A 265338-nucleotide genomic window follows, 5' to 3' on the forward strand; every position below is an offset into this window, starting at 1 on the left:
CTATACATATACTCATTTATCCATTTGTGTCCATCTCTTCTCCCCAGAATGAATGTAAACTCCATTGGAGTTTTAATTTCTGTCTATAACTTAACAGATGTTTAATAAATAGTTGCCAAATGTTAATTAATGAATATATAAAGATGAAATGAAATATAGTGAACTAAGAATTGATAGTATTTATCTTCTGGTTTGATTATGACTTGGGGCAAACCCCTTCCCCTGTCTGGGTTTCAATTTCTTCACATGTAAACTTAGAGGTTTGGAGTAGATAACAATCAAAATTTCCTCCAGCTTTGAGAGTCCATGATTCTATTGACACCACATTGTAAACAAAGAAACCAAATGCACAGAGATTAACACAAAGAGGAGGAAAAATAACATTGAATTAATCTCTTGACTTACAACCACCCAGTCTACGTAACAAAGATTTCTTTATGACCTTAGCCCATATATAGTTTAATAGAAATAGAAAAACTAACAGCACTGACTTTTTTTAGTGCAACAATATGGGCACAGCTGAGGCCAATAAAAAATTTTAGTGTTTTTCAATTTTCCATTAAAAGCAAGTTTGACCCTCATTTAGTTTATATTCTAGTTATCCATAGTCCCTTCCTCTGATTATGGCTCCTCATATGTTAACAGATTTCTTTCTATGTGCTTGTCATTTCATTGCCACCTAGTGGAAAATCCAGCTGATATTGTTAATATGGTTTACAATGCAGCAGGCTAGATTTTATCTCCAAAAAAATTGTCTTCACAGTCAGTATTCAAAAATATTCCATCAAATTACACCAAAGTGTTTTAAAGAGAATTTCCTATGGTTATGTATATATGACATAACTATTTCTTTTGTATTTATTTCATACTTACAAGTGAAAGAGTATTAGTAAAAGGTGTATTTGTCAAAAAAACAACTTAATAAGCAAACCTAATAGTTTAGATATTATGCATAGTAGAGTATGCATTTCTTAAATCACTGAAAAATAACTTTCCTACAATGTTTCTTAAATACCAAAAAGAATATTAACCACAACCTCGTAGCTGATTTTCCCATGTTATCTTTTATGAAACTTTCATTGTTTCTGTATGTGGAGATGAGTATGATTTAATTCTATGGAGTAGAAAAAACGACAGATAACTTCTCTATCACTAGTTTTGACAGTTCTTTCTATTTGCTCTCACATTTTCTCTGAATTTAACAAAAATAACATAGAGTAGCACTCTCGAAATATACTTTTAAAGGCACTATATCTTCTGATTATTTTCCACAGTGGTTTATTTTGAATAAGCATAGGTAAAAAGAAAAAGGTTTTGAATCATGTATTTGTAAAACCACATAAACCTGTATCCTTCTTTAAGCCCAAACCCCTAGTGTACATCCCTGAAAAAGGAGAAAGGCTAACTTTGTTTTCTAATAGAGCTGTACCAAATAACTCTCCTAGGCAATCATACTGACAACAAACAATAAAGAACCTGTCATAAAATAACATGTTTTTATGGTATGCTGCCAGAAAACTGAGTTTGCAGTGGGATAAATTGCACCATCCTAAAATATGGGCACAAAGGAGAATAGGAAATATGGGATTTATTGCTTTAAAATCAAACTAACAATGTATTACAGCAGTACATTGGGAAAAAATATAAAATGCTCTGAGCCCACTAAATAACCATGAATGATGAGAAGGTGTTTGAGTTGTAGATCACGTGAGCAGCTATATTGCAAGCTTTATGAAAAACCTCTTGAAATTGGTTTCCTTTTCCAATTTAGAAAAGAGAAAGGGACACAAGACAGGATAGATATGGGAAAATCACAAACAAGTACAATATAAATGAGTCTTTTAGCATTAGTGCTCCATCAAATGTTTTCAATTGCATTTTTTATTATGCAGTTCCTAGGGCTACCTTCTGACATTTGTTAATACCTTTAGAAGGGATGTTTGCTTTTGATTTATTTGCTGAAGAAAAGCCAGTGTTGATCCTGAGAAAAGTATTCAATTAATCTAGAATGTCAAAGATTAGAATGAATCCAATTTCATGAAGAAAAATTGAAAAATATACTCTTCCTTATTGTTTCTATGTTATTGGCACATTTCATTCCAGTTTAAAATTTCTCACACATTAATATTGACTATTTGCTGTCTCCAGATGGAGAGAAGGGTGCCCTATCAGTATACTTCTACCTCCCAGAATATATGGTTACTATTACTCATCACTCTCTAAGTCTTCTAAGGGACATATGGTCACTGTTGAGCTTCAGTAATTGCCAGCAACTTCAAATTTCAGCCAAATTGGTAAGAAATCAAAACATAAAACAAGAATAAAAACAAGGGCTTAGGGTCAACTCATGGGCACTTGAACTTGGACTTTGAGGACTTGTATGAGTATTTGACTATTCTTAGTCTAGACGAGTAAGGAGCAGTGTGGGAAGACTAATAAACTTGAAAGGAAAGAATTGATATATGTGGGAAGTCCCTAACGAGAGCCTTTCTTCCTAGAACACTGGACCCTATCTTCTCCTGGATAATGCTCATTCAGCCCCAGGGTTTCTCTAAACATCATCTTCTACAGTAAACATGATTGACCTCCACTCTCAGGCCTCCCTGGCCTGATCTGAGTGGGGAGCCTCTTCCACGTGCTTCCATTCACTATCATGATCCTTATCATGTTGTATTGTCATTGTTTACTTATCTCAACCCCTCACCCTCAAGAAACTGAACTGAGGAAGACAAGATCTGTGATTTATTTAACTTTGTATACCCAGTATATAGGCACACGATGGAAGTTTACTAAATTAATAAACAAGTAGGATTAATGTCTGAGAACATGTTTTATACTGTCAGTCCTCCTTCTTTAAAAAAGAAAGCATTTAGTTTGTCCTGCAAAGTAAATTCTGAAAAATCTACTCAAATCACAAATGCCTTCCAAAATGAAAGTGAGGAAATGCTTCAAAAGGAATGATATGTGGTTATACATATTTTTACTTTTCTCAAAGGAAAGTTAGTTGGCACAGCAGAAAATAGGTAGATTAGAAATTTTATGCCTAACATGGCTTCTTACAAGCCGAGAAACCCTCTTGAAATCACATCTTCAACTGAGAAATGGAGATAATCCTTTCTATGCTTGCTATTTTATAAAATTGTTGCAAGGATAAAATAAGTTAATGGGAATGAAAGCACTTTTTAAACTTTAAATTGGCATATTAAGGGTATTAAGATGCTTAAAAAGCATAAATGGGTTTTCCTTACATAGAATTTTCTATTTCTTTGTCTAATACAGGGTAAAAATTGAGGAATACATTTTGGTGACAAGTTTGAGTTTGACATTGTCACTGTCAGTACTTGGATGTAAGTAGGGTTTTTTTTGGCCTATAACTTTGAGCTGTTTTATTTATTATTACTACAACCAACACTATATCATCAAATATGAAACTTTAATGAAGCTTTAGGTTCAAGTCTCTTTTGTCTTTCCTTGTGGGAGAGTGAAAATTCAGTATAAAGGAAAAAAATTGTTCATGCCTGTTTCAATTACTTTTAACATTGGCTATAATGTACTGATTTTGAAAAGCTCCTTGGTGGACCAGAGGCAAAATATAATATCAGCTGCCAGGTTCTTTGTTGCCTGCCCACACATGGCAGAATAAAATAGAGGATAACTGGTCCTAACTGGTTTCCACTCTGATATGAGATTAGATTTAGCAGAAAACCTGCCATCAGCTATAACATTATTAGCTAGATTATAATATATTGGAGTAATATTGAGACTTTACCACTCTGGCAATCAAAGAGTTTAATAATTTCCATTACACCCAGAATTATAATGATTTGAAATGTTTTACAAGGGATGGGTTAAATGGGTGATGGGTATTAAGGAGGGTACTGATTGTGATAAGCACCAGGTGTTGTATGTAAGGGATGAATCACTAGTTCTACACCTGAAACTAAAATTACACTGTATATTAACTAACTGGAATTTAAATAAAAACCTGAAACTACAAAAAAATGAAATGTTTTTCAAGACCAATGAAACAGTAAATCAATTTTGCAAGTACTTGATTGATGCTCATTATACTAAAGAGGTGCCTTAAGGTCTCTCTGCCCTTACCCATGGCCCAGAAATGACACAGATACTGCAGAAATTTGGTGTTGTCTGCAAACCAGTCCCATGCCATTGCAACAATCTTGCTGCACAAAATTTCAAGATGGCACAATAGTGGTCCCATTGGCTTTTTAACCCAGCCACTTGAGGTGTGATAACTCATTAGTTGAAGAAATACTTTCTCAAGTGTCTACAAGCCAGAGCAGTAATGTGGCAGTTACAAATTGCTTCCTGTCCATCACAGAATATAGAAATTTCACACTACCCTTCACACTAATCACAATTCTTCCCTTGAAAATAAGTTATTTGAACAATTCCATTACTGAGTGCCTGATAACCTTTTTCCTTTGGAGAAGTACACAGAAACAATTCAAAATCATTGTATCACCCCTGCTACATGCCATGATACGAGTTTTGTGACTAGAATTTAACAGTTCTGTATGAGAGAGAGAGAAAGAGTATATGTTGGTATCAACAGTTTATTGAGCTCTAAATTCTTTAATTTCCCCCAAAGAACACTTATCCTATAAGATATATTTTTTAAATTCCTGTAATAATATTATAAAATATCCTTTTAAAGGATTGTTCAATGAAAGTTTAACAATTCAAAATGATAGAACTATATGGTATTAGTTGGCACAATTATTCTGTTATTATATAATTCCTAACCTTTATATCCATGGAACTCTACAGCAAAACCCTGAACAGACTTCTAAAATCCTTTACTTTTGTAATATGTCATGCAAGACCTACTTCTACATACATATTGTACCATCCATATACTTGTCATTCTTGTTAATCAGATACCATATGGCTTCCTAACCTTCTCTCTCATACCCTGCAATTAGTATCTCCTACCCTTCTTCCCCTCATCACACACACACACACACACACACACATTTTCACATATACATTTCATCCAAACCAGCTGGTCTCCAGACCTTTGATTGGGCCCACTTATTCTCCACTTCCTTTTCATTTAATGCTCTTTCCCTCAGCTAGTTCAGATCCTTCTATTTCAAAGTTCATTGCCTTCAAGAAGCACAGAATTCTTGACTTTGTAAATCCACCATTCATCTTAACCTTACTTTGAATATTCTCATTAGTTATTTATACACTATGTGTACCACACCAGTATTGGCTTCTTTTACATTGCCTCTGAAGGATTCTGGGAGCCCCAGGTTGGCATATAGCATCTTCCAAGTAGATTTGAAATTCCTCAAGACCAGGAGCCACTTACTTGACTTTCTCTGATTTCCCATTCCATTTGATACATGCTATGCTCAAAACAGGCACTGAATGCTTTTTGAGTAAGTGCTTGAATGAATTTTGAAAATGAATAACTGTTCATTGCTTAAGATTTGTTCAGATGATTATCAAAGATACCTGAAGTATTCGTCTTTAAGCAATCCGGTTTGTTTTAATCAACCATAGTGTATGGTTTTATACTTACCGGAACAGAAACTTGAGGATTATCTGCAAGTTTTCCCAGCACGGCAAAGCCATCAACACCAATTTGGCCTCTTGGCTTTATAGGTAAGGATTGAATCCTGTTGCAATCAACAAAAAGAGTAGCACTACTCCTTTCCACACCGATCATGATCTTATGCCACTGGGAATCAAACAAGGAAGGCAAATTTGAAAAGGTTGCAGTTTGGAGACTTCCATCCATTCCCTTGTATGAAAATGCAACAGATTTTGTTTGGCCATTAAGCTTCACGCCAACTTGCTCCTTCCCTGAGGAATCCTGAATCTGCCAAATGGTCCAGGTCTTTTCAAGTGTGTTTCCAGTCATCCGAAAAGTAGTTAAAAAGGAGTATTCTTCAGGCAGACCATTGGGATATAAATGCCTGAGTAAAATTTTAAAACAGTAAATAAAAGTCTTGTTTTCTGTACCCATGCATATTACCATATTCCCTTATTATGCTTTCTTAGATTCTAGATCTACAGAAAGGCTACAGTGTAAAAAACTATGCCCTGTTTGTTCTTTCATGACTGTCCATAAAAACCTTCAGAAAAGTTCAATCATTCATGTACATTAATGCTCCGTCCTAAAATACACATTTAAAAAAACCCTTCCTCATAGCTGAGGGTTCCCAATGCCACATAACTCCAACAATATTACTGTTTATACTACCTAAAGAACTCCTGTTCAGCAATTCCTTCTCAGCCAAAAAACATATTCTTGCAAGATTTTTGGCAGCATTTCTTCCACAAATTAAAGAAGAGATCATTTGGAATCCAAGTCAGCTCTACTAGTTAATAAAGCCATTTAATTAAAGCAGCTTTTAAATTTTTTATTTTAATATAGTACGTTGTTAGGAGTATTTGTTATTTCCATAATTGCTTGGGTAGTTCCCTCCACAATTATATCCTAGACCCACATATGCATTTTGAGAATCAGTAACTGTATAGACTTGAGAAGCTCCTTCACACTGAGCATGTTAGATGCCATTAATTTTGTTTGGTAAATAATAATATTTACATTTCTGAAAACAGTTATGGACCAGGACTCAAAGTCCCGAATAACCTTCCTTCAGGTCAGACTCCTATTAAATAGCCCCCTCTTGTGAAAGTAAAAAAGAGAAAGGCAAGAAGAAATATCTAAGTGGATGCTGATTTGATTTGTTACAAAATGAATAACATATAAATTTATCATATTGGCATATGTGTTACTGCCAGTTGCATTAAAATATATTGTTGGGGGTCAAGAATTTCTAAACCAAAAAATTATTCAGTTCCAAGAATGTTTAGCAATAAGTGAAATTACTCAACTTACTAAGCTTTTCTATCTTTACGCTGACTTTAACTGTAAAATTTTACCATCCCTCACAATAGCATAAATAAACATATAACTTACTTTACTGCAAATATTTTGTACACCTTCAATAAAATGGGTCAACTATGTCAACAAATTTCATTGCTTTGCTGATTTTATAAAAATAACAAAAATATGAAGCTTTTCACCTGAACACCCTTTTAGCATCCAAGTAGTTTTTTTTTTTTAAGATTTTATTTATTTATTTATTTGAGAGAGAGAGAGAGAAACAGCATGAGAGGGGATAGGGTCAGAGGGAGAAGCAGGCTCCCCGCCGAGCCGGGAGCCTGATGCAGGACTCGATCCCAGGACTCTGGGATCATGACCTGAGCCGAAGGCAGTCGCTTAACCAACTGAGCCACCCAGGCACCCCCAAGTAGTTTTTTTAACCTTAAGTTCTCAAATGACTTTTTTTTATTTATAATACTGGGTGAATTCCTTTGTTAGTACACATTCTTAAGTGGTCACTGGTGATATGTATTATACTTATTGCAAAGTTTTCAATTCATTAAGTATTTGTCAAGTATACAGGAGGTTTTGGGGTGCCTGGGTGGCTCAGTTAGTTAAGCATCTGCCTTTGGCTCAGGTCGTGATCTCAGGGCCCTGGGATCAAGCCCCACATTGGGCCCCTTGCTCAGTGGTGTCTCCTTCTCCCTCTTCCTCTGTCCCTCCCTGCCCCCACTCAGGCTTGATCTCTCCTTCTCTAATAAATAAAAAAAATATTTTTCTAAAAAAGTATACAGGAGGTTTTAACATATACATTTAAAAAGATTCAGTTTGGAGCTAAAGAAGAAAAAAAAATGTGTGTAAGAACTATTTCCCCAGAATAAAGATGTCTACATCTATTTGGATATTTACTTTTAATATAGATTTTGTTTGACATATTTCCATTGACTTTAAATTTTTCAGAATATGCATATTCCAGAATAACCTCTAGAGAAGAAGCTCAGGTTCACTGATGACAGTATAATATATTGCCTACTGTATAATTATAAAACCTTATAGAAGTTCATACATTTCATTTAAATGACCTCAATTAACTTGGAGCTGGGAGATAAGTTTTAAAAGTTTTATCCAATGGTGAAATTTGACAAGTATCCATTTAAATTATGAATATGTTATTTTAGTATTCTTCTCACTTAATGATCTGGATTTAACCAGATGCTTAAAGAATTTTTCTTTTTTGTCCAAATATAGTTATTGTTGGGGTGTGAGCCTTTCATAGAAGAAAGATAAATCTTAATGTTTTGTTCTCTGCCTTAAAGCATTCTTTTTCTAGGTTTTTGTAAACCAATGTTTTGTTACCAATGTATTTGTTCACAGATGCACTGAGCAAGGCCGTAGAATTTCATCAGTCCCTAGATAAAACAAATCTATTTTGCTTTGATTCCACAAGTCACAGTAACTTGTCTAAGTGACTCTTTTGCAAAGACATCATGAGGTTGACTGAGGAATCTCTCCCAATTTATGCTTCATCTCATCTTTCCTGCTGAATGAGCAAAGAGATTATGTTGAAGGTAGGATAGAACATAATGTCCCCATTTACCTCTGACTTGGTTTTGTAATGCCAAAAACTTTTTTAAAAAAATGAATTGGTGACTGACGTTGCGAGAAGAACAGTTCATTTATAGACATATTGTTAAATCAAAGGTATCCATCTGCTCTCTTTCTTCATATACATGAAGATAATATATATGTTTATGTTTGTGTATATATACAAGTATAATCAAAATTATCATGTTATTAATCTTTTAAACTAGGTAATACAATTTGTCAATATAAGAGAAGAAAGTTCCTTTCAGTGTTCAAATTAATAAAATATATCTGTATTTATACATACTTAAGACCTTTTAGAAGTCCTCACAAGTCTAATAGCAGTTGGTAGCATTGTCTTTTTTGAACACCTGAGAGTCTGTTCTTGCAAAGATGCTATGCACATCGATAAGTAAACTTGACAGCATACATAATGTAAAAGAAGCTGGACCTATAAATGATTTATTTCATTATGTTACAATCTGCACAGAGTACCTTAAAAGAAGAACTGTAAGGGTTTGAATAAAAGATAAGAAGACGTTAGATCTTGAAATGGTTGTTTATGACCTTAACCCAAAAAAGAGCTAAGAATTGTATTTGTTAAGGTAAACAAACAAAAAATGTTTAGAAATTTGAGTTGAGAATATGATACTATTATGTCTAAATAAAGAATAAAAAGCAAAAAATTATGTCTCATAATCTTTCAAAAAAATTGAAAATAGGAAGGTAAATTGTGATTCTATCACATCAGCTTTATACGCCGTATTCTCGTTTCCCTCCCACGAAAATCCTGTTAAGGTTTTTTTTTTCATTCCCTCAGAACCTATATTCTCCAGTATAGAAATTTCCTTTAAACCAAGACTACTCCCCGCATGGTCTGAGAGCAATTCCAGTCCCTGCTTTTCTTGCCACCTGGTTTTTGAATGAGTAGGACTAAGAGGGCAGCTTGAAAAGAAGAATCCACTAAGGAGAAAAGGCTCCCATCTGCACATTCTCTCCTTCTAGTGCTCTTCACTACTTGAATGAATACTTAACTAATACTGCCATCTGCCAGGCTCTGTCCAAACCCTCTCTGACTTATTAACATTTGCTCCTACGACACAGTTATTATCATTCCTAATTTATGCTGAAGGGACTGAAACAAAGATAGTGTAAGTACTTGCCCAAAAGTACACTTTATTACCTATTTGAGACTCCATTTATTTCAGTGCTCTGCCTCTCCCCTCCTCTTTTTATTTCTTTCTCCTACTTTTTTCTACTTCCTACCTAATTCTTTTTTCATCTTTTAATAAGCTTTGCCAGTAAAGCAGAGATTTTAGTCTTTGGGGGGCAGGGAGTCAAGGAGATAAGAGAATATGGGACACTGGTTATATACTGTGAAAAATATTTAGTGACAGCTGTAGGCACTTAGAGAAGAGCAACAGCAAAGATGAGCAGGAGGTACAGGTTTATGTGGCCTCAAGTTGGTCAATATCTGAACTTAATGACAGTCCAGATCGTACCTCAAATTATAGAAGAGAGAATTAGGTCAGCACTGGGGGGTCTTGCATCATGTTTATTTTATTAAAGAAAGAAAAAAATGGATGTTTTTAAAGCTTATGTAAGAACACAACTAGGGCTAGACACTGGGCATGGAGACTACTTTTTTTAAAAAAAGAACACAACTAGCACTTCTGTGCATGAAAAGAAAATATAAGCAAAAAAAAAAAAAAGTCAGTAGCTGTTACCATGCCTATAATCTTTCCAAATGTGAATAATTTTCCAGGGTCAGTATTGAATAGTGGTTGAAGCACCATTCTGCCTGAATTTCAGTCCTTCTAGCACCTCCTAACCCTGGGACCTGATGTAAGTAACTTAAATTTCCTGGCCTCAGTTTACTCTTTCATAAAATATGGATAATAATGTCTCTACCACAGGGTTGTGATGAGGATGAGATTTAATGTTAATTAGTAAATTTATAAAAAGGGCATATGCAGTACACTATTGTCATTTTATAAAATATAGTTCATATTTAGAAAAAATATAGTTCATATGTTCAAAATATGAATTTCTATCTGCAATCTGGCACTATATCAGAATATTCTAATTTGACCAAAATTTTCATTATTATAAACATTTAGAGCTTTTATAATACTCTTTTACTGTTCTAAGTAATCACTATTTACTTTTACACCTTAATTTTTATCAAAGCCTTAATTTTCTTGTTCATCTATCAAAGGAATCCTAATTCAATTTTTTGCAGTGCACTAAAATATACAATAATTATGATAATTACATATAAGGTATTTAAGTGATATAAAACTGAAAATCCTGAAGCTCATTCATAACAATGGCTTGACTCAACACATACACTAAAGCACCACAGTTATAAATAATTTAAAGGATAAAAAACATAGTTCTAGAGAAGGATGTAAATGAAGTGGAGGATTTTTAAATTATTATCACTACCATTGCTTCGGTTATCATTATTCTAGTTTTGCTTTTGTTTGATTCCTGCCAGGAGCCAAGAAGTAGATGTGTGGTTCGATTTCAGCACCAGGACGCTTGAACAGCACCATTGTGAGTCTTCCTAACCACTCCGCGGTTCCTAGTTAAATTTATGCTTAAACTCTGGCACTTTTCACAGAGGGTCCTTTCAGCCAAAACCAGACAAATTATACAAAAACAGAGAGCAAAGTAATAAGAACATGTCCTGAATCAATGTATAATGGTTTCAGTGACTTTTTTTCTCCCTGGAATGAAAAGTAAATTACATACTGAAAACATGAATCTACATATTTAGACACTGAACACTGAAGTAGGTAGGTAAATATATTTCTTCATCTTCAAATAAAATCATGATCTAAGAAGCATTGAGCATGAGAAGATTTTCTAACATTGCATAGCTTTTCTTAAAATGCATTTGAGGCAGATAATTAGATAAAATATTTTTATATACCTTGTTGGAATCCTGAAGTCTACATTATTTCCCAATTTGTAAGCCACTTGTAATGCAGTTGATCCTACTACCCTCTGAATAGCTCTTCTAGATGCTGCTTTATCTACCTGGAACTGAGAAATCAAGTCAAAGCCTACAGAAAGGGAACACAAAATAGAAAGTCTAAAATGAGATTGGTTATATTCTTTTCCACAACCTTCCCAAATAAAAGAATATATCAGGTAGGTTTATAGAAAGCATGGATTTTCTATATGATACAGGACTACTTGCCTGGTAAATCATCTTGACCAATCCTGACCTTTGGACAGAGTTCATTTCCACCATTAGAATTTGAATTAACAGGGAATCCTGCAAAAGAGATAGCATGTCATCCTACCCCAACCCCTACAAGGACCATCAAGATATATCAATAACAATAAGAGCTGAACAACTATTTAAAGGAGAATAATGTGCCAAATAGCTTGCTTATAGTGTATTTGGCTTTAACTCTATGACTCTATGAGTATAATTAATTCATCTTCAGCTTATCCTGGAAGAGAAACAAAGTGGGAAGTTTTAATAATTTGTACTGGGAAAATGTTACTTGGGAGAAGTTAGGAATTTGTTCCTTTTGGAACCAGAGCTGTACAATGTTCTGAATGGCAGGGTGTCAGACGCCTGTTTGGAAAACTTCTGGTGGCTTGGACTAGAAAATATTCCTTAAACACCACAAATTTTAGAATTCCTAAGAGAATCCAGAGCCAGCCTTGAGCCAGTTAATGGGACTTCTGGAGAGTGGAGTTCTCAGGAATCTTTGTTAAATAGAGGAGTTTGGGGGGGGACTTGGGATTCACTAATCCAAAATAAAATTTATAGGGTGCTTTTAATTTTACAAATTCTTTCCAAGAGATCAGAAAAAATGATCCCAGCTAGACTATTGCTAGCATCCTAGGATGGGTAAAAGTAATGAGAAAAAGAAAAGAATCATGAAAATGATTAAACCCTTAATTCAATGAGAAATCCTAGAATTAAATTGGGTGCTCCTTACACAGGTAGAAAGTTGCAGAAAGTTTTTAAGAAGGCTTCTTGTAACTGTCCAACGCCAGCACCCTGCTGAGACTCACCTGACAACAGAGACTTCCCAGACTTCAGAAAAAGCATTTTCCAGCTACAAGTTTTGGTTCAGCCATCCCAGTATATCAGAATACTCTTTATACCTCCACTGACCCCACGTCATTCATCCATCCATTCATCCATCCATCGGTGCACCCACCTAATATTACCAATCATCATTGAACCAAGTAGGCACTGTGCAAGGCACTGGAGTACACAGCTTGGCTTTCCTGTCAATTGTGATCACACCCAAGACTTCTCTTCTATACCTAACACTGCCCACATAAAACCAGCCATGGAGTAAACCCATGGCTAAGGCAGGATTGAAGAGTGAGGCTGTGGAGGACTATGGATGTTTCACTCAGTCCTCACTCAGCCACAGCCCTGCCTGATCCTTTCTGGGAACAAGTGATATTTCAAAATCCAGTAATTGTGGTCTTACTTGGGCGACGCTTGACAGCAGCAGATGCCCAAGATCCCAGGAAACTGCATACAAAGAAGAAAACTGGAATTTTCCTAAAGAGGAGAAAAGAAAATAACTCAAATAGGAATCCCTCCAGATGGGGACTACTTAAATATTTTGAAATATGGTAAACACAATTAATGTAGGTGATCAAATCTCAGTATAGTTTATTTTTTTCCGTTTGACTTTGAAATCTTGAGAGATTTAATGAATTCTCACATTTCCAGCTCCTACACTAAAACAATCATGAGACTGCTGTTTGCTCTATCTCACTTTCTCCATATCTACCTATTTCACCATTTCTACATCTATTTCCTTGTCTATGTTTTCTTTCTTCTTAGTATTTCTCCTTCTTCACTTTAATAGCTCTCTCTTTCTTCTTTCTCTGTCTCTCTCCTGTCTCTTATGCTTGTTCTCTTGTCTCACTCTCATCTGTCTCCCTGTCTTTCTCTGTATGGGTCTCTCTCTCTTTCTCCTCACTCCTCTCCCATCTCCCCTCACCTCCTCTCATCCTACCATCACTGCAGAAACACAGACCCTTGGTTGTAAGGGCCCCCAATCCAGTCTCCCCATCACTCTTTCCAATGTCAAGGCCTTACCAGAAGTTCTTCATTTTCCCAACCGGTTTTCTTTTGTACCAACAGTCCTAGTGATGAAGGGGTTGTAGGGGAGGGAGGTCAGTGCTCCCCCCAAGATCCCTTCACTGTCACCCCAGAACTAATGGGTTCTGGGCCCAGCCTTTGTTCCTCCTGCCCTTGTAAGGGCTTAAAGCAAAGGGAATGAACCAGAGGCATCTGGTGACACTTTAAACCACAGCAGAGGGAAGGGGTGGGGAGAGGCGGCCCTGTGAGCCCAGGCCTAGCCAGGGGTGTGTCCTCAAAGCTAACAAGGTTACACTGAAGGAGGGATTAGCAAGGGAAAGTTTGCTGAAAAGAAAAAAGTCAGGAGGTGGAGAAATTCACCAGAAAAATTCAAGCAAGCTGCTATAGGAATACAGTGGAAGCTTTTAGAACTGCTATAGGAATACAGTGAATGAATGCTTTTAGAGGACTGAGGTAAAGAGGGGCTCACTGGAAAGCAGAGATGTGGGAACTCATGGGTATCTTGGTGCACAGCCAACCTAGATTTGTATCTCCATTTGTTCTGAAGCATACTAGTTGTATGTTTTGGGGCAAGTTAGTTAATCTGTCTGTAACTCAGTTACCTTAGATGAAAAGTGGTTTGGTTTTTTGTTTGTTTTTTTTTAATTTGACAGAGAGAGACACAGCGAGAGAGGGAACACAAGCAGGGGGAGTGGGAGAGGGAGAAGCAGGCTTCCCGCGGAGCAGGGAGCCCGATGCAGGGCTCGATGCGGGGCTCGATGCGGGGCTCGATCCCAGGACCTGGGATCATGACCTGAGCCGAAGGCAGACGCTTAACGACTGAGCCACCCAGGCGCCCCGAAAAGTGGGTTTTAAATAGTCACCTAAAACAATTGTTTTGAGAATTAAACAAGATAGCTGAGAGTCTAATTCCTGGCTCAGGGGAATAGTCATTATTCCCCATCATCATCATCATTATAGCTAATATAACTTCACTCTTTGCCCCCCTCTGTTGAAAATGCTTGAAGCCTGATAACATTTGATTCTCAGAACACTATAAAGTAAAACTAAAATTATTCTTATTCTACAGGTGAGAAAACTGAGGCACAGAAAATAAAGTAACTTGTAACTTGCTCAAAGTTGCACAGCTAACTAATTACTCAATACATGCCAGTTCTCTGTACTTCATGGCTAGAAATCTTGGTAAAATGTAACATCAAGCCCCCTAGTTTTTATTTTTTCTTAAACTCTATAATTACCGGAGCTAAGTAGAATGTCTTGGGATATAAGCAACATATTATCCTCTATGAACAAGTTGAGAGCATGTTACAAGGAGCACAGACCTGAAGAGAAAGGTTTTTATCAGAACCATGTCACACAAACCAATCCTCTCTCCAGAACCTGAGTACTTCAAGAGAGAGCCTCCACCCTATTCACCTGGGATGGTCTGTTTCTTGTCCCATCTTGGGGGACATCAGTGTCCACTCCAGAAACAAAGACTTTCAGGCCCAGATGATCCAATGATCTTAATAAGTTTTGGTGTCTAGTGTGAAATAGTATTGTTTTCTTGAAATTTCTTTAATTCTTAAATCAATTTAATTTTTCAATTGTAAAATAAATGGTATTATTTCTTATTTTTTGTTTGTTTCTTAAAAAAAAAAAATTCCTTCCTCTTCTGCTTTCCTCAGCTCAATGGAGAATTTGTTGCCCCTGATGAGCTGAGAACCAGGTAAACCTGAACATCCACACCCTTTGTTCCCGTTTCCTTTTCTACTCATGACCTACCTGTTTCCCCCTGGCATTAGGACATCCATTTCCTCATGTTGTTTGGGGCTCTCCACGGGGCCCTGTCATTCTCCTTCCATCTATCAAAATTAGGATTCCCAAATGTAGCCATTTTGGCTGAGTCACAGAATTATAAATGGTCCTAGCCTAGCTTTTTCTTGAAAGTTGACTAGGGCTTATGTAAATGGAGTTTATTAACCCAAAAAACCCTGAACTTCCAATGGTAGGACTTCAGAAGAGAAACTGTGCAGCTGGGGACCTCCCTGAAATCACACAAGGTAAGACAGCCCTAGATCCACAGGGGAAGGGGCATTTTCCTAAGGGACCCTCTCCACTTAAGTTCTTTATTCATAGTACAGATCCTCCAATACTATTTACTGTGGGAAACAAGAGGGGCCGGTTTTCCTATATAATTAAGTGTTTGAGAAATCCTTTTGTTAAGTGTTTTAAATATCTCATTTCTGCTTTTGTCCCCTCCTCCTCCCACTCTGAAGATTCCTCTACAGCTAGGATAAGAAGGCAAATGAAGGGGGACTTTTAATAAAAGATTTTTGAAATGAGAAAAAAATAGGTTTTCTCATAAGCGGTTTGGCTTTATTCCAGCTTGGCAGTTTTATGTAAAATGATGAAGAGCAAGTAACAGCTCTATTAAGAAAGAATATAAGTCCAGAGAAAACAAGATCTCTCTCTCTCTCTCTCTCTCTCTCTCTCTCTCACACACACACACACACACACACCCTCATTTAAAGATACTTTTTTCTCCCTTTTCCACTCCTGTTTTATATTAATCATATTTCCTAACTTGACATGAGAGTCTCACAGGGAGCAGTGCAAACCCCACACTCTCTGGCCTGGGTCAGAGTGCACCCTAAAACCAGACACAAGCTTTTTCATCACACACACACACACACACACACACACATCTTTCCGTTTCTAGAAATCCAGAATTTTATTTACTTACAGTTTACATCAGGGAATATCATCACAAATAATCAGCTTTCTTGATCATCAACTCTCTTTCATTTGTGTACCCAATCATTCAGCAAACACTTATTGAATGACTATATGTACCAAATATATAACCACTCTTACCAAGTGCTAGGAGTTGAGGAGACAAAAAACTTTGCCCTGAGGAAGCTCACAGCCCAGTTGGGAAGTCCAATATGAAAATGACTGCAAAAGAGTGAGGGAATGAGGTTGCAGTGTCACTGAGAACAAGTATGAACTCAGTCCAGGAGCAGCAGGAAATTTTTCATAAAGGGAGTGCAATCTTAAAGGATGAATAGAAGCCTACCAAGAAAACAAGTGGGAACAGTACATTCTGGGCAGAAGAAATAGCAGGTACCATGACAAAAAGGTAGAAGAGAGTATTTCAGGAACCCCAAGTTTAATTCAGGAACTCTTTCACTTGGTAAATATATATTGGTGACTCTTCTACCATGAGCCTTGAACTGGTCTCAGCACAGAGGTACAGCAGAGAAAGACCAGGTCCCTGCCCCTTGGACTTTACAGCTGGTGGGGAGAGAGATACTAAATACATTTACAAGAATAGACATGGTAATTTGAATTGGAACTGTTATAAAAAAAATATATAGGGGTGCCTGGGTGGCTCAGTTGGTTAAGCAACTGCCTTCGGCTCAGGTCATGATCCCAGGGTCCTGGGATGGAGCCCTGCATCAAGCTCCCTGCTCCTGGGGAGCCCGTTTCTCCCTCTCCCTCTGCCTGCCACTCTCCCTGCTTGTGCTCTCTGTCAAATAAATAAATAAAATCTTTAAAAATATATACAAAAGTGGGCAATGTGTATTAGAGAAGGGCAGGGGTAGGTTTAGAGGTTGATGAAGATTGAGGGGTAAGGGAAGGCTCTGAGATGATAAATTTTGACTCAGACTAGATGAGAATCCAGAGACAAGACTGATGGGGTAGACTGAAAAAGGAGAGGAGGGCAGATGGAACTACTTGGTATTTAAGTTTAGCAACCGGGTATATGTTGATGTCTTTTTCTGAAATGACAAGTAGAAGGACCATGGGGGAGGCGCTGAGGAAGGGGAAATCGAAAACCTTTGAAAGAGTTTGGACTTTATTTTGGCTATTAAGGGAGCTGGATGAAGAGTTTGAGGCCAAAAATGACTTTAGATATGTCTTCAGAAAAATGGTTCTGGCATTGCTGAAGGATGGATTGAATGGATTTGATAAATATACTCAACTGAAACAAGTTTGGATTTGATAAATATACTCAACTGAAACAAGTTTCAGAAGACAGTACTTTTTTTTTTTTTAATTTTATCATGTTATGTTAGTCACCATACAATACACCATTAGTTTTTGATGTGGTGATCCACCATCCATTGTTTGCCTATAACACCCAGTGCTCCATGCAGTATGTGCCCTCCTTAATACCCATCACTGGGCTAACCCATCCCCCCACTCCCCTCCCCTCTAAAACCTTGTTTGTTTCTCAGAGTCCATAGTCTCTCACGGTTCATCTCTCCCTCCGATTTCCCCCCCTTCATTTTTCCCTTCCTTCTCCTAATGTCCTCCATGCTATTCCTTATGTTCCACAAATAAGTGAAACCGTATAATTGACTTTCTCTGCTTGACTTATTTCACTTAGCATACAGTACTTTATCCATGTAAAGGTAGAGCACTCTATTTTCTGTTTTATTCTATTTCATTTTTTACTGATGATGACCAACTCAATAAATTGATTTCAGGACCAGCTAATCGGTTGCAGCCCATGGTTTTAAAAACATTATGTTAGGGGCACCTGGGTGGCTCAGTCGTTTCAGCGTCTGCCTTCGGCTCAGGTCACCATCCCAGGGTCCTGGGATTGAGCCCTGCATAGGGCTCCCTGCTCGGCGGGAAGCCTGCTTCTCCCTCTGCTTGCCGCTCCTCCTGCTTGTGCTCTCTCTGTCACATAAAATCTTCTTAAAAAAATAAAATGAAAAAATAGAAACATTGTGTTAGAATACAGTAGGCACTAGATATGTCAAGATATATCTTTCCCCTTATTTCCTGGCATAGGGCACAATAGTTGGGACATTCCATAAAATTCATAGAATAGTAGAGAAGGCTCCTTAGTTTTAACACAACGATTTTTTTTAAAGTATTCTTTTGAAGTGAAGTTACCAAAAACACAACTTTTCTTAAAGATGCCATGTGTCCCACATTTACTTTATAGATTAAAACTAAGAAGACGCCCTTTTAAAATTAGCTTTCTAATAGTGTCTAGTTGTTAGCTTTCTTCTGTATATCTTGTCTTTAAAAATAAAAGACTTGAATGCCTAGTGACACAGAGCAGTTGTGTGAGGATGCTGCAAATTAGCCTCAGCTAGAGCTTGAAATTTATCAAAGAAATCTAGCTGAGAGGCTGATTAATAATCAGAGATTTGCTAAAACTAGGACTCCCACAGTTTTGCATTAAGCTTTACTGTAAAGAAATCTCACCACAATCAAAGCTCTATTTTTAATCTGCTTATTTTGGTTCTATACTTGTAATTGTAGCCTAATCATATATAGCAAGCAAATAGAGCCTCATGATGATAGCCATTTCTCTCTGAAATCACTCACAAATAAATGTGTTCTTGCCATGGACCATTAATACAAGAATGTGTTATTTAACATAAACACCACCCCCACCTCCAAGCTTTCTGGTGTATTACTTTTGCTTTCTCTAAAATTGAGCATTTGCCTTACCCCAAGGAAGGGAGAGATCAAGTCCGCTCCACCACACATGTGCTTCCAACATGTGTTGCTACATTTGCTGCCTTGCGGCTCTTCAGTTTGTAGCAGGGGATTCATGTCCTAAGCCTCTTTTGCATCTTCCAAACCTCACATACTGATCATTCAACATATTTTTCTACATGCCGTAAACCTCCTTTTCTCACAGTGGTTCCCAAACCTCAGAATCGCCTGAAGATAAAAACATATCTCTGGACTTCACCCCCAGGGTTTCTGATTCAGGAGATTTAAGGTGGGTCTGAGAATTTATATATATATTTTTTTTAGATTTTATTTATTTATTTGACAGAGACACAGCGAGAGAGGGAACACAAGCAGGGGGAGTGGGAGAGGGAGAAGCAGACTTCCCGCCGAGCAGGGAGCCCGATGTGGGGCTCGATCCCAGGACCCTGGGATCATGACCTGAGCTGAAGGCAGACGCTTAATGACTGCGCCACCCAGGCGCCCCGAGAATTTATATTTCTAACAAGCTCCCAGGTTGAGGCTGGTACTACTGGTCCAGTGAGAAGTGCTGCTCATAAAGATAAAGTTTTCAACTCTATTGAACTACCCCTCCTTTTTATAACTGATGTGGACTTGCAGACTGAAATTTTTTTAATAATTGCTTGCAGAATAACTTTTTAAAATAAATATCAGATGCACCCATAAGACAGATCTACTGGGAACTTTCACACTTACGAAAACAAATTGTACTAATGTCTTTACGTTATATGTATCGAGGAAATTTACTTGGCAGAACGATGTACAGAAACCAAGCCTTCCCTTCTGCACAATTCTCATTTATCAAGCAAAATATATAAAATGTATTCCTGAATCCATGTTACCCTTTATCAATAAAATATAGAAAGATCCTTCATTCTGAAATCACTCTTTCTCTTTTACCAAAGAACCCTTAAGTGAACACCTTTTATGTTGCATCCTATGAAATTTTATCTGCGTTCACTAGCTTTCACACGCTGGGAAAATGTGTGTCTACACTAGGTGGCAGTGTAATCCTGGAATTTGAAACCTGAGCTAAGGGGTCAGACCAGAATTTGATTTCCAGTCTTTAAGTAGATAACTTTGATTTTATGCAGATATTCCATTCTTGGTTGGTCCCCATATGTATATATTGAAGTATTATAATTGATTCCATTTTAGGGCTATTCGCAGAATAAACAATGCAATCTGATTGTTCAGAAAGTCTATTGAAGGAGAAAGACTAAATCAACACTTAAATTTTTTTAAATTTTAATTTCAGTATAGTTAGCATACAGTGTTATATTAGTTTCAGGTGTACAATACAGTGATTCAACAGCTCTGTATATTACCCAATGCTCATTAGATAACTATACTGTTAATTTCCTTCATCTAGTTCACCCATCCCCCTACCCATCTCTCTGTAAGCACCTGTTTGTTCTCTATAGGTAAGAATCTGTTTTTTGGCTTGTCTCTTTTTTTTTCCCTTTCCTCATTTGTGTTGTTTCTTAAATTCCACATATGAGGGAAATCATATGGCTTTTGAGTTATTTTTTTAATATATTGTCAGATTCAGTGTTAATATTTTGTTGAGGATTTCTGCATCTGTGTTCATCAGGGATATTGGCCTGTAGTTCTCTTTTTTTGTGGTGTCTATCTGGTTTTGGTATTAGGGTAATGCTGGCCTCAAAGAATGAATTTGGAAGTTTTCCTTCCTCTTCTAATTTTTGGAAAAGTTTGAGAAGATTCAGTGTTTCTTTAAATGTTCAGTAGAATTCACCTGGCAAGCTGTCTAGCCCTGGACTTCTGTCTGTCAGGAGTTTTTTGATTTCTGATTCAATTTTATTGCTAGTAATCAGCCTGTTTAAATTTTCTGTTTCTTCCTGCTTCAGTTTTGGGAGGTTATATGTTTCTGAGGATTTATCCATTTCTTCTAGGTTGTCCAGTTTGTTGGCATATAACTTTTCATAATAGTTTCTTACAATGATTTGTATTTCTTTGGTGTCAGTTGCTATTTCTCTTCTTTCATTTGTGATTTTGTTTGAGTCCTCTTTTTTTTTTCAAATGAGTCTGGATAGAGGTTTATCAATTTTGTTGATCTTTTGAAAGAACCAGCTCCTGGATTCATTGCTCTGTTCTGTTCTTTCGGTTTCCATATCATTTATTTCTGTTCTAATCTTTATTATTTCCTTCCTTTTGCTGGTTTGGGATCTTATTTGTTCTTTTTCTAGCTCCTTTAGGTGTGTAAGGTTAGGTTGTTTGAGATTTTTCTCGCTTCTTGAGGGAGGCCTGTATGGCTATACACTTCCCTCTTAGAACCACTTTTGCTACAGACCAGAAATTTTGGACCATTGTGTTTTCAGTTTCATTTCTCTCCATGTAATTATTGATTTCTTCTTTGATTTCCTGGTTGCCCCATTCATCGTTAGTAGCATGTTATTTAACCTCCGTGTATTTGTGCTCCTTCCAGATTTTTTCTTGTGGTTGATCTCTAGTTTCATAGCATTGTGGTCAAAAAAGATGCATGGTATGACTTCAATCTTTTTGAACTTGTTGAAACTTATTTTATAGCCTAATATGTGATCGATTCAGGAGAATGCTCTATGTGCACTTGAAAAGAATGTGTATCCTGCTGTTTTAGGATGGAAAACATGTTCTGAATATACTCGTTAAATCCATTTGGTCCAGCATGTCATTCAAAGCCACTGTTTGCTTGTTGATTTTCTGTTTGGATGATCTGCCATTGGTATAAGTGAGGTATTAAAGTACCCTACTATTATTGTGTTACTATTGATTAGTTCTTTTATGTTTGTTATTAACTGCTTTATGTTGGGTGCTGCCATGTTGGGTGCATAAATATTTACAATTGTTATATCTTCTTGTTGGATTGTCCCCTTTATTATTATATAGTGTCCTTTTTGTCTCTTGTTACAATCTTTGTTTTAAAGTCTATTTTGTCTGATATAAATATTGCTACCATGGCTTACTTTTGACATCCATTTGCATGATAAATGTTTCTCCATCCCCTCCTTTTAATCTGCATGTGTCTTTAGGTTGGAAATGAGAATCTTATAAGCAGCATATAGATGGGGTTTTTTTCTTTATCCATTCTGTCATTTTGTGCCTTTTGATTGAACATTTAGTTCATTTACATTCAAAGTAATTATTAATAGATATGTATTTATTTTCATATTGTTACTTGTTTTATGGTTGTTTTGTAGTTCTCCTCTGATCTTTTCTTTCCTGCTCTCTTGCATGGTTTGCTGGTCTTCTTTGGTGATATACTTGGATTCCTTTCTCTTTGTTTTTTGCATATCTATTACTTATTTTTGATTTATGGTTACTATTAGGTTTGTATATAACATCTTCTGCATATAACAGTCTATATTAAGTTGATGGTCGCTTAAGTTTGAACCCATTATTTACTCAACCCCCCCCCACCATGTTTTAAGTATAAGATGTCATACTTTACATCCTTTTATTTCGTGAATCCCTTAACTGATTTTTACAGTATACTTATTTTTTACTGCTTTTGTGTTTCCTACTTTCCTTTCCCCTATGGTCTTTCCTTTCCACTCAAAGTGTCCTTTCTAACATTTCTTGTAGGGCTGGTTTAGTGGTCATGAACTCCTTTAGCTTTTGTATGTCTGAGAAACTCTTTATCACTCCTTCTAATCTGAAATGATTGCCTTGCTGGGTAAAGTATTCTTGGCTGCAGATTTTTGTCCATTCAGCACTTTGAATATATCATGCCACTCTCTTCTGGCCTACAAAGTTTCTGCTGAAAAAACTACTGATAGCTTTATGGGGTTTCCTTTGTATATAATTGTCTTTTGCTGCTCTTAAATTTCTCTTTTTCACTACCTTTTGCCATTTTAATTACTATGTGTCTTGGTGTGGACCTCCTTGGGTTGATTTTTTGTGGGGGATCTCTGTGCCTCCTGGGTCTGGATTTCTTTTTCCTTCCCCAGATTCAGGAAGTATTAAGCTATTATTTCTTCAAATAAATTTTGTGCTGCCCTTTCTCTTCTTCTTCTAGGATCCCTATAATGTGAATGTAATTATGTTTGATGGAGTTGTTGAGTTCCCTAAGAATATTCTCATTTTGCATATTTTTTCCTCTTAGCTGTGCAACTTGATTACAATACTCTGTCTTCCAGGTTGCTAATTCATTCCTTTGCTTCCTCTAGCCTGCTATTTATTCCATCTAGTGTATTTTAAATTTCACTTATTGTGTTCTTCATCCCCAGTTGGGTCTTCTTTATCTCTTTGTTAAGGGTCTCACTGATGTCCTCCACTCTTTAGCAAGGCCAGGGAGTATCTTTATGATAATTACTTTAAATTCCCTGCCAGGTGTATTACTTATATCCATTTTGCTTGGGTCTCTTGCTGTGGTTTTGTCCTGTTCTTTCATATGAGACAAATTCCTGTGTCTCTTAATTTTGTCTAACTCTCTGTGTCTGTTTATGCGTGTTAGGTAAGTTAGCTATGTCTCCTGCTCTTGAAAGTAATGGCCTTATGAAGAAGAGGTTCTGTAGTGCCCTGCAGAACAGTATTCCCTGTTCATCAGAACTTGGTGCTTCCAGGAGTGTCTGCTATGTGTGTTGTGTTGTGTGCGCCCTGCTATTTTGTCCTGGCTGCTTTTTTCTTCAGTCCAGTCATTTGCAGAGGCTCTCTTTGCCTATTGTGGGCATTGTTTGATCCCCAGCCGGGTGGGGCATGTGGTTTTAAAAAGACACATACCAGTCTGCTTATGAAATGAGACCTGCTGCCACCACTTCCAGGACTGGGGTGGTCTGGGCAGATCCACAAAGTGTGCATGTACAGGGCATGCAATTTTAACAAGCTGTGCCTCAGGCTTCTGCATGGCCTGCCACCGCCACTACCGCCACTCCCACTGGCACCGAGGCCCCACAAAACACACAGGATGGGAGACACAGTGTTGACAAGGTTTGCTCCAGTTTTCTGGGAAGGGGACATGCAGTGCTGGGACTGAGGCAGATATGACTGTGAAGGGCCAATCTACCAAAGTGCAGGAGGTGGGGCTTGGTGTAACAAGTTAGGTAATGAATGTTGGCACCTCACTGGTTCCTGCAGGTGGTCATGTGTTTATGTTGGGGGGCAAGGGAGAGAGATGGTGCCTGCCAGCTACCTTGTTCCTGGATAAGCTCCTCAAAGAAGCCTGCCCCTTTAAGACATGCTCGGAGATTAGTCAATAATTCTCCTGTATATCCCAGGAGTTTTTCAAACTGCTGCTCCTACAGGTTGTTTGTTGTCATAACTCTTATAACTAAACAGAGCCATCTCCAAGGTTAGGAGTGTGATTACATAGGTTCAAATCAGCACCACCACTTTCTAGGTAGGAGGCCCTGAGAAGTAATTACTCTCCCTGTGACTTGGTTTGCTCATCTGTAAATATGAATAATTAAAGTACCCACCTTTTGGTATATTTTATAGGGACTAAACTGGAGCTTAAAATAGTAACTGTAACTCAATAAATTTTAGCTGCAATTTTTTTTTGTTATTATAACTTGCTCTCCTCTACTTAATTTTCCCATTCAACTCTACTCTGCTACAGTAAATGGTGGCTTATTTAGATCTCCTTAGGAAAAAAGGATGTGACTATTCTAGAGGTTAAAATCTCCTAGACAATATTTAACTACTGGAAAACCCACCTATAGATATCAAAGTAAATCAGTCAAAAGACTTCTCCTCCCTTCCATACACACATCTTTTGTTCTCTGCTACACTTTTATGATTCTTCTTCTTACAAAGCTTCCCTTAATAAGCCCTTTAAGCTCACCTCAGTATCAATAATGCCTTCTCTCTCATTATATATAACTGAGAATTATATATATATATGACTTCTAAAATGAAAAAAACAATTATATGTAACATTATATAATATATATTTGGGGTTTTTTTTGCTTTAGAAGTAATATGTAAATATTATAGAGAAGCAGAAAACATGTATATAGAAAAAAGAAGAATAAAACACTCAATGAGACAACCCACTATAAACATTTTAGGATGTTTCTTTTCTTTTCTTTTTTTAATTTAAATTCAATTAGCCAATATACAGTACATCATTAGTTTTTGATATAATGTTCAATGATTCATTAGCATGTTTCTTTTCTATGCACAAGTTGTGGTCATACACAGATTTACAACTTTCATAAATGCACATCACTTGAAGTGCTTACACATTTTCTTTCACAAAATTTAATGCAATCACATAGCATATAGAAAATAAATAGTAAAGCCCAGGTGTAAGAACTTTGCCTTGAAGCTAATATTATAGCTTTTAATTCTAACTGGTGTAACTTCGAAAGAAAACAATTATAGAGAAAGAAACATTTGAGTAACTGGGAGAGATTCTTCCAGCAGCTCATGGTTTTTGAAAGACACTATTTTTCTCACCCAAAGCCGCTTGAAACTGTAAACTCCCAACCAACTGACTAACCACAGAGCAGCACGGGCATGCACAGACATTCCAGAGGCACCAAAGGGCAACCACAGAGAAGTCCTGCCTCCTGCCATTCCTGCATTTCAAATATCCCTGAAACTATGATTAATGCCAGGAATAGCTATAGCAACTGACATGGGGACAGGTGATAAAGAGGCTTTGTTCTTGAGGACTGAACTTAGAGTCTTTCCAAGCTGAAAGGGCTCTAGCATTAACACAGCCAGTTTCTAGGCAGTGGTCAGTCCAGGGTGGACCAGCAGGGATGAAGAAAGGGACAGGGAGTACCAGATGCTGACAGAGGCTCAGGATTAGGACTGCTGGTGTTATCCCAGTATGTCTTGGCCAAGGGTTTCCCCAGGGCTTCCAGGACTTTTTCTAGAAGTCCAGAACTTTTTCTGGACTATGCCAGGAACTGTGCTTCATACTTAAAAAAGAAGTTATCCCATTTAATCTACACAACTCATTATAATTGCCCTTTTACAGGTGAGGTAAGTGAGGCTCAAAAATGTTAGGTGACCTGCTAAGGGAAACTCCAGATGACAGGTCAAAACTAACCTTTGGTTTATCTGCCACCAAAGCCAATGTTCTTCCTATAATTTGTTGTTTCGAAGTACACACACATGCACACACACACACAGCACAATGTGCTTACGTACATTTTCCATTTCACTGTGCATCTAATACTTCGCAATTATTTTCTTTTTTTCATAAACTTCCAAGTTGAAGTACTTTTCAGAAGTTGATAAAAATTTGCCCATTGTGCTGGTCACCAACTTGGTGCCCTAATTGTGTGAGCTGCATGCAAATGTTTACCTCGCTGGTGCTTTGCTAAAAGTTACCAAAAGTAGTAGTAAAGGTCTCGTCTATATTTTTCTGTGGTTTTATCCATACCAAAGTTTGGCCCAGATTTTAAACTCTCCAAGGTTAGGGACCTTAACTATTTATAATCTCACCCATACTTCCTTTATTACCACTAGTCATCATTTTATATATTCCTCAGCAGTCAAAACTTCAACCAACACCATATTAAAAGCACAATGCTGCATACTAAGGAAACTTTCAGAGCCAAATAAATCCCATCTACCTTTAAGGAAGAAGGACGCGTGCGCGCGCGCACACACACACACACACACACTCCTAACACACCCCAAAACTGTGAAGCACACTTTGGCCTAAAAGGACCCCCAAAAGAAAATAAATAGAATCATAAAGTATTTTGGAGACAGAAACTGATTCTGTTCAGAAGGATTCAAAAGCATTTCACAGAGGAAGTGACATTTTACCTTGACCTTGAGGAGTGAATCATATTTTACAGGCAGGTAAAGGCAGAACAGGTTACAAGGCAGTTGGAATAATGAGAGCAAAACCTCAGAGGCATGATAATGCATGGAGTGTATTTAATTATGTTAAAGGCACAACTTAACTTTTTGAAAATATTATTTGTGTGCCATTGTTAACCCAGAGGTTGAAAAAATTAGTATCATTAAACTGCCTTTGTAAATAAAGAAATGAGTCTAACGATGTTTCTATCTTCTATTAAGCTGCCTATCACAATAATAAAGTTTTCATTTCCAGAGATATTCCTTCTTCCACTGAAAAACAAATCAGCAATCCATTTATATGGGAAACATAGAAATAAGAGTTTCAATTGCAGAGTGGCACGGTTCTAGGAGAACCCTTTTGTTGTCTGCAAAGGATCCTCAGGTTGGGGGTACTGTCAAGACGTAAGGAACACCAGGTAACCTGATGCCAGCCAAAGAGTAAAAGAGGCGAGATGTATGTACTAAAACACAAATTATTTTCTACCACATAAATCACAATTCTTTTTTTTTTCATTAATACTAGTAATAGGCTACTAAACTTGCTTAAAGTCGGGTGCTAGGAAGGGTCAATGGCATAAGCAGTTAGCAATATTTTCCTTTCCTTAGAGGAAACCCGATGGGTAAGTAAAATGTATATTACTTTTAAAAAACAAAGGTCTAAGAGAATCCTGGATACATACTAAGTGATGAATTTGGGCTGCAAGAATGAAGGCACACAGCCAAGAATGGGAGATGTGTTGTGTGCAGGGAAAAGATTTGAAATCAAAGTTGCCCTGAACGGTGAAATGAGCTCTCAAGTGGAGCTCAAAAGGGAGAAAAGGAAAAATGTAGAGTGTAGCTGGAGCAACTCGAATGGAAATCAGCATGCCCATGGTGTATTTCCTAAAACCTATTCAGTCAAGTAGAACAAAATAGTAAAGAAGCAATAAAAGAATAAATGACCTAGAATTATTGGCCTCACCAAGCATAACTTGCTACACAGGGCTGGTTTCGGAAGCAGATGCAGAGAAATTGCAACACCACAAGGCTTTCATCACTGTAGATATTCTTTTAAGCTTTGTTATCTGACAGGACACTGTTGAAAGCCAGAAGAACATGTAAAATGTTATTACTAGAATCACCGGAGTAACCAGTAGAAATCTGTCTCTTGGTGCAATATTGGGAAATGTCATTTGGCTACAGATTTGTATCATACTAAAGTCCATAAATATACACTATAAACACAGAAGGAAAGAAATGAATAGCTTCAATGTTATATCCAAAGGTTAAATGATAGACCATTGGGTGTGTTACTGTAAGCAGTTATTTAAGAAGAAAAAAAGCCTACCAAGTTAGTTGACCTACGTTGGACTGTAAATAACCATAAAAAGACTTTTTTAAGAAATTGAAAATTATGAAAAGCCTCAGGGTTTTACTGTGTTGCCTACAAAGCCCACCACAGTCATTTCTATTGCTGGGTCCAGAGTTACAAATTCAACTGTAATTTTAGTTGCAATTCATGCATTTCCTTTAAAAATAAATGCTTTCTGCAACCTAAATTTTTTCAAATATGAAATAGTTAAACTAGTTTTAATAAAAAATTTTCATGTACTGTAGCTTCCAAAACATCATTCACTTCCTCTCTGCCTGTCACACCGCATGTTCTTCCAAGGCACACTTCCAAGCCCTTCTCAAGCAAGCCCCACCTCTTCCACAGAGCTCCCCTATATCTCCAGCCAGATGTTCTCCATTCTGATCACTCAGGAAAAGCTATTTGCATGAAATGATGTTACATTCAGTTTCACAGGCAGGAGAGTATAGCAGAGAAAGCAGAGACATCTAAAATCAGACGACTTTAACTTGAGCCCTTGCTTGTCACCAATGTGTGTCCTTTCATTCATCTTCTGCCAAATGGGGACTTCCCTTGGAGGCTCACCAGGAGACTCAATGAGCCGATCTATGTGGAAGAGCTTTGTAAAGTATAAAGTATTCTGCAAAGGTAATTATTGTTTCAGAAATATTTAGGGAGTACCTCTTCTAAGCAGGACACAATTTTGAACACTGTGAAGTAAATACAACTGAAGAAGCCAGATTCCCACCTCACAAGGACCTTAAAATATAGTAAAGAAGTGATGAGATATACCTTAATAGTTAAAACACAGGATAGTGTATAGTAAATGCCTTAAGCAGTACCCCCCAGGACTTTAACACAATTTGACAAACATCCATGAAACAGGCTCTTGAGATACAAAGGTAAACACAGAGGTCACTGTCACCTGTCTAGCCAGAAAGACAGACACACAAAAACATCAATACAAGGCAGATGATGATAAACACTGTAGAGAAAGTGCTTACTGGGAATGAATTAAGTCTGGGTGGGTAGACAGACTGAAAGGCTTAGGGCTAGATGCTCAAGGATAAAGTTTGATAGATGTCAGAGCTTAAAATCCATTTTCAAAGACTGGGTTTTCATTTCCAGAAAAGGTGAAAAGGATCAGATCTGGCATCAGATTGACCAGCGCTATAAGGCAGAGGGACACTGGGAAGAAGTGGAGGTGACCATGGAGATTCAGCTGAGCTGGAAAAACACTCTGGTAAGAGACCGAGGACAGGTTAACATTTCTGCAAGTCCTCAGGAGAAACCTAATCATAATGAGTAGAGAAGAGAATAAGGTCAGCAGAGGTCAGTGGGCCAAGGGATGGGAAAAGCTAAGACAGTAGTGAGAGAACAGGATCTAACAAAAAGTTTTCTTATTTTTTTGTTTTAAAATTATTTAAAAATAACAATTGTATGGTGTTTACTACATGGTGGGTATTCTTGCAAGCATTTACCTATATTGCTTCATTTAATCACACAGCAACCATCAGTGGTAAGTGCAATTATCTCCACTGTAGTGATAAGGATGCTGAGATGGGGGAGAGCTGAGCCCATTTCTGGGTTGAGAAAAAGGAGCCAGTGCAGAGAGAGAAGTTGAAGACAAGAGGGAAGAAAAGATGCTATCAAAACTCAAGAACAGGAAGAGCTCAGAAATTAGGGTGATCATTATTTTCCTTTCTACACTTTTCTTTAACTCCTAACTTCTCTACAATAGGTACTATCACTTTTATAATCAGAAAACTAAATAATATAAAAATATGCAATCACTTCAGTGATTTTGTCTAAATTATTCTTTATTCCTTCTATGTAAAAAATAAGTTTTCCGATAAGAGAGTTTAGCTAGCTCCCTGAGAGTAGGAATGGTGCCTTATTTTCCTTTTCTCCCCATCATCTAGCACCGTGGGGGTGTGTGTGTGTGCACGCACGTCCGTGTGTTTCTTTTAAAGGAAAAATTAAACCCAACCAAACCCAGATGCTTGTTAATATTGCACCCAAATTTACCTTTCCCTATACTAACTACCCTATATTACTATCCTTAAGTAATTTTAGGATTGACCTGTAAATTCTTTTTCCTTCCCTTCGGTCCCCTTCCATTATTTCACTTCCTACCACCGCTACTTACAGACCTTAGAAAATAGGGAAACTTCTGGGGCCTGCCAGGTGGCAGATTTATTCTGTTGTTGGCTCTCAGTTGTCCTGTGTTGGGGATTCACAGCCGTTCCCCTGCAATAAGACCTGGATATCCAAGTAATAATTTGAGCATACTATCATTAAATTGCAGTCTTTTCACTTAATATAGCTTTCCTTCAAATTATTGATTTTTAAAGTTGTTTTCACTATTGTTGTTTATTTAGGGGAGGAGAAAGCAAAAATGGCTGTTTTCTCTAAATTTTGATATGCATTTCTCCCCCCCTTTCCTCTTAGCAAGCCCATCTCTGAAGTTCATGTTTCTCTTTATTCTTTCGAGAACCATTCCCCTTAGTTTCCTCACTACAATAAAAATTCAAGGAAGGAAGCCTAAATTCCCAGTTTCCATTTGTGAGAAGCACTTCCTCCCAAGTTTCAATACAGGTCCAGCAGGGCTTTCTCTGGGGCGGGAGGGGGGAAGAAGACAGTTGTTTGGGAGGAAGAAAGATAAGCATCTTGCTTGTTTCTGTACATAGGCCCTTGTGTGGACCTACATTTAGCATGCTCACAAAAGAGGTAGATGTTATAAGTGTGCACCTACTTTACACTTCTCCCTAGACGTGCAGGTGAGAGGAGTCTCAGGAGGGGAGTGAAAAGAGAACCCCTTAAGACAGAATGTAGGTTATACTCTCAGTATGATTACATTAAAGCTGTCACACAATGCCTGATATTCTGGAACTTTTTGTCCTCTGAATTTTTTGATCCATAAGAGACGTTATAGTTGTTAGAGCATTTAGAATTGCTTGGGGATCTTTTAAAAAATTCAAATGTTTAGGGACACTTGGGTGGTTTAGTTGGTTAAGTGTCTGCCTTCAGCTCAGGTCATGATCCCAGGGTCCTGGGATTGAGCCCTGTGTCGGGCTCCCTGCTCAGCCAGGAGTCTTCTTCTCCCTCTCCCTCTGCTCCTCTCTCCCTTCCCCACTTATGCTCTCTGCTCGCTCTCTCTCTCAAATAAAATATTAAAAAATAAACAAATAATAAATAATAAATTTTAAAAAATAAAAATTCAAATGTTTGCATCTACCCACAGAGATTTAGATTTAATTGATCTGGGATGGATGCCCACCTAGCCATCGGTATTTCTTAAATCCCACCCTACACCCCCACCCACCCTCCCTACCCCCACCCCCAGAGATTCTAAAGTGTAGCCAGGTTGAGAATCACTGGTAGAGAGCCAGTCCAAAAACCTAAAAATTTAAAAATTTGAACATATATATGTATATTCTCATTGGATCTTAGAATACAGTCTAGATCTAGTTTCTTTTTATTTATTTTTATTTTTTTAAAGATATTTTATTTATTTATTTGACAGAGTGTGACAGCGAGAGAGGCACCACAAGCAGGGGGAGTGGGAGAGGGAGAAGCAGACTCTCCACTGAGCAGGGAGCCCAATGCGGAGCTCAATCCCAGGACTCTGGGATCATGACCTGAGCCAAAGGCAGATGCTTAATGACTGAGCCACCCAGGCGCCCACAGTTTCTTTTTAATTAAAATTAAGATTGTGTCTAAGGTTAAAATAGAGTCAAAGTTATTCACCAAATTATCTCTTCTTTTCCTACAAATATGCACACAAATATTAGACTAAAATAGCACTCAAGAGCAACTCAAGGGACTAACCAAGAAACCTGACGTAGTTATCTTTATACCAGCTGCATGTGACATCGCTAAACTTGTTAATGAGACAATAAAGTTGTTTGGGAGGAAAAATTATCTTTAGGTGTTAATAAGACTCTGAGCCAAGAAAGCCAAAAAAGCATATTCTGTCAAAAGTCTCTAGGATAAGATATAGTACTTAAAAAAATCATGAAGAGATTGTATAATTCTAGCCTTGAACACCAAGATACATGGGAGCGTTAGGATATAGAAAGTCATTCTTTGTTTCAATTCCTAGTATCCAATTATGTAACAGATAAATGTTCAGGTGGTCCAAGTGTAGTATGTTCATACTTAAAACCACTTTTCTTTTCTGCAAAAAGCTTTATTGTTTCTATTTGGTCCACAGCTTGGGAGAGGGCTCCAGGGTGGTTAAAAAGCTGCGGAGTGGCTGTGAGGGGAGGTTCAGGCAGAAGCCCTGGCACCAGGGGGATGCCAGAGGGGTCCCTCAAAGGCTTCTGGGCTGCAGAGGTTCCTAGTCATGCTTGAGGGTGAGCCTTTTAGAGCCAGGCAGCCTGTGGAGGTGAGTCAGGTGGTCACTATCTTCTTGATAAGTTTCACCTCCTCATCCAGGAAGTGGTTCTCCAGGAATCCACAGAGATGGTTGTCTGTGGGGGCAGAACCCAGGGCATGCAGATCCAAAAGGGCCTGGTTCATGTTCTTCTCCAGAGCCATGGCAGTTCCATAGCATCCAGGATTTTATCGGACCCATTCTGGGATGGCTTCTGCCCATACTGGAAGAGGGAGTGGTCACTGGGCTGGTTTTGCATCTTCAAGAGACACTCAGCACCCTCATGCTTCTCCGCCCACTCCAGGAAGAAGTGGCCCACACCCTCCAGAGCCACAGGGTTGGTGGAAAGATAGAAGCCCAGAGAGAGGTAGGTGTAGGAGGTAGGTGGGTATGCTGACCAAGTGGTTAACGGTAGCCTCCACCTCCGTGGAATAATTCTGACAAATATAGTCAATAATACTGTAATAATGTTGTATGGTGACTACACTTATCATGATGAGCACTGAATAATGTGTGGAATTGTTGAATCGATATATTGTACACCTGAAACTAATATAATATTGTATGTTAATTATATGTCAATAAAAATTATATGTCAAAATATATGTCAAAAAAAAATAACAAAGCATTTTATTCTTCAATAACTAGTGAAAACTAAAGAATTGTACCCCAACGTTAGAGGGCATTAATTAACATAAATCATGCTTCAAAGTTTTTAGTTATGAGCTAACTACACCAGTGGATGCCACTCAATTGCTTGGCCTTGTTTGCAGCTACATTTCTTTCTTGGTTGGTTTTGTTCTAAGGTTAGGCTACCAGATGGAGAGCTTTTCCTCGGGTGCATGGACTTTTTTCCTGCAATAGACAGAGGGCAGTGAAACACAATTTTCATGACACTCAGTTTGAGTGGCTCTTTGTCTTATATAAAAAGCCTCTAGGCTTAGGTTCATGTCATATAAACACACACACACAGTCTTTGCAAAGAATTCACAATGCATCTTCACTTATACCTAAATAATTATCTAGGGTGACCAACAGTTCCCAGTTGTCCAGGACTTTCCCAGTATTAACACTAAAAGTCTGGTGTCCTGGGAACCACCCACCTACCCCAGTACCAAGCAAATCGGGATGGGTGGTTACTCTAAAAACAACCCAAATCAGAATCCAGTCTGGGGTAGTCTTTGAGATATTGGACCCATTCTTCAAACCAGGTGTTCTTTACTGATACTGCTAACCAGTGCATGCCAAAGAGGGCCAGATTGACACCACAGGCCACCACGTAAGAGCTACCACCATGCTTTGCCCATGTTATCTGGAATCCTCCCAACAATTGTGGAAGATACTTATCATTGTCCTAATATTATAATATCAAGATATTGAGGCTCTGGTAAATTACAGGGCTCCAGAGGTTCCTGGTCATGCCCACACTGACAGTAAGTGGTAGAGCTGAGATTCAGGCCTAGTTCTGTCTGACTTAAAAACTTATGCTCAGTCTGTTTCATTCTCTGCCTCTTGCATTCTGAAATCCATCACCCATAATAAATTTTAAGAAGGCCTGCAGAGAGGAGATTTTATAAGAGCTAAAGCAAAACCAAGTAATAAAATATAGAGGGAGAATGGAAATAACAAACAAAGTATCAGAATCTATATGAATACAATAAAATATAGGGCATAAATAAACCAGAAGCTAATTGATGGATTACAAATTGCCTGAAGCCAAATTCCTAAGATTGTTTATAACATCCTCCCAAGTATTCAAATAAAATACTTATTGCCTTAGGCAAAAAGAATTTTCTGTTCATATGTATGAAATATTTTTTCCTAATTATCCTCAAAGTGAGGAATAATACATAGTGTAAATATGATTTGTTGCTTAAATGTTTGTATTTTGATTTATCCTATATGCTTACAAAGAAAAATAAGATTATAAAGCTGTTATTTAAGAAATGTCTAAAACAGGCAAGAAATTGTTGATTTATAATTCAATTCTTAACTATGCAGATTTGTTCTCAGCATATATTTAAATCTGAGTTAAATCAGCACATATTCTTGGACGAACATAATTGCAAGGATATTCTTCAAGAAATTCATGTCTGCTACTTTTTACTTGACACTCTTGTATACTCGTAATTTCTCCCTACATGTCAGTCCTGATATCTGCCCCCTTACACTGGATCTTAGGAAAAGTGCATACCAAAGGAGATTTCCTTCTAGTAACTACACATAGAAAAAAAGGAGTTGATATCCTTCAGTGTTAATGAGAGTGAGCCTTGACAATGTGTGACAGCTAATGACAGGGTCCCCATGTGAATTTCTCAGCAGAATAGCAGAGAAGCAGCTTTTTGATGCTGACCTTTAACTGATTTTTTTTTAATGTGTGCTCTTACTTCACATCGTCTTAGAGTTGTTAGGTAACTTAAAAAATGTTTAATATTCTTAGATGTGATGCAACAACCAGATGTACAAGTGGCAGAATCAACAACCAGCCCTAAAACTGTCAGGGTCTCAATTATATCCAAAGTCTCTAATATTGTGGTTTACCAAACACTATGGAAATCTTCTGGAAAAGTTAACTAAAATGTCTTTAGGATATCATTTCCTACCATCTTTAGGGTATCTTTTTCTCAGAAAAGATCTGGTCATGGTGCATTTCAGAGCTTTCTATAAAGGTCTTTTTCTGAGGAAAACCTGTAAAGTCTTTCTGTTGCATGGAAATGAGAGACCACCAAAATGTTATATTCTATCAAAAATGGACTCAAGTATTTCTGGCAGCTTTTACCTATTGCCCATTATAAAGCAAAACGGATGTAATTTAGTCTCTCTGGATTAGATATTTTCTAAGAGATATACAATATTCCCTGGTAGCAAAAATGACTTCCTTTTAACTTTATGTGTAAATTAGACAGATTCTGCTATGGACTGAATGTTTGTGTCCTTCCCAAAATTCATATGTTGAAATCCTAATCCCCAGTGTGATGGTATTAGGAGGTTGGGCCTTTTGGGGGTGATTAAATTATAAGGCCACATGGAGCCCATAGCTAGGATTAGTGTCCTTATAAAAGAGGACCCTGGGAGCTGTCTTGTCTCTTCCACCACGTGAGGACACAGCAAACAAGTGAACCAGGAATCTAGTCCTCACCAGACACTGAGTCTGCCCACTGCTTGATCTTGGACTTCCCAGAGAAATAGATTTCTGTTGTTTATAAGGCACCCAGTCTATGGTAATTTGTTATAGCAGCCCAAACTGACTAAGACAGACTTTTGTGGCATCTTAAACTCATATTTGAGGGCATGAAGAATCAGGGCTGGGAACTCTTCCACCAGCTGATGAGAAACATAAGAGAATCAAGAATAAGAGCAAAGTTCCTTTTATTTTAAATTAGGTACTATATGGATTTATTATAATATAATAGTGTTGCCAGATTTTTAGAAATTGTTGTAACTGCTTCATCTGTACTCTCAGAAGAAAAAAGTGGAAAAGAATAACTGAAATAAAAGCAAACCAAATTTTATGAATGTAATACCTGTGAGCTGAAAATCTTAGTGATTATATTGTATTTTTTTATTTGGCTAATAAATATGTAGATGTCTTCTTTCTTTGGTTATATTCTGCTTCATTACCAATGGGGAAAAATAACATGCAAACTTCACTATATTCCCAGAACTCATGAAGAACAGATGGACACTCTGAATAGTGATACAAATTGATCCACAAAAACAGAAAAACCTCTAAAATAATTAAATACTTCTTTTGCACAAAAACTCAACTCAAAGGATTAAAAGCTAGGCACTCTTTCTAAATACAAATTCAGTACAAGCCAACACACATGTGTAATTATAAATTATAGGTCATGTTTCCTATTTACCTATGCTCTTTCCTACACCAGTCATTATTAGCAAGCCAAAATTGGACACAAATGGACAAGTTAATTGCCAATGCCATTAGAATTCCCATATTTCTGTAGTGTGAATGAAATTGCAAATTAAAACTACTAATTTGTGTATTTTTAAAAAGGTCACATTGTTACACAGGAACTTGAATGTGAAGAGAACAGAAAATAAATCTCAAGGTAGCTGTTGGGTAGGGAAGTTGGCTTTTTACAGTTTCAATTTTGTTAAAACTTTTACACATATCTTGTTGGTTTTTTTTTTTTTTCCAGAAATTTAGACACTGTGTGAAGCTACAATGGAGTGAGGTAGGGGAGGCGATAATCTGGAAGAATCCTGAATCAAGTGTTTCAGAATTCTTAACCAATGGCAAAACAAATCAAAACCAAGGTTGAAAGATTCTCAAAAGCATCTTGTATCTGCCAGCAGCAAACTGTGAGTCACATTATTTTTTTGCTCCTCTGCAAGAGTACAAAACAGGAAATAATTTTAGAATCTAATAATGTTTCTTTCCTGTTACCTAGAGAGTTTTGACTTTATAATTAAAATTCTAATCTTTCTCAGTTGTCACACAAATACATTATCCATATCCTGAATATTTGTTGTGTCATGACAGTCTCCTGGGAGGGGCTCATCAAACACAAAGTCACACCAAGGCAAGCCATATAATATGTATTGAATAGCCGTTCACAGCAGCCAAATCCAATGAAGAATGGAAAAACCCAAACCCAATTCAAAGCAGGTGTTGGTACCCATGTCAGTTAATAGAGGTCACTGATGGTCAAAATTAATACATCTTAACAAAATGACAAAATAAAATTTTTAAAAATGACAAAATAATTATATAGTGCTTCTGCATAAATATACAAACATGATTAAAAAAAAATCTTAACCTAGGCACTATTACTGAATTCAAAATCCAGTGCAAGCCAACACATATGTATAATTACAGATTATATCTCTCCACCCTTTATGCCAAAGGTAATGGGAAACAGGCAGCAAGAGATACCAGAAACTAGTCAAAAGGTTCAACAGGTCTACTCACCGCAGTTCTTTCCCTACAGTAAAGAGAGCATGGGGAAGCTGAAACCTATGTTTGTTGGCACTTTAGGTGACAATATTATCTTGTATACTACTTCAAGTTTCAGCTAAGAGAGATGAAAATCATTTCCAAACCATACTAACTGTTGAGAACTGTGAAGGTCTCAAATTTTACCCTAATTGTAAGCTACCAAGATAGGCTACCATAGATTCATAGATGCTGACAAAAGACACAAGATTCCTGGGTCAGAAACAAAGGATAGTTTACTGTTCATAGCTATACTGACAGTATCAACATTTGTGCTGGTTCCCTGAGCCCCAGTTACTACAGGGTGATGTGAAGAAGGCTGGGTGATTATACACATGTAGCGGGGCATGATGCCAGAAAGCTTTGGAAACCCAAATCTTTTATAATGGGCAGTAAGCCTAGTCAGATTATACCCTGGAGGGAGACATATTTATTATACTGAAGAATAAACAAACTTGACCCTGTTCCAGATAGAGATATTATCTCAATTATCCAAGGCTGGATATTATACCAATTATACCAATGTCCTTGAAAAGGTAATCCGGTATAAAGTCAGTCAGTGCCTTCCACTTATAAGATGTACAGAAACTTAAGAGACCCATGGAGAATTATCTCCCAACGCTGACCAGGCAGGAAAATTCCATACTGAGACATAGCCCATGGTTCTTTCTTTAAAATCTCCAATTGCAGCTTAGGACAGCACAGCACCATCTTCCTCAGAAATTCTATACGCATCACCCCAGTCCCAAATTGTCCCATTTTTTCCCTTTTCTCCCCAGTGGTTTTTCCACATTGAGTCTACTCTTCCTCAGTCTGTTTTTGCTCTCCTGCCTGAGCTACTCACTCCCTGCCCCAGATCTTAGGTTCACCTCTGACACATGTGTTTAGCTCATGCCTTCTGGCAAGATGCTCCCACAGATAACCCACCAGTAGACTTCCTTACCTAGCTTGTACTGGGACTCTGGTACTGGCCTGATAAGGAACCGCCCCCCACCCCACCCCCAACCACCACCACCAGAGAGCACATTTTAGCTATGTAATTGACTGTTTCTAAGGCTGGTGACTGTAGTAACTAGATAATCATTACAGGCAACTGGGATTAGGTTTGGCCTGCTCTAGCCTTTATTTTTCCTTTAGTGAATTTTCTAGGGAAGGAGTGGAGTCATCCTGTGCATATGCAATTTTGGTAAATGCTGTTTACAATAGTCTTTCAGTCTGTAAACCCAATATGTTGCCATAGAAACAGATTTCCATCTGAAATGCATCCAATCAATTCTGAAATTATCATTCAGAACACCTTCATAAATTGGAATGAATCCAACAGGTACCCAGAATGTCAGTATGTAGGCAGTAAGTTGCATTTCTCCTTTTATTTAATTATTTTAAAGACAAGAAATGCAGAGAAGAACCCATCTTAGATATACATAAAAATACAGAGATAGTCATTCTAAGTAAGAACATTTCTTCTTGATTATTTTATTCTTGAAATAGCATTTAACTAGAACAACATATGCCATTCAGAAAAGGCAAGATATGTTTCAAATGACTAAACAGAATGTGATGGTTCATTTAAACAGCATTATTCTTCCTGGTAAAAAAAAAAAAAACTGTAAATTTATTTTTTGGAAGAATTTCAATTTTTAGAGTGGATTTTTTAATACTGTCTTGCACCTCTTGTCTGCTTGAAATTATTTTTGCCAAATTAATAATCCCAAAAGGAAAATTATTAGGAGTTATGTAATCCATGAAAGGGGAGTCACAGATCTAAAATAAGGATCCAAAATTTCCAAGTTTTAGGGACATGATCAGAAACTTTTCTCCCATGGAATTTATGACAAGAAGAATAAAAATAAAATTAATTAGTAACCATCAGTAAAATTAATCCACCCCAAATGATGATTAGTTTAGCACTGGTAATAAAATTTAAGTGTTTCCCACTTCCTGGAGTCCACATTATTATTTTATTAAAACCTCACCAGGAAAACATTAGTACAAAATCTATCAGCAGCACTGTTCAATAGAACTTTCTGCAATGGTGGAAGTATAATGTAATCTGTGCTGTCCAGTATGGGTAGTCACTAGCTAGTGAGCACTTGAATGCAGCTAATGTGACTAAAAAGCCAAACTTTAAAAAAAAAAAAGGTTAACTAATTTAGATTTGAATTATGACATGTGGCTAGTGGCTACCAACATCACACCTTTGTAACTTAATACTCATAGTTATACTCAGAGTTGGAGTCAAACTGACAAGGTTCAAACTCTGGCTTCCCTACTGTTTCTCTGTTACTCTTCTGCATTGTTGCATTGATAATGAAGATTCAATATATTATACTACTTGCTATATAAATTTTAGCAATTATTATTATACCTCATTTCCATAACTTACTAGCCTTATAACCCTAAAACATCTAAAACTTAAGAGTTTAGAGAAATTTTTAACACATATAAACAGCCTTATAGTCAAGTTACCTAACCTCACAGAACCTGAATAATTTCATCTGCAAAATAGGGTTAATACTACTACTGCATGGGATTGTTTTGAGGATTAAAAGAAATGATGCAGTGGGGCACCTAGGTGGCTCAGTCCATTAAGCGTTCAACTCTTGATTTTGATTTAGGTCATGATCTCAGGATTGTGAGATCGACAAGGCCCAGGTCAGCCTCCATGCTGGCCATGGAGTCTATTAAGATTCTCTCTCTCTCTCTCTCTCTCTCTCTCTCTCCCCCCCGACCCCCACCCCTGCTCACACATGTACTCTCTCTCTCTCTCTCAAAAAAATGATGCATTAAAGGGTTTAGCACATGCCTACCACGTGGAGCACTCAATACATATTAGATGCTTTGTTAAATTATCATTGAAATAATGTTTTAACATGAGAAATTTTTGTAACTCATGAGAAATATTAGAGAAAACAGAGAGAGGTTATAATGATTTATACTGGATGAGCCAATTCAAATTTGTTCACCAGCAAAATTTAAGACTATAAACCCAGTGATTCCACAAAGATTCAAAAAACATGTGAGATTCATTAACACATTCTGCCAACTTTTCCTTTCTCTTAGTTGTAGCCTCATCAGTAAAAAAAAAAAAAAAAAAAAATATTTTTTTTTCTTTTTCATATGTATTCACCTTGTCTTTCTTAGTATGTATTGCTCTTTCCTTATTTTCAGTACCTGGTAGCACAGGAAAGTTAGGTAGAATAAATATATCACTGCAGGAAATCCTGTTTCAAATTATTCCAAGATGTGCAGAGCCCATCAATGACATACCCAACTCTAAAAACAACATATTTATAGCCACAACTTTACACATCTCAAAAGATTTCTAAATGTGGTATTCAAATAAACCAGTAACTCCCACATATATATTAACTCCCTCTCTATTTATATCTTAAATACAGTACCAAATGATAAAACATCTAAAACTTAAGAGTTTAGAGAAATTTTTAACACATTATAAAAATGTTTCTTCAAATATTACACAAAGACAGGAAGTCTGGAAAAATCTGAATTGGAATGCTGCTAGTTGTGGCTTAAAACAGTTTTATTTTATAAATGGACCTGGTGTGCTCGTCTCATCATTTTTCTGGCATCTCAACAGCAGACAAGGAAAGTTCTTGTTTGTCCAGCAATGTCTCTTTGGTGGAGCTTAAGTAGGTCAGGGCAAGAAGCAAAAAGGTTTCCTTTCAGAGAGAAATTAAACTCAGAACCCCCTTTATATTTAAAACTACTTTCACTGTTGCCCAAGAACAAACATGTAGCAGACCCCTTGCTCCCAGATGTGTACTTACAGATTCTGAAGAGAAAACACACCTTCAGTGTTAAGATTGCAGATTTCCTAGAATATTTGGACTATGTTGACCACAATTTTGGAAACTGCCCATGTGATATCAAAGACACGGCAACGGGTACTTGTATGTACTTGTACTCCACCATGGCTGTCCAACTGACAGCCTCCCCTTAATGAGTAGTCCACCTCTGTCAGAGAAGGTCATTGGCTTCATGTAATTTCGAAGTACAGATTGGAGTAAGAGTAGGAAAGAAAGAAATGGCCAGAATTAGATTTAGAGAGAGCAGGAAGATGACCCAAATGTAATTTTTCAAAGTCCTCCCAGACTGGATTTATAGCATCTGGACCTGTCTATCAGGAAGGCAAAGATCACATTTGGAATAATGCTTCTGTTGATCTGAACTTTCAACTAACACCAACATCCATGATAAAGGTTTTGATAATACTACTTAAACACATGGGGTGCTGGGTGGCGCAGTTGGTTGAGCATCCAACTCTTGGTTTCAGCTCAGATCATAAGCTCCTGGTCCTGGGATCAAGCCCCACATCAGGCTCCACACTTAGCACCTTTAGATTCTTTCTCTCATAAATAAATAAATAAATATTTTTTAAAAAATAAGTAATATTTAAATACCTTATTGTGTTAACATGCATAATGCAGATGGTAACTGGGGTCTCCCTATTCCTTGAGTTCTAGATAAAATTGCCCTGGTCTGTGCAATTCCAAAGCCCTTCCTAGGACTTTGCTGATTTGGGGGTGATTACATTCTTCTTTTTTTTTTTTTAAAGATTTTATTTATTTATTTGACAGAGAGAGACACAGCGAGAGAGGGAACACAAGTGAGGGAGAGGGAGAAGCAGGCCTCCCGCCGAGCAGGGAGCCCAATGTGGGGCTCAATCCCAGCACCCCAGGATCATGACCCGAGCCAAAGGCAGATGCTTAACGACTGAGCCACCCAGGCGCCCCGGGTGATTACATTCTTGAAGTCTCCTCTATTCTTGGATTTTTACATGCATGAATATGTCTCTGCTTTACTAGGCATCAATTTAGACAGAAAATACAAGCCTCTCATCAGTTTCTACCATTCATGTGATTAGTAGAACTGACTGGAGATTTGGGTATTGGGATTGGGGACTGGGGGCACATATGAAAATAGGTCATTTCTCACATTATTTCACAAATAACTTTAAAAATCCATCATCTTGTTCTCTCTTGTTCTCTCAAGTTGTTTCTGGATCCTACCATCAGGCAACATGAGCTATGAAGCTAAGGTAATTAAGGAACAGCTGGAGAGGTGTCTGCTACGGGCAGGTGATACCAGGTTTGACTGTTTGACCAACAAAATTGTAAGCAGTGGTCATGATTCTTAAACCTCTGTGAAGCCTGAGCCTTAATTTCCTTCACTGTGGAGTAAAACTGGATGTGCAGCCCAGATTATTTGTGACATAGAATAGGAAATGTAAGTACACCACCCTATGGGAATGATAAGAAGGAATAAAATAAATGGCCATAAATCTAGGTAAGCCAAAAGACAAACTCTTCATTCCACCCTGCCCCCTGTAATCATGGCATAATTTAAGAAAAGTCACTTCTACATAGGACTAAGTAGTGTTCTGGGGTGGAGTTCAAATGAAATCCTCCAAGAAGCACTAGCCTATCCAAGCATCAAGTACTACATCTTTAAGGAAGATATAAATGAGAAAAATGGCCAATACACAGAGTTGGGGTGGGTACTTCACTACCAGACCACGGTCTTTATTTCACCACCAAAAACAAACAAGAAAAGAAATAGAAACCTTTTAGTTATTACTGTGGCCTAAGTCCAAATTCTTGATAACTGGAATAAAATTTTAGTTTAAGATTTAGCTTCCCAGTGAAACATGTTGTGTGAACTACTTGATACTGGCTTGTTTCAAATCTAAATTGCTTTTATTTCCCCATATAGAAAGGATTTGGAAAGAATCCCATTTAGAAAGCGAGCCATTAGGGCAGGGAAAGGAGTGTTAACACACTGAAGTCACTACACATACTTAAGAGAGCCTTGTAACCTTGATTCAAGTGCTAAGCTAAATATGGTTTCTCATCATATTTCTGTACTTGTGAGCCAACACCGCAGAAAAGCAAACTGAAATGAATGAGTTTCTTTGATTAATTTTTTAGTACAAGACAGTTTAAACATCACATTGGTGATGTAATTTAAATTACAGCAGATGGAAATGGCAGAGTCCTTAAATAGATCCCTGCACACTCTCCCAGGATTCAGAAATCTCTTATTTAGGTACCATAGCCTATCTTAATGTGATTTACTTGTTGATATTCCTAACGAGCTGCCAGGTTAGAGGGAGAGTGACTCATGTGATCCAGATTAATAATTCCAAAGAAAAAATAAATATACTATTCCCATACTGTTAAATATTATGATAGCTCTATGGTCTAACCAGGTAAAGGTCTATGAGACACCCTAACAGGAGTTCTCCAAGTAAATAGTTTCAGGGATTTGATGTTATTATTTGATGTTTGATCCTTACTCTGACACTCATAATAATATCTGCAATACAAGGCAAGCATGCTAGGACTTTTACCACTGCAGAACTAAATTAAAACACTTACTTAAACTATAGTTCAGTGCTGGTCTATGAAGCCACCATATCCCTCTACTCTCATTCTGTCAAACTTGTTCATGATGATTAAAGATCAAGGCAATTCTTTTCCTCCTTGAGCTTCCTTGCCTAAGTTTACCTCCCTTGTTCAAGCCAGGGAAGCCCTTCTGGGTCTGTCAGGTTGCTGAGCAGTTGCTCAGTACTCCCAGTCACCAGCCTATGTAGTTACTCCAAAACCTAAAGGCCATAAGCCATGGAATGCTTTCCAATTTCCTTTAGTTCCCAGAACCTATTTTCTCTTCAGTTTATACCCCCTCTCTTGTTCTTACCCATGCATTGATAGATTTATGGGATTATATTCTATGATAGGCAGATAATGGTTCCCCAAGGATTTTCACACGCTAATCCCCAGAACCTATGAATGTGTTATGTTACATGAGAAAAGAGACTGAAAATGTGACTCAGGTTATGAATCTTAAAATGGGGAGATTATCCTGGATTTTATAGGTACACCCAGTCCAATCAGTGGAGCAACTAAAAGTAGAGAAATTTCTCCAGCTGGAGTCAGAGAGAGGCAGCTAAAGACAAAAGAGGCAGAGGAGAGATGAAGCAGAAGGGAAGATCAGAGAGATTCAACACCTGAGAAGGTTTTGACCCATTGCTGGCTTTGAAGAGATCTGCTTGGCAGGAAGACATGTTATAGAGAAAAGGCCAGGTGTGTCTGTAAACCTTTTTCTAATACCTTAAGAAGTTCAAAAGGTCAGAATATTCAGTTGCAGAAAGTGCTATTTGAAGAGACTAAAGGTGTGATAGATCCCTTCAGCTATATCATCCCTAGAGATGAGATTATCTAAGAAAGACCTATGTAGGGGTGCCCAGGTGGCTTAGTTGGTTAAGTGCTGCCTTTGACTCAGGTCATGATCCTGGGGTCCTGGGATCAAGCCTCAAGTCCAGCTCCCTGCTCAGTGGGGAGTCTGCTTCTCTGTCTCCCACTGCCCCTCCCCCTGCTTGTGCCCTCTCTCTCTTTCTCAAATAAATAAATAATAAAAATTTAATTTAAATATATGTTAAAAAAAGAAGAAGAAGAAGATAGCAGGAGGGGAAAAATGAAGGGGGGAAATCGGAGGGGGAGACGAACCATGAGAGACGATGGACTCTGAAAAACAAACTGAGGGTTCTAGAGGGAAGGGGGGTGGGGGGATGGGTTAGCCTGGTGATGGGTATTAAAGAGGGCACATTCTGCATGGAGCACTGGGTGTTATGCACAAACAATGAATCATGGAACACTACATCTAAAACTAATGATGTAATGTATGGGGATAACATAAGAAAAAAAAAAAAAGACCTGTGTAGTGAATCTCCATGACATACATGGGAAACTCATGAAGTTCTTGAGAGTATTATGACAGCAGAAACACTGCCACCTAAGACTGAATGAAGCAGAGAGAGTACAAAATGAAAAGATGCTGTCAGGACCCTACAATTTCACCTGCAGAAAACAGGGTGTTAAAACTACTCGGTTGCAAACATGTACTACCTTTTGTGAAAAGGGAAACATGACTCAGAGGAGGCAACCAAGAGCTGAGAACCACAGAGGATTATTTTCTCTGGACTTCAATATCTAATGGAGTTTGTATGGCTGGATTTCAAAATTACTTGGGAGCAGTCACTCCTTTTATCTTTCCATTTTCTTTTTTGTACCAGCGTGTCTATAACTGTAATCCAATGTCTGTCACATCATCATATGTTTGGAATAAATAACTTGTTTCTTTAGTTTCACAAGGCCAAAGATGGAAAGGAATTGTACTCCAGGAAGAATTATACTGAGGGTTTCACTCATACCTGATTTAGATGGATTGGGTGATTAGATCTGGAATTTTAAAGTTGATGAAATTTTGAACTTAATACTGTAATGGGATGAGATCTTTGGGCATCTTGGAATGAGCTAAATGTATTTTGTTATGTGAAATGGACATGAATCTTTGAGGGCCAAAAGGTGGACTGTGGTAAGCATAATAATGAACTCCCAAAGATTATCATGCCCTAATTTCCAGAACAGTGTTTCTTTATAGCAAAAGGGAGGGCATAATCACTGAATCAATGTGATAATGGTTATGGACATTAAAATAATGATATTGTCCTAGATTATTCAAGTGGGCCTACATAATTACTTGAGTACTTAAAAGTAAAAGAGGAAAGCAGAAGAGTTAATCAGAGAGCTATAGCAGGAAAGAAGCAAGAAAGATGAAACAAGAAGAGAGGTCAGAGAGACAAGTATGAGAGGACTGAACACACTGTTGTTGGCTTTAAAGATGGAGAAAGGAGGCCACAGGCCAAGGAATGCAGCCAGTCTCTAGAAGCAGAGAACAACCCTAGTTAACAAGCAGCAAGGAAATAAAGACCTCAGTGCTATAATCACATGGAGCTGAATTTTGCCAACAACCTGAATGAGCCTGGAAGTGGATTCTGCCTCAGAGCCTCCAGGTAAAATCCTCCGTTGGCCAACACCTTGATTTCAGCCTTGTGCCACCCATAGCAGAGAAACCAGCTGACCCTACCAGACTTCTAACCAGCTTAACTGAGAAATAATATATTTATGCTGTTTTAAGCTGCTGAGTTAGTGATGGTTTATTGGTAACCATAGGCAGCTAATACATATTCCCTTACGTGGTTAGATTATTATAAGAATTTGATCATCTCTGCTTTTCTAGTAGTATACTAATAATGCCTCCATGCCCCTATGTTACTTATAATCAAAAGATTATCTTAAATAATCTTGTCTTTCACAGAAGTAATTTCAAAAATTTGTTTTGTGCCTTGTACTGAAAGTTAGAATGCTCTCTTTTATTTTGGTGTTGCTTTTTAGAAGAATCAGTTTATAGATTTAAGATCTAAAATGTACCTGTCCAAAATTAGCCAAATCACAAGACTGTAGTACTCTTATGAATTTTTCCTTTGAGTTGTAAATGGTGAGTTTGAGTTCCAGGAAATTAAAGTGGTGTGCTGAAAGAGAGAGATCAGCTAAATGGGGAAGTAGGAATTCTAGTCCTAGTCTGATACCAAATAGCTAGGCAGCCTCTCACAAATCAGTTTACCACTCTGCATCCATTTTCTTCCTTGTTAGAATAAAAGGGGTGAGAAATCAGGGAGGCTTCCATGATTAGGTACCACTTCAGTGAAATCTGAAGGACTGGTAGGCATGAACAAGGCAAGTAGGTTAGGGTTGGGTGCAGGGAGGAGAACAGTCCAAAAGGTTTAGCATATCTTGTTCTTTATACCACATGCTATAACAACACTCTCCTGATGAATTCAAGGACCGAAAAACCAGAGCCCGAATGGCCTATAAATTGGTTTAGAAGAATTCACACCACTTGCTGGCTGTGTTATCTCTGAGGAGGGTTCAGTGGAAAGAGTGAGGGCTTAGAGAAGCTTTTATAAAGTAGTATTTGCGGGCATGGAATTTGTGCACAAACCTCCCGATTTGAGTCCTGGCTCCGCCATTTATTAGCTGTGTGGGTTTTTTAGATCCTTCAGTTTCCTTATGTGTAAAATGTAAATATGTGTGCAAGCATTGCTTGGGAGAGGTCTTGGCACATAATATGCATTATTTAAATTAGCAAGCACTACACTGACGTTCATCAGTATCACTGCTGTGGACTGAATTGTGTCCTCCCAAAATTCATATGTTGAAGCCCTGAATCCTAGTGTGGTAGTATTTGAAGATGGGGCATTTGGGGTAATTAGGTTTAGGGGAGTTCATGATGGTGGTGCCCTCACGATGGGATTAGTGCTTTCATAAGAAGAGACACCAGGAAACTTGCTCTCTCTGTCTACCTTGTCAGCACACAGTGAGAAGGCTGCCATTTGCAAGCCAAAGAAAATGGTCCTCAGGAACTGGCCATGCCGGCGCTGTGATCTCAGACTTCCAGCTGCTAGAACTGTGAGAAAATAAATTTATCTTGTGGAAGTCCCCCAGTCTGTGGTATTTTGTTATGGCAGCCTGAGCAGACTGACACAATTATTAAGGAAGAATTTTGGTTTCTGTTCTATAACTGCTATTTTATTCAGCTTTTATATGATAATACATTAATGTATTATTTTATAATTTAAAATGAATAAAACCAAATCCAGGAAAAAAGGTCTATAATTCCTTTGAATGATACCTTCAGATATCTCTTAAACTTCAGAATTGGACAAGCTGTAGGTTGAATGAGCCATCAGTGAAAGACATCAATGGACAGTTTAATCAATATTCACTCTCAGTTTGTAAGATGTCTCATTGATCCACTTGTCAACTTTAAAGTGATACAATTAACAAGTACTGCAGTGAAAAGATCCTTTAAGACAATATCAAAAACTCAAGAGAGTACTAAAATGTGGCTCTTCTGATGACATTTAGAAATATATATAAAATTCAGCAATTACTTCAAAGGATGACTTTCTGAAAAAGAAGTGTTCAAAAACTTAACAAAATTCAGAGCTTGGAAGCCATCTGTGGAACTGCTAATATAGTACTGAATAAAATACTTAAAAGAGAAATTATAAGTTACCAAAATAAATCTCTTTTAAAAAGGACAACCGTATGCCTGTTACCAGAATACAACTTAAAATATAATTACTACTGTCTTAGAGTTTATAATTAAATGGGCCAGACAGATATTAATTAAACAATCAAATAAATTAGTGTATAATTGCAAACAATAATTTGGATTTTTTAAGCTTTAATTTTAATTCCAGTTAACATACAGCGTAATACTAGTTTCCAGCGTACAATTTAGTGATTCAACACTTAGATACAACACCCAGTGCTCATCATGAGTGCACTCCTTAATCCCCATCAACTATTTCACCCATCCCCCCATCCACATCCCCTCTGGACACCCTCAGTATTGTTCTCTATAGTTAAGGGTCTCTTTCTTGGTTTGCCTTTCTCTCTCTTTCTCTCTTTTTTTCCCCCTGTGCTCATTTGTTTCATTTCTTAAATTCCACCTGAGTGAAATCATATGATATTTGTCTTTCTCTGATTGACTTATTTCGCTTTGCATACTACACACTAGCTCCATCCATGTCACTGCAAATGGCAAGATTTCATTCTTTTTTATGGCTGAGTAATACCCCATCGTGTATATATACTACCTCTTCTTTATCCGTTCACCAGTCTATGGACACTTAGGCTGTTTCCATAGTTTGGCTATTGTAGATAATGCTGCCATAAACAATGGGGTGCATGTATCCCTTTGAATTAGTATTTTTGTATTCTTTGGATAAATACCTAGTAGTACCATTGCTAGATTGTAGGGTAGTTCTATTTTTAACTTTTTGAGGAACCGCCATACTGTTTTCTAGAGTGGCTGGACTAGTTTGCATTCCCACCAACAGTGCAAGTGGGTTCCCTTTTCTCCACATCCTTGAGAACACCTATTGTTTCTTGTGTTTTTGGTTTTGGCCATTCTGACAGGTGTGAAGTGATACCTCATTGTAGTTTTGATGTGTATTTCCCTGATGATAAGTATGTTGAGCATCTTTTCATGTATCTGTTGGCCATTTGTATGTCTTCTTTGGAAAATGCCTATTCATGTCTTTTGCCCATTTTTTAATCAGGTTATTCATTTTTTGGATGTTGTGTTTTATAAATTCTTTATATATTTTGGAGACTAACCCTTTATCAGATATGTCATTTGCAAATATCTTCTCCTATTCCATTGGTTGCCTATTCCATAGGTTGATTGTTTCCTTCACTGTTCTGAAGTTATTTATCTTGATCAAGTCCCAATACTTTATTTTTGCTTTCGTTTCCCTGAGGCATATCTAGAAAGAAGTTGCTACAGCCAATGTCAAAGAGGTTCCTGCCTGTGTTCTCCTCTAGGATTTTTATGGGTTCAGGTCCCACATTTAGGTCTTTAATCCATTTTGAATTTATTTTTGTGTATGGTGTAAGAAAGTGGTCCAGTTTCATTATTCTGCATGTTGTTCTCCAGTTTCCCCAACACCATTTGTTAAAAAGACCATCTTTCTCCCACTGGATATTCTTTCCTGCTTTGTCAAAGATTAATTGACCATATAATTGTGGGTCCATTTCTGGGTTTTCTCTTCTGTTCCATTGATCTATGTGTCTCTTTTTGTGCCATTACTACACTGTTTTGATCACTACAGCTTTATAATATAACTTGAAGTCTGGAGTCATGATGCTTCCAACTTTGCTTTTCTTTTTCAAGGTTGCTTTGGCTATTTGGGGGTTTTTTGTGGTTCCATACAAATTTTAGGATTTTTTTTTTAGCTCTGTGAAAAATGCTGTTGGTATTTTGATAGGGATTGCATTAAATCCATAGATTGCTTTGGGTAGTATAGACATTTTAACAATATTGTTTCTTCCAATCCATGAGCATGGACTGTCCTTCCATTTCTTTGTGTCATCTTCAAATTTTTTTTTTACAGTTTTCAGAGTACAGGTCTTTCATTTCTTGGGTTAGGTTTATTCCTAGGTATCTTATTATTTTTGGTGCAATTGTAAATGAGATTGATTCCTTAATGTCTCTTTCTGTTGCTTCATTATTGGTGTATAGAAATGCAACAGATTTCTGTACATTGATTTTGTATCCTGTGACTTTGCTGAATTTGTTTATCAGTTCTAGCTGTTTTTTGGTAGAGTCTTCTGGGTTTTCTATATAGAGTATCATGTCATCTGCAAATGGTGACAGTTTGACTTCTTCCTTGCTGATTTGGATGTCTTTTATTTCTTTGTGTTCTCTGATTGCTAAGGCTAGAACTTCCAGTACTGTGTTAAGTAACAGTGGTGAGAGTGGACATCTCTGTCTTGTTCCTGACCATAGAGGAAAAGCTCTCAGTTTTTCTGCATTAAGGATGATATTAGCTGTGGGTTTTTCATATATGATCCTTATTATGTTATGGAATGTTTCCTCTAAACCTACTTTGTTGAGGGTTTTTATCATGAATAGAGGTTGTACTTTGTCAAATGCTTTTTCGGCATCTATGGAAATGATCATATGGTTCTTAGCTTTTCTTTTAATAATGTGAGGTATCACTTTGATTGATTTGCAAGTATTGAACCACCCTGGCGACCCAGGAATAAAATCCCCTTGAACATAGTGAATGATTCTTTTAATGTATTGTTGGATTTGGTTTGCTAGTATTTTATTGAGAATTTGTGCATCCATGTTCATCAGGGATATTGGCCTTTAGTTCTCTTTTTTTAGTGGAGTCTTTATCTAGTTTTGGTATCAGGGTAATGTTGGCTTCATAGAATGAATTTGGACGTTTTCTTCCTTTCTATTTTTTGGAATGGTTTGAGAAGAATAGGTATTAACTCTTCGCTAAATGTTTTGTAGAATTTGCCTATGAAGACATCTGGCCCAGGACTTCTGTTTGTTGGGAGTTCTTTGATTATTGAATCGATTTCTTTGCTGGTTATCAGTCTGTTCAAGTTTTCTATCTCTTCGTGTTTCAGTTTTGATAGTTTATATGTTTCTAGGAATGTATCCATTTCTTCCAGGTTGTCTAATTTGTTGGCATATAGTATTTCATAATATTCTCTTATAATTGTTTGTATTTCTGTGGTGTTGGTTGTTATTTCTCCTCTCTCATTTGTTGTTTTATTTTTTGGGATCCTTTCTCTTTTCTTTTTGAGAAGTCTGGCTAGAGGTTTATCAATTTTATTAATTTTTTCAAAGAACCAGCTTCTGGTTTCACTAATCTGTTCTATTGTTTTTTAGTTTCTATATCATTTATTTCTGCTCTAATCTTTATTATTTCCTTCCTTCTGCTGTCTTTAGGCTTCATTTGTTGTTCTTTTTGTAGCATCTTTAGGTATAAGTTTAGGATGTCTATTTGAGATTTTTCTTGCTTCTTAAGGTAGACCTGTATTGCTATATACTTTCCCTTAGAACCCCTTTTGCTGCATCCCAAAGTTTCTGGACCATTGTATTTTCATTTTCATTTATTTACATGTATTTTTTAGTTTCTTCTTTGATTTCCTGGTTGAGCCATTCATTGTTTAGTAGCATGTTGTTTAACCTCCATGTACTTGTGGCCTTTCCAATTGTTTTCTTGGAGTTGACTTCTAGTTTCATAGTGGCCAGAAAAGGTGCATGGTATGATTTCAGTCTTTTTGTATTTGTTGAGGTCTGTTTTGTGACTAATATGTGATCTATTCTGGAGAATGTTGCATGTGCACTTAAAAATAATGTGTATTCTGCTGTTTTAGGATGGAATGCTCCAAGTATATCTGTTAAGTCCACCTGGCCCAGTGTGTCATTCAAAGCCGTTGTTTCCTTGATTATTTTCTGTTTAGATGATCTGTCCATTGAGGTGGACTACTATTATTGTGTTATTATCAGTTAGTTCCTTTATGTTTGTTATTAATTCTCTTGTATATTTGGGTACTCTAACTTGGATTTTATATTGTCTAGCCCCACTAAGCAATTTGTCCATAGTACTTTTTACTTATTGCTATTAATCTTGCTTGCTGAGATCCTAAATCAACCTTTCCATCCACTCTATGTAAAGAGTTATACACAATGGAGAAATTGTTATATAAAGCACAAAGCACTGACTTGAAAATCAGTTCAGTCCGGCTCTGCCACTAATCAAGTGAATTTGCAGAGTTCTTTGAACTCTATCATTTTAAGTGGTACCATGGATGTCCCAGTAGGGCCCTCCAATTTTAAAATCACATGATAGGGGTTCCTGGGTGGCTCAGTTGGTTAAGCGTCTGCCTTAGGCTCAGGTCATGATCCCAGGGTCCTGGGATCGAGCCCCATATCAAGCCCCGAATCGGGCTCCCTGCTCATCAGGGAGCCTGTTTCTCCCTCTCCTGCTCCCCCTGCTTGTGCATTCTCTCTCTCTCTCTGTCAAATAAATAAATAAAATCTTTAAAAAATAAAAAATATAATCATATGATAAATATATTTTCAATCCCAACATTATTTTGGAACCCAACAATTTGTTATTTCATAACAAATAAAGGCTGTGTCTCCTGTCAGGGAAAATGGACTTAAAATTATTGATGTATAAACAATTCAATCAAATGAGTAATAAGTAAGAAAAATTGTAAGAATACAATAGGCTTGGCTTTAAGAAATATATAACAAAGAATGTTCAGTATAATCAATAATATACAGGTTCAGTTGTGACTGGCAGGATGGTTTATACTGTGCAATGCTAAAATCTTTTTCCCTAGGGATCTTTAAAAACAAAGCAGATTCCAAATTGCAGTGGGATGGCTTAAGAAATAGGAAAGTTGAGATGACATATCAACCACGTTCCAACCCTCTAAACATTTCTGAGACATTTTCTTCATACCTAAAGTATTTTTTTCCATAAAGGAAGAAATAGTTCTTTTTAATTATCCATGGACATACATTATTAATTAAATTCTTTCTTTGAATCATAATTCGCACTGAAGTCCCCAAGAGTTAAAAATGTGTACGAGAATTTGAAAACTCCACTCAAAAGGTCACTGCAAGGACATTAAAGGGCATTTACTTTGTTTAGATGTGATATACTTTATGATTAGGGCTGATTCACACTTACTGCAATACTCTAGGGGAATTAAACACATTAATCTAATTATGAGAGTTTCACAGCACCTTAGAAGAAAAGCATTCACCAAATTTCAATTATTTTTAGAAGATCTATCTTTGGATTTAATTTAAAATGTGATTAAGTTCCCTTTTCTGTTATCTAAACTGAGGTAAAGGCATTGTTTAAGTTTATTCAAAGACAAAAGATTAGCATTATTAGTGTTTGGTTTCTTCATGTAGCTTACATTTAACAACAAATTGTCGCATAGTTTTCTTTATATCTAATGATATTATTTTCTCACCTAAATACAGGTTTAATATTGGACAGTCTTGAGCCCAATAAGGTGCAAACATTACACATTTTATTTTTTCCCAATCACTGCTTTCAAATATACTTGGTCAAATCTCCTTTTCCTGACCCTTAACAGCATCTCAGGCAGACCCTATACCTTTCAGGTCACTCTGACTATTTAAAAAATCTAGTCCAGTCTAGGCTAGTTTAAATTTTCAAATTTTATATTCAATTTAGCGTTTATAGCCTTGCCTTTCAAAGCACTGGCAAATACAGCCTAAAGGACATGCAGTGTGTCAAGGTCATAATCTGCTCTTACACTCCTTTAGAGAGGTGAGAACAGAAACATGATACTGAAGAGATGGGGATGGGGCCGAGACCATTAGTGCTCATTGAATATCTATGTGCTCCTAGACATTTCCCACCCCTCATGCATCTAGTTGGGGTAATACGACCAGTCTCAAAGTGGAACATAAAGGGAAATGAGGTGTCTCTTCTGGTCTGGGCAGTTAAAATCAAGGGTATCTTCTATATGTATACTCTCTCCCTTGGCTCTGGGCTGAAAACAAAGGACTCAAGTCTAACATGGCACTGTTGAACTAGATGATGCCTGGGTCTCTGAGTTGCCGTGAAGAGAAAAGTAGCCTACCCAGCCTGTATCAGATTGTGATGTAAAGGAATATACATCTCTGTTTTACTAAGCCACTGAGAGTCCAGGATTTATTTTGTTACCACATCATAATCTATCATGCATCCTATTTAATGCAAAGATAGACTGGAAGGTGAGGCAAAAGGAGTAGGCTGCACTGGCTCTGACCAAAGAAACGAAGGAGAAAGAGAGAATAAGTGCATGAAATGACAGCAAACCCACTAGAGCTTGTTTGTACACTGGTGAGAAGGAGCCAAAAAAGTAAGAAATTGGCAATGTAAAGAAGAGAGGATATCATAGATGGGCCAGTTTTCATGAGAGACTATGATTAAAAACACAAGTGAAGAAATAAGTCTGGAAAGGAGTGTTTGCTCAAAGAAAAGAATAAAGGAGAAAACAAAGAAATTAGTTGCAGAAAAGTTGCAGAAAATCTAATAAGAGCAAAATGGACCACTTTTGCCTATCGTCTGATAGAGGTATAATCAAGGGAATTTCCAAATGATGTGAGCTTGTATTCACCTTCTCCTACCTACTTAAATTTATTCAGCTTTATCCCTACAGACCACACTTAATACCTATTCTTAAGGTATACTAAGCCTGCTATCTTCTAAATCTTATGTGCTTTTAATGCATTTCTGGGCAGAATTACTCATGCTTCTTGCACACTAGCAATATCATAAATTAGAATTGGGAATTACTGAGGTATGGGTTTACCAACCTGAACTGGATGTAAGTCCAACAGAATTAAGCACGGGTTTTATAGGAAGGCATTTTATTCGAACTGAGTACCAAAGGGAAAAAAAGGGTATATTTCACTTGAAAAAAAACTGGAAAAACATAATTTACAGAAAAGCATGATATGCTTTGTATTAAAGAGACTGGAAGGGAGGAATAGAAGGAGGGAGGGAAAGATACCAGTTCTAAATTTTTGGTAAGTTGTAAAATACCACTCCCTCCTATTTCTGCTCTCTCCCACTAAATTCCTAAACCAATAATGACCAGGTCAGTGGATAACTGGGCATGCAAATTTACTGTTCCCAAGAAATGAGTCAATAGATTTAGAAATATTGATTTATTTCACATGTGCCAATATCACTCTCTCAAATCAAGTGATGATTATCATGTTATGTCTTCAAGAAATCAGTCTTTAACTTCTTCAAGTCTATTTTAAGAGCACAGAATAATTATTAGTTGGTTCCCTCATAAAACTAGTAATCAAACCCTCTATCTTTCCAATATCTCTTATATCTGCCCACAGTGTATCATACTCTCTTTTAGCCCTTCACCACCTTATATCCAGGTCCTCTAGGTCTTCAGATTTCCCAGCCTTCTAGTCTTTCCTAGATGTCTTTTTAAAGCACTATTTTTATCATGTCATTCTCAGAATTAAAACTTGCAATAGCTCCCCACTGTGTATGGTAGAGAGGTTATTTACCCGGCATTCAGGGATGGGCTTCAAGGGGATTTTTGAGAGCACTGAAATTCTGTGCAAACTGTTTTTTTATGCTATATATTATTTTGCTGGTAAAAATATCCAGTTTTCTCATATCCTATGGGAAACCCTAAAAAGGGTTGAGAATCACCAATCTATAGAGGAAAATCCAAACCCAATGACCAGCATACAAGAAGTGAGATCAAGTCTGCATTTCACTAGTGGCCCCTAAGTCAGATCTTCTGTTGGGTTAGTTCTCCTCATCCTATTCGTTCATTTATTCGTTCACTCAGTGAACATTCCTTGAGCACTTTTATGATCCAGACATGATTATGGACACAGAGGACACATAAGTGAAAGAACAGTTTCATCCTTAAAGTATTTCTAAGCTCTCATCAGAACATACGCAGGTGGAGAATTAGGTCTTGAGCAGGCCAAGTATTTCAGGAATTGAAACAAGGTATGAGAGTGGGTTAAGAGAAATGGCCCTTAGGCATCAAGAACAAGAGGAGAATGAAAGTAATGTTCAAACAGATCTTCTAACACACTAAGTCCAAAGGGGAGTGGTGGGCAAAGAAGTGAAAATCAAGCAGTAGCAGATTCCAAATCTCAGCCAAACTATATGGAATAAATGAATTCAAGAAGACCAACAGAAGATGGAACCAGTAAAAAGAGACTCTGGAGTGCCCGTACTTACAGCCAGATTCCGTGTAGTCTCCAGATGTGCCAGTGGGAAAGAAGGACACTAAAGGGTGCTGAGAGAGTCCTAGAAGTTTTACAGTGGTGGTCACACATAAGCTGACCCTTCAAAGAGGAGCAGGATTTTGTCAGGTGGACAGAGGGGAAGACAGGATAATCCATAAAAGGGACAATTAAATGCAAAGGCCCAGAGATTTGACACAGCATGTTTTGAGGAATGAAAAGTGGTTTAATACAAATAGAGGTGTGGGATAAATTATTTAGAGATGATGCCTAATAACCCTTGTATATAGATACTTGACATTCCAAAAGAAAATTAGATTTGTAATCCAGAATATTAGAACAATCAGAGTTTTGCTAGACCAAACCCCTTTATTTTACAGACCAAGAAACTCAGGTTTGGGGAGGATATTTGTCTCACCCCAGTTAACTGACAACAGAGTCAACACTGCGTTTTTCATCTGCTGATGTAAGTTTTGTATGATGTATGCTGCACAGCCATCTCTATAACCTGATCCAAACCATTTGGCCTCATACCAGTGTTAGACATTCAGAAGAAAAACCATTCATGAATATAAAGTCAGAGGGTAGGCGGGGAAATGGTGATCTTTCACTTTAGAGTTTGTAATACTGAACACCTTTGGAGATTCTAATTATAAAAAAAGTAGTAAGACACAAAAAGGGTGAGGTAATCCTATCATCTCTGTCCATACCAGAATTAGGGCCTAGCATTGTGTCTGGCTCCTAGTCAGTGGTGTGCTGGTAAACGTTTAACAACCAGCATTCAGAGCAGGAAGGGTGGAGACTCATTTATAGGATTGTCCAATTTCGGTGATGTAACTGTTTCCTTCATGGCCAATTTTAAGCTACCAATGTGATGTAACTGAGATGCTAACAATTAACTCTTAGGAGTCAGTACAAGCTGTGTCAAATGTACCACTACTAAAAGATGACAATAAACACCTAATAGATCCATCAACAAGCAACCACCACCCCCACAGGACCTCCAGCCTCCCTCTGGTTCCAGTCAAAGTTGAGCCAGGCCTGCCCATTTGTGGCAGACAAAATAAAACAGCTAATCTATCTAGCTAACAAGTGGTACACTTAATAAAAAAATATAAAGAGATGAAACCCTGCCTTTCTAGTACAATAGTACTAACCTGCTCCTCCCTACCTCAGCTCACTACCTTGAACTTGACCTTGCTCACAGCAGTGGTGCTGCCCATCACACTTCCAGGAACAAGTGTGATAAAAGCATTGGCCAGAACCAATGGAGAGATTCTTTTTAAAGTACTTAAATTGTCTAGACTTGATTCTGAAATTATGTTGAGATTAGGCAGATGAAGTCATGCATAAATCAATGTCAAGTGTGACACCCAGAGATAATACCAAGTGATGAGAGGAGGCTATCTGGAAACTTGGTGACATTCACAAAGCAACTGAGAGAGAAGCAGAGGCTCATTCATTGCTATTAGCATCACTACTGATATTGTACCTTTAATATGGCTAAATGTGAATAATAAGCTCTGGATAAAGTATTACAGTTTGGTGTCTCTCCTAGGAGCTGAGCCATTCATTGCCCAGCCATGCTAAAGTGGGTATTTGAATGGTCCTTTAAGGAAAGGCATTCTAGGGCAAGAGAATCATGCTGGGGTTTCCTCTGCAGGTTTTCACCACTTAATCAGCCTACCTGGCACTTCTGTAACACTCATTGAGAGGCTTTCTGGTTCTCGTAGCTTGTCCCTTGTCCTCTCATCTCCTAAATTGATGTTGAGCGAACCAGGCCACACTGGCAGCTCTCTGCTGCTCTCTTCTGTCACCAAATGGTAATGACTCTAGTGGCCCCATCCTTTGGACGAGAATCCAAGGTCACTAGGAATCTTCTCCCTCAAAACTGGTTATTCTCTGTTCTTACACAAGCAGGCGGAGTGGGAGAGGGAGAAGCAGGCTTCCCACTGAGCAGGGAGCCCGATGCGGGGCTCGATTCCAGGACCCTGGGATCATGACCTGAGCCGAAGGCAGACACTTAACGACTGAGCCACCCAGGCGCCCCTATTCTCTGTTCTTTACCTTCCAGCTTCAGTATGTTTCTGTGAACTGTTGATACCACTTCCTGCTTTTTACTCTGGCTTCAGAGACAACTACCTCTCCTGGACTCTTTCATAATTTCTCTGTTGACACTTGTGAGTCCTTTCCTAAATTTCCACTTTTTCTTATTTCTTATTTTTCTTTAAAGATTTTATTTATTTGACACAGAGAGAGAGAGAGAGCTCAAGCAGTGGGGAGCGGCAGGCAGAGGGAGAGGGAAAAGCAGACTCCCCGTTGAGCAGGGAGCCCGATGCGGGGCTCAATTCCAGGACCCCAAGATCATGACCTGAACGGAAGGCAAACACTTAACCAACTGAGCCACCCAGGTGCCCCTCCACTTCTTTCTTACTAATAATGGATATCTTCGAAGAGATAATTCAAGATACCTGCTTCTTTTACCCTATATTGATTCCTAAAAGAAAATCATCCCCTTAAACATTTTCAAACAGACTCATCTAAGTCATAGCTTTCTATTACGAGACCTAACATTTCTACATTTCCATTATAAGACCTAACACTCCTATATTGTTCACTCTTTTTCTTTTCACAATCCTTATTTATACAGATTTCTGGGAGAGAGTTAATAGTTTAGCTAGCTGATCTGGCCCTGGCATTCAAATGACTAGGGTATAAGATCCAGGCCTCTCAGAGGCAAATGGTGTAGATCTTTCTGGAAAAATTAAAATATTACTTACCATGTGGATTTCCAGCAAAGTTCTGAAGAATTCATCAAAACTAGAAAAATAATGGATAATCGCAACCAAAAATCAGGCAAATATTCACACAAACCAAGATGATAGGGAAAGCAGGATTATTGTCTTGGTGTGGGCATTGGCAAAGGGTTTGCTGTGGCAACTCCCACCCTAGTTCATGTAGCTATGAGTTGAGGTTTGCCAACAAGAAAAGATGGTTCTTACCTCCTGGAATGCTGCTGAGCCCGGAAATACTGAGGACAGACTTGATGACTTCTTTAAGTTCCATCTCAGTTCTAAAAAGCTAGTGGTCTACAATTACAGGATTGTGAAAAATATTAGTAATAGTAGAACATGGCAGCACTTAATCAATGGCATTTGGGCAGAAAGAAGATGCACTAACCATGTTATCTTCACTGGCCTCTGCACCCCTTCCCCTGTGCAACCCTCATGTACAACTTTATAAACACAGACACATGCTAATTATTCTGTTTTCTAGAGCAATGGAAAGATTCAGTCTGCCAGTATCAGTTCCAAAACGATGATCTATTCAGGATTAAGTTCTAAGCTTATCCTCTCTAAATTCATCCCTAGTAATAAGATTTTGGTTCATTTGAACATAAATGTTGCAGCTGAGTATCTGAAAGCAGGATTTATTAAAATCCCTACCCAAGTTATTACTGAATATGTTGCCCACAAGTCTGACATAACTTTTCTAAAAGTAAATTAACATTTACTCAGAAGTGAGCTAAAATGAGTCCACAATGTAAATGAATTGCCTCATTTCTATATTAAATAATTGTACTTTATATTACCTTTTAAACTAACCTCAGGCATTTTCCATTTTTAATAAAGAAGTGTCTTTCAAATCAGCTGATCCAAATCAAATTTTATACTGTCAAATTTTACAGAAGTAGATCAGGGTGAAGTAAGCATAACTTATTATGAGTAATATAATATACTTACTGTAAAACTGCTTTAAAATTGCTTTATCATAATGTTGTCAGTAGATAAAGACATTACCAACACTGGATTTTACGTATTCTAAAGAATGAGACATCCCTATTCTTGATTTTTAACCTGACAAACATAATTTCACCCATCATATAAATAACCCATGAGATAGATATTCATCACTCTGCACATGTGGGAAAGTATATTCAATCAATTAAATCTTAATTTAAAAGAATGAACATAACCAACATTTAACATGTGGTATGTATCAGAACTTAAGCCTGAATGTAGGTAATATTACTGACAGAAATTAACAGATTCTTAATTTATCTTCTGTTTATACTGCAAACAGATATGTTTGTAAAGGGCGCCTGGGTGGCTCAGTCGTTAAGTGTCTGCCTTCGGCTCAGGTCATGGTCCCAGGGTCCTGGGATCGAGCCCTGCATCAGGCTCCCTGCTCAGCGGGGAGCCTGCTTCTCCCTCTCCCACTCCCCCTGCTTGCATTCCCTCTCTCGCTGTGTCTCTCTCTGTCAAATAAATTAATAAAATCTTTTTTAAAAAAAGATATGTTTGTAAAATCTAGTCTGCCTCAATTATAAGTGGCTAGAAATGAGTAATAAATTTGTATGTCTTGAATTTCCAGGTTTTATATTTCAGGCAATCAACACCAAGATTATAAAAGAATGATATAGTCATAAAAATTCTATGTAAACACATAGTTCAGTGCTTTGAATTCAAAAGTAAACATAAAGATTAGTCATTAATTTGCTGATGGTTCTTAACATTTCTTGGCTATGTACCAACATTTGTACATTTAAAGCTGTGTAGAAAACCAGTATTTCTCCAATATGGCCACTAGATGGCAGAGCCTTGGAGACTCGGTCTTGGCCTAAAAGTAGTGTTTTGGGTTTTTTTTTAAGATTTTTATTATTTATTTGACAGAGAGACAGCAAGAGAGGGAACACAAGCAGGGGGAGTGGGAGAGGGAGAAGTAGGCCTCCTGCCGGGCAGGGAGCCCGATGTGGGACTCGATCCCAGGACCCTGGGATCATGACCTGAGCTGAAGGCAGCCGCTTAAGGACTGAGCCATCCAGGCACCCCCTAAAAGTAGTTTAAACAAAACAAAACATGAAACAAAATCTTTATGTGAATGGTGAGCATAGAGAAAGATAGTTTATATTACTTCGGGTCAAAGAAGAAAAAAAGAATTAATCATGAGTCTTTCCCTATGCCAGATTTAGGTTTCCCATATAAAGATTTTAGGATACTAGAATTTTGCAATTTGGCATACATGGCAGTGGGGAAGAAAATTGGTGGTGAAAGATAAAAAAAATGTTTTCCCTGAAATTTGTCTATTTTTCACTAAAATAAATATTACAATAGAAGAGCAATAAGGGGAATCTATAGAGGTTAAAACCCATGGTTCTCCTCTCCACTCACTTTGGAATGAACGCAGATAAATATATGTAAGCAACTATTAGGACTGTACTCTTACAGATTAATAAATTAGTCAAATTGAAATTGAAGCCATCTGGTGGCATATTGAGCTATTTAGATGCCTTTAAATGTAACTTCTTATTTATAAATCCCAACAGTAATTTTTACTCCAAACAACATTTTTAACAGCTTTATTGAAATAAAATTCACACACCATACAATTCGACCACTTAAAGTGTACAATTCAGTATTTTTCAGTAACATCAGTTATACAACCATCTTCCCAATCTAATTTTATAACATTCTGTCCCCTTTAAAAGAAACCCTGTAGCAATTGGCTGTCAATACTCACCCCCTTTACCACCCACCTCAGTAACTATTAATTTACTTTGTGTGTCTATGGATTTGCTTATTCTGAGTTTTTCATGTACATGGAATCACACAATATGTGATCCATTGTGACTGGCTTCATGCCCTTAGCATAATGTTTTCAAGGTTTATTCATGTTGTCTCATATATCAGAACTTCATTCCCTTTTATGGCTGAAAATATTCCATCATATGGATATACCACATTTTCTTTATCCATTCATCAGTTGATTGATATTGAGGTTGTTTCCGTCTTTTGGCTATTATGAATAATGTTACTATGAACACCGCCATACAAGTATCTATTTGAATCTCAGTTTTCAAATTTTGGGTTACATACCTAGGAGTGGAATTACTGGGTCATATAACTCTATGTTTAGCTTTTTGAGCAACCGCCAAACTGTTTTCCAGAGTGGCTGCACCATTTTACATCCCCACTAGTGATGCACAAGTGTTCCAAGTGCTATTTCCTGGAGGTTGTTTGTTTTTTATAGCCATTCTAGAGTGTATGAAGTGGTATTTCACTGTGGTTTTCATTCATTTTATTTTTTGTTTTCAAAAACCAATTTATCTCCAACTTCCTTTCGACTTCGAACATGTGACTAACAAATTACAAAATTCTCAAATTTTATAAGACATGACACTGTTAAATTCACTAAATTCTTATTTATGTCTATTCATTTTGGGTCTTGATAAAAATTACTGTGAAGAAACCTGTTGAGAAGACTACCCATATTAAAAGATCATGTAACTAACTGGTCAGATTTTCTCACAAGTGCTGTTTTTCAAACTTGACCGCAATCTCCTAGTGGTAATGGCAGATGACACAAAAATGCTTCATGAATTTAATAAAAGTGATATACAGGGGCACCTGGGTGGCTCAGTCAGTTAAGCGTCTGCCTTCAGCTCAGGTCATGATCCCAGGATCCTGGGAGGGATGGAGCCCCCTGTCCAGCTCCCTGCTCAGTGGGGGTCTGCTTCTCCCTCTCCCTTTGCATCCCACCCCACCCCACCCCACCCCTGCTTGTGTGCGCGCTCTCTCTGTCTCATAAATAAATAAATAAATAAATAAATAAATAAATAAATAAATAAATAAATAAATGAATAAATAAATAAAATCATTTTTTTTAAAAGTGATATACAGTGTGGTGAGGATACCTACTAACAGCCATTATTGAGGATTGTACCAGTCACTTATCTGCTAAGCCACTGGTCTAAGGCAGCAAACTGAGTAAACTACTGAACTTGGATTCAAACTGAGGTGTCTGACTTCCAAAGGCAGTTTTGCTGGCCTCTTTATTGTGTCCTGTGGAGATGGTAGGATTGTATTAAATTTCCCAATGGAGATTTAATATATATGTCTGTAGACCTACAGACAGGATTTAGATTTGTAATGGTAACACCAAGGAGGCCCAGGGACAATAAGACCTCCAATCTCAAAATGTTTACCTACCCAATATCTTAATACAAATATACATATGACTGTAAGAAATAGAATGTGAAGCATGACAGTATTCATTCGTCTTTTCCTCTATTCATTCATTCAGCAAGTATTTAGAAAGTGATGATCCTACCTTACACGAGGCCCAAGGCACTGAAGATAAATCTATGAACAACAAAAACTCCTGCACTTGGGGACCTTCCTTGTAGTGGACAGACACATAGAATAAATGCAGGTACCTAAAAATAAAATAAGCTCATTTTTGACGGTGAACTAAAGCTAGAAAAGAATTCAAAAGAGTGACAAAATAAGGAGTTGTGGCAGCGAGGGACTACGTTGGCTCAGAGAGTCAGACAATATCTCTCTGCAAAGGTGACATTTGCACTTAGGCCAAAAAAGATGAGAAGAAGCCAACACTGGCACGATCTGAGAAAAGAGAGTGCCAGGTGGAGGGAACGAACAAAGCTAGTGAAAACATGTGGAGATGAGAACTAGCAGCTGTTGCGGGAGAAGGCGGAGGGCTCCGGAGGCTGGGCCATGGCAGCCGGCAGGGAGCGTGGTGGTGATGCATTTGGGGAACAGGTGAGGCCAGGTCGTGCAGGCTTGTTGGCCATGATAAGGAGTTTGGGCATTAGTCTAATTGCAGGGAGTAGACTTTAGAGGATTTTAAGCAAAAAAAAAAAAAAAAAAAAAATAGGTAACATGATCAGTGGATATGGTAGAAGTGATTAGATTCAGGATATATTTTAGAAGTAGAACCAGAATATCTTGCTGAAGTATCAGATAGTACAGGTAACAGAAAGAAAGGAGTTACGTTTATGAAATGGCTTTAAGTTGTAAAATACAATTCATACTTGTTTTTTGTTGGGTTTTTTTTTTTTTTTTTGTAAAACAGAAAAGAAAATGTAAATCTCTTAACAGGATTGAAATTAAAATAAGAGGAAAAACTCTGTTTTCTCACTTTTCTCCTCTGGAGGAAATTTAAAATTTTCCATCACTACCTCAGACTGTGCATTCCAACAATTTTAATCACACCGTGCCTCTGCCAGGAATGACGCATAGTTTATTATATTTATTGTGCTATGTACAGAACATAGTTCTAAGGGGAAAAAAGGATAAACTACGTTGCCATAATCACCAAAGGGCTCTTGATTTAAATAGTTGCATGTTGGGGCGCCTGGGTGGCTCAGTTGGTTAAGCAACTGCCTTCGGCTCAGGTCATGATCCTGGAGTCCCAGGATCGAGTCCCGCATCGGGCTCCCTCCTTGGCAGGGAGTCTGCTTCTCCCTCTGACCCTCCTCCCTCTCATGCTCTCTGTCTCTCATTCTCCCTGTCTCAAATAAATAAATAAAATCTTTAAATAAATAAATAAATAAATAAATAAATAAATAAATAAATAGTTGCATGCGCTCCTGGCGGCAGACATATCTAGGGGTAGCTGCCCCACAATCACAGCCTCGGTCTCTGCAGACTACCTTGACCTACAATCCCCCCACCCCACCCCTCCACCAAGGAACCAGCCAGACATCCATGTTTGTACCATGTAATTTCATTCCCTAACCCCAAGACACATGTGATTGCACCAAGATTACCCACGGCTGGCTAATTTATTGGCAGAGGATTGATAGAACAAAGACAAAAAAGCCCACTTGAGGTACAGGTTCTGGAACTGAAAGGCCATAGAGAAAGAACTTGAAGCCAAACCACAGCAGAACAAAGCCAAGTACATGCTGTAGTTGTAGGAGAGCAAAAATTGTGAATTTGTGGGCTGGGGTAGGAGAGAGGGAAGGTGAGGCCAGTATGAAGGCACTAGGAAGCAGCAGACCAAAGCGAGTGCACATGCAGACTCAGAATTCAAGAATCCTGGCTGAGACACTCCCTTACTCCATTTGAAATATGATGCTATTTATAAATACTTGGCTTTCACATAACTTTTTTTTTTTTAAAGATTTTATTTATTTATTCATGAGAGACAGAGAGAGAGAGAGAAGCAGGCTCCCAAGCAGCAGGGAGCCCGATGCGGGACTCGATCCCAGGACCCTGGGATCATGACCTGAGCCGAAGGCAGACGCTTAACCATCTGAGCCACCCAGGCGCCCTCACATAACTTTTTTTAAAGATTTATTTATTTATTTGAGAGAGACAGAGAGCAAGAGAGCAGGGTGGGGTTGGAGGAGGAGGAAGGTCAGAGGGAGAGGAAGAGAAAAATCTCAAGCAGACTCCATGCTGAGTGCAGAGCCCAACACAGGGCTTAATCTTACAACCTGAGGTCATGACCTGAGCCAAAACCAAGAGTTGGACACTTAGCCAACGGTGCCACCCAGGTGCCTCTCACTTAACTTTTTTTAAAGAACAAATCTACTGCAAAGCCTGGCTGTAGGATGGCCACTGGTGGATATTGTTCACCAACTGATCTATCTTTTCCATTTCAAAGAAACAATGGTTCTGTCTCAGAGTTCAAGATAGCATCAGACTACTAAGGTCATGAAACCCTCTGTGATTCTAGGAAAGGGAAGAAAGTTAAAAATTACAGCTCCTTTTTCCAAAAATCCTTAACTGATGTCATTCCATGCCACTTAAAACTTTCATAATGGCCACAAACTAAGAGTGAAAACTATAAGAAAAGGCATTTTTTTCTGGCCAATTTTATTTGATCCAGCCCTAGTTTGCTCGCTGAGATTAGAATATGTTTGGTGATAAGGTGCAGGATATGAGAGTTACAGGTGTATTATCACATTGTGCTATATCATGGGGCCAAAATAAAAAGAAAATGTGAAGGGCTATCATTAGAAATATGTGGGAACCTGATAAGAAAAAGGAAGTCTGGAATGGGACAAAGTCCACAGATAAATTTAATAAAGTGTAGCAAAACTCAAATAAGAATTATTCTGGGCACCAAAAGATCTGAAATAGAAACAAGGACAATGTGATATATTTTTAATTGTATATTTCCACCCATACTATATTCCTGTGTATATCCTATAAACTACTTTGCCATAATCACCAACTGGTAATAGCCGTGATTGTCTCTGGAGAAGCCATCAGGGATCAGGAGTGGTCAGAGGGACCTTCGACTTTATCCAGGAGTGGTCAGAGGGAACTTTGGCTTTATCCAAAATGTCTGATTTGGGGGCATTTTTTGTTTGTTTGTTTGTTTTTTAAAGAGAGTATGTTCATGAATTGCTTCTATAATTAAACATGTTTTCTAATTATATAAGAAAAATATGAAGAAAGACTTTAAATGAAAAAAGTTCTTACAATCATAAGAACTATGCTAATGTGAAAACAGTTACAAAAGTCAAGGATGCAATGTTGCCCCATTTGCCAACGTGCGAATCTATGGAAATCATGGCTAAAGGCTTACAAATTCATACTACCAAATTCTGACACAAAACTTTTTTCCAAGTCCTTCTAGCCAATTGTTTCATTGAAATGGGAAGGGATAAGATCTACTGTTAAATGAGTAAGCTGCATTAATTAGGAAATGCTAGATTCCACTAGAGTTTCAGTGCTCAACAAAAGATGAACTGTTCTCTTTCTCACCCAACCTTGATAAAATCTGAAAAGATGTCCCTGTGAAAAAGCTGGTAAGAGATCAACTAAAGTGGCAGTTCTGATAAAGGACGCTTACTTCAAAGCCTTAATGCTTTATGCTTCTCCTGCAGTAAGTTAGCAGTAGACAATCAGGAAACAATGAATGACAGGTAAGCTGTTTTAAGAATTGCTGTTAAGAGCACAACCTAAAGTTGAAATACCAATCTTGTCACTTTTTAATCACCCTGTTTAAGCCATCTTGTTATTCAACACATAACTGAGATTTCTAACATCAAACTAAAAATTTCCCCAACTCTTTATCAGAATACTAGTCACACTTTCAAAACATGATTTTAAAAAAAGAAGATAAGAAAAAAGAATAGTGAGAAATTTACTTGCTTGGGTGCCAGATATCGCAAAGCTTTCCAAAAGCATGACCTAATCTAAAATGTTCCAGAAGCAAAAGATAAAGTCATATTTATTTCCATTAACTTTGCAGACATCTTACCTACCTCATTGAAGGAGTTTGGAAGGAAAATCTGGGAGAAGAGATCATGATTTTCAGGCAAAAATAAGACACCATCTGAAAAACAACATGAAATACTAGAAAATTTTTCAGAATGCCTAGGACAAGGAATATGAAAGGAAATTTCCCCTTGGAATGCTTTCCTTCTGTTTCTGAAGGGGGAAACACAAATAAAGACAATTTTTAAAAGCACTCTTTTTTTTTTTTTCAGTGTGCTTTTGTGTACATCACCAAATCACAATTAATAGGATGATGGACTTCCGATGAACTTCCCATTAATAACTGCAGCTTTGTACACATCTACCATTCTCTTAGACAGTGCCCAAGGGCCCCAAACCATGCATTTGCATGATGGCTGGAGACAGCCTAGGAGTGGTGCTACAGGCCTGAAAGCGAGTAATCCCACTGGATCTGGGAGAATTAAACTCGTGATCCTGGCGTCTTCTAGGCCATAATCAAAGGAGTTTATAACCAATAACTACTCGGGTAAAAGCAGTTTTTAAGAATAATAATTGTATGAACAGTATTTCAGAAAACAAAAGTATGTTATTGAAGACTTAGATAGTAAATACTACAGAATAAATTTCTGTTTTCAAATCATGTCCAAAATAATTTCTTGTTGTTGTTTTTAAACCTCAGGTAGCTTTTGGTGAAATAATTTCGAATGTATTTTTTAAACCTAAAGCTTTGTTTTTGTGTATTTTAAAAGTCTATCTTTTCAAAAAATAATCTGTATCAAAAATCAGTTTATAAGACTCCGTGAGTTAAGAATTCATTGCTGTGGGAACCATAATAAGTTGAAGGCAGTGGCCAGAAAAACCAGGAGTGAGGAACAGTGATGGTTAACTTTATGTGCTAACTTGTGTTATGCTGTGGCACCCAAATATTTGGTCAAGTGCCAGACTGGATGTTGCTGTAAAGGTATTTTTTAGATGAAATTAACATTTACAGCAGTGGACTTAGAGAAAAGCAGATTATCCTCTATTATGTGGGTGGGCCTCATCCAATCACTTGAAGGCCTTAAGAGAAAACAGACTGAGGTTCCTCAGAGGAAGAGGTAAATCTGTCTGCAGTCTGCCTTTGAACTCTAGTTGCAACATTAACTCTTACATGGGTTTCCAGCCTGCTGGTCTACCCTGCAGATTTGGACTTGCCAGCCCCTATAATCATGTGAGCCAATTCCTTCAGATCCCTCTGTCTCTCTCTCCATTTCTGTCTCTTTGTTTCTGTCTCTCTCACTACACACACACACACATCCTATTGGTTCTGTTCTTCTGGAGAACTCTAATAAAGGAACCAAAACCAAACACTTCCTCTCTTGCCTTAGCAGGTTTTTCCTCCTAGAAAAAAAAAAAAAAAAAGGAGGGGGACAAAAAGACAAAAACCTGTCCTATGATTACTTTTAAATATCTGCATCTCCGGGCACCCAGGTGGCTCAGTCATTAAGCGGCTGCCTTCGGCTCAGGTCATGATCCCAGGGTCCTGGGATCGAGCCCCGCACCGGGCTCCCTGCTCCGCGGGAAGCCTGCTTCTCCGTCTCCCACTCCCCCTGCTTGTGTTCCCTCTCTCGCTGTCTCTCTCTGTGTCAAATAAATAAATAAAATCTTTAAAAAAAAATCTGCATCTCCATGAAAAAAGTGAAGGTAAAGATTTTGGATTCATTTATTCCACAAATGCTTTTGGGGCACCCACTCAACAGCAGGCCCTGCACTGCCCCATCCTCCTAGGGAATGCAGCAGAGAATGAAAGGGACAAAACCTCAGCCTTTGTGGAGTCTACTATCCAGTAGCAAGATGCAGATGATAGACAAATAAATACACAATGGATTAAATGGTGTAAGTGCTAGGATTAAAAGTAAAGCAGAAAAGGGAAATAAGAGGGTTGCTATTTTAAATGTAGTGAGCAGGGATGGCCAAAAGAGTATCAGCAGAAGAGAGTACCAAGCTCAGGAAAGAGCAAGTACAAAGGTGCAAGGAGGGCACGTGCCTGGTGTATTCATAGAACAGCAGGAAGGCTGGTGTGGCTGGAACAGAGTCATCTAGGGAGAGAATAGTGGAAGACAAAATCTTTCTCTGAGTGAGGTAAGAAGCTATTAGAAGGTTTTAGACAAAGGAGTGACATGATCTGACATGATTTTGAACAATACTTTAGCTGCTATATGGAGAATAGATTATAGGAGAGCAAGAGTGGACTAAGGGAGACTTTTAAGATGCTATTCTACAAGCAAGAAATGATGGTGACTATAGTCATTAAGTGGTAGATATGCAGTCCCATCCATACATGAACAGCAGAATTCCAAATTAGAGATGGCCCTTTTGGAAATACCAAGGTTTGAAGGCTACAGTTGATTATGGCATGGAGGGATGATTAAGGCTTATGTGTAAACCCAAGTAAGCAATCTTGGAAGTTCCTTGGCAGGGGACAGGGAAGAGGATCCATCAGAAACATTACAATTACAAGGACTACATTTATAATCACAGTTAAAAATGCTTGAGATGTTCAAGATTCACAGCTATAAAGAAAGGGTGTGGGACCAAAAGGGACAAAGTGTGCTCTGCAGTCTAAAAAAAAGGGAGCAATGGCTTTCCTACTCTGTCTCTAGAATTATCCCAGATAGGCAAAATGTTGGCCATGTTTTCACGTTCAGTCTGGCTTCCTGGCACATATGTCCTTATAACGCAGACAGATGCACCAGACACTCTTGGCAACAGCCATTATGATCATCACCCACCTTAGTCTTCTTACACTAATTCAATGCTCAATAACCACCTGATTATAACGTAGCTTCCCATGGAGATTTTCCTATGAGAAGTGTTCCTACACTAGTGATTATGAACTTTAAATTGAGGAAAGCTTGATAATTATGCTTTTCAGTGTAAGTTAATAAACAGGTTCAGTGTTGTATTTAAGTGAACGTCATGAGTCTAACTGATATGAATCAATATTCTTAGATCTGAATGCTCAGAAAATTTCAGGTTTCTGTCTTGCTAAACTGAGGAGCAGACTCTAAATCCATGGCAATGCTGTCCTGAGAAGTCCAGGATTAACAGGCCAGTCTCTCAGGTGATTTGAGTTGTCTTTTGACAAGAGAATAAGAGTTTATTAGGTGAAGAATTCAGGAGGAAAACTAAAGGAATGCAACGTGCAAAACCAGAGACAGGAAATGGAGGTTTGTGTTCATATCATCATTTAACATAAGTGAAGCAGAGATTGAGTATTTGAGCAATGTTGGGAGAGAAGTTTGGAAAAGGTTTTTGGGGTCAGAATATCCCTTGAATGACATAGTGAGAAGTTTGGATTCTTTCCTAAGGCCAGGGAGAATGGGAGCTATTTGTAAGCAGAAGAGAAATACAGAAGAGGGGTGCTTGGGTGGCTCAGTGGGTTAAACGTCTGCCTTTGGCTCAGGTCATGATCCCGGGTCGACTCAGGTCATAATCCCAGGGTCCTGGGATCAAGCCCCGCATTGGGCTCCCTGATCAGTGGGGTGCCTGCTTCTCCCTCTCCCTCTGCCCCTCCCCCTGCTTGTGCTCTCTCTCTCTCTGGCCCTCTATCTCAAATAAATAAATAAAATCTTTTAAAAAAAAGGGGGTGGGGGATGGGTTAGCCTGGTGATGGGTATTAAAGAGGGCACACATTGAATGGAGCACTAGGTGTTATACGCAAACAATGAATCATGGAACACTACATCAAAAACTAATGATGTAATGTATGGTGATTAACATAATAAAATTTTTTTAAAAATTTAAGAAAATCTTTTAAAAAAGGAAAATGGAGGCATAGAGATATGTTTTAGGAAAATATGTCTGGTGATGGTGTGGAGGATTAGACTGAGTAGAGAGAGACTGGACGAACTGCGATGAGTTAGGAAGAGTCTCAGTGGAAAACTACATGGATCCGAATAAAGGCAGGGGCAATGGGTACAGAGAGGATGGAGAATGAACAAGACAACATAAAATAAGCCATATGTGAATATTAATGGAGAAGCATGGATAAATTTAGCTTAGCCAAATAATTGGAAAGCAAGCTCATTCACTGAGATAGGCAATGGAAATGGAGATGCAGGTATTGAGTTTAGTTTTAAACATGTTGATTTTGAAATGTCTATAAGTCATTCAAGTGGAGATGTCCAGAAAGCAACGGAATACAAGTCTGTAGTTCGGAAGAGCCATATAGACATAAGCTGTAACTTTGGGATTTGCTACTATTGCGAACTTACAGATGTCAGTGAGTTAGAATTCGACAGTGGTGTGGGTGGTTCAGGGAGTGAGGTGTAAGAAGATTAAAAGTGAAATTCCAGACACTCACAATAGCTAAGGTGTTGACAGAGTAAAAGGAGTCATGAAAAGATTCTGAAAAGTAATCAAAAGTATGAGGAGAGAGTAAAATGAACACTGTTATAAAATCCAACAGAAAGAAATATTTTAGGATGAAGAGAGAAGTCAGCATTCCCACACACTCCAGAGTGGGCAGAAGAAAATGAAGACAGAAAAGAGGCCACTCCATGTAGCAGTCAAGTCATCGGTGATCCTTGCCAGAACAATTCCAATGGGGTGATGAGGGCAGAAATAAAATTGCAAAGACAGTAGGTGAGCACAACTCTTTCAAGAAGTTTGGAAGACAGAAATCGAATGGCAACTTGTGAAAGAGAATCAAAGAAAGCTGAAGACTGAAGACTCTGAGTTTATTTCTTCTTCTTAATTCCCTCAATCCAATCAACAAATATATCCTGTTGATATTTCATGCAATTTTTTGTCAAGACTGACCCTTCTTCTCTTTTGGTTGTTTTCAAGCCTTCTTGGTTTGTCTCTGATTTGCTTCCAATCCTCCAAACTACTCTCCCTGCTTCTGCTTGTTCTTCTCTTCAGCTGTACATCATAAACCAGCTGCCAGATGAATCTTCTAGAATGGCAGTTACTGAATGTGATTCTCCACTTAAAAAACTTCAATGGTTCCTCATTCTCTCTTATTCGCACTTCGGCCTGACATTTGACATTTGATGAGGACTGGTCCTCCCTATACATCCTATATCCACCTCCTACCCTGCTTCAGCCAAGATGAACTTCTCAACTATTCTCATGTTCCAAGCACTGAGCATATTCTTCCTTCTAGCTGGTATATCATCTGGCTTTTCTCAGATAATCAGTCCCACCTGTCCTTCAGGGATCAAGTTAATTTCCAAGTCTTTATGAAAAAGAAGGAGGAAAAAGAGGTAAGAATAATTACTCAGCAATTTTATCTATTTTACCTTACTAGTGGGCTAGAAAGAAGGGAAGGGTCAAAAGAAAAGGGGACACAGCTTAAGAAAATAAATAACAATGTCTATATTAATGTAGAGATCAATAATCATACAATTTTGAAAATAGTATCATTCTTAACCATGCATTTATATATTTTTGGTATTTAAGTTACCTATTTTCTCCAAATTGTAATGTCTTGCTTTTACAGTACCATAATAATTGCTGTATTTAAGGATTTCTAGTCTCCTACAGAATACATACATGAATAATTGCTATTTGACAGGTTTTGGACCCAGCTTTGCAACTCAACCACTAAAGAAAAATATCCTGGGAAATTTTCAAAAATACGCACATTTCTGGAGATTCTGTTCTCACAGCACTCTGGGGCTATGGGCACCCCCAACTACAAATCTCTGCTTTGTGAGTCTTCTCACTGATGAGTGAGCTGCTTGCCTCAGGTAGGGGTTTGAGAACCACTGCAGAGTATGGTGAGTGGGTAAAGTCAGAACTGTTATGAAATATCAGGTTGGTTATTCCTAGTGAAAAAGGAAACACAAAAAATGGAGGCAATTAGTTGGGTGACTTCAGTTCCTCAGAATATAAAGAATATCCCCCAGGAAAGTATTAAATGGTATAAGGAGATTTTTCCTCCTGAATAGTCACATAAGAATTTGAAAAATATGTAAGGAATGCAGTATCAAAGTAAAAATAAATCAGCCAACAGACTGTCTCCAATCTGTTGGAAGACATATTTAGCATATTTTATAATTAAATAAGCCGACTTTTAAAGTTGTTTTGAGAGTCTAAACAACCACTTTGTTTTCCTAATACAACTGCATGGCACTCTATATTCCTTGTCAATCATATTGACGCTTCTGTGTCCTGTAGACAGATGATGCTGCTTTTTCCTGCAACACTTTATTAACACCTCTTAATGATATGGATACAATTCCATAGAGGCAGTCATCTTTTTATTCAGTTTATGAACACCAAATAGTCCCAAGCTGTTTTGATGACTAGTACTTTGACCTGTGTAATTGTTGTTTTACTCCTAGCAATGGTAGTTGGCATCTTAAACTTTAATGACTTTGTGTTTATTTTTATTAACAAAAGAAAACAGAACTCTTTGAAATAAGTAGGCACTCAGCTCTGATGAAAGATACTAAGGTACCAAAAGTTCAAATTCTATCCCAGGATTTTTAAAATCAGAGACACATCCCATCACTTGCTTCATTAGCTTTCACTCATGGTGAGCATCAGAATCACTTGGGGCACTTATTAAACATACGGATTTCCACACTGGGACATTTTCATGAGGTCCAAAAATCTGCATTTAAAATAAGAACTCAGGATGATCCTTGAACTCCAGTTTGAAAATTACTGACCAATCCCCTCACTTACACATAACGAAACTGAGACCAAGAGGTTAAATAACTTACCCAGGATCACATAGCTAGATAATGACAATCAAGTGTGGAACTGAGATAGTCTAACTCCCAGCTCTGTGTTCTTCCCACCCTGACTCCCCTGCCCCTGAATTCTTTCAACAGGAGAGTCACCTCTCTGGTCCTGCCATGAAGAGAAGTTCATATGCAGTATTCCTTAGGTGCCATAGAGCCCAAGGAAGTTACCAATGTGTGAGTTGTAGAAGAAAGGCTGCTCGCATAAGGGGAGTACAAACTATGCAAACACCAATGGAACATTACAGCAAAATGTCAAGAGCTTGGTGAGACAAAGACTACCATGATATGGCAAGTTTACTTATTTACTCACTTATTGTGACTAAAATCACAAAAATAATAAAACCCAGATTTGATAACTGATAACTAACTATAGCTAAATCTGATACCTAAATCTCAGAAAGACTATACCCTGAATTTACCTTATCTTTCTGAATTTCAGCTTATTCTCTGTGAAAATACATACTATGCTAAACCTACTTACTATGCAGGATTATCCTGAGTACAGCAACATTATATGAACACTGTTTCATGCAGTTCTAGCCCATGGTAGATATTCAGTAAATGTTATAATTTTAAAAATTTTTATGTGGTGGCCTCCTACCACAGGCAGATGACAATTACATACATACCAAAGTAGAATTGTTGATTCTTCCCATCACTCGAGCACTGTAGAAATTAAAAACATAGCAGGGGCGCCTGGGTGGCTCAGTCGGTTAAGCAGCTGCCTTCGGCTCAGGTCATGATCCCAGAGTCCTGGGATTGAGCCCCACATCGGGCTCCCTGCTCAGTGGGGAGCCTGCTTCTCCCTCTCCTCCTCGCTCAGTGTTCTCACTTGCTATCTCTGTCTCTCGCTCTCAAATAAATAAATAAAATCTTAAAAAAAAATTTAAAAAAAACATAGCAGAGTGAAGATATAAGATTTAGGAGATTTAAGGGAACACTTACGTATAAATAACAGGGATGGAGCTAATGGAATACAATATTGAACAAAAGGAAGACACAGTAACATAAACACTATGACTGTAAACATTAAAAATAGGCATGACTAAGCTACATTTTGGGGAATGCATAGTTAGGAGGCAAAACTACAAAGCAAAGCAAGGAATTAATGAAAACAGCAGGATAGTGGTTCCCTCTAAAAGGTACAGAGGGAGTTGCATGAGGAAAGACACATGAGGGACTTCTGGGGTGATGGCCACATTGTATTTTTGACCTATGTGGTGGTTACATTAGTATTCCCTTTAACATAATTGTTTATTTTTGTGTTTCATGCATTTATATGTATGTATGTTATATTTTACAGTAAAAACTCCGAAAGGTTTTTAAAAGACAACTTTAGTAGATAAAGCTGCAAGGAGGCACTAGACATTCTTATTATAGACTTAGGAGTTGTCTCTCCACATGAACTACTAAGATAATAGAGTACAGCTGTGCAGCAGGTTTATGTAAATATTTATCTGTGTACTGGCCCAGACGACTCACCCTGGAGGTGTTGTGAAGTTTAATTGGAAGACATTTGATCAGAGGTTGCCAGGATCCACTCAACACAAATATATAGCCAATCTAATTCCATATGACTTACTAGTTGAATGCTGATTATATTCATAATCATCATAGTCTTAAAAAGTCATGTTTGCTTGTTCCAACGATGCTTTCAGTCATAGTTTCTATGGTTCACAACTCCATATGGAGAAATAATACGTCCTAAAGGGGAAGATGACTAATTTTCTGAACTTTACAAGGGCAAAGTTGTTGCTTTGCCACTTTGCCTAAACACATCAACAGCAAAATAAATGCAGGATATTTTCAGAGATTAAACTAAAACTTTAACTGAGACATTAGAAGATGAAAATATAGCCAATGCCAGTGTTTTATTTGAATTGACTAATACTATTTTGACACCTAGATGAGACTGTTTGGGATGAGGTGCCCATGTATGTTGTATCATTTGTTTTAAGCTACAGAGTAGCTAGAAACTTAAAATGAAAACAATTTGGTCACAGTGTTAGTGACAACTGCTTCCACACAACTGAATTTAAATGTTTCTAATTTCCTGTGGTTCGTTATCTGAAGCCAGAAAATGGACCTAACTTAATAATACGCTACTTCAAAATTAATTAATCATATTTACTTTAAAGAAATATGTCATACAAACAAAACAGTACAATTTATCTGCACAATTTAAAGAATAATAATAAAGCAAACACCCGTGTACCCACCACAAAATTTAAGAAATAGAATATAACAAAATCTTTGTTTCCCTTTCTCCCTCACAGGAGATAAAAACTATCCCTAATTTTATGAATATCACTCCACACTTTTCTCTGCAGTTTTGCCACATATATGCAGTATATATAATTATGCATATTGTTCAGTTTTCCAAGGTTTTTAAAGAGGTATTTATTTTAGAGGGGGGGGGAGCTTGAGAGGGAGTGGGGTGGAAGAGGAGCAGAGAGAGGGGGAGAGAGAGAGAGAGAATCTCAAGCAGACTTCCTACTGAGCGCGGAGCCTGACGCAGGGCTCAACCTCAAGACCCTGAGATCGTGACCTGAGCCAAAAACCAAGAGTTGTATGCTCAACTGACTGAGCTACCCAGTGTCCCTAGTTTTACATTTTTTTAAGCATTATATAAAGGAAATCATGTGGTAACATTCTTCAATAAATATTCTTTATTCAGAATTATATTTTTAGATTTACCATGTTGATAAATGTGTCTGTACTTCATTTATTTTCAATGTTGTGTATTTAATTGCATGAATATGTACCATAAAATACTGCTTCTTATATTCATGTAGAAGGCATTTGGGTTGTTTCCAGTTTGAGTTTTTCTTTTGTTTTTCCTATTACAAAAAACAATGCTATAGACATTCTTAGACATGTTTCTTGGTGCCCATGTGCAAAAGTTTCATATGAGTCAATATCTAGGAGTGGAATTCCTAGATCATAAATATGCATATCTTTAACTTCAGCAGATAATGCCAAATTATTTTTCCAAATTGGTTGTACAAGTTTACATTCTTGAGTGTTTGAGTTTACTTTTCAATCCCATTTACTCAGTTACAAATAAAGCAGCAGTATGTACTTTCCTTTGTAGATTCTCTTGGTTACAAGTATTAGAAGCAAACTCTAAAAGGAGAAATTGATTGGCTTACATAACCACACTGTAAAAAAGGTAAAGGTAGAGTTGACCTCGGGTGTGATTGAAAGCAGAAATTTGAATTTCATCAGGATTTCTTTGGCTCTCATTTCTGTTTCTCAATGAATGTGCTGGTCTCATTCTCTCAGAAGGTCTCTCCACCAAGGAAGGGACATTGTTTCTGTAGATCCAGATTCACTTCCTTCCAATTTCTTCTCAGCTCCAGGTTGAAAAATCCTGACAAGATCTCTGATAGGGTCAGCCTGGGTTGTAAGACCACACCTTAAATTAATTATCACTGTGGCCAATGGGTGATGCACTCACATTAGGTCACATAACCATTTATGTGGCCAGAGGATTAGAGGCTTTGTTGCCAGATAAGAGGGAAGAGAAAATGATCAAATAACAAATATGCACTAGCGTGGGCAAAACCAATAAAGAATTATGATAACTGGGATTGTGGCTAAATGCAATAAATCTCTTATCTAAACCTCACATGGATAAAAATTATCCTTTTTACCCCCTAGAAACCAGAGGACACAGAGGTTACCACATTGGAAGACCTTGACTCTTCCACCATCAGGAGGTGGACCTAGGCTCCACCCGTGGAGGAGTCACAGGGAGGAGATGTGAGAATGGAAGGTACCTGAGAGCTTCAGCCTATCCTCCTTGACACTGAACTTTACCCAGTTTAGGATATAGGGCTAGAGCAAGTTTTAAATGTCATAGGCTTAACCATTTTTTCTACTTATCAGAAGCTGAAAGCTTCAAATAGATCAGAATTGTTATAGACAGAAACAGATAACATATGTTTGGCATAACTGAGCTGTGGAAAAACACTACATGGCTTTTAAATTCCTGCTTCATTCTTCTGGCTTAGGCAGTGCTAACACAACCTCCTCTCAGCCCCTCCTGGTTCCAGGCTCCCTTGTCTGCACTTGGGCTCCTGTCTGCCTCAGCTTTGACGTCACAGAGCCTTGCCACCAGGATGCCTTGTGGAGTCAGCACCCAGGCTCCTGGGAATGAGAAGGACAGTGTGTCTGATGCTGTCAGGGCCCCGCCATTATTCCCCCACACTTAGCATTTCCATGGACACCGGACTGACTTTCCTCTCCCAGTGCCTCCCTGAAGACTTTCTGTGGCCACCACTGACCACTAGGTCTGAACACGCTGCAGGCTAGAAATGCCAAGGAGTTTTAATGCCCTTTGGAAGCAGTCCTCAACCAATGACCATCTGTGAGATAGTAGATAGATACTTTAGCTCCTTCACCTTTGGTGTGGGATAACCTGAGGTGTGCATTCTAAATTATTCCTCAGAGTCCCTCAGCAGGATTAGACTCCAGTTGTCCTCAGTGGTAACTTGTTTGGTAGCACAATTGTGAGATGATAGAAAAATATATATATATTGGTCTCTGCCCCCAGTTCCTGACACAGAGCTCCCCAAACCCATGTAATTTCCCAAGTGATAAGAGCACTAGGAGGCTTTTTTGTTCTAACATTTGGTCTTTGACTCCAGGTCCTTACACAGAGCTCCTAAAACCCCTGTAACTTGTGATAGGAGTGCCTTTTGTTCTAACGAGGTAAGGCTGGGCTCCTGGATAGCTCCCAAATGAGGGCTGATGACTGGAAAGAACAAGCCATGATTAGAAGCTTGGAATTTTCAGTCCCACCCCCTATTCTCCTCAGGAGGGAGAGGGGCTAGAAATGGACTTAAGATTGATCATGCCTATGTGAGGAGGCCTCCACAAAATGCCAGTAGTAAGAGGTTCAGGGAGCTTCCAGGTGAGTGAACATATCCACACTGGGAGTGTATAGCATCCCACCTCCACAAAACAGAAGCTCCAGTGCTCAGGATCCCCCCAGACCTCACCCTACATATCTCTTCCCCTGGCTGGTCATCTCTATCCTTTATCACATCCTTTAATAAACTGGCAAATGTGTTTCCCTGAGTTCTGTGAGCCACTCAAGCAAATTCATTGAACCTGAGGAGGGGGTCGTGGGAATCCCCAATTTGTATCCAAATGCGACAGAGGTTGTGGGTAACCTGGGGACTTATTACTTGTGATTGGCATCTGAGGTAAAGTCAGAGCAGTCTTGTGGGACTGGGCCCTTAACCTGCGGGCTCTAACACTGTCTCCACTTAGGTCCTGTCGGAACTGAGCTAAATTGCAGGATACTCAGCTGGTGTCATAGAGAATTGTTTGGTGCCTGGAAAAACCTCTACGCATTTGGTGACCAGAAGTGTCAGAAGTGAAGTGTTTTGTACGAGTAGTAAAGGGGATACACAGGAGAGGGGTTTTCCCTATAAAGGAGGAAAACTACTGGGTTCTTCCTAGCACAACACTTTTACTGGCTTTCTTCTCCTTCATTTAATTTCTCCAATAACCTATTGGTGTTTCCTGGGAACACATCCCAAATAAATCTTCCTATACCCATATCCTTTCCTTGGGTTGGCCTCTGGAGAGCCACAAATTAAGTCAACAGGGAAACTAAACTTAAGAGCCTCTAAATATGCGATCCTGTTGTGCCTAAGTTGATGGCCCAGATTTCTGCAGAGGAGTCTGGGAGGTAATCTTCTCTCAGAATCCTAAGTAGGAAACAGAAGAAAGAGCCCTCTACCCTCCCCCCTTGTTGATACCCTCATGTAATTAAGGCATACAAAATTGGGACACATGTTTCACTAATCTCTTCCCTCCCTCTTTCCTCTCCGTTCCATGATGGAAAACAGGCAATCCTTTTTTTACTTTCCCTGTACCGTATATTCCTTCTACTGTCAGGAAGCAAGCCTCCTGCTTATAGATCATAAACGTTTTCACTATCATTGGCTGAGGAGTATCCTTTCTATACTGCATGAGAAATCTATGTGCCAGATCATCCAGATCCAGTCCCTGGCAAGTTAAAGGGGAAGATTAATGAATTTATAAAATTTTCCCTCAAAGCTTGTTATATACATTTATTTTTTTAATTTCAGAAACTATCACTGATCTTCATCTTTTATTCTTTCTGAGACATCCATTTCCCTGGTAGAAACATAGATACTGAAGAAAAAAAAATACAAAGAAAAGGAAACCGAAGTCAAACAAGGAACACAGAATTTCAGGACCTTGCCTAGAAAAACAGGTCAATGTCAAACAAATAGTTCTCCCAAGATTCAAAGAAACTAAATTATTTAGTTCCTATTGTTCTAAGTTCTTAGATTTTTCCACATCACAATTCTTCAGTTTCCAGTGTGCTATTTCCTGTTATGAGATTATTCAAAGTAGTTTATTTTTTATTGTTGGTTTTCAAAGAGAGGCAGTCTGACCAGTGGTGCCTTTCTAAAACTTGCCCTTCCTTAAAAAAAAAAAAAAAAAAAAAAAGAGCCCAAAAGACTAACAAGAGATCAAAAAAGAGATGAAGAAAGAACAGAACAGAAATGAAAAGCGAGTTTATGGAGCTCAGGTCAGGAATGAACAGAAGAATAAAATGAACCTATTACAGGGGTAAACTCGTTAGAATCAACAAAAAAGTAGATACGGATAAAAATATGGTCAGGGACAAAGAGGACAGGCTTGAGGAAATATCAAAATGAAATAGAAAAGAACAAAGACATAAAGTTATAAGAAAGAAATGGCAAATATGGACAATGTACAAATAATCACTCTTCTGAAAGAAAAGAATATGTGGAATGTGAAAAAAACAAATATATACGGTCATACCTATGTTTTATTGAGCTTTGCCTCATTGTGCCTTGCAGATAGTGCCTTTTTTACAAAGTAAAGTTTTCTGGCAACCCTGCCAATGTTGAACAAGTCTATCGGCACCATTTTTCCAACAGTGTTTGTTCTCCTGTCTCCGTGTCACATTTTGGTGATTCTCTCAATATTTCAAATACTATTTCATTATTATATTTGTTATAATGATCAGTGATTGCAACTTGCTGAAAGCTCAGATGATGGTTGGCATTTTTGAGCAATAAAAAAGGCAGCTTGGCCTTTGTCAAAAGGAGGATGCTCTTTCTACTGCAAGAGAAAGAAAGCCGTGAGGATGTTGTATGTGGAAGCAGGTAAGTTTGTAGATGGCAGTTAGTAAAGCTGAAGGGCGCCCCATGTTGCTTTGGTTTTGTCTCCGAAGTAAGAGCAAGGCCCTCTACACCAAATATGGAAAGTTGGTACACTTGAGGGTTAGCAATAGATGATGATAGGATGGTGGCCAGAGAGGTCGCTGCCCCCTGCCCAACACAAAAGACATTGAATGAAAAGAATAAACTAGAGTATTGCATATTGCAAATTTTAAAAAATTTCACAGGATTTTTTTTTCCCCAGCAGCTCTTCCTGTGTCCTGAACATAGAAACAAGATGGTTAGATGGATCCAGGGTGGAGAATTTGAGGTAAAATGTGGCGTGCAAAATTTATATCATGGCTACTTTTGTCATAAAATGAACTAGAAAATAATTAAATTTATTCCATTTTAAGATTTACCTGGCAGAGTAGTGTTGGCTTATGGTACGGAATACCCATACCCTGCCTCATGCCCCTATTGTCTACTGAAAGGATTTTAATCCCATGATAAAATCTCTCATAGCATACAATGAACAGTATTTCCTAAAATTTTTAAAAACTAATAAGAAGGAAGTTTGAATATGCTGATTAACGTGCAAGCCAGTTATTGGAAAAGGAAAGCATAGTTGAAAGATTATTGTTTTAATATCCTTTCAGCTATCTAAAAGATTACATAACTGATTATATAATAAGCTATATAAAGTACAAGACTTAGAGAAACATGTCTCATACCTGATTTTTCATACTTAGTGTAAAAGTCTGGAAAATTTTTTTATCCTCCATCCGATTATGTTTTCAAGCTCATACATCTAGCAAAACAGAGATGTTAGAACCAATTATTTCAAGTAGTTCATATAGATAAATGCATTTTAGTTCAATTTTAGCATTCAGTAGTTTGTAGCAAATTGTTTTGAGTGTAAATAGGCAATCCCCTCATTGATTTTTTTCAAGATAGAATGTATTAAATACCCCAGACATCATTCACGAATCAACATATGGCACAGGATTGACAGTAAAGCTGGCCATCAGGTAGAATCAGTACTTGCCCTCTTTTCAAGTGTCGGTTGTCAACATAAAAAGTACATCAAAGAAATGGTCAGTGAATGAGGGACAAGACAATTGATTGAATGATAATGAATCAAACTGAAGCAAACAAAAAGAGAATGAAGAACAGTGATAAGGAAAGAAGTAATATAAGAACAGTCAGGTGCATGTTATAAACAAAATTCACAAGGCAAATTCCTCAGAATAAACAAACTCTAAACAATGAGTCTATGAGGAGCTGCCACTGGGCTTTAGTTTCTCATACGCTTCCAATCTCCTGGGAAGGGTAGCACAGATGATAATTAGTATCCTTCTCCCCCTCCTTTTTGATTTTCTCTCAAAACGAAACAGGTCAATGAAAAAAAGTTAAAGCCCGCATGAAAAAGACAACAGAGGTGTTCTGTGTCTAAAGGAAGAAAAGGGAAATACAGGTCACATAGACTGTAAAGATAATAATTTGAATTATTATCTTTAGGGAAAGAACCTTATTCCTTAACACTTTTCATTATGGTATTGCTTGTGTGGTGTATATATATTAATACTTCCAGTGTCCTCTTCCCATAATCATCTAGGTCAGATGTGGGTAGGAATGATTCTCAGAATTGTATTCTTAGTAGATATCATATCACAAAAAAACCAATGGCTCTCTGATAATGAGTGCATACATGACATTTCTATTCATGATAGCAGGATAAACTTTCTAATTTGACTAATGTAAACTATGACATGGATGCCTTTTATATTCTACAATAACCCATTCATTTTTACTAGTTACATTTTTCTAAATACCAACACTTGTTTTTCTGCAGCCTAGGTAATCAATTCTTTTTCAGTTCTTTGCTACTATTATTTGAGTTCAAGAAAGTTGCAATGCAAAAAAAAGAATATGGTTGCAATTATATTTGAGGATGAAAGTGCTAAATATCTATTGATACTTATGAAAACCTGGCAAATGGTTGACTTGTAGTTTCTTGGATGACCTTATTTGATGCCTAGTAAACTACACGGGATTCCTAAAACTCCCTCTCTACTTATTCTCAACTTCAATTATACATGCTATTTTAATAAATTATTTAGTTTCTATTGTTCTAAGTTCTTAGAGTTTTCCACATCACAATTCTCTGGCTTCCCCTGTGTTATTTCCTGTTTTGAGATTATTTAAAGTAGTTTGTTTTTATTGTTGTTTTTCAAAGAGAGGCAGCCTGACCAGGGGTGCTTAGGGATATTTCACAATGCTAGTTCTTTCCTGTATACACACACCCACACCCACCCACCCATATGCACATACATACTCATACATATACAGGCCCTAGGTATGAAGAGGTTGCCAAATCTTTGAAGTCTTCAAATCACCCTTTCTGGCTCTTTTTTCTTCCTTTTGGGAGCACCTCCTGCCCTTCAATTATCCTGCATCATGCACTCTCCCCTCTTTCTTACGAAGAGCTGGATACCAGTCACAACTCCTCATACTGTTGAGTTACTGTGGCCTACTTCTGGGTATACTGGGTAGAAAAGCAAAGAGAAGAGATAGGTAGGCTTGCCCTTCAGCTTGGTAACCTCAATCCTCCTGGCATACCAGTCCTCCTTCTTACAAGTTACATCCTGTCTGTAGACAGACTGGCCCAACAACAAAGCTATATGCATTGAAGTCAAACTTGCCCAAAAGGGTGTGTGTTGGAGCAGAGGGGTGTGGGGGAAGGGAGGGAGCTGAAATAAGAAAGTGGATTCTTGAAAGAGATAAAATCCAAACTATCAAAATTCTATACATACCCAGGCAAAGCCTTGTGATTATTTTTACTGATAGCAGTATTAGCATATTCTAGAAAAGATAAACTTTGGTAAAACATCATGAAGTGAGTGATGTATAATTAAATGTTACTGAGAAAAAATTATTTTGAGGTTATTTCATACATTTAAGTTTAATGAAGTCCTAAACATATAGAACTGCTACCTGCACATTTTAAGTAAACATGAACTAGGTGACTGGGTGGTACTCAAATATTTTAGATTGTTCATTCCTTATATACATTTGGTTTTATGTGTGAGTGTCACCCTGATTCAGAATGCAATGACTTTTTTTTTTTTTTAATTTTATTTATTTGATAGAGAGAGACACAGCGAGAGAGGGAACACAAGCAGGGGGAGTGGGAGAGGGAGAAGCAGGCTTCCCGCCGAGCAGGGAGCCTGATGCGGGACTGGATCCCAGGACTCCGGGATCATGACCTGAGCTGAAGGCAGACGCTTAATGACTGAGCCACCCAGGTGCCCCACAGAATGCAATGACTTTTAATGGTACTTGAGGAATCATTTTTTCTAACCTTGCAGAATAATTTATTGTGGAAGGGCTAAAGTTTGCTAATATTTCAAAGCATCATTTATTTTCTCAGGGTAAGAACTAGGAAGATTGGTTCCAAATTTAAAATGTCAAATCTGGTAGTTTAACATTCAAAAATGAGTAACTATATGGAGTTACCAGTGATATTTTAAAATTCATGTTCTGGCTATATGTACCAGGATTTTTTAGGCAAAATCATAGTAAGTATACCAAAGTGAGCTAACAATCTTCATTCCAAAATGTTCCCCCTATGGTTTCTGAACCATATGGCAGAAATATGATAGAGATGACTAAATTTGCTGTCATCTTTAATTATTGTTAATAGTAAAACGAACAGAGAGAGCTAGACTTTAAACACCAATACCTTAGAAATATGAACTAACATGAAACTATATAAAAGTACCCTCTCAAAGTACTCTGTCTCTTAAGAAAATAAAAATAAAAAGCAAAGGTCAGAGATGAAGGGAAGAAACAAATACTGAGTGACACTAAAGGCCAGCCAGATTACTGGGCTAGATGCTTTACCTGCCTTAGATCATGTAACAATATAGTTACATAGGAAGTGTTCTTCAGCAGAGGTGTTTCCTTCTTCTTTTTCTAAACTAGTGTAAATCTTGACTCACATGTTCATAATGCAAAGATTATTTGCTCTGCCCTATGTTTCTCTTGCACAAGATTTTCTCTCTTTTATAAGTTCTATTTCTTGACACATCATCTGCCTCAGGGTTGTTGTGGTACAGTCTCCAAAGGACTGGGTTAGTACTAATGAGTCATGTTCCTCTTCCCAGTCAACTGAGCAGGATACCAAAGCCTCTTTATCTTTCTGGGTGGATACGGAGTCATTAAGCATAAATATGTCCTTTGCCAATAAACTCGTGGGTTGGGTTTAGTTATTAACTTGGTAAGCCTCCACCCAGCTAACTATTCTAGGAAATCATTTGATGAGTCAGGTGTTTTATTTTCATATTTCAGCAAACCAGTAATCTCCCTAAGTACTGCTGCTGAAGGCTGAATGCCCCGGAAAGTTTATCATCACGGCTTCCTTAGTGCACAACCACTGAAGCTAACAGACCAAAACATGCATTGTCAACAGAATCATTTTTTGGTTTCTTTTAAACAACATTGCCTGTTTGTTATACAAGGTCAATAAAGCTTTGTTCACTTTAACTTTGATGAGGCTATGAGCTGTTGCAAAGCATGGAGTAGCGTCCTAATCTAGGGAGTGTGGAAGTGGGAAATCGAAAGTGTGGGTCAATGATGATTAACTGTGACCCCAGACTGAGAAGTTCCTCCTTAACCTGGAAGAAAAACAGCACTGAGAGCATATGCCCTTCTTTCCCCTGAAAGAAAAGACTAGGCCCTAGACCCACGGGTATGTTTTCTGTAGAGCAACCTGTGGTGTGACAAAGCCAAGTGATACAGTTTCTATGCCATTCCTCCCTAGAGCCAGGCATTCACTTGATTCAAAGGAGAGCCTGGAGAGGTGAAGGGTGGGTGACGCTTTGAGGAAACACAGCAAGTTGGGCACCTCCTTTGTCATAGGAGCAAATATAATCAATTCTTGTCTACTTGGGAGCTGAGGACACTCTTAATTCATAAAACACCATAAGAAGTATTTCATTTCCTAAACTCAAGGACATAAAGGAATTTAATCTTCTTTAGGAAAAAACTCTCCTGAAATCAAATGACTTAATTTTGTATTGAATACTTACCATGCAGTTGGTGCTGAGCCATCCAAACACCTTACATGCTTTTGCTCACAACAGAGCTCACCATAAGTCCATAAAATAATCATTATTTCACCATTTCAAAGAGAAAGAAACTTAGGACAGAGGTTCACAGCTGAGCCAAAAGTTAAGCCAAAGTTTAGTTTGTTTGTTTTTAGAGTCAGAATTATTATAAGTATATTATATTGTCTATATAGTAACTAATTAAATAAAACTAATGTAACTAGCATGCAACCTGCATAATCTTATAATCAGTTTGTATTATATACATAACTTGTTTTTATATAAAAATTTTACCATTTATATTTTTTTAAAAATCACAAGATGATGAAATTTTCTTTTTTTAATCTTGCTTTTTTTTATGTTATGTTAATCACCATACATTATATCATTAGTTTTTGATGTAGTGTTCCAGGATTCATTGTTTGCATATAACACCCAGTGCTCCATGCAGAACGTGCCCTCTTTAATACCCATCACCAGGCTAACCCATCCCCCCACCCCCCTCCCCTCTAGAACCCTCAGTTTGTTTCTTGGAGTCCATAGTCTCTCATGGTTCATCTCCCCCTCCGATTCCCCCCCCCTTCATACTTCCCCTCCTACTATCTTCTTCTTTTTTTTTTTTTAAACATATAATGTATTATTTGTTTCAGAGGTACAGGGCTGTGATTCAACAGTCTTACACAATTCACAGCACTCACCATAGCACATACCCTCCCCAATGTCTACCACCCAGCCACCCCATCCCTCCCATCCCCCACCACTCCAGCAACACTCAGTTTGTTTCCTGAGATTAGAAAATCCTCATATCAGTGAAGTCCTATGATACATGTCTTTCTCTGATTTACTTATTTCGCTCAGCATAATACTCTCCAGTTCCATCCATGTTGTTGTAAATGGCAAGATTTCATTCCTTTTGATGGCTGCATAATATTCCTTTATATATATATACCACTTCTTCTGTATCCATTCATCTGTCGATGGACATCTTGGTTCTTTCCATAGTTTGGCTATTGTGGACATTGCTGAAATAGACATCAGGGTGCCCATACCCTTTCAGATCCCTACATTTGTATCTTTGGGGTAAATACCTAGTAGTGCAATTGCTGGGTCATAGGGTAGCTCTATTTTCAACTTTTTGAAGAACCTCCATACTGTTTTCCAGAGTGGCTGCACCAGCTTGCATTCCCACCAACAGTGTAGGAGGGTTCCCCTTTCTCCACATCCCCGCCAACATCTGTCATTTCCTGACTTGTTAATTTTAGCCATTCTGACTGGTGTGAGTGGTATCTCGTTGAGGTTTTGATTTGGATTTCCCTGATGCTGAGCGATGTTGAGCACTTTTTCATGTGTCTGTTGGCCATTTGGATGTCTTCTTTGGAAAAATGTCTGTTCATGTCTTCTGCCCATTTCTTGATTGGATTATTTGTTCTTTGGGTGTTGAGTTTGATAAGCTCTTTATAGATTTTGGATACTAGCCCTTTATCTGATATGTCATTTGCAAATATCTTCTCCCATTCTTTCAGTTGTCTTTTGGTTTTGTTGACGGTTTCTTTTGCTGTGCAAAAGCTTTTTATCTTGATGAAGTCCCAATAGTTCATTTTTGCCCTTGCTTCCCTTGCCTTTGGCAATGTTTCTAGGAAGAAGTTGCTGTGACTGAGGTCAAAGAGGTTGCTGCCTGTGTTCTCTTTTAGGATTTTGATGGACTCCTGTCTCACATTGAGGTCTCTCAACCATTTGGAGTCTATTTTTGTGTGTGGTGTAAGGAAATGGTCCAGTTTCATTCTTCTGCATGTGGCTGTCCAATTTTCCCAACACCATTTGTTGAAGAGACTGTCTTTTTTCCATTGGACATTCTTTCCTGTTTTGTCGAAGAGGAGTTGACCATAGAGTTAAGGGTCCATTTCTGGGCTCTCTATTCTGTTCCACTGATCTATGTGTCTGTTTTTGTGCCAGTATCATACTGTCTTGATGATGACAGCTTTGTAATAGAACTTAAAGTCCGGAATTGTGATGCCACCAGCTTTGCTTTTCTTTTTCAACATTCCTCTGGCTATTTGGGGTCTTTTCTGGTTCCATACAAATTTTAGGATGATTTGTTCCATTTCTTTGAAAAAAGTGGATGGTATTTTGATAGGAATTGCATTGGATGTGTAGATTGCTCTAGGTAGCATTGACATCTTCACAATATTTGTTCTTCCACTCCATGAGCATGGAACGTTTTTCCATTTCTTTGTGTCTTCCTCAACTTCTTTCATGAGTATTTTATAGTTTTCTGAGCACAGATTCTTTGCCTCTTTGGTTAGGTTTATTCCTAGGTATCTTATGGTTTTGGGTGCATTGTAAATGGGATCGACTCCTTAATTTCTCTTTCTTCTGTCTTGTTGTTAGTGTATAGGAATGCCACTGATTTCTGTGCATTGATTTTATATCCTGCCACTTTACTGAATTCCTGTATGAGTTCTAGCAGTTTTGGGGTAGAGTTTTTGGGTTTTCCACATAAAGTATCATATCATCTGCAAAGAGTGAGAGTTTGACTTCTTCTTGACCAATTTGGATGCCTTTTATTTCTTTTTTTTGTCTGATTGCTGAGGCTAGGACTTCTAATACTATGTTGAATAGCAGTGGTGATAGTGGACATCCCTGCCATGTTCCTGACCTTAGGGGGAAAGCTCTCAGTTTTTCCCCATTGAGAAGGATATTCGCTGTGGGTTTTTCATAGATTGCTTTTATGATATTGAGGTATGTACCCCCTATCCCTATATTCTGAAGAGTTTTGATCAAGAAAGGATGCTGTACTTTGTCAAATGCTTTTTCTGCATCCATTGAGAGGATCATATGATTCTTGTTCTTTCTTTTATTAATGCATTGTATCACATTAATTGATTTGCGGATGTTGAACCAACCTTGCAGCCCAGAAATAAATCCCACTTGGTCGTGGTGATTAATCCTTCTAATGTACTGTTGGATCAAATTGGCTAGTATTTTGGTGAGAATTTTTGCATCCATGTTCATCAAGGATATTGTTCTGTAACTCTCCTTTTTGATGGGGTCTTTGTCTGGTTTGGGCATCAAGGTAATTGTGGCCTTATAAAACAAGTTTGGAAGTTTTCCTTCCCTTTCTATTTTTTGGAACACTTTCAGAAGAATAGGTATTAATTCTTCTTTAAATGTTTAGTAGAATTCCCCTGGGAAGCCGTCTGGCCCTGGGCTTTTGTTTTTTGGGAGATTTTTGATGACTGCTTCAATTTCCTTAGTGGTTATAGGTCTGTTCAGGTTTTCTATTTCTTCCTGGTTCAGTTTTGGTAGTTGATACATCTCTAGGAACACATCCATTTCTTCCAGATTATCTAATTTGCTGACATGTAGTTGCTCATAATATGTTCTTATCATTGTTTGTATTTCTTTGGTGTTGGCTGTGATCTCTCCTCTTTCATTCATGATTTTGTTGATTTGGGTCATTTCTCTTTTCTTTTTGATAAATCTGGCCAGGAGTTTATCAATCCTGTTAATTCTTTCAAAGAACCAGCTCCTAGTTTCATTGATCTGTTTTACTGTTCTTTTGGTTTCTGTTTCATTGATTTCTGCTCAGATCTTTATTATCTCTCTTCTCCTGCTGGGTTTAGGCTTTATTTGCTGTTCTTTGTCCAGCTCCTTTAGATGTAGGGTTAGGTTGTGTATTTGAGACCTTTCTTGTTGAGAAAGGCTTGTATTGCTATATACTTTCCCCTTAGGACTGCCTTTGCTGTATTCCAAAGATTTTGAACAGTTGTGTTTTCATTTTCATTTGTTTCCATGAATTTTTTTAATTCTTCTTTAATTTCCTGGTTGACCCATTCATTCTTTAGTAGGATGCTCTTTAGCCTCCATGTATTTGAGCTCTTTATGACTTTCCTCTTGTGATTGAGTTCTAGTTTCAAAGCATTGTGGTCTGAAAATATGCAGGGAATGATCCCAATTTTTTGGTACTGGTTGAGACCTGATTTGTGACCTAGGATGTGATCTATTCTGGAGAATGTTCCATGGGCACTAGAGAAGAATGTGTATTCTGTTGCTTTGGGATGGAATGTCCTGAATATATCTGTGAAGTCCATTTGGTCCAGTGTGTCATTTAAAGTCTTTATTTCCTTGTTGATCTTTTGTTTAGATGATCTGCCCATTTCAGTGAGGGTGGTGTTAAAGTCCCCCACTATTATTGTATTATTGTCAATGTGTTTCTTTCCTTTTGTTATTAATTGCCTTATATAACTGGCTGCTCCCATGTTAGGGGCATAGATATTTCCAATTGTTAGATCTTCTTGTTGGATAGACCCTTTAAGTAGGATATACTGTCCTTCCTCATCTCTTATTATAGTCTTTGGTTTAAAATCTAATTTGTCTGATATAAGGATTGCCACCCCAGCTTTCTTTTGGTGTCCATTAGCATGGTAAATGTTTTCCATCCCTTCACTTTCAATCTGGAGGTGTCTTTGGGTTGAAAATGAGTCTCTTGCAGACAGCATATCGATGGGTCTTGTTTTTTTTATCCAATCTGATAGCCTGTGTCTTTTGATTTGGGCATTTAGCCCTTTTACATTCAGGGTAACTATTGAAAGATAGGAATTTAGTGCCATTGTATTGCCTGTAAGGTGACTGTTACTGTATATTGTCTGTGTTCCTTTCTGGTCTATGTTACTTTTAGGCTCTCTCTTTGCTTAGAGGAACCCTTTCAATATTTCTTGTAGGGCTGGTTTTGTGTTTGCAAATTCCTTTAGTTTTTGTTTGTCCTGGAAGCTTTTTATCTCTCCTTCAATTTTCAATGACAGCCTAGCTGGATATAGTATTCTTGGCTGCATATTTTTCTTATTTAGTGCTCTGAATATATCATGCCAGTCCTTTCTGGCCTGCCAGGTCTCTGTGGATAGGTCTGTTGCCAATCTAATCCTTCTACCATTGTAGGTTACAGATCTCTTGTCCCGAGCTGCTTTCAGGATTTTCTCTTTGTCTCTGAGACTTGTAAGTTTTACTATTAGATATCAGGGTGTTGACCTATTTTTATTGATTTTGAGGGGGGTTCTCTGTGCCTCCTGGATTTTGATGCCTATTTCCTTCCCCAAATTAGGGAAGTTCTCTGCTATAATTTGCTCCAATATACTTTCTGCCCCCCTCTCTCTTTCTTCTTCTTCTTCTAGGACCCCAATTATTCTAATGTTGTTGTATCTTATGGTATCACTTACCTCTCAAATTCTGCCCTCGTGATCCAGTAGTTGTTTATCTCTCTTTTTCTCAGCTTCTTTATTTTCCATCATTTGGTCTTCTATATCACTAATTCTCTCTTCTGCCTCATTTATGTTAGCAGTTAGAGCCTCCATTTTTTTACTGCACCTCATTAATAGCCTTTTTGATTTTGACTTGGTTAGTTTTTAGCTCTTTTATTTCTCCAGAAAGGATTTCTCTAATATCTTCCATGCTTTTTTCAAGCCCAGCTAGTATCTTTATAATCATCATTCTGAACTCTAGTTCCAACATCTTACTAATGTCCGTATTGATTAGGTCCCTGGCAGTCAGTACTGCCTCTTGTTCTTTTTTTGAGGTGATTTTTTCCGTCTTGTCATTTTGTCCAGAGGAGAATAGATAAATGAGAGGACAAAATGCTAACAGGGTAACAACGACACCAGAAAAATATACACTAAACAAATCAGAAGAGACCCTCCAGGAAGTGGCCGCTTTTCTGTTCACAGAGTTGCTGCTGTTCTTTTCTTCAATCTCCTGTTGAGTTTGTAGGTGTTCAGAATGGTTTGATCCCTATCTAGCTGAATTCCTGGGACCAGACGAAATTTAGGTCTCCTACTCCTCTGCCATCTTGCTCCAAGATGATGAAATTTTCAAAGTAAACATTCTATGACAATGAGAAATAACTCTATCGAAACATGGCTAAAATTCCTAACATAAGTAGCATCAAGATTTTGTTTCAAAAATAGTCATCCCACTGAAAGTCACAAAGGGAAAAACAAAAGACAAAGTGTGCAGATTTGTCAAAGATGGGTTGTAAAGGCATAGGTGTTCTTTTTTATAATTCTCTCTATATTTTTACATATGTTTGATATATTTTACATAGAAATATATTTATAAAAAACCAGATCATAACTTAAGCAGAATTTCTGACCATTATCCTTTCTTTTACTATGCTTCAGGTAAACTTGTGCTCTGACTTTGTGTCTAAGGTCACAGGCATAACCAAAAAGAATAGAAAAGAATATGTGTGAGGTAAAAGCCTGTCTTAACTAATTTTTTTCAAGGAAATATAAAGAAACACTAGGGCCAGATGATTTTAACAATAAATCCTTTTAAAATCCCATGCAATATAAAAACACCAACAAAGCTTCCAATTTATTTTACAAATTTAGTACAAACCTGATACTAATAGGTGAAAAATGCAAAGAAAAGGAGGAAAGGGGCATACAGGGAAAAGAGAGATACAAAAAGGAAAAGAAATTAAACACAATATATTTATGACTATAGATGGAGGCAAATATTAAATAAAATTATGGCAAATCAAATTTAAAAATACATTAAAAGAAAAAATCAACCCCCACTACCAAATTTTTACTCTTATGAAATGGAAGGAAAATTTAATATAGGTGGCTAGACATATAACACATGGCATTTATAGGTCAAAGGAGAAAATTAAAATTAAAATAAAAAGGGTACCTAATACACACACACAGTGGAATATTACTCAGTCAAAGAAAAGAATGAAATCCCACCATTTGCAACGACATGGATGGAAGTAGAGTGTATTATGCTAAGTGGATTTATTCAAAGACAAATACCATATTATTTCACTCATATATAGAATTTAAGAAACAAAACAGATGAACATAGGGAAGGGATAAACCTCAATCTCTACTGGATAACAAGTAGTAGTTCTTTGGAAAAACTGGCTCAGGCCACCTTAGTTAAACACTCTTCGTGATTCCATTCACTTGACCTGCCCTTTTGCTCTTTCTGCTAGAATGCAGAGTTTATAAATCTTGCTAAGAAATCTGCACTTGACCCTAGATGTTTACTAAAGAATTTTAATCATAAGCATGAAAGATAATAAAATTTCCATTTTAGGAAAATCACTCAGCAGGGGGAGGATGGTTTGAAGGGGCATAAATGGAAGCAGAAGATATTCAGAGTAAGCTAGAAGAAGAGGAAGAGAAGGAGAAGGAGAAGAAGACGAAAAAAAAAGAAGGGGAGGAAGGGAAGGAAGAAGAAAAGGAGGAGGGCTAATTTGGGGCCTTGTTATCATCAGTGAAATGAAATAGTTTTTTTTCTTTTTTTTTAATTTAAATTCAATTAGCCAATATATAGTACATCATTAGTTTCAGCTGTAGTGTTCAATAATTTATCAGTTGCGTATAACACCCAGTGATCGTGACGTCACATGCCATCCTTAATGCCCATCACCCAGTTACCCCATGTCCCCCACCCACCTCCCCTCCAGTTTCCCATAGTTAAGAGCCTCTCATGGTTTTTTGCCCTCTCTGATGACATCCCACTCAGTTTTCCCTCCTTTCCCCTATAGTTCTCTGCCTTGTTTCTTATATTCCACATATAAGTGAAACCGTATGATAATTGTCTTTCTCTGATTGACTTATTTCTCTCAGCATAATACCCTCCAGTTCCATCCACATCGATGTAAATGGTAAGTATTCATTCTTTCTGATGGCTGAGTAATATTCCATTGTGTATATATATATATACACACCACATCTTCTGTATTCATTCATCTGTCAATGGACATCTTGGCTCTTTCCACAGTTTGGCTATTGTGGACATTGCTGCTATGAATATTGGGGTGCAGGTGCCCCTTCAGATCACTACATTTTATTTTGAGGTAAATACCTAGTAATGCAATTGCTGGGTTGTAGAGTAGCTCTATTTTTAACTTCTTGAGGAACTTCCATACTGTTTTCCAGAGTGGCTGTACCAGCTTGCATTCCCACCAACCGTGTAAGATGGTTCCCTTTTCTTCGCATCCTCACCAACATTTGTTGTTTCCTGTCTTGTTAATTTTAGCCATTCTGACTGGTGTGAGGTGATATCTCATCATGGTTTTGATTTGTATTTCCCTGATGATGGATGAGGTTGAGCATCTTTTCATATGTCTGTTGGCCATTTGTATGTCTTCTTTGGAGATATGTTTGTTCATGTCTTCTGCCCATTTCTTAACTGGATTATTTGTTTTTGGGGTGTTGAGTTTGATAAGTTCTTTTTTTTAAAGATTTTATTTATTTATTTGACAGAGAGACAGAGAGAGAGCACAAGTAGACAGAGTGGCAGGCAGAGGGAGAGGGAGAAGCAGGCTCTCGCTGAGCAGGGAGCCTGAAGTGGGACTCGATCCCAGGACCCTGAGATCATGACCTGAGCCAAAGGCAGCCACTTAACTGACTGAGCCAACCAGGCACCCCTAGTTTGATAAGTTCTTTATAGATCTTGGATACTAATCCTTTATCTGATATGTCATTTGCAAATATCTTCTTCCATTCTGTAAATTGCCTTTTAGTTTTTTTGACTGTTTCCTTTGCTGTACAGAGCTTTTTATCTTGATGAAGTCCCAATAGTTCAATTTTGCTTTTGTTTTCCTTGCCTTTGGAGATGTGTCTAGCAAGAAGTTGCTGCAGCCAAGCTCAAAAAGGTTGCTGCCTGTGTTCCCCTCTCGGATTTTGATGGATTCCTGTCTCACATTTAGGTCTTTCATCCATTTTGAGTTTATCTTTGTGTATGGTGTAAGAAAATGGTCCAATTTTCCCAACACGATTTATTGAAGAGACTGTCCTTTTTCTATTGGATATTCCTTCCTGCTTTGTCAAAGATTAGCTGACAATAGAGTTGAGGGTCCATTTCTGGGTTCTCTATCCTGTTCCACTGATCTATGTGTCTGTTTTTGTGCCAGTACCACACTCTCTTGATGATTACAGCTTTGTCATATAGCTTGAATTCTGGCATTGTGATGCCCCCAGGTTTGGTTTTCTTTTTCAACATTCCTCTGGCTATTTGGGGTCTTTTCTGGTTCCATACAAATTTTAGGATTATACATTCCAGCTCTGTGAAAAATGTCAATATTATTTTGATAGGGAATGCATTGAATTGTAGATTGCTCTGGGTAGCATAGACATTTTAACAATATTCATTCTTCCAATCCATGAACATGGAATGTTTTTCCATCTCTTTGTGTCTTCCTCAATGTCTTTCATAAGTGTTCTGTAGTTCTTAGACTACAGATCTTTTACCTCTTTGGTTAGGTTTACTCCTAGGTATCTTAATGGGTTTTGGTGCAATTGTAAATGGGATCAATTCCTTAATTTCTCTTTTTTATGTCTCATTTTTGGTGTATAGAAATGCAACCAATTTCTGTGCATTGATTTTATATCCTGCCACGTTGCTGAATTCCTGTATGAGTTCTAGCAGTTTTGGGGTAGAGTCTTTTGGGTTTTCCACCTAGAGTATCATGTCATCTGCAAAGAGTGAGAGTTTGACTTTCTTCTTTGCCAATCTGAAGGCCTTTTATTTCTTTTTATTATCTGATTACTGAGACTAGAACTTCTAGTACTATGTTGAACAGCAGTGGTGAGAGTAGGCATCCCTGTTGTGTTCCTGACCTTAGGGGAAAAGCTCTGTTTTTCCCCATTGAGAATGATATTTGCTGTGGGCTTTTTGTAGATGGCTTTTATGATAATGAGGTATGTTCCCTCTATCCCTACACTGTGGAGAGTTTTAATTGAGAGAGGATGTTGTATTTTGTCAATTTGCTTCAAATGAGAGGATCATACAGTTCTTTTTCTTTCTTTTGTTAATGTGAAGTATCACATTGATTGATTTGTGAATGTTGAACCACCCTTGCAGCCCAGGAATAAATTCCATTTGTTTGTGGTGAATAATCCTTTTCATAACAGTTGGATCTTATTGGTTAGTATGTTGGTGAGAACTTTGGCATCCATGTTAATCAGGGATATTGATCTGTAAATCTCCTTTTTGGTTGGGGTCTTGGTTTTAGGATGAAGGTAATGCTGGCCTCATAAAATGAGCTTAGAAGTTTTCTTCCCCTTTCTATTTTTTGAAACAGCTTCAAAGAATAGTATTAGTTCTTTTAATGTTTGGTGAATCCCCCTGAGAAGCCATCCGGCCCTGGACTCTTGTTTGTTGGGAGATTTTTGATTACTGCTTCAATTTCCTTGCTTGTTATGAGTCTGTTCAGGTTTTCTATTTCTTCTTGTTTCAGTTTTGGTAGTTTATATATTTCTAGGAATGCATCCATTTCTTCCAGATTGCCTAATTTGTTGGCATACAGTTGCTCATAATATGTTCTTAAAATTGTTTGTATGTTATTGGTGTTGGTTGTGATCTATCCTCTTTCATTCATGATTTTATTAATTTGGGTCCTTTCTCTTTTCTTTTTGATAAATCTGGCTTGGGGTTTATCGATCTTAATTCTTTCAAAGAACCATCTTCCAGTTTCATTGATCTGTTCTACTGTTCTTTTGGTATCTATTTCATTGATTTCTCCTTGATTTTTATTATTTCTCTTCTCCTGCTTGGTTTGGGCTTTATTTACTCTTTATTCCCCCAGTCCTTTAGGCCTAAGGTTAGCTTGTGTATTTGAGACTTTTCTAATTTTTTTAGAAAGGTTTGTATTGCTATGTACTTCCCTCTTAGGACAGCCTTCACTGTATCCCAAAAGTTTTGAAGAGTTGTGTTTTCATTTTCATTTGCTTCCATGAATTTTTTAAATTCTTTAATGTCCTGGTTGACCCAATCATTCTTTAGTAGGATGCTCTTTAACTTCCAAATGTTTGAGTTCTTTCCAAATTTCCTCTTGTGATTGAGTTCAAGTTTCAAAGCGTTGTGGTCAGAAAATATGCAGGGAATAATCCCAATCTTTTGGTACAGGTTGAGACTTGATTTGTGACCCAGGATGTGATCTATTCTGGAGAATGTTCCATGTGTACTCGAGAAGAATGTGTATTCTGTTGCTTTAGGATGAAGTGCAGTGTATATATCTGTGAAGTCCATCTGGTCCAGTGTGTCATTCAAAGAACTTGTTTCCTTGTAGATCTTCTGCTTAGATGATTTGTCCATTGCAGTGAGGGGGGGGGGTGTTAAAGTCCCCTACTATTATTGTATTATTATCAATGTGTTTCTTTAATTTTGTTGTTAATTGGTTACATACCTGGTTGCTCCCAAGGTAGGAGCATAAATACTTATAACTGTCAGAGCTTCTTGTTGGATAGACACTTTAAGTATGACATAATGTCCTTCCTCATCTCTTATTATAGTCTTTGGGTTAAAAATCTAATTTGTCGGGGCACCTGGGTGTCTCAGTCAGTTAAGCAGCTGCCTTCAGCTCAGGTCATGATCCCAGGGTCCTGGAATTGAGCCCCAAGTCAGGCTCTCTGCTCAGGGTGGGGAGCCTGCTTCTCCCTCTCCCTGCTGCTCTGCCTGCTTGTGCTCTCTCTTTCTCTGTCAAATAAATAAATAAGTAAATAAATCTTTTAAAAAATATTTTTTAAAAAATTCAATTTGTCTGATATAAGGATTGCTACCCTAGCTTTCTTTTGATGTCCATTAGCATGATAAATGGTTCTCCACCCCCTCACTTTCTATCTGGAGGTGTCTTTAGTTTTAAAATGAGTCTCTTGTAGATAGCATACCGAGGGGTCTTGCTTTTTTATCCAATGTGATACTCCATATCTTTTGATTGGAGCACTTAGCCCATTTACATTCAGAGTAACTATATGAATTTAGTGCTATTGTATTACCTGTAAAGTCCCTGTTTCTGTAGATTGCCTCTGTTTCTTTCTGGTCTATGTTACTTTTGGACTCTCTCTTCACTTACAGGATCCCCTTTAATATTTCTTGCAGGGCTGGTTTAGTGGTCACAAATTCTTTTAGTTTTTGTTTGTCCTGGAAGTGCTTTATCTTTCCTTTCATTTTTAATGACAGCCTTGCTGGATAAAGTATTCTTGGCTGCATGTTTTTCTCATTTAGTACCCTGAATATATCATGCCAGCCCTTTCTGGCCTGCCAGGTCTCTGTGGATAGGTCTGCTGCCAGACTAATGTTTTTACCCCTGTAGGTTAAGAACCTTTTGTCTTGAGCTGCTTTCAGAATTTTCTCAAAGTTGCACGTTTTGCTATTATACGTTGGGGTGTTGATATGTTTTTATTGATTTTGAGGAGGGTTATCTCTACCTCTTGGAATTGAATGCATGTTTCTTTCCCCAGATTAGGGTAGTTCTCAGCTATGATTTGCTCATACCTTCTGGCCCTCTCTCTCTTTCTTCTTCCTCTGGAACACCAATAATTCTAATATTGTCTTGCTTTATGGTATCGCTGATTTCTTGAGATGTCCCCTCATGGTCCATTAGTTGTTTTTCTCTCTTTTCTTCAGCTCCCTTCCTTTCCATCAACTTGTCTTCTATGTCACTAACTCTCTCTTCTGCCTCATTTACCCTAACTGTTAGAGCGTTGAATTTAGACTTCATCTCAGTTAAAGCATTTTTTATTTGGCCTGATTAGATTTTATTTTTGCACTGAGATTCTCTAGTGTCTTTTATGCCTTTTTCAAACCCAGCTAGTAACTTCATAATCGTTATCCTGAATTCCAGCTCTGACACTTGACTTATATCCATATCAATTAGATCTGTGGCAGAGAAGAATGGGTGAATAAGAGAACAAAATAAAAAATATCAACCATGACCCAAGTGAAATACACACTAGACAAATCCAAAAAGGTCAGAAACCAAAAAAAGAAAAGAAAAAGCAGAAAAAATGGGGGAGGTTAGAATATAATCTCTCAGGTGGACAAAACAGGGTGATCCACTTGGTCCTGGGTGTATTTTGGTCTGTTTGTTAGGAGACACTAATTCCCAAAATTGTAAAGAAAGCAAAACTTATATACATACAAAAATAGAATTGAACACAGTGAAAGAAAGCCAAAAATGAAGATAATATCTATAAAATGTAAATGTAAAAATGAAAGTTAAAAAAAGACTTAAAAGCAAAGAGTTGATAAAATAAGAAACTAGTTGAAAAGGAAAAAAAGAAAAGGAAAATTTTAAACTGAAAGGTAAATGAATCATGAGGAAAAAAAGCCTCGAATTCTATATACTATTTTCCCCTAGCACTGGAGTTTTGCAGTCCTGTGTGCTCCATAATCTTGGTATTTGCCTGATATTCCAGCTGGTCTTCTGGGGCGGAGTAGAGAGCTTGCTGTGTTGATTCTCAGTGTCTTTGCCTGGCTGGAGTTGCACCGCCCCTTGCCAGGGGTCCAAGCTCACTGTAAGCTGCTTCTGGTTGCTTTATGTGGCTTTTGTTCCCTGAATGCTTTCTGCACCTCTTTAAAGGATGAAAATAAAATGGCCACACCTTGATCTCCAGACCTGGAGCTGAACGATCATGGCCCCCTCTCTTCAATATACCCTCAGGGATAAGCAGTCTTCACTTTTGTGTGTCAAACTCTGCAGACTCCTGTGGTGAGCACCCACACCAATCCTCATGAGGGAAGGTAGAGGGTTACTGCATTTCTGCCCTTTGCAGGCCCCTGCACAGAGTGATCACCTGATTGTGCCGCAGTTCGCATTTTATGGCAAACTTAGGTGAGAGCCCCTTCCTGGGCTCGCTGACCGTGGTAACCAGTTTCTCTGCTCCGGTGCTTGGGATCTCTGCCAACTCAGGCACCCCTGTTCTTTTTGTGACCCTGGGTTCCCAAGACCACACTGTCTGACTTAGGATTCTGCCCTGCTTCGCCACCTGAACACCTTTCAGGCAGGGATGTTTCTCACTGGAGCAGACTTCTGAAGTTTCCAATTTTGCACTCTGGGGCTATACCACTTTCCAGTAGCTGGCTTACAGAGACGCCCTCCTCCCACCTTTTATCTTCTGAAATATCCCCTCCGATTCACTTCTCTGCACCTCCTACCTTGCAAAAACTGGTTGCTCTTCTATTTGTAGAATTCCAGCAATTCTTTTCTTACATCTCAGGTTGAAATCACAGGTGTTCAGAATGATTGATAGTTACCTAGCTAAATTCAAGGGATCAGATGAAATGAGGTCCCCTACTCTTCCACCATCTTGTCTCCCCTCTAGTGAAATACAGTTTAAGAGAAATTACTGTGTTCAAGAAACTTGAACATATCCATTCAGGAATGTTAAAGGTCTGTTATTTGTCTTGTAGAAATAGAGAAACTGAACTAAATAATATCTTCCGAGGGGCTTAAGATTCTCTCTCTTTCCCTCTGCCCCTCCCCACCCCTAAAACAAAACAAAAGAAAACAAAAAGTGAGCAGACAAAAATGTCCCAAATCTATTTTACTCATCCCCTTCCTGCTTAATGAAATATCCTGAGGAAACACCTATCAAAGTATAATGAAAGGAATGAAAGCAATAAGTTGACTAGAACTGACCAGGTTATTTACACAGGAGAATCACAAACTAATGGCGCCTCTGACATTAGCATCCTGCTCACAATACAGAATTAGAAACTGAGGGCTAGGATGGTCACACGTCTGGCCCAGATTCACAGGTTTTCAAATCTGGAAATGTAACAGTAGTCTTTTCATTTTACCAAATTGACAGGTAGAATAGTCCTCCCTGGACAAAAGTAAAACATTTATGCAGTAATTATTCTCTGCATTTAGATGTAATCCACCTCAATCCTTTTCTACCTTATGAAAGTATCTTTGAGAGAAAGTAGAGTTTCAGAAAGGATATCTTCAATTTTTAATCCCTTCTACTTTCCTATCCTGATGCTGTGGTAAGGACAATCTAAAGCAAAAATTTTCTAGGAAACTGAAGACCCCCTTATTTTTTGCTAAGACACTAGAAAGCCCTGTGGCATCTAAGTTCTTGTCTTAGTCTATTTGGGCTGTTATAAAAAATACTATAGACTGGAAGACTTATAAACAACATAAACTTATTTCTCATAATTCTAGAGGCTGGAAGTCCAAGATCAATTTACCAGCACAGTCAGTGCCTGGTGAGGACTTACTTCTTTGTTTACAGATGGCACCTTTTCACTGTATCCTTACATAGCAGAAGGATAAAGGGAGCTTTCTTAGGTTGCTTTTATAAGGGCACTAATCCTATTCATGAGGGCAGAGCCATCTCTATGAAACTTCATAGAGTACTCATAAGGGCTATGCCTCATATTAGGGAAAAATTAGTCCTAGACTAAGTTCTGCTATTATTCTGCCTAACAGAGCATAAGAGCAAAACTTGAAAGGATCAAAGTGTTTCCAATTAACTTAGTTGCAATCCATGAAAAGCTCAAGAATATTTACAGGAACACAAAAATATTTGAAACCCAACGAAGTAAAATTTACAATGTTGGCAATCAAATAAAAAATTATCAGGTATTCAGTCAGAAAAATACAACCCATCATAAGGAAAAATATCGATCCATTGAAATTGACCCAGAAATGGTACAGATAACAAGACACAGATTAGTAGACAGGACATTAGAAGACATAACTGTATTCATATACCAAGAAACTAGAGGAAATATTGATATTAAATAAAGATATGAGCAATATAAAAATTATATTAAATGATTTTCCCTATTCTACATGGCAAAAACACAATGTGTGAAATGAAAAATACACTGGAAATTACTAACAGCAGAGTAGACATATAGAAGGAAATATTACTGAACTTGAAGACATAGTAATAGGAACTATCTAAAATGAAACACAGAGGGGAAAAAAAAACCTGAAGAAAAATGAAACAGAGCACAAATAAGCTGCAGGACTACTGTAAGCCATCTAAAATATGGGTAATGGTAATATCCCCTACCTTTCCCAAAGGAAAGGAGGGTAGAGAGGAATATTTCAATAAATAATGGCCAAAATTATTCAAAAACTTTATGAAAAATGTAAACTCATAGATCCATGAACAACAAACCTCAAGCACAAATATCATGAAGACAATTACAGCAGGACACATCATGATCAAATTGCTTAAAACCAGGAATGAAGAAAAGATGGGGGCAGGGGGAGCATATTACACAACCAGGGACAAAGATAAGGATAACTGCAGATTTCTTGTTGGAAACAGTGTAAGTGAGAAGACAGTAGAGCAGCAACTTAAAACATTAAAAGGAAAAAATGTCTATCTAGAATTCCATACCCTGTGAAAAAAACAAAGTGAAGACATTTTCAGACATACAAAAGCAGAGAGTATTTATGACCAGCATACCTGCACTAAAAGAAATGTTGGAAGGAGAACCAGGAAAGATACCAAAAGAAAATCTAGATCAACACAAAACCATGAAGAGCACTAGAAATGACAACTATGTGGGTAAATACAAAAGAATTTCTCTAATTATTTAAATGAAAAAAATAACTGGCTGTCTAAAACAAAAATAATACATTGTGAAGTTTATAACACATGTAGAAAAAATGTAAAATGTAAAATGTATGACAATGACTCAAAGCCTGGGAGGGGGAATGGAGTTATGCTATTGCAAAGGTTATATACTGCATGCAAAGTGGCATAGTATCATTTGAAAGTACATGGTAATAAGTTAAAAATGTATATGATCACCCTTATTTTTTTTATATGATCACCCTTAAAGTAAACTCTAAAATACCATAACAAAGAGCAGTAGCTAATAAGCCAACAAAAAAGATAAAATGTAATTTTTTAAAAAAATTAATACAGGAGATAAAAAAAGATGGTGGAGGAGTAGGGGACCCTATTTCAACCAGCCCCTGAATTGAGCTGGATATCTACCAGACCACTCTGATCACGCAAAAAATCAGCCTGAGATGTAAGAAAATAGACCTGGGTCTCTACAAACAGAATATTGTGGGTGGTTGGTTTCAAGGTTCGAAGCAGGGAGCTGTGATTCCGTGGGCAGATATCAGAAAATAAATGGCAGCAGGAGGGATCCTACACCGCTGGTGAGTGATCGCCTCCTGTGCTGGGGACGGGACACAGACTCGCAGACCAGTAGCAGCGGGGAAAGGACCTTGGGGCAGCCCCCTGGAGGGAAACCCGGAGCGGCGGGGCCCGCATGCGAACTGGGGGCGGCTGGCGGTTTTAGAAGCACAAAGGGCATAGACGAGCCCCCACCTGGAAGCGAGGACTGGGAGTGCTGTGGAGGGGCACACAACCCAGGATGCTTTAGTTTATAGCAGCACAGACAGAAACAGAGATAGTGTGGCCTGGAGAGATCACTGAAGAACAGACTGCGATCTTTCTGCTCTGAGGCAGAGGGTGGGAAACGGTCTTTTCTGCTCTGACTCTTGGAAGAGATGTGGAAAGCTACCAGGGAAAGCCACCAGAGAACAAAAGCCCCCAAAAAACGGTTTCCACTGAGCCCATCCCCCTCCACAGGGGGCAGGCAACTCTGCCCAAACAGGGTTGCCTGAGTAACAGCGCAGCAGGCCCCTCCCCCTGAAGACAGGCTGGGAAAACAAGAGGCCAGCAACCCTAAGGTCCCTAGAAAACAGGTGCATCTTGCTTGGGTTGTGGTCAGTAATTTGGACTCTATACATTCCCTCAACCACCCATCAACAGAATGACTAGGAGGAACCCCCAAAAAGGAAAGACTCAGAGATTATGATTTATGCCACAGATTTACAAATGGATTCAGATATAACCAAGATGTCGGAGATGGAATTCAGGCTAGCAATTGTGAAGACAATAGCTAGAATGGAGAAATCAATTAATGGCAACATAGAGTCTCTAAGGGCAGAATTGAAAGCTGAATTGGCAGAATTTAAAAATGCTATCAATGAGATCCAATCCAATCTAGATAATCTAACAGCTAGGGTAAGTGAGGCAGAAGAACGAATTAGTGACCTGGAAGAACATTTAATAGATAAAAAGGGAAAAGAGGAGGCCAGGGAAAAACAACTCAGAATCCATGAAAATAGAATCAGAGAAATAAGTAACACCACAAAGCGTTCCAATGTCAGAATTATTGGAATCCTGGAGAGGGTGGAGAGAGAGAGAGAGAGGACTAAAAGAAAAGACCCTGGATCACCAAGGAAATTTTGAAAAGAAAAAACAAAGCTGGTGGCATCATGTTGCCTGATTTCAAGCTATATTACAAAGCTGTGATCACCAGACAGCATGGTACTTGCACAAAAACAGACCTATAGACCAATGGAACAGAATAGAGAGCCCAGATATAGACCCTCAACTTTGTGGTCAAATAATCTTTGACAAAGCAGGAAAAAATATGCAATGGAAAAAAGACAGTCTCTTCAATAAATGGTGCTGGGAAAATTGGACAGCTATATACAGAAGAATGAAACTCGACCATTCTCTAACACCATACACAAAGATAAACTCAAAATGGATGAAAGACCTCAATGTAATACAGGAATCCATCAAAATCCTAGAGGAGAACATAGGCAGTAACCACTTCGACATCAGCCACAGCAACTTCTTCCTAGAAACATCGCCAAAGGCAAGTGAAACAAAAGGGAAAATGAACTATCTTCATCAAGATAAAAAGCTTCTGCACAGCAGTCAACAAAACCAAAAGACAACCAACTGAATGGGAGAAGATATTTGCAAATGACATATCAGATAAAGGGCTAGTATCCAAATCTATAAAGAACTTATCAAACTCAACACCCAAAGAACAAATAATCCAGTCAAGAAATGGGCAGAAGACATGAACAGACATTCTGCAAAGAAGACATCCAAATGGCCAACAGACACATGAAAAAGTGCTCAACATCGCTCGGCATCAGGGAAATACAAGTCAAAACCTCAACGAGATACCACTCACACCAGTCAGAATGGCTAAAATTAACAAGTCAGGAAATGACAGATGTTGGCAGGGATGCAGAGAAAGGGGAACCCTCCTACACTGTTGGTGGGAATGCAAGCTGGTGCAGCAACTCTGGAAAACAGTATGGAGGTTCTTCAAAAAGTTGAAAATAGAGCTACCCTATGACCCAGCAATTGCACTACTGGGTATTTACCCCAAAGATACAAATGTAGTGATCCGAAGGGGCATGTGCACCCCAATGTTTATAGCAGCAATATCCACAATAGGCAAACTATGGAAAGAGCCAAGATGTCCATCGACAGATGAATGGATAAAGAAGATGTGGTATATATATTCAATGGAATATTATGCAGCCATCAAAAAAATGAAATCTTGCCATTTGCAACAACGTGGCTAGAACTAGAGGGTATTATGCTAAGTGAAATAAGTCAATCAGAGAAAGAAAAGTATCATATGATTTTTGATATGAGGAATTTGAGAAACAAGACAGAGGATCATAGGGGAAGAGAGGGAAAAATGAAACAAGACAAAACCAGAGAGGGAGACAAATCATAAGAGGGAATTAATCTCAGGGAACAAACTGAGGGTTGCTGGAGTGGAGGGGGGTGGGAGGGATGGAGTGGCTGGGTGATGGACATTGGGGAGAATATGTACTATGGTGAGTGCTGTGAATTGTGTAAAAACTGATGAATCACAGACCTATATCTCTGAAACAAATAATATACATTATATGTTAATAAAAAATTTTTTTTAAGTTTCTGCAAAAAGAAATCACCCAGAAGGTAACTATTTACTCAGCTCTCAGATCACTTTAGGTTGCATTTGTTTATAAAGAGATTGGGGAGGGGGAAGTGGTTTAAGTAACTTTTAAAGACATAATGGAAACAATGAATGAGATTTGAATTTCCTAATACAAATCTTTCCTTTTTCTGTACCCAATATAAATTTGGCAACTGCTACATATTTCAGTTAAATTGAAGGATGAATAAATTTGGTAGTTGACCATGCCAGAAATAAAGCATAATGATAACTTTAATATAGAAAAAGTGATTTTAGTTTTTTCCCTTTTCTGCTGCATTCCCACCAATATTTCTAATGTAAAATCTAAGAAGTGAAGAGCTTTTGCTGCTGAAGAGATTTAAAAATATGTGAAGTTAATTTTGCATTCACTATAGATGTCTGCAAATTGACACGGAGATTAGAGTTGTATGTCTGTTTGTTGAGAGGGACTTGAGCATGATTATGGATGCTTCTTGTTATAAGGTCAATTGATCTGTTAATCTATCATTACTTCTCATTACCCCTACCAGTGACAGGAACAATCAGAATGAGTACTGTTTTGGGGGGTAAAATACCTTTTTAATAATCAGTATCACATCTTCATGAAGCTTTTAATTATTATACCCATCTTACAGGTCAGGAAGCTAGAGAAGAAAGTTATACAAAAGTATAAGGTAATAGATACTAGAAAGATTTTGAATTTTTGACTATGTGCTCAATTCATGAAGTTACCAGTATGGCTGTGAGGTTCTCAACTTAGGTGAATCTGTGGGGAGGAGAGTAATTAGAAACTAGAAGGTTGGGAGAGCAATGGAGCTCTGTGTGATTGGGGAAAGGGGAACAGGATGAGTCTAGTTTGAGATACGTTGAGTAAGAGGAGTCAGTAGTACAGTGATAAGGTCTGATATGTGATGAGGTCTGATATGAAGCAGAAGCTATTTTAGTGGAGGTGGCTTAAAGATCAGTATTCAAAATAAGAATGCCTGAGTCATCAGAAAAATGAGATTTTTGCCCTAATATGTTTGCTATCACAGATCAAATGGTAACTAGTATAAATATTATTTTAAAAAACACGTTAAGCTTCAAGCATATAAGGAAGAGAATAATTCAGAAATCATTTCATTACTATTACTTGATACTAGATAATTATACTTTATAGGAATGATTCAGTGGGATGGTGGTGGGAGGAATGTCTGTTGTTTGACAGATTTTCTCTGAATGATCCAAGCAGACATTCTGTCTGGGAAATCCAGATGATCTGAGTTGCAACTCAAAAGTCACTGCCTGACTGCTCCTTTCACATTGTATAAAGAAACTTTTTGCAGTTTAATCAGTTATGTAGCTATCAGGTTTCTTTTTTTCTGTAATATCATTATTAAAGACTATGGCATAAGCATTTTAAAAACTAGTTCACATAGACTGAACTTTTTTTTTTCTTGAATACATTCACCAGGTTCAAATTCAGAAGAATACACGATAAAAAGTCTCCTTTCCTCCCTTCACCAAGCACTCCAGGCTCCAAGTTTCCCTCTCAGAAGCAACCAACTTATAAGTTTTTTTAAAACTTATGAGTTTTTAAAAAAGAAGAAAAAAACCTTTTTTTTTTTATCATTTGCTATTACATTACATAAGAAAAAATTGGTAACTGAGTTTTATATGATGGTTCCTCCAGAAAGACCATGGCTATTAAGTCATGAAGTAATACATTTGCCTTTATGGTTTATAGCTGTTAATAACCCACGAAGGAAGTTCTGTAATGAAACTTTGTTTTGCCCCATCTCATATTTGTTGTTAAAATTATATAACTTTTAATAAACTTACCCTTGAGTACTACAGGCACTCACTCAAGCTACAAATGATAAATCTATACATAGAGACAAGAGTGACTGCCCCAGAAGGGGAGCTATTATTTTTTTAATATTATAATATTCTAGTTAGAGAATACTCCAAATCTTATCAAACATAAAAAATAAAAAATATTTTTAAAGGAATTCAGAATTCCTTGTATAAAATGCCCAAAAGAATATTTCTAGAAAAGAGTGGAATAATTTTGACTATATCTTTTTTAATTTAAAATTTTGAAGTTGATAGTGACCTATTGAAAACAATAAGAATATTTTAAAGATCATAAATCCCATTAAGGAAAATTTTAAGCAAATTCACTATTTGCTTAATGAATTAATATCTAGCAACAGACAAATATAGACATATTTCCATGAGGCTATTTCCAAATTTACAATATTTATTTCTTTTCATCTTAGTCTTTAGCTGAGCGAATATCGTGCAACTTTGTAGGGGAGAGATAACCTGATCTTCAGTTTAAGAGAATACTCCAGTTAGAAGAGTTTAAATAAAGATTCAAAAACATTCTATGCCAAAGTTAAATTATGTAAACTCACTATAGGATAGAAAGTATTCCAAACCTTGCATCCTTTGAGTATACATGACTTGGATAGAAAATAACGCATATAACATAAGACTTAGTTTAATGTACATTAAATGGGACACAAAAAGTCTGATTCAAAACCTGGGGAGACAAATGGGAAGTAAATTTAGAATCATAAGGTTTCTAAAGGACCTTCAAACACTATAATCTGCTTCTCTTTTAATAAAATTTTTATTTATTTATTTGACAGAGAGACATAGCGAGGGCAGAAACACAAGCAGGGGGAGTGGGAGAGGGAGAAGCAGGTTCCCTGCAGAGCAGGGAGCCCGATGTGGGGCTCGATCCCAGGACCCTGGGATTATAACCTGAGCCGAAGGCAGACCGTTAATGACTGAGTCACCCAAGTGCCCCAATCTGAATCTCTTTTTTATCTAGAGAAAACCAGGACCTAGAGAAGTTAAGAGACTCTCAAGATTACACAGTATACTGCAGAATCTAGAACTTGAACCCAGATAATTTGACAATTAGATCAATGCATTCTCTAATAGCCTGAATGTCAGGAGATATAATTTTTCTAATTTTCTTTAAGAGATTATTTTATATTCTTCTATTGATGAATAATTTCCAGGAAGTCTTGTCTAAATCTCCAGGTTAAATGCTCCTTTTCTGGGCTCTCAAACAACAGGTGCCTACCCCAATTTTAACTCTTTAGTACAATTTAATTGGCATTTGAGTTGCCTATCTCCCCCTACCAATTTGTAAATTCCCTGAGCATTGGGAATGACTCTTAATCTTCATTGTACCCTAGTCACTAGTACAGTGTTTGACACACTCTGAATAGGTAATCAAAAATACTAGTTGAATTGATCCTTCCTTGAAATCCTTCAAAGGCTCACCATGGTCAGACCTTTGCCTACTTCTCTAACCTCACATCCTCAAATTGTGGCATCAAATTGCTTTGTTTTAGTTCTGTGCAAAGATAGTTTCTTATTGCTTAGTTTTGTTCAAGCAATCTCTTTCCCTCTTTATCTCGCCCCCTCCACATACACACATGCACACACACACACACACACACACACACCCCTCCCACTTTATTAAGTCTCTGGAATCATTTTCTCTTGGAAGTCTTTCCTGACTCATGACCTTTCCCAGCCTAAGTTAAATTAATGCTCCTCCTCTGAGCTCCAGTAGTTCCCTGGGCACCTATCTCTGCACTACACACATTACATCATAAAGGAATTATGCAAACACTCCACCCAAGTTCTGTTCTATTCATGTTGGTATCCTCCAAAATTAGTACACTGTCTGGCACGTAGATGATTTAAAAATGTGATTTGAATAAAAAGAACACGTAACAGAGAAGAAATCTTGGCACAGGGTATATTTTAGGAAGGGCATAGATGTGGAAATGCAAATAATGGGATATTTCATATATTTTTTTAAGAGACAGAAAAGATTTTTAAAAAGCCTTTCAGTTTTGAGGCTATGAATTAAAATCACAAAACGAAGGATAAAGGTCCTTAAGAGAAAGATATTAAAGTGGTATTTGGCTATTTTAAAAAAGACAGAGATTAGGAACCAGGAAAGCAGATCATTCATGCAAATGCTAACACACTGGTTATCATAGGATAACACGGCATTCCCAGTCATGTTAAAGATACATAATAAGATGAAGAAAGGGCGCCTGGGTGGCTCGGTTGGTTAAGCCACTGCCTTCGGCTCAGGTCATGATCCTGGAGTCCCGGGATTGAGTACTGCATCGGGCTCCCTGCTCGGCGGGGAGTCTGCTTCTCCCTCTGACCCTCTTCCCTCTCGTGCTCTCTGTCTCTCATTCTCTCTCTCTCAAATAAATAAATAAAATCCTTTAAAAAAAGATACATAATAAGATGAAGAAAAACCAGAGGTTATATTATATTCAAAACTTGTCCCTCAAATGACCTAGGCTACAAGGCATCATCATTACAGATGGTCCCTTACTTAGGAGGGTTTGACTTAAGACTTCTGTCTTTACCATGGTGACAAAGCGATAAGCATTCAATAGAAACGAAACTTCAAATTTTGAATTTTGGTCTTTTTTCAGGTTGGCAAAACACAGTACGATATTCTGTCATGATATTGGGCAGAGGGAGCGAATCACAATTCCCACTCAACCATGCAATCCTTTTTTTTTTTTTTTTAAGATTTTATTTATTTATTTGAGAGAGAGAGAATGAGAGACAGAGAGCACGAGAGGGAGGAGGGTCAGAGGGAGAAGCAGACTCCCTGCCAAGCAGGGAGCCCGATGCGGGACTCGATCCCGGGACTCCAGGATCATGACCTGAGCCGAAGGCAGTGGCTTAACCAACTGAGCCACCCAGGCGCCCTCAACCATGCAATCCTGAAAGTAAACAACCAATACACTTACAACCATTCTCTTTTTCAATTTCAGTACAGTATTCAAGAAATTACATGAGCTATTTAACACGGTATTATAAAATAGTCTTTGTGTTAGATGATTTTGCCCAACTGCAGGCTAATGTAAGTATTCTGAGCACATTTAAGGGAGCCTAGGCTAGGCTATGCTCTGTAGGTTAGATGTATTTCTTGCATTTTCGACTACAGTATTTTCAATTTATGATGGGTTTATAAGGTCATAACTGTCATAAGTCACGGAAGAGCTATATTCCCAAATAAGTATACAAACCCTTTTCTTTTGAATTCATTCTTATCCTGGTAAAGTATACTTATAAAATGTACCATTTTAAACATTTTTTTAAGTACAGTTCAGGGCCATTAAGTACACTAATAGTTGTACAACCATCGACACTATCCATTCTCCTACTTCACTTTTAACACACACTACAGCCACAATTTCCTTTTTTCCATTAACTTTGCCTTAGTAACACTGAACTTCATGCACTACAAAAGGTTCTGCTGGATTAGATTCAGAAGCTGGGATGAAGCAGTAAATCACTGAAGGATTATCCTTCACGGGCTATCCAATTCATCGGCTTCTTTTAATGGAATTTCAAAGCTAAAGATCGCTTCATCGCCTCCCTCCCGCCTTTGTGGGCATCAGTAAGCTAGCAGTAACCATAGCAGCATCCACATCTCTCCAAAAATGCAAGGAGTCCCTAAAAGCAGCAGTCTCGAGCCAGCGCGGAACTCCCGCAGCTTCCTTTCCTACTGCGAAAGATGAGTAGCGCAGGGACTGGGATCCTTTATCCGGGACCGCAGCCAAGAAGTCAAGAAGGCAGAAGAATAAAGAACAATGTGAGAAACAGAGCTGAAGTCTTAGCACTCCCTCCTTTTGCCCTCCTCCGGTACCCTCCTCTTCAGCATAAAATATAGAGAACCTCTTAACTTGTTTCTTTAAACTCCTAGCCCGACCCTTCTACGGGTACTCGCGCTTTTTATTGACGCAAAACTTCCGTTCTCGCGAGAACTTGGGAGCGCGAGGCGAAAAGAGTGGACAAATCTCTTGAAATCTCAGTTGGCGCTGGAGCTAGAGCGGCGGTTGAGCGGCTTGGAACGAGGGGGAGGGGCGGGGCGCAGTGCCTGGAAGGGGCGGGGCCTAACCTTAGAGAGGGGAGGGAACAGGGAGGAGTGGGGAGGGGAGAGAAGGCCGGGGGCGGGGCCGCGGGGCCTGAGACCTGTTGATCGCAGGTAGCTCTGGCTGGCCGGGGTTCCCTCGGGACTGGGGTGACTGCGCATGCTCGCTGGCCGTTTCGGGCCAGTCGCCGAGCGGCGGTGACGAACCGGCTCCTCCGCTGCGGTGGTTGCGGTGGTTGCGATGGCGATGTGAGGGGGCCCGGGGCGGGATGGTGCTGACCCGGGCAGGGCCGTCTTTTTCCAGCGGGACAACGAGCTCCTCCGTCCGACAGGCGGTGGAGGAGGCCGAGCCGGGCGAAAGGTAAGCCCCTAACTGTCCTCTCCGTCTCCCTCGGCCCCCTACACCCAAGACCCCTCCCTGTTTCCCACGGGCCCGGCAGGAAGCGGCCTCCTTCTCCTTGTCCCCGCTCGCCCGCTCCGGCCCTTCACCCAGCTGCTCCCGGTCGGAACCCGGCCCCGGGCCCGCTGAAGGTCGGTGGGGACGGCTGTGCAGAGTGCCCTCCGGGTGGCGAGGAGCCACGGCGTCCAGCTCGCCGGGTGCTCCCTGCTGCCCCTGCCCCTGCGGCGTGTCCCTCGGCCGGCTCTTCCTGAACCTCACTCCTCCTGTACCCAGACGTCGCCTGCCCTTCGCGCTCAGCTCCGTCCTCGCCGCTCTGTCCTCCCTTTACCCCACTTTCGTGGTTATACTCTTTCATCCCCTCCTCCCACGTGCCCTTTCGCTCGCTGGTCTCCCTGTTGAGGCAGTGTATCCTTTTGCTCCCCTTAATTTCTTCCATCTCACTGTGCATCCCTAGTTTGGCTCCTCTTCCCGACTCTCCTTACCCTCACCGACCAAGTTTGCCTCTATTAATTTCTTCCTTGGCTCTCATCTTTCCTCGTTTCAACACTTCGTCTTCGTTCTCTTTTGTGAGTTTCTGATGTGTTTGCTTTAATATCGCTTTGCGCTGGAGTTCATTCTATGCTCCACTTTACCTTTGCAGGCCCTCACTCCCTTAATCTTTAGCTGTCTTTTGGTACCCTGTTTCACGGCTTTCCGTTTAATGGCTCCTGCCCTCCCCGCCCCCCTGTCCTTTTCCATTATGATCCTATTTCCAGTATCTAATCTTGGGTACTTTTTTTTCCCCCTCTAAAACTGTTTTGTTTGTTTGTTTGTTTTTGAGGGTTTTTGTTCTTTGTGTTTTTTTGCTTTTGCATAGATCGAGACTCTTTAATCTGTTTAATTTTGCATTAAATCTTTGAAGAGTTCAGGCTCCTGCTTTCTGTGTAAGCTAGGTATCCACTCAATATTCTTAGTTCATCTTCCAATTTAATCAAATCTCTTTATCTTTTTTCTTCCCTGACTGGGAATATTATCAAAAGAGTGACAGTAGCAATAAACCTCTTACATTCACTGAGTGAACCTTTAATTTTTAAGGATTATGTTTACCTTAAGTGTCAGAAGAAGCAATTTGAGTATACACTTGATGAAAATATAAAGGGTTAAGATTTGTTAAAGGCTGATCTACAAACATAAGGTTAAATTTGGAAATTTTATTGCCCTTCAATACTGTTGTCCAAGAGCTAATCTTAAATGAAATTTAATAAATTTTATTTTATGAAATTCATTATTTGATGTTTTAGTTGCTATTGCAAATGATTGCATCATTTTCCTGAGGGTCTCTGTTCTCTTTAATAAATGCATATAATTTCTACTAATTTAAGAATAGATTTAGTGTGCCTACTGAATGAAAAATTTGTGAGAACAGAAGTATTAAATTTTTGAATTGGAGAAAAGAACTTTATAACCAGTGTTGGGCCCTCCCTTTTCATTTACATAAAACCTCTCTATATAATGGTACGGTATTTTATTTTGAAGGCATCTGCTGAAGCAGATACTTTCAGTGAAGTTTGCCTTTATTCTAGGGTTGAAGATCAACTGGATTATGTATTTCGTTCTGGAATCTCAAAGCAGTCCACAAACAGTAGATTCTTCCTTACGTTGTCTATGTCAGGTAGGAATTAATTTTTTCTGTTTCTGTTGTACAGAAGGGAAATACCAAGGCAAAAACGTGTAGTTTCTTATTCAAATTGATATTAGAGATAAAAGTGGAGGGAAATACAGTTTAAGATCCAGTGTCTTTAAGCCACACCTCTTTTGGAAGAACCAGCAATTGTATATAGTAGGAGGTGATGAACTCCTCAACTTTTAAGATTTTTTAAAAATGATTTTTCCAATGCAAATAGAGATAACTGCTGCTTCTGAAGGAAGCTTTCCCACCTTTCAAAGGCAAGTCTTTATTTTTAGGTAATAATTCATTAAAAAAAGTAAAAACAAATTCTTGTTAGTATATATATATTTTTTTAGTGTGTTGATTCTGTGCTCCAAGAAATTAAGAATTTGTGGTGGACAGCAGGCACAGAACTTGATGTCAGAAGATCTAACTCTTATGATGACTCATGACATTAAATTGTAGAAGCCACTCAACCTCTATAGCTAATTGTCTCTACCTGTAATAAGTGGGTGAAAAAGATGGCCACTCAGTAATCTTTCAATAGCAAAATAAGCCTTATTTAAACATGCATAGGGCCACCAGAGACAAGAATTGCTATATAAATACTTTATTTCTATCTGTTTTAGACTGTGTAAGTGTATCATTGGTTAAATTCCAGGTCAAACTGGAATTTAGATTTTTTAATTTAATTTTAGACTTATGTGAAAAATCTAGTAAAATGCTGGTGAACTCTGTTCTAGGTTATATTAATGTTCATATACAATGAAGCAGATGCTGTAGCATCCAGTATATAGAATTAAAATGCCCTTTGCCAGGGTTTGACACTGAAAAGAGATGTAAGAGTTATTCATACATCTTTGGTTACCTTCATAATTTTCTGTTGTCTTATATTTTAGCTTTGCTTAAGTATAGACCCTTGACAGTGGGCATTGTTTAGGGATTAGGAGGGCAAGGATTTCCTTTGCTTTGATTCTATGTTTTGAGGGAAAACTGCTTAAAAGTGAGTTTTGTGATGCATACATGTGTGTATTTAAGTGAATGGATGGAGATGGGAGCATATAGGTTTGAAATGAGTAATGTATTTTTTGTTTTTCTTTTCCTCAAGTTATTTGTCAGGAAGGAAGTTTAGAAATGAATAAAAATAAGAAGCAGAATGGTGATACCAAAAAACCAAACAAACAAACAAAAAAACCCTTAATGAACCCAATGATTTTTTAGAAAAGTTATAAAGCACAAGTTGTTAGGCAGGTCTAGATTTTTCAGAAGGAATAGAGTGAGACAACTCCACAGTGGGTTTCACCATTTTAACAAGTACATACTTAGTTATCAATAATGTGCTAAATTTAATAAAAATTAGCCTCTCTTTTCTTAACAGGAGTATAGAGGTGTCAGGCATATTAGACCAGATTATACCAGATCTCTCCTTCTTATTTTGATGAAACAATCTTTATGAACTATCTCTCAACCAAAACAACATTCTTAGAAAATTATAGTGTATTCCTTTCATGGGATTAGGTCTCTTTAGACTGTCCATAATATAGCAAGTATTTCTAAATTATATTGTCAATATGGAAGTCTGTAATTAATAGTATTATGGAACATTTCTGTTAAGTTTTATGAAATGTCCTTTTGCTACATTTCTTAATATAATCAGACCTAGAAGTATTCCTTCATTGAAATCCCCTTGAAGTTGTCTTCTAGGATGCAGCTGCTTCATTCATGATTGTTTTTAGATCAGTGGTATCTCTGACATCTGCTCTTTGATGTCTCAAGTTGCCAGTAAGTCATGGTCTTCAGTTGGAAATAATGCTAACTGTAATTGTCTAAACAGCAAGCTCAGGCCTTACTGACAGTCTCAGTTTCAGACCTTGGAAGCCTATATTCCCTTTGCTATCACTTTTGCCTTTTGGAATTAAGGACCCCAGATTTTAAAACCACCCTCATTCTTCCTCATGCTGAAAATTAGTTATTTTCCTCAGGTAAGATAAGATTAGAATGTATGCACTGAAAATTAGTTATTTTCCTCAGGTAAGATAAGATTAGAATGTATGCACTCTTGTTTTGTAAAATTAATAACTTTTATATCAAAGTATAATAATTATATAATAAAATGCTTGCCAAGGGCCTCATTTTTATAGAAGAGTTCTGAAATAGACCTACAGGCAGGGGAAACCAAAGAAATGTCTTTGAGGAGTGAAATAAATAGAAAAAATTTTTGAATAGAAAGTTGAAATATTTACAGTCTCCCTTTTTTTCCTAGTTTTTCTCAACACCTAAGATCTAAGATGATCTTAATTGGAAGCCAGCTCTTTTCCCTTTAAGGTCTGATGGCCTATAAATGACAATATTTTTAAACCATACAATTGAAACTGATAATAAAAACCTATTTAGTTGAGTTACGTTATTTTAATAGATATTTCTCTATATGAAATCATATTTAAAAATGGAGATAAAATATTGAGATGTAAGGAATTGTTGAATCACTATATTGTACACCTAAAACTAATATGACAACTTGCGTTAAGCATACTGGAATTAAAATTAAAACTTAATACATTGAAAAAAATGAGGTAAAATAAAATCATAATACCAGCTATTTATTGAGCACCATGCACCAAGTGCCATGCTTAGTGCTTTGTGTATATTTGTGTATATTATCTTTATAAGCCTTACCTTTTGACCTAGGAGTTACAAATATTATTTCCGTTTGAGAAAAATAAGATTTCGTGAGTCTGGATTAGAATCCGGATCTCTCTGACATCAAAATTACTAGTAGACTGAAGAAAGCAAGAAAGCATAGACTTTTAAGAAAGCATTGTTTGTTTCTTAGAATATTTTTCAGAGGGAGGATTGAAGTTCTTTTTGTTCTGGTTCTGAGCTTTGTCTGTTGAGATAACCAATAAGATGAAATATTTTAAGGGATGCAGATCCCAAGGCAGATCCCTGAACTAGGTAGTAGATAATGACTGTGGTTCTTTCTGAATTTTTTTTCATATTAAAAGAGTGACTAATTTTTGGTCATTTGGGCTATTCTTGTTTTGTTTTTAAATATTTATTTATTTATTTTAAAGAGAGCGCGCAGCAGGGTGGGTAGAGGGAGAGAGTCTTGAGCAGACTCCTCACTCAGCACAAAGCCCGATGTGGGGCTCAGTCTCACAACCCTTAGGCCATGACCTGAGCTGAAACCAAGGGTTGGTCAGTTAACTGTGCCACTCAGGAGCCCCTATTCTTGGTTTTTTAAAGTATATAATAACATGATATATTCAGAGGCATTCTGCGTTATATTACTGGCAGGTTTGATTTATGGCATGGATGTGTCCCTGAAAAGTTTATATGAGCAGTTTTTAATAAATTAAATATTATTTTCCATTGTTAATATAATGTGAGAGGTAGCATTCATTAAGGGTTCCATAATGAGCAATAAACGTTCTTTCTCTGTCGCGTTACTTCGTTCTCATGTAATAAGTCAACCATGGGAATACTCTCAGAAGTTACCAACATTCTTTTTATGTTTAAAAAAATTTTTTTCTATGGATTTTCTGTCATATTAACACAGTTATCCAAAGTGAACAATGTTTTGTTTTGAGAATGTTTACTTCTTAATCTAAATGCCAGTTCTAAGATTAGTAATAATATATTTCTCTTTTATTAGACAACTGTTCAAAACCAAATTTTAAAGAAATTAGAAGAGAACAATGCCTTTAAAACTCCAGATTTAGTGTTTGTGGGGGTGCAATGTGAGAAATTTGAAGATTTCATAATTAGAGAATAATACTAATTACATGGAAAATTAAATGTGGTTAATTTATCAAGTGTAATTTTTTTCATTAATTCTGTATTCTGATTTCAGTTGTAGGGGCATATTTATCTTATGACTTGAAGATCTTTCAGTCTATTTCCTATAACAATTCAGGTGTATACTTTATAATTATGCAAGTTTAAATTTAGGCCATGTAGTTTGGCACATTTGAGGGTTTTGTCCTTTTTCCATTATTTCCTAACTGTGATCTTGCGTAAGTTATGTAAACTTTTTGCTCTTTAGTTTCCTCACCTGTAAAGTGGAGTAATGATAGCTCCTTCAGATTTTTGTGAGAATTAAATAAAATAACATAGTTAAAAATACTAGTATAATAGTAGGTACTCCAAAAAGTTCTGAGTGTCTATATTTGGTTTCAGTTTTATATTGCTATTTGATCTGTATTTTGATATCAACAGAGAAACATACAGCTTTTAAAATATAGTTTGTCTATCAGGTTTTCTCATTATCTTCCCTTTTGAAGGTCTCCTTTTCTCCTCTCTCTAAAAGAATTTAGTACTCTATTCCCTTCTTAAATAGTTCTATAATTTGGGCAGTATAGCATATGGCTGGCCATCAAAAATTCATTTTGATGAGTAAGCAGTGTCAGCAAAAGTTTCTAGACCAGTGTTCTTCCTTAATTTACATGTCCTTTCTACTGTAATTATTCTGATAAGCTCATCTTCACTGTGAATCACTTTTTAAAATGAGAGATGTCACTGATGAAAGTGTGCTGTGCATGTGAATAATTGCAAAGACAAAAAGAAAGTTAAAAGCTGTCTGAATGGGGCGCCTGGGTGGCTCAGTTGGTTAAGCAACTGCCTTCGGCTCAGGTCATGATCCTGGAGTCCCTGGATGGAGTCCCGCATCGGGCTTCCTGCTTGGGAGGGAGTCTGCTTCATCCTCTGACCCTATCCCCTCTCAGGTGTTCTCTCTCTCTCATTCTCTCTCTCTCAAATAAATAAATAAATAAATAATCTTTAAAAAAAAAAAAAAAGCTGTCTGAATGGTGTGATCTTCAGAGTCCGGCAAGTGACAGGTGGCTTGGCCATTTTAGAGCACGTTATAATGCAGTGATTTAGCATGTTTAGCCCCTGCAAGAGGGAGCTTACAAAGCTGGGCAGGGTGTCAGGGCCTCAGCCAAATAAGAAGGCAAATGAATGTAAACAAAAAATAAAAACATAGGGGCGCCTGGGTGGCTCCGTTGGTTAAGTTTCTGCCTTCGGCTCAGGTCATGATCCCAGGGTCCTGGGACTGAGCCTCTCATCGGGCTCCCTGCTCAGCCTGGAGCCTGCTTCTCCCTCTCCTCCTTGGCTCATGCTCTCTGTCACTATCTGTCTCTCTCTCAAATAAATAAATAAAATCTTTAAAGAGAAAAAGAAACATAGCTCAGATATTTAGACTGAACCACCCAATGCAGACTTAACCATCTCAGATGTCAGGGTTAGAGATGCAAGGTTAATCCAGATATCACTGGTTGATTGTTCTCAGTTTACTGCTGTATGGTCTGACTTGGTCAGGATTAGCTCCAAGACTTTAAGGGCCTGAGCCTGTGTGGATTGGAGTTCAACTATGCCCTAAGTGAGTGGGACTTGGAAAAGGTGGGGCAACTGAGCACCCCCTTCTACGGTTCTCAGTTTGCTATAGAAGACTTGACTGTTATAAGAATATTCTATTCACAAGGTTGTAAGAATGGCATTTTGAAGGCTTCTGGGGGTGCCCCTATTTTGAGTTTCCTACTTATTCATTAGGAGAAGACTCAAGAAAATGGATACAAAACTGACTAGTATTGAGGTAACCTCCTTCTTTGTCCCCATCATATTCCTATTTAGCATACTTGATTTTAACTGTACATATAAGATGCTTTTCTTCCATTGGTCCCTAAATGTCAGTCTCCCATCCCCACATGTCTGTCGTAGTGTGAACCCCTCATCTAGTTGGGCTTGAATATGATGTTCCTTCTTTTGGTATCAGTTCCTATATGTCTGCCATAATTTGAGTTTCTCAACACTGAATATGAACATATAAAGATGTGTATATTTTTTGTACAGTATGGCCCCTAAATGCAAGTTTACTGTGTTCCGCTGAAGAGACTAAATTTTTTCCTAAAGTTGGAAGACAAAGTGAATGTGTTTTACTCATTGATTAATGGTATATTGATTGCCAACATGGAGCCTTTCTAAGGGATTTTTAAGGCTAAGTTGGCCCATAGGTGATTTTTGCCTTATGTATTATCTTTACTATCTTCTGCATAAGATTAGGCATCATTATTCAGACATATTCAGACATTATTCAGTCAGTATTATAAGCTCTGAACCCATTTGTGTCATGGCTGCTAACTTGGGAATAGAATTTAGAAGCTGGAGCTGTTGGCTTCATAATTGGTAGAAGTGTTCCCTTTATTCCTTAGGTTGGCAAAGGGAGTGTCTTAGAGTGCCAATTCATTCTCATTCATTAAAGAGAAAAAGAAACATAGCTCAGATATTTAGACTGAATCACCCAATGCAGACTTAACCATCTCAGATGTCAGGGTTAGAGATGCAAGGCTAATCCAGATATCACTGGTTGTTCTCAGTTTACTGCTGTATGGATTTCTGGTAACACTCATGAATTCAGACTGAGTTCAGAGTGGTTAGTGGTTAGCTGTTGTTTTAAGATTAGTGTAGGTGATGTAGGCGCATCTCCCACATTTTTCCAGATATCCATACCTGGACTCCCCTTTGTGGATATTGGAGGTCTCTCAACTGATCTGACGAGTGAACATCTCTATAGTCTGAGAAACTGTGCATGGATTTTATGCACTTACGCTATTTCTGGAGCAGTTACTATACATCCCAGCAGTTAAAGAGATGGCTTGGTATTCCTAGACTAACATACATATTCAATAGGTATATGTGTGTGTGATTTAAAACTTTCCAGTGGCTACATTTTAAAAAGTAAAAATAAATGGTAAAATTAATTTTTATAATGTATTTCATTTAACCCAGCATATCTAAAATATTATTTCAAGATGTGATCAATATAAAAAACATATTAATGAGATATTTATGTTCTTTTTCTGTACTGTCTTTGAAATCTAATGTGTACTTTATGCTTAGAGCATATCTCAATTAGCATACTACATTTTTAACAGTTAAAGTATAGTCCTATCAAACAATAAAGTTATGTTCGATGAAAAAATATTTTATACTGCATTAGTGTTTGGATTTAAATTTAAAAATTCAGTTCCTCAGTCACACAAGTCATATTTTAATTGTTCAATAGCCACATGTGCCCAGTGGCCACTGTGTTAGAGGAGCTCTAGAGGGCCAAGTCTTTCAGAGTAATAGGTAACTTTGTTTCTTTGGAAGTAAGCTAATTTTTCCTGAGGTATTACAAGGTAATTGTCAGATTGTTCCCCCTGTCAGTATAAGAGCCTTTCAGTATAAATTTCCCATTTAGTATCAAAATCAGTTTCTGTTTGAGGTTCCTCTTTGGCTTCTTTGAATTGGAGTTTGTAGTTTACTTAGCTAAATTCTCTCTTAGGGACCTAGGAAATAGCCCAAGAGGGAGCTCTACTCAAATTATTCCATTTAGGTTACTTTGCCAGGTCCAGAAGAACAGAAAGAGCAATTTAGTCTCAGGTAAATCCGCTTATTGCCATAACTTCAAATGCTCAGATTCAAGTGACAGATTCTAAGCCAGCAAGCAGACTATGCAGGAGGGCCATGAAATTCATGGCTTCTGGGGAGTTCTTACAATGTAGTGTCTCCCAGGCACCCTCTGGGTAAAAGGAAAGAAGCCCTTTCTTCACCTTCTTTCATTCTTAAGAGAGGGCGGACAAGGATTTTTCTGTTCCAGGAAAGGTCCTTTGCCTGAGGATCTGAGGCATATGAAGTGAGTGATTGCAAACTGAATGCATTTGCCCTGTAGATGAATTTGATTTGAACTATACAGGTTTTGTTTGTTTTGTTTTTGTTTATTTTTGAGCTAGTTGGCAACATCTAAAGTTTAGGAGATTTCACCTTTAGGAAAAAAGTTTTCAATTTCTTGTTGAAAATTTAGAAGCCTCTGACAGTGCTGGGCCAGCAAGAATTGGCTGTACCTGAATGTCAGTTGCTCCCCGTGATGGGAAACGGGCAGTTTATGAAAAGAGAATCAGACAGATCCCCTTTGACCCTGAGAGTCCTCTGGTTTTTCTTGCCTTTCTCTTTTTGCCTACTCTCCTTTTCCTTTAGCCCTTCTTTGAAATTTTTCTACCAGTACGTAAACATAAAAATAATTGTTTTCTGTTTTTTGAGGGGGAATGAAAACCAGATTTATCAGCATCACACTGTATATATCTGTACATGTATTATATATTTCTACTTAGGGAATAATCAATAAAAAGAGATGGATTTGAGGAAAATTAGACAGTAACAATAGAACAAAAAAAGACAGCAGAATACGAGAAGAAGAGTGAAGGAAGTTGCTAACAGACCTAGAACATATGCTGGTAAAGGAATTTTATTATAAATAAAAGTATTTTATTATAAAAGTTTATTCATGCATGTCTCTGTTTTCCATATATCAGTGTAAAAATTCCTTTCTTTAGGTTGGTTGGGTTTAAATAGAAAAATAATAACAGTTAATATTTATGGAAGATCCAATGTTAATTTATTAAATCTTTGTTAAATATTAAATTGAGTGCGTACTGTGTGTTAGGCAGTGGGGATACAGCTATGAACAGAGTAGTCAGAATTCCTATCTTTATAAAGCTTACATGTTAGTGGGAAAATGTAATAAAACTAAAAAAAAAAAATCTTTAGTTTGTGAGATGGAGGTAAGTGCTGAGGGAAAATATAAGGGAGGAAGGAGGGTGTGCCAGGAAAGGAAAGTTACTATTTTATTTTACTTATTTAATTTTTTTTGAGAGTTGTTATTTTAGATAGTGTGGCCAGGAAAGGGCTATTTGAGAAGTTAACATCTGAGTCAAGACTAGAAGGAGGTGAAAAGTGATTAATTTGGGTATTTGGGAGTGAAGGATGTTTCAGGGAACAAATGTAAAGACCCTGGGACAGGAATATATTGGGTATGTTTGAGAAATAGCAAGGAAACAAGTGGGCAGACTGGTAGGAGATGAACTCAGAGAAGTTATGGAAGATCTAGATTATATAAGGTCATCATATAGGCCTTTGTAAGGCAATTTTACTGAATATCATGGGAAGCCACTGAGGGTTCAGAACAGAGGAAAGGAATACAATTTGAATTATTTCAAATAATATTATATAACATTAAAATATGCTATTAGTTAAAAAGTTATTAGTTAAAAAGAGTTATAAAAGTCCAAGCAGTCTAGATAGGTAGGACATCTGTGCTCTGTGAAACCATTCAGGAATCCAGAATCTTTCCATCTTTTTGTTTTACCATTCTTTGGGGTCTTGTCCTCATTTAATGTGGTCAAAACTAGATCACTATCAAGAAAATATTTCATCTGCGAAAAAGGGAAACAGATGGAATCCAAAGCAGACAAGCTTAGCTATACTTTGTGCCTGTTGCATTTCCCCATGTATTGTAAGTGTTCAATAAATGTTTGAAAAATAAATTCCTATTTTATATCTGAGTAAATTAAGAGAGAGAGAACTAACCAAACTTGACTAAGAGTCTATACTGGAACATGATCTAAACCCTGAGCACTAAGAACATATGTATAGAAGAAACTATCATAAAGAGGTTTTATCCATGAAATGGGGAATGTCTTATATAAAGGTAACATTGTTTTGTTTGCCTTAAAAATCATTACTGTACAATCTTTAGATGTGATTATTAAGGTTTAAAATAGTAGTTATTGGAAGGGGGATTCAAGATGATGGCATAAGAAGACTCTGGATTCACCTCCTCCCACAGACACAACAAACATATCTTTATATGGAATAATAACCTCTGAAAAGGAACTGAGAATTAGATGAACAGTGCCTCTATAACAAAAGACAAAAGAGAAATGTAGAGATGGGTAGGAGAGGCAAAGGCACAGCCTTACCCTGGACCCTACCCCAGATGTGGTAACTCCACAATTGGGAGGGATGCCCAAAATATGGAACTCTCTCTCAACATACTTTCATGATAAAAACTTCAGTAAATTAGTTATAAAAGAAATGTATCTCCACATAATAAAGGCCATATATGACAAACCCACAGCTAACATCGTATTCAATGGTGAGAAGTTTAAAGCTTTTCCTCTAAAAAGATCACTACTTTTATTCAACATAGTACTGGAAGTATTAGCCACAGCAATTAGGCAAGAAAAAGAAGTGAAAGACATCCCAATTGGAAAGGAAGACATAAAACTGTCACTATTTGCAGATGACAAGATACTCTATGTAGAAAACTCTAAGACTCCAGTAAAAAACTATTAAAACTAATAAATGAATTCTGTAAAGTTGCAAGATACAAAATTAATACACAGAAATCTGTTGTATTTTTATACACTACCAATGAACTATCAGATAAATGAAGAAAATGGTCCCATTTACAGCTACATCAAAAAAAGAATAAAATACCAGGCACCTGGGTGGTGCAGCCAGTTAAGTGTCCAACTCTTGGTTTCGACTCAGGTCATGATCTCAGGGTCATGGGATTGAGCCCTGAATCAGGCTCTGTGCTCATCATGGAGTGTGCTTGAGATTCTGTCTCCTCTTCCCTCTGCTCCTCCCACTTGTGTGCTCTCTCTCTCTCAATAAGTAAATCTTTAAAAAAAAAAAAAAAAAGAGGGACACCTGGGTGGCTCAGTCGGTTAAGTGTCTGCCTTTGGCTCAAGTCATGATCCCAGGGTCCTGGGATCAAGCCCCATGTCAGGCTCCCTGCTCAGCAGGGAGTCTGCTTCTCCCTCTCTCTCTGCCTCCCCCACTACTCATGCTCACTCTCTCAAATAAATAAAATCTTGAAAATAAATAAACATTTAAAAAAAGAACAAAATACCTAGGAATAAATTTAACCGAGGAGGTGAAAGACCTGTACTCTGAAAATTTGAAGATATTGAAGATGACACAAACAAATGGAAAGATGTATCATGCTCATGGATTAGAAGAATTAATATTGTTAAAATGCCCATAGTACCCAAAGCAACCTACAGATTCAGTGCAATTCCTGTCAAAATACTAATGAGATTTTTCACAGAACTAGAACAAATAACCCTAAAAGTTGTGTGGAACAACAAAAGACCTCAAATATCAAAGCAATCATGAGAAAGAATAACAAAGCTGAAGGTATGCTTCCTGATTTCAAACTATACTACAAAGTGATAGTAATCAAAACAGTATAGTCCTCGCACAAAACCAGACAATTAGCTCAATGTAACAGGATAGAGAGCCCAGAAATAAATTCATCTTATAGGGTCAGTTAATCTGTGACAAAGGAGGAAGAAACATACAATGGGGAAAAGACAGTCTATTCAGTAAATGGTGCTGAGAAAACTGGACAGATACACGCATAATAATGAAACATTTTCTTATACCACATACAAAAGTAAACCCAAATGGATTAAAGACTTAAATGTAAGACCTACATCCAAAAAACTAGAAGAAAACATAGGCAGTAAGCTTTTTGACATTGGGCTTAGCAATATTTTTTGGATATGTCTCCTCAGGCAGTGGCAACAATAGCAAAAATAAACAAATGGGACTACATCAAACTAAAAAGCTTTTGCACAGTGAAGGAAGCCATCAACCAAACAAAAAGACAGCCTACTGAATGGGAGAAGATACTTGCAAATGATATATCTGATAAGGGGTTGAACTCATACGACTGGATAGCAAAACAAAACAAAACAAAAAACAAAAATAAAAAACCAAACAACCCTCTTTAAAAAATGGACAGAGGAGCTTAATAGACATTTTTCCAAAGAAAATATACAAATGGCCAACAGTCACATAAAAAGATGCTCAGCATCACTAGTCATCAGGGTGGTACAAATCAAAACCACAATGAGATGCCACCTCACAATAGTCAGAATGACTAGTAACAAAAAGACAAGAAATAACAGGTATTGGAGAGGAAGGGAGAAAAGGAAACCCTTGTGCCCTGTTGGTTGGAATGTAAATTGGTGCAACCACTATGGAGAACAGTGTGGATACTCCTCAATACATTAAAAATAGAAATACCATATGATCCAGTAATCCCGCTTCTGGATATTTATCCCAAGAAAATGAAGACACTAATTACAAAAGATAAATGCATCCCTATGTTCATTGCAGCATTATTTATAATAGCCAAGACATGGAAGGAATTTATGTAGCTATCAATAGATGAATGAATAAGATGTGCTGTATAAATACAATGGAATATTACTCAACCATAAAAAAGAATGAAATCTTGCCATTTGCAGGAACATGCGTGGACCTAGAGGGTATTTTGCTAAGTGAAATAAGTCAGACAGAGAAAGACAAATACCACATTATTTCATGTACATGTGGTATCCAAAAAACAAAACAAATGAACAAAACAGAAACAGACTCATAGATACAGAGAGAAAACTGGTGGTAGTCAGAGGGGTTTGGGGTGGAGGAATGGGCAAAATAGAAGAAGGGAATTAAGAGGTATAAACTCCCAGTGATAAAATAAATGTCACAGGAATGTAGTGTTCAGCATAGGGAATAGTCAATACATTGTAATAACTTTGTATAGTAACAAATGGTAACCAGAACTACTAAAGTGATCATTTTGTAATGTATAAAAATAGCGAATCACTATGTTGTACACCTGAAACTAATATATTAATGTCTGTCAGTTATAAATCAGTAAAAAATGAAATAGCAGTTATTGATGGTGGTAAAGTCTACATATTTATGATGGAGAGAAAAAGAATCTATGAAGAAGAGTGAATGTGGTCTTTATTCTAACATATTTAGTATCTAAGGTAATTTTACCAAGGGGAAGAGATTTTTTTTATTCAGGCAATAAATATTTGGAGTGCAAACAAAACTATCCATAGCATATCCAGGCATTGTTTTTTGTCAATATACTTAAAAGAGTTCAAGTGTGTGTGTGTGTGTGTGTGTGTGTGTGTGTGTGTACATAATGCATTCATGCACATTTCATATATATGTAACTTCAGAAATCACTTACCTCTACCCAAGGAGTTATTTTAAAATGGTAAGTTTTACATCTTAAAAATTAATAAGCTTATATTTTGAGTATTCATGAAAATTGTTTCTGAACCACTGAACTAAGAAAATACTCTTACTTATTATTGTCCTTTGAAGTACACATTAGTGAATTCTTAACAAAGATATAGTAGTTAATATTAATATCCATGAAACTGAATGAAAAATCTCTGAAACTTACTATTTAGCCTTATGCAAGATACAGATCTTTTAGATAAATTGAGATTGTTAAGTAACTAATGAAGCTTAGGTTTCCTTAAAATGGACTTCTTTATGTCTATCTTGTTTGAGATGTCCTTTTTTTCTTTCTCATAGGGGGAACAATATATTTTCAATAAGGATCAGTAACTGGAAGTACAGGTTTGGTTATTTCATAATGTTAAAATGAAGCTTTAACCAGCAGAGGTAAGAATCTGTTACTTCTTTTGTATTTAAGTCAATGGATCAAAATATTTGTTGCATTTCTATGAAGAACTATTTGAAAAACTATGAAGGGTCTGAGATTTTATATCCCTTGCAAGCTAACAAATTAGCCTGCCACAGTGCCATGGATGTGGGCAGAAGACATGAGACTCCTCGATTTAAGAAAAGGCTGCTTTGCACTCATAGTGGTAGCAGTAGCTACGGTACCAGGCAACACCTGCATATCAGTAGGTTGGATTATAGGAGAGGAACCTTAAGCTGAGGGGACCCGGATCTTTAAAATGGATAATAAGTCTGCCTGATTTATGCCTCAGGGGGAGACTGTCTCTATTAGAGAGACAATAAACAAATTTGCCCTTTGTTCCAGTATGAGACACTATCTCTGACTTCTAAGACTGTTCGCTGATCATATATCCTTATAGAAAAATAGTCTGGAACAGAGGCAGTCAGGGTCTGCTTGCAAAATATGCAGAAACAAGAGACTCTGGAGAACTGTCTTTCAACACTTTCTTACTCTGAATTGCATTTTAAAGCACGTATTATTGACAAAGATGATTGTTACAGTACTTTTTTGAAGTAGTGAAAAGATGGAAACTACTGAAATACCCAACAATAGGAGATGGCTTAAATTATAATATTCGCAGTGAAATAGTAAACAATTGAAAATAATATTGTAAAACTACATTAATTGACATAGGTGCTCATCAAAACAAAATAGATGAAATAAACAGTATAAAATGTACATGTGGTTTGATTCCCATTTTTATAGAAATTTTACAAAAGCACACACAGGTGACAAATATATACCAAAGCATATATTTCAATGGACAGAATCATGAATGTTTTTATTTTTGCTTGTCTATATATTTTTTTTAATCCTTTAAATGAATACTTTAGGCTTTTGTAATGAGGGGAAAAGTTTTTTTTTTGAAATTTAAAAACAAATCATAATTTAAGAACTTCACCTGACAGAAAAAAAAACCTTCATGAATTTAAATGGGGATTAAAAAATGCTAATTCTCATTGTGACTGGAGTTGCCTGGAGGTGCGGTGTAGAACTAGAAGAGAATAATTAGGTTACTTAATTTTTTTCTTTACTATTTTATCTGTGAAAAAGTCAAGGTTTTCTTTTAGCAATTTCCTGTATTATTTATTATCATATAGATGTCACAAAGGGAAACAAATCTTAGAAAATGCATTCCACTAGAAAATATCTTAAATGATAGATTATTGCTTTCTAGTAAGTGTATTATTAGTAAGTATATTTAGTTGATTCTGGTGCTATTTAGTTGGAATAGGCTAAGTTAGGCACACTGACTTAATTTACTTCATTTTTATTATCTGCCTATCTATCATATTCGGAAATATGTTTAAATATTAGTGTTTTCGTAAGTTGGCATTTTTGTCATTTTGCTTCTCATGATTTTTTCCCCCCTACTTATACCAAGGTGCTGTTACCAGATTTGTCTTCTGAGTATAAATTGAAAATGACTGAAGTTCAAGCAATGGTAGAATTCTCTGTGGAGCTAAACAAGTTCTACAATGTGGATTTGTTTCAGAGAGGGTATGTATTTTAATGTGAAGATTATAGATTTTGCATAAGAAAAGATGTACAGATTTTCATTTAAATTTAATTGCATACTTATGTTCCAGCATATATAAGGAAACAATGAGGTATATTCAAGTAATTATTTTCTTAGAGAAATTTTAGTTTTAAGTAGATGTTTGAGAATTATTCATGTGGATTTAATGATACTGCTGGATATATGTAACGTACATTTATGAATTTGTAGTGAGCATTGAGAGGACTGTGAAAATGTGTAAGATCTCATTTTTGCTTATAAAAGCTTATAGTGAATGGGGAAAATAAAATATTGCACAAAATAGCTAAGTGGGAATGCAAAATGATGAATCTTCAAGAAGTGTGTATGGAAAATGCTCTAGGTATCAGAACAGAAAAACATCTTTCTGGGTATATTAGGAAAGGCATTATGGAGAAATAGGATCAAAGTATGCTTTAAGACCTGTATCGGCAAAGATGAAGTGAAAAACCCTTTTGGTAGGAGAAAGCAACGTGAATCAAACTTTGGAAATAGGAATGGACATGTATTTTTTTTTTTAAGATTTTATTTATTTGGGGTGCCTGGGTGGCTCAGTCGGTTGAGCCTCTGCCTTTGGCTCAGGTCATGATCCCGGGGTCCTGGATCGAGCCCTGCATCGGGCTCCCTGCTCTGCAGGAGGCCTGCTTCTCCCACTCCCACTCTCCCTGCTTGTGCTCCTGCTCTCGCTATCTCTCTCTCTGTGTCAAATAAATAAATAAAATCTTTAAAAAAAAAATTTTTTTTAAAGATTTTATATAAAATCTTAAAAAAAGAGATTAAAAAAATATTTTATTTATTTATTTGACAGAGAGAGAGATAGCGAGAGCAGGAGCATAAGCAGGGGAAGTGGCAGGCAGAGGGAGAGGGAGAAGCAGACTCGGTGCTGAACGGGGAGCCCAGTGTGGGGGCTCAATCCCAGGACCCTGGGATTACGACCTGAGCCGAAGGCAGATGCTTAATGACTGAGCCACCCAGGTGCCCCTGAACATGAATTTTAAAGAATATTTAGGAGATTGGATATTCTCTGGGAGAACTGCAGAAGAAAAGATAGTAAAGAAAGGAGAGGTTATATTTGTGAAGGGCTCCTAATGTCTGGAGAATTGACAGTGGGGATTTGGGCAGCCATCAGTGGCTTCCAAGTAAGAAAGAAATTATCACTATTATTACAAGAAGCATTTACTAACATGATGAAGATTGTGATAGATTGATGGTTGTAACCGTAGAAGAAATAGAAGCATAGGGGACAGTTTAGAGGTGCTTGCAGTAACTCAGGTACAAACCTGAAGGTCTGCACTAAGAGTGATATTAATGGAGCTCTGGCTATCAGAAGAAGGGTGAGAGAGATTTTCTATTGAATTTTTTGTGGTGGTTATTGTTTTGTTTTATTTTTAGCTTGTCTTGGCTTTACCATCTTGTTGAAAAAATAAAAATGGCTGTGCTCTGCTTTACTCCTTGTGGTCTCTCACTCCTCAGCAGGACAGGCTGGGCTTATCTTCATGGCAGAGACAGAAGTCAGAGAAAGAGCAGAGGATGCAGGGCCTCTTGAATTGGCACTCTTGTTACTTCCACTCCATTCCGTTGGCTAAGCAAGTTATAAGTCCAGCCCAGGAGTCTAGGCTGGCAGTTCTTAGGCCAGTAAAACTTACTTAAAAATTTTATGGGGTTTCTGTATGTCTGATACAGTTCATGCCAAGCTCTGAAACCTACACCCACAATTGTCTTGAGACATGACTATTCTCTAGATGTAATCACTACTATTTGGGGATCAGAATTCTGTGGGATCATGCCCCTCAACTTCCTAAAAGCCCTTTTGTCAAACTGAGAATGTCTACTTAGACACTGCTTTAATTTCTTTAGAAATCTTAAGAAAGGGATTTATAGCCACTCCCTTGATATAATCTTTGTCCGTGGCAGCATTTTATTTTTAAAATCTTTAGGGAGACTGAAGATGAAAACCAGTTTTGTTTTCCAATCTAGCAAGTCCTGATCCATCTATAGTCCCTCTAGATTCTGTTTGTAAAATGACCAGTTCTTTCTTTAGCTCATCTCTTTCTGGCAGAACCTTATTATACCTAGCAAGGAGTAACCAGTTGACATTTTCAGCATTCTCCCTGGAAATTAGCTTGCTCAAGTCCCAAAGTTTCTTGTCTAACTTCTTCTAAGTTACTGCTGACAGTGTATTTACCAAAAATTTCATCACTATATAACATAGGTTATGATTTTTTAAATCTCTATAATTTACTCATTTTTCTTGCCTCTGTAACTGTTACTTTGGTCCCAAAGTCAATGCCACATATTTTAAATTTTTGTTATGGTGCACACTACTTCTAAGTTACCAATTTTTGTATTAGTTTTGTATTGCCGCAATAATGCAGCTAATAACAAACAAAGCTTCTGTGGCATCACAACAATAAACAATTATTTTTGCTCACAAGTCTGGATCAGCTGAATGGTTCTGTTCTGGGCTGGGTTGGCTGATTTTGCTGGGCTCACTTATGAATTCATACTCAACTGGTGGGTTGGCTGGGTTCTAGCCATTACAGAATGGCCTTATCTCAGTGGACTCAGCTCTGTTTTATGATCTCTCATCCTACAGCTTATTCTCACAGAGGAGGCAGGGTCCAAAGAGAAAGAAACTATCCAAGACCTTTTACGACCTAGGCTTGGAACTAGCACATTGTCATCTCTGCCACATTGTATTGCCCAAAACAAGTTAGGCAGCCCAGTTTTAAGGGTAGGGAAATAAACTCCACTTTTTATTGGAAGTCACATTGCAAGATGTGTGGACACCAGGACGGGTGAAAAAATCAGAGACTTAAAAATCATTCTACTAATACTACTACATTCTACTACTACATTCATACTACTACTAAAATAACATTTTTTATTTTTTTGTTACTAATTTCTGTGAGCCGTGTTGGAGAAAGAATAGTAGGATTTAATGATTGATTCTATATGGAAGATGAGATTGAAAAAGCATTAAAAATATGTATGTAGATGTGTGAATATATGTGATATCTAAGATTACTTTGAAGTGGCTCAGCAAAGAAAAAGTACAGATGAATCAGATATGATAAAAATCTTTTTGGGGCGCTTGGGTGGCTCAGTCAGTTAAGCGGCTGCCTTCGGCTCAGGTCATGATCCTGGGGTCCTTTGATCGAGCCCCGTGTCCAGCTCCCTGCTCAGCGGAGAGCCTCCTTCTCCCTCTGTCTGCCACTCTGCGTACTTGTGCTCTCTCTCTCTGTCAAATGAATAAATAAAATCTTAAAAAAAAAATCTTTTTAATTGGGGCACCTGGGTGGCTCAGTTGTTAAGTGTCTGTCTTCAGCTCAGGTCATGATCCTGGAGTCCCAGGATCAAGTTCCGCATTGGGCTCCCTGCTTAGCGGGAAGCCGGCTTCTCCCTCTCCCACTGCCCCTCCTTGTGTTCCCTCTCTCTCTGTCTCTCTCTGTCAAATGAATAAATAAAATCTTAAAAAAAAAAAAAAAAAAATCTTTTTCATTGTTGAAAATGGGTATGGGCATATGGGTTCATGCTCTACTTTTTGCATATTGGGTATTTTTAATAAGAAATTTAAAAACTAATGTTGAAGTTTTAAATCTTATTGACTTGCACAATATTAGTAGTATTGAAATAAATAAGGAAGTTGAAGATTTGTTCATTTTGATACGCTGAGTTTGAGGTAAGATATCCAAATGGAGACAGTTCATAATTAATTGGAGGCTTGGAACTGGAGATAAAGATTAAGTGAATTATAATTCCATTTTATTGCCAACCATCATAAACATAGCATGTGTAATTGCTGCTTTCATTAGTTTTCTCTTAATCTACAATCTGGTTTCCCTATCCATTGAGGACTTTTGAAGACTATTACTATGTTTCTGATCTTTCAAAAATCTAACGGTTAGAGGATCATTGTTTTTAGATACATTGCTTGACTTGTTTATTTAAGCATATTTTTGCTTTTTAATTGAGGTATAATTGACATACAATATTATGTTAGTTTCAGGTGTACAACATAGTGATTTGACATTTGTCTACATTGCAAAATGATCACCACAATAAGTCTATTTACCATGTGTCACCATACAAAGTTAATACCGTATTATTGACTTTATTCCCCATCTTATATGTACATCCCCATGACTTATTTTTTAACTGGAAGTCTGTACTTCTTGATACCCTTCACCCATTTTGCTCCCCCCAACCTTCCTCCCCTCTGGCAACCATCAGTCTGTTCTCTATATCTGTGAGTCTAGTTTTGTTTTGTTTGTTTTGTTTTTTAGATTCAATATGTAAGTGAAATCATGCAGTATTTGTCTTTCTCTGACTTAATTCAGTTAGCATAGTACTCTCAAGGTCCATCCATGTTGTCACAAATGGCTATCATTCTTTTTTATGGCTGAGTAGTATTCCATTGTATATATATCACATCTTCTTTATTCATTCATTGATCAATGGGCACTTAGATGGTTTCCATATCTTAACTATTGTAAATAATGCTAAAATGAACATAGGGGTGCATATATATTTTTGAATTATTTTTTTCATGTTCTTCAGGCAGATATCCTATAGTGGAATTGCTGGATCATGTAGTAGTTATATTTTTAATTTTTGCAGAAACCTCCATATAATTTTCCATAGTGTCTATACCAACTCATACTCCCACTATGTGGGAATATTCTCTGTGCACAAGGGTTCCCTTTTCTCCACATCTTCAGCACTTATCTTTTGATATTTTGATAATAGTCATTTAAAAAGACGTGAGGTGACATTTCATCATAGTTTTAATTTGCATTTCCCTCATGATTAGTGATGTTGAGCATCTTTTCATATACCTAATTGGCTTCTTTGGAAAAATGTCTATTTAGATCTTTTGCCCATTTCTTTTTTTTAAAAGATTTTATTTATTTGAGAGGGAGAGCGTACGAGCGGGAGGCAGAGGCAGAGGGAGGGGGAGAAGCAGACTCCCCGCTGAGCAGGGAGCCCCACGCGGGGCTCGGTCCCAGGACCCCAGGATCATGACCTGAGCTAAAGGCAGAGGCTTAACTGACTGAGCCATCCAGGTGCCCCTCTTTTGCCCATTTTTTAATCAGGTTGTTTGTTTGGTGGGGTTTTTTTTGTTTGTTGTTTGTTTTGTTTTTTACTATTGAGTTGTATGAGTTCTTTGTAATTATTTTGGATATTAACCCCTTATCAGATATATGATTTTCAAATATTTTCTCTCATTTAGTAGGTTCCTTTTCATTTTGTTGATGGTTTCCTTTGCCATGCAGAAAGTTTTTAGTTTTATGTAGTTCCAGTTGCTTATATTTTGCTTTTGGTGTCAGAGTCAAAAAAATTATCACCAAGATCTATGTCAAGGAGCTTACTGCTTGTGTTTTCTTTAATTTTACTTAATCTTTAGTTAAAATTCTCAGCATGGGAAGTTGAATAGTTCCTAGAAAGCTTTGTTCTCTTCTGGTTCCAAGGCTCCTGTGATTCCACTTTGATTTTTGGTTTTAGTCATCTCATGTTTTCAATCTGACCTTATCTTAATCTCAACTAATTATCTCTCTCTGTTTATGGTGTTTTGCCATGTTTCTTTAAGGCCAAATTGTGACTTTCAGGGTTATAGATTTAATTGGCTAGCCTTTCATTCACTCCTCTTTAATTCTGGCTTTGTGACCTGACCATATGTTCTCTCCAATGCTATACCTTGCTATAAGTAATAGTAGTAATATATTTATGTATTTTAATCTTTGTATTATTTACAAATTTAATATTTTTAAACTACTACTTAGGAAATTATTAAATAAAAATAAACAAAATATTTAATTCCCTTGTGTACATCTAAACTCATCCTGATTTGTAATCTTGATTTAGCTTTTAGTAATCCTGTGTGTGTCTCGTGTGTGTGTGTGTGTGTGTGCATAGATGTGTGTATCCTCCATTACATATACATACTTGCAATGTAATGTTGTTAAAACACAAACATATTATAATGTTTACCTCAAATTTTTTATTCTATGTAAACTGTTATTACTAATGACTGGTTGATTTCTATATATAGATATAAATATTATAAAATCCTGTACAATAAATAAATAAAAGTATATAAACAAGTAGCCCTGACCTTGAAAAAATGCTGAATTCTTTAAACCAAATACATGTCTTTATTTTGTAATTTATAGTATTAAGCCAGTTTTCAAAAACCATTATAATCTGTATTTTCTCAAAATTATGCTTAAGAAAAATTTATCTTTATTATGTTTTAAAAGAAAAAAATGAAAAACCAAATTAGACCATGAAAGTCTTAGATGCCTTACTAACTCCTCTGGTTGCTAGGCCATTCTCTCATTTGAAGTAAGAAATACCAAATACATTTCTTTTGTTTCTCTAATTCATCTTTATACATGCTGATTTCCCTTTGGATCTAATAGCATGCTGCTGATATTTGATGTAGACCTGATGTATTGTCTTTCACCAGTATTAAATATTATGGGAGGGACACCTGTGTGGCTCAGTTGGTTAAGCAGCTGACTCTGGATTTCAGTTCAGGTTATGATGTTGGGGTCTTGGGATTGAGCCCTGCCTTGGCTCCTTGCTCACCACGGAGTCTGCTTGCCCATCTCCCTCTACTCCTCCCCCTACTTGCGCTCTCTGGTGCGAGTGTCGTCTCGCGTGCTCCCTCTTTCTCCCAAGTAAATAAAATCTTTAAAATAAAGAAATAAATCTTTAAAAAATAAATAATAAATACATAAATATTATGGGACATGGAGATAAGCAGACCAAATTTATTACTTAATACATACGGATATATAGAAATTGGGTCATTGCATATTTTAAAATATATTTTGAAATGATTTTTTTGGTCTATCTTCCTTTAGTTTTTACCAGATACGTGCATCTATGAAAATTCCACCACGAGTTCCCCACAGAGTAGAAGCTAGTTTGTTACATGCAGCAGGTAAGCCAAGGAATGTTTTTAACTTTTAAGAAAAGTCTGAAGCAACATTATAATGGCAATGATAACTTTTAATTATTTTTATTTTTTTAATTACAAATATAAGATACCAACGAGTATCATTATAATAAGAAATATATTTGAGGCCTCAGTAAAACAGGCTTGATTATAGGTTCCTTGTCTTTCTCTTAGATTTCTTATGATGAGCATATGAAAGAATGTATGTAAAATTTCCACAAAAACAAACATAAGTAGGGGTGGTGTCAGTTATATCATGTAAGATGTACTTTTTAAAAATACACAGTGAATGTGGACATATAATTTGATATATGATTACAAAGGTGTTTTATGATAGTTTTATAGTATGCCTTTGAGAATTTTTTTAAACCACATTTTTGGTCTGGGTTAACTACTCTAAAAAACAAAATGCAGAAAGTAAAGTATACAGTATAAGGTAGATATGTTATAGTAGCTCGGTTATTTACTTATATTCTATGGAGAGACACCAGCATTAAAATGTTTGAACCAAAACTGGTGGTCCTGATATAATCAGCATTTTTTCAGCTTTCCTGATACAGTGTACTGTTTCATTCTATGAAGTTAGGAAATGAAATGGTTAATGAAACATTCTAGAGAGTTATCATATATGTCAAATATGAATTATGAGTTTTGAAAACATCATAAATAATAAAATATACCTAACACTAAAGCTATGCTGAGCATAATTCAGTCTATTTTAAAACTGAAGAAAATATTCTGGGAATTTGAAGTGTTTAGGATTATCTTTTTAGCATCCTGTGGGTGCTAAAATGCTAGGTTTATAGATTTTAATGAGTTTTACATAATGGAGAGTTTATTCCATCTTCCTGAAGACTCTCAAAATGCTCAGGGAGGTTTATTGCTTATGACCAAAAATATGTACATTCTTTCCTTTTTAAAAAAAAAAAATCAGTATTTTTTTTTTTGGCCTGGCATACATATTAAAGTGTAGTTTATTGTCAGTTGGACTTTTGTAAGTCTACTTTCTATGAAACATAGAGGTTAAAATAATTAATATTGCAAGACAGATTTGGCCCTCCCTTTTTGAACTTCCTTAATCTACTAGACTAAATGTCTTGCCTAGTATATCTTCTAAAGTTGCCAGTTGAAAAAAATAGACCTTTTTTTCTGGGCTCCCTTTTTATTTTTTCAGCTTTATTGAGAAATAATTAACAAATAGAATTGTGTATATTTAAAGTATACAAATTATTTGTTATATATACATTATGAAATAATTACCACAATCAAGATAATTAGCATATCCATCACCTCACATAGTTCACTCTTTTGGGTGTGTGTCGTGAAAACACTTAAGATCTACTCTTTGCAAATTTAAGTATACAAGACTTTATTATTTATGTAGTCACCATGCTGTGCATTAGAGCTTACTCATAACTGAAAGTTTGTACCATTTGACCTATATCTCCCCATTTCTCTCACCCTGTAGCCCCTGGCAAGCACAATTCTGCTGTTTCTATGAAATCAACTTTTTGTTTTGTTTTGTTTTGTTTCCACATGTAAGTGATTCCATGCACTATTTGTCTTTGTCTGTCTGACTTATCTCACTTAGTGTAATGCCCTCCAGGTTCATCCATGTCATTGCAAATGGCAAGATTTCCATCTTTATGGCTGAATAAGATATCTCTCTCTCTCCCTCCCTCCCTGCCTTCCTCTGTGTGTGTGTGTGTGTGTGAGAGAGAGAGAGAGAGAGAGAGAGAGAGACCACATTTTCTTAATAAACTCATCTGCTGACAGATACTTAGGTTATTTCCATCTTGGATATTGTGAATAATGCTGCAGTGAACATGGTAGTGCAGATTTCTTTTCGAGATACTCACTTCATTTCTTTCAAACATATACCCATGAGCTGGATCATTATGGTAGTTGTAACTTTAATTTCTTGAGGAGCCTCCATACAGTTTTCTATAGTGGCTGCACCAATTTTCACTCCCACCAACAGTCACAAGGGTTCCCTTTTCTCCATGCCTTCACCAGTACTTGTTATATTTTGACATTTTGAAAATAACAGTTCTAACAGGTATAAGCAAATATCTCTTTGTGTGTGTGTGTGGTGTTTTTTTAAGATTTATTTATTTATTTATTTATTTATTTGAGAGAGAGTGCACCCATGCATGGAGCGAGCCCGGGGAGGGATAGAGGGAGGAGAGAGAGAATCTCAAGCAGACTCCCCGCTGAGCTTAGAGCAGGACATGGGGCTCAATCTTCACAACCCTGAGATCATGATCTAAGCCTAAACCAAGAGCTGGATGCTTAACTAACTGAGCCACCCAGGTGCCCCATCTTTGTGGTTTTGATTTACATTTTCCCTGGTGATAGTGATGTTGAGCACCTTTTTATATGCACCTGTCAGTCATCTGTATATCTTCTTAAAAAAATGTCTATTCAGAACTTCTGCCATTTTTTTAATCAGACTGTTTTTTTGCTGTTGAGCTATGTGAGTTCTTTTTTGGATATTAATCTCCTTAGATATATATGATTTTTTCAAATATTTTTCCACTTTTGATAGGTTGTCTTTTAATTTTATTGATGATTTCCTTTACTCTGCAGAAGCTTTGTCGTTTGACATAATCCCACTTGTTTATTTTTACCTTTGCTTTTGGGGTCAAATCCAAAGAATCATTTACAAGATGAATGTCAAGGACCTTTTCTCCTATGTTTTCTTCTAGGAGTTTCATGGTTTTGGGTCTTAAATTTAAGTCTTTAAATCAATTTGAGTTAATTTCTGTGAGTGATGTAAGATAGGGGTGTAGTTTCATTCTTTTGCATGTAGATATCTAATTTTCTCAGCACTATTAAGAGACTGTTCTTTCCCCATTATATGTTTTTGGTACATTGTCAAAGATTAGTTGATCATGTGTGTATAGGTTTATTTCTAGGCTCTATTCTCTTCCATTGGCCTGTGTACATGTTTTATGTCATTATCATAGTGTTTTGATTACTGTAGCCTTTTAATAGTAATATTATAGCCTTGAAATCAGGAGGTGTGATGTCTCTAGCTTTGTTCATTTTTTCTTAAGATTGCTGTGGCCATTCAGAGTCTTTTGTGGTTTCATATGAATTTAGGATAATTTTTTCTATATCTGTGAAAAATGCCATTGAAATTTTGATAAAGATTGTATCGAATCTGTTTACTTGGGGTAGTGTGGACATTTTAACAATATTAATTATTCCAATCTAAGAACACAGGATATCTCTCCTTTTATTTGTGTCTTCTTCAATTTCTTTCATCAGTGTCATAGTTTTTAATATACACGTTTTTATTTCCTTGGTTAAATTTATTCCTAAGTATTTTATTATTTTCAATGCTGTTGTAAATGGAATTTTTCCTGTTTTTAAATAATTGAGTGATTTTACATTTATGAAATAAACATGCACAGAACAATTACCTTTTATTTATTTTTTATTGAAGTATAGTTGACATATAATGTTATATTAGTTTCAGGTAAATAACACAGTGATGGGATTGCTTTCTGATTTCTCTTTTGAAAAGTTCATTGTTAGTATATAGACAAGCAACTGATTTTTGTATGTTGATTTTGTATCCTGCAACTTTACTGCATTTGTTGATCTAACAGCTTTTTGGTGGAGTCTTTAGATCATGTCATCTGCACACAAATAATTTTACTTCTTCTTTTCCTATTTGGATGCCTGTAATTTCATTTTATTGCCAAATTGCTGTTGCTAGGACTTCCAGTACTATGTTGAATAGAAGTGGTGAGAATGGGTGCCCTTGTTTCTAACTTTAGAGGAAAGATTTTAACTTTTCACCATTGGGTATGATGTTAGCTGTGGGCTTGTCCTATATAGCCTTTATTATGTTGAGGTACATTTCTTCTTTACCTACTTTATTGAAGTTTTTATCATGAAAATATGTTGACTTTGGTCAAATGCTTTTTCTGCATCTACTGAAATGATCATATGATTTTTATTCTTCATTCTGTTAATATGGTATATCATGTTTATTTGCATATGTCAAATTATCCTTGCATCCCAGGGATAAATCTCTTGGCCATACTAAATGATCCCTTTAAAGTACTCTTGAATTTGGTCTGTTAGTATTTTGTTGAGGTTTTTGCATCAGTGTTCCAGGGGTAGTGGCCAGTAATTCTTCTTTTCTTGTAGTGTATTTGTCTGCCTTCTGTATCAGTGTAGTGCTGGCCTTTTAAAATGATTTTGAAAGTATTCCTTCCTGGTCAATTTTTTGGAAAAATTTGAGAAGGATTAGTATTCATTCAAATCTAAGTGTTTGGTAGAATTCACCAGTGAAGGGGCGCCTGGGTGGCTCAGTCGTTAAGCGTCTGCCTTCGGCTCAGGTCATGATTCCAGGTCCTGGGATCGAGCCCCGCATTGGGCTCCCTGATCGGCAGGGAGTCTGCTTCTCCCTCTCCCTCTCCCCCTGCTTGTGTTCCCTCTTCGCTGTCTCTCTCTCTCTCTGTCAAATAAATAAATAAAATCTTAAAAAAAAAAAAAAAGAATTCACCAGTGAAGTCATCTGGTCTTGGGTTTTTATTTGTTGGGAGATTTTTGATTACTGATTCAATCTCTTATTGATCTGTTCAGATTTTGTTTCTTCATGATTTAGTCTTGGTAAGGTTGTATGTTTCTAGAAATTTATCCATTTCTAGTGTATTTAATTTGTTGGCATTAATTGTTCTTATCCTTTGTATTTTTGTGGTATTAGTTGTAGTGTCTTTCATTTATAATTATATTTATTTGAATCATTTTTTTTCATATTCTAGCTAAAGGTTTGTTGATTTTGTTTATCTTTTCAAAAAACCATCACTTAGTTTCATTGAACTTTTCTATTGTCTTTCTAGTCTCTATTTCATTTATTTCCACTCTGATCTTTGTTATTCCCTTCCTTCTGCTAACTTTGGGCTTAGTTTATGCTTCTAGTACCTTGAGATGTAAAGTTAAGTTGTTTGAGATCTTTCTAGATTATTTGTATGACAGAAATATTACATGTAATTAATGCCATTTACAGAGTAATGTTATTTTAACATTATGACAAATAGTATTTCAGAAATACCCAAATAGAGTACTTTCTTTTTAAGTGCTTTTTCCTGGACACTGTGATTTCGGTTTGTTTTTAATTAGTTGTAAATCCAGATTTAGTCATTGTTGCTATTTCAGCTTCTAATACTGTTAACTTTGTAGTATTGACTGTGAAATGTCCATTATCTGATAATTTACGACTGTGTGGAAGGAAGTATCTTTTAAAAATAGTTTATAGCAGACACCAGTCTTTAAAAGAGAAGCCTGGGGGGTGCGCCTGGGTGGCTCAGTCGTTAAGAGTTTGCCTTCGGCTCAGGTCATGGTCCCAGGGTCCTGGGATCGAGCCCCGTGTTGGGCTCCCCGCTCCGCGGGAAGCCTGTTTCTCCCTCTCCCACTCCCCCTCCTTGTGTTCCCTCTCTCGCTGTATCTCTCTCTGTCAAATAAATAAAATCTTTAAAAAAAATAATAAATTAAAAAAATAAATAAAAGAGAAGTCTGGGTTTGAAAAGCAATAAAATTCCATAATATATGATTTTTAGTTTGTATGTGAAAACATTATTTATGTGTGTATTTTTATAGCATTATACAAGAATATTTTTAAGAGGTTGCATAGTTTTTCAGTTAATTATACAGCCAAAATGGAAAGCACAAGAACTAGATTTTGAACAGAAGAAGAAAAATATAATTTCTTTCATACTTTTTCAAATCAGCAAACTTTTGCCTGTCATGTCTAAAATGTGATACCTAATATAATTTCTGAAGACCTTTTTTTATCCTAATGTTGTATCAGTGTATTTTGTTTTTCTCTAATTTAGAATATCTTATTTTTCTTGTTTGTAGTATACACTAATATGTGTGGATTTTTACAAATGACCCTTAACCGATTATGAGATATGCTACTTTCCCCATCCCAGTACCATTCCCAGCATGATCATCTTTTATATGTGTGTAGTGTTCCATAGGTTTTTGTTTCATCCTCTGAACATCTCTATGATAAGGTAAATCTGGTATTTCAGTTGTGTTTCCTGCCAGTGTACCCCATAATAGCCTATCATGTTAAATGTTTTAAGTTCATATGAAAATTATAGAGGACATTGGTTGATGGAGTTGGTGACTTATTAAGGCTCACAGGCATGGTACATCCAAAATAATGTTCTCATGCCCAGGTGAGGTTTACTTCACCAGCAATCTTGAAAAAAGGAGAGAGAGAGAGAGTGAGAGAGCGCGCTAGCTCATACATGCAAAGAAGGCAGCAAATTTATTCCAGTCTTAGAGATATTGATTCGGTTCTCTTTTTATGTCCTACTTCCTTCAAGTTTGTTTCATTTTAAAATAGTATTTAAGAGTTCCCAGAGTATGTATCTTTTTAATATTGGTAAATTTGTTAGGAAAAGTTATCCTTCCCAAAATTTTCTGCTTCCAGAAGTTACTCCTATGAATTTGGCTGACTTTATTTTAATACATATCATTGATTTCTAGACTCATCCTTGATAACATAAATATATTCATATTGGGGGAGTTTTTCTTTATCCTGTGTGTTCTCTTTTTACCTCTGTTTCTTAAAAATTCACTTCTTTTAGGGGCTTGGATTTTCTCTATTACATATCCTATTTTTCTTGTTTGATTTGTACTGTCACCTCAAGATCTTTTCTTTCCAGTACTGTATTTTACCATAATTCCTACACTTTATGTGTATTTCTGAAAACCTTGTATAAGAAGAAAGAAAGTAATGATTTTGTCTGTGAGTTGCAGAAAGGCAGGTTAGATGCGGTAGGAATTAGATGGTATTATACAGCTTATTGCAACACATTTAAATTATTTCCAGCATGAAATTGTGCTGACAGTGAGGGGTTTGAGTCAGGAAATAGCTGTCATCTACAATAGCATCAGTCATAAAAGACAATGAGTATTTATAGGGCTGTTGAAAATTGATTAATAAGAATATTCACAGACTTCTACAACAAAGAAGTCATTGCTTGTTCTAAGAAACTGGCCCCAGTTTGACATGTTAGAGCCCTATGTACAATTTTGATAAAAAGTTCAAATAACAACTCCCCATTTCTAATAATAGTATTTTTTAAAGGAAACATATATTGTTTCATTTGCTTATTAATATCCACCCATCCCTTTTTTCTGAAAAAATAATTTTACGAAAATAATACAAATAGTTAAAAAATTTATTAGTCCAGAAAGATTTCTCATGAAAACATAGTTACTTTTTAGATGCATCCACTTTTAACTATTTCTCTAGTTCTAATGTTTTCCTTTATACAGACATTTTCACTTCCTGGTATGATGAATGCAACTGAATCATAAACTATTTCCTCCCTCCCTTCCCCCTACTTTTTAAGAGATACCATTATTCCCATATCTTTCTTTGACTTTGAAGTTACTGTTAAATAATATATTGTTTAAACTTCTGTTTCCTATTTTAGCCAATATTTGTAATGTAAGGATATAAAGAATCTTGCCTCTTTTTTCAAATTTTCTCTTTTCCTCCACCTTTCAACCTGTTAAGTATATCCTTTCTTTTATAATATCAAGGTTGCTAACATTCAAATTCTGTTTTGTAACTGTAGTTAAATCTTAATGTGCTCTGTCTCTGGGTTGATTCCAAATGTCGAAAACAAGTAAATAGCATTTTCATTTTTATGGTAACACGAGAGGGAAAGTGTTTATAAAATTGAAATGACTATCCAACATAAAAAAGGAAGGTCTTAATTAAGTTTCTGGCAAGACAAGACAAATCTAGTTACCATTGTGGTATTGATCTGGGTCGCCTGTGATTTAGAGATGACTATAGGTATATCTTAGGTATTTTAGAAGTTTGTATATTCAGAGATACAGCTCTGTTGTAGTTAACAAAGTAGTGACTTGGAATCAGCCTACCAGCTTCCTTTTATGTTACTTTGGAAAACTCAGTTAACCTCTCTGAGCTTCAGTTTCTCATCTGGTAAGTGTGTTACCTGCTTTACAAGGTGGTTGGATGTTAAATAAGTGAAAGTTCTCAGCAAACTGTAAAGGGCTGTATACATGTAAAATATTATGATTTGACTTCTCATAATGTGAGAAAGAATGAGAAGCAGTCACATTTTGTCTCATTTACTATGCTATTTGTGAACCATTTAATGTAAAGAGCTGAAAGTTATGATAAAGTTAATTTGATGTTTTCCTGTGATTATATAATTGTACAGCATAGTAAGTACATAGGATAACATCTCGTGTTAATAAGTAAATTAAAATTTTTTTTAATTAATAAAGATATTTCTTACCAAGGGCAAGAAGAGAAATATCCAAAGGGAAGAAGAGACCTCACAAAAGACCCCTGAATTTATAACTTATCAAGGAAATCTAAGTGCCTACACTTGAATTTCTGTGCTTGTAAAACTAACTTAATCTGTAGATAGTGTTTGAATTTGGATTTGTTCTGCCGCTCACTAGCAAGTCTCGTTTTGCCACTTACTAGCTGTTTGGTCTTAAGCAAATTATTCACTTTTTCTGAGTAAATGGAAATAATCAGTTATTACCTAATTAGTGAATGGAAAATAATCCCTGTCTTATAGTGTAACAGTGTGTTTGTGAAAATTAAATGAGAAAATTAGGTAAAGAGACCTGGTATAATGCTCAGTAAATATTGGTTCCCTTTGTCATGCCCTCTGTTTCTATCCCAAATTGCCCCAGATCTTAAAAAACTGAAATAAGTTGGACTTTAGGATCTCAGAACCAACTTGATTTAAAGATAGTCATGAAGAAGGAGTTGCCCAGCAACCATTTATATGCCTTTTCTTTCTCAATTCTCAAGAATTAGCCTTACTTATATACAGGATAGCTCAGTGATATGGTTTAACCTTTTTATACCTCCTTTGAGTCTTTTCTTCCCCAATGAGACAGCTACTTCTTACTCTAGTGTAAGGGTTCTGTGATATGTGTAAGAGTGAACTGCATACCTATATTGAAACTACTTTATCACTCTGACATAGAAGACCAAACAGAGGCTCTGGGGACAAACAGCAGTGACATTTGCTTCTGGGTAAATTATTTAAATTATCAGAGCCATGGTATCTCTAAAATAGATATATTAATCCCTGCCCTATAAAATTGCCTAAAGGATTACTAACAATATACATAAAGCACAGTGCCTGGCACATAGTAAGTGCTCTATAGATGGTAGTTAGTAGTAGTAGTAAAATAAAACTGCTACTTTTTTGTTTTTCTTTTTTTTTAGTGAATAAGCTTAATATATAATGTGTAAATTTAAGGTATACCACGTGTTACTTTGATACATTTACTTATTGTGATTGTTGTTGTAGCAATATTTATTGACATTACATAATTGTAGCACCGTATTGTTGCCTATATTTATTATACTGTGCAGTAGATTTCTATGGCTTATTTACTGCTCCTTGCAGGTTTGTACTCTTAAACAACATCAATCTTATCTCCCCACTCCCTCACTTCTATTAACCACATTTTACTGTTTTTTACGAGTTTAACTTTTTTAGAGTCTACAAATAAGTGATATACATCATTTTTTATTTTTCTGACTTATCTCACTTAGCATAATGTGCTCAAGGTCCATCCATGTTGTTGTAAATGGCAACAAGATAGTCTCCTTTCTAACAGCTGAATGTCATTCCACTGTATATATATGTGTGTGTGTATATATATACACACCACATCTTTTTTATCCATTCATTCATCATTTCCATATCTTGGCTATAGTGAATAATGCTGCAGTAAACATAGGAGTGCATTTATCTCTTTGAAATCTTGTTTTCATTTCCTTTAGCTATATACCCAAGAAGTGGAATTGCTGGATCGTATGGCAGATCTATTTTTAATTTTTTAAGGAACCTCCATATTGTTTTCCATAGTGGTCAGACCAATGTACATTGCCACCAACAGTGTATAGGGTTTCACCACATCCTTGTTAGCATCTGTTGGCTCTTGTCTTCTTAATAATAGGCATTGCAATACATGTAAGGTGATACCTCCTTGTGTTGTTGATTAGCATTTCCCTGATTAAATTAGCATTTTCCTTATGTGTTGTTGATTAGCATCTTTTCATATGCTTATTGGCCATTTTGATGTCCTCTTTGGAAAAATTTTTATGTAGTTCTTCTATAAGACTGCTATTTATGAGGAGAAAGGGAAAATTGCGTAAAACCTCAAACAATAATGTTTGGAGAACGTCTTATTGCTTTAAAATATATATATATACATACAGACACATATACACACACACACACACATATACCCACACACATACATATATACACACACACATACATATACTCTCCACTTTGGTAGAAGTTTCACAACTAGATAAGCATTTGGACTAATAAGAAATCAACCCTGGTTGAACAAAAAAGAAATTTCAGAAAAATAAAGTAATTTCCAGTTATTTGTATTTGGCCAGAGTTTTTCTAAGGCCATCTATTCTGGATAAAATTCTTTGTGTGTACATGTATTCCTACGTACCACCACCCTGTGCTTTTATAAAGGTGATAGCAGTTAAGAACAAATTAATATCAAGAAAAAAGGAGGGCTGGAAATAAAGGCTAGCTATCAAAGTAAGGAGGGGTTGTCCCAGTTACTGTGCCTTGGCAGTAGTAAATTGGCCACTTGAAATACAGCTTCAAATATTTTGACATAGAAGAATCATCTGTTTTTCCCCTATTAGTTGTCTCCTTAAGCTTTTCCCAGCCACCAGCTTTTCAGGGGCTTCCTGTGAAACCCACTGAAATATTTTGACAGTTTTGCTGAATTGTTAAGATTTTTCATGATTTGACCCTATCCTACATGTCTAACTTTATTTCCCACCATCTCCTTGTGGTCTCCCTATAAAACCACTTCCATTTTCTCAAATTTGTTGAGTTCTAACTTACCTCATATTTTGTGCATGTTTTCCCTACCTCATTATCTCCTTTTTTAAGCCATAGGTAACTCCCAGTTGAAAGTTTTCTCTGCTATGTTTCTTTTTTTAAAGATTTTATTTATTTATTTGACAGAGAGAGAGAGAGAGAGGGAACACAAGCAGGGGGAGTGGGGGAGGGAGAAGCAGGCTTCCCACCAAGCAGGGAGCCCGATGCGGGGCTCGATCCCAGGACTCTGGGATCATGACCTGAGTGGAAGGCAGACGCTTAATGACTGAGCCACCCAGGCGCCCCTCTCTGCTATGTTTCATAGCACTTTCTATAAATATCTTTTACCTCTTAGCATGTTATAATTTTTATTATTTATTTTATTATAATACAATCAAACATCAAGAATCATTAAAGAAGAATGCTTTTTAAAAATGAGGAAAATGTAAAGAAATACACAGCTAGAGACAATTCATTTTATGTCACTAATCCATTACTGTTAACAGTAACTGAATAACCTCAATAATCATGAAGGAAAAACTCACCATAGAGTTAGAGCTTTCAATAAACTCTGCATAACTTATGAAACTTGAGTCCATTTGATGTTATAAGCCTCCATTTTGCTTTACCTAGATTCAGTAGTTTCTTTCTGTCACTGCCATTATTTGTCTTTTTACCTGGCATAACAGATAGTGATAATTACATTGGCATTTGCTTTGCCTCCAAAATAGGGAGTTAAGAGATTATCACATTGTAGTGCAATTATTTGCTTGAATGTTTCTATTCAAACTAGATTGGGAACTCTGAAAACAAGGGCAGGGTTCTTACTTATGTTCATATCTCTTAGTTCCCAATATTTTAGTAAGCTTAATTAAGTTACAGTTGAATGAATGCTCACTTGTTCACAAAATAAATAACAGATATCAATGCCAGCTCTTTAACCAAAGGAAATGGAAATGCAAGATGGTGACAGGAATAAAATATGAAATATAAATTATCATGACTTAATATAAGTGTTTGTAGGCCTCTATCACAGGTCTCTAAAAGTGTAGATCTGATGTTTGGGTTAGCAGATAACTGATAGGCAAAGTGAAAACAGAGTTCTTTCAACAAGGAGTTAGGGCACTAAATTAAGAAGTTAGGTGAAAGTTCAAGTTTTTGATAAATGCTTGCTGAGAGCCCATTATGTGTAAGATGTAGTACTCACTCCTAAATTAAAGCAATGAAAAAGATATATGTGGTTCCCAACCTCATGGATGGAGGTTATCATCTAATAAATATTAAAAAGCAGAGAAGGTTTCAGATTTAAGACAATAAACAGACTATACACGTATGTTTGGGTCTTCTGTTTCTAAGACTCTTTAGTAATAGCAATATAAAACACAGAAAGGAATAGCAAAATAGTTCAATAAGTTTTTGCAGGACAGAAAACAGAAGTGAGCGCTGTACTGCCTTTTGGGACACCTTCCTTCAGGGATTTCAGGAAGATACAGCAGATGAAGGGAAGTAAGAATGGGCCTGAAAACAGGGATTAATTAAAGGTCTGTAACCAGATCAACTATGGTAGTTGGGCATCCCAGCCCCAACTGCAGAATGTTAGGAAGATTAGTATTTACCTTAGGACTAAGACCTCAGGACTTTTCTCTAAATAAATTAGCATGGGATATTAACATATTAACACTTCAGAGTAAAGCACTTATTCTTTTGTATGTGTGTTTGTTAAAAAGCAAATAACATGAAATCTACCCTCAGCAAATTAAGTGTATAGTACAGTGTTGCTAACTGTATGCATATTGTTGTCAGCAGATCTCTAGAACTTTTTAACCTTGGATGACTCAAACTCTGTACCATTGGATAGCAGTTCCTCATTTCTCCCTCCTCACAGCCCCTAGTAACCACCATTCTACTTTCTTTGATAAGTGTGACTTTATTAGATTGCTCATATAAGTAGAATCATATAGTGTTTGGCCTATTTCACTTAGCAGAAGTCCTCACAGTTCACCATATGTTGTAGTATAGAATTTTCTTCTTTTTTTTAAGGTTAAAAATATTCTATTATATAACTCATTTTCTTTACCCTTTCATCTACTGATGACATCTAGGTTGTTTCCACCACTTGGCCATTATGAATAATGTGGGAATGAACATGAAAGTGCAGATATGTCTTCAGGGTCCTATTTTCAGTTCTTCTAGATAAGTGCCCAGAAGTGTAATTGCTGGATCATATCATAGCTCTATTTTTAATTTTTTGAGGAACCTCCATACTGTTTTCCATAGTGGCAACACCATTTTACATTGCCACCAACAGTGTACATGGGTTCCAGTTTCTCCACAAGTGCTGACCCTGTACATAATGCTATATGAAGTAAGATATGTGAGACATGGACCTTGCCTTCAAGAAGTTTCTTTTTCTTCTTCAGATTCTCTTCCTTTCCATCTTCATTTGACTAACTCTTTTTTACAGTTTCAACTCAAATGCTATATTGTCCACAAAGCCTTTCCTGAGTTCACAGACTAGGTTTACCCTCGTAAGATAACATAGCACTCTATCCTCTGTCATGCTCAGCACAGATGTAATTTATAGAATTAGATGAGGGCAGGGTAAGTGGTCTTTTTTGTTTTCCTTGGTTTGATCTACTTAGCTTAGAACAATGCATGGCACAGAGTAACTGTACAATAAATACTTAAAATTTTTGTGTGAAATGTGTCATACATTTTTGAAGATTATATAACATATTATTTTATTAAATAATAAAATGAGTACCCAAATACTCAACCCTTCATTTAAGAAATAGAATATTACTAGTACCATAAAAGGCTCCTGTATACCCCTCCTAATTTTTGTGTTAATCATTCTTTTGCTTTCTGAATAGTTTTATCACCTGTGAATGTTACCCAAGTATATACCTGGTTTAGTCTGGAAAAACTGAGTAGTAAGTACAAACCCAGTGTATAAAAAAGGTGCAGTATCACTACTGTTAAAAGAAGACTCCCAGAAGAAAAGCTAAGTAGAGTCTTTGGGTTATAGTATGTTTCTGTATAGATAAAGTTTTAAGACTTCCCTTTGGGGAAGTTAGTGGGCAAGGTCAGGAGTGAATTGTGTGAAATTTAGAGCTCACCACATTCAGGACTTCTGGTAAGGTTGTAATGTGATGAAGTATTAGCTATCCAACACATGGAATAGGCTGATTTACATCTAAACAACATTAAACTTTTCCTCCTTCAACTCTCAGGAGTAGGTCAAAGCAGAAAACTGTGCAGTAAAAAGACTGCCCTCTCATGATCTAGTCAATAGGAAAGAAACTTCATCAGTTCACCCTTGACAAATCAAGCAGTGAAATGAGTCTGGCCAAGTGTTTATTCTTTTTTTTTTTTTTTTTTAAAGATTTTATTTATTTATTTGACATAGAGAGACACAGCAAGAGAGGGAGCACAAGCAAGCAGGGGGAGTGGGAGAGGGAGAAGCAGGCTTCCCGCAGAGCAGGGAGCCCGATGCAGGGCTCGATGCCAGGACCTTGGGATCATGACCCGAGCTGAAGGCAGATGCTTAACGACTGAGCCACCCAGGCGCCCCAACCAAGTGTTTATTCTTAGGATAAAATGGTACCATGGCAGTAAGGATCTTTCAGATGACAGACCTCAACATACCTATTTGTTGAGGCTCACAATCCAATATTTATTAGTCATGTTCTATAAGGCAGGAGATTCTTTGGAATCTTCCTTCACCATCTTCATAGGGATTCCCTTTGCCTCTCTTCCACAGTATATCTATTTACTAACACCTGTTTTTCTTTCTTGGTTTATTCTCATTTTGATGGAGCCTATTTCAATATCTTGTTGAGAAAAGTGGCATAGGAACTTTTTGAAACCTTCCATGTCTAAAAATGTCTTTATTCTCCTCTTGTTTGAAAGTTTAGCTAAGTATAGAATTCTAGGTTGGAACTTTCTTTTCTTCAGAATTCTGAAAATATTGTTCCATTGTCTTTTGGTTTGTGCATTACTGTTGAGAATTCCAAAGCCATTCTGATTGTTCACTCTCTATATGACCCTTTTCCCCTTTTAGGAATCTTGTAGAATCTTCTCTTTGTTTCTAGTGTTCTGATGGCACATAATGATGTACCTTGGGTCTCTGAGTACTCACTGGGCCCTTATAATCTGGAAACATGTTCTTCAGTTCTGGGAAATTTTCTTATTTTGTTAATGATTTTCACCTATCTATTTTCTCTGTTCTTTCTTTCTGGAACTTCTGTCATTCAAATAGTGGATCATCATCACTGGTTCTCTTAATTTTTAGTTGTGTTTTTTTTTTCTCTCATTTTTTTCCATTTTTTCTGTCTTCTGTACTTTCTATTGTACTTATTTCTCCTACTTTAATCCCTTTATGAGCTTTTTGCTTTTGTTGTTTCTCCTTTTTTTTACCTTTCCCTCTGTCTTCCTCCTCTCTTTCCTCCTTGTTTTCCTCCTTACCTTTGATCCCTTCTCCTTTTCTGTTAAAATCCAAATGCTCTTGTTTTCTGAGTGTTCCTCTATCATAGCAACATTTTCTTGTTTCATGAAATGCAATATGTTTTCTCTAAGAATGGTATTGATAGGCTTTTAAGGTTTTTTTTTTTTTCTTTTTTGTTTTGGTCTCTAACTTGCATGGTAGAAGCTTTCTTCTGGTGTCTGATAGTCCTCAGTTGTATATACATGACCAAAAGGAAAGTTAATTGGAAGTTCTGAGAGCATACCTGGGACTTGTCACTTTGATCTTTGCATAGGGTGATGCTGGTGAGCGTTTGCTAAGGAATCTTTGAAGTCAGTTGTCTTTAGATCTTATCTATTATAATAGATCCATATAATATCTATTATAGATGTATTGGGTTGGTCAGATTCCATGTGTCAAGAAATGTGAAGAATCTGAGATTTTATTCTATATATTGTTGAAAATAATTCTTCATGGTTTCTCAACGTTTCTGTGTATCTTGTGAGCAGAGACACTGAAGGACTTCTGTTCCAAACTAACTTTTTAAGGATGTTTGTATAAGTGAGGAGCTTTGGAAGATATAGATAGTTTGTCTGTCTGGAGCAGAAGCTAGATTTGTTTACTATACAGTATAATAAAGATAATGTCTGTCTCTATTTCAAAGATTAGACAGGTTTTCTTATAGCCCCTTATAAAAGATTAAGGTTTCCTAAGCTTAGAGTTTCCTCTATTGTGACCTAAAACACACTGTATGCATAGCATCCACTAGGGCTTGCCTGTGTGTCACCCCCAGGGAACTTGGGGGAATAAGGACAAGGGGAACTGCTGTGATCATGCAGCTCATGCTGCTTGCTGTGCTGTAAGTAACAAAGCCCTTTGTCTCTGACCTAGAAGTCTCCTGTCTTCCAGCACCCATGAAATTGTGGCCAGCTAGCTTGTTAGCTTGCAAGTAGGATAAAATCTTAGATTCCTTACACTTCTTGAAATGCCAGAGAAGATGTTTTCTATTTCCTTCCTGGAGAGTAAGAATCTAACTGCCAGCCTCTGGAAACCCAGTAGAGGAGGAGTTCTGTGTATCTCTGCATTCAGTAGTCTGTATGCCTGTGTTCATATACTCTACTCAGTTTTGTCACATGACTTCAAGTTCAGAGGGCCTTTGTTTTATCTTCTCCATGGAATAAACCTTTAGGCTTCTATGAAGGTGAACAAGGGAGAGCAACCTAGTGGCATATAGTAGAGGAGAGGACATATGAATCTCTTGTGTTCTTTGCTGATATGTCACCTTTTCAATTAAGCATTGCCTGACTTTTCTTTTTAAAACTGCTACCTTTCTTACCATCTTTTCTCTTTACTTTGTAGAACTTATTACCTTGAAACACTGTGTATCATTTACTTATTATTTTTATTCTTTATCCCCCCTCCTATTAGGGTGTAAACTCCATTAGGTCAGAGATTTTTATTTCTTTATTTTGCTGTATGTCCCAATACCCAGAAGATGACTGTTATGGCACATACTAGGTATTCAGTTAACAAATATTTATGGATATTGTTGATTGGATGAGTAAATGAATGAGTAGGAGGAACTTGCGTATCTTTTGCCCATTGCTCCTGATTTGAGAATAAAATTAAAGAGTCATTGGCTCATCTTTTTAAAAGCTTTAAGTGTTGATATTAATTGAGGATATAGGTAATTTTCACAGAAGGTTAATTATTGTCATTCCAATGCAATTTAGAATAATGTATCTTGTACACAGTTTCTTATTCCTGTGTTAGAATCCCTTTTAGGGCATTTCTAATGGCAGTGTTTGCTTTTTCCGTTGGAACATTTCTAGCCTTCTCACTCAGTAAATATTGGATATAGCCTATTGGTAGAGGCAATGACGTTGACTAAAAAATTATTAAAAAGGGATAGGCCATGAAATAGGAGCCAAAACAGTGTAATGTCCAGGTAGCCAAATTAAAGAAGTGTTTCAAGAGTGAGAATATGTGTAACTATTTCTGATGCTGATTGTAAGTCAGGTAAGATGAGGTCTGAGAACTGACTGTTGTATTTAGCAAAGCAGAAGACATTAGTGGTCTTACTAAGAGCAGTTACATGTGCCAAAACCTATTTAACGTGTGAATTAATTATTGTTGTGTAAGAATTTACCCCCAAACTTGATTTAAAACAAACATTATGTCATAGTTTCTTTGGGTCTGGAATCTAGAAGTTGTTTAGCTGCTTGCCTCTGGCTCAGGGTCTCTCAAGAAGTCTGTTACTTCTGCTGTATTCACGCAAATCAACCCTGGGACTTTGTTGGAGGAATTGTACAAGGATGTGATACCAGGAGGTGAGACTCACTGGGAGCCATCTTGGAGACTGGCTGTCACAAAAATGGACTAAAGGCAGAATGAGAGGGGATGAATTAGAAACACTGAATACCAAAAAATCTTTTAAGGAGTTTTGACAGAAAAGGGAACAGAGAAATAGGGAATTTGTCCAGGTGTATCTGTAGGTAGATGTAATAATGGAGCTTAAAGAACTTCTCTGATTATTTTCTCATGAAATAAGAACCAGGGTTCCCAGTTGAGACTGAAGGATACAAAATAATTTACAAAATAGTCATCTAGGAATGTGGAGAGAAAGTGGATTTGGAAAATATAATATGATTGCTAAGCAGCACTGAGGGTCTACTCGAGATTAGTGATCATGAATTAAAGTATAGACGGTCAGAGGAGTTGTGCATTTTTCCCCAGCTACATTCAGCTTGTGGGTACAAGTATGTATGTGGGTACAGGGTAGGAAGTTCGATTTATAAAAGTTGAGATTTATCTAGCCAGATATGAGAAAGCAAATTGGGATCTATGCAAGGATGAGTGATAATGATGAAGTATAGAATTTAGGATGGGTAAGGAGGAAAGGGATATCTTGAGAGAAAAGTACAGGGATTGCAAAAAAGAGTGTAGGATTCATGGAATCTATTAAATGGGGTCAAAGATTGTTGAACTTGTGGTATTAGAGAGAGTAACCTGGAGAGAGGCTATTGATTGAACTTTAAATTACAGAGGGATTGCAGTCAATGGTAATGTAAAAGTCTAGGGAATGACTATAGGAATGAGGAGCTAAGGAGGGCTAGAAGGCAAGAACACTTAAGGAGAGGAGAAAGAGAACCTAGGAGGTGTGATGGCTAGAGTAGTTTTGGAGAAAGTGACCTTGAGTTAGGAAATAAAGCCTTCAAGAAATGAGGGCTTTCGGGGTTTGTAGTGACTGCAGACATGAATGAGACGGTGAATGATACTGTCCAAGAGATTCAAAGCTGGTGGTAGGGTGGTTTTAGAAAGGAGAGACCAAGGGTGTTTAAAAGCATCAGTGAGGAATAAAGGAGCTCCAGGTCCAGTAGTAGTAGGAGTGTAGAAGCCCCCACTTGAGAGGGCTACGCTGGAGCAGCATCCTTAGGAAATCAGTAGCAAAAACTTGTGGTTTTTGAGGCAGCAGATTCTAATTTCACATTACCTGGGTGCTTTAAAAACAATCTACTTTCCGTTGAGGAAAATTTCTTCCCCTTCTCAGCTCTTCTCTGAAATATTATGGAAGTTAAGTTTCTGATCTACTTCAAATTGGTTTTCTTTCTACTTGGTTTCCTTTGAGATATTTGAGAACTGTCTCAAACTTAGGAAAAATTGTACGTGTGGTATAAATAACTTTTTTTCCTGAACCATTTAAGAGTAATTTGCCAACATGATGCTCCATCATCCCCATATACTTCAGTATCTATTTCCTCCAAACAATAACATTCTCCTACATAATCCCAATAAAATCAAGAAATTAATGTTGATACATTACTACCATCTATCCTCAACCCATTCAAGTTTTGCTAGTTGTCCCAGTAAAGTCATTTATAGAAAAATGATCTAGTTCAAAATCATGGATGGTCATTAGTTGTTATGTCTCTTTAGTCTCCTTCATTATGGAACAGTTCCTCAGTCTTTTTTTTACTTCCATGACCCTGAAACTGGTAAAGACTATAATCCTTTTAATTTGTAGAACGTCCTTCAATTTGCATTGCTCTGTGATTTCCTCATGATTAGATTCAGGTTATGCATCTTTGACAAGAGTATCTCCGAAATGATACTATATGTTCATCTCATTATATCCTAGTAGGTGGTACATTTGTTTGTCACATTAGTAATGATGTTAACTTGGATCATTTGATGGTCTTCTCAGACTGCTCTGCTGTAAACTTACTCTTTTTCCCTTCAAAGGTGTGTTTTTTTCATTCATTCATGTATACATCCATACAGACTTAAGAGTTTCTATGTTATTCAATGGATATCAATCTATTACTATCATAATTTATTTTGATGCTCTGTTCATCCCCAAAATGACCAGGGGTACTCTTCAAGCTAGCTTCCATATCCTTTTGATGTGTCCCCTCATTCTTTTAGCACTTCTTTACTTTCTGGTATGAAAATATGATCCAGACTTCTCTTGTTCTATCTGTGCCCCAACTCTAGAGTCAACCATTTCTCCAAAAGCTCTGGTTCCTTTAATGGAAAATAGTATTATGAAACCAATATTTGTGGCTGTGTTGCTCTCAGGCCCTTTGAGTGGACAGAGCTAGTGAGTACATGTATGTACACACACATGTATTTACACATGCATATACAAGTTTACACCTGTCTTTAAATATACTGCAAATACCGTGAGTTCACATCAGTATTTCTAATTCCAGTCCAGTACCACAGGATTCATTTTATATTTATATCTACTTTGCATATGTGTCTATCCTTTCTATGAAAGATTTCAGTGAGAAACCTGACTCTCATTATCCTTAATATATTTTCTTATTTGATCGATCTCTCATATATGCCATATCTCTCCCTCTCCCTCAGGATGCTCTCCTGGGCTTTAACACCTCATGCCAGGTTACTTCTCTGTGTGGATACTCTTCTCAAACCCACTTAAACATACTAAGTCTTTGTGCCAGGAGTTCCTACTGTAGGGATGTTGGGTGATGTTGGCCTCACCTTACTTTGCCTCCGGGAGAGTGTATCAGGCTGCCACTGCCCACACCCACCCTCACCACCATAATCCTTTTTGGACTCCTGTGCCTTGTCCCTGGCTGCCTCTCTGCAAGGACAACCTCCTCACCTAATTTGGGCTCCAGCACTGGCCCCCCCCACCCCGCAGCCTTAGGTGTTCTCCCATGTGGTTGTCCTTTTCATCTTGCTTGGGCTCCCAATACCTCACCCTAAGTCACCCCTCCACCAGGATTGCCCTCTTCATCCTACACAGGCTCTGACATAAGGCAGCTACTCCATATGGACACCTCCTTATTCCATTTAGACTCTGGCATCCCACTCTCTGCTCCATGCTCTTTAGAGGTGCCCACTTTATTTAAATGTTTAAATTCCACCTTGTTGTAATGACCTGATACCAACAACCTGGACGGAGGTAAACCAATCTTTACAGGTAAAGGGCACAGTCTTCCATAAGACTGAGCTTACTTCAGACCTAAGGTCACACTTCAGGGGTCCACAAACTACCCACATTTCTGATTAGATGGCTACAAATTCAGGGTTCTTATTATTCTTATTACCCTTCAGGTTTGGTAAGTCGCTAGAACAACACACGGAACTCGGGAAAGCACTCTACTTATTATTATGGTTTTATTATAGCAAAGGGATACATAACAGAGCCAGCCAAAAGAAGAGATGCATAGGGCAAGGTCTGGGAGGGTCCCAGATTTGTGAAACTTCTGTTGTTCTCTCCCCAAGGAGTCAGGATTCATTACCTTCCCAGAAAGTTTGTATGTGGAGTATTGCCAATCAGGGAATCTTACCTGATTGAATCATTACTCAATCTCCAGCTCCCTTTCCTCTTACTGGAGGTTGGGCTCACATCATGTGTCTCAGGCCCCACTTTTCTAGTCACATAGTTGGTCTGGTGTGGCCAGCCCCCATCCTGAGTCATCTCCTTACCATAAACTATCTGGGCCCACCATGAATAAACTCCACTACCACCATGACCATGACCACCCCCGTCCCCCCAGCCTTAGGTGTTCTCCCATGTGGTTTCCTGTCCTAGGAAATTCTAAGGATTTAGAGGCCACTTCCAAGGAATTGGGATAAAAGCCAAACAAATTCTTTATTCCAGGGGATTAGAGGTTACCACTCAGCAACCAGGACAGTGGCCAATCAAATGCTTTACTGTGCATCTACAGAAAACTAAATTGCTTCCTTCTGGGTATACAGATAAGTTATTCCTCTTAAAATATCTACCTTGAGGGGCGCCTGGGTGGCTCAATTGGTTAAGCGTCTGCCTTCAGCTCAGGTCATGATCTTAGGCTCCTGGGATTGGTCGGGCTCCCTGCTCAGCGGGGAGTCTGCTTCTCCCTCTGCCCCTCTCCCCGTGCTTGTGCACTCTCTCTCAAATAAATAAATAAAATCTTTTTTAAAAATCTACCTTGAGATTTCCTCATGTACCTTCTCAGATTAAAATAAATTGTACAACAATTTTATAGCGGTTATCATGTACTTACTCATTTTTTACATAGAAATCGTTAAGCTTTCAGAAATGTTCTAATACTGTTAAAGAAAATGATAATGGCATTGGGGTAATTAATCAAACTTATAGTATTTTAAAGTATTAATTTACTGGTATTATATTTTTCCTTTTACCTGTCAGTGACATATCTTATCTGTTTTAGGTATGACTTTAGCCTTTCCAGCTTCAGTTCATGATTCTCTGATTTGCAGTAAAACGTTTCAAATTCTATATAAAAATGAGGAGGTTGTTTTAAATGATGTCATGATCTTCAAAGTTAAAATGTTGTTGGACGAAAAAAAGGTAAACATTTCTTCATATATATTTAGATAAATATTTTTGTAGAGCCTCAAAGCATATTTCTAACTTTCTGTAAGTATTCAAAAAACCTTATTTTGTAATTTCTCTTCAGATTGAAGAAACCCTTGAAGAAATGAATTTTTTGTTATCCTTGGATCTACACTTCACAGATGGAGATTATTCGTAAGTAGGCTAGTCAAACAATTAAAAATCTTTAGTTTCTCATAACTGCTATCTATTCCCCAATTTCTTGTTAGAATTTAGCCTCTCCCTTTCTTGTTTATTTGAACTACTTCTGTCTAATTGTGGCGTCTGATGAGAGTAGTTAGGCCTACTCTTTTGTACCCATGTCAATTCCATGAGCCCCAGGTAGCAAATCAGACAAGTTGAAAAAATATGAAACAATTTCCTAGACTCTAGAAACTCCACTGTTGATATAATACCACTACGATGAGACATTTAAATATAACTGAGCTCTCTTTCACTGTATCACTGACCATCTTTCTTATGGTATGAGTGATGCCATCTTTAGGCAGGACTCTTGATATTTAGAGAGTTTTCAAGACTGATGACCTTTATACTTTGCAGTTGTTTCTAGTTCATTAATTCCTAGAGCCCTTGAGGAAGTTTTAGGACTGGCTACTCTGAACTTGTTCACACATCTGGACATGCAGTCATATATCTTAGGGACACACTGTGCTTGTGTTCATTTAAAACAAGAATCAGAGATTTATTTAACAATTTTATTTTTGTACTTTTTTTTCTCATTTCAAACATACTTGTAGAAGTACTTCTTGGAAATTATTTATAAATTTAGATAACACTTGTAGGATAAATAACTAAGCAGTTACCTCTTGAACCGTCTACTTGAGATGTCCTCTTTACCATCAGGGACGAATAAGAATTTTTTATGTGGTAGCTACTGTTCCTCTATAATACTTGTTTATTACAAAGAATTCCTTAAGGGATTCAATTTCAAACCAAGTCAGAATTTTGTAAATGAAGTAAGCTGAAATGAGTAAGTAGTTTGTTAACTATAGGTATTTATAATGTATGTATGGGTTAAAATACACACATGCACAAACACACTTGGAAATCATTCTCATAACATTGTTTTAATTTTTTATGTGTATAAATCTAATAACAGACTAACGATCTGTAATCAAATATCTACCAGTTGCTTGCTTACTTTCGAGCAGCACTTAATAACAAAGTTTTGTACAATGAAAAATAATTTTAACTATCTTTTTGGGATTTATTACTGTAGGATTTGATCTATTTTATACTGCAACCTTATAATGAACAGTATTCCCTATGGAATAAAATTTAGTAAAAGATAGGAGTAATTCCTAAACTATCAAAAGGACTCATTTTATAGGGACATTAGTGGAAAAACAGGCTATGTCATGGATTGGTAGAAAACTAAAGGTAAGATCTGGTTATTTCCTTATTATATTTCACATTTTTGTCTAATGCAAATGTGATGCTTTAAAAATTATTCTCATTTTAAGTTTTAAAAAAGTAATTAAGTAACTAAGTGTTTGATAATTTAAACTACTCTACAAAATTTTAGCCTTTACAAAATATGCCATACGTATATGCAAATGTGTTGCTTTTTCTAGGGCAGATGATCTGAACGCCTTGCAACTAATAAGTAGCCGAACATTGAAGCTGCACTTTAGCCTCCATAGAGGCCTTCATCATCATGTTAATGTTATGTTTGATTATTTCCACCTTTCTGTTGTGTCCGTTACAGTCCATGCATCATTGGTTGCACTACACCAACCACTAATAAGGTAAATTTAACCAATACTCTGGTCCTTATTAATGTATTATCTTTTATTTTATAGTGAAAACATATACTTTGATAAAGGTAATTAAAGTAATAAGGAATTCCTAAATTTATAAATATTAAATAAATGCTTTCATTTTATACTAGAGTAATAATATTGAAGAGCATGGGAACATTAGATTGATAACTCTTTTAATACAGAAATATAAAACAATCTTTGTCAAATAAACTGACCAAGAAAAATAATGCAGTCTGGAAATAACCATACAGCATTGTTTAGTCTGCATCTGTGTTTTTAAGCAATGCTATATACTATGTTCATGCTCTGAAAAAGTATATTAGTTTTTTCTGTTTCTTTGTCTCTTGCCTGGATCACCTAATTTTTTCTTAAATCTGTGCTATACAATAATTCTTGTTTTCTAAGTCATTAATCAATTTTGTGGATCTTTACTAATAAGGTTTTTAAACTATAACATGTACCATTTTATCTTAAAGGTACATAATATTCTAGATTATAATAAATGCATTAAGATAATTATTTTTTCTGCCCACTTCAATGGGGAGATGGATTGTCTTTCGTTATGTGAAATGTATTTTCACATTGAAATGTATTTCAAGCTCTTCAGTTTTTTACAATATAATATCATCCTTTTGTGGTATGAGCAGCAGATGGACACTTTCAAAATCAGTAACTTATGAAAAGACTCCAAATTAATTTGATTTCTGAACTGTCTACAATTTTTGTCAATTCCAATTCCAACAACTGATACTTGGGGTGATGCTTCAGGGTTATAATGTTAAACTGCTTTATCAGAAAAACTAAGTAGGTAATTCTGTATAATTACCCTCAGAATTTATAGAAGAACAATACAATTTAACATACTGCCCACAAGTAACAGCTTCTTGTGGCATGTATCCTTACATTGTTTTAAAAACTCTTCCATTGTGGTGGTGCATGGTTTGAGAGCACAGGGCCAGGAAGAAGTCTTTCTCCTAATGACTTGCTTTGCTTTCCTTATTCTATAGTTAGATCTGTAACTGGTTGTTTTGCTATCTTTGTCTTACCTCGTAAACCTTTGAGAGCTTATTCTCGGTTGCTGTAACTTTTGTACGGGCAAGTGTTCCTATTATATAATTTTATTATAAACTTCAAAAAAATTTTAGATGTTGATTGAATAAATTAATATGTAATAACATAACTAAATGAAACTTCTTTGATAAAAAAGTGGCCTTTTTGAAATAAAACTTTCAAGTAAGTAGTATACAGTATTACTTTTTTTAAATTACATGTTAGGTTTTAATGCTAGAAGTTTATTGATAAAATGCATTTCTTTAGTTTTCTGAATCTCTTGTAATTTCAACAAGAATCGTAACTGAACTGTCTGAACCGTTCCTTTTTCTTGATAACACTGGCTTAGTTTCTCTTCTGAGAAATGTACAAACAATTCACAGAGGTTGGCTCAGTTATTCCTGTTGCTTTCTAAGGCCCCCGACTAGAGTTGGTGATATTTACATCACTAATCCTAGTGAGTTAAATGTGTGCTTCCTCTTGCAATGCAGCAGTTTTTGCCACAGACTAGTAGGAGAAAAAGGCAGCTCATCTCCTAGAGACCGTCTACTGGAAGAAGACATTTTTGGCTCAGAATTAGAAGCCAAAAGGATTAACTGTTGGCTCTGGTTAGTGACTGGGAAAGACACCGAGGTGCTGCAGCAGCTGAGGTTGCTGTGCTTACCTAGCTGCCGCGGGCCTTCACATCCCCTCTCTTGCGGCTAGAACCTCGCCATGAAAGCAGCAGCATCTTTCCCTGCCTTTTTCCTTGCCTGTAAATGAGAGTTTGGAGAAGGGAAGCAAGGAAAGGGTAAAGAAGAGCTTTTTGCTGGTGCATGCTGGTAGTGGGGTCATGTTAAGGGTAACATTCCTCACTCTTCTTTGACAAGTTTTTCCTGAAGTTTTCTTATAGATGGATTTTTTTTTCTTCTAAACAAAATGAAAAAATATTTTACAATATCATCTTTTTAAATGTTTTTATTTAAAACAATTTCTATGATCAACCCAACTACAGACCTTAAATCAATTATTTATAATAAGTGTAACCCCACAGAAGACTTCTTTCTTTGCTTGTTTTTTTTACATGACCTGTTTTTATACTTGAACTTTAAGTACAACTTTTATGACTCAATTCTGAAAAACACATTGTAGTAAGTGTAATTTACCTTTGACTTGCACCTCCCTTCTTTGCTGGGATATTGGATATTTAAGTTTTGCAAAGCAAATTGATTTTGCAAATGAAGACTGCTTTCTGCTTATGGCAAAATTGATTTACTTTCCTGTCTTTTCCCTTTGGCCGAACTGCCAAACTGTCCAAATGCTTTGGCCTACTTACAGTTAGTCAATACTTTATCTCAAAATTGTATCTGATTTTAAACATTCAGACAGAATATGCTTATTGTATAGAATTTTTGGTATATTGAGTGTAATGTTAATACTAACAGCAGTAGTTCGTATAATATGGGATTGAGACAGTACCTTGAACTACTTGAAGATTGTCTTAAAAGAGTTCATAGACTTGTAGTAAAGAGAAAGGAAATACCTTCTTTTTGAGAAATAGAGAACAAGTAGATTTAGTAATTTTTCTTTTTCTACATTTATGTGGGAAGCTCTTTATTTCTGTAAGTAGAATCCATATATGATTGTTAAGTTTATAAACTTGGTACCAGTTCTGACAGTCCAGTATTTCCAAATTAAAGCTTGATCCTCATTTGTCATTTAGCTACTCTGGATCCCACAGTTTTATCTTTAGAATTCTTAGAGACTTCCTGAAGCTCAGTTATGGAGAAGTTATCTCAGGCATCTAGTCTTAGTTTTTTATATATTTATTGTCTTTTCATAATTATTCCAGTTATTTAAAGGAAAAATTTAAGAATACTTCAGAAATTATAACCTTGCAAAGCCCTTGCTCTTTATTCTTACAAGATTTTCTTTTGTAAACATTTAACATTCAAATAGACTATTATGACAATAAGTATATGTAATACTTATTCCTCCAGCTTTCCTCGCCCTGTGAAGACTACTTGGTTAAATAGAAATGCACCAGCACAAAACAAAGATTCTGTGATTCCTACTCTTGAAAGTGTGGTCTTTGGTATTAACTACACAAAACAGTTATCGCCAGACGTAAGAACTGATACATTTATATATCCTTTTTTCCTTCTTATTTTAAATGAAGTGTTTTTAACTGTTTCACCTGTGAATGTGATGTTTATTTTATTTATTAATTATTTGAGCTCAGCAACTTACAGATCTAGTTAAATATGATCTTAAATTGGTTGGTTCCAGTTGTTTATTATGAAAACTAACCTGATACTTAAAGATTTACCAGATTTAATGGGTAGAGATCTTTGACAGCCAGTGTCTTTTTAAACTTGTTACTATCACCTCTTACTCCCTTAACTGGTAGAATCACTCCAAAGGAGCTTGTTAAGATTAGTTGCCAGAATTGAGACCCAGCTCGTAGTAGTACAAGTACAACCACTATTCCCTTGGAAGGAAAGGGGCTTACACTGTAAAAAGAGAGTATCTGTCCCTCCAGCGCAAATGGAATTTGAATCTCAAATTTTCAAAAACCATAATTTAATCTGCTTGTTTTAAAAGCCCACTGTAATTGAAATTATTAGTCACATTTGCATGTTTAAATTACTTGTATGAATAAGAGCAACTCCCTACAATATTGCTGATTATTTTATGTTTTAGAATAACTAATTAATAAATGCTTAGGATTTGTTCCTTTATTTTTCTAAGTTTCAAGTGTAATATATTTAGATTTTTGGTAACTAACACTCTATATCCCAAATGTATTCTCTGTTTAGGGTTGCAGCTTCATCATTGCAGACTCCTTCCTACATCATGCCTATCATTTTCATTATACACTCTGCGCCACTTTGCTGCTAGCCTTCAAAGGATTGCACAGCTACTTCATTACGGTAACAGAAGAGATTCCCTCTTGTCAGAAACTAGAACTGGGTATGTTAAAAGTAGCCAGACCTAACCTATAGTTCAAGTCTCCTCTTCATTCTCGTTTTGCTAGTTAGCAGCTTTGCCATAGTTTCTCTGTACTAAAACTATAATGTTTGTGTGCTTCACTTTTACTTCTCTCTCAATTCCATCTTTCTTGACTCTTGATAAGTACTTTCTGCAATTAAAAAAATTTTTTACGATATTGAGAAATAACTTCTTGGTGCTAAGTTTGGAATGAGTCTTTTGATAGATTTTTTAAAAATATATGTCAATATACTACTCCTGTTAAAATATAACCAGAAAGCATACTAGAAAGCAATGTTGTAATTATCTACAGAATCATGGGAAAATAAACTAAATCTGTGCTTGCAAATATTTAACAGTCTAAGCAGATTGTAGGTACTTGGAACATTTTTATATACATTTGGTTTTAAGTGATCTCAGGTCTTTAGTTCTTTTATTTCACTTTAGAGAATAATAACATTACTCATTTTTAACATTTGAAATTTATTTAAATTGCTAAAAAAATCAATCTTGGTTTTAATCCAACAGTAATATCTGCATATATGTTATAGTACACAATAGAAAATCCTATTGCCTTGATTTTGTATACCATTTGTAGTTAGCAAAATGCTTTTGTACATATTTTGCAAAAGATAAATTTTGGGGATTAGCAAAAATAACTTTTTATTCAGACCTTTTATGATAGTTTAATAAGCTTTTCTTTTTCAAACGTCAGCTAGTAGCTTATCATAATAAGCACATTTTAATTATATCTTCAGAATAAATGAATTTTATCATTATATACTTGAATAAATCAAGAATTACTTTTAAATTTTACTTAAATTAATCACTGTTCTTTGTTTATTTCTTTGTTTCTCAAGGATTCCAGTCTTTTAACAATATTGATGCACTCTTAAAAATAGTCACTGTTTTTGAAAATAATTCTTGGGTTTGAGAGTAATTAACCTATTTTTTATAATTGCCTATTTGGTGATATAAAAGAATTGTAAGAACATGTAATGATTTGTACCTTGCTTAAATTCAGCTGTGAGAAAATGCTGGATATTGTGCCCACTGCCTATCAGCAGCTACTCCAGTGGATTTGATTAACAGATATCACTCAGTTGACTATTTGGAATACTTAATTCAAGTATCCCAATGTATATACAGAGGTACAAGCAACAGGAAAATTTATTCTTTTTTGCTCATGTAGTCTTTCCCAAGACAAAAATGTGGAACCCTTTTGATTACTGTTCTCTGAAATACTCTTCTTCCGTGCTACTTTGTATACTTAGAATCCTTCTATTTCCCTTAGGAAAATCCCTTAGGAACATGAAAGAAATGTTTGTAGTATAGAACTAATTTAGGCTATCACTGTCCTCAGTTAATGTAAAAATTATGCTCCACATATATTTAATTTATTGTTTTTGGAACTCCAACACATCTTAGAATCACACTATGAATTTTGGTTAATGGCCAAACTACCAAACTATTAAACCATAATATTAATGAAGGACAATACCATGTACCTGAAAAACAGAATTATGAAAAGAAGTGTGAAACTCAGAAGCCAATGTATGATAAATTTGTTAATAGTTTTGATGTTGAGTGATGTAGTAGAATTCATAGAGGCATTATCTTGTAGTTTAGAGTGCATGTTTGCAACCATTTCTGTCACTTACTAGCTTTGGGACTGCATATACAAAGTGGATTTCATTTGAAAGATAAGGTGATTAAAGGGAACCAGATGTGCGTGACTAGGAAGGAAAGATAAGGACATCCAAAAGGCAGAGGGTATAAAGTAGCTGTAGGAGTGAGACTTCCTTTTTTTTTTTTTTTTTAATATTTTATTCATTTATTTGACAGAGACACAGCGAGAGAGGGAACACAAGCAGGGGGAGTGGGAGAGGGAGAAGCAGGCTTCCTGCTGAGCAGGAAGCCCGATGTGGGGCTCGATCCCAGGACCCTGGGATCATGACCTGAGCCGGAGGCAGACGCTTAACGACTGAGCCACCCAGGCACCCGGAGTGAGACTTCTTAATGGTGTGATTCGCTTGGGATTTTTATGGGCACCTACATTGTCAGGCACTGAGCTAGATGCTGAGGAAAAAATAGGGTCTCTCTCTTTAAAGAGCTTTGACTTCTCCTCTTCCTTTAATAAGTGATCAGTCCAGCATTGGGATGAACAGGAGAAACTCACCTAGAGAGATGGAACTTCTTCTGGTTTTATTTTTTTATTTTTTTTTTTTAAAGATTTTATTTATTCATAAGAGACAGAGAGAGAGAGAGGCAGAGGAAGAAGCAGGCTCCCCACTGAGCAGGGAGCCCGATGCAGGACTTGATCCCAGGACTCTGGGATCATGACCTGAGCCGAAGGCAGACGCTTAACCATCTGAGCCACCCAGGCACTCAATAGAGAGAATCGTATATGAGGTGGGCCACTAAATGCCTGTATAAGGAAGACGTCTATTTGCATGTAATTTTCAAATAGATTTAACATGTAATATTTGAGAATAAAAAACACATGAATCACATTTTAACTTAGAAAAAAATATTTCTCTCTAAAAGGAATGTTTACTGGTAAAATATATAATTAGTAATTAAAACAAACATCTCTTCAAAGCACAGATTTATTTCAAATAGCTTACACAGTATTAGCACTTTATTACTAGTTTATTAATCTAATTTGGCATGATAATTCAATTATATGTCAGGTTTTAAATTTCCTCATAGGTAAGGATGGATTTTATGGTATATAAATTAGTTTGACCTTATACATTATGAAAATATCATAATTAAAAGCCCTTCCTTATATTTAATTCCAGGAGTTACTAAATGAATATAGACTTTATTCCAAATTATTTGATTAAGATATCTTATCAGAAACCAAATTCTAAAGCAAACCTAGACTTTAGTCTTAAATAAGCAAATAATAGTGATAGAATAAAATTATTAGTACCTCACAATCCTACCTACTCAGAATATATTTGTTGAATAAATGAATGAGTGAAATAACACAATACAGTTTTTGTTGTTACTTGAAAAGCATATAGGCATCAACACAAAGCTTATTATAGGTTCCTAGGTATTTTTAAAATCAAGACTCATCTTTAATAAATATTGGTAGCATTTTATGTTCTTAAAATTTTCATATTTATATTTTCTATTAAAAATTTTAATTTATTCTTGAATGCATCTTCTGGGGAACATCTAAAAATACTATTAACTATTTAAAATAAAACAATTACATATTCTGAATTATTAACATTATTTTTATCCTAGCAAAATTAAATTACAAGCACTAGATAATACTTCCATAAAACATTGTTGACTAAATATTATATTCACCAGTTTTAGTAAGTGGATATAAAGTAGTTTTTTTTCGTTTTAAGATTTATTTGTTTATTTTAGTGAGAGCGGGGGGCAGGGGCAAAGGGAGTGGGGAGAGAGTCTCAGGCAGAGTCTGTGCTGAGCGTGGAGCCTGACACAGGGCTCAACGTCACGACCCTGAGATCATGACCTGAGCCGAAACCAAGAGTTGGAACTTAACTGACTGCGCCACCCAGGTGCCCCTAAAGTAGTTCTTGAGTAGAGGATGTTTATTGCATTTCTTTTTACTATTTGATATTTTTCTTGAGTTTCCAAATAAGTGTATACTTAAAAGTCTTAAACTCTACCAAGCTTTAAAAAAATGTATCTAAACTTTATTCCCTCTTTTAAAATAATGCCTTGAATTCCTTTCTGCTTTTGCCATTTTCTTTTCTCCTAGCTGAATGATGTACATTTTTTTTTTTTTTTTTGATGACATGTAGTTAAATATTGGTTTGGTGCAAGGAGCTCTTACTGGAAATGGGAGTTACAAGTTCTGGAATCTAGGCTTTGGCAAATCACGTAATCTTTCTGGGCCCTGGTATCTACACTTGTAAAAGCAGGGGTTGATCTAGCTCATCTCTGAGACCCTTGCCAGCTTTGAAATTCTCAGTCTAAGAAATTAAAACATAAAAATAATATTGGATTATGAAATGTTGAATGGTGCATACATTTAAATAGAAAAAAGAACAAAGCAGTATAAACTTGAATGTACATCATTTGCAATTCTAATAAGCTAATTAACTAACTGAAAGACTCTGCTTTAGTGTTCTAATCTAACTGCACTGTCAGATCAATACTAAGTCTACTAATAACAAGTTGGAAAATTCTAGTAAACTTTGTTGTAAAAGGAGTTTTAGTAACTAGTGCTGTGTGCAATCCTTGTAACTAGCCAAGGCCAACATGCAGGTCCTTTATGAACGCCTTCTCAGAAGAAAACAACCACGAACCCAGAAAGACACCTGTCTAGGTATGTTTAAAATAGGTTAAGTAAATAATCCCTTTTTATTAGTATGAAATTTTGCTTTAAATTAGTGTCAAATTTCATAAATATGTATTTATTAATATAGAACATTCCTACCACTATTATTTTAGAACTTACTTCTAGGGTCAGTTTTGTTTGAGGATAAGCTTTGGTTAATTTCTTAATTTATAATATTGAAGTTTGTAATTAAAGCTTGAAATGGTAAATACAAAGATTCCTTTGGCTTTTTTCCATATTCTTTTTACAGTTCCTACAAAGAGCACTTTTTGGAAACCGTATTTATTGCCAGAATTTGTTGGTTTAATGATATTACAGAAATAAAGAAACATCTTCAGTATCTAGTTTTGTTTTTAGGTCAATTTGGATTTATTTTCTTATTGTTCTAAACTTAACGAACAAAATAGTATCAAAAAAAGCAAAATAGTATCAAATCACCGCTATTCAAATATTACATATTTTAAGGTAAAGATTCTGATCTCATTATTTTATTTATATATTTCCCTGTATATTCTAGACTTTTGTTACTTAACTTACTCTCCTTTCATAAGTATACTGAAGGTTTTTATTTTGTGTTGCATAGAGCCATTGCAATTACATTTTTAAAAAGTTATGAAAAGCTGTAGAAATAAAAAATAAAATCATATTGTTTCTTGGTTTTCAGAAGTATGAACAAGAAGCCAAATTCTCACTACTTCTCAGATGAGAACTAGCTCAGAAAAATTTAAATTAGGCCAATTTTCACTAAAACTGTTAATGGAGAAACTGATCTTATTATCAGGAAAGAAAAAAGAAAGGTTAAAGATTTACTTATGATCATTATTTTAGAATATAGTTTTATATTCTCATATAAAGCAAGTATAAAATTAAAGAATTCATAGTATGAAATTGTGATCATTTCCTACATGCTTTAGTGTCCTTTTAGCAATAAAAACATACTTCTTGTTTAAACTATTGTATTGCCAGCCTATCAATTTACATTTGAGCATTCTAAATTGTAAATTAACTGTACAGAATGCTGCTTATGAAAGTCCTATATAAAAAAGGGCCTAGTTTTTGGTTGGGTGGGAAAAGACCTGATTCAAACCATAATGGAGTTAATTAAATAATATTTTTACTGAGATATCTTTTATCCTTAACACCTAGTATTATATTGGCATTTTCTGAGCTATGTTATAAATATCTGTTGAATGAATGAATGAGATGAACAAATGGATGGGTTTAGAAAATAAATATAGGATATATTTACCCTTTGACCTAGCATCCCCACTTTTGTTAACCTGTATCATGAAAATATGAGTACTAGTATATATAGATATATGTATAAGCATGTTTATTATAGTATTCTTCTTAGTGACAAAATGCTGAAAATAAAGATGAATGCCTATCATTTGACAAAGAGTAGAATATGGAGGAAATTATAAGGCATTCACACCAAGGAATATTATGCAGTCATTAAAAAAACACTTTAGGGTTACATACCAGATTTCCATGTAGAATTGCTGAGAGAAAAAAGCAAATTGCAGAAAAGTGTGTAAAACACAATCATGTTTTTGTAAAAAAAAAAAAAAAAAGTGACTCTAAAGCCCATATATAGGAATACTTCATTATATTGTACTTCACAGCTACTGCATTTTTTTTACAAATTGAAGGTTTGTAGAACCCTGCATCAAACAAGTCTGTTGGCACCACTTTTCCAACAGCATTTGCTCACTCCATGTCTGTGTGTCATATTTTGGTGATTCTCACAATCTTTCAAATGTTTTCATTATTACTGTATTTGTTATAGTGATCTGTGCTCAGTGATCTTTGATGTTACTCTTGTAATTGTTTTGGGGCACCATGAACCACACCCATATAAGATGGTGAACTGATTAACAAATATGTGTTCTGACTGCTCCACTGACCAGCTTTTCCCTGATCTCTCTCCCTCTTCTCGAGTCTCCCTATATCCTGAGACACAACAATATTGAAATTAGGCCAATTAATAACCCTACAGTGGCCTCTAAGTGTATAAGTGAAAGGAAGAGTTCCACATCTCTCATTTTAAGTCAAAAGCTAGAAAGAATTAAGCTTAGCGAGGATGATGCCTTGAAAGCTATGATAGGCCAAAAGCTAGACCCTCTTTCGCCAACCAGTTAACCAAGGTATAAATGCAAAGGAAAAGTTCTTGAAGAAAATTAAAAGTGCTACTCCAATGAACACATGAATGATGAGAAAGCAAAACAGCCTTATTGCTATTATATAGGAAGTTTTAGTAGCAATTTCACTCATATGTGGAATTTAAGAAACAAAACAGATGAGCATAGGGGAAAAGAGAGAGGCAAACCAAGAAACAGACTCGTAACTGTAGAGAACAAACTGATAGTTACCATAGGGGAGGTGGGTGGGAGGATGGGTGAAATAGGTGATGGGGATTAAAGAGGGCACTTGTGATGAGCACGGGGTGTTGTATGGAAGCGTTGAATCACTATATTGTACACCTGAAACTAATAACACACTATATGGTAACTAACTGGAATTTAAATTAAAAACTTAAAAAAAAAAAAGATCAAACCAGCCACAATATTCTCTTAAGACAAAACCTAATCCTGAGCAAGGCTCTAACTCTCTTCAGTTTTATGAAGGCCAAGAGAAGTGAGGACGCTGAAGAAGAAAAGTTGGAAGCTAGTAAAGATTGGTTCATGAGGCTTAAGTAAAGAAGCTGTATCTATAATATCAAAGTGCAAGGTGAAGCAGCAAGTGCTGATGAGAAGCTGCAGCAAGTTATCCAGAAGATCTAGCTCAGATAAGTAATGAAGGTGGCTACATTAAACAGCAGATTTTCAGTGTAGACAAAACAGCCTTCTATTGGAAAAAGATGCCTTCTAGGACTTTCATAGCTAGAGAGGAGAAGTCAATGCCTGGCTTCAAAGCTTCAAAGAACAGGCTAACTCTCCTATTAGGCGCCAATGTAGCTAGTGACTTTAAATTGAAGCCAGTGTTCATTTACCATTTGCTAAATCCTAGGGCACCTAGGAATTATGCTAAATCTACCCTGCCTGTGCTCCATAAATGGAACAACAAAGCCTGGATGACAGCACATCTGTTCACAGCATGGTTTACTGAGTATTTTAAGCCCACTGATGAGACCTACTGCTCAGAAAAAAAGATTCCCTTCAAAATATGACTGCTCATTGACAATGCACCTGGTCCCCTAAGAGCTCTGATGGAAATGTTCAATGAGGTTAATATTTTCATGCCTGCTAACACAACATCCATTCTGCAGCCCGTGGATCAAGGAGTCATTTGAATTTCAAGTCTTATTATTTAAGAAATACCTTTTGTAAGGCTGGAGCTGCCATAGGTAATGATTCCTCTGATGATTCAGACAAAGTAAATTGAAAACCTTCTGGAAAGGATTCACCATTTTGATGCCATGAAGAGCATGTGTGATTCATGGGAAGAGGTCAGAATATCAACATTAAAAGGAATTTGGAAGAAGTTGATTCTAACCCTCAGGGATGACTTTGAGGAGTTCAAGACTTCAGTGGAGGAAGTAACTGCAGATGTGGACATAGCAAGAGAACTAGAACTAGAAGTGGAGCCTGAAGATGTGATTGAATTACTGCATTCTCTTGGTAGAACTTCAACAGATGAGCACTTGCGTCTTATGGATGAGGAAAGAGTGGTTTTGTGAGATGGAATCTACTCCTGTTGAAGATACTGTGAAGACTGTTCAAATGACAACAAAGGATATAGACTATTACACAAACTTAGTTGACAAAGAAGTGGCAAGGTTTGAGAGGATTGACCCCAATTTTGAAAGAAGTTCTACTGTGGGTAAATGCTATCAAACAGCATCTGATGTTAAGAGGAATTTTTCATGAAAAAGCTTCATTTTTGTCTTATTTTAAGAAATTGCCATAGGTACCTCCACCTTTAGCAAGCACTACCCTGATCAGTCAGCAGTCATCAACATCAAGGCAAGACCCTCCACCAGTGAAAAGATTACAACTCACTGAAAACTCAAATGATGGTAGTATTTTTTAGCAATAAAGTATTTTAAAATCATGTACATTTTTTAGACACAATACACACTTAACAGGCTACAATATAGTATAAAAATAATTTTTACATGCACTTCTGATGTTTAGGGAAACAGGAGCATTTATTTGACTCACTTTATTGCAATATTAGCTTTATTGTAGTCTGGAACCAAATTTGTAGTATCTTTGACGTGTGCCTGTATGTAAGTGTATATTTGAAAAATATGGACGAATATGTTTTACACTGTAACCTTGGATTAGCAGCAGGAGCCAAATAAAATAAATTATATAAAATAAGAATTACTTTTATACATTTCTATATAATTGTATATGTGTAAATAAACTTTAAAGAGAAAAAATAGAATTTTAAACTCATTTAAAAATCCTAAACGGTTTTGAAATCAATTCAAAGATTAAGTTTTTTGCTTTTTTTTAATTCTTTAAGATGTTTGCATTGAAGTAGCTCTCACTAGCCATATGCAAATGTACCACCTTATGCATTTAGACTCCTATATGTAAAGACTAGAAAAATGTATCAAAACTCAAAACTTTAAAGTTTTTCATTTTTTTTTAAAGATTTTATTTATTTATTTGAGAGAGAATGAGAGACAGAGAGCATGAGAGGGGAGAGGGTCAGAGGGAGAAGCAGATCCCCCGCTGAGCAGGGAGCCCGATGTGGGACTCGATCCAGGGACTCCAGGATCATGACCTGAACCGAAGGCAGTCGCTCAACCAACTGAGCCACCCAGGCGCCCTAAAGTTTTTCATTTTTTAAAAATTTATAGGTAGGATATCTAACTTACTAAGATTAATTTTGCTGATTTTCTCCGATCCAAAGGAAAAACTTATGAGTAATGTGAAAACAGACATTGACATATGGAAGTTATGATTTTAATACAGGTTCTGCTAGTTTCTTTTTTTTTTTTTAATTTTGGAAAACCTACATTAAAAGCCACTGACTGACAGTGAAATAATTTGTGAAATATTAGCTGATTTCCTTAGTCATCAGTGGGTTGACCAAATTTGCAATCTCTCTCTTGGTACCTATCAATATCTAATAACAACTTTATTTATATATTTTGCGACTTTCAAACTATATGTGTGTTTGTACCGTTTTTAATTACTAGTGGAGTATTTGTTGTTCACATCATAGGTCTGTTGTGTTTACCATGTAGATGTAACTTTATTTTGTCAAATTTAAATTTTTTTTTTGTCAAAGTATACATTGAAGTCTACCTTAAGAGATAATAAACTGATGAATAAATTCAGGGATGTCCCTAGAATCTATTCTTGCCTTTTTGTGAGAATAACCAGTTAACAAGATTGTGGAACAACAAGATTATGGAATTTTGTGTGATTACAGCTATGCTACTATAGTTCTTATAGGAGAACTCATTTTAGTTTGATTTCTAATTAAAAATTAGGTGTATCTAAAGATATTTCAGGCCTTAGTGAAATTCCTTCCCTGTAAAAAGTAACCAATAAACCTTTCTGTTAGTTTCTGTAGTCCCTTATAAATATTATTTTAATTGTAAATTAATCTGTACACTTCTTATAGAGATTATAGCATACATTAAATTAGGATTGTAGGGAAAAAATTTGCCTCAGTTTTAGGCTATCTTATAGAAAAAAATGTATTAAACTAAATTAGAAACTTAATTTTTGTTGAAAAGGATTTGGCATTCATTACCATTAAATAACCTATGCTCCAGGTATGTTTTAAATATGTTTTGGCTATAAAAATTAATTTGACTTGAAATTTTTAGGAACACCTTTAATAAAAAAAAAAAAGAAGCATGTATACATCTAAAACAAATGCTAAACTTTATTGAAATTTACAGTGTATGAAATGCAGTAAAACCTAACTATATGTTTTATCTTTTCTGTGATGCAGTTGTGCAAATTACTTTAGGTCCACAGGCAATATTTCCTTGACAGTGTTAGCCTCTTATGAGAACTGGAACACTAATAATCACAACATAGAATTAATAGTTATCATGTTATGTGCATGATTAATGTGTTCATGACAATATATTACATTGAAATTCACTTCATTGAATATAGTCCAGATATTTCTCAACCTTCTGGTTTTTTAAAGGTAATTTACACTTAAAAACCTGGGCTTGAACCGCACAGGTCCACTTATACATGGATTTTTTTCAATAGATACAGAATAGGGCTATAAATGTATATTCTCTTATGATTTTAACACTTTTTTCTCTAGCTTATTTTATAAGAATACAGCATATAATACATGTAATGTACAATCAACTGTTATTGATAAGTCTTCTCATCATTAGTAAGCTATTAGTAGTTAAGTTTTAGGGGAGTCAGAAGTTCTACATGGATTTTTGAGTGCACAGGGCGGGGGTTGATGTCCCGAACCCCCATATTGTTCAGGGGCCAACTGTATTTAGATAATTTCAAAATAGTTTTCAGATCTAACATTGAAATATTTCCTCTAATTACTCTTTACTCCTTTCAGAGGAAATGGATGTAGAAGCTCGACTTACCGAACTATGTGAAGAAGTTAAGGTACTTGGATTTTTTTTAAATTAACATTATCAAGTTATTTGAATGGATTTCTGTTTCCTATTCTAAATATTTTATCTAAGAAAACTTAATAATGATTTATCTTTCCTCAAATGGTTGATCATGGTAGAATCACAACTTAGCTGATAGAAGACTTTTGGCTTCCACATAAAGTTAACTTATCTTTAAAATGTACATTATTCTGCATATAAATGAAATAGCAAAGACGATTAACTGTCAACAGTGTGCATCTTCTTCAATTAGTTTACTCAAAAGAATTTCTATACAAGTTTTTAAAGCATCCTTAAACTTACATATTTTTGTAAAATGATAGTTTAGAAATAGAAATTGTTTTATTTAAGCAGATCAGTTTGTGTCTCAGGCCATTTTTCCACTAGTTTATTCTTGAAATTAAATTGATTTTTCTTATCCCCCCCTTTTTTTTGGCCATGGAACTAAATGTTCTATTTTAAATGTTTTATTTTAAGATGACTATGTATTTCACTCTCCGTTATGGAAGAAATCAGAGACTTGAATCAAACAAAAACATATATTTGGCTTTGGAATGTATTTCTATATGTAAATTTGAATGAGGACTAGACCCCTTTGAAAAAGGTATCTACCTTCTCCTTATAAAATATACATATGCAGGATACAAGTAATTTTGTATACTCTCCTAGAGGCTTTCCCCACAACTCAAATAAGGGAAGTATTTTCTTTAAGAATCATTCATGTTGTTGTAATAGTTGCCCCAAAGAACTTTAAACATTTAGAAGTAATCTTAATGTGTGCAATTAATGTGAAAAGAATTTGCACTATTTCACTGAGATATTTGAATAAATAAACATACTTTTGAAAGGAAAGAGAAATAATTATGGGAAGTTACCGGTTTTTAAGTTAATAATTGATGCATCCATATCAAAATACCATTGGAAATGTTAAAATTTGATTTATTTTAAAGCTTAGTTGAAGAAGGATAATAATGACTTAGAAAAACTCTTTAAAAATATGTATTATTGTAGGGGGACTTATCCACATATGATACATATGTATTATACATATGTGTGTGTATATGTATTCTAAACTGTTAACAAAATACAGAAAAGAGTTGCATGAAGGATGGGATTATAAAGGAAAATTTTTATTCTTTGCTCTATATCCATCTATACTAAATTTTAAAAATACGTGTATTCATGTATTATTAATAAATTTTTTAGGTACACATATTTAAATTTCAGCATATAAATGGACATCATAAAGTTTAACATCAACAACCTGGGGTAAATTTTGGCAGCAGATAGAATAGACAAAAGATACAATTATATTTGAAGAGTTCTTACAAATCAATAGGAAAACCTGGTACTCCCATTTTTCAAGTTTGTATAGGATACCCATTTACAAAATAGGCTAACAAATGAAACAAATTCAGTTTCACTATCAAATAAATAATTTTAAATATTCTCATACCTTTTTTAACCTGTCAGATCAGCTGTGATTTTTTAATAATGTAATGCTTGTTAAGCTGTGGTAAGATACAGATTCTTGTATCTCTCTCATAGATCTCACCTTGGAGATCTTTTTCAGAGATTAATTTGGCAGTATATATATCCAAAGACAGAGTATTACTTCTCAACCAGTGCTAAATAAACAATCAGACTCATACACATTATAATTAATAATGTAAGAATATTAACCTAAGTAAATACCCAATGATAGGAGAGTGGTTAAATGAAGTATGGGACACTTACAATCTAAAAAAGTTATATAACCTTAAAAATGTGCTTTCAGTAAGTGATGATGGAGGGAAATCCTCATTCAACAAAAATGGTATAATAGTTTATATGATTCTAGTGTTTATGTGTATAACTGAAAAATGGAAGACTCTACACGAAAATGAACGTAATTTTTTTCTTTATTTTTCAAGTCTATTTAAGTAAGCAATATTTTGTAATCAAACAAGATCAATGACTTCTATGAAAAAGTGCATGTCCATATAAGACAAGATAATGAATGTTATTTGAGAAAATACTATACAAATGTAAGATCTTACTATTCTTGCATTTATACATATAAAACAGCTTGTCAAACTTAATCCTAATTTCCTTTTTGACATAAAAATATTTTATTATTTATATTTTGAGACATATTGTAAAGATTTATGTAAACTACAGGAGTAATTTATTTATGTTTGAAAGGATGCTTTAGTAATAATGAAAATACTGAAGTCCTCTCAGAACCTTGGTGCCATGATTTCTGAAAAGTAAAATTAATAATTGCAAGGTATCTAGACAGCCTTGCTCTCAGGGGATTAAAAAAAAAGAGTTGTTTATATTATTCAACCGATGGTAAGACCAAGAGAATTATTTCTACTTGTGTGTAGATTATACTAAGAATGACATTGCTTGCCTTACATGACACTGTCTAGTTACTGTCAAATGCTTATTCAAGTCTTCTTTTTCTAAAGTCCGTTAAAACTATTCTTGGAACAAGACTGCATGTTTCCATTTATTTTAGAGAACACTTTAATCTTCTGTATGTTCTTAAGAGAAACATGAAAAATTTGTTAGCTTCATTTCTAATACATTTATAAGCTATTTCCTGGGGCAAAATACATCTGTAGATTTATTATACTTTGATGAATCAATATTTATTATATGTTGATTCTATTAGCTTCCATTCCAGAATTCTGGAATTTTTCAACATTTTCTGAGTTTGTCCAAAAATTGGGGGGACTTTTTCCTTAACTGAAGCCTGTAATTCCTTATTCATTCAGTAAATACTGAGTGACTACTGTGTACTGGTAATCAAAGTCACGAAAGTGAACAAAGCACCATCCCTTCCCTTCTTAATAATTTTGCTGAATTTTTGTTTTATGTCCTCTCTGAGTTAGCATAGATAAATGGAAGCTTGGTTTGCAGGGGGAAGGAGAAAAACCTGCTGAATTGCAGACTTCAAAATGAAGTAAAAATAAACTGAGTAAGGATATATCATATGTGATAAGCAGTGTTTTGAGATTTTTTTTTTTTTAAGAAAGGGAGGGTAGAGATATAATTAGTACTCTTTAGGATATACCGAACTTGAATACCTTTCTTTTTACATCCAAATATAGTCATCTGGTAGGTGATGAGTCTAGAGCTCTGGAGAGATACGATACAGATAAAAAGATTTAGCAGTCATTAGTATATAGATGGTATGGAGTGGCTTTCAGCCTTAACCTGAATAAACTATTTCTACCTTCTTTAGGATGGAGAAATGAAATCAGCATCTATCTATATATTTAAGGTAGATTTCCTAGTATGACTAGTAATTGAAGACAGATATTTCCAGCAAGATATTATCTGCCTGAACACTGCTGCCTCAGTGAATTAAAGAAAAGCTTGTCCAAAAGAGAAGGAATCATTCTGATTTATGGTCTTTTATTGTTCTTTGTCCAAAAATCCTTATTTTACCTATTCAAGAAATCCAAATGCCTTATAGAAGATTCTGCATTTTATAGTATAATTCATTACTTTTAACTTGTATCATCAGTTTAGGTGAATACTTAAATAAATAGGATAATTTAATACCACTATTAGAACACTCATAATAGTATATTAAAATTGTTTACCCACTTTTCTGAGCTTCTCATATTAATCTTTGAGTTAGATTGGAATGTGGGCCCTAGCATTTAAAATGTGCTCAATAAACAGTGGGTAAATGAATTGTTAAAAAAGAGAAAGAAGTGTTTGATGACTCTCTAAGAGGATTACCACAAGTAATATGGCACCTAGGAACATAGGCGTGAAGGAAAAGCAGTTAGTACTTTAGAAGGTACCTCTGTCCCTTCTGAAGAGTTACAGATCTTTTAACTACTTTACTTAGCAGATTGGAGAAAAAAATCTTATTTCAAGATTTCATTATCTTCCAAAAATTTTTATAACTTTTATAACTTTAATTATGATTTGTACATTGTGTTTAAAATTCCCAGAATTTTAGTGTTTGAAGTTGATCATGCTCTGTAGAATCCTGATTTGTAATTTTAAACTATTTGACACTATTTCAGTAACAAGATATCTCAAATATTAAAATATCAATTAAGTTGTTGCTATAGTAACTATCACATAGGAAAAAGCCATTGGTCACTTGGTCTCTACACATACAAGAATGTGCACACACACACACACCTTTTTAAAACCAAAAATTTGCTTTTGTATTAATGTTCTCAATAACACATTATATTTAGACATGGTAAGTCTCAGGAAGCAGTGAAGTTCTTTTCTTGTCATTTCAGAAAATAGAAAATCCTGATGAACTGGCAGAACTTATAAATATGAATCTTGCACAACTTTGTTCACTTCTAATGGCTTTATGGGGACAGTTTCTGGAAGTTATAACACTACATGAAGAACTAAGACTTTTATTAGCCCAAGAGCACCATACTTTGAGGGTAAGTTATGTTAGAACATTTTGATGAGTATTATTTATATTTAGAAATTTCTTGTGAATAAAAAGCCTGATATTTATCCATATGTTGATAAATTAGAAAAGAGACATTTACTGTTGTATTATTGTTTGATTTCTTTTTTTTTTAAATATTTTATTTATTTATTTGAGAGAGAGCAGAGCAAGAGAGAGCACAAGCGGGGATGGAGGGGCAGAGGGAGAGGGACAATCAGACTCCCTGCTTAGCAGGGAGCCCGATGGGGGACTCCATCCCAGGACCCTGAAATTATGGCCTGAGCTGAAGGCAACTGCTTAACCAACTGAACCACCCAGGCGCACTGTTGTTTGAGCACATGATCTATCTCAGTTACAACCCCTGCCGGTAAGAAAAATCATCTAAATGTAACTAAAATAGAAAAATAAATGATACAGGCTAGCCCCTGGAACCCAAGAATAGGTATTATAGTCAGATAGCCAGGTCTCATTAGAAATAGAAATCAGGAATAAGAGAGCCATCTTATACTAATCTAGAATCTTTATCTCCAACTTTTCCTCCTTTTGTCTCATTTAGGGACATGTATTATAAACTTGGAAGGTCAGGGAGAGTAATCTAGACATACATGTTTGCTATAGGCTTACTATGGACCTTGTGCGGAAATTTCTGTACAATTTTATTGTACAGCTTATCAAGAGGCTTTGATATATTAAACATCTGACTACTTTTCCAGTTATCTCCTTATATGTCCTATACACACACTAATTTTCCTGACCTACTAGCAGGTCCTCAAAAACACTAGGTTTTCTTTTTTCCTTTTTCTTGTTTTTCTTTTCTTAATTATAAAACATATTATGAAAGTCAGAAAAGTGCATAAAACATGCACATTTTAACAAGTAATTAAAAACACATATCCTTTTAACTCTCACCCAGATCAGGAAATAGAAAATTATCAACACCACAGAAGTCCTCTGTGTTTTTTCCAATTTCTGTTCCCACCCTGACATTGAGAAGTAATCACCATCCTGTCTTTTGTGATGAGTTCATCACTTCTCTTTTTACCATCTATTTATGCATACTAAATAACACAAGTTGTTTCAGTCTATTATGTTATTCAGCCTATGTTATTGAATTCTGTATAAATGAGATGATACAGTGTATATTCTTTTTATCTTGCTTCTTTCACTCAAGATTGTGTTTGTGAGATTAATTGATGTTTTTGTCAGTAGCTATAGACTGTTCATTTTCATTGGTGTGATGTATTTCATTTGCATATACCCACAATTTGTGTATCCACTCTACTGTTGATGGACATTTGGATTGCTTCTAACTTACATTTACTACAAACCCAGCTACTATGAACATTCTTGTACATACTTCTGGCACGCCAATTTCTCTGAATTATTTTCTTGTAAGGGAAATTGCTATGCCATAGGATATGCATAACATCAGTTATTTACTAGCAGATGCCCCACTGTTTTCCAAAGTGGTGCCAATTTTCACTCCCACCAACACTTGATGAGAGCTCTTGTTATTCCACATACTCCCAAACTCTTGATTTTGGCAAACTTCTAAAATTTTGCCAGTGTTATACCATTGTGATTTTAATTTGCATGTCTCTGATGACCTGTGCTGTTGAGCACTATTTTATGTGACTATTGGCTGTGTAGATTTCTTATTTGTGAAGTGCCTGTTCAAATTGACCATTTTTCTATAGGACTGCCTTTCTTTTTCTTCTTGATTTGGAATACTTTCTATGTATTCTAAATACTGGCCTTTGTTATATTTTTGTAAATAAATCTTCTCTTGTGTCACAGTTTGAATTTTTTCACTGTCTTTTTGCTGTCTTTTGACAAACTAGAGGTCTTAACTTTAGTGTTAGTGTAGGTGGAACAGAAGAGAAAGGTCAGACATAGACTTACCCGTACTTGGACATAATATATGCAGATCAGCAAGGAAAAGTTCAGACTTTAAATAAATGATGTTGGGACAATTAGGTATTCATGTGGAAAAATATTATATAAAATTCAATTCCAGGTGGCTTGAAAACAAATATGAAAGACAAAATCATAAAATTTATAAAATATAATAGAGAAGTTACAGAGGAATTACTGAAGTAGTACAGAATACTTCTATATACTCTTCACCAGAATCACAAGTTACCATTTGGCATATTTTCTTTATCATTCCTTCTTTGTATGAATAGGTATATATGTACATGGATTTTCTTTCCCCTGAATCATTTGTTAGAGGCATCATGTTCTTGTTTTGTTTTGTTTTTTTTAAGATTTTATTTATTTGAGAGAGAGAGAGGGAACAGAGGGAAAAGGAGAAGCAGACTCCCTGTTGAGCAGAGAGCCTGACATGGGGTTTGATCCCAGGATCTTGAGATCATGACCTGAGCTGAAGGCAGATGCTTAACCGACTGAGCCACCCTGGCACCCCAGCATCATGTTCTTTTATCCATAAATACTTCAGGGTATATTGACTAAGAACAAAGATACTTTCTTACTTAACTATACTAAAGTGATCAACTTTATGAAATTTAATATTGATACAATACTGATATCTAATGTAAAACTCATTTTAAATTTTATCATTTGTCTTAATAATGTCCTTTGTGACTTTTCCTCTTTTCCAGGATCAGATTCAGGAACACACATTGCATTTAGTTGTCGTGACCCTTTAAATTCTTTAGACTCATTCAATCTGGAATAGTTCCTTCTATTTTCTTTGTCTTTCATGAAGAGTATTGGCCAGTAGTTTTGTGGACCGTTGTTCAATTTGGGTTTCTGTTATGTGTATTATGTTCCTTGTGGTTCAATTCAGGTGAGCAATATTACTGGAAATACTACATTTTATTTTATTTCTTTTTCAGTTTTGGTAAATTATGTTTTTAGGGAGTTCTAAATTTATTAATTTATTGGCACCAGATAATTCATAATATCCTTCAATTTTTTTTAACATCTGCAGTATCTGTAGTGTTTTCCTGTTTCATTCCTGATATTAGTTATTTGTGTCTTCATTCTTTTTTTTTTTTGATTGGTCCCACCAGAAGTTTGTCATTGTATTAGTTTTTTCAAAGAACTAACTTTTGATGTTAATTCTCTCTTGGTGTTTTGCTTTTGACTTTAGTATTTCCTCTTACTTTCTAAAGGTTTATTTTGCTGTCTTTTTAAAACTTCTATAAGTAGATGTTTAGCTTATTAATTGTAGCATTTCCTCTTTTGTGTATACACATTTAAGTTTATAAGCTTCCCCCTAAGTACTGCTTTAGCTACATTCCACAAGTTTTGATATGTTGTTCTTTTTATCCTTTGGTTCTCAATATTTTCTAATTATTGTGAGCAATTTATTCTTTGACTCAGGATTATTTAGTTTTTTTTTTCTCAGTGTATAAAATGGTTTATTAAAATAACAAATGCATCTCTTCCTTCATTTTCTGGATATAAACAGAAACAATATACTAGTCAATGACAGGAGTCCATAGGAACCACTTTATACACACTACCCCCAAATGGGAACTCTCTCAGCATACCAATAATAATTTGGGAAATCTTTGATTTAAAGCAATAAAGGCAAACAAAACTATTATGAAGTATACACTAGATATGTTGTCCTATATTAGCAGTTGTCATTTTTCCCTTGCTCAGAAATACAAGAAATTGAGTGCCTTCCCAAAATCAGTCGTATTCTGAAATAAGGGACCAGAGATGGTTCTTGTTCAAAAGTTATCACCTGTTGTATCAAGTAACTCTGCAATCCTGAATTAGAGGTTGGCACTTAGCCCAGAGGTAGTCATCTACAACATGGACATGAGGAAGACTAGTAATTTTTGTAAGGAGCTGATGCATAAACTCTGCTGATTTGGAGTGGTTTCTATTAGAATGACTGACTAAAGTATTCAAATTATTTCTCTTGAATAATTTAAACATGGAACACAAAAGAAGAGACTCAGTTACTAAACAATGGCAGAAATCAAGAAAGAAAGAAGGTCATAGGCAAAAGCCATGAGACAGTAGAAGCCGTGAATGAGCCAACTATTATAAGGTCGGGATGAAAGTAAAAAGGGTTAAAAGCAAAGCAGAGAGAGTGTCAGAGATAGAAACATGAGAATAGAGAAATAACTAGAAAAGGGAACAACAAACACTTGTTTCTGAAACAACAGTTTCTAGAGTGATATTAGGATATTAGTGTAGTTGTTATTTACTAAATGGCAATGAACAGCACTCCAATTTCACAAGAACTGGCTGTTTGTCTACAGAGTCAGTTCCCTGGATGTCATTACTTTACTCTGTATCCTTATAAAAATCCTACACAGCCTGAGGTAATCTGACTATATCTTTGTCTCTTGCTAATAACTAAAGAGTCTTTATTTCCAGGGGTATGTTTTTTTGTTTCCAAAGATATTAATTTTCTAATTGTCTTTTTGTGGTTGATTTCTGGTTTATCTTCACTGTGGTTAGGAAACAGTCTGTGATTTCAGTACTTGAATATTATTTAAGACTTTCTTTACCTATATTAGGAATGTATTTTCGTCAGGTTGTTGAGTTAAGTGTTCTAAATATGTCTGCTAGGTGAAGTTTATAAATCATTTTGTTCAAATTTTTCATATTTTTAATAAATTTATGGCTGCTAGTGCTATCAACTATCAAGAAAAGTGTGGTAAAATCCTCCCATTATGGCTATAAGTTTGTTCTTATTTGTTGTTACCAGGTAGTAAGTGACAGAGATGGGATTCAAACCCAAGCACTATGGCTCCATAGCCTGCATTCTTTACCACTGGATATGCTGTCTCTCAAAATAGAGAAGAGAATGATAGCAAGGATCCAAAGCAACTTTGTAGCATAATGTTTTATGGGGTTGTCTGAGGTAGAATAAGAGCAAGAAGGTGTAAACTTCAATAGAGAGAAGCTGATGAATGCAACGTTAAAAGGGGCAAAGAAGGAAGGCCAAGACAAAAATTGGGTTTATGGAAAATTCAGATGCCAAAGATAAATTGAAATTTTTCCTAGAGCTTCCTTTTTTATGCCCCATTCCAGATAACAAAATAGGGCCTATTTAACTCCTAAAAGAAACAAGGAAGGGTAATTAAGACATGGTGAGAGAATGCCTTATTGTTACTTAACCGTGCCCTGCCCTGCCATATATCACAAACACTGTGGGAATGGTGGTATATTATGTCCTTTGATTCCCATTTATGCAGTTAAACAGAAACTTTGTTCATAAAGTATATCAGTATTCCAAGAATACATTGCTTACGCCTACTGTAACCAAAGTAGTCCAAAGGTCATTTATTATTTGTATGGAGACAGAATTGGCTATAATAAAGTCTATAGGCTAATAATGTATTCAGAAACAGCACAATTGAACTAACTCACAGAAGTGAACATATGATATGGAATCTCTTATTGGGTTGAAAGTAAATAGGCAAAGAGTTGGACTAAAAAGAGGAAATGTAAGTCTCTACTTGTAGAGAACAATGTAATGAATTAGTTTAACATTTGTTCTACCATGTTATTTAATATCAAGATTCAGAAAGGGCAGATTTTCTGGTTCTTAGAAAATTAAGTCATCCAAACTTACAGAATTATGTAGTAACGTGGCATACATGTTCACATTAAAGCATAGAGACTATTAATATGTGAATGGTTCCCAGTGCCCCATATTACATAAAAAGATAAAAGACAGTGATGGCAGTATAAAATGTCCCTTGTTTTTGTCCCACCCACAACAAAAGTGAACTGTGAGAGCTATGGGATCCAAAACCATATACCAAGGAACCCTGAAGGCCAGACAGATTTCAGTCTTGACTGGACCCTGTAGTAACCTGTTTACCAGCTCTTGCTCCTCTTGGCTACAGTCTGGGAACCTTTGGGGAGCAGTGACTTAGACAATTATCCAGGGTTGAGAGAGCCTTTGTGCAAGTTCAGATTTCCAGAGAAGTTCCAGCATTCCATTGAAGCAAAAAAAAAAAAAGTACAAATTTGGATGCATTCCAGTTCTAGCAAAAGGAATAGCTTGTCTTTACATACATCACTTCTAACCCAAGAGAACGCAACTTAGATCAACGAGAACCCTTCTTGGCCTGTGATTTTCCCTGCAGAGAAAAGGGAGAACAGATGAGTGAGTACCCAGCTTGTCCAGCTGTGCAGGACATTACCAAAGAGACTCATCTATCTCTCTCCCTCTCTCTCTTACCCCATCTAGAGCACTAAATCAGGAGCTCCATGCTGGGGTGTGGGGTGGAAAGAGACTGGGAAAGTGGCAGATAGGACTCTCAGAAGGCATTAAAGGTACTCATCATACTCACTGCATCACAGACTCCATTAAAATTCTGCCCATGAGCTGCTTGGGCAGCTTCACCTGTAGATCCCTCTAACTGGCCATGGGAACCTCCACCATACCACATGCCTCACCCACAATCTCCCTTCTGCTCTGCAGCTGGCTCCCTGTGTGCACTGCTAAAGAGAGTAGTGAGAGCAAGCTTTAGTACATCTGTAGCTGCAGGCCAGGAAGAGACCACAAAGGAGCTGTAGCACCACATTTAGAAAACAAAGGTAGGGGGTCGGCCCTCAGCCTTGTGTGTTGCAGGAAGGAGAGAAGGAATACAATATTAAGATCTGCCACAAGAGGGAGCAAGAAATACGGAGCAGATGTATCCATAGAAGGTCTGAGAAAGCCTCATAAATTCTGGCAGGACTGAAGAAAGATATTTCTGCCCTGAACACAGTTAGTAAATACTGGAGGAGGTGGCTGCTACTTCATTATGTTAAGGTGGCAATGCAAAACTCCAAAGAACATGAGGGGTGCCTAGATCCCTCAGTCAGTTAAACGTCTGACTCTTGATTTCGGCTCAGGTTGTTAAAACGAGCACCATGTCAGGCTCCACACTGGGCATGGAGCCTGCTTAAGATTCTTTCTCTTCTTCTGCCCCTCCCCCCTCAAAAAAAAAAAAAAGAAAAGAAAATACCTAACTCCAAAGAACATGAAACACCATGACATCACCAAATGATCACAATCCTCCAGTAACTAAACCCAAAAAATCTGTGATTTACCTAATAAAGAATTCAACATAGCTATTCTAAGGAAACTCAGTGAGCTACAAGAAAACACAAAGACAATTCAACAAAATCAGGAAAGCAATACACAAATTGAGAAGATTAACAAAGAGATAGAAATCATAAAGAACCAAAAACAAATTCTGGAGCTGAAGAATTCAGTGAATAAAATGATAAATGCAACAGATAGCACAGTCACAGCAGAATGGACCAAACAGAAAAAAGAAATCTGTGGTAAAAGATAGGAACTTGAAATTCCAGTCAGAGGAGAGCAAAGAGAAAAGAATGAAAAAGAGTGAAGAAAGCCTGCCTGATCTATGAGATACCATCAAAAGAAATAATTTTTAATAATTGGAGTTCCAGAAGCAAAAGGAGAGGGAGAGGGGGCAGAAAGCCTATTTAAAGAAATGATTACTGAGAGTTTCCCAAACATGGGAAGACATTTGGATATCCAAGTACATAAAGCTCATAGGTCACCAAACCAACTAAATCTAAAAAGATCCTCTCCAAGATACATTATAATAAAACTGTTAAAAATCAAAGACAAAAAGATAATCTTGAAAGTTGCAAGAAAAAAATTGTAACCTACAATCAGCGGGGTTGTTAGCCAAAACCTTGTAGAGCAGAAGAGAGTGAGATTATATATTCAGAATGCTTAAAAAAACACCTGCCAATCAAAATACTCTGTCTGGCAAAGTTATCTCTCATAAATGAAGTAGAAATAAGGATATTCCTAGACAAAAGCTGAGGTAATTCATCGCCATTAGACCTGCCTTACAAGAAATGCAGAAAAGAATTTGCAAACTAAAATGATAGGGTACTAATTACAACATAAAAAACATGAAAACATATAACATGCCAGTAAAGGTAAGTGTATAGTCAAATTCACAATACTCTAATATGGTAATGTGGTATGTTAATCACTGAATCCTAATGTAAAGGTTAAAGGACAAGCATATTAAAAATAACTATAGCTACAATAATTTGTTAATGAATACATATTATTAAAAGTGGTAAATTATGACAGAAGCATAAAAGGAGGACAATAAAAGGATAGAGTTTTTGAATGAGATTGAAGTTAAACTCTTACCAGTGTAAAATAAACTGTTACATCTACAAGGTGTTTTATGTAAGCCTTATGATAACCACAAAGCAGAAAGTTACGTAGTTGACAAAAGATAAAGAGAAGAGACTCAAAGCATAGCACTATCGAAAATCATCAGTTCTCAAAGGAAGGCAGCAAGAGAGGAAGAAGAGAACTATAAAACAGCCAGAAAATAACTAAGATGGCATTAGTAAATCCTTACATATCAGTATTCATTCTAAATGTAAATGGATTCAGTTCTCCAATCAAAAGTCAGAGAGTGGCTGAGTGGATAAAAAAAAGAAACAACTATATGCTGCCTACAAGAGGCTCATTTCAGCTTTAAGGACCTACATGGGAACAAAGTGAAGTGATGGAAAAAGATTCAATGTAAGCAGAAACCTCAAAAGAATAAGGATAGCTACACTTTTTTTTTTTTTAAAGGATAGCTATACTTCTATCACACAAAATAGACTTTAAACCAAAATGGTAACAGGAGACAAAGAGGGCCATTACATAATGGTAAAGGGGTCAGCTCATGAAGAAGATCTAACCATTTTAAGTATATATGGACCCAGCATTGGAGCATCTAAATATGCCTAAGTAGATACTAATAGATCTGAAGGGAGAAATAGAAAGCAATACAGTAATAGTAGGGGACTTCAGTACCTCGCTTTCAACGATGGATAGATCATCCAGATAGAAAATCAACAAGGAAACATTGTACTTGAACCGTAATCAGACCAAATAGACGTAAGAAAAATATATAAGATACTTCAACAATAGCAGAATATACTTTTTCTCAGGTGTACACAGAACATTCTTCAGGATAGATCATATGATAGGTCAAAAAGTAAGTCTTAGCAAATTTAAAAAGATTGAAATCATACCAAGTATCTTTTTCAACCACAACAGTATGAAACTAGAAATCAATTAACAGAAGGAAATCTGGGGAAATCACAAATATGTGGAAGTTAAACAACACTCCTGAATAACCAGTGGGTCAAAAATCTGAAATAAATAATTTTTCACATCAGGGAACTAGAAAAAGAACAAACTAAACCCAAAGTTAACAGAAAGAAGGAAATAAATATTGGAACAGAAATAAATGAAATAAGATAAGAAAAACAATAGGGAAAAGTCAACAAAACGAAGAACTGGTTTTTTTTTTGGAAAGGATAAAATCAACAGCTAGAATGAGAAAAAAGAAGATGCAAATAATTAAAACATGAAAAAGAGGAGACAGTACAACTTACAATCACAGAAATGCAAAGGATCATGAGAGACTAATATGAAAAATTATAAATCAATGAATTGGATAACCTAGAAGAAATGTTATCGATAAATTCCTAGAAATGTAAAACTACCAAAATCTGGACAGACCAGTAATGAGTAAAGAGATTGAATCAGTAACCAAAAATTACTCGGCAAAGAGAAGTCTAGGAAAAGGTGGCTTCACTGGTGAATTATACCAAATATGTAAAGAAGTAAAGCTAATCTTTCTCAAATTCTTCCAGAAAATTGAAAAGGAAGGAACACTTCCAAACTCATTTTACAATGCCAGCATTACCCTGATACCAAAGCCGGATAAAGAGAATACAAGAGAAGTAAACTTCAGTCCAATATCCTTGATGAATATAGAAAATTGAACATGCAAAAATTCTTAACAAAATATTAGCAAACTTAATTTAGCAGCAGATTAAAAGGATCATACACCGTAATCACATGGGACTTATCCCTGGGATCAAGGATGGCTCAATACACGCAAATCAATAAATGTGATATACCACATTAATAGAATGAAAGCTTAAAATCAGATGGTCATCACGATAAATGCAGAAAAAGCATTTGACAAAATACAATATCCTTTCATGATAAAAACCCTCAACATTAGGTATAGAAGGAATGTACCTCAATATAATAATATGACAGCCCACAGCTAACATCATACTCAGTAGTGAAAAGTTGAAAGCTTTTCCTTTACTATGATGAACAGGACAAGGGTTCCCATTTTCATCACTCCTATTCAACAAAGTACTGGAAGTCCTAACCAAAGCAGTGAGACAATAAAAAGCAATAAATAGGCATCCAAATCAGAAAGGAAGAAGTAAAATTGTCTCTGTTTGCAGATGATATGATCTTATATATATATATTTGTAAATGTTTACAACTCCATCAAAAAACTGTTGGAATTAATCAACAAGTTCTGTAAAGTTGCGGGATACAAAATCAACATACAAAACTTAGTTGGCATTCTGTACACTAACAATGAAATACCTAAAAAAATAAAGAGAACAATCACATTCATAATAGCATCAAATATAAGAAAATACTTATGAATAAATTTAACCAAGGAGCTGTAAGAGCTATTACTGAAAATGACAAGACTTTGATGAGAAGATGCAAACACATGGAAAGATATTCCATGTTCATTGATCAGAAGAATTAATACTGTTAAATATCCATACTATCTAAAGCCATCTATAGTTTCAGTTCAATCCCTATCGAAATTCCAATAGTATTTTTCACAGAAATAGAAAAAACACAATTTTAAAATTTATATGGAACCACAGAGGATACCAAATAACCAAAGCAATACTGCAGAAAAAGAGCAAAGCTGAAGGCATCACATTTCTTGATTTCAAACTATACAACAAAGCTGTAGTAATGAAAACTATATGGTACTGTCATAAAAATAGACAAATGGAAACAAATCAAGAGTCCAGAAATAAACCCTTGCATATATGGCCAACATTTGACAAGAGAGCCAAGAATACTCAATGGGGAAGGATGGTCTCTTCAATAAGTGGTGTTGGGAAAACTGGATAACGACATGCAAAAAAATGAAATTGGACCCCTATCTTAAACTGCTCACAAAAATTAGTTCAAAATGAATTAAAGACTTAGACCTGAAACCACAAAACCCCTAAAGGAAAACATAGGGATAAAGCTCCCTATTGATGTTGGTTTTGGCGATGTTTTGGATTTGACACCAAAAGCAAAGGCAAACATAAACAAGTGGGACTTCATCAAACTAAAAAGTTTCCGCAAAGCAAAGGAGACCATCAACAAAATGGAACAGCAACCTAATGAATGGGAGAAAATATTTGCAAGTCATATATCTGATAAGGAGTTAATATTTAAAATATATAAAGAACTTACACAACTCAATAGAAAAAACCTGATTAAAAATGTACAGAGGAACTGAATAACCATTTATGCAGAGACATACAAACAACCAATAGGTATATGAAAAGATGCTCAATATCACTAATCATCCGGGAAGTGCAATAAAAATCACAATGAGTTATCACCTCATACTTGTTAGAATGGCTGTTTTAAAAAGTCAGGAGATAACAAGTGTTGGCAAGGACGTGGAGAAAACAGAACCCTTGTGCACTGTTAGTATGCCTGTATATTGGTGCAGCCATAATGGCAAACAGTATGGAAGTTTCTTAAAATAGAACTACCCTTTGATCCAGCAATATCACTTCCAGGTACATATCCAAAAGAAACGAAAACAGCATCTCAAAGAGATATCTGCACTTCCATCTTTATTGCAGCATTATTCCCAATAGCCAAGACATGGAAATAAGTGTCCATCGATGGATGACTGGATAAAGAAGATATGGTATATACAGGTTTCCCCTGCTATCTGAAAGTTTGCTTTAATGCTGCTATGCTTTTATGATACATTAGTTACCTGTTTTCACTGACCAGAAGAAATACCAAAAAGATTTTTGGTTTTATAAAATGGTCATTGCTTCTTCAGTTTATGCCATTTCAGGTTAAGAGAGGCTTCATTATGAATCCTCTATTTTTGGATAGTGGGGGAAACCTGTATATACAATGGAATATTATTCATCTATTAGAAAGGACATCCTGCCATTTGCAACAACAGATGGACCTTGAGGGCATTATGCTAAGGGAAATAAATCAGACAGAGAAAAACAAATACTGTATGATATTACTTATATGTAGACTCTAAAAAAACTGAACTCATGGAAACGGAGATTAGAATGGTGATTACCAGAGGTGGAAGAAAGGGTGGTGTGAAATAGGGAGCTATTGTTCAAAGGGTACAGACTTCCATTTATAAGATAAATAATTTCTGGGGATCTAAAGTACAGCCTGGTGTTTTAGTTAACAGTACTGTACTCTGTACTTGAAAGTTGCTAAGAGAGTAGATCTTGATTTTTCTCACCACAAAAAAGATGGTAATTATGTGACAGGATGGAGGTGTTAGTTAATGCTAAGGTGGTCATCATCTTGCAGGATGTAAGTGTATCAAATCAACACTTTACACCTTAAACTTACACAATGTTGTATGTCAGTTATCTCTCAATATAGCTGGAAAAAAAGATTAAAGGTATTTAATATAAATGAAAGAGGTCTTTGTCATTTCAAACTGAAATACGGAATTATCAAGTGAGATAACTTATAAAAAGCAAAAATAAATTGAAATTTTAATGAAGTTTTTATGTGTCAAGAAGTGTAAAGGATCTGAGATCTGTAAAGGACTTACAAGCAAATAAGGTAACCTACCATAGAATGATTAATGCTGGCAGAAGATACGAGATCAGAGACAAAGGACTTTATTACTCACAGCAATAACAGTAACGTTAGTATTATCATTGGCACTCATTTCTTGAGCCCCAGTTTCCATAGCCCAACATAAAGAAAGCCAGGTTCACACTAGTGTATTGTGTCATAGGAGAAAAACTTTGTGCTTATGGGTCCCAAATATTTTGTAATGGATGTGGGCATGCCTGCTGTTTGCTCCAAAGGGAATCTTTATCTACCATTGCTGTAAGCAAACCTGCCCTTTGCTCCTAAGGAAGATGTATCTCTATCGTCCCAGGCTGTTCTCAATACAGATATCCTTGAAAAGATAGTCTAGAACAAGGACAGTCATTGCTTCTGCTCACAAGACTTGCAGAAATGTAAGAGACCTTGAAGAATTGTCTTTCACCAGTGTCTTATAGAGAACTCATTTTCACTGCCCTCAATAATTTTACTGATCTTTATTGCTAGTACTTCCAGAAATGCCTCTTGGATTACAGTGCTTCCCAGTATACCAGCAGAGATGCCATATTTAATGTGTATGGTTGCTTGTACCTAGAATTATAAGTCCAATGTTAAGATGAATGTATGCCCTTTACAGACTTGGAGAGCCAGGTTTTGTGCTTTGTGCTTTGTCTTAGCATTGCAGACTTGTATTCTGCCCTGAACAAGCTCTTATTAGAGCTGGTGGAATAAGACAAAATAGCAGGCATTCTTTTAGGGACAACTTGAATAAATCTTTAGTTCTGTCCTCCCAAATACTTTGGGTTGCTATATAAAATACAGAGTACCTGATTAAATTTTAATATAGGTAAACACCAAATAATATTTTAGTATAAATATGTTCTATGCAGTATTTGGGAAATACTTATAGTAAAAAACTATTTGTATTTCAGTGTCCTGTTTGGTAGAATTGCCAGATACAGCGAATAAAAATATACAATGCCTAATTACATCTGGATTTTAGGTACACAGCAAATAATTTTTCAATGTAAGTATGTTTCATGCAGCCCTATCAAATAGTATACCAAAGCATCAAAGAAGGATTTAACCTTGTTTTATATATTTTTGGGTAATGAAGTATGTCTTATGGAGATACAGAAAATGGAATGGAATTCCTTGGTCAAGAAGAAAACTAATTTTGGGGCACCTGGGTGGCTCGGTCAGTTAAGCGTCTGCCTTCGGCTCTGGTCCTGGTCTCGGGGGTCCTGGGATCAAGCCCTGCATCAGGCTTCCTGCTCAGCGGGGAGCCTGCTTCTCCCTTTCCCCTGGCTTATGCACTCTCTCTCTCTCTCTCACTCAAATGAATAAAATCTTTAAAAAAAAAAAAAAGGAAGAAGAAAACTAATTTTGAGCTTAATAATCTTGTGGGGAAAGAGAACATGTGTAGTAAACATATGGCTTTACTCACTATGCACTAGTATTTGTGATCCTAATCTAAAGCAAAGAAATCCAAGTTGATGTGGTTTTTTTGCTGTTTGGTTACTTAATATTCTATGGTACTGCTCATTTAAACTCTTCCACTTAATGAGCCTTTCCTTGGACTGTAAAATGAAAATATTTCACTTTATAAGGCTTCATAAAATAATATTTCAAACTATACAGTCTTCAGAATTAGAGAAGTTATAAAATTTTTCATTGATCTCTATACATTCCTCTAAATTTTTTAAATTTTTTTTAAGATTTTATTTATTTGAGAGAGAGAGAGAGAGATCGTGAGAGAGAGCATGAGCAAGGGCAGGAGAGAGGGAGAAGCAGGCTCCCCACTGAGCAGGGAGCCTGATGTGGGGCTCGATCCCAGGACCCTGAGATCATGACCTGAGTAGAAGGCAGACACTTAACCATCTGAGCCACCCAGGTGCCCCTAAATTTTTCTTTTTTTAGAGAGCTAATCAGGGGAGGGGCAGAGAGAGAGGTAGCAAGAGAATCCCAAGCAGGCACTATGCTCAGCACGGAGCCCGACAACAGGGCACAATCTGATCCCACGACCCCAAGATCATTACCTGAGCCAAAATCAGGAGTCTGGACACTTAACTGACTGAGCTACCCAGGTGCCCCCCCATTCCTTTAAATTTTAGTGTGAACCTAAAACTGCTCTAAAAAAGTTGTTAAAAAAATAATTTTTTAAAAAAAATCTTCATCGGACATCCTCATTGTTTATACATTTCTATGCTGTTTGACATCTTTGTTTTTTTCAGAGTTGTGCCCACCTTTGCTCCCATAAGCCTATTTTCTTTGAGTAACATCTCTTCTACCTTGTGGTTGCCTGTTTATATTTTTGAGTTCATAGCAACATGTTTGGGTTTTTTTTTTCCGTAGAATATTCATGGAAAGGACGACGATAATTTATTCATGTATTTTTTATTAACAAATTGTATGTAACAATTATCTGCCAGGCACTAATTGCCTTACAAGTGGTAACTAATTTCATCAAAATCCCATGAAGTAAATATTTTATGATTCCCATTTTACAAAAGAAATTAGAAAAATGAAATAAGTTGGCCAAAGCCACACGGCTTGTACATGGTAGAGAGGGGATGCAAACCCTTGCAGAGATGCAGATCTTATACTTTCATATTTCATCTGTTTCCCATGCATTTGTAAAATAAGAAAAATGAAGTAAATTAAGACTTCGAACAAAATCGTAGTCCCAGACTTGTAGCATTGGCATACCATTCATTATGATGCTGGTTTGCTATGCTATTCATATTTTTAAAATAAAAAGAAACACAATCTCAAACATAATTTTCAGTGATCATCTTGTGATGCAAAATATGATTTTGGATTTTTTTCCAGTTGGATTTAAAGAGAAAGTTCCATTTACATGTATTCCCTGGAATTTATTATAAAAACTGTGGAACACTAAGCATACCACAGATGTAATAGCTAGAAAATCAAAGCATCATTTATTGACAGCACCACAAAAAGAGAATAGTCAAAAGCATAGGTAATATGTAATATAATGTCTAGAGGTAACTGTTACCTAACATTGAATTTTTGGACAGATGGGTTTAGATTAGTTTTTTGTGTTTTTTTTTTTTTTTTTCTGATTCATTTATTTATTTTAGAGAGAGAGAGCATGTGTGCTTTCATGTGCCCGTGACAGAGAGAGAGTCAGGGAAAGGACAGAGGGAGAGAATCTTTAAGCAGACTCCCCACTGAGTGTGGAGCCTGATGCAGGCTTGATCCCACAACCCATGAGATCATGACCTGAGCTAAAACCAAGAGTCAGACACTTAACTACTGAGCCACCCAGGTGCCCCTATTTTTTTTATCTTTGTTTTTACATAAAATTTATATAACATGAATTAACCAATTCACATGTACAATTTAGTAGCATTTAGTACCTTCACAATGTTGTGCAACCATCACCTCTGCCTGGTTCCAGTCCAGTTTTATCGCCCCAAAAGGAAACCCCACACGCACTGAACAGTCACTACCCATTTTCTCCCCCTATTCCCTAGCAAACACGAGTCTGAGTTACCCATTCTGGATGTTTCATATAAAGGTAATCACACAATACATGACTTTTTGTGTTTAGTTTCTTTCATCTCATTCATCCATGTTGTAGCATGTATCAGTCCTTCATTCCTTTTTAGAGCTGAATGCCAACCCAAATTGAGGGACATTGGGTTCTTTCCACCCTTTGACTATTGTGAAGAGTGCTTCCGTGAACATTACTGTACAAGTATTTGTTTGAATTCTTGTTTTCATTTCTTTGGGTGTGTACCTAAGAGTAGAATTTCTGAGTTGTATGGTAATTCTATGTTTAACTTTTTGAGGAGCCGCCAGACTGTTTTCCATAGCACTTGAACCATTTTACATTCCCAATGGCAGTGTTCGATGTCTCCACATCCTCACAAATATTTATTTTCTATCATTTTGTATTTTTTATTATGGCCAACCTACTGGGTTGCAAAGTGGTGTTTCATTGTGGTTTTGACTGGCATTTCACTAATGACTAATGATGTTGAGCATCTTTTTGTATGCTTGTTGGCCATCTGTATACTTCTTTGAGAAGTGTGTATTCAAAGAAGTGTGTATTCAAAGTCCTTTGCCCAGTTTTTAACTGGTTTTCTTTTTGTTATTGGGTTGTAGGAGTTCTTTATATATTCTGGAAACCAGACTGCTATTAGATATATTATGTTCAAATATTTTCTTCCTTTTTAAAGATTTCATTTATTTATTTATTTGTTTGTTTGTTTATTTATTTATTTATTTATTTATTTATTTATTTGAGAGAGAACAACTGGGGGAGAGGGGGCAGAGCAGGGAGCCTGATGCAGGGCTCGATCCCATGACCCTCGGTTCATTACCTGAGCCGAAGGCAGACCCTTAACCGACAAGCCACCCAGATGCCCCAAATGTTGTCTTCTATTCATGGGTTGCCTTTTTACTCTCCTGGTAGCGTCTTTTGATGCACAGGACATGAGAACAGGAAGAAAAGTCTTAAATTTATTTTTTTAATAAAAGGATCATATAAATTAAGACCAACATGTTCAACAGTTATTTCCATAGTAAAATTTTTAAATCAAGTAAAATTTTAAAATGGTATAACTTAACCCTTTTTTTAATTGAAAGAGTTAGGTTTATGAGTGCTACCAATATAGTTTTCTTGGAATCATTAATTTATTACATGCAATGGGAGAACATCCACATGGCAAGAGAGAAAAAAATGTTTTTTTTTTTAATTTAAATTTACTTAATGTATATGCCTATGTTACAGTAGATTCTCATGCCTTATATCTATATATCTATATCTATATGTATAATTTGTAGTTCTCAGAGAGACTTAGCAAAGAAACTTTACATTCAAGAGATCTAAATTTTATAAATACTCATACAAGCTTCTTGAAGTATCATTAGTAAAATATTTTAAAAACCAGGCATAAAATCTAATCTCTCCCTCTTCTGTTTAACCTCTTAACTGGTGAAAAAATGAAAGGGAATAAATTTCATTATCTTTAATCAATATTGGCACATATGCTTTTTTTTTTTAATTTCATTATATTAGTCACCATACAATACATCATTAGTTTTTGATGTGGTGATCCAAGATCCATTGTTTTCATGTAACACCCAGTGCTCCATGCAGTATTTGCCCTCCTTAATACCCATCACTGGGCTAACCAATCCCCCCTCCCCTCTAAAACCCTGTTTGTTTCTCAGAGTCCATAGTCTCTCATGGTTCATCTCTCCCTCCAATTCCCACCCCCCATTTTTCCCTTCCTTCTCCTAATGTCCTCCATGCTATTCCTTATGTTCTACAAATAAGTGAAACCATATGATAATTGACTTTCTCTGCTTGGCTTATTTCATTTAGCATAATCTCCTCCAGTCCCATCCATGTTGATGTAAAAGTTGGGTACTCATCCTTTCTGATGGCTGAGTAATATTCCATTGTATATATGGACCACATCTTCTTTATCCATTCATCTGTTGAAGGGCATCTCGGCTCTTTCCACAGTTTGGCTATTGCGGACATTGCTGCTATGAACATTGGGGTGCATATGGCCCTTCTTTTCACTACATCTGTGTCTTTGGGGTAAATACCCAGTAGTGCAATTGCTGGGTCATAGGGTAGCTCTATTTTTAAATTTTTGAGGAACCTCCACACTGTTTTCCAAAGTGGCTGTACCAACTTGGATTCCCACCAACGGTGTAAGAGGGTTCCCCTTTCTCCACAACCTCTCCAACATTTGTTGTTTCTTTCCCTGCCCATTTTTGCCATTCTAACTGGTGTAAGGTGGTATCTCAATGTGGTTTTGATTTGAATTTCCCTGATGGCTAATGATGATGAACATTTTTTCATGTGTCTGTTAGCCATTTGTATGTTTTCTTCAGAGAAGTGTCTTTTCATATCTCCTGCCCACTTATTGACTTGATTAGTTGTGTTTTGGGTGTTGAGTTTGAGAAGTTCTTTATAGATCTTGGATACCAGCCCTTTATCTGTAGTGTCATTTGCAAATATCTTCTCCCTTCTGTGGGCTGCCTCTTTGTTTGGTTGACTGTTTCCTTGGCTGTGCAGAAGCTTTTTATTTTGGTGAAGTCCCAGAAGTTCATTTTTGCTTTTGTTTCACTAGCTTTTGGAGATGTATCTTGAAAGAAGTTGCTGTGGGCGATGTCAAAGAGGTTACTGCCTATGTTCTCTTCTAGGATTTTGATGGATTCCTTTCACATTGAGGTCTTTCATCCACTTTGAGTTTATCTTTGTGAATGGTGTTAGAGAATGGTCGAGTTTCATTCTTCTGCATGTGGCTGTCCAATTTTCCCAGCACCATTTATTGAAGAGACTGTCTTTTTTCCATTGCATGTTTTTTCCTGCTTTGTCAAAGATTATTTGACCATAGAGTTGAGGGTTCATATCTGAGCTCTGTATTCTGTTCCATTGGTCTATATGTCTGTTTCTGTGCCAGCACCATGCTGTCTTGGTGATCACAGCTTTGTAATATAGCTTGAAATCGGGCAATGTGATGCCCCCAGCTTTGTTTTTCTTTTTCAACATCTCCTTGGCGATTCGGGGTCTTTTCTGATTCCATACAAATTTTAGGATTGTTTGTTCCAGCACTTTGAAAAATGTCATTGGAATTTTGATCGGGATGGCATTGAAGGTATAGATTGCTCTGGGTAGCATAGACATTTTAACAATGTTTATTCTTCTGATCCGTGAGCATGGAATATTTTTCCATCTTTTTGTGTCTTCTTCAATTTCTTTCATGAGTGTTCTGTAGTTCCTAGAGTATAGATCCTTTACCTCTTTGGTTAGGTTTATTCCGAGGTATCTTATGGTTTTTGGTGCTATTGTAAGTGGAATCGTTTCTCTAATTTCTCTTTCTACAGTTGCGTTGTTAGTGTATAAGAAAGCAACTGATTTCTGTGCATTGATTTTGTATCCTGCCACATTACTGAATTGCTGGATGAGTTCTAGTAATTTGGGGGTGGAGTCTTTTGGGTTTTCCACATAAAGTATCATGTCGTCTGCGAAAAGGGAGAGTTTGACTTCTTCTTTGCCAATTTGAATAGCTTTTATTTCTTTTTGTTGTCTGATTGCTGTTGCTAGGACTTCTAGTACTATGTTGAACAATAGTGGTGAGAGTGGGCATCCTTGACGTGTTCCTGATCTTAAGGGAAAGGCTCTCAGCTTTTCCCCATTGAGGATGATATTCCCTGTGGGTTTTTCATAGATGGATTTTATGAACTTGAGGAATGTTCCTCTAACCCTATATATACTCTGAAGAGTTTTAATCAGGAAAGGATGTTGTATTTTGTCAAATGCTTTTTCTGCATCAATTGAGAGGACCATATGGTTCTTCTCCCTCCTCTTATTAATGTGTTCTATCACATTGATTGATTTGCGAGTGTTGAACCACCCTTGCATCCCGGGGATAAATCCCACTTGGTCGTGGTGGATGATCCTTTTAATGTATTGTTGGATCGAAGTAGCTAGGATTTCGTTGAGGATTTTGGAATCCATATTCATCAGGGATATCGGTCTGAAATTCTCCTTTTTGATGGGGTCTTTGTCTGGTTTTTGTCTCCACATCCTCACCAATACTTGTTTTTAGATACTAGCCTGTTTTGACTGGTGTGAGGTGATAGCTTGTGGCTTTGATTTGCATTTCTGTAATGATTAGTTACGTGGAATATCTTTTCATATGTCTCTTGGCCATCTGTATGTCTTCTTTGGAAAAATGTCTATTCAGGTCCTCTGCCCATTTTTAATTGGATTATTTGTGGTTTTTATGTTGAGTTGTATAAATTCTTTATATATTTTGGATATTAGCCCCTTTTCAGATTTTTTTTTAAAGATTTTATTTGAAAGAGAGAGCACACATGAACACGAGCCGGGGGTCAGGGGTGCAGAAGGGGAGGAGCAGAGGAAGAGGAATAAGCAGACTCCCCACTGAGCAGGGAGCCCCATGCCAGGCTCGATCCCAGGACGCTGGGATTATGACCTGAGCTGAAGACAAACACTTAACCAACTGAACCACCCAGGCTTCCCCCCTCCCCCCTTATCAGATATATTATTTACAAATATCTTCTTCCATTTAGTAGGTTGGCTTTTTGTTTTATTGATGGTTTCTTTCACAGTGCAAAAAATTTTTATTTTGATGTAGTCCCAAAAGTTTAATTTTGCTTTTGTTTCCCTTGCCAAGGAGACATATCCATAAATATGTTGCTAAGGCCAATGTCCAAGAGATTATTGCCTGTGTTTTCTTTTAGGAGTTTCACGCTTTCAGTTCTCACATTTAGGACTTTAATTTATGTTATCTTTGTGTCTGTTGTAAGCAAATGGCCCAGCTTCATCTTTCTGAATGTAGCTGTCCAGTTTTCCCAGCACCATTTAAGAGACTATCTTTTCCCCATTGTATATTCTTGACCATATAAGCATGGGTTTATTTCTGGGCTCTCTATCCTGTTCTGTTTATCTATGTGTCTATTTTTATACCAGTGCCACATAGCTTCAGTTAATATAACTTTGTAGTATATCTTGAAATCTGGGATTGTGATGGCTGCAGCTTTGTTCTTTCTCAAGGTTGCTTTGGCTATTTGGGATCTGTTGTGGTTCCATACAAATTTTAGGATTATTTGTTTTAATTTTGTGAAAAAAAGTATTGGTATTTTGATAGGGATTGCATGAATCTGTACATTGTTTTTTGTAGGATGGACATTTTAATAATATTAGTTCTTCCCATCCATAAGCATGGAATAGTGTTTCATTTGTGTCATCCTCAGTTTCTTTCATCAGTGTCCTATAGTTTTCAGAGTATAGGTCTTTTCTTCACCTCTCGGTTAAATTTATTCCTAGGTATTTTATTCTTCTTGGTGCAATTGTACATTCTAACCTTATACCTAAAGGAACTAGTAAAGGAAGTCCAAAAACAGTGGAGGGAGAGAAAGAATAATTAGAATGAAAATAAATGAAGTTGAGACTAAAAAGCAATTGAAAAGATCAATGAAATCAAGAGCTGGTTCTTTGAAAAAATAAACAAAATTGATAAACCTTTAGCCAGACTCATAAAGAAAAAAAGAGAGAAGACTCAAGGAAATAAAATCAGCAGTAAAAGAGGAGAAATAACAGCTGATACCACAGAAATACAAAGGATTATAATGAACTATGAAAAATCATATACCAACAAGTTGGACAACCTAGAAGAAATGGGTAAGTTCTTAGAAACTTACAGTCTCCCAAATCTGAATCAGGAAGAAATAGAAAATTTGAACAGATCTACTGCTAGTAATGAAATTGAATCAGTAATCAAAAAATTCCCAACAAACCAAAGTTTAGGACCAGACCTTCACAAGTGAGTTCTACCAAGCATCTAAACAGAATTAATGCCCATTCTCAGACTATTCCAGAAAACAGAAGAGCTTCCAAACTCATTCTGTGAGGCCAGCATTACCCTGATTTTAGACACTACAAAAGAAACTACAGGCCTATATTCCTGAAGAACATGGAAGCAAAAATCCTCAACAAAATATTAGCAAACCAGATTTAACAGTACCACTCACTGCTGTCCCTGGGATTTATTCCAGAGATGCAACGATGGTTTCAATATTCATAAATCAGTCAGTGTGATACATCACATTAACAAGACAGAGGATAAAAACCATATAATCTTAAAAGATGCAGAAAAAGCATTTGACAAAATATAACACCCATTCATGATAAAAACTCTCAACAAAGTGGGTTTAGAGAGAACATACCTTAACCTAATAAAGGCCATATATGAAAAAACCCACAGCTAACATCATACTCAGTTGTGAAAAACTGAAAGCTTTTCCTCTAAGACCAGGAAAAAGACAAGGATGTCAACTCTCACCACTTTTATCTAACATAGTACAGGAAGGTCCTAGCCACAACTATCAGACAAGAAAAATAAAAGTCATTGAAATTGGTAATGAAGAAGTAAATCCATCACTTTTTGCCAATGAGATGATAATATATAAAGAAAACTCTATAAAGACTCCACTAAAAAACCATGAGAAGTAATAAATGAATTCGGCAACGTTGCAGGAGACAAAATTAATATACAGAAATCTGTTGCATCTCCATACACTAATAGCAAAGTAGCAGAAAGAGGATTAAGAAAACAGTTCCATTTACAATTCCAGCACCTTTTTTGAAAAGGCTTTCTTCTTTTAAAATTGCCTTAGCATCTTTGTTGAGGTTCAGTTAACTAATAAATTGAATCCATTTCCTGGCCTTTTTTTCTGTTTCATTGATTCCTTACATATCTTTATATTAATACCCCCTAACTTGATTGTGTTATTGTAGTAAGTCTTGCAGTCAGGTAATTAGTTGTACATTCTCCAATTTTTTTCTTCTTTTTTGAGATTGTTTTATCTCTTCCAGATCCCTTGTATTTCTATGTAAATTTAAAATCAGCTGGTAAGTTTTTATTTTAAAAAGTCTTGCTTGGATTTTAGTTTACATTGCATAATCTATAGGTCAATGTAGAGAGATTTTTCTCTTTCATCATATGTTGTGGACACATTGTAGTTCCCCATTTAGGTCTTCTGTTATGTCTCTTGGAAGTGTTTTGTAGTTTTCAGTGTCTTAAATTTATTCATAAGTTTTTTTATTATCTGAAGCTGTCATAAATGGTCTTTTTATTTCATTTTCCAAACAATTGTTGCTAGGATATAGAAGTACAATTGATTTTTGCATATTAACTGTATACTCTATGGCCTTGCTAAAGTTATTAGATGTAGTATTCCATAGATCTAAATTAAATTAGGTCAAGTTTATTGATGGGTTGTTCAGCCAATATTCTGTATTATTGTTTCCCCTCTGTTTTAGTACTTAAAAAATACCATTATCTTCTGGCCTAAATAGTGTCTGATGAGAAATCAGTTGTTGTTTATATTATTTTTCCTTTCCAGTTATTATAATGATTTTCTCTTTACCTTTGGTTTTCAGCAGTTTGACTCTGATATGCTTTATTGTAGTTTTCTTTGTATTTATCTTGCTTGGGATTTGTTGAGATTCTTGGATCTGCAGGTTGATTCTTTTCTTTCCAATTTTTACAAAAATTTTAGGTATCATATCTTCAGATATTTTTTTTTCTGCCCCAATTTTCCCCTCTCTTCTCCCTCTGGTACTCTAATTTCACTTGTACTTTATCATTTGATATTCCTTTGTTTTTTAGCATTTTTTTAATCTGTGCTTTTCAGATTGAATAATTTTCATGATTCTAGTTTTGAATTCACTATTTTCTGTAGGGTCTAATCAGCTCTTAATCTCATGTAGTAAATTGTTCATTTCAGATATATTTTTTACTTCTAAATTTTTTTTTTTTTAGCAATTCCATTTTTCTGCTGAAGTTCCTCACCTCTTCATTCATTACAACCAGCTTCTTTCACTCATTGGGCAATTATAATCATTGCTTAAAAGTACTTGCTTGGCCTTCTTGTTTATAATTTGGCATGTAAGAGGTTTGGACATAAACACTTCCATCCTAACAACAAGAAAAAAACTGAACAAACTGAATATCAACACATCTTCTTGGATCTTTTAGAGAATTGAAGTCACAGGGCAAACTCCTGCCCCCAAAATTGGACAGTCAGATAGCCAGTTACAGAGAATCACATCTGACCAAAGCAGAGACCAACCCCTAAGCAGAAATCACCACTGGAGTCAGTACTGGGGTAGAAAAACTTAGATTGAATTTGATGAATTTCTGGTGGCTCAGTATGAACAAGCTTGAAGTAAAAATTTCAAGGGGGCTTAGTCCTAGGGGAACTCCACACTTTTCATGAGTTTTTACCTCTGGGAACCCAATCAGGTTCTCATGGTGAAGATCAGAGAAAATCCCCTCTCTCATGCAGGAGGGTAAGGGGGTGAGAGAGGTAGCTGTTTTAAAATACATCCAGAGCATTCTGCCCTTCTTAGAAAGACTTGTCTCAATAGAAACTATCTTTCCAGAGCCTAACTGACCTGGGAATCCAACTCCAGCCCTCTATAGCCTTCCACATGGGGGAAGAGAAATATGCTACTTACCATTCATTATTAGAGAGTTTCAAATTAGAACAACAGTGAGATACCTCTGCATACCTATAAGAATGGATGAAATGTGAAACACTGACAACACCAAATATTAGGGGAGAATTAGAGCTCTCATTTGTTGCTGGTAGGAATGCAAAATGGTACAGCCGGTTCTAAAGACAATTTGGCAGTTTCATACAAATCTAACATACTCTTACAGTATAATCCAACTATAATGCTCATTAGTACTTACTCAGATGAGTTGAAAACATGTCTGCACAAAAACCTGTACACAGTATTTATAGCAGCTTTTTCCATAATTGCCAAAATTTGGAAAGAACCAACATGTCCTTCATCAGGTGAATGGATAAAAAAAAATACTGTATATCCATACAGTGGAATATTATTCAGCAGTAAAAAGAAATGAACAATCAAACCACAAAAAGAGAAAGAGGAACTTGAAAGCATATTGCTAAGTGAAAGACACCAATCTAAAGGAGTGCCGGCTATCTGATTCCAACTGTATGACATTCTGGAAAAGGAAAACTACGGAGACAGTGAAAAGATCAGTGGTTGCCAGAGGTTCAGGGGGATGGAGAGAAGAACAAATAGGTAGAGCATAAGAGATTTTTAGGGAAGTGAAACTATTCTTGATGATTTGTAATGGTGGACACATATCCTTATGCACTTGTTAAAGACCATACAGGGCGCCTGGGTGGCTCAGTTGTTAAGTGTCTGCCTTCGGCTCAGGTCATGATCCCAGGGTCCTGGGATCGAGTGTCACATCGGGCTCCCTGCTCTGCGGGAAGCCTGCTTCTCCCTCTCCCACTCCCCTTGCTTGTGTTCCTGCTCTAGCTATGTCTCTGTCAAATAAATAAGTAAAATCTTAAAAAAAAAATTAAAAAATAAAATAAAGACCATACAGTGTCCACCACCAAGAGTGAATCTTAATGTAAGCTATGGATTTTAGTTAATAATTGTCAATATTGGTTCATCAGTGCTTTATTATTATTAAGTCTATTAATTATTTTTACAAAGAGAAAGTATATGCCTGCTAATTCTAACATCTGAGTTATCTTGGAGTCCATTTCTACAGACTGCTTTTATCTCATGATTGTAAGTTATACTTTCCTGCTTCTTCGCATATCTAATGCATGTTCTTTGATTCTTGAGAAACAGTTGTTCCATATATTTTGTCCAGCTTTATAGTTGGTTTCAGGAAGACAAATCCACTACCAATTTCTCTGTCGTGGTAGAAGTTAAAATAGTGGTTTTCAACCTTGGTTGTACGTTAAAATCATCTGAGGAACTTTAAAAATTACCAATGCTGAACAAGGCCCAGGCATGGGTAATTTTTTAAGTTCTCCAAGTGATTAACAGGGTTAGGCTGTTACCTGAATAAGAGCATTCTGCTGGGAAGAGTGAGAATTGAAACCTGGCTTGTCTTCACTGGAGTCAGGTTGCATCTGCCAGTGGAAGCAGCATCTTTTTTATATTTGTACTTAAAAGCTGCTAAAGGGTTTAGCACGACCTTGCAGCAACCAGTAAAAAAACTAGAGGGTCAGGAAATTGTTCTTAGCTTTTATTGAGATTTTAAGGTCATAAGATGGTATTTTCGAATGTATCAATGCTTTTTATGCTCTAGAAGAGGGAAAGAGTAAAAAATAGTTTGCATACACAGACCTGTACCCCTGAAACAAATAATACATTATATGTTAATAAAAAAAAAGAAGAAATAGCTTGCATAGCCATCCTTTTCCACTCAAAGACCTCTTTAAAATAATGAGTTATTTACACAAAACTTTATGAAGTTTGCATTTTTACAAAGAGGTACTCATCTCTAAAACTTCTTGTTCTGGTATTCCTTCAGTAAAATATATATGCATAGTGTGTATATATGAACCTTAATATATTAAGCTCTATTTTTCTTAATAAAGTAGAACTACTTTCTGAAAACATTTATTTATCGTATTTAATTTGATACTTTTTATTTCCTGTTTTGCAAGGTTCGGGTAGACTTCCAGTGTTACTGTAATTATTAACATAAACACAATGTGTTTAGCTTTTCTGTGTTCATATATGTAGAACATATCCAGTTTTTTCAGGAAATATGTTTATCCCAAAGTGCAATTATTATCTGATATGTGCTCCTAAAGGATTAACTCTTCCCTTAAATTATTTTTTACCATTTTTTTTTTTAAAGATTTTATTTGACACAGAGAGAGACAGCGAGACAGGGAACACAAGCAGGGAGAGTGGGAGAGGGAGAAGCAGGCTCCCCACCGAGCAGGGAGCCTGATGCGGGACTCAATCCCAGGACCCTGAGATCATGACCTGAGCAGAAGGCAGACGCTTAACGACTGAGCCACCCAGGCGCCCCCTATTTTTTACCATTTTAAATGAAACTTTTCTAGTGTGCTTCATGGTCCCCTACTTTCTGAAACAGAGTATACCAAACCTAATTTAGTCCTTTCAAAATGATTTAATTGTCATTATGCATTTTATTTATATGCTCAAGGGTTTAATACACTGGTGTTCTATGCTATTAAAAATGTCTTTTAAAAAAAAAAAGATTTTATTTATTTGAGAGAGAGAGAGAGAAACAGCATGACAGGGGAGAGGGTCTGAGGGAGAAGCAGGCTCCCCGATAGAGGGGGCGCCTGGGTGGCACAATTGGTTAAGTGCCCGACTGTTGATTTCGGGTCAGGTTGTGATCTCCTGGATCTTGAGATCAAGCCCCGCATTAAGCTCCGCACTTAGCACAGAGTCTGCTTCAGATTCTCTCTCCCTCTGCTCCTCAGCCCAGCTTGCTCTCTCTGAAATAAATCTTTTTAAAAAATGTTTAGATATTAGATCTTCCATTAAAGGATTCTAAGTTATATTAATTTTTATTTTGTCTGTTTTTTATGGGAATGTTCTAGGTTTATGTAAGTTTTTAAGGGAGGGCCTTTTTGTTTCAGTAACAAGTTCTCTACTGATTGCCTAGTATACTTATGTATACTTATATATATCATGTATATTCTGTAATTCTGCCTAGTATACTTATGTGTACTTATGTATATCATGTATATTCTGTAATTCTCCTTTCCCTTTGTCTCATTTGCTCTTTTAATATGCTGTGGATTGAAAAGTAAATAACTAATACCAGTTAGAGGTGTGTCTAATAGTAACCATAGATCAGCTTTGTGTATAAAGGGGGCTTTAAAGTATCCTTCCAAAAGTACAGTCTAAGAACTTAGAGAATATTTGTTCAATAAACATTTGTGAGGTGACTGTTTTCTTCAGGGCAACATAGATAATATGATATATCTGATATTTAGATCCTGTACTGAGGACTTGAATATAACCTGGATAGGCATGTATAAAATTATTATAGTAAATATATTTTGCATGTATTATAATAACTATATTAATAATAAATGTTATGTATTATAATTACTAGAGTAAATACTATTATGATTTTATTATATACTATTTAGTCATATTATTATACAAATACTATTTGTAATATATTTTATATAATAAGTTTATACTATAATAAATATTTAGCAATTTAAGCAACATGTTAGGGTGAACACAGATAAAGTAACATTTAACTCTGTAAAGCATTGATAAATACTCATTTTGAATGTTCAAGAGGCTTTTTTTAACCTTCTAGCTGTTTGCTAAATTTTGAATAGTTGATATTGCCAAATAAGTGAATTTTTAAAAATTAGAGTACATATACAAAATTTGTTTTACAAGCATATATACCAAAGTAGTAATATATATGTTACTCATCCTGAGTTTGAATTCGTAAATTTAATATTTTTTCAATGTACGTATTTTACTCCAAATTAAGTGGTGCTGCCATCAGGTGGCAGTCATACCTTAGTTATGGCCACAAAATACGTTTAATAGACTTACTCATTACACATTGCCATAGCACAAAATCATGGCAGGAGAAAAATTAGATAAAGAATTTTGTGTGGGTACATAGAGGAAAGGAAAGGCTTTCTGTTAACAGGGAGTCTTTATGCAGAAGGGAAGAGATAAGTGGTTTGAAGCACAAGATTCGGAATTTCTTAAATCTTTATTTGAATCCCATATTTATCACTTACTAGCTATGATATCTTGGCCAAGTAATTAACCTCTTTGTCCCTGTTTCTTCACTTATTAAATGAAGACATATCCACTTCATAGGGTTTTCATATAGTTTAAATAACAATGAAAATAAAGTGATTATCATAGAGCCTGGTAGATAGGATGCTATCAGGAAATGATAGTTATGGGGTGCCTGGATGGCTCAGTCAGTTAAGCATCCAAGTCTTGGTTTCAGCTCAGGTTATGATCTCAGGGTCTTGGGATTGAGCCCCATGTTGGGCTCTGCGCCCCAGGGATTCTGCTTAAGGTTCTCTCCCTCTCCCTCACCCTTGGCCTCTGCCCCCTACCCCGTGCGTGCTCTCTCTCTCAAATAAATAAAATCTTTAAAAATAAAAAAAAGAAACGATAGTTAACGATTATAAGAATCAGGAGGTAAGGAGAGAAGGAAAACCAACAAGTCAGTTTTGCAGGCCCAGCTACAACTGCAGGAATCCAGAAGGCTTCAGGCTTCCTTTCTTCACACATTACAGCCCTCAGGGGAAAACATCTCTCAATGATAGATAGATCGGCAGATACTGTTCCACATCTTTCCCTTAGTGTTGGAGAGGAAGAAGAGGCAATTGGATACTATTTGAAAGTACAGACACAAATTTCATTCTTCTCATGGATGCCTCATATCTTCCTCTCCCTTACCTCACTGACTTGTTTCTCTAAAGACCCAGTCTCATCTGCTTAGGGAAGCAAGTTTAGAAAGTCAGAAATTCAACTGGCCAAATCTTGATGACAAGTAAAATATATCTCCAATTTGTTCTATGTTTAATACCAAAGAACCCTAAATCATATTCCCTTTTAGAAAAGAATCTTAGATGTATTATAATCTTGGGATATATTATAATTTGTCTCTCCTCCCTGTACCTTCCAAACAAAACACGTTCTCCATCTCCTTACTGTTGCTTCATATTGCTCCGATAGCTGACAGAACCTTTCCTTGAATAATTAGAAATGGAAGGATCAAAATACAAATATGATGAAAGAAATATTCAGCTAGACTTGACCAGTATGTATCAAGCACTTGCTTCTGTAATATACCCAGATAGATGTTTTGGGGGATAACCAAGATCATCAAAACATAGCTCATACTCTGAAGAACATTACACGTTAGGAGTGAAGATAATTCACATATACAATTATTTTAAGGAAAAATATGATGAATGTTATAATGGCAATTATAATAGCTTATATTTTATACACTTACCAGACTACAGACTGCTGTCACATACATTGTCCTGTTTATTCTTCACAGTAACCCCAAATGTAGAACAAGTTTTAGGTGTAATTTGAAAAGGAGTCATCTGAGGCTCAAAGGTGAAATGCCTCAGAGTCACAATGCCAGTAGGTTGCTCAGTCAGTTCAGTTGGCATATACTTGCATACCTGACACATAGCATGATGTAAGTCCTGGCTGATTCTTACCATTTTTTACCATGTGCTGAGCACTATTCTTGGTACTGGGACCTAATGGTGAGTAAGACAAACTGAATCCCTGTCTTCAAGGAGGATAAATCATGGATCCATAATGTAAACCTAAATTTCTCACTTTACATTTTATTTTATTTTATTTTTAAAGATTTTATTTATTTATCTGAGAGAGAGAATGGGAGAGAGAGAGCATGAGAGGGGGGAGGGTCAGAGGGAGAAGCAGACTCCCCGCTGAGCGGGGAGCCCGATGCGGGACTCGATCCAGGGACTCCAGGATCATGACCTGAGCCGAAGGCAGTCGCTTAACCAACTGAGCCACCCAGGCGCCCTCTCACTTTACATTTTATTGTTTCTTTTATTTCATGCAATACTAAAATACAGTACTTTGGCACATTGAGGAGGGAGATTAATTCTTATATAGGGGTGGTTATGGAAGGCCTAATGGAGAGAGGTTTCTTCTCCTACCATTGATTGACCTTTTAATTGTGCCATGTTATTCATATTCCCTTTTGGATTTTTTCAGGTACGCAGATTTTCTGAAGCATTCTTTTGCTTTGAACATCCAAGAGAAGCTGCCATTGCATACCAGGAACTTCAGTGAGTAGAGTAGATCAAAGTTAAAATGATTTTACCTCCTTTTATGTAAGATATCTATCTCAGAATTTATCAAATAGAATATATGATATTCACAACAGAGGAAATTAGAATTTAAAGTTCAGAAATTCCCTGTTTAAACAAATTGGGTTTAATTTTATGAATTACTTCATGGAAGACCCATACCTTACATAAAGAAGCATATTGCCCTATTCTCCCCACCCCCATATCAGACCTACTAGAACCTTGGTAGTCCCATACATCTCTGGCTCCAGCCTTGTATCTTTATTTTCACAGGTCAGAATCTCTTATGGTCATCATTATATATTACAGATTTTCACCAGTGATCTGTCACTGCCTTTTGTTATGTTAATGATTTACAGTAAAATACCCAGAATAGATGCCTTCCATTTTTCCTACTGAGTATGTTTAAATCTGGTTTTCTTTGGCTTTAAAGAATATTTTGAGAATATTATGCTGAGCAAAAGAAGTCAGACATAAAGAGTAAATATATGGTTCTATTTATATGAAGTTCTGGAACAGGCAAAACTAAGGTGAAAAAAAGTCAGAAGAGTGATTGTCTTTTTGACTCGGGCTGGGACTTTGACTAGAAAGATGTGCGAGAACTCTTAGTAGATGGAAATATTCTGTATCATGTATCCATTTGTCAAAATCATACAGCTAAAATTTATATATTTCAAAGCATGTGAATTTTACCTCAAAGAAACTAGAAATAATAATAAAGTGTGGGGCATGGGCAGTGAGTACAGGTATAGATAAAACAAGAAAAGCAAAATGTTAATTGTTGAAGCTGAGTGATGGGGTTTGTTATACTATTCTATTTAATTTGTTTGAAATTTTCCATAAGAAAAGGTTTTTTAAAAAGTATTATGTATTAGAAAGTTATGTACCTTGTTTTAAATAGCTGTTAATTGTATTCACCAATATATGTTAAGTACAGCAGTAGCAATGGAATATATTTTTTTCCAATAGTATCATCAGTCATTAGTAGGCAGTTGGAGCTTTTGACATTTCTTCTGTATGCTATTCCCAGCAAATCAGTAAATTCAGACATGAAGCATAGATAACTCATTTTGAAATAACATTAAAAAGTATACAAGAATATAACAGAAATAACTTTATCAACAAACTGTAATTTTGTAAGCCAATCATTTACTGTCAACGAACCATAATTTTCATTGCACCAGTTTTTATCTCTGACCAAAGAACTCTCTCATAAGGAGGTTATATCTTTAGGAATGCAGGAGGATAGGAATGGTGAGGGGAAGAGGAGGAGGTAGAGTCTATAAAGTGGAATTGAGTATAATTTTTTTAAATTACTGTCTGACATAAAGAAATATTTTTCAGTGCTCAGAGTCATCTACAGATGTGCACCGCTATCAAAAATACTTCCTTCTGCAGTTCTCTCCCACCTCTACCTATTGAATGTAGTGAATTAGATGGAGATCTCAATTCATTACCTATAATCTTTGAAGATAGGTACTTAGATTCAGTTATCGAAGGTAAGTATAATCTAAAATGCGTAAGTTGTGTGTGTCATTTGCGTATATTCTTCCTAATATATATAAAACCATTCCCTAATGTGGGGCCATTTTTTCCCCTCCAGTTTTATTTATCTTTGAGGATATTAGAAGGTTGTAGTCAGTAAATGTAGTCTTAATCATTTGAGTTCTCACACCTTGTTTTAAACCTGAATCTTTTTTTCTTTGGATAAAAGACTTAGATGCACCCTGGATGGGAATTCAGAATCTTCAGAGATCAGAGTCCAGTAGAATGGATAAATATGAGACTGAAGAAAGCTCTATAGCGGGACTTTCTAGCCCAGAGTTGAAAGTCAGACCTGCTGGTGCCTCCAGTTTTTGGTATACAGAAGGTGAAAAGCAGCTAACAAAATCTCTAAAAGGAAAGAATGAAGAATCAAATAAATCCAAGGTTAAGGTTACTAAGCTCATGAAAACAATGAAACCTGAAAACACAAAAAAAATAATAAAACAGAACTCTAAGGATTCTGTGGTTTTGGTAGGCTACAAATGTTTGAAAAGTACAGCATCAAATGATCTCTTTAAATGCTTTGAAGGCAATCCTTCACATAGTCAGAAGGAAGGTCTGGATCCCACAATATGTGGATATAATTTTGACCTAAAGACCTACATCAGACAGACAAGCCAAAAGGAAGCTAGCTTTTTGCCAACTAATACAGAGAGAACTGAACAAAAGTCTCCAGATATTGAAAATATGCAACCAGACCTGTTTGATCCTTTGAACTCTGGCAGCCTAAATCTTTGTGCAAATTTGTCCATTTCAGGTAAACTTGATATCTCCCAGGATGATAGTGAAATTACACAAGTGGAACACAATGTGGCATCCAGAAGTTCATCAGACGATTGCCCTGATCATCAAACAACCCCATCTTCAGGAGCTAGAACAATTGAAGTAAAGCCCTGTAATAAGGATCCTTTCAGTGGAGAGAAAATAACTGTTAAAATAGGACCTTGGACAGAGCTTCGACCAGATGAACTATTTGTGGATAATTTACAGCTACCCAACTTTGAGTCCTTAGAATCTAATGGTAAATCTAAATCTATAGAAATAACACTTGAAAAGGAAGCTTTGCAGGAAGCAAAGTGCCGTTCTGTTGGAGAATCATTAGCTAAGTTAAGAAGTAATCAACCTGTTTCTTCTACAAAAGAATATCATGTTGTAGTAAGTGGAGATACAATTAAGTTACCAGATATTAATGCCACGTATGCCTCATCTAGATTTTCAGATTCAGGTGTTGAAAGTGAACCAAGTTCTTTTGCAACACATCCAAACCCTGATGTAGTATTTGAAACTGTGCAAGGGCAAGGTCCTTACAATAACGAAAGATTATTTCCTCAGCTTTTGATGAAACCTGATTATAATGTAAAATTTTCATTAGGAAGTCATTGTACTGAGAGTACAAGTGCTTTAAGTGAAATACAGTCATCTCTGACATCCATAAACTCTCTACCTTCTGATGATGAACTGTCACCTGATGAAAATTCTAAGAAATCTGTTGTACCTGAATGCCACCTAAGTGATAGCAAAACTGTATTAAATCTAGGAACAGTTGACTTGCCAAAATGCGACAATAGTAAAAAGTCAAGTATTATTTTGCAGCAGCAGAGTGTCGTATTTTCAGGGCATTTGGACAATGAAACTATAGCAATACATTCCTTAAATTCAAGCACTAAAGACCCTTTGCAATTTGTTTTTTCAGATGAAGATACTTCCTGTGATGTGAAAAGTAGTTGCAGCTCCAAACCTAACTTGGACACTATGTGTAAAGACTCCCAGAGTCCTGATAAATCTAGTAATTCTGCAGGGACAGCAATTACATTTAATTCAACACTGGTTTGTTTAGGTGCCCCTTGTGTTGTTTCAGGTTCTGTTTCTACTAATACAGAAGTTAGAGAAGATGAAACTGTGAAAAGAAAAAATGGTGATACCTTAAATCTCAAAGAAATAAATTCAGAAGCCCAAACAGTTAAAAATGAAACTCATCTGGGTACAAATGATCCTTTTTCAGCCAGTCCTGATATGGTAAAACAAGGGCTTGTGGAAAATTATTTTGGCTCTCACAGCAGTACGGATATTTCTGACACATGTGCTATTAGCTGTAGCAACTCAGTTAGCCCTCAGAAGAAAACTTCTGAAAAAGAAATTAGGAATCTTCATCAGGAACAGGGTAAAGAGGATGAGGAAGAAGAGCAAGATCAACAAATGGTTCAAAATGGGTATTACGAAGAAACAGATTATTCGGCTTTGGATGGAAAAGTAAATGCTCCCTATACAAACAGAGATGCACTAGAAGAAGAAAGACTTATAAAATCTGAAAAAATAAGTAATGAATATCTGAAGGATGGTATAAATATGCCTGCTGTCTGTACTTCTGGTTGTTTGTCCTTCCCGTCTGCACCACGAGAGTCTCCTTGTAGTGTTAAGTATTCTTCTAAAAGTAAATTTGATGCCATTACAAAACAGCCATGCAGCACTTCTTACAACTTCACTTCCTCAGTTTGCTGGTATGAAAATTCACCAAAACCTCAAATACAAGCGTAAGTAATGGAGCACAATAGCATGTGCTATTAAATATATGTATAGAAAAAATATGTGTGTGTGTGTGTGTGATAACATATATTTCATGTTCTCTGGTTTCTGTACTACAAAAAGCTCTTCTTTGATTACCTATCTAAAAATGGAGAAATGAATTCAATGTACTCTTTGACAGACAGACCTGTAATTCTCCATCTGCTTGTCTTGTTCTATAAGCTAGACATTTCTGATACAAATTTTCCATTGGTGGTTATGTGTTAGATGTTTGGAATAACTGGGATTAAAACTCTTTTTTTCAAAAAAAAAAACAAAAAAACTCTTTTTTTCATCAGTAACTCATTTCTCCACCATTAACTCCCAGACAGGTTAAGTTCTACAAGTGCATCTAGCAATGTTAGATAATGAATAATAAGTTAGTAGAAACTTCCTAAACCTACCAGACCCAGGTTATCTCAGCTGTATCAGTGGTTTACAGACTTGAGATTTCATGGACCAGTTAAATATTCAGAAAAATTTTGAGGATGATAGAGGTTTACTAGCATGGCACTGGTTCTCAAAATATTCTACTACCTTATTCCAGTTGGAATTATAATCCCTGGAGTGAAAGATCTGGGCATGTCTACAATAGATTTTCCAAGTTCCTACATTATTCTGATTTCTATATTTTAGCTAAGATCTCATAGTGCGTAAAGCTAGTGAAACCAGTGAGGTGATAATGGCCCTTTAAAGAACTGTAATATGCTGGAAGACTGAAGGTTATACCACCTTCTGGCTATCTCAAACTTTTCTGAGTCATTGATAAAAACAATTTTTATCTTCATCCAGAGTATTCTACTCAGTTTAGTAGGATTCATCGGCTTCCTTCAGTTTTACTTTTATCAGTTCAAATGATACAGTGTTAAAATAGTTAATAATTTTTGATGTTTGCAGCCCCCAAGTTGATTAGATTTGTTACTCATTCAAAATGAGTGTATGCCACCAATTATATTTAGTCACATCGCCCTCTTGGTTCTGTTCCTTTTTATTGGTATTTCTAGAGGAAAAATAAAAATAACTTAATCTACTAAGAAATGTAACTACCATTCTCAGAGTTACACTATGTAAAACAGCTCCTTACCTTCCATAAATTTATGTAAGATTAAAAAGAAGCAAAGAGGCTAAGATTTGATTACAGAATAAGCATCAGATTGTCATCCTTCCAGTACTTCTACCAGCTTTTCTATATAATATAAAACATTGTTAAGAAGTGTAACTTCACTCCTAATATTCTTAGTTGATTTCAAGTTTAAGAGAATATTTTAAGTGATTTCAGATTTGAAGTAGTCACTGTATTTGATCAGAATATGTACTAACAATAGCAAAGAAAATTAGTCTCTGATTTCTAAATTATTTAGGTGATCTCACATATTTTCATTATTTTAAAACCAAAGGTTTCCTCTTCTGCAGTTCCCTGAATTAGCATGTTGTCTTTTTGGTTCTAAAAACTGAATATAAAACTTAGTAAAGAGTATCTCTTATAATATTTTGCTTCAGCTTCCTCCAGGCAAAAGAAGAATTGAAGCAACTTAAACTCCCTGGGTTCATGTACAGTGATGTTCCTCTGCTGGCATCCTCAGTCCCTTATTTTAGCATGGAAGAAGAGGATAGCTCTGAAGATGGAGTACATCTCATTGTCTGTGTGCATGGTTTAGATGGTATGTCCTGTCTATTGATAAAACCCATGGCAACTCAATATTTTTTCTTTTCCTAATAGACTTCATTTAGTTTTATTTAATCTTTGAACTGAAAATATTTTAAATTGCTGAAATTAATTGACTCTTAAATACATTCTAAAACAAAAATATGCTTGACTTTGCTAAGTATAATATTAGATTTCCTTTTAAATAAATTTTCCATGGAACTGACATCCATCTATGTACCAGCATTTTATTTCTTTTAACTTAGGATTTTTCTGTCTTCTCTTGTTGGTTTTCTCAGCAGTCACCTCATGGCAATCATTTTGTCTTTCTTTGATAGTCGACCTGGTGCCCTTTTAGTCTAATGCTTTAAACCTTATGAGCTAGAAAAATCAGTACTAGGAATTGAAGATTCACTTATTAAGGTATACTTTAAATTCTAAGTACCTGGCTTTAGTGCTATAGTTTTATGAGAGCTATTTTGGTTATTCAACAGACCGTTTTCTGTAGATCAGGAACTATATTAGAAAATGCCAAATATCTATAGACTAGCATATTATTACTGTATTATAAGATCATTGTGTAAGAACAAATTGAAGAAAGATTTTATGGATATAAAAATACTAAACACAGGTCTAAGCTAGTAAATTGTCATGAAATTGAAGATTTTTCTTTATTTTTTAAAAAGATTTTATTTATTTATTTGAGAGAGAGCAAGAGAGAGTATGAGCAGGGAGAAGAGGGAGAAGCAGGTTCCCTGTGAGCAGGGAGCCTGGCGCAGGGCTCGATCCCAGGACCCAGGGATCATGACCTGGGCCGAAGGCCCATGCTTAACCGGCTGAGCCATTTCAAGCACTCCTGAAGATTTTTCTTTAATAAAAGAACTTGACTCTCAAGAAATAAAATATCTTAGGGCGTCTGGGTGGCTCAGTTGGTTAACGTCTCCCTTCAGTTCAGGTCATGATCCCAGCACCCTGGGATTAGCCAGCATCGGGCTCCCTGCTCAGCAGGGAACCTGCTTCTCCTTCTCCCACCTGCTCATGCTCTCTCTCTCGCTATCTCTCTCTTGCTATCTCTCTCTCTCAAATAAATAAAATCTTAAAAAATAAATAAATAAAATATCTCCAATACTAACCTCTTCCCCCGCAAGTAATAAAATTTTCAAAGATTATCACCCAAGAAGACTTCTTGGCCCAGTAGAATCTCTGGCACATTCTTTGAAATTTTTAGGAAACACATCACTCCCACGTTATATAAATTGTTCCAGAGTAATAGGAAAAATTATGGAATGCGGCTCATTTTATTCTTTAAAGTTAACCTAACCTTGTTACCAAATCTGGAAAAGATACCACACCCAAAGAATAGCGGGCCAATCTGATGTAAATACACTTAATAAAACTCTAGCAATATTGCAGAAATAAGTAAACAGATAAGTAAATAAAAAAATTTTTAATTGTCCCCAAAAACCTCTAGCACATTCAATCAATGTATTAAGTCACTATAACAACTAGGATTTAATTCCCAGAATACAAAGATAAGTATATAAGGAAATTTATTGATATAAATATTATTATAAATATAATATAAATATTAAAATATACCTACATCAACAAATCAAGTAAGAAACTATTGATAAAATTCAATGTCCATTCCTGGTTTTGACAATTAAGCACCAAACTTTAAGCTTTAAATAGCACTTATTAGTGTGATTTAATCAATGTGATTATTAATGTGATTAAGCATATTATTCTCAGCCAGTGGAAAACATATACTTTGTAGTGAAACACTAGTGCTGTTCCTTGTAAAATCGGGAATAAAACAGTTATCTCTATCAGTGCATGAAAACTTAAAAGATACAAATATTAGACGAGTAGAGTAGAAATTCAACAATTATAACATGTTTACATTCCTAATTAAACCAAAGGAATTAACCAAAAAGCCACTAAACTGATTTTTAAAAATAATAATTATTTTTTAATTATGTATTATATCTAATAAGTAGTCAACATTGATAGACATCTTTTAAGTTAGTAATTAAACTCCCTTAAATTATTTAAATGGAATTTTTTTTCTATTCAACTATTACAAGACCACCAGAAGAAAGTGAACAGATTAAATCTAAATCTAAAATGCATTCAAGGGGTGGTGCAATTGGTTAAGTGTCTGACTCTTGATTTTGGCTCAGGTCCGTGATCTCAGGTTCATGAGATGGAGCTCTGCGTCAGGCTCCACACTCAGCACAGAGTCCGCTTGGGACTCTCTCTCCCTCTGTCCCTCTCCCCCACACTCTCTCTCTCAAATAAATAAATCTTAAAAAAAAATGCATTCAAGGTTTGTTAAATAATCACTATATAGTAGTGATGGAAGGAGTACTTCCATCAGTCATTCACAGCGACCACAGTCAGCAGTCTGCAGAGCTAACAGTCAATGAATACACCATCAGGTGGGAAAGCAAAAGCATCAATGTGACCAAAATTCCTAATGAACAAATTGTTGAAAGATACTGTATGGCTAATTGAAATCAGCCTTGACATGGAAATTGAGAACTCTATTTCAGGTTGCATTGTCTGTTCAAAACTGGCAGAGATCATATACTTCTCTTCAAATATATGATGATGTACTTTGTACATTTTACTTTGTCTTGTCCTTTAGACATAATTTTTAATTTTCTTCATATTCTAGGTAACAGTGCAGATCTCCGATTAGTAAAAACTTATATTGAACTTGGACTGCCTGGGGGAAGAATTGATTTTCTTATGTCTGAGAGAAATCAGGTACAATATTATGGCAGTGTTTTCAATGGAAGCAAATATTTTTATACTAGTTTCTACCTAAATGTTTGTTTAATACAAAATGCCTGTAGTAGTAGTAGAAATAATTTTTCTGATTTGTATGAAGTTTCAAATTAATGCATATCCCAAGGAAATTGAAATGATTTATAATTTGACTTATGAACTCTTCACATGCACAAAATTTCTATGCAAAAATTTCATTAATTAAACCATTATAAATAACCTTTTGTTAAATGTGGGTATTGGGCAAAACAACTAAATGAAGCAAGTATTATTAAGAACATTGAATTTTTTCTTTTCCTGGAAATTCACTTTTTTGCTTATTTTAATATAATGAATATTATTCACCAGCTTCTCTAAAAACCACTGATTTTAAACCATATTTTCAATACCTAAAATAAAAATAATGTTTATATTCAGTTTTTCCTATGATTATTCATATTTATAATATATCTGTTTTCCTTTGTTTAGAATGATACTTTTGCTGATTTTGATAGTATGACTGATCGCCTTCTGGATGAGATCATACAATATATTCAGATATATAGTCTAACAGTCTCAAAAATAAGGTAACTTTTATAATACTCTATAATATTATGTAACATACTTTTATGTCTCTATGAATTAGAGAAAAATTAAACAGAATTTGTAGTTTTGTTGCCCTATTATGAAATATAGGAGACCACAATTCAGTTTACCTAATTTAAAGAGAAAAGAAAAAATTTTAAAATTTTAGGAAAAGACTACATATTATATGATTCCACTTATATGAATTATTTAAAATTGGCAAATCTCTAGAGACGGAATTAGATTAATGATTGCTTAGGGCTGGGGGAGATGGCAGTTGGGGGCAGTGATAGCTAAAGGATTCGGGGGTTTTTTGAAGTGAAAATGTTCTAAAATCTCTTGTGGTAGTTGTACAACTCTGTGAATACACTAAAAACCATTAAATTATACATTTTAAATGGATGAATGTTATGGTATGTGAATTCTATCTCAATAAAGCTGTTACCAAAAAGATTTTAGGGCAATGGTTATATACAAACAAATGAAACAACAAAAATACTTACAAGGTTTCCTAACTCTACTTCATGAGTCGGTTTTCCACAAGCAAGATGATCAAAGCAGTAGAAGTCTCATAATTTAAGCAGATACTATGGATAGACATGGGAGAAAGGAAGAATATTTGTTTCCTCTACTACAGTAGGACTTAAAGAAAAAGTCAAAACTAATCTTTTCTGCCTCAAAAAGTAGAATAATGATTACCTTCATATCCCAGCTAGGTTAGAGGAAGAAACTGGCTCTGTATAAATATAGGCTTTTGAAAGAGTTTGTTTCCCATTTGAAGTATGGAGATTAATGACTAAAAAGAGAGATAAACAGGTTTTTATTTGAAGTTATTTTTAAAAAGCATTTCTGTTAATATGGGAGGAAATGTAAATATATCAGGAGGGAGGAGAGACTTATTTTCTTATTTTAATTATTCTCTTCATTTATAGATTTTAAAATACTTTTTATTTACTAAATTTTCTACAGTGATCTTATATTCCTTTTATTCATTTATTATTTTATGATGAGAAAATAATATTTCAGTTTTTTCATTTATCCACAAATGTATTACCTCTTTTAGATTAGATTATCAGTTACAATCAACCATTATTCAAAAGCCTGATCTGGTTAATTGAGGACTATTAGTTACAATCATAACTCTCACCCCACAGCTTCAGGAACTTCCATTTGGGAGGGAAGTTTATCCTGAGCTTCTCACTAGCTATATTGGTAAACCAGTTTAAGACAGCTTTCAAACTCTCTTCTTTCATTGTTAATTATCTCCAGGGACTAATATACCATCTATTGCATAATGATGGTAAGTAAAAAGCCTCTTTTGATTTAAACTATTCCTTAATAAAGATGAGGTGCTTTATAAATTTTTGCGTGTAGACCAGAAAATAAATGAAACAGGTATATAATTTTTCCTAAGTTATCCTTAATAGGTATAATTTCATTATTTTGTTTTAAATCATGATTTAATGAGTAATACTTGTCATGTGTGCCTAAGGAGGCAAATCTATCATCTAGTCAATGTATAGTTACCTTTAAAATGCATTTATTTCTAAGCAGTTATAACTATGAATAAAAATTTTCTAAGTAATATCTTATTTCTATAGAATAAGCATTTAAATTATATAGTAGGAATTTTCTACTACATTCTCGTGTTTTTTTCCTTCAAAATGTAAGTTACATCATTTCGAAGTATGAAACCATAGTTTTAAAACATATTAGAAATTTCCAAATACTTAGTATTTCACATCTGTGTATAGAGGTATCAGCTTTAATATTTCTTTTTAAAATTAATACTATGGGAGAAATGTCTTTTTTTTTTTTCTTAAAGCTTTATTGGACATTCATTGGGCAATTTAATAATCCGTTCAGTGCTAACAAGGCCAAGGTTTAGATATTACCTCAACAAACTTCATACCTTTTTATCTCTTTCTGGACCTCACCTTGGTACACTCTACAATAGCAGTGCTCTTGTTAATACAGGTAACAAGTTTTATTGTTCAATATAAAAAACATGGCATGGGGAGAAAATTTAAATACAAATTTAAAGTTTTCTGGTATTTATTTAAAGCTGACTTGTCACATACTTGGAATTTCATTAAACAAAACATGTAGAAATTTTTCTGTATTGTCATGCACATGAAATAAGCTGATAAAAGTCATTTCAGAAAATGAATATTATATTGAATAATATATATCAGAAGTGACAAGAGCATTTTAAACTAATTTTCATTAAACTGTCTATTATTTTCAGTAAATGTTTATGTTATAAACAGGCTATTCTGTTGTTCCATCAGTTGAGCAGATAAAAAATAAATACCTATATTTAATATATTATAAAGTTATAAAATATATATAGAATGCTAACTCTGATCTTGGTTTGATAACAATAAAGGGATGTTATGAGAAAATTAATTCTAAAATTTTTTTAAAAATTAAAATGAAAGTTAAGACCCCAATTTTGATTAGAATGAATATTCTCATTAAGAAAGATCTGATATTTGATTTGCCTTTTGTTTGGATTTTTTAAGTAGTTTTTATAGTTTAGCCCATTGATTCCCATTGTGAGAATAAATTAGATTACATTCTGTCTCTTTGCATTGAGCCTTGAAACTCTTATTTCCGTTTTCTCTTTCAATTTCATTGACAAAGAAACGATACTATTTTCCTTGTATCCCATTCCAAACTATGGCATCCAAAAAACAGCTAGTTCTAGATTTTTACAGTTTTAAAAAGAGGGCATGAGGGCGCCTGGGTGGCTCAGTTAGTTAAGCGACTGCCTTCGGCTCAGGTCATGATCCTGGAGTCCCTGGATCGAGTCCCGCATCGGGCTCTCTGCTCGGCAGGGAGCCTGCTTCTCCCTCTGACCCTCCCCCCTCTCATGTGCTCTCTCTCATTCTCTCTCTCTCAGATAAATAAATAAAATCTTTAAAAAAAAAAAAAGAGGGCATGAAAAAGATGAAATCCATAAGTAACATAAAATAGAACCCAGTGTAAATAGGATGCAGTACTTTGAATTTCTTCACTAAACTTTTCCCCAAATGGGCTTATAATTACAGATTTAATCAATTAGAGTTTTTTCTCTTTTCTTCCCCTGTCCCCCTCTGTGATATTAGAAGCAACAAAAGTAGAAAACAATATTGCACAATCTTGAAAACCTGTTCCAGAGAGTGATTGGGGTTTCTCTTAATTAAGGGGAAGATGCATTTAAATATCGGGGTAACTGATAATACAAAGAAATACAATTAAATATGAAACTTGAGGGGCACCTGGGTGGCTCAGTTGGTTAAGCATCCGAGTCTTGATTTCGGCTCAGGTCATGATCTCAGGGTTGTGATATGGAGCCTGCTTAAGATTCTCCCTTTCCTCTGCCCCTCCCCTGTAAATAAATAAATAAAACTTCATTATATTCAGCTGTTACTAGAAAACATTAACCAATTGCTCGTCCTAAGAGTTAGTCCTTATACAGTTAGTCTACCATAAGTATATTTATTTCTAGACTAAACACTCAATGCTTAAGCATTTGGATCTACTACTGTGTTTGAAGTTTTTTCCATCTCTGCTTCTTTATAATTTGAACAAATATATCTAAAGGTACAATTTTCCCAAATTTGTCCTTAAACCATTATTTATTTCATTAGTGAATGTGATAGAAATAGCAAGCCTTCTACCAACCACCATTAACCCATAGTTAACTTACATGTTTGTTTATATTTGTTATAAGAAAAAAGAAATATCTTACAAATATATTTTTTATTAGTTAAGAAAATGCTAGTTTGGTAGATGTTATTTTTGAAGTGAAATGTATATTAAAATTAATAATCTTGGCATATGTTACCCTTTATTTCCAGTATTATTCACATATCATTTATAACTCTGTAGGTCTGTGGTTTATGCAGAAATGGAAAAAATCAGGTTCTCTTTTACAACTGACGTGTCGAGATCACTCAGACCCTCGCCAAACTTTCTTATACAAGCTTAGTAATAAAGCAGGTAAGTATATAGTTAACAGTTTTGAAAACATTCACTTGAAAACCTTTTTTAAAAATCAACCTTTAGCAAATAAATTATCAACATGTCTTTCTGGTGATTAAAAAAGTATTAGTCAATTGTAATTTTTTAATAATGAAATAGCAGACTCACAATAACACGGTTGTTTGATTTTTTCTTTTTTTATATGATCATATTTGTGTTATGTGAACACAGGTACTTTGAAATTATCCTAGGGGCACCTGGGTGGCTCAGTTGCTTAAGTGTCTGCCTTCAGTTCAGGTCATGATCTCTGGGTCCTGGGATCGAGTCCCACATCGGGCTCCATGCTCAGCGGGGAGCCTGCTTCTCCATCTCTCCCACTCCCCCTGCTTGTATTCCTGCTCTCGCTCTCTCTCTCTGTCAAATAAATAAAATCTTTAAATAAAAAAAAAAAAGAAATTATCCTAAACTTTTTAACATTTATAATTTAGTACCAATTGTAAGTTAGTTTTTGAACTGGGCCGCTGCATGTTTTAGCCCTTCTGTCTTCCTGCCCCAGTCCTCAACCTTTTTTATAAACTGCCACATATTCTTCTGCCTTCCTATTCAAGGACTATAAAACTTTTCTGAAAAATGTCAAAAACTAAACTATTTGAGGGGGAGGGGGCCGAAGGAGAGGGAGAAAGAGAGAGAGAGAGAGAGAGAGAGAGAGAATCTTAAGCAGGCTCCACACTAAGCACAGAGCCCAGCGTGGGGCTCAGTCTCATGACTCTGAGATCATGACCTGGGCCGAAATTGAGTCGGACGCTCACCTGACTGAGCCACCCAGGCGCCCCTAGAAACTAAATTATTACTAGTAGTTATTACTTCTACAAATTCCCACTACTGGATGAATCTTGTTACTCATCTCTTGTTAACTGATAATTAAATATATTCCCCATCTTGCATTATAGTCCAAGCTTCTACAACCTGAGGTCCTCAACTACTACTTCGCCAGCTTCACACTCATGTCTCCCTACCATATTCTTTCCACTTTGTCCTTTGAAATCTCCATTTGAGGGGAACAGACTGACTTCATATGTTTATCTTCTTCAAAGAACGCTGTCTCCACTTCTTCTGAACATGGAGACATAAGTGAAACCTAGATACTTCCCCACTGCACTCCGATTTCCCCACTCCCCTTGGCTGTAGAGCAGAGGTTGGCAAACTTTCTCCTAAGGGCCAGATAGTAAGTATTTTGGCTTTGCAGGCCATGTGATCTCTGTTGCAACTACTCAACAATACCAGTGTAGCACAAACAGTGCTAGACAATACATAAACAAATGAGTGTGGCTATGTTCCAACAAAAAAACAAGAAAACCTAACTTTACTTACCCAAAAGAAAAGGCAGCAGGCCAGATCCCACAAGCCATACCTTGCTAAACCCTGCTATAACAGAAGCTCAGTTTTTCATTTACTGAGTACCACCTAGAGTGGAGGAAATAGCCTTGCTTTCCATTTCTAGCTGCAATCATTGTTCCTCTACTGTCATAAAATTATCCTTTGAGGTTTGTACCATCCAAGCTCTGCTACCTTCTAGTCATCTTTAATATAATGATCTCCTGGTCACTCCTCACATATTCAGTGAGAACTCTGATAAGAGTTCATTGACAAATATACAGTTATGCTTAGGAAAAGATATTCTTCTTTGTTCTTAATATACTTAATCTTGAAATCATTTTTGGTGATTTGATGGAGTCAACCCTTTAGATGATCATCAAGCATTAAGAGCCTTTCTCAACTGTAGTAACCTTCCATTCCTCTCCAGTTTGAACACATACCCATGGCTATATTCCATCCCTGAAATTTCAACCAGTATTCTGAGACTACAATATCCTATCCTTCTTTCTCACTCACTCCCTTATTCTCATTTGCTTTTTAGACTATTTAAGATCCCTACTCAGTTTCTTAAATTACCCTGTCCTTCGTGGTTCCACTCCCTTCCTGATCCATCCCAGACTACATGAATTATCACTTTTATCATTCATACATTATTACCCTATGTTTTTCCATCTTAGCCATCTAGGAACCTGTGTTACTGTTTCTTTCCTTGGCTTGTTGAGCTCTACCAGAATGGATCACACAGACATGCAGATCAATACCACTGTAGATCCATGGAGCTCCCTCCCATATAGTTAACTGTAATAGCTTCCTAACCATTCCCTAAAAGCTTTTCCGTTTTTTTTGTTTTGTTTTGTTTTTCTAAGATTTATTTAGTGAGTACAGGTGGGGGGAGGGTCAGAGGGAGAGAATCTCAAGCAGACCCCACTGAGGGCCAAGTCTGATGCAGGGCTTGATCTTACAACCCATGAGACCATAACCTGAGCCAAAACCAAGAATCAGACCTTAACTAACTGAGCCACACAGGTGCCCCAAAGCTTTTCCAGTTTTTTTACATCTTTTCCTCAGACTTTAAACTACCCCTGCTACCTTCAATACCTTCACTTCTGTAAATGACTTTGTTTCCTACTTTATCTATGAAAGTCAAGGCCATCAGATGAGAACTTTCCTACTTCCGTTCTTTTTACCTATAAATATTAGCATACCTGTTCTTTCCTTCTAGTTCAGTAAAAGATGTATCTGTGGTCCAAGAATAATTTCCCTTTCTGTTTTGAAACTTATTCTGTCTTTAAACTCTCCCTTTTCAGTGGCTAATCCCTTAACATACAAAGTTTTTCCGTTTTCTCCCATCTTAAGTCATAATAAATACCTCCTTTGATCACTGATTCTATGTCTTTCTATTTCTCTCTCTTGTTTTTTTTTTAAGATTTTAATTATTTATTTGACAGATAGAGACACAGCGAGAGAGGGAACACAAGCAGGGGGAGTGGGAGAAGGAGAAGCAGGCTTCTCGGCGAGCAGGGAGCCCGATGCGGGGCTAGATCCCAGGACCCTGGGATCATGACCTGAGCCTAAGGCAAGATGCTTAACAACTGAGCCACCTAGGCGCCCCTCTATTTCTCTCTTTTTTATAAACAAATTGAGCCTCTTGAAAAATAAAAGTAGTTACTTTCACTACTTCCTCACCTTTATTTCACTCTCCAGTCCATTGTAATCTGATTTCTGTCCTCACCATTCTGTTGAAGCTTGCCATACCCAGTTATCGCTTTTCTTTCTTTTATTTGAATATGCTGCCATTTATAACTATTGAAAATACCCTTCTCTTGAAATACTTTCCTACCTCCCATTCTGTATCAGCCTTTCCTGGGTTTTCTTCCATGTTGGCTGTCTGCTTCCTACATGGATTCCTTTTCTCTCCTTGCCCCTTAAATAGAGGTGTTCTTGGGCTCCAGCTGCTGTCATCTCCTCTTCTAACTCTATACATTCTTCTTTGACAGCATCATTTCATATCCGTCTTCACCATTGGTAGCTCAAATATATATCTCTAGTTCAGTCCTCTAGGCTGTATTCTAGACTGATATGTCTAGCTGCCTACTAAGTACATTTACTTATATGGTTCATGGTTACCTCAAATGCAGTGTTTTCAGATACCTCATTTCCCTCAGGTTCATTTCTCTTGATTCCATCTCTACCACCAACTGCCCAGCCAAAAACTTAGAAGTTGTTTTTTAGACTCCTCTTCTCAATCTCCCCACACATCTGCTCAGTTACTAAGCCCTGAAACATTCAGCCTTCTTTTATAGCTAATGGAGTCTTTCTTTTCTTTGCCACTGCCTTAGGTCAACCATAGATTATTGCTGTGGTATCCAAACTGGTTACTCTGCCTCCAGACTGGTTACTCTCCCCCATCTCATTTTCTCATTAGATAAAGTTATCTTCTAAAAATTAAATCAGACCATATTGCTCCTGTTTGAAAATCTTTTCATGGTGCATTGTGGCTTTCAGGATGAGGCTGAAATTCCATGGCTTAGGGCATCAAATCCTTTATAATCTGGTTCCTGATTCTTTTACTAATTTCATTTTCTACTCTGCCCATGAACACATCCTTTGTTTTAGTCATGCCACACTTGTTTTATGCTTGCATTCACCCATGCTTTTTCTGCCACCATTCCTCCCCATGTATTTACTCATCTTTTTAGAACCAATTCTCTCCATCTTCTAAAATTAAATACCACCTGCTATTAAAAGCTTTCCTGACGCCCTCTCTGATTTAATGCTCCTCTACTCTCAGAGTACCCAGTAGATTGCCCAATATTTATGTTTATATCCCAGATCTTACACCTCCAAACTGACCTCATTAATGAATTCCAAACTTCATTTGCATGCTAGACATCTCTACTTACATATGAAACATATGTCTAAACCTGAACATACTGTCTTCTTTTACTAACTCTTCTTTCATCGTTTTTTAACAGTGCTCTGTCTTCTAAATTACTTAGAAATACCTCAGTGTCATCTTTGACACCCTCTTCTTTGCATCCTATGTCCCAAAATTGTTAATATTATAACTGAACTCTTATGGCATTATATATGAACCTCATTTGCCATACATTTAGTCATTCTTATGTACCTTAACCTCCTTTCCAATAATAGGGTCCATTTGTGACAACCCCTTCCCACTCCCCACATAAACACTCAGTATTTACTATAGTTCTTCCCCTTAGTAGGTGTTCAGTATAAACCCACTGCATCAATGAATAATCTTTTCAATACTATTTTCAGTGTCCAAAAGCAGGTCAATATTATATGGTAAGCCAAAAATCAAACCCATATATTTGGTGACTGATAGTTCCAAATTGGAAGTAACTTGAACTTGTAACTTAAGCCCTCGCCATTTAAATCTATTTTTTATCTTCATTCTCATCACCCATGTCCTCCATTCTGCTCTTGAAACATTTGATGTGAACACTGGATAGATTTACTAATTGAATAATGCCCACTTCACTTGAGTGCTGTTTAGCCTTTTCAGGATTCTGCCTTAAATGTTGTTATTAATGTGAGAAAGAGATGTTGGAATGGTTATTTCGTGTATTGTCTGTTATTAGAATCAGTGAAAGAGAAGTTCTTTTATAGGTCAAGTTTTATATTTTGTTTCTAAGAGTACAAAGCAACAATAGGTTACATACAGTGCACAGAAATATTTACTTGATTCATTAAACTACAAGATAGGCCTACAAATCTAATAGAGTGTATAGTTCACACGTGGGAAAAACTTAACTGACACTCACTAGAACTATTGTATTCTAGGTACATGAAATTTGTACCACTGTTGACAGGTTAGGAAATAAAGGAAAGGCAAAACTGAATATAAATGCTCCCTGGGGTCTGCATATTTATACTGTATTTTATGAAGTAAAATTAGCAATAAGAATAGTAGCAACATAAGAAAATAAAAACACTAAAGAAGGCATAACTAAAATTTTACTATAAATATTCTATAATCCATGGCCTTCCCCATCTGAACAGGTATTTGGACTGCTGTTTCTAATTATTAATAGATGTGAGTAGATCTTTTGCACTTGATCTATTAAAGATTAGTTAAAACTTTTGCTTACAAGTTATTCATTATTTGCCTTAGAATGCATGTCAAGACTTGTACCTTCCCTCCAGTTGTACCAGCCAAATAACTGTTTAAGAGCCAAACTTTAAGTCACAAATAGATATTGGTCTTAGCTGAAAAACTGAGTAGGATACTTAATCTAAATAGACTTCAGTTTCTTCATTGGTAAAATGGGAATAATAGTATCTTCCTCACAAGGGGCGCCTGGGTGGCTCAGTTGGTTAAGCGACTGCCTTCGGCTCAGATCATGATCCTGGAGTCCCGGGATCGAGTCCCGCATCGGGCTCCCTGCTTGGCAGGGAGTCTGCTTCTCCCTCTGACCCTCCTCCCTCTCATGCTCTCTGTCTCTCATTCTCTCTCTCTCAAATAAATAAAAATAAAATCTTTAAAAAAAAAAAATAGTATCTTCCTCACAAGACTATTAAAGGATTAAATGAGACAATGCATGTGAAATGATTACCGTTCTGAATAGCACAAAATTCAATAAATGTTAGATGGTAAAAATAGCTCTAAATGAAGAGATGCCGGAACCAAAATGATATTAGTATTATGGATTATAGAAATTTGCTGTCACATTACCATCACAGATCTGTTGTGGGAAATTTGTGTGCAGAACTATTAAGAATTAGCTCATCTAAATGTCAGCATTACTGGCTATAAAAAGTTACTCAAATGACTTATTCAAATTATATTTATGTTTTAAGATTTCTACTTGTACCCAAATTGGAGTCTATTAATATACATCTGAATTGAATTAACATGAAAGAATACTATTTTCTAATAATCTTGAGCAATGTATTAGATAATACTAAAGTATAAGAATAAATAATAGCCAACACACATATGGCACTTCCTATATTCCAGGTACTATCTAAGCATGTTATACATATTAGTTTATTTAATCTTATTAAGAATATTATTGCCCCATATTGCAGGTTAGGACACTGAAACATAGAGAAGTTGAGTAACTTGTCTCAAGTCATAAAGCTCGTAAACAATCATGCATGTTCCAGTCATGTCATGTTTAGCCATAAATGCACATTTTCAGGAATTTTTGCAGTTTTAAATATCAACAAATATTCATTAAAGGATTTTTAAATTATCAGAGGTGGAGCAATTCTCTACTGAGCTGTGTTTTTCCCCAGCTTTTTTTTTGTCTTTTGAGGGATTTTTGGTCATCTAGAAAATTGTGAGAGGGACGCCTGGGTGGCTCAGTCGGTTAAGCGGCTGCCTTTGGCTCAGGGCATGATCCCAGGGTCCTGGGATCGAGTCCCACATCGGGCTCCTTGCTCAGCAGGGAGCCTGCTTCTCCTCTGCCTGCCTCTCCCCCTGCTTGTGTTCTGTCTCTTTCTCTGACAAATAAATAAATAAAATCTTTAAAAAAAAAAAAAAATTGTGAGAAATGAGTGGTCAATTCCTACACCTGTATATATTCGTGTGTGTGTGTGTGTGTATACACATATATATCATTATATAATAATATCTAAATATATAATAATTTATAATTTTAATGCTGTAGTTATTTATTTACTAAGTAAATATATTTGGATTCACATCAGAAAGATAAGTAAAACAGGAAAACATAAAGCAGTGTTTACTTAACCGATAGGCTAGCTCAGGTGTTTTTATTTTTTTAAAGATTTTATTTATTTGTTTGAGAGAGGGAGCACAAGTGGGGATAGGGGGTTGCAGGGAGAGAGAGAGGGAGAAGCAGACTCCCTGCTGAGCAGGAAGTTCAATCCCAGGACCCCCAGATCATGACCTGAGCTGAAGGCAGCTGCTTAACCGACTGAGCCACCCAGGTGCCCCTCTCAGGTTATTTTTAAATAATCAAAAACCCTAGTGATGGTTTCTCTTTTATATTTTACTCTATCTATTTTAAAAAATACTTTCTATAATTTACTTTTATATTTTACTGATAAAGCTATGAAGTCTCAGACGTCCTTGTCCAATTATTGCTTCTGTTTCTTCTGAACAGCCAATTTCCTGTTATTTTGGGAAAGCCTAAAATAACCTATCTGAAGCAAACTCCAACCTTCTGCTATTTTCCTTCTTTTATTTAAGCAAAGCCCCCACCCCGGGGGTCCTCCTTAGAGGTAACTTTTCAACCTAGAATTAGCCACTTCAAGGGCTGAATGAAGTTGCTAACCCAAAGGCCTTCTTCTCTGCAATGTATCATTAGTTAGTAGCTTTCCTTAATTAAAAGGTATTTATTATTTTAAAATTAAAGAAGCATTTAAAAGCATAAAATAATTTATATGATTTCTAAAACAATTGAGAAATGTTATATTTTTGTAAAACTCACATATTTATTAAGTGTGTATTGCCTTTTTTGTTTGATGAACACAAAAGATCTAGTAAAGTGTTAAGGAAATGTTACTTTTAAGAGGAACTTATCTATTTTGATTAAGGTGTTACAATTATAAACATTCATTAAATTTTTATAACAACTTTTGACCAAAAAACCTTATTGTATTCTACAAATTACACAGTATAGTTATGGCATACTAGTGTCTCAGCATTGAATATCAAAAGAAAGAAAAAAGATGAAGGAACTAGAACAATGTAGAAGGTAAAATGTATATTATATATAGATTTGGTGACACCAGTGGTGAAGTAGTCAAGATTACATAAAGCGAAGGATCATGGGCATTCTTGCATTCTATAATGAGGGCTCAAAAATAGCCAAATGAGAATCTATTCATTGTTGGAATTGCAGAAATAAAATATCCTTATTTTAAGATTTTCTCCAAAACATCGGCTTAACATCTCTTTACCAGCTATTGAGTTCTGACTAAGAAAATATAATAATTAAAGAAATCTGCTGTGCTACTATGGCACAAGATAATCTTTTCTACCAGCAGATTACAGAGGTGTTTAATAATAGGTAACAATTGATTTGTAAGTTACATTTGTATTTTGTTTTTGAAAGTGTAGGAAAGAATCCGCATCATCTAAGATTTTGGGAAGCAAATTCTTTCAAATATATCTAAAATCAATGAGTAGGGGCACCTGGGTGTCTCAGTAGTTAAGCTTCTGCCTTCTGCTCGGGTCATGATCCCAGGGTCCTGCTTCTCCCTCTCCCACTCCCCCTGCTTGTGTTCCCTCTCTCGCTATGTCTCTCTCTGTCAAATAAATAAAATCTTTTAAAAAATAAATAAAATAGGGCGCCTGGGTGGCTCAGTTGGTTAAGCGACTGCCTTCGGCTCAGGTCATGATCCTGGAGTCCCGGGATCGAGTCCCGCATCGGGCTCCCTGCTCGGCAGGGAGTCTGCTTCTCCCTCTGACCTTCCTCCTTCTCGTGCTCTCTGTCTCTCATTCTCTCTCTCTCAAATAAATAAATAAAATCTTAAAAAATAAATAAATAAATAAATGAGTAAAAATAAGAATAGTCTTAATATTCCTTAGTATGTGTCAATTTTAAAAGCACAGGGTTTTCTTTACTTCAGCACTACTGACGTTTTGGGCTGGATAATTTCTTGTCAGCAGGGGTTGTCTTGTGCATTGTAAGATATTTAGTAGCATCCCTAGCCTCTACCCACTAAATGCCAGTAGCACACACCCCTCTCCATGCCTTCATCCCCCCCATATCCCCTGGTTGTGACAACAAAAATGTCTTCAGACACTGCTCAATGTCCTTTAAGGTGCAAAGCCACCAGTTTAGAACTACTGCTTGAGCCAATTCCAGAGAGTAAACAGAAAATGAGTCAATATGAATTGCTTTAAAACTCATTAAAATTTTTAGAAAAAAAATGGGTTGCCAGAAGTATCAGGAAGACTAAAATAATGAAGATGAAAGTTACCATACCATTACAATGTTCAGACATAAATCATGTAATACAGTCCAGAAAAAATATTGAAGATTTACTTTAATCTTTTTCTTGGTACCTGAAAAGTAACTAATATATTCAGAAATTTTTTAGCTAAACTATCTCATTCTATAAATGGGGAACTGTTGTTTTCCCAAGTTAGAGGTAACTTTTCAACCTAGAATTAGCTACTTCAAGGGCTGAATGAAGTGCTAACCCAAAGGCCAGTTAACTAGGTCATCTTTGAGCAGGTAGAATCAGTGTAGGTGCAGGGAAGATGAACCTAGAATATAAGAGTCCCAGTAAAGACTTCAGACACTTTCATTTGCTAGACTTCAGTATAGATGAAGTACTTTTGTAATTCCCACCAGCATTGCAGCCCTGGGGCTACCATGTTTCACTTTGAGTTTCTGCCCTCTCTAGCCAACACTGCTTGACAGGAATTAAAACCAAAAGATTCAAAAAGAGTCATAGTCTATTTAACTAACTTGGTTCTTGGCTAATACAAAAAGCAAACTTTCCATGCAGAAGCACAATATTAGAATTAATACCTCGCTGTTGAAAAACTGTTACTAAAATTAGACTACTAAATTTAAAATGTATTTTTAAAGTATTACTGTCTTAGAAGTCAAATTTAGAAATGACAATATAGTATATATCAGTGTCAAGATCTTTGATTTTATTTTTTTCATCATCATGGAATCTGAGAATTAAAGGTTTTCTTTTTTTTTTTTAATATTTTATTAATTTGACAGACAGAGACACAGCAAGAGAGGGAACACAAGCAGGGGGAGTGGGAGAGGGAGAAGCAGGCTCCCCGCTGAGCAGGGAGCCCGATGCGGGGCTCGATCCCAGGACCCCGGGATCATGACCTGAGCCGAAGGCAGACGCTTAACAGCTGAGCCACCCAGGCGCCCCAAATTAAAGGTTTTGTTAGAAATCCCCTCATCTAATATTTATTGATTTTGCCTATTTCCATTCCACCGAGCTGCCTGAACCTGCAGAGACACAGACACTTCCCTCAAGGAGCTCAGTCTGAAGCAGTGATTCTCAGCCTGAGTGTCCTTTCCTTGTAGAAGCATATCAGAATCTCTGCAAGGAGCTATTATTTTGAAAAACATATTTAATATAATTTTTTAACATAATGCTTGTTATTCTTACTATATATACTATAGAAGTAAAGCAGTGCCAAGATATGGGGTGGTCATTGCAAAGGAGTATAAAGTCCAAGAACAGGTTCATTGATTAATTTTTTTTAATAAGAGGTATTACAGTGTTTTGCATATTAATAAGAATGATTCATACAAATGAGAAAATTGATAATACAAGAGAGGGACGGGGCAGCTACTAGAGTCATGTCCTTAACGAGGCAGGAGGGAATGGCACTAGCATTCTAGTGAAAGGGCTGGCCTAGGGTGAGAACATGGACGGCTCATCCATAGAAGAGCAAAGGCAGAACATGAGGCTATAGTATGGTAGGTTGGTTTGGTAAGGTGGGAGTATATGGAAGTTCTTTTCTGATTCTTCTATATTCTCAGTAAAATAGGAAGCAAGGTCATAAGGTCAGAGTGAAGAGGGGATAGAAGATGCTGGCGGTTTGAGGAAAAATAGTCTTTTAGGAAAGTACAAAAATGAATGTTGCCTAGCAAGGCTGCCACAGGGTGTGCACTGCACAGCTCCAAGGAGTGTTATTCATGTGGACTGTAATATGAATGGTGCCCCTAGAGTTGTGCAGTATGATAGCTCTGTATGGAGAACACAAATATACGTCTTTCAGATAAATGAAAAAGCCAACTGTGCTGTTAACATAATCTGGTTTCATGCAGCTTGGAATAAAATTTCAATAAACAGCACCATACTTAGATTCAAAAAGCACAGTACCAGGGCACCTGGGTAGCTCAGTCGGTTGATCTCGGGGTCCTGGGATCCAGCCGGTGTTGAGCTTCCCCATTCAGTCGGGAGTCTGCTTCTCCCTCTCCCTCTCCCTCTCCTTCTGCCCCTTCCCCTGCTCCTGCTCTCTCTGTCTGTCAAATAAATAAATAAATAAAATCTTAAAAAAAAAAAAAGCATAGTACCTAGAACAACTTGGGTCAGAGTAAAGATGATGTACTGTAGGACAGAGGCTTTCACATTTTTAGCTTGTTTACCACTTAAAAGAATTTTGAAAAAGTATGTACCCCTTGTATAATTTAGGGTGACACCTAAAAATATTTTCTATAATTTTAAAGAGTGGCAAAGGATCTATTTTCTGGCATATCCGGTAGTACATATTTGCTGTAATTATATTTTCATAAAAATATAAAAACAATTTGATGTAGGAACGACAACTTTAGGGTTTGAAGCCGACGGCCAAGAAAGAATTCTTGAGACGTCTTTGGTGCAACAAGATGATTTTATTAAAGCACCAGGACAGGACCCATGGGCAGAAAGAGCTACAATGGGGTCGTGAGGACTGGCCCGTTACATACTTTCCAGTTGGGAGGGAGTTAGGGAGTAGTGTAAGTCTCTAAGGAATTTTGGGAGCAAGGTTTCCAGGACCTTGAGGGGAATAGTTATTGTTGGGAAAAGGTCATGTATTACCATCTAATAAAACCTTAGTCATGAGACCCTTTAGATGTATACTGGTGACTATATGCTTGGGGGGGTTAGAGATAAAGAAATTTTTATACATTAAAGTAGACTTACAGGATCCTGGGGGTAGGGCTAGGATTGCCTTTTGCCCTTAGCAGAGTATTAACATTGAGGCAGTTGAGTCCCTAGAACAATGTCACTCTGCCTGTTTCAAGAACTTGTCAATGGGCTGTACACAGTAAGGAAATGTAATAATTTTTCTTCTGCCTTTGTTTCCCACATCACAACTCATTCAGTTGGAGTTACAGATTTAGGTCATTCAATTTATAGAAAATGTGTGACATAAAATCTAATTGGCAAAGCTGATTTTTATTGTCAACAGTCAAAGCAAACTTTTTGTCAGAAAATGTTAGATTTCATTCATATTTTGCTTCATTCCCCCAGAGACCTTTACAGCTCAAGCCATACACCATAATAAGATCTGAAATAGATTGGAGAAATACCTTTCTCTAATAAAGTGAGAGGACAAGTCATTTTTAGGAGAGCACTCATACAGAAGTTGGGATCTAGAATTCAATTCCCTTAAAGCTATACATGTCCATCCTCACCATCTAGAGTTTTTTTTTAATTGAAGTATAATTAACATACAGTGTTGTATTAGTTTCAAGTATGGAAAGTCTTAAATTACCCCTGAGGGTGAATGTGTACCAGTAAGACCTCTGCTCTAGGACACATACATGATTCCCAGAGTAGCACTAATGTTACATTGGTGTTAAATGATGCCAAAAGTAGAATTAATTTGTCACAAGAAATGTGAGAATGAAGGGGGAAAATAAATTTTTCTTAATATTCTTCTAAAATATTTTAAATATTTTTGCATAATTGTATATTATAGACATTTGATCATTCCACTTGTATCCTTAGAATTTTATATATCCAAATTGCCACAACGTATTATCTTCTCATTGCGAAAAAGGGAGGATAACCTTATATTTGACATAGAGGGAGGGTATAAACAGTCTCACCTGCCTGTTTGTGGGTCTAGGATCTCTCATTAGGATCCTAAGTTCCAAGAGAGAAAGGGGCATCTAAAAAGGCTTCCTATATTCTGGATCCACAGTAGTCCCCACAATTGGCCTGTCTCTAAGACAGAATCTGAATTTCAGTAGGCAAAAAGTATCAAAATTTTACTCTGGAATGTTCCAGAACAAAATTATATGCCTGAACTAAACACCCCAATTCTAATGTATTGTCATTATTGGTTTATATCTTATTTAATAACTGCATGAATTTATTTTTTTATTATTTACTTATTATTAGAGCTACGTAGTAAAATTAGTAGTAAAGTGGTCCAGAACCTGGTTTCAGTACTTAAGTGAGTTAATTAATTCAAAGTATCACAAGCCCTAAATTCACCTAGTTTACTAAAAAATAAAAATAGAGGGACCTGACTAAAGTCTGTGGATGGATCACAAAACCCATTATTATTACTGAAAAATCTTAAGTATGTATCCTCTTGACATCATACTTAAATAAGGAGAAAATAATAATACTAGGCAAGAGTCAAATGAAAATTTAAAGTAAAAAGTCAGCTTCAAATGATTTCTCATAGGGCATTTTGTTTGTTTTTATGAAAACGTATTATTTTATTTCTTTGGGAAATACTCGTAAATATTGAGGAATATCCTTTGGAAAGTAAGAAAGTCATAAAATACTTCCTGTAGAATCTTAGCCCGCTATATCTAATCTCGTCCGTACCCCTACACCACCACATCGCAATCCTTGCCTCACTCAGTTCAAGCATACATTTCTCATACCAGCACATAAACTACATACAATGAAGGTAGGGGGTTTTTTGTAGACAATATATAGAAATTTGGAGAAAGAATTCATCAGATGTAAAAAGCCATAAATTTATGGTGCCTGGGTGGCTCAGTCAGTTGACCGTGGGACTCTTGGTTTCTGCCCAGGTCGTCATATCAAGCCCCTCCACAGCCCCCACCCTCATGGAGTCTGCTTCTCCCTCTGCCCCTCCCCCTGTGTGTGTGCAGGCTCTCTCTCTCTCTCTCTCTCTCTCTCTCACTCCCTCTCAAATAAATAAAGATTTGTTTATTTATTTGAGAGGGAGAGAGAGCATGAGTGGGAGGAGGGACAGAAGGAGAGGGAGAAGCAGGCTCCCTGCTGAGCAGGGGGGCAGGAGGCACAGCTCCTTCCCGGGACCCTGAGATCATGACCTGAGCCAAAGTCAGATGCTTATCAGACTGAGCCCGCCAGGTGCCCTTATAAATAAATAAAATCTTTTTTTAAAAAGCCATAAACTTAATAGTACTGAGGAAAGAAAAATTTCCAGTGACTTAATATACTAATTAAGTTATTTTAAATCTGGTTGCATTATAATTCAGTATTTTTTCTTCATAGGGCTTCATTATTTCAAAAATGTTGTGCTAGTGGGATCTCTACAGGATCGCTATGTTCCTTATCACTCTGCCCGCATTGAAATGTGTAAAACAGCTTTAAAGGACAAACAGTCAGGTAACTAAGTAAATTAGAAGTATTTCAACTCCATTTGTTTCTCTGACAATGCATCCCATTGTGGTTTGTGTTTGTATTTCACCAATTACAAATGAAGTTAAAACTTTTTTCATATGTTAATTGATCACTTTTATTATTCTTTGAAATGCCTGCTTATGACTTTGAATCATTATTTTATATGGAATTTTTTATCTATTTCTCAGTAAAATCTGTATATATTAAGAAATAAATAGTACATTATATGTTAAAAAAACAAAAAAGAAGATAGCAGGAAGGGAAAAATGAAGGGGGGGAAATCAGAGCGGGAGATGAACCATGAGACCATGGACTCTGAGAAACAAACTGAGGGTTCTAGAGGGGAGGGGGGGTGGGGGGATGGGTTAGCCTGGTGATGGGTATTAAAGAGGGCACGTATTGAATGGAGCACTAGGTATTATATGCAAACAATGAATCATGGAACACTACATCAAAAACTAATGATGTAATGTATGGTGATTAACATAACATAATAAAATTTAAAAAAAAATATTTCAAACAGTTGTAACTACACATGAGCTTTTTCCCAAATTTTTTTTGTAGTCACTTTCTCTCTTCTTTTTCTCATCTTCCTTTTTTCTTTCTTTTCCACCCACAGATATTAACAGCTATCCTTCCTCTCTTTTTCTTCCTTTCTTTTTTCCTGCCATGTGAGATGTTTTTGCCAATAAAAATAGTCATTCTTATGAAAAAGTTCTTTTTTCTAATTATAAATGCTCTCCATTTGCTGCCTCAAAAGTAATCTATAATTTGACTTCTCTGGATTATTGGGATTGGTGATTATGGTAATGATCATGCTGCATGTTCTGCACTACCTTGCGTTTAGTCAAAGATGGCAGCAAAGACTTACCTCACTTCAATAAAGTAATAATTTTATATATTTATTCTTTTGCTACTTTTGAATAACAAAAGAAATTTAAATCATAGCTATTTAGAGCCAGAAGGAGACTTGGCTTATTTTATAAGTGACGCCCAGAGATGCTAAGTGGCTGATCTAAAGTCACTGGTGATTAATTAATTACAGGCTTAGGGCAAGAACTTGGGTGTCCTACCTCCCCGTATTTGCTCAGTTCCTTTTTTGGAATGAGGCTGGTTTTTTAAACAAACTCTTAATCCTTTGCTTTTTTCCACATTTTAACAGTGAACAGCCTCTTTAGGCAGGGAATTCTCTTATACACATTTGTATTGGCATTGCCTAGCATGATGCCTGGCACATAGTAGGTACTCTCTTCATTTAACAAGTATCTTTTTTTTTTTTTTTTTAGCATTTTGTGACATTAGAATAATCTTTTTTTCCCCTTAACTTCTGTTCTAGCAAGGGACTTAAGGAAAAATTCAGAAGAGATTTAAACCCTGCCTCTCCTCAGAAATTTGATACTTTCCTCCCTAAAATTCACAGGTCCATGGATATGTGTTAGCACTCATCTATAGTAATATTAGTAATGCATAAGCATGAAAAACTGTCTTGCCCCTTGTACGGCAGTTTGTACCTTTACGTATATCTAACCTTCATCTTTTATACTCTGAATGACCTCAACAAATTCATTGTAAGAATTAGCCAAAAAGAGGGAGAGAGAAGCACAATTTTGGAATTAAAAGCAGAACCAAGCATTAAATAAACCCCTAGACCAAAAAAAGGATCCTGTCTGATCTTTGAGTCAAACTCACATTGTTCTCCTGACTGTAGGAGGTTGCTGTTTTTTTCTCAGAATAATGTGGAAATATGTGGAATAATGTTGAATGCCACAGAAATATTTTTAAAGTACTTGCTAGAGGTTTAAGTTTTAAAAGTTATAAAAGGCAAAATGTCTTTTTTTTTTTTTTTTAGTAGACACACAATGTTATATTAGTTTCAGGTGTGCAAGATAGTGATTCAGCTTTTCTGTACATTATGCTGTGCTCATCACAAGTGTAGTTACCATCTATCACCAAACAACACTGTTACATACAGTATCACTGATCATTCCATATACTGTGTAAAAGGCAAAATGTCTTAGCATGGCTACCTTATTTTCATAATGATTTAACAAATCATAAGTGACTTAATGTTGAATAAAACTATTTGCTCTGTTATATCCATTGCTTTGAATTAAAAGTATCAAATTGATAAGAATTTACAATGAATTTATTTTTACTTGGCCAGATAATGTGGTTATTTATATTTTTTATAAAACAGTCTCAAAAATGATAGTCCAAGAAAAGAAAACCTTTTAACAGACATTCTTCTGCTTTAAATAGAAATAATATAACTGAATTTCATTAATTATATAAAAGTTGGCATAGAATTTTTTTCAGTTATTCATGTGAACTAATTTTCCTGTTTTCTATTTGTTCCATAGGGCAGATCTATTCAGAAATGATCCACAACTTGCTTCGCCCAGTTCTGCAGAGCAAGGACTGTAATTTGGTTCGATATAATGTCATCAATGCATTGCCCAATACAGCTGATTCACTCATTGGGAGAGCTGCACATATAGCTGTTCTTGATTCAGAAATATTTTTAGAGAAATTCTTTCTGGTTGCTGCCCTTAAATATTTCCAATAGGATAAAAACATTGCTAGAGACTTGATAATTACCTCATTCAACAATGATTCAAATAATGTATTATATTAAACTGTAGATGCTGATAAGTTCTAAGAAATATTTATACCTTTTTATATGGAAGATAATTTATATCATCCATGTTTAGAGCTTTTTAAACATCAACTTTACTTTCTAGGTAATGTGGCTGTGCAATATTTTTTTAATTTTATCTTTTTACTTTTCTATTACTTTTTCATATATTTTGCTACATAAGTATTTCAGTGAAACTTTAAGCCCATGTGTATATCTGATTGTTTATTAATGGCTTTCCACAATCCTTACATCAGACACATCATATTAGAGGCCATTTATGGGGAGAATAGCATGAGATTTTAAATTTTCTAGTATTGGGGTATTATTTAGTTAATTATAAATTTTACTTTTAACATTTTACTATGTTTTAACTGGAAATAAAATTATGGCTGCTAAAGTATATTTTTTGAAATCAACTCTAGCCCTGTCAAACCAGGTAGTTCATATATGACAATGTTATAAAAGTTTTCTATAAAAGTCATTATTACTGTTGCTATTAAACATATGTCATGCCTATTAAAATATATTTTCTATGGCGATTTCAACATTATTTCTCATATTGACTTTTATTACTGGAACTTTTTCATGTTCATGTTAGCAGCATCTAGAAATTTTTGAATGTTTGAATGCCCTCTGCTTTGATTTGGTTGGAATTTTGCTACATTTGGTAGTGTTGCTTGAATTTTCTGACTACATTTCTTCAACTTTTTTCATGGACTTTTCTTGTATGTACATAATAATTAAGTGTTGAAATTTATGAAATACTTTTATGAAGTTAGATAATTTTTAAATATTGTCAAAATTTGTTGAACTAAAAAGTAATGTAAATAAAATAATTCATGTTAAAAATGGAACTAAATAATTAAATGTTTGGTGATAGAGATGCAAATGTTTTTGATATATGGAGATGTTAAGTCTTTTGACTTTACTAAAGGTGCTGAACAGCATTAAATTCACTATTTTCCTTTCCTGTTTTACTTGTGAAAATAACAATGCACTAAGGGTGGAGAGGTCTGTTTGCATTCGCCAACTGTGATGGAAAGGGGTTTTTGTAAGTATGTGTTGTGTAATTGATGCATGTTTTATTTTTAGCATTGTGTTATTGCCTCTGATGTTAATAAATGAACAAATGACTATCTGGAGGAACAGCTAAAACACTTGCTTATTTTCAGAATACTAGGGGTATATTTTTATTTATAATTGGATAGACTATGTTAATTAATTGTATAGAACAGCATGATTATATAACTTAGAGCCTTTGTATTTTTATAATTTATGTCCTTTGCATATATTAAGTAGTTAAAAGATATTTCATTGGCTTTCCATAATTCTTTACTTTGTAAAAGTATTTGAAAATTCAACGAATTGACTAAGCAATAATATACCAAGTGCATTATAACTGGAAAATATAAATATATGCATTCACCACCACATATTTTTGCCACACACATTTTTCATCTTCACAGACCTTGGCCCTGAGTTTGAAATATGCTTATTCTAAGTTTGAATAGTCTTCCAGGTTTATCAAAGGATTCATTCTTACTCATAATCATATAATTGTATTTGAGGGTAAATTGTTCTTATGATCATAGTTGGTTGATTGGTTGTTGGTTGTTTTGACACAGTTTTTAAAAGCGTATCAATGATCATGGTTTAAAATCTATAAGATTTCACTTCTCATTTACAGGGAAACTATCATATGTTATTTACCTCCAAATTCAGATTTGCAGGAATGGAATGGGGTTCTGAGGGAAAAGGAAAGTGATTATCTGAAACAATATAATTGACTTTTAGAGAATGAATCTCATTAAAGTATATACCCCTATGAATTCTTGTTACAAACAACAACAACAAAAAACATTAAGTTAAGCAGAAAAACAATTTAATGGAAGAATATTAGGTAGCTCACAGAATTGTTGGAAATGCTGGAGAATGAACTTTGGAAAACAGAAGCCAAGGGAAGCTAAATGACCAAAATTGTAGCCAAGTTGTGACCTCAAGAAGAATTGGAAGTTTGTGTATGTGTCTACTGGCAGTGGTGCCTCTGAAAACTGGATTCCAGACACTCCAAAGTCTGATGGGAATGTCCAACTGACCAAGATTAGTCTTGTGCCAGCACTCAGGCTGTCAGGCATCGAAGATGGCAAGTATGTCTGACCTTCTCTGCTTCCACAGTAGAAGATGGGACCATTTCTCTCACTAGATCCACCAAACATATAAAATGGGTTTGATGACTGAATACAGAAATAGAGAAACATCAGAGATCTACTGTAGTCCCATCTCTTTCCAACATCCACCTATACCACTTGTCCCATATTTACACATTTGCATAATACTAACATAATACTATTATCCCTCACCCACTTTCAAGTCCAGAATCTCCATGTGATGTCCATTCCTCCTCTAATTTTGTAATGATCTTGTCTCAGTAGTATGTAACCCATAGACAAAATTGCCACCTTACCACAACCATGCCTATATCCAATAATAGTATAAGATAGGAAAGAAAAGGGAAATTATTAAATATATAAGCATATGTATGTACTAATGAGGAAGAAAATATAACTAGAGCAGGGCTTTGCCAACTTCCCTGCTGAGAATTACCCAAATTACTTGTTAAAAATACAAATTCCAGAGCCCTATTACAGATGAACTGAAACAATATCCAGGATAGGGTATGGGGAGCAGCACGCTTTCTCCCAAAGGTCTCTGATTTAAATTTTTAAAAAATTATGCTAAATACAGTCCTCAGTTCTGCCACTGGCCATGAGGCTAGATGGTTATGACTTCTCACCACTGCCACTTATTCCCTGTTTCCTTTGTGTTCAACCAGTATCTCAGTGGATGAGATTTCTTTACCTAGTGCGTGATCCCAAGGATCTGAGGCTTGAGTGGTCTTGCCTGTATATGGTTGCAGATGTTTGCTCAATTTTTATAATTCAACATGCTTTTGTGAGGAGGTATTCCAAGAGATAAGATTTCCCAAGCTCTAATCAGACTCCTCTCCCTACTCCCTTTTCTTCCTTGGTCATTAGGGCCATCACCCCAACTAGTGCCATAACCATTTTTTCTAACTCCTTACCTAGAGGAATGAGCTAAAATGACCAGGTTACAATCCCAACCTCCAATGCAGAGAAAACATTGTATCCCCTTATACCCCACTCTGGGTACAAAAATTGGTACACCAACAGAATCTGGAATCATGGAGATGGATGGCAAGAGCAGTGAAGGGTCTAAGATTTTATCCTACTTGTAAGCTTGCTTGCTACAGTTAAATGGATGCTGACAGGAAACTCCCAGGTACAAAAGACTATTACAGCAAAATAGCCAGAGCATCAGCATATTTGCACTCGTTCCTGGGGCCCCAATTTCCACAGTGATGCATAGTGCCAGATGACACCTGGACACACAATGGGTTGCATCACAGGAGAAAAGTCCAGGGCCAATGGCCAAGCATTTTTTGAGCAAGCAGCAAACAAGCCAGTCTCTTTTCCCCAAGGGGAACAGCAGTTAAATGGTAGTAATGCTGGGGGCGCCTGGGTGGCTCAGATGGTTAAGCGTCTGCCTTCGGCTCAGGTCATGATCTCAGGGTCCTGGGATCAAGTCCCGCATCGGGCTTCCTGCTCCTTGGGAGCCTGCTTCTCCCTCTGCCTCTCTCTCTCTCTCTCTGTCTCTCATGAATAAATAAATAAAATCTTTAAAAAAAAAATGGTAGTAATGCTGTATTTAAATGCCTATATGACTAGCTACAGAAATTGCTGAGTTTCAGGAGATGGATAAACCTTCCCATTGGTATACTCAGCAATAATATGCAGGGATGCCTGGGACCCATGGCAGATTGTCTCTCCCCAAAATGGAAAGCAAAATATATGGACAGTGTATCATGTTACACAATATTAGTCCTTCTACTACTCTTTAGATCCTGTTATTCTGTCTATAGAAGAGATATCACTGAAAATACTCTTAAGTCATTGGGAGCATATGCCAAGTCCTTTAGGACAGCATCCCAAAGTGTATTTTCTCACCTTGTTCCAAAAGTAAATGTTCAGTAGGGCTGTCCATTATTCTATAAGACCAGTTGCTTCTGGACTGATGGGATATATGATAAGGCTTGTTAATCCCACAAGCATCAGTACTCTACATTTTTCACAGGAAAGTGAGTTCTTTGGTAAGAAGCAATGTTGTATGGGATGCTATATAAAGTGTATGTAGTATAAGGTATTCAGTAAGTCCACAGAAAGAAGGTGTAAAAGAAGCATAAGTCAGGGAAACCAACAAGTTGCTACTTCCTTCATTCTAGTAGGATTCCATTGTAATCAAACCTGCCACCCAGGCTATGTAGTCCTATATCAGGGGGACAGGTTGTTCACTGCAAGGAGTGGTGCTAGCCAATCACTCTTGGCAGGGAAAAAGACTATGTTAAAAATCTGTGCATCTCTATGCCACCATGGCTACCTGATAGTGGGTCCAGCTGTGGTGGGGGAATGAGGCTGACTGATGTCTACAGAGTGGGTCACTATGGTAGGCAGCCTCTAAAATGATCTTCAGTGATCCCCATGTGCTGGTATTCACCCTTTGTGTAATCCCCTCCCTTTTGAGACGGTGCTGGATATGCTGACTCACTTCTAATAGAATACATAAAAGAAAGAATACATCACTTCTAATGATAGAATATATCAAAACTTGAGATTACAAAAATACTGTGGCTTCCCCTTTAGCAGTCTCATTCTCTCATTCATTCTGTGGAAAACCAGCTGTCATATTTGAGATGACCTTTGAAGAAGCCCACACAGCAAGAACTGAAAGAGGCCTCCAGTCCAAAAGCCCACACAAAGCATTAAAACCTGCCAATAATGGGACTAGTAAGCTTGGAAGCAGATCCTCCCCTAGTTGTGCCTCCATATGGGACTGGAACCTCAGCTAAGAGCTTGACAGCAACCTCCCTTAAGACCTAGAGCCACAGGCACACTGGCTCCCGCATTTCTGACCCACAAAAACTGAGAATAAGTGTTTATTGTTTTAAGGCAAAATTTTGGTTTAATATGTTATGGAGCAATAGATAATAACAGTAATCTTATTCTGATTAAGAGCCCTTCTGAAATGGGAGCTGGTTTTTTGGGGGGGGCGGGAAGCAATGAGATCCAAATATTCTTATGTTTTGGGGCAATTTTGAGAAGTCCTATTCCAAAGAACTATTCCAAAACCTTTACAGTCCCAGTCCCTGACCAAGACTTGACTAAACCAGTGCCCATGAAATTATGTAGATCTTTATCTCACACCACATCTCCTTCCCTGCAAAGTGTACAGGATAAAGTTCTAGCCTCTGAGAGGATCTCTCTCTGCTGTTCCTTGAGGGCCTCTGTTAAATGGGGCTTTAAATGCCAAGGCAGTCCATTGATAGCCGAGTTAGTATACTGAGCAAAGCCATCCATAATCAGCTTTGAATTTTTTTCCTCAGTCAACTGGTCACAAGGAACTCATCATTAAACTGTAGATATGAACTAAGGGTCTAAAGTATCTGTGGGAACTAACTGCTAATGAAAACTGCTTGGGTTTTGGTTCTGGCCCTGTTTTGTATATAATACTTTTGGTAAAAGGACTCCTTATCTAGGAGGATCAGATATCTCCCAGTTCATGATGAGAAACTCAGATTGCATAGCCACCTAATGTCACCTTGTCAGACATTACCAGCGCCCAACAGCCAAGAACTTTTCTGAAAAATAAAAAAATAAAAATCTAGGGACCTGCACTGTGATTGTAAGGATTTCCACAAGTTACATAGAGCCTCCTGATCTGCCACATATGCTCCAAACGTCATTGGAACTGTTGGAATTTATGGGCCAACTGGCAGAGCTCCTTCCCCTGCAACCTGGACCAGATGGCAAGCCTGTCTTGCTCTGCTCTTCACTCAAAACTGTCATCTTTCAGATCATCCCGTCAGTGAGTCAGAACTGACGGATTAGGAGTTCACTGAACAACCAGGTATTTAAAAAATAAAAGAGAAGTGAAAAAGGAAAGTATTATTACACGGGCTTGAGTAAAAGGTGCTTCACCTTTGTGTGCTATAAAAGAGATCTTTCAAGAGACCTCTGCCTCAGATTAAGAGGCATACACGGAATTATTCCCTCATCCAACCTCAGCCGTGATTTGGGATTTTAATCAACACGTGGGTCAGGGTAGTTGGAGTCTTTCTTCGCGAGAAAGCTGACGCCCTCCACGCGCCTTCCCCAACAGACAGCCTGGGAAGGGAGAACGGATTCCGAGGAAGAGCTCCGGAAGCCCCGCCCCGCCCGGCCACGCGCAGGCCCCGCCCCTCCACACGCAGGCCCCGCCCCTCCACACGCAGGCCCCACCTCACGAGAGCTCCGCCCCCCCGTGGGGTGGGCCCCGGTCGGTGCGGCTGGCTCTCCCCTTCTCCCTCCTGGGCCCGCGAGGACGCTGTGGGATTTGGCACCATGTCTGTGTCAAGGCTGGCTCGGTTGCTTGGCTGCGTCCCGGCCACCGCGTGGAGAGCGGCAAGTAAGGCGCCCGGCCCCGGGGCCGAGGTCGTGGGCGGGGTCGCCAAGGCCCGGCGCCGCGAGAAAGTCCTCCCTCGGGGGAGCCGCGTGTGTCCCGGGCGTCTGCAGGCGCCGGGTGCTGCAGAGCTTCTCTCTTTCGGCTCGGCCACCCACGTCTTGGTCCTGGGCAGGTCCCTTCACCATCCCGGATCTCGGGGGTGGGACTAGGGCTAGAAGATCACCCAAGCCCTCGCAGCCCGGCACCTGCTTCCTTCCGGTCATGGTTAGGAAGGGCAGCGAGCATTCGGGGTGGTTTACTTGGGAGCTCTCAGGGCGCACTGCTCTTTGGTGCTCGTGGAGAAAAATCCTGTGAATGCCTCTTACATCAAAAAGGATTTGTGGCAGTGTACAGTATTAAAAAATTGGAGAAGTGCAGAGGTGCGTCAAAGTAGCAAATTAGTATAATAAAAATTAGGTGAAGTCAAGAATTGTTAATACAAAGAAAGTATGCATGCTTTCAGTAAAAACCAGCGTTTTTTAACCCATTTTTGTTGGCAGGTTTTCTCAGTATTTTAGACTTATCCATAGAGTATGCTAAGCATAGTTTTAATTGAGGACATCCTGGAGAAATTGTGTAAGTTGAAAACAGAATTACTGCCCTTCATAGTAATGGGCCCCAGATTTCTATGCAGTTTGTTTTCTGTAATCATTTCTCCCCAAACATATTACTTGCTAACTGTAAACATTTTAAATGGTCCAGGAGTGAATAATTAAGTGAAAGTCTCACTTTATCCCAACTCCAGAGTAATAACTAAATTTTGTTGTGTGTTCATTCACCATCCCTTTCTCACTTGTGTTAACAACTTAAGAATGAAGTATTTGATACCAAAAATGTATAATACACGTGTAAGTTATGAAGCAAATCTTCCATTTATGAACTCACTTTCCAATTTAAGAAATAGAATACTTCTGTTACCAAGCAGTTACCGGGTGCTTCTTCCTGATGCGGTTGTAACTCTACATGGTTTGGGTCTTCATAGAAATAGCTTCTTACCATTTGTATTCATTTTACTGGCCTTTTTCAACTGGCACTGTAGTTTGAGATTCATCTATATTGATGTGTGAGGTTGTAGTTAATCATTCAGTTGTGTCGTACAGTTTTTCCATTCTTCTTCCCAGTGGACATTTGGGTAATTCTGGAAACACCAGGACTGGCTGCTACACATTCTTGTTATGGGTGCTGTAATGCAAGGAGCGGAATTCCTGGAACATACGGTATAGGCCTTTCCAATTTTATAATACGATGCCAAGCTGTTTTATAAAGGCATTTCCGTTCCTCCCGGCAATTACATTCCTACCAGCAGAAACATCAGTTCTTGTTGCTTCACATACTTGTCAACATTGCTAATCATCAGAAAATTTAATTTTTGTCTGAATAAGGTGTTGAAATGGTATGTCATTATGATTTTGCTTCTGGATTTTATATCCACTATCCTAGCTAAATTACTTTCCTCTGTTAACTTCTCTAATTAGAGAAGTTAAACCTCTTTTCAAATATTTATTAGCTTTTTTTGGTGAAATCTCTTCATTTTATTAATGGATTATTTGTCTTTCTTATTTATATTCTTTACATATATTTCAATACTAAACCTTTTTTAGTTATGTAAGTGGCAAATAGCCCAGTTTGGGGGCTGTTTTTGTCACTCCGTGGTGGTTTTTTTTTTTTTTTTAATCCTATATAACAGCAGCAGAATAAAATAACGGATCTGCATATACAATCACACAACTTCGAAAGAAAGGTGTCCTTTTTTTTAAAGGTGCCTTTTGATGAACACATAATCATAATTGTCGTCATGTCTTGATCCTTTTATTTATTGTCAGTGCTTTGTGACCTTGTCTAAGGACGCCTTTCCTACCCTATTCTCCTATACTTTCTTCTCAAAGGTCTATAGTTTTGCTTTTTATATTTAAGCCTTTATTCTACCAGGATTGATTTTTGTGTATGATGTGAGGCAGGAAACCAATTTCGTTTATTTTCCACGTCGGTAATCTCTTGTCCCAGGTCCACATATTGGGCCTTTCCTTCACTGATACAATGCCAGCTTGTCTTCAGTCAAGTTCACATAAGCATATAGGCATGGGTTTATTTCTTGGCTCCCTTTTCAGTTCCATTGATCTATTTGTCTATTCCTGTGCTGATATCACCTGTCTTAATAACCATACCTTTGTAATAAATCTTTTTTTTTTTTTTTAAGATTTTATTAGAGAGAGAGCAAGCATAAGCAGGGAGAGCTGCACACAGAGGGAGAAGCAGGCTCCCCCCTGAGCTCCCCGATGAGCAAGGAGCCTGATATGGACTCGATCCCAGGGTCCTGGGATTGTGACCGGAGCCGAAGGCAGACACTTAACCGACTGAGCCACCCAGGCGTCCCACCTTTGTAATAAATCTCGGTATCTAATAGGTTAAATCCTCCCATTTTGTTTTTCAGAAGTGCCTTGGCTATTCTTAGGTATCTGCTTTCCATATCAAATTCTTAAAAAAAAAAGTTCCTGTTGGGATTTGATTAACACTGCTCGATATTTTTTTAAATTGTCATTTGGTGATTGCTGCTTATGTATAGAAACATAGTTTACTTATTTATTGCTTTTGTATCCTATAACCTAGCTAAATTAGTTTATTAGTTTAAATAATTTATTATAGCTAGGTGGGGAGGGTATTTTGCTAGGTAGATGGTCATGTTAACAGCAAGTAATGAAAATCTAGTTTCTCACTTTCTAATATTTATATCTTTTTCTTTTCTCTTGTTTTTCTGTCTTGCTTAGATTTCCAGTAACATGTTGTCTAGAAGTGATGATACCTTGTTTGTAATTTTAAAGGGAATGCATTCGTATTTCAAGTGTCATATTAGCTGTGGATGTGCTTTATCAAGTTAACAAAGTCCTATGCTATGTCTAGAAGGGTTTTTATTGTTGTTTATGTATTTGTCTGGTTTTTAAGACTGGATCTTGAAATTTACTGACTTCATTTTTCTTCATCTTCTCGGAGTGATTATATCATTTTTCTCCTTTAAATCTGGTGAGTTGATGAATTGTAGATTTTTCTAATGCTAAATCACTCTAGCATTCCTAGAAAATACTCAAATTGATCATGATGACTATATTTTTAATACAGTGTTGGATTTGGTATGCTAATATTTTGTGTAGAAATTGGCCTGTAGGGGCGCCTGGGTGGCTCAGTTGGTTAAGCGTCTGTCTTCGGCTCAGGTCATGATCTCAGGGTCCTGGGATCTAGCCCCTAATCAGACTCCCTGCTCTGTGGGGAGCCTGCTTCTCCCTCTCCCACTCCCCTGCAGGAAGCCTGCTTCTCCCTCTCCCCCTGCTTGTGTTCCCTCTCTCGCTGTGTCTCTGTCAAATAAATAAATAAAATCTTCAAAAACAAAAAAGAAATTGGCCTATAATTTTCCTCTTTTGCAGTTTCCTTTTCTGGTTGAAGCTTAAGTTATTCTAGCCTCATACAGTGAATTTAAGAATCTTACCACCCTTTTCTCTTCTTTGTTATATTTTGTTCAAAGAAATTATTCATTCTTTGAGTATTTGGTATAACTCAAGTATAAAACTATCTACTCTTTGAGGGAAGATTTTAAATTACTGGTTTAATTTCTTTAGCGGTTATTGCATTGTTCATCAGGTTTTCTCTTAGTCAGCTTCAATAAGTTAAATTTTTCTAGAAAATTGTTAATATTATATGCTTTTGATATATAGACATAAAGTTCCCTTTTTAAAAAAATGTCTGCTCTCATTTATAATTATGTAGTCTCTTTTTTTCGTATTATTTATTTTGCCTTCTCTTGTTTTTTCCTTATTAACCTAATCAAAGACTTCACTTTTAAAGGAACCAACTCTTGGGCGCCTGGGTGGCTCAGTCGGTTAGGCATCTGCCTTCGGCTCAGGTCATGATCCCAGGGTCCTGGGATCGAGTCCCGCATCGGGCTCCCTGCTCTGTGGGGAGCCTGCTTCTCCCTCTCCTCCCCACTTGTGCTCTCTCTCTCACTATCTCTGTCTCTCTCTCTCAAATAAATAAAATCTAAAAAAATAAATAAATAAAAAATAATAAAGGAACCAACTCTTGCTTTTGTTGATTATCCCACTTGTATGTCTTTTATTTATGTTATCGTTTTTTTCTTTAACTGTGGTTATTTTCTTTCCATTTTCTGTGTGTCTCTCTCTTTAAAATAAAACTAAAAACATGGAAATGTGCTTCTCACATACCATAGACTGGGTGGCTTAAACGCCAAACATTTATTTCTCAGTTCTGGAGGCTGGGAAGTCTGAGATCAGGGGGCCAGGACATCTGGTCTCTGGTGAGAGCCTGCTTCCTGGTTTGCAGATGGCTGCCCTCTAACTGTCTCCTCAGGTGGCAGAGAGCAGAAAGCCACAGCAGGCTCTCCTAGCTCTTCTTAAAAGGGCACTAATCCTGTTCATGAGGGCTACACCCTCATCACCTAATTACTTCAAAGAAGCCACACCTCCTAATATCACCACATGACGAGTTAGAATTTCAACATATCAATGGGGGTGGTGAAGGACTCAAATCTTCAGGTCCTAACACTGGTTTTTTTTTTTTTAAAGAAACATGGTAATTGATGGAGCTTCTTATATGAACAACATGTGGCTGGATTTTGTGTTGTTTTTTTTTAATTTAAATATTTATTTATTTGACAGAGTGAGACACAGCAAGAGAGGGAACAGAAGCAGGGGGAGTGGGAGAGGGAGAAGCAGGCTCCCCACCAAGCAGGGAGCCCAATGCGGGGCTTAATGTGGGGCTCGATCCCAGGACCCTGGGACCATGACCTGAGCCGACGGCAGACGCTTAACGACTGAGCCACCCAGGCGCCCCTGGATTTTGTTTGTTTTGTTTTGTTTTTTTGGAGTTTGACAGTCTATACCCATTTAACTGGAGAGTTCAGTCCATTTACAATCATAATTATTGATATAATTGGCTTTATTTCTACCATCTTTTTACACCTTCTGTTTTTCATACGTGGTTTGAATTAAATATTTTCTTCTTCCATTTTTTTTTCCTCTGCTGGTTTGGAAGAATATAAATTATCTTTTATGGTTACCCTTGAAATCTAAATGCATACTTAAGGAAATCTAAAGTTAACACCTTCTCCTAAACAGTGCAAAGTGTAAAAATGCTTTGAATTCACTCATCCTCTACCTCTGTTGTTCAGCCTTTTAGGTGTGTATATGTGTATATTCTTGTGTATATGTTGGGATGGGATTGTGGTTTTGATAATCCCACATCACAGTTATTATTATGGTTTTATACAGTCAATGAATAAAACTTTCATTTTCTCTCTGTTCTCTCACACTTTACTTTTGGGATCATTTTCTTAAAGTAAATTGCTTAGAAGTTTCTTTCATGACTGTCTTTTGTGATAAAGTTTCTTAGTGTTCTTTTTGATGTAGGTCTTATTTTTAATCTGAAAATCTGGTTTCTTTCACTTTTTGTTTTTGAAAGGTGGGTTTAGTGGGTGTATCATTTTCTCATAGCTCTATCTTCTGGCTTCTATTATGGCTATGGTGAAGTTATGTTACTTAGTTATTACTAAAGTTGTTATTACTAATGTTCCTTATTAGTAGTCTGTCTTTTATCTGGCTTCTTCTTGGATCTTCCTTTGATCTGGCTTTCTTGTTGGGGGTTGTTCATTTTACCTTGTGTTCAGATGTACTTTTTTTGCCCTTATTTTGGCATTTCTTTGTTCTTCCTATATCTGCAGATTCCTGTCTGTTGTACTTCTCATGGTCTTTCCACTGTCTCCTTGTGGAATTATGATTAAACAAACATTTGTTAGACCTTCTCATTTTATCCTCCATATGTTTGAACTTCTCTTTGGTTATTTTCATCTTTGTCTCTGCTTTTTCCTGCATAATTTCTTCAGAACTTAATTCTTGATCACATTCTCTTCTCATCTGTATCTGTTCTGCTATCTAGCCCTTTTATTGAGCTTTAAATTTACATTGTTCCATTTCTAAATTTCTTTGTGTTTTAAGTTGGCCTTTCATAGTCTTACTCATTTCTCCTTTTTGGCTTTTTTTCCCTTGAACACATTAAATAGTTATATTCTGATTTCAGTGATTTCAGTATGTCAAATCTTTATGGTCTGGCCGTGTTTGTTGATTTCACTGACTCTTGCTTGTGATGGCTTGTTTCCTCAAATGATTTACTGGGATTCTCTCTTGAGACTTACATGAGACATGAGTTGAGAAGGTATTTCTCCACAGAGGATTTGCTTCTGCTCTTCCCCTGTGTCTGGAGCACTTCACCTTGACTTGGGTGCACTTTATATAAGATGCTCCCCTTGGGCGTTTTTGGACCATACAGATAGTATGTAATCAGGCATAAACATGGATGTGGTCAGCCAGTAGTTTCAAAATCTCTGTAAGGGCTTCTTTTTTTTTTCATCTCCACTTAGAACCAAGATTGAGATGGATACTTTTCCTTCCTTAACTGTTCTCTTCATTAACTGGAAGTTTGCTTCTAGCTCCTTGCTCTTTTGACCAGCAGTATGAACACCACCTGGCAATTGTTAAAATGCAGAATCTCAGGTCTCACTCAGACCTACTCAGAGTCTGCATGTTAACAAGATCCTCCAGGTGTTTTATATGCACATTAAAATCTTCAGGCTCAATTTCTCTTCTGAGTGCTGAGCCTCCCGGAGTCCTGGCCTCTTACCGGCTTTTTGTCTTGCTCAGGCTCAGAAGACTCCTCTCTCTGCTGTTCTGGAAGCTCTGTCCCCCAGCTCTAGGTGAGAAAGACACAGGATATGTAGTGGTTTAAGTGTTTGGTGACCTCACTGAACAGCTTTGTTAATCATTTTATACTTTCTTAAAGGCTCTTTGTCTGATTAAGAGATTTTTGTATATTTTTTCAACCTTTTTAGATGTTTTATAGCTATAGGTTTTTAGGCATCTCTAATTTATCAAATTGCCAGAAACAGAAGTTCTGAAAAGTTGTTTGTTGTTTTGATTTAACGATCATTCAGTCTTTTTTCCTTTGCTTTTATTATTCTTTCAGAAGGTCATCTTCTTGCTTGTAATGTACTTATAAACAGAGTTCTAAATAGGCTTTGGATAAGGCCAAACCACCCCTTGAAGAAGACATGGGCTTTATGGTGGTGATTTCCTTGTTTCTCAAAGGATGATTTTTGCTTTAAGTTTGTCAGGTATTGCCCATGCAGTTGAGGTAGTCAGAAGCTTGCTGAAGGCCAAAATGTAATACGAACATTAATACACAGCTTACTTTTGAGCACTGTGAGGGTTAGGGGCTGACCCCCGGCACCATAAAAAATCCACGTATAACTTTTGACTTCTCCAGAACTTAACTCCTGATAGCCTGCTATTGAATGGAAACCTTGTGTTAACATAAACAGATGAAACACATATTTTGCATATTATATGTATTATATGTTGTATTCTTATAGTAAGGTAAGATAGAGAAAATAAATGTTATTAAGAAAATCATAAGGAAGGGCGCCTGGGTGGCTCAGTTGGTTAAGTGACTGCCTTCGGCTCAGGTCATGATCCTGGAGTCCCGGGATCGAGTCCCGCATCGGGCTCCCTGCTCAGCGGGGAGTCTGCTTCTCCCTCTGACCCTCCCCCCTCTCGTGTGCTCTCTCTCTCATTCTCTCTCTCAAATAAATAAATAAAATCTTTAAAAAAAAAATCATAAGGAAGAGAAAATACATTTACAGTACTGTACTGTAAAAAATCCATGTATATGGAGCGCCTGGGTGGCTCAGTCGTTAAGCGTCTGCCTTCAGCTCAGGTCATGTTCCCAGGGTCCTGGGATCGAGCCCCGCATCGGGCTCCCTGCTCAGCGGGAAGCCTGCTTCTCCCTCTCCCACTCCCCCTGCTTGTGTTCCCTCTCTGGCTATCTCTCTCTCTGTCAAATAAATAAATAAAATCTTTAAAAAAAAAAAAAAATCCATGTATAAGTGGGTCTGTGCAGTTCAGACCTGTGTTGTTCAAGGGTCAGCTATAATTACTGTTGCTTAGTACCTACTGGTTGATAGGTAGAATCCACAGGAGTGGCTCTGGGGCTCCCCTTTACCCGTTTGCTAATCCTTATGATCTGACAGACCCTTTTTACCTGCCTTCAGGCTACCTGTATGTGCCTCCCTGCCACCACCCTGCCAGGTGGCTGTGCACGGACTTGTTTCCAAAGCTATAAAGCGTGTGGGTGCCAAAGGGCACAGTGTCCCCTGTCTTATCTTGTACGGTACAGAAATGAGAGGAATTCTCCTCCTCCCCATTCTGTCACACTGTTACCTGTCTATAAAAATAGTTCTGTTTAGACCTCCATGGTCTCAGAGTCCTTTGAGAATACTGGTCTTTTAACTTTTCCTTGTAACCTTTTTTCCTACAATAAAGTTCCTTCAGAAGTACTCAAGGCCAGACCTATGGACTGGTTTCTCAAACTGCTCCTTTGCTGGTCCTCTCTCTTTCCCACAGTACACTCATATTCCTTTTCTTTTCCAAAAACCCTTTTGCACAATGATTTCCGTGTCCTACCGTTAAGCTGAAGTTATTATTCCATTCAGAGTGTGCACATAGAGACATACACATTACTTCATTTCTCTGAGCTAGCCTGCAAGGTAAGTAGAAGTACCCCCATTCTGGGGGGGATACAGACTCAGTGAGATACAGTAACCTTCTTAGGGTCAGTCACATTGCTAAATGTGGCATTGGAACCCATGTGTGATTCTAGTGCCCTTAGTTTGCAAGGTTTTTTTTTCACTTGTCCCTTGTATTACTGAAGGAAAGGGCCAAGCTGCTGTAACAATTCTGCTGATGAGACGGGGAGGACAACTCTGCTTTGACAGAGTTCTTTTCCATCCAAGTCCGTGTTCTTTTCATCCTGTTGCTCCACCATGTGTAGGGCAGTACCGCTGATCAGCCCCATGTACAAGAGTTGAGTTTTTAGTAGTTATTTACAACCTGTGTCTCTTCTGAATGGTTGGACATAGGTTCTGAATGGGCACTGTCTATATCATACAAGTTATTAAATATTTTACGTGTCACCTTGCCCTGGGTTTTGTCCACATCTGCGTGGTTAAAGCTGGGTCACTGCCATGTCTGTATTATAACCCAAGGAAATGGGAAAAGAAATTCAGGGCAATCAGCTTGTTGCAAAAGTGAGGCAACTTAAAATTTGCACACATCACTTCCAGTCACAACCCATTGGTCACCACTTGGACACGTGGCTGCTTGGTTGCAGGGGAGGCTGGGAAATGTCATCTCTAAGCAAGTGGCCTGGTGCTTAGCTTAATAGCAAATGAGGTGGGAGTGGGAATCCTAGAACCAAATGGAAGAAGGGAAAAGTGGCTACTTGAAACAGTTCCACCACACCTACCTAATGTCACTTTTTCAGAAAATCATTTTGTTCAAATTGAACAGACTTACTGTAAATTAAAGACTGTTAGACCTGCCCCATCGGATTATTGTGAGGTTTAATGAGGTGTCATGTTTTCAGCCCCTAGTACAGAGCCTGGCACATAGCAGACATCTAACACATATATATGCATCATTTAAGAGGCAAAATTTTTAGCTTCAGATTTTGTCTGCATTATAATTGGTAGTCGAGACTATTTTGTGCCATTTTTATGATTTTGTGTAAATGCTTAGGAATCTCTACAGATTTGGAACATACCAAGTTTAATTTTTACACTGAATATCATTTCAAGCTTTGAGTTAAGAGATTTTTTTTTTTGATTTGCAAAACAACCAAACCTAAAACTGAAAGTGCTAATTTATTGTATTGAGTCGAGTCTGAGTGCCTAGTAGCAGGTGGCTACTGGTATCTGTTAAATACTTGGCTGATTTTTAGACTTCAAAGTGAGTTATTTGATGTACAGTAAGACAGACTTGTTAGTAACCAGATGCAGAATCTAGACATTAGCTGGAATAGATGAAAAATCTGTCTACATTTAGAATCTAATTTGTAACTATTAAAATTCTTTCTGTATATCCATATTAATTATTACTGAATTATCATGACTTAGAAACAACCTTTCATGCTTTATAAATTTGTGATTTGTTGATGGATAGATAGTTGGGCATTAATGAACAGAAGTTTCTATTGTGGAGGTTGGCTAAACTTCCTAAATTGGGATATATTGACGTCACATTCTAAAGAATCCTATACTTCCGATAAGAAGTGACTAATTAACAAAAATCACGTGATTTGGACTGGAAATATCTTTCAATTGAGCATGGTTTATGTTCACCAAAATTTTCAATATATTTTTTAAACACAATAAACCAAGATCAGTTGTTATATGAAATATATTAATATAATCAGAAACTCATATTTCTATATTTTCCATTTCTTAAATAAAAATAAATGCTGCCTTATAAGACATTATTGCAGGTTTTTCTCTTTAGCCTTTTAGTATATGTTTAAATATTATTTTGAGGACATAAGAAAAAATACAATATGTCCTTAGATATTGAAGTGGGAGTTTGAAGGCAAAATGGTCTGTACTATAAATCAATAAGTAAGTAAAAATTTTAAATAAGTAACTGTTTTTATTTTAATGTGTATAGAAATTTTTATCACAAATATGAAGTATTCTGTATAAGTGAGCATGTAGATGGGAGAAAACTATATTCTGTAGATCATTGTCATAGCTTTATAAAAACATTCAGTTACGTATTTTTTAATCCTCGTGTTTTATGGGCTCTTGGATCTGTATTGTATTGAGATGTATTATTACATGTATTTTATTCATATCCTAGCTAACACTACATCACCCTACCATCTGCTTTAAAAAATTATATATAGGGGTGCCTGGCTGGCTCAGTCAGTTGCGACTATCGATCTCGGGGTTGTGAGTTCGAGCCCCATGTTGGGTACAGAAATTACTTAATACAAACTACCATTCTCTAGCGGGAATGGTAGTTTGTATTCTAATTGGTCATTCAAACAAGAATTTTGCTACTCCCTGAGCTATATGCAGTAGATATGCAAATGAACAGCCTGATGTACTATTTCGAAATTGTTAATACAGTTTGTATGTAATGTTAACTTTATGTAATCTTACAAACAAGTCTTACATAATTCCAAGTTGGCTGTGGAGGGTGTGTATGTATAAAAACATATATATATATATATATGTACAAATAGTTATGTGCGTATATATTTGTGTGTGTATGTATGGGTGTGTGTATATATAAAATTTTTAAGTAATTTCTGTACCCAACATGGGGCTCGAACTCACAACCCCGAGATCGATAGTCGCAACTGACTGAGCCAGCTAGGCACCCCTATATATAATTTTTTAAAGCAGATGGTAGGGTGATGTAGTGTTAGCTAGAATATGAATAAAATACATGTAATAAAAGAAAATTCTAATTATATGTAATGCTACCAAGAGCTTGCAGATAATACTATGATGATAATATTAGATAAAATTTATTACAGTAGTAAAAGCTTTGCATGAATTGTCTTGTTTAATTTATTTAGTAACTCATGAGATAGGTACTGTTACCTTCAATTTAGAAGGGAGGAAACAGAGTTAGAAAGGGTAAGTCACTTGACAAAGGTCAAACAACTGTTAGTTTCCTACTACTGCTGTAACCAGTTGTCACAAACTTAGTGGGGAGAAGTCTGAAATGGATGAGAAATCTCTGGACTGAAATCAAAGTATTAGTGTTCTTCTGGATGCTCTAGGGGGAGAATCTCTTCCCTTTTCCAACTTCTAGAGGCTGCTGAAATTCCTTTCCTCCATCTTCAAAGCCAGCAGCATCCATTAAGGCTTTCTGATGCTGTCATCCCTCTGGTTCTCTCTTCCAATTGTCTCTTCCCCTTTTAAGGATTCTTGTGATTACAGTGGATCCACACAGATAGCCCAAGGTAATTGTTCTAGTCTAAGGTCATCTGATTAGCAACCTCAATTCAAACTGCTGCCTAAATTCTCCTTTACCGTGGAGCCTTACCTCTTCACAGGTTCTGGGTATGAGGTTCTGATCATCTTTGGAAGCCATTATTCCGCTTACCACAGTAGTATAACTGGAACTGGTCCCCAACTCTGTCTGCCTCTAAAGCCATTCCTTTTAGGAAATTCAAAACCCAACTCTGAAGTCATTTTTTTCAGGGTGGTTTTGCACTTATTGTACATGATCTTAACAAGGGTTGGATAACTTTCATAGCAGTTTAGGAAATTTAGCTTTCTCTATATAAACTATGGAGAAAGTGATCTCATTTATATGTTGTAAATACCCAATACATTTTTTAAATGTTTAATTGGCAGGAAAAGAGAATCACGATTTGGGATTCAAATATAAGAATACTAAATAACAATCTCTTGTAATTTAAATAATAAATATTGTCCTTAAAACTTTGTACTACTTAGTAACACTTAGTCATCTCATTTCTGGTATTTGGGGCATTGCTTCACACAGGAATCAGTATTTTATGTATAAGTTTTTACAATTTTGATAATGGTTAACTAATTTATTTTAAAGCTCTTCTTTTTAAACTGATAATATTGGTTGCCTCTGAGGAAGGGAAGTGCCTGTCTGGAAGATAGAGGGAAGAATTTTCACTCTATGTCCTTTTGTACTTTTTGTGCTTTGATAAATGTGAACGTATAAACTAAAAACAAAACTGTTAACTTTTTAAAGTAGAATAAAAGAACAGCTCCTAATTTTTCCCTCTCTCCACTCTCCAGGATCACCCCTTTTATGTCATTCTGTGAGGAAAATGAGTTCTCAAGGAGAAAAATCCAAACCCATCAAACAATCTCTTAAGAAGCCAAAGTTACCAGAAGGTCGTTTTGATGCACCCGAAGATTCTAATTTAGAGAAAGAACCACTGACAAGTGAGTGTGGGCATACCTCACAGATATTACAGGTTTGGTTCCAGACCGCTGCAGTAAAACAAATACGGCGGTAAAGTAAGTCAAATAACTGTTTTTGGCTTCCTAGTATGTATAAAAGTTACGTTTACACTATACTGCAGACTGTAAAGTGTGCAATAGCACTGTGTCTAAAAAAACAATATATACATACCTTAATTTAAGATACTTTATTGCTAAAAAATACTAACCATCATCTGAGCTTTCAGTGAGTCATAATGTTTTTCTGATGGAGGGACTTACCTCAGTGTTAATGGCTGCTGACTGATCAGGGTGGTGCTTGCTATAACAATTTCTCAAAATAGAACAACAATGAAGTTCGCCACATTGATTTATTCCTTTCATGAAAGACTTCTCTGTAGCATGAGATGCTGTTTGGTAGCATTTTACCCACAGTAGAACTTCTTTCAAAATTGGGGTCAGTCCTCTCAAACCTTGCCACTTCTTTGTCAACTAAGTTTGTGTAATAGTCTGTACCCTTTGTTGTCATTTGAACAGTCTTCACAGTATCTTCAACAGGAGTAGATTCCATCTCACAAAACCACTCTTTCCTCATCCATAAGATGCAAGTGCTCATCTGTTGAAGTTCTACCAAGAGAATACAGTAATTTAGTCACATCTTCAGGCTCCACTTCTGGTTCTAGTTCTCTTGCTATGTCCACATCTGCAGTTACTTCCTCCACTGAAGTCTTGAACTCCTCAAAGTCATCCCTGAGGGTTAGAATCAACTTCTTCCAAATTCCTTTTAATGTTGATATTCTGACCTCTTCCCATGAATCACGCATGCTCTTCATGGCGTCAAAATGGTGAATCCTTTCCAGAAGGTTTTCAATTTACTTTGTCTGAATCATCAGAGGAATCATTACCTATGGCAGCTCCAGCCTTACAAAATGTATTTCTTAAATAATAAGACTTGAAATTCGAATGACTCCTTGATCCATGGGCTGCAGAATGGATGTTGTGTTAGCAGGCATGAAAACATTAACCTCATTGAACATTTCCATCAGAGCTCTTGGGGGACCAGGTGCATTGTCAGTGAGCAATCATATTTTGAAAGGAATCTTTTTTTCTGAGCAGCAGGTCTCATCAGTGGGCTTAAAATACTCAGTAAACCATGCTGTGAACAGATGTGCTGTCATCCAGGCTTTGTTGTTCCATTTATGGAGCACAGGCAGGGTAGATTTAGGATAATTCTTTTTTTTTTTTTTTTTTTAAAGATTTTATTTATTTTGACAGAGAGAGAGAGAGACAGCGAGAGAGGGAACACAAGCAGGGGGAGTGGGAGAGGAAGAAGCAGGCTTCCCGCCGAGCAGGGAGCCCGATGTGGGGCTCGATCCCAGGACTCTGGGATCATGACCCTAGCCGAAGGCAGACACTCAACCACTGAGCCACCCAGGCGCCCTAGGATAATTCTTAAGTGTCCTAGGATTTAGGGAATGGTAAATGAACACTGGCTTCAACTTAAAGTCACCAGCTGCATTAGCCCCTAATAGGAGAGTGAGCCTGTTCTTTGAAGCACTGTAGCCAGGCATTGACTTCTACTCCCAGCTATGAACGTCCTTTTTCCAATAGAAGGCTGTTCCATCCACATCGAAAAACCTGTTGTTCAAGGTAGTCACCTTCATTACTTATCTCAGCTAGATCTGGATAACTTGCTGCAGCTTCTACATTAGCACCTGCTGCTTCACCTTGTGCTCTTTGATGTTATGGAGATGTCTTCTTTCTCCATATCAGCAATAAGGCTGTTTGCTTTCTTATCGTTTGTGCGTTCACTGAAGTAGTGCTTTCCATTTCCTTCAAGAACTTTTCCTTTGGGGCGCCTGGGTGGCTCAGTTGGTTGAGCGACTGCCTTTGGCTCAGGTCATGATCCTGGAGTCCCTGGATCGAGTCCCGCATCGGGCTCCCTGCTCGGCGGGGAGTCTGCTTCTCCCTCTGCCCCTCCCCCCTCTCATGTGCTCTCTCTCATTCTCTCTCTCTCAAATAAATAAATAAAATCTTTGAAAAAAAAAACAAAACTTTTCCTTTGCCTGCACAATTTGGCTAACTGGTTGTTGTAAGAGGCCTAGCTTTGGCCTATCTCGGCTTTCAGCGTGCCTTCCACATTAAGCTTAATCATGTCTAGCTTTTAGATTTAAAGTGAGAGACATGTGACTCTTCCTTTCACTTGAACACTTAGAGGCCATTGTAGGGATATTAATTGGCCTAATTTCAGTATTGTTTTGTCCCAGGGAGTAGAGAGGTTCAAAGAGGGGGAAAGACAAGGGAACGACTGTTTAGTGGAGCAGTCTGAGCACATGCAACATTTATCAGTTAACTGTTTTATATGTTTGTTTCCTAATGCTCCAAAACAATTACAGTAGTAATATCAAAGATCACTGATCACAGAGCACCATAATAAATGTAATAATAATGAAAAAGTTTGAAATATTGTGAGAATTACCGAAATATGACACAGAAACACAAAGTGAGCAAATGCTATTTGGAAAAAGGGCACCAATAGACTTGCTCATAATAGGGATGCCACAATTTGTAAAAAAAAAATGCAGTATCTGTGAAGCATAAAATAAAGCTTCTCTTAATTTTTGAAGTGTCAAAGAAAGTATTTTAGTTATTGAGAAAAAAGAATGAAAGAAACATGTTATTGTTTATAATTCTTTATCAACAATAATAAAGCATATTGCACAATGAATAAACTACCACACTGACCGTCACTTTGGGTAGGTTTAGAAAAAATAATTTCCAAACGCCTCACAGTGATTGACTATGTTTGTTTTATTTACTATACCCCATTATTCACATGACAAAGTATATGATTTGAGATCTGTTTTGATGCAAATAACTTGAAAACCACTTGAGCAGACTTAAACAAAAGGTAGTTCAGGTTGTTACTGGGCTACAAGGTACACAGGTGTGGTACCGCAGGGCAATGATGCTTCTGGGCCTTGGAAAAAAATGGACCTTGGGAGTAAACACTGTATGGAAACCAGGATATTCTTCCTCCTCCTCTTGTCCCTGGTCTTCTCTTCATTGTTTTCTGTCATCAGACTCCCTTCTAAGTCCACTGGGTGGAAGGAACTGCTCCTTGCTGCTACCCAGGTCAATAGAGCAACTAGACTGAAAATACAATTGTTTAGTTCTAATTCCAAATTTTTTTTTTTTTTAAGATTTATTATTTATATGAGAGAGTGAGAGCACACTGGGTGGGGGTGAGGGAGAGGAAGTGAATCTTAAACAAATTCCCTGCTGAGTGTGGAGCCTGAGGCGGGGCTACATCCCAGGACCCTGAGATCACAACCTGAGCCAAAACCAAGAGTTGGTCACTCAACCAGCTGAGCCACCCAGACGCCCCTAATTCCAAATTTCTTATGAAGAGAGCTCATTGGCCAAGCTTAGAGCAGGTGTCTATAGCTAAATCAATCTGAGTGGCCAGTGGGGTGGGTCACAGGTGAAGGTGGTTATTCTCACCATAGCCATGTGGTTGGAGAAAGAGAAGGGGAAGTTTGGAGAAGGAGGTTTTTTGAGGGTGGTGGGATAATAGACTAAACATTGTTTTGTATTTAGTACATACAAAATTTGGTTCATGTCTTAAAGCTCTGTTTGTTAAAGTGCTACTTTTTTTCATTCTATACTCTTTTGTACCTTTGAATTGTGGAACATGTGCAAGTATTAGCTATTCAAAAAATATGATTTTAGATAGCGTAAATGTAAACATACCAGTCTGAAATTTTGGCATGCCTCCCCTGCTTGTCTCCTGAGAGTTAACCCATCTATGTAGTGAAGCATCCTAGGCAAGAAGATACCAACAGAGGATACAGGGACCTGTATCTGGAGCTCTTTAGAATATAAAAGCTTTTCTTTTTGTTCATTCAGTTAAATATTTCAGTTTATAGCACTTTATTAAGCCCAGTCTAATAACCAGATCAATCAGTCAGCCAAAATGATGGAGACTTTTAAAAAGCATAATCTAAAGGTAAAATTCTTCTTTCATAGTTTTAGCCAAGCACAAAAATCTAAGAGGAAATTTTTCATTAAAACATCATACACAAAAGTAGCAATCCCAGAAGTAAACCCTCACATATATGCTCAATTGGCTTTTGAGAAGGTTGCCAAGATCATTCAGTGGTGGAAAAGACAGTTTTTTCTATACGTGGTGCTGGGAAAACTGGATATCCACATGCAAAGAATGAAATTGGACCCTTACACCATATATAAAAATTAACTCTAAATATGTCAAAAACCTAAAATTAAGAGCTAAAACTATAAAATTCTTAGATGAAAACACTGAGAAAAATCTTCATGATTGATTTTGACAGCCGTTTTATGGTTATGACACCAAAAGCATAGACAGCAAACACAAAAGTATATAAATTGGACATTATCAAAATTAATAAATTTTGGACATCGGACATTATCAAGAAAGCAAAAAGAAAACCTACGGAATGGTGGAAAATATTTGTAGATCATATATCTGACAAAGAATATCAAGAGTATGTAGAAAACTCCTACAACCCCACAAAAACAACTCAATTCAAAAATGGACAAATGACTTGAATATACATTTCTCCAAAGATACACAAATGACTAACAAGCACCTGAGAAGGTGCTTAACATCACATTCCTTACAAATCAAAACCACAGTGAGACACCACTTCACACCAACTAGGATGGCTACAATTTAAGAAAAACTGGAAAATAAGTGGTGGCAACAATGTGGAGAAATTGGGACCATCCTGTGTTTCTGGTGGGAATGTAAAATGATGCAACTACTCTGGAAAACAGTTTGGCAGTTTCTCAAAAAAGTCAGATATAGAACCCAGCAATTCTACTCCTAGGTATATATCCAAAAAAATTGAAAGCAGGGACTTGAGCATATATCTGTATACCTGTGTTCATAGCAGCTTTATTCACAGTAGCCAAAAGAAACAACTCAGATGTCCATCAATAGATAAATGGATAAACAAAATGTGGTGTGTGGAATATTACTCAGTCATAAAAAGGAATGGCATTTTGGTTGTGCTCAAATGTAGATGGACCTTGAAAACATTATGCTTAGTGAAATAAGCTAGACACAGAGGGACAAATATGATTCCACTTAAATTATGTACCTAGAGTAGGCAAATTCATAGAGACAAGGTAGAATAGAGGTTATCAAAGTCTTGAGGGGGCGGGGAAAAGGAAAGTTTTTGTTTAATGGGTACAGAGTTTATATTGAGGATGATGAAAAACTTTGGGGTATAGAGATAGTGTAATGGTTACAGACTACTGAGAATGTAGTTAATGCCACTGAATTGTATACTTACAAATGGTTAAAATGATAAATATTACATATATTTAATAAAAGAAAAAAGTACATTTCAAAAGGTAATCATCTGTTTGACACAATGCTAGGTATTCATCATCACTTTTGAATCACTGAAATTTATGTTGAACATACCATCTCTTAGAAGCTGGTCTAGTAAACATCACCAAACCCAGCAAATGCTTTTCAATCCTCATTTTATAGGAACTGTCTATAAGCTTCGGTGTTGTTAACCATTGCTTCTGGAAATCTCCTGTCTTGGTTTTGGTTATGCTTTGTCCAGTTCCTCCTCCTATTCCTTGAACCATTTATTCCTGAACTGTTTTTTTTAAGCTCTTCTACCTCTGCCCAAAAGCAGAGGTTCAG

General features: G+C 36.5%; 3 protein-coding genes across 8 annotated transcripts in view; 2 read left to right on the forward strand and 1 right to left on the reverse strand.

The window, feature by feature from the left end:
- The window catches only part of COL9A1 (collagen type IX alpha 1 chain), an 87040-nt gene extending 73209 nt beyond the window's left edge, over positions 1-13831 (reverse strand). The window contains exons 1-5 of the mRNA XM_034990906.1: positions 13542-13831; positions 12922-12995; positions 11658-11735; positions 11388-11520; positions 5552-5948 (exon numbers count right to left, since the gene is read on the reverse strand). Coding sequence (XP_034846797.1) covers positions 5552-5948; positions 11388-11520; positions 11658-11735; positions 12922-12995; positions 13542-13555 — 696 coding nt within the window. The 5' untranslated portion in view covers positions 13556-13831. The remainder of the gene's footprint in view (positions 1-5551; positions 5949-11387; positions 11521-11657; positions 11736-12921; positions 12996-13541) is intronic.
- Positions 13832-112043: 98212 nt separating this feature from the next.
- Positions 112044-241402, forward strand: FAM135A (family with sequence similarity 135 member A). 6 transcript variants are annotated; one of them, XM_034991508.1, is made up of 24 exons: positions 112044-112314; positions 113916-114004; positions 127235-127324; positions 128791-128906; positions 135813-135892; positions 137376-137445; positions 158012-158102; positions 158212-158282; positions 159722-159895; positions 162940-163066; positions 163759-163912; positions 168171-168248; positions 174774-174823; positions 179091-179246; positions 210019-210092; positions 211458-211612; positions 211828-214189; positions 215721-215881; positions 218546-218637; positions 219127-219224; positions 221048-221199; positions 223099-223209; positions 237487-237600; positions 239976-241402. In XM_034991508.1, the coding sequence occupies exons 4-24, from the start codon at positions 128830-128832 to the stop codon at positions 240179-240181; spliced, it is 4653 nt and encodes a 1550-aa protein (XP_034847399.1). In that variant the 5' UTR covers positions 112044-112314; positions 113916-114004; positions 127235-127324; positions 128791-128829; the 3' UTR covers positions 240182-241402. The 6 variants fall into 6 exon arrangements, with proteins under 6 accessions (XP_034847399.1, XP_034847405.1, XP_034847400.1 ...); XM_034991514.1 differs by lacking the exon at positions 137376-137445 and having other exon boundaries at positions 157963-158102; positions 212416-212679; positions 213352-214189; XM_034991509.1 differs by lacking the exon at positions 137376-137445 and having other exon boundaries at positions 157963-158102.
- Positions 241403-246612: 5210 nt separating this feature from the next.
- SDHAF4 (succinate dehydrogenase complex assembly factor 4) overlaps positions 246613-265338 on the forward strand; it is a 24080-nt gene continuing 5354 nt past the window's right edge. Inside the window, exons 1-2 of the mRNA XM_034990521.1 lie at positions 246613-246772; positions 259488-259637. Of these exons, the coding sequence (XP_034846412.1) occupies positions 246709-246772; positions 259488-259637 (214 nt within the window). The 5' untranslated portion in view covers positions 246613-246708. The remainder of the gene's footprint in view (positions 246773-259487; positions 259638-265338) is intronic.

The sequence above is a fragment of the Mirounga leonina genome, unplaced genomic scaffold (assembly GCF_011800145.1).
Source record: "Mirounga leonina isolate KUSES-001 unplaced genomic scaffold, KU_Mleo_1.0 Mir_53, whole genome shotgun sequence".
Classification (NCBI taxonomy): Eukaryota; Metazoa; Chordata; class Mammalia; order Carnivora; family Phocidae; genus Mirounga; species Mirounga leonina.

What these genes read in the sequence shown, in the direction of transcription:
- FAM135A (XM_034991508.1), top strand. Translation starts at nt 128,830, where the DNA reads ATGACTGAAGTTCAAGCAATGGTAGAATTCTCTGTGGAGCTAAACAAG. An exon ending in GTGGATTTGTTTCAGAGAGG is followed by an intron (nt 128,907 to 135,812) that starts GTATGTATTTTA and finishes ATCTTCCTTTAG; the next exon opens with TTTTTACCAGATACGTGCAT. An exon ending in TGTTGTTGGACGAAAAAAAG is followed by an intron (nt 158,103 to 158,211) that starts GTAAACATTTCT and finishes ATTTCTCTTCAG; the next exon opens with ATTGAAGAAACCCTTGAAGA.